Below are 227,303 nucleotides of genomic sequence, written 5' to 3' on the forward strand. Positions count from 1 at the left end.
ATTTACTTTCTTTTCTCAGAGCAGCTCTGGCTTCAGATGGGCATGTCTTTCCACACGGAGTCATTAGAGAACCTTTGTTTGCTTGTCTTCTGACCTGTGAAGATCAAGAACAAGAAAACTTATTTTTCAACTATATCTAAGTTTTATCCTACATTTAACTTTCCTACAAGTTTTAAGCCATTGTCTGAGCTTTAATTTAGGTAATACAGCATTCATTATAATCATTATAAGCAGCTTTTGGGTTGCCAGGTTGTATAAAATCCCTCTGGCTGATGTTTGTCTTTGCCTAACCCGTCAAGTCTGCAGTTGTTAATGTTTATACCTGCCGATGTTAAAGACCAAAAAATACGGGTATCATGTTGGAGGAGGATAAAAAGCCAGTTATAAGTTAATGATTAATTAAGCAGTAATGCATCCATCATCGACTTATAAAACCATCTTTATCTACAATGGGTCACATTTTGTTTTCCCGGGCCAGCAGACCCAGAATCCCAGGCAGGACATGTGTTGGTTATCAGCCGTATGACCTGCTGTTGCCCTTTGACCTCTTCCCTGTCAGCTCTTTTGGGGTTTTACTGCAAGTTGCCATAGTTACCGAACAGCTAATAGGGCTGAGCTGTCGCTGCAGGCGCAAGAATGGCAGTAATGCATGCAGTGAGGTGCTGTCTGGATTTACTGCTGTGCTACAGTGTGGATCACTTTGGGGTTATGTTTGCCAAACCTGGAACGTCAGAAGGTTATTTCAGCCGGGAAACAGAACATGGCAATTTTTCTGAATAATTGGACTATAATTTACACATTCCCAACTTTCTTTTCGTTGGATAGACTGACGGCAGATATAGACAGGAAATATGACGACAGAAGGGCTATGGCGACCAACATACGTCCCTGTCCCTTGATAGAAACTGGTGATGCGCCATTCACAAATAACTCAGCAAGAAAAATATGTTTTATGAAACATATTTCATGTCTTGCATGTGTTTTTGGACCGACCCAAAATGATGAAATGATTTTGGCCTTTTTTTGAGCCTCAAACCAAAAAGCCTGAACCCAAGATTAACCAGGGCACTAGAAATTAAACACAGATGTTGATAAAAAAAAGTCACGCTCCAGTGTACAGGGTGAAAAGATATATCACATTGTGGTCCCTTAAATCCCTTAAATCTGGTCCGCTCCCTCCCACACCGGCACATTCCTGGGGCCCACTGTGACTGCAGCCCTCACACACATGGGCCTTGAGAGCCACCTTGTCAGCGAGTCCAGATGGCTGGATCCTGCTGTGAGGCGGCTGTGGATGGAGTGAGTAGTGGTCTGTATGACTCAGTCCAAGCCTGACTGGACCCTCTTTCACACAGAGGGGCCCCCGGCGTTCTCTCAGCACCACCTCCAGGCTCTCGGGTTACAGCCGGGCCGAGGACATTCACCCCGGGCCTGTTATTCTTACCGGGCGTTAATCCGGGCGTACAAAGAGCAGTGTTCAGTTAAACAGTGATATTGATGGCTGGCCTAACGGGGGAAGAGATTAACATGAGCTCATTACTGACCGATTGATTGATTGATTAACAGAATATTTACAAAGTGCTGTCTTGGGGATCATTCCCACATGTAATGCACACACACACAGCAGCATTGTGAGAGCTGAGATGCTTTACTGTGACTAACTCTGCCGCCGCTGCAGGAGCCCTCAGCACCTTCAGCAGCTCCACATGATGTCTTCATATCACATTCACAGTCACACACTGAATCAATCTGGGTATACTGCAGTTTATGTCCTCTGTCTGGATGCAGCAGCAGCAGAGAGAAAGGTGACTTTTCATGAGTAACAGAGGACGTGCAGCAGACCACCTGGATCTGCTCGTGGAAATCTGTCTCCTGTTTCAGGACACTTAAAGTGCCCCCAGATACTTTCCTCTGTGTTATTCTATACCTTGTTCTGGTACGAGGGCTGGAGGGGGGTAGTTAATGCAATGCTTTGTGTCTATATGGATACTGGGAATGAATACAGTCAGAATGTTTTATTTGGGTTTAAGTTTCACTAAAGGTTTCGATCAGAAGGTACATTTTCAAATCTATGCCTGTGTAAAATGTAGATCACTGATGTAACATATTTTGTACAATCTTGAGTTAGTTTTTTTTCTGTTTCCAAACACAATATTAACTTTTTTAGGCTTTTTTGCTTTCGTGTCAACAGAAATATGACATCTCACTAACATTCGCTTCTATGGTTGTAAGCTTCATAGTAGAACGTGAGGTGGAATTTGCTGTTGAGGAAGGGCCCACTACATGTAAGAAAAATGTTACTTAAAGCTCCTGTGAGGAGTTTTTTCGCTGGTTATGAAGCAGAGTGAAATGTATTCTGTTGACTCTATATGACCCACAAAATCAAACCAGACCATCAGCAACAAGGTTGGTTATTTCTATATAGTTATTTTTAATGCCTGAAGCTGCCGGCGGGGGGGGGGTAGGTGTCAGACAAGGGGATTAACTGCACGCTGCCTTTGTTTACATTTTTCAGGGCAGAATTTTAAAGTGAGTGATACATATGACTGTTAAAGAAAGCTGGATTAGGTTTTTTTTGTTTAAAAAACCACCACTTAAGCATGTACAGGACAAAATCAGCAAAGAGATAAGAGGTACAGCTTTGTCCACAGGGGGCGCCAAAATCAACGAGCCTTAAGTGAAAAGTACAGTATTATCAGCATCCTTATTTAAAGTACGACAGATTAATGTCATTTTTAATTGCTGTTATTAAGTGGTTACATTTCACTGTTGTAGTCAAGGTGGTTTATAAGTTGAACATGTACACAGTGCTGTTGGTCAAACTGCAACAGAAGCATAATCATAACCAAATACAGTGACATAATTGAACTGGACTCTTTGCACAAACAGGTTTCAGATAATCTTAAAAGTAGAAAGTAATTCCCCCTCTTGTTTTGGAAAGCAAAGTAAAGGGTTTTTTTTAGGACTTTACAGACAGCAGCACCAGTTCTGTTTCCAGTGTAAGTAGGTGGTGACTTCATCTAACGTGCCTCTCGGCTGGGGGTTTCTGCACCACAACTTCCATCGTCAATCGTCAGATCCTGTATCACTCTGATTGACTGATGAATGGGACCAATGACAAGCAGCTCCCGGTCCCCCTGAGGCCACTGAGGCACAAAATGAAAGGATGAGAATGGGAGGGTATAAAGATCGCCTTTGAACCTTAAGGACAATTTCCCCCCTCTTCTTCTACTTCTCCTTTTCTCCCAGTCTCTCCGTGTGCCATTCTCCTCACTTCTTTCTTTTCTTATCACGGGCGTTTTGTTCTTCTGACTTTCTGTGGCCGGTGGAGCTAGTTGACTCAGAGCAGAGTAAAATGTGAGTTAAGTTAAATCAAGTCCTTTCAGGTGGAGATGGAGTAATGTGTCAGTCAGTTCACAGGGACAATTTTCTAAAGGGATTTTGAAAGAAAATGCAACTACTGGTTACTCACAAAGCAATGTCTGCTGCTGTTTAAAAGGAAATTGTTTGCTCTTATGTGGCCTGCCTTTGTCACACATCCTCTTCTCCATCTCAGCTTCTCCCAGTGTTAAGTGTCTCCTTTCACAGCTGTCCATCACTATCAGTGAACCCAAACAAGAAACGCTTCCTTGACATGGTTTGCTGGCTGCTTATGTTAGCGTCATACTAAGGTAAGAAAATACATCTTTATTTATTTAACACAAACACATCACAGAGCTTACTTAAAAAAGGCATTAGATAGACACTCGAATAAATACAGATTCAGACGAAATTGTACAATACACAATAAGATTAAAAACAAATGGAGATTAAAAACAAATGGGGAGACAAAAAGATATTGTAATATGTTACAAGTTGACCCAAATGTCCTTATTTAATCTGTATGTGCTGTCACACACGTTATGCAGAAGCACAAAATAAATTACCATAATTACGCAGGTGATTCACAACTTTACATTATTATCTCCAGATGACATAAATCCATACATTCCCTTACTCAGTGTCTTGATGATATCAACCTATAGATGATCTAAACTTTAAAAGCTGTATCAATCAAATCACAAGATCAGCCTTTTAACATCTAAAAAACATCTCAAAACTCAGGGGCTTTCCGTCAAAATGAGACGCTGAGAAATTAATACATGCACTCACAACAAGTACTACTGCATCTATTCACCTGCCTCCCAAAATCAGCTGTCCAGCGTCTACGATTAATTCAAAATGCGGCTGCACGAATTCTCACCAGAACTAAAAAGTTTGAACACATCACACCTGTTCTTAGATCCCTCCACTGGCTCCCCGTCAAAACCAGAAGTGATTTTAAGATTCTCCTACTTGTGTACAAAGCTTTAAATGGCCTTGCTTCTCAGTATACAACAGACATGCTAATCAGTTACAATCCAGCTAGAACTCTTAGGTCCACAGGCAGCGGCCTTTAGACCATCCCACGGTCAAATTCCAAAGCAGGGGAGGCTGCTGTCAGTATCTATGCCCCAAGACAATGGAACGCCCGGCCTGAGGACCTAAGAGGGTCCCCAACACTGAACACTTTTAAAAGCAGATTAAAAACCATACTTTTATCATCAGTTTATGGCTAACACTTTTAGTGTGTGTGTGTGTGTGTGTGTGTGTGTATGAGTGTGTGTGTGTGAGGGAGAGGGAGAGGGAGTAAGAGAGAGAGAGTGTGTGTGATATTGATATTTGACTCTTTATTTATTTCATTTTGTTCTCTCTGCTCTGAATTCTGACTTTGGATTATAACTTTTGTGATAATGTTGTGTTTGCCTTGTGTATGAAATGTGCTATATAAATAAAGTTTGACTTGACTTGACTTAGGAACCGTAATTATTTTGGTGAAAGTAAATCACCTCGGCAGCTGTGATACACAATGTTGTTGTCATGTTTGGTTTTACATAGAGGGAGCACACAGAGGTTAAATAACAGTGGCCCTAGAATCTAACCCTGGGGTACTCCACATGTCATGGTGATCCATTTAGATCTATGATCACTTATGGCAACAACATATACTGTATATATAACCTCTGACTTTGGGATAATATTTAAACCAACTGAGGAGAAGGACTGTGCCAGTAATCCCACCCACTATTCCAGTCTGTGAAAAAGTAATTCCCTGTACACAGTATCAGTAGATGCACTTGGAAAATGCAGCATCAAAACGGATGTTTTACCTGAATCAGTAGTCCTACAAAAGTCATTAACCACCTTATATTGAAAATATTGAAAAGTCCAGGTTTTCATTCTTGACCGTTCTGACAGCTTTCAGCACATCCACTTCCAAGGTATCAAGGTAGGTTCAACCATGGAGATACGCAAGGTACAGGTACGGCAATACCACTTCGACAAACCACAAGCAGAACAAACAGTTTATTGCCTTTCGGATTTTTGGAAAAGAAAAGAAAATTCATCAGCTGACTTCAGAGCAAAAGTAACTAGTGACGAGAACATTAATAGAAATGTAGTGGACTCTATAGTACAATATTTGTCTTTAAAATGTAGTGGAGTAAAAGTAACAAGTTTCCCCTAAAGATAATACTCAAGTAGATAGATACTCAAAAAATGTACCTTCTAACCTTTATACTGTTGGATCTAGAGTCAGGTATATATTGACAAATAAGTTCTGTCTCTTTTATGTTTTTATCACATGACTATAAAGGTTATAAACAATGGCCAGACTCTAAGTGCACTTTTCAGCAACTAGACAGCTGTATAGTATCTCATCCTTGAGCGGCAAAAAGACCTTTGCCTTGGAAAATCTCCCTGTCACTCTGCAGCTGCTGATTGTCTATTCTCATAGAGTGCAGCTCCACAAACCACCGAAACCAGTCTGTTGACCTTTGACCCTTTCACTCTCTCACAGCTGTACGCTTTGAACTTAAGATCTGCTCCACATCCAATCAGGATTCAACTGCCTAAACCCCACATTTCCTCTGCCTGGCTGCAGGAAACTGGCCCACATGCAATCAAACACCGTGTCTGGTCGGCACAGGTCTGGGATGCAAGGCCCCTCCTATACTCGGTTACGCGTTTGCTTTCTGGCTCCTGAGAACCTGAAGCTTTGATTCCTCAGCCAAAAGTACTTTGACCATGACCCATTTCAGCTCAGCCAGGCCTATAGCAGCTCCATCTGAAGGCAAAGTGCTTGCTGTATGGGCTCCAGCAAGAGCACATGGTGGGACCATACCAGCTCTCGAGTCTTGCCTGCTAGCCATCTGGAAAATAACAGATTTATGCAGCTCCTGCCAGTAATTACCCTGCAACTTTTGAACAAAGGCACAGGACACACTGTGGTGAAATCTGGATAATTGATGGAGACAGGCCAGCGCTAATCTGTCTCAAACAGTGTACAGTCCAATTTTGGCCAACTGAAAATGGTTTGAGAATTTATATTTGGTTTTGGGGTACAATAGAAAAAGCCTGTGTCCCTGTGTACTTAAAACAATGACAGACTTCAAGCAGATTGATTCCACCTTCACATCTGTACTGTAAACAAAAAGCTGCATCCGGCCAGCCGGTAGCTTGGATAACCTTAAAGACTAGAGGCAATTCTGGCTCTGTCCCATGCACTTCTAAAGCTACCTCATTAACACAACTATCTCTACACAAAACACAGTGAAGTTGTGGTTTCATATAGGGGGTTATGTGCAGGATTATTTGCCTGGCAACCTGACAGTGACAGCAATTAACATGCTAATTAGTAAGCTTTACAGGTGCCGATAAGAGGATTTTGTGGAAAACCACGATGACTCCCTCGGTTTGAACGGCTGCCTGGACCTGACAGAACATGGAGCTGATTATATTGTCCATCCTCCAAAATGTCATTTTCAATCAGTATCCTATCAGGGGTTAATCTGGAAACTGTTGTTCAGCAAGCCTTGGAAATAAATTGTTTGCAGCTGAGAGTCAAAAGTGGAGGAGGGGTAACACAAGGGGGAACAAGTGGCAGAGTCCCCTCAGTGAAATGCCATGTTTAGGCTGATGCACAGGAAACAGCCTCTTAGGATATGAAGTGGCAAGCTTATATTTTCCCTCCTGCTTTCAGACGGCTTGGTTCGTGCAGAGACATGAGGGCTCCAGCTTTTGTTCACACAGAGCCAATAGTAAACAAGCTGCAGCGCTTTCAAGGACTTAAAGTGGTTGTGATGGCTGAGTGGTATTTTGCCATTAGGCCTTTGGTTTCTCAGACCTCCAGATCCCACCCATCCCCTCATCTGTCTCTAAAGGGGGAGCCGAGTCAGCGGTCATGATGTGAAGGAGCTGTAAAGAAATTTAGGTGCAAGTATGTACAACTTCTATGATTTATAACTGCATTTTTGTAACAAAGATACAATTTAACAAGTCGACACTGTAACATAACTCACATGAAGGACAACCAAATCAAAATATAAAGGGGAGTATGTGCATATTTTGTTTAAGACTTCAAGGATGAAGGCTGTTGTCCTGACAATGTGCAACATGATCACCTTGACAGCTTGTGAGTGATGAATAAAGTGCCACAGCTGCGAACAAAATAGGAGAGCAAAAGACAATTCTTTGACAAGCCAAGGCTAAACCTGAATTCTCTTTAGAAATACTGACAGATAACACTTAAACCACAGGGATGTCAATAATGTTAGTTGTTTAAAGTTTGTTTGTATTTTGTAAATAAATACATTTTAATATTTTGGGATCTAGCCTACTCCTTTTTGTATTAAACTTAGTTATTCTAATATAAAATACATTTTTACATTTTGTTGGACCACAAAAGTAATCGATTACGAGTAGCTTATTTACATTTGTTTAGAAAAGTACCCCAAATACCAATTACAATGAACTTATAAACAAAAATGTTAATATCATAAAAAGATTGAATGTTTATCAAAGTAAACTGATTATAAAAGTGATATGACTCCAATATCTGATATAAAAATTGTCAATTAATAATGCGTTAAGTAACAGATGACAACATCTAATGAACTGCTGTTGCACGACATAATTCAATTTATTTGTTCACAGAGACAGCCCCCTCACCGCCCTGCTAATGATACATTTAATTTACGTAATGACGTTTCAGTGACGCGAGTAATGACCGCCGTCAAACTTTGCTGCTTATTTTCTCTACTCACTTATTTTGTGATTTATTTGGTCGGCTCACAATGTTGCAAGTCTAATCCAATGTGTGGGACAACATAAACATGTCACCCCAAAAGTTTTTAGTGTAGGAGTTTCCACATTTGAATTGATAATTCGCTTAGGGATACAATCATTTAATGCTAATCTGCTGAATATGGACCGCGTAATTTTTGTTATTGTTGACAAACGAGGAAGAGTGGATTATGTCAGTAGCCTTGATCAGATACTTCTAATTCCAGCAGCGAGGATGCTAACATGGTGGAGACGTTGTGTTGCCACAGCTGGAGGATAAAGAAGAGGACCGTCATACAGAGCTGCTGTTAAAACTGTAAGTCTACTTCGTGGACTAAAAGTAAGCTACTTTTATCATGTGCTGTGTGCGTCGGGCTAACGTTAGCTACAGCTGGCAGGCAGCTGCTAGCTAGCAGGAGTTGTGTGTTGCTGTTTTCATAGTAATGTTTGATGTATGCTTTTCCAAATCTAGTCTGTGCTGTCCTAACTGTGTCTTAAGTATTTTTGTAAATGTATATATGTTTAGTGTAGTGACTTTGGATTGTGATTGTCTCATTAGCTCCCCCAATCAATATTCACTGGCGCCTCTACTACTACTGGCTCCTAAACAACAAGATGGCAACGGTTGTAATGCTGAACTCGAGACTTCAAAATAGTAGTACTCAAAGCAATGATTGACATCATAGTAGCTATGTCAACTTATTTTTTTATAGTCTATGATATTCATCCATCCTATGGTTGCAAGCATGTTTCAGTCTACAGCAATGCGGATGAAATCAGTGAAATAAATACCTAAATTTAATACCTGAAGGATGTTACATATACAGAAATATGGAACTACAGGAGCATATTATTAAAAAAACAAGTATGTTCAAGACTTTATACTCCACGAGAACAGAGGATGACAGGTAGCTGAGGCTGAGGCTGGTTTTGACGCTGATTTCTTGTTTGTCTTCACATGTTCCAAGGTCAGAGTTGGCTGGATGCCCACACAAACTCAGCACTGTTTCTCTCCGATGTAAAGGACCACCTCGGTGTGAGGGCCGGCCACACTGAGGAGTGATTCATGCTGAGGAGCTCAGGGATACGTTGAAGTCAACATGAACTCATACAGTTAAGCTCTGAGTGTGTGTATGTGACTTTGCGATGGGTTGAAGGGAGCGAAAAGGAGAAATACTGCCGTCTGACTGAGCTGGGATTTGAGCTCAGTGGGCATGTTTGCAGTGTTTAGAATTTCTTCTCACAGATAAACAGTGACGATTCAGGACCGGAGCAGCTTTATTTTGGCGCTCATGCTGGGCCGGTCATGGAATACATACTGATAATGGTGCGTTAAGGAGCTTCAACTCAAGCTGAACACTGCAGTAGTGATGAGTGAGAGACGAGTTATGCCAGAGCCATACCAAAACCTTTTACTATACATTGTAATTCTTAAGCAGTTTGTGATCTGTTTAGTCAAAAACCTACATATCTACAAAATCAAGCATATTGATTGATTGATATCTTTTTATTTTGAACATGTATATAAAATAAAAGCAGATAAGTTACTAAAAGAGAATAACAATTATGTATGAACAGTAAACATATACAACAATTTAAATAGCAAAATTCAACAAAAAGTAAACAGTTCATGTTTGGAAGGGCGTATACATATATGTATACCTACCCTTGTCTGCTTCTCAACAACTATTACCTATGCACATTTTATTGACCACTATAATTGCTTTGAATTTGCAGTATATCGTATTTTTATGGACTGGGTGTCTGTGGCAACATCCGCGGAAAAAGTCACGAGCAGTGCCCAGTTAGTGACGCGCTTTCCATCACCCAGCAGTGGTTGGTCTGCCAGAGAGGGTAGGCGGAGTTAAGCGGCTGCACTTCCGGTTTCTGTAAGCATTGTGCAAACGGTTATCTACTATGGCTGAACACACAAAGAAAAGCTTGATGATCCAAAGATTCACAATCCTAAGGAAAATGAACAAATTCGACGTTCAGATGAAGTCAAACAGTCTACAATGAAAGCAAGGAAAATCAAGAGTTAGAAGCATGCTAAAGGGAGCCAGCCGTAGACGTCTGGTTAAATTTGGAAGTGTGTTCTGACCATTTTGATCATTACAAGTGAGTGGCGCTCAAGAGCACATAAATTGTAACATTCTTAACAGTAACTGAAATTATAATCCGCCTATCTTTCTGAACAATTTTTTGGATATTAGTTGGAAGTAATTAATTTCTTGCTTTATACGTTACTTGTGCCGTGTTAAATCTACCAGATCCTTGAACTTCAAGACTTATGATTTTACGAACAGTGTGTTGGTGTGTTTGTGGGATCCCGCATTGTTAACTATCCCTATTGCTCCTTTTTGTAATATGCATAATGGCTGCAGGGTACCTACACCTACAAAAGAATGTGTCTTGTTTTTCCTATGAATAACCCATGTTTTTAGTGAATACACAAAGGCAGAGAGACAAACATTTCTCCAGCCTTGTTGAATTATGGAGTGATTGTCTCTTAAAGGTAACTAAAATAGTTTACAAATGAAATTCAAAAGTTGCTGGATGTCCATGAAGCCCAGTGTCTTAGATCTGTCTCGGTATAATCTGGACTGACACTTTCTTTACTTCTCCTGATCAGTGGTCTACTTTGCTTCACTTTTGCACTCGTTCCTCTCAGTTCTGGTTGTTTCCATCTGTTTGAGAGGAGGTTAGGAGTTGACTGGCAGAGGTCCTGCTCTCTGAGAGTTAGCCGCTTGCCGGAGGGGCTTGTTTTCTATCAGGGGTGAAACACCAGCCCGTCCATCACCCTGACAGAGCTGACAGCCATTCAGCCAAACCAGAGGAGTTCCTGCCAACAATAAAAGGGCTTTCTCATTGAAGGAATCCAGCTCTGGCCTGTCATCAGGGAGGGGGCGGGGCCAGCTGTCAGCAGGACAGGGGAAACTCCGGGTGCAGCCCCTGATTTTTCTTTTTTCAAAGTCTCTGGTCAAATCCATGGCATTGGTCAAGAGCACAGGCTCCTCCCTCTCTCTCTCTCTCTCTCTCTCTCTCTCTCTCTCTCTCTCTCTCTCTCTTAAAGTCAGTCTATATAGCTTTTGGAAACCTTGCTACTTACATATAAGTCTTAATCATTTTTAATCTTCCATTCTACATACTTAATACACAAGCTTTTATTGAAAGTGCTGTTCACTTGCTCCTCAATAATGTCAGTGCTCTTATTCACCACGTGAGGGAGACATAGCAATGAAAGTCGAGCAGCAGCATGACTGAAAATCTTTTCAGAGACATTTACACACAAGTTAAAAGAGTAAGTTAGTTGCCACAATGGACACATTATTAAAACACAAAGAAAATCCTCGCATTGTAGGAGCTAATATTAGCAGATGTTTGACACTACTTCAAGGAAATTCTTATGCTGTATTTCTGTCATTAGATTTATTGATTAATTAACTAATCTTTTCAGCTTTGATAATGTTCCTGCAAATAAAGATATACATTTCTAATCCACAATGTGCATTTACATCTGTAAAAAACATTTGCATAACACAGCTTGTTTCTTTACAAATTCAAGTTCTAATTGGAGATCTGAGCAACATCTTTATGTAAAGTATTGCTTGCTGTTGCTCATGTATCTCAGTACCCTGAATTTGTCGTGTCTTTAACATCCTTATTTTTATCAAATGCGTATTGTAATGGCACCAGTCTGCTCATTTAAATAAACACAACAAATATCAACAAGCTGCAGCACAGTGTCAGACTCCGGCTCCGTCTGATGCTTCACTGGTTCTACAATTACATAACCAGTGAGCCGACTGCATGAATCAATTATTCATCTCCATGTCGGAACACTGAAGAAGCCTTGATTATGACAGACAGCCAGACAAGGCAGTGTGCACTCAATGGCAAAGAGAAAACACGCAGCAATCTCCACCGAGCCTGAGGAGTCTTCATGTGACCACTGAGGGAGATCACCTGCAAATAAGAGCCGACAATGTGGACTTCTAAAAACAGCCCCCGGCGGTCGGGGAGTCAACACAAGCCTATTAAACACGAGTAGGTGAATGTCTGCAAGTCTTTCCACTTGGGACTCAGAGTGAGCTGTGGTCAGTTCAGGGCAGGCACACGAGCAGAAATATATTTATTTCTTTGTCAAAAGGCTTTCATGCAAGTTACGAGTAGGGTTTTAAGCCCCTCCCCTCTGTAATTTTGTGATTAAAACATTAATGGGATAAAATATACATATGGAGACATCAATCTGGATCATATTTTTATGTATAAAAAACTTAATATAGTCATATTTTTAACTCCCATAATGATGTTCCAGTGACGTGAGATATAATGACCTTTGACCTTTGCTGCTTGTTGAGCAGTTTGTATCGTTTCAAGTGTGATTGACTGTGGTGGACAACATAAACATACGTCACCCTCACAGTTTCTAGTCAAGGAGTTATTACATTATTGTTGTGTTAACTCTCAGATGCACGATGTTGGCTTTTTTTAATGAAATTGTAACATTGTACATTTGTCGAATGGTTTTGTGTATCAGCTGATTATGGATCGGGTTACTTTTTTTATCGAAAACAAGGGAGACTGGATTATGTAGCCGTGATCACAGAATGTTAATTCCAGCAATGACGGTGCTAACATAGTGGAGAAATTGTGATAAGCTAAACATGGAGGACGGTGAGGATGTTGGTGAAGAAGAGAAAAGTCTGGATGAGCTGCATTGATAATAAAAGTTAGCATCGCTAGCTGATATTAAGCTACTTCTGTCATGTGCTGTTAGCCTCAGGCTGACGTTAGCTACAGCCAGCAGGCAGCTTGCTAGCTAGCTTGAGTTGTGTAGTTCTGTTTTCTAAGAAGCGTAAGCTCTATCTGCCTTACCATGAGTGCTAAAGTTGTTTTTGCTGACAGCTAAAGTTAAATGTAAATCCACAGACGCTTTTGTGGGGACCTTCTGATTGGATAGTAATTGTTTGGATCCTTGTTTAATACGTTTTTCATGCACTTGTTTTGTTCAGTAGTAATCTACAGCAACTACAACTATTTGTGCTTGTGTTGTACACAGGCATTTTAATTATATACCCAGCATATGGATGTTAGGGACGGGACAAAATATCTATATATATCAAATTCTGTGAAACACCAAATTGCAGTAAATAATACATTTATCCTGCACTTTAACTTTTTAGGGGCATTTTGTACTCCTCAGTTAATCAGATGTTGCGATGCATCATTATATGATTTTCTTTGCAATATATCGATTATGGCAGAATCGCTGTATCGTGATATAATCGTTAATGTGGCCACATATCGCGTATCGTATTGTGAGTTACCCTGCGATTCCCACCCCTATTATTTGTTTTATCAAAAGTCTTCAGCTCCTGCTACACACAGCCCAGCCCCCTATAGCTCCACCAATCACAAGTCCCTGGCGTCGCTATCGATGCTGATGACTGACTACATTGGTTTGTCCTGAGGTTGAACAGTATAGTATATCTTAATTTATCTGTCACGATAATCAACCAGCAGCATCTGTTTTCAACAACTTATCTCCTGACCCAAAGTCAGAGAAAGAATGAAATAATGACGAGCTGTAAATGTTCAAAGGCTTGTTTTTTCAGCGACTCCGGGATGAAGAACAGCTCCCTTCATGTCCGCAGTAAATCATGAAGTTAAAACTCACCATACTTCATAACGACAGTGTGTCCTTCACTTCTTTTGTACATTTTCTGTTGAGGTTTGGCTCTGCAAAAACACCATCTGGGGCCCGGCGATTGTACTGTGGTTAATTCCCCCTGTCACTGGAGCTATGATGAAAGCCCCCCCTGCCTGCTCTGGTTTGTTTCTAACATGATTAACAGTACTCCACAGTCCCTTATGTACATGTTCTATAGCAACACACAGAATCCCAGCATGACCTATAGACAACAAATCTGTGCATTTGATAAATTGTTAACTTATTTTTTGCTACAATTCCTACCTGTAAGTTTTATTTGCATGGTAAACAGAAGCAGATATGTGCGGTTATCATCATTTTACTCATAATGGACGTAAAGAAGGAAAAGTTTCTCAAAGTTTTCCAACAGTTCTGCAGAACTTTTCATTCTTTATCCGCCCATCTGTTTCCTGTTAACTGTGCTCAAGCGCTAAAGTGAGTGTTGCATCATAAAAGATAAATGCATGTAATATAATAATCAGTCATGAGGCAAACAATGTTATTCCTGGTACATTACCATTAGTATTGAGAGTGTGTATTAATATTTATAGTCTACTTCACACTATTACATTTGCAAGGCTTTGCTTGCCACGGTCATGTTTCTAAAAATGGATGTAGGACATTTCCTGTGGAGTTACAACGCGGCAGTAAGGAGCGATCTCATTACTGTGATTATGTTTACACACACAGCGTTTAACACCGTCACTGTAACTCATTCCCAGGAGTTATCGCAGGTAGTTTAGTCTCTATTTATAGCCTCTGTCTCATAAGAAATGACTCATGATTCAAACAAGGGGTGAGAATATCTTAGAGATTATTTAACATTACACAAGTCTCCGCAGGGTGTTTGTTTTCACCCGCTTATTTGGTGCTCTGCATTAGTTTGTCACTGTGTACTGAGTGCAGTGTGTCAGGCTGCATAGGAGAGGAAGACACTGTGTCCGTGTGTGAGGGAGATAAAACAGAGAGGAAGGCAGAGAGATCAAAGACTGTGGCAGAGCAAGGCCCTGTATCAAAAATGAGGTTGGAAGACTCTCCCTCCTCTCTCCATCCTGCTCTCCCCTGATCATCCACCCTGAGGAGAATAAACTCAATCCATGTTAAATTATAGATTAAGGCCCGGCTCTGGCTTTGGTTCGGCAGCTGGCGGCTGCACAGGATTCGAGCTGCTCTGAGTTTTTACACACTTCTGCTGCTGCTACTGTTGCCTCACCTCGCTGCCTTATTAAAATCAACATCAAACACTCTCCGCAGATGAATGAAGCGATTTAAAAGAGACTGTATGAATATGTAAAGATTGCATTGACAATGAGCTCTCTGAGCTCTCGCCGTGTTTTGTTGGATTCTCTGCCTCGTGGATGTGTTAACCTTTTAGCATCACTTTTCAAGTGTTTTTCTCACTGCTAATCTTTTATTCACAGATGAGCTTTGTTCTCACTGCATGATGAGATGATTTAAGATGATTTGGAAGATTAACGTTTTATTAGTATTTTCTAATAGAAAGGATAAAAAGATTTCGCTCAGTTCTATTCAAAGCAGATGGTGCAGAGTATAAAGAATTCTATCACTGCTTTTCTGTCTCAAAAAGCTACCCACATCCACAGAGAGTCAAGTATGACAAACATTTCAGCCTTGGACTCTTACATGCCTTTCGTACACGAGCGTATAAACCACAAGCTCCAACACGTAATCCGTTTCCATGCCACAGCATTTTATTCACGAAACAGCCGGAGATTGATTTACTCCCTTTTATCTGAAATGAAGCTCTTCCTTGTCTTCTCTAACAATGTATTTTTAGTGGACAGTGTATAAATAGCAGGAGAAAATGCCAATTCTACATCTTGCATAAATATAGAGTCCAGTGTATGAAAATAATGAATGTATAATTTTGGTTACAGTCTGTGATCGAAAATAGAAATCTTCATCTGTTCTTAACAGCAAAAGTGCAGCAACTATATCGTTACATAACAACACTGAGTACTTCCCTCACAGTCATGCAAAGCAAATCTCATCGGGCATCAAAGGCATCAAGAAAATGTCCAGTATCTACATCAAACATGATACATGCACTTCCAACATCATCAGCATGCTGACCCCAAAAAAACATCAGAAACATAAAGGATACATATTCTGCCTTATAGGAACCTCTATACACTATATTTACAACACTTAACTCTTGTAAGGCATAGTTCAGTGTCAGCTTTCCTTCCTTACATAAATACTAGCTTGTATGTCGAATGTCTTTCTTACATTACTTTCGTCTGCAGTCATTATTTCCCATCCTACCTTTAAGCCTGCCAAAAGAACAGTTACATGTGCATTAGGGCTGAACGCTTTTTAAAAAATATCTGATTGTGATTATTTTGTCTTGTATTTTGATTTCGATATGATGTGCGACATTAAATTGAATGATAACTTTTCTCATTTTCATTGAAAAACATAATTATGGCGTGTTTTCTGCAGGAATCTGTACCAAACAAAGATATTTGATACTTCCGTCTGTGTATGACGTGTCGGCCAGAACATCTCTAGAGCACAATATTTAAGTTAAAATGCTATTTTTGACACACATTACACCTTTTTTTCATGTACAAATTATAAATATTAAAAACAAAACTATACCTACCCCTAAAACAAAACCGTTTCTATCCCTCTCTGCTATTGTTTTTTAGGGAACCAGGAGGTTTGTACGCCACACACACACGCACACACACAATCAGCCTGAGGAGTTCTGAATTTATCAGTGACCTTCCCTACAAAATCAATACACTAACATTTGGCCTTTAACACTCTTCAGCCTCCTTCCTCACCCAGAGATACGAATGTGGTAATGTACAGTAATGATACATATGCATGCAGTACGCAACCTGAGGCTCAGGTAACCTTCAAACATTGAACATAATGTCATGCAGCCAAAGATTTGCAACTGAGGTAAGACAGCCTGTATGTCAGAAACATTCAGGAACAAGATCATGCTCCGGTCTACATTCATAATGGCAACTAATGTGACAGAGAGAAATCACAGTGATTCCTTCATGTCTTATAAAGACTCTCCAAAGGGCTTGTGGTTTTGAGGCAGTTCCCGTTTCCAGCTCCCAAAACATTACAGTAATAAGTGGCCTTCTTTGGTTTCAACAGTAGTCTCTCATTCTTAAGCTTTCACTTAGATAGATAGATATTGGGAACTGCCCGTTAATCATAGTTTGTCCAACAGGAATTCTTCACGCTCCTGAGTTTAACACAGTGACACTTGGGAGAAGCAATGTGCTCAGCAGATGAAAACTGCATCAGGCTAGTGCATTTGTTAGAAAATCACACGGTATGCAAGGAGCCCCATGTGAGCTATTAAATAGATAAACCACTTAACATTTAGTCTGCATCACTTCTTTCCTGCAGATGATACATTGATAGCTGGTGCTGCTTTATCATCGTAGGAACCTTTGTTCATTCTGCACCTCTGATCCTGACTGCACTTAAACTTTGACCCAAACTTGGGGCTTTCAGCTGTCTTCACAGTCTCTGTGGAGTCTGGGTATTCATTAGTTTCTGTGTCTTTATGGGGCTCAGGACTCTGATCTGATTCAGGACTTGGATCGGACACGGAGGCTCTGCGCGTTTCCTGATAGGATGAGCACAGATCCTGCCATTTGTTTCGATTGGCATCGATCCCATCGACCATAGGCTGCAACTTCCTGTTGAGCTTCAGGAGTGCCTGGGAGCGACACAGGAGAGTACAGTTGACATTCAACCTCCTGAACAAGGCCTTTTTTTTGCTGTTATTAAATGAGACCCAAAGAATGCTTAGCTTCAGGCAACACAGGTTACCTACCTGGTAAAGGGGTTTGCATATCCCATCTATCCATTCCATCTGTAGAGCAGGTAGTTCGTCTTTGCGATTGCGGTCGAATATGGCCTACAGAGACCAAAAACATTTATCATAATCATTTGACAAAAATACTGGAAACATCAAGGACATGCTTTGAGTGTTTGCCGACGTTGAGAGCTTGCTTACTTACCGCTGGGGTCAACTTAAGCTCAGACCTCTCTCTGTCACCTTGTTCAAAGAATTCACTCGTCACCAGCTCCGCAACCTTGGGACGTAAACGGCAACCATCATGATTTCATTGTTTTTCTCAAATATGATCAAACTTTGGTTCAAACGTGGGCTATGGTTGTCCAAATCCTACTGTTACTACTATAATATCTGGGAGAGCAGGCACATTTCTGAAACTTCAAACTGTAAATAAAAAACTGATAGAGGGATTAAAACCTGTTTCGATATCATCCAAGGACGAGTGACGGCACCCAGATCGCATGCTGTCATCAGCATAGACCTGTGGATGACATTAACTCAAGCTAATTTCTCGCTTCTTGTTTTGCACATCAGACTTAAAGTGCTTTGGGTAGTGAAAAGTTTTATTAAGCACAAAAACCTGAGAACTTCTCTGTGTCCTTCGTCTGTCCAGCTGAATTCTCCGGAGAGAACACACTCAAAGAACTTGCTTCTGCGCCTTACAATGCAAAGAGACAGTCAAGGATACGTGAGTTGTTAAAAGGCAAAATAACACATTCCAAGGCAGTTTTCACCACATGAACATTTCATCATTACAAAGAAGAATCTAAATTGTAAATCCTTTAATCACACGTAAGAATTTATCCAATAATCCATTAAAAAAGTATAACAGCTCTGAATCCAATAAAGAGACAACTTACTCAAAGTGCAAAGTAAGGTCTGTGGAGAGAATAGCCTGCTTCAATAGTTGCATCATGTTGCTATACTCCTTAGAGCAGAGGTTTGCAAAGATATTGTGACCCTGTAAGGAGAAAAAAAAAAAAAACAGCGTACAGTAGGCACACACACCAAAGCAGGCAAGGATGAGTAATAGTGGCTAAAATGTCTCTTTACAGCCAATGCTTTGGTAAAGTCATTGCTCACTGTCAAATGAAGTCATTATCAATGTTAATTAGCAATGTATATAGACTTTCTCTGTACTCTGTTAAAATGAATCAATATAGAAAACGGTTCCTAATGATCAAACTGATCTATACCTGAGACAAAGCAGCCTCATAACGCCACTATTGGTCACTGCTGCCGCCTACCAGCAAGCGTTTGTGCTCAGCATTGTCCCAAAGTGAAAACTGCACACTAGTTCAAATTTCATTAAGTCAGTAATATATACATTGTGTCGCATCATCCCAAGTTAAAGATAAGCTCTAAGACCGCCATCCAAGAAGAATGTTTCCACAAACCTCAGAATTACACGAGCAGTAAAATCACATTAAATATATGTCTTACCTCACTTTGCAGGATCATGACAGCATGGTTGAAGTGATGATGCTCCAGGGTGGCTGACGTCCCGTAGAGCAGAGCCAGAGCAGAACCTGTCCTGAAGAAAAAACATAGCATTGAAACGACTTTGCACTTACACAGGACATCTGTTGTCTTTTAAACTATGGGCCTGGGTCACTTACTTGGCTTGGAATGCGTTGTTGGTGCCTCTGTGGTCCAAGTCATGACACAGACAGCCGACCATCAGTGCCAATATCTCTGCGTCTGACAGGACGTCCTGGAAACTGGCTGTCTGCCAAAAGTAAAACAGATAGCCATATTCTTACCCATCCACTCAGGAGACTAGATCACACATTTATTCTCCAGGATAACATGAGAAGGTGTTGTATGGGAAAGGATAGGATGGGAAAGGATAGGGTAGAAATGGATCGATTGGAATGGGAAGGGATGGGATGGGATTGGATGGGATGACGTATGAAAGGATAGCAAGGGATTAGATGGCATAGGAGAGGTTAGCATAGGATAAAATGGGATTGGATGGGATAGGATGCGATTGGTTGAGGTGGGATTGGATAGGATAGCATAGGATTGGAGGGGATGTGACTGGCTGAATGGGATGTCATGGTATGGGATGAAACAGGGTGGTATTGGACAGGATAGGTTGGGAAACGATAGGTAAGGTTAGAATGGGATGGAATGGGATTAGTTTGGAAGGCATAGGATAGGATAGGATAGGATATGGAAGGATACAAGCGAATAGGATGGGATGGGATTTGATTGGATGAAATGGGATCTTTTGGGATGGGATTGGATGACATTTGTAGAAATGGGATAGGTAAAGGTCGGATGGGATTGGATCTGTTGACTGGATTGGATTGGTTGGTAGGGATGGGATATGATAGGTTAGGATAGGATAGAGCAGATGGGATTGGATGGAATGGGATGGAGTTGGAATGGGAGATAATTGGCTTGGCTAGGATAGGATAGGATAGTACAGTACATGATCTGATGGGACAGGACAAGATACGATAGGACTGGATTGCAATGAGGTTGCATGGGATAGGATAAAATAGCATAGGATAGGATGGGATGGAATGGGATCTGATGGGATGGGACTTCATTAAATAAATGGGATGCGGCTGTAAAGGATGAGGTAGGATCTGTTGGGAATGTTTTGATTGGATATGACAGAAAAGGTTATGGATAGGATGGGATGGAAACAATGGTGTCAAAGATGAAAGACTATATACATAAATCTTACTTAACTTAATGTATCTTAATACTCACTGTGATCATCACGAACATGCACTGTGACACATTGAAGGCATGCCTCCAGTTATGATACGCCACAGTCCGATAGTTTTTCCTCACAGTCAGAAGCCAGCGGCACAAGACCTACAAGAAGACGGAAACAAACTAAACGTGCAGTGTGGACTCTTATAAACAGTATAACAGGACAAATACCAGGGCCTCACATCATAGTCGATTTTAAACTTTTGGACGACACCCAGCTCCAGAAACATCCGGAGTGACGCGGTAATCATGGCGTCATTGTCCAACGAGAAGTCATTGAAGTGGAACTCATCGATGCCTAACTCACTGCTCAGGGGGATCTTAGCCGCCTTAGGGGGGAGAGGACACAACCGTCTATTACACAGTGTCAGCAGGGGAAGAAGCAAAGCACTAAAACAGCTCTTCATTTTTCAACCTACAACCACTCACAAGCATCAGATTTCATGTACACATTAAGTCAAGTTAGTGTAATGATAATGTGTGCATATAGGAATTTTTCTCATGGAATACCTTGAGCCTGTCAACTTCCACCTTGGAGCAGGTTGCATGGTAGGACAACATCTGAAAAAGGCAAACAAAACAGTGAGACTAAACCTTACTCTGAAGCTTATCTCAGTGAAGACCCACACTCAAAGAGACACGCACTGCCACAGAAGAGAATCAATATGTTCCTCGATTTTTAATGGAACCTATCTTTCCTACTTATCTTGTTACGTAATCAGGATCAAAGAAAGTACATTGCTTCTCTTAAAACCAACTTGTTGCCATATTTTCGGTTTCCTGAGAGAAAAAAATCCATCAGGTGTTTAAGAGAAACAGTGAAGAGTGCGCGTGTTGCCTTCGATGAGAGGTGAGCAGACTGGCACGTGTATTTATCATGAATTATTGAACGCAGCTGAAATATTTATGTCGGAGAAGGGGAGCCATGTTTGCTGAGCATAATGTGGCTGCTCAGGTTAGATACCGGGCAGTGGAGCAGAGCGCAGATGGAGACACTAATGAACATGAGGAAAGATTAGCTTCAATCAGTTACGCCACTTTACTCCTCAGTTACTTTTTTTTTTGTAATACCTTCATTTTGAACAGTTCAGGGTGTTTAATGTACTGGTTTAAGGTGCAATCATGCTTTTTAGACTACGAGATTACTTTTAGACTAGACTGCTAGAGAGAAAGATATATATATACACTAAAAATAAATTAAAATGTAAGAAATATTAGCTTTTAAACAAGAGATATATGAAAATATATCAATACAAATATCCTGTGTATACCAAAATGATTGGAAAAAGGACAAAGTTGTTACTTACATCCAGCGCTACAGACTGCTTGGCCCACGTCTTCTTAACTTGATTGTACATCATAGTGTTGTTGATTCCAAGTCCACAGAATATCACAAATGCCTGTACACAAAGAAAATGAGAGAAAACCTGGCACAACCTGTATCCAGTGCAACCCTTAAAGTTTTGATGGATCAGCTGTTATCAGACTTTAAGAAGCGTACCTCAAACAGTCTCTGATCTGCATCACTGAAGGTCTTCCTGTCGAGGCGATTCAGGATTTGAGCGACCCCTGTAGAGAGAACACACAAACATCATTGACGGTAACATGAAAACTGGTTTTTCCCTGTGAGGACAAATGGATTATTTCCAGTGAATTTACCAATTATCTGATGAGTTCGATTCCAGATAGGGACACACAACACTGATCTGATGTGAAAACCAGAGGCCTGATCCGCCTGTGAAGAGGAAGTAGTGGCATCAGAGCAAGAAAGTTTTTGTGTGTTTAAGAACTTTATACTTTAAAGACCTGCCTGGACCTTCATATTTCCTTTGACTGAAAAACATTAAAATACAACAATTATATACAAATAAAGTATGTGGCTTTAAAGGGATAATAAGTAGGATTTTCCTAGAAAAATAAGATATAGACTTTTACAAATATAATATAATATACATCATCACTCATGGTAAATAGTAAATGGACTGTTCCTTTAGCGCTTTTCTAGTCTTTGCGACCACTCAAAGCTGCTTTAACACTACATGTCACATTCACCCATTCACACACATTCATACAGTGATGGCAGAGGCTGCTACGTAAAGTGCCCAACTGTCACTCAGTCATCACATTCAAACCCGTTGGCTATGCCACCGGGAGCAATTTGGGGTTCAGTGTCTTGCCCAAGGACACTTCGACATGTTGGCTGAGGGAGCTGGGCATCGAATCTGTAATTGAAAGGCGACCGACTCTACCACTGAGCCACAGCCACCCTGGGCCCCTAACTGGCGGTAAGCATGCTAGCACCACAGTAACCGGTGGTTAGCATGCTATTGCAAAGGTAACTGTGATGCTGTTGGTGTTAGCTCGGCGGGGTTGGCGGGTTCTCGCACGAGAGAGTGAGAGTGAGCTTCAGGGCTCATGGGCCTCTATTTATGTGTGTTGGTGAGAGTGTGCAGACCCTGGTGAGACCCTTCCCTCTGCATCTATTCTGTTGTTTTGCTTTGCACGGGACGTTTTCAGGAGGGGGTTCCCTGAGGCAATCACAGCATATTGGTGAGTGTGGGAGTGGTTCAAATAAGCAACTGGGCCCCATTCAGACCGGGGAACATGGCAAAAGAGGGATGCAGAGTTGGCCTTCTTTCTGTTGGACAGGTAGGTGCCTCAAACCGGGTAGGACAAGCTAACCGGAGGTTAACATGCTAGCGCAAAGGTAACTGGCAGTTAGCATGCTAGCGCCACAGTAAGCATGCCAGCGCCACGGCTAGCATGCTAGCTTAAATGACACTGTGATGATGTCGTTGTTAGCTCGGCAGGGTGGGCGTGTTCTCGCACGAGAGAGTGAGAGTGAGCTTCTGGTGACGAAGAGCCCAGGGGGAGGGGCCCAGTTTGAATGTGTTGTTGACAAAATGCAAGAAAATCCTACTTATTAAACCTTTAAATCAGTTTACAGCAACATTTTGATCAGTCGACTTGCTCACTGTGCTGTAACAACAACAGTTTTTTGCATTTGTAGCTGTCTGTTGTGTGTCTGTATCTACTCACTGCCTTCACAAGCATGTATGTGTCTACACATTAATGTGAGCTCTAATAGGTCTTATAGTGAGACCGCTGTGTCCACACCTCAGCATCAAAACGTGGGTCCTGACACACATCGCTGATGTTAACGGGCAGTCCTGTGGAAGCCACCAGCTCAGCAATGCTGTTATTGATCAGCCAATCAGAACACGAGAGCTTCTCCATGCTGATGTGGCCGATAACACAAACAGAAACAATAGTCAGGACTTGTGTTGCACTTTAATGTGCAACACAGCAGCAGTAAATACTGAGTCAGAGGAGAATGACACTATGTATTCTCTCTATCTTTCTGCTGTTGTCTTTTTTTATAACGTCTCTTTCACCTGATGTCACGGTCCACGTTGCACAGGGGAGACATGAGCTCAAACGTCTTGGAGAACTTCACAACCTATAGGAAAGACATGGAAGCATCACAACCAGCAGCAACATCATTTAGCAGCACAGACCAGCACAAGAAAGGCTGCACGGTTAAAATGAAGACAAATAAATCTAGGAGGTCTCACAGGTGAGTCGATGTCTTCGAGGAGAAGCACAGAGCAGCGTTCACACTGCAGGAGAGTCAGCGCTCGCTGCATAATCTTCCTCACAATCTTCTCCAGGTCAGTCTGCTCCTCAAAAAGGTCATTGACCACCTCCAGCAGAGCCTGTGGCAATGAGAAGGGATGCAAATTTGTATTGCTCAGTGTTGCAATATTTCTAATAAAGTGTCCTGTTGTTGCAGGATGGAGGGATATGGGTTCTTTATAAGTCTCCAATAGCTTTAAAACAATCATTGTAAACGCACATTTTACATCCTCTTACCCTGCTCCTTTCATACTCCTTGCGAGACTCCGAAAACAACTTGGCATTGGAAATAGATATTCCACAGAAGGGTAGATACATCTGCAGTACCTGAGCAAAAAGAGAGAGACATGTAAGCAATTTATATGCTCAAAAAAAAAGGCATAACACAGTAAGAACGTGTGTGCGAGTGAGGGTAGAAAGCCACGATGGGGTTAGCTGCTTCTCTGCACACGTTTCTCTCTCACAGATTGCCAGTTAATGAAGTATTGATTTAGAGACAAAAAGGCATTTAGTGAGACATCAGGGTCTTTGAATGTCTGGATAAGCTGACAGATCAAGACGTTGTTTTCTATTTTTAGCGTCTTTGTGGTTTAAAAGTAGCTTTGCTGAGTTCTTTTTTAGATTCACATAAAGCAGAAACTTCTCCAAGCTGAAACATGCGTTAAGTTCTTTGAAGTGGAGGCCGGAGAACATATGCTTTAAGAATAATGGATTTCCACAACAGTATACTGCCACCTTGTGGACGAACTGGGAAAAGGATGGGTAAACAGTGTGGTGATTTATTGCACCAGCATCTCTGTATTGGGTATTTATTCAGACTGAGCAGAATCACAAGACACCAGTGCTTTTCAGGTTTGCAACAAATACAAAGTAGGAGAATAACATTGTTTTCATCAAGCTATAACCTGCAGATTCTAGTTAAGTCATTTCAAGTACAGTACTCAGGGAGCAACTGAGACTCCAAAGTGTTCCCTAAGCGTGCTCATGTATCGCACAGCCACATTTATTTAATGCTCATCGCCTGTGAAGGGGTTTGACCTCCTCCCTTCATTCCTCTGCTATTTTGCTTGTAAGGGAACACTTTGCCCTCTCTCCACAGCCATTAAGAAGATTCACAGCACAGTGTTTTTTAAGCTGCACGGCTCAACAGCCTCTGCAATAAGTGTTAGTGTGTGAGGGGCGGGGGGCATGTGGAGGGAGTGGGGGTACACAATGTTCCACAAGAATCCAATTTTATCTCTAAAAACACCCTTAATGGTCAAACCAAGTGCAATAATACTGCTGGTGTTAAGCAGGCGATAAAATGTGAAAACCTCCTGCTAACGTGGATCTGATGAATGTTTATTTTCTCATCGTCGAGCCTCACCTTCTCATCATCCTCCGTGAAAGGTGCGCCCATGGGATTCTTGTTGATTGCTTGCACAACGCCGACCACTTCCCCATCGCTGTTGCAGATGGCCATGCAGAGGATGGACTGAGTCTTGTAGCCCGTTAACTTGTCGATCTCGTCGCTGAAGCGGTGGTCCTGGACATCAAACATACATGACCCCCCACGTTACAAACACCACATTTGGGCCACATTCTGGTTGTGACAGCAGCCTTGATGCAATAGTTTGCTGCTGTTGTTGTTTTTTTCTTTACAATAAGCACAGAACATCTCTTGGTGACACATATCTGCTCTATTGCAGTGGCAGGCCTCAGGGGGATCTGTGTAGTCATGTTGCTTTAGCTTCTCAATCAGCCCAGGGCCATGATATAATGATGTGCAGGGCGACTGGTATAGCGTGTATGGCTTGTGGGAAGCTAAGGGAATTATAACCCTTGCTTTCCTGCCTTTATCTGTGAGTGTTATGGGGAGGTTTGTATCCTCTGACATGATTGAGGTAATCACCCAGAGTCATTTCTCATTCTTTTCAACTTGAGCGACCCCATCCGTGAACTTTAACCACAGCTGACTGAAATGTACATTGTGTTCAAGTTTACTCCCAAAGGTTTGATCCCCATTCCAGACAAGCCATCCATCAATAATGAATAGATTCACTGCAAATACCCCAGTGTTAACTTATCACAAGTATAATAGTATTTAAACAAGTGTGGACCAGGTTCAGCTTTACCTCATATGCGTTTGGGATGTTCACAGTTTCCCCGTGCTCTGCCACATATCCAATGATGCCCTTTCCCCACGGCACCTGCACCTCATTAGAGTTCAGGGTGCTGGATGATGGTCTGACCGTGGTGCCTGAGTGCACGTCAAAGAATTTGGACACCAGCGTCCTCTTGTGCGCGGGTCCCTCCACAAGGAACAGCGAACACCTGTCTGCATCCACAAGAATACACACGTTAATCAGGATCTTGTAACTGAGGTTTGTCAGGTCCAAATCATTGGAGATATCCTTCACTAACTCCAGGAAGAACTCCCTCTCGTTGGTTTCTTTAAGTCTGTATTTGTAGTCGATGGCGCTGGACGCGTACTGGGGCACGTTGACTCTGGACTCCAGCAGCGCGCTCAGGATGTGCGCCGTGGTCGGAGGCAGGGAGCTGGCTTTACGCAGGAGCGCACGGCGCCTCATGCTGGACTGGGACTCGTGCTCGCTCAGGCTCACATGCTCGTCGTAGGTCCGGTGAGCGGTGGTGGCTTTGGAGCGGGCAAAGTTCCGTCGCAGCTCCATGTGGGACGATCTGCGCCGGAGCCCGTCTGGATTAGTCGGCCAGAGCGGATCTCTGGCTGCGCCGCGCTTCTCCCCGGCTGTGGACACTTTGGACGGCGGATGCTCCTTCAGCCATCTGCTCACCTGATCACACTTCGCCTTGCGAACGAGATACTCCTCGAAAAGATCCGGATGGAGGTCCAAAAACGCCTCTATATCAGAGAAGTCAAATGTTGTCATGGTGTGAGGCTGCCGTGGAGACACTTAAAAGAAGAGTTAGACGAGTAGAAAACGGGAGGATGCAGCCGAGCTTTTTACTCCATGTATTCATTTATCCGCTACATGAGCCAGTCCATCGTTTTCCTCCCTAAAACACTGGCAGCAGAAGTGGTCAGATGGATTCAGTTTGTGTCAGCCCGGAGTGATGACGCCTGAGAGAGGAGCGTCAGTACAGCTGTCTGTCAGAAGAGACTGAGCTGTGTCTCTGGGGGTTTCAGAAGAATACTATGCAGAGGTGTAGAAAAGAAAAGCAAGGCGCCTACACATTCTCCCTGGAAATTGGAAAAACTGCAGGGCAGGCTGTTCACTCGCTCTCTTTATTCTATACCACCAGAGACACTGTGTGCAGGGATCCAATCAGAGCGGAGAACGAAGTTGAGGTTGCGTTTCCATTGAAAATGTGCAGGCTGCACACTTTTTGAATGTACAGTGTGTAGTAGTGTGTGTGTGCAAGTTTACTGTACGTGTATTTTAAAGAATAAAGGATTTTTAAGAAGGAGCTGTGACCTTCCATACAAAATCAATACACTAGCATTTAGCCGTTCACACTCAACAGCCTCCTTCCTCACCTAGAGATGCGAACGTGGTAATGTACATAAATATTATGATGCATGCATGTACGCAGCCTGAGGCTCAGGTAACCTTCAAACATTGGACATAAGGCCATGCAGCTAAAGATTTGCGACTGTATGTCAGAAACATTCAGGCAACTGTCTGTCTACTAATCATACACAGACACACCCCACAGGGTATGCCTCCAGGAGCAATTTGGTATGTTAACATAACAGTTAGAAGTAGCCTTCTTTGGTTTCAGATAGATAGGTCGGTCGGTCAAGGTGAGACAAGGATCTTACCTTAACCAAATATAGGTCACTTCTCATGGATGCTCATGACCTACAGCTCTTCATTGTGTCATTTTAAGGACCCTGTATCAACATCTTATTTTAAGACCTTTAATTTTTTACTTTGGATTTTCCTTTCGTTTGTTTTGTACCTTCATGTTGAATATAAATCTAATTCCAACACCGGCTTGTTCCAGTTTGTATTTCAGGAGACTTGATTGTTTCAAGGGCTCAGCGGGGCCTGAAGCTAACATTTGGGCGCTCTAGCAGGTTTTTTTGACCCATGGGGTTAAACCGGTAATTTACAATGCAAATGGGAAAAAATAATGACAAGCATATTTTCTTTAGTCAAATTAATGTCCCAGAGGTTATTGATGAGATAACTCTTCTAACTATGCAGTGTATTGCATTTCCTTTGTTGTAAAACGCCTGTCGGGGTTAAGCATCATCTTGCATCTGCACAATAAGTTTATATTAGTGGGATCGCTGCGGGCTGTGGCGCGTTCACAATGCAGCAGCAGGAAATGTAATCCGCTGGTTCCGCTGGGGCAGAGCAGGGTAATTGGTTACTGGACTTAGCTTAGGCTGCTTGATAAGACTTGGGCTCAGACTTTGGACAAGGTCTTGTGGGAATCCCAATTAAAACGCAGAATGCAGAATATGGGTCCTGCGAGGGCCAACAAACAAGGCAAACCACACTGCTTGGAAAACAGTCCGTGTCATGTCCGAGGAAAGGCAGCGGCATTGATTATAAGTCTCAGCTGGGTGCTGATTGAAACTTATATTTATGTATGTTTTCCGGTTATTGATCTTTTGAAGAATGGGGGGGCAGATCAGATGTGCTGCCCTGTTATAAAGACCCTAAACATGTATTTTTGAATCCACTGGATGCAACTATAATGAAGTATTTCTGCTGATTTTTGGATGTTTCACGTCTTGTATTTCTGACTGACTCAGTAAAACATTGGTGATGTCACACACCGTGCACCAAGCAGGATTCGGTTACATTTAAATCAGAATCTGATGAAAATGGGATCAAATCACATCCACACAGTCCTGCTGAAGCAGATTAGCAGAGTGTACGTTAAATAAAACATACCTCTGGATGTCTTGTTTAGTTTTAATGCTTATTCAGTCATGAATCTTGTAATGAAATACTTAAAATGTTATATTACTATTAGTAATTGCACATTATTGAGTCAAAATGTGGACAGGAGGCCTTTCTGGGCTCCATAAAGGATGATTAAATTCCCTAGGAGTTTTTTTTTTGTTACTGTTGTTTCACTTATTGTGTTTACCCCATAAACAAAACCTGAAGGACAGGGGTCTCGGTTTGGGAAACTAACGACACTGCACGCCCCTAAAGGGTCAATGCTAAAATGGGCCCTTTGGGTTTGTGAAAGGTGGCGGTGGGATTAAACTCCCCACAGCCCCCCACTGATTCTATCAACAATGATAGACGAACGAAAGAATTGGACTCAAAACAAAGAAGTGGGAGTCACTGGACGGGGGGGAAACAAAATGGATGGGAACGGAAACTGGCCAAAAGTATAATACCTTTTTAAACACACAATACACTCAGGTTTTCACTCACACAGAAAGCCAACTGATGGTGTCGACTCAACTGAACAGGGAAACCTCCTCATGTAGCCATCTCTGTCCATAACAGGGCACACTGAAGGTCTGAAGATAAATCTTTGGATCTTTTAAACTTCTAGATTTAAAGGCAAAATTCTGACTGCCTCTAAATAAGAAAAGAAAAGCCAGAGTCAGATCTCTGAGAATAAAGTCCACCTCAGAAGTCTGAATACTCATAACTTTACATGATGCGCACATCCTCTTCTTCCTCTTCTCAGTCCTTTGATATAAAACGTGTGAAAAAAACTGGAAATCAATTTGCACAATGGGTCCATTTTGTCATTTTAAACTTGCATCACAGTCTTTTGTGTGGTCCAGAGTGATAAGCCAGCCCTATTCATGCAGGCTGAGTCACTGCAGAGAAACAGCACCACGGACAGCGCACGTCGAACGTCCGCTAAATCCTCCAGGAAGACGTTCTGCTAAACAGGCACAGTTTTAAATCAAGATGAGAACAGGATGAGTCTGTGAATTAGAACACGTTTTTGTGGCTTTGTCTAAATCAGACTGTGAATGTTTAACTGTGTTCATGTTGCACAGGAAGAGAGACGACGAAACCCGACTCCTGTAACCAAACACCTGCCGCTCACACACAGCTTGTATCTGGTGTCAGCGTGTTCAGGCCGGACCCGGCTTGATTTTCATTCCACCTTATGCGTAGTTGTATGAGTTCACCAAACTGTGAACGTGTAATATTATCAGATTATACACACAGGATGGCTGGATGATGGACATCCTGGGCAGTGATTGCACACTGGATAAGAAATATTAAGATTAAATGAAACATCAGCACAAGCTGTTTGTAAAGTTTTTACAATTCAGGATAAAATTACATTTTTAAAAGGGTGCATTGATATTTGTTCTTGTCTTAGAACACCAACTGTGTTTTGTTGTTGCTTCAGTCTTCGGATCCATACAGGTTTTAAAGTACACCTCCTCTTACACACTATGTGCTGTGGGCTGGGTTGGGTGTCACTCACTCTGATCCTTTTGTTTATTGTAACTCTGGCTGTCCCCGGAATCCAACCTCACTGGTCACAAGTGAACACACAAGGAGTGAACACACTGTTCCGTCCACGACAGCCTCCATGTTTCTACTCTTCTCCATGTTTTGACCAGAAGACGGCTTCCTGTAACTTCACTGAGAGAATAAAGAGACGTAATTGGATCCGTGTTTTAATCTGTTGATTCCTGTAGACCATAGCCCAGGTAAGTGTTCTTTCAAATGTCCTTTTGGGATCAATTCTTGCATTTTGTTGGTATTAATTTATGTTGTAGCGGGAATAGATCAAAGAGTTAAACCAGGTTCATTTCATTCAAAGAGACACCGATCAGCCATGACATTATGACCGCTGACAGGTGAAGTGAATAACATTGATTATCTCGATACAATGGCACCTGTTGGTGGGCGGGATATGTTAGGCAGCAAGAGAACATTTTGTCCTTGAAGTTGACGTGTTGGAAGCAGGAAAAATGGGCAAGTGTTATGATGTGAGCGACTTTGACAAGGGCCAAATTGTGATGGCGAGACAACTGGGTCAGAGCATCTCCAAAACTGCAGCTCTTGTAGGGTGTTCCCGGTCTGCAGTGGTCAGCACTTACCTAAAGTGGTCCAAGGAAGATCTGTTCCAACAGAAGAGCTACTGAAGCTCAAATTGCTGAAAAATTCATGCTGGTGCATCACAGTTTGTTGCATATGGGGCTGCGTAGCCGCATGCTGACCCCTGTCCAACGCCCAAAGCGCCTGTCTGGCCTGGTTTGTTGAATCACGTTTTCTTTTACATCATGTGGATGGCCAGGTGTATGTGCATGTTACATGGAGAAGACATGGCACCAGGATGCATTATGGGAAGAAGGCGAGCCGGTGGAGACAGTGTGCTGCTTTGGGCAATGTTCTGTTGGGAAACTTTGGGTCCTGCTGTTCATGTGGATTTTACTTTGACACGTACAACCTACCTAAACATGGTTGCAGACCGAGGTCACCCCTTCATGGAAACCGTATTCCCTAATGGCAGTGGCCTCTTTCAGCAGGATAATGCGCCCTGCCACACTGCAGACATGGTTCAGGAATGTTTGAGGAACACAACAACGAGTCCAAATTCCCCAGATCTCAAACCAATCGAGCGTCTGTGGGATGTGCTGGACAAACAAGTCCAATCCATGGAGGCCGGGTCAGGGCTGGTTTGGTGGCAATATTAGGCAGGTGGTCATAATGTTATGGATGATGGGTGTATGTTTGCCTTTTTTCTTTGCTATAGCTGGTGTCTGAGTAAACATACCAATCATTTTATGAGTCATATTTATTGTGTGGTATTTAGGGACACCCTGATCCTGATTTGTATTATATTCATGATAAATGTAAATAACACATACATAACTGTTTCCTCTCTTGCCTATCCTTTGTTCTGAGTCCGGGGAATAGGATGGATCCTCAGTCCTCACTAAACCACGGGATCCCACCTGATTTAAGCGACCATTATCACCTTGGTTATGGAGGAGCTGTCGTATCTAAGTAAGTCTAAAAGTGCAAAGAAAGTCAAAGATATTTGCAGAATGAGACCTTGAATGCATCTTATCCTTACAGGCCCGCCACCAGTGAAAAGCATTATTACAACACAAGCAGAAGGAAAAGTAAAGTCCGTCTTAATGACCAGCTGTGAGTAGATATCGATTTAACTAAAATCCTATAAAAGGCATTCTTCAGTGGTGATACGAAATACTATTTGTTTGTTTTCTCAGCATCCCAAAACCAACTGATGTAAATATGGCGTGAGTACGTTTGAACAGACTTTTCTGTTTGCAGAGTTTCTAACACCTGCATCAGACTTTAATCCTCCTTATCTTCTTTTCATCTCCTGCTGCCTCTAACAGGGAGAAAATGATAACGATTCCAACTCCAAAGCAGCATCCCTATTCCTCCCACATCTCCCAGTTTGCAATGTTCCCATCCTTCCGCTCTCCAGATGATCCCGAAACAGGAGTCAGGGCTGCTTCCAAACCTTTCCTCAACCCCCTCGTCCCAAACCGAGCACCGGACGTCACTCTGCTGAGCAAAACTATAGGTAAGAGGCAGGGGCGTTTCTCGGGGGTGGCCTGGGGTGGCATGAGCCCCCACCCTGAAATCTGACTGGGCACCCTATAATCCTTAACTATGATTGTCTATCTGCCTGGTCAGAGGTGGGACTTAAGTTCAGATCAACTCATTGGGCAGTGTAGCAACAGGCTGCTAGTAGCTTAAGTGACTAGCATGCCAGTGATTTGTCGATTCTTAAGACTTTGACTTTTGGAGATACATCTTATTTTTGAGTCCCTAAGGAATAAAGTATGGGAGGTTTTTATGGTGCCTCTCTGTTGTGTCATTTTTTAAATAAAAAACCTACACAAAGGAACGTAATGTAATGATACCTTAGTGTAAGCACCCAAACTTAATGCCCCCCCTGCATAAATCAGTGCCCTAGTTTTGCCACCGCAGTCAAAAAAGTCTGGACACGCCCCTGGTAAGAAGGCAACATAAAGGATGGAATATTTCCAGACAGGTTTATGATGTCTGCATTTCCATGCACAGGTAGTCCATATCGACATGAGATCTTAGCGTCCCCCATGAAGACCAAGAAGAAAGCAGTGATGTGGACCGGGGAACACGGCTTCCTGGATGTGAGTGGTGACATACTGTACATCGCCTATACAATACATCACATGACTGTTGTTGTGATCATTTTCTTAACGGCTTCTTTCTGCAGCATACAAAGCCATTGTTTAGAGGAGACAGCCAGGTTTTCTACCCCGCTCCTCCAAAGGCAGTGCTGCCCAATCCAAAGCTTCGGGACTGGGATTTGACTTTATCCGAGCGCACGAGCAACATGCTGAAAAATCTGGAGAGGACACACTGGCTCACTTCTTACCAAATGCAGTACACAGGTGAGGATGTCTAAGCACTGTTAATGTGTAAGGGACTGCACAGAAATGAATGGCACCCACACACTAAGTTATTATTACAATAAAAAAGGCCTAAATCATAGTAAACCTTTCTCAGACCCTCTTTTCTCTCCAAAACATTCGGTCCACTCCTCTAACAGGAAGACGAAAAAGCAGATCAGATCTAATGAAAGCCTCTTTGCAAAGTTATAATAATAAATAATAAATAAAGTCATAAATAATCCAGTGATTGGATCTACAATGATGTACAATAATGATGTACATTTTATATTTCGATATTTAAAGTTTGATTCCTTTCAGGATCTGGGCCAGCAAACCCTCTAAAGATCGATGACTTCAGAGACAAAGCGCGTGGCCTCACTGGGCTGAATTCACGCACTGCACCACTGGTATAAAAAGATCCTTAAGAACATTGTATTTTTGCACAGCAGCTATTATATTGTGCACTTACAAAAACATAATGAGTTCTTTTCCCTGCAGAGAGAACGCTCCTTTCCTGTGTTTGTTCCCTCCAAACCGATAAAAGGATGCAGAGGAAGACAAGAAAGCAGTGCAGGAAGGAGCACCTGCAGTCCCTCTGCTGCTGATGAACTCCCAAATCCATCTCCATCTCCAAACCAAGACACTGCTTCAGCTACTATAAACCAACCCAGGCCACAAGAGACCGCAGCTAAGCATAATGAGGCCCCAGATCCAAACCACAGGGGTCAGAGCCAATCAAAGTACAGCCCTGGATCCACTGAAGCACCGAGCGCCGAGCCGTCCCAGGAGGTGTTACACAAACAACAACCCGAAAGAAAAAGCTCTGCGTACGAGGGCAGGCAGAGGCAAACCTGCAGAGTCCAGTTTGATGAAAGTCCCATTCAAGTCTCTGTGTCACAGAGCTGCGAAGAGGCTAACGCTGCCCGGATCGCAGACGCAGAGCGACCCCTTCACCTGCACAGCCGCCCACTTCCACACGGAGAGATGGAGGTCAACAGAGAGAAAAGCCTGTGTGTGAAAGATGAACCACGTAGCAGAAGGAATTTAAAAGTTAGAGATTTTTCTGGCTTAGGTCACTCAGCTGATCTTATAGATCCAGCAGGCATTGAATCTGAGTTTTTACAGAGGGCTTCAGAGAAACTGGAAAAAGGCAGAGAAATGCCACGCAGTACCTTTAACCCCTGCATCCTGCCGAGGCCTCCGGTCCTGCCTGGTATTCCCCACGAGGGCAGAAAGGGAGCTCTTAGCCTTCTGGACCTTCAAGATTCATTCAGTAAGACTGCAGCCCATCAGGATTTTAACAGCTCCATCACTCGTGCTGCTGTGAACCTGAGAGACAATGTAGTCACAGGGAAAAAACATGACTTCTATGGCATTAACTGCTTCTACCTCCATGGATAACCTGAACATAGTGGATATCCATCTTCTCTCCCGTCATGTGACTGAAGATTTCCTAAAATATAAGCAGGAAATGTTTGTTGAGTATACTTAAAGTTTGAATTTCCTGTCTGGAAATGAGCTGATTACAACCTCATCCATCCATCCATTATCTATACCGCTTATCCTGTTCAGGGTCGCGGGGGGGCTGGAGCCTATCCCAGCTGTCATTGTAGCGAGAGGCGGGGTTACACCCTGGACTGATCGCCAGTCGATCACAGGGCTGACACACAGAGACAGACAACCTTTCACGCTCACATTCACATCTACAGGCAATTCAGAGTCACCAATTAAGCTAACCAGCATGTGTTTGGACTGTTGGAGGAAGCCGGAGTACCTGGAGGGAACCCACGCATGCACCGGAAGAACATGCAAACTCCACAGAAAGGCTCACTGCGTCCAAACTGGGGTTCCAACTATGAATCTTCTAGCGCTCACCACTGCAGCACCGTGATGCTCTGATTATAACTCTTAGATCAGAGATTCAACAACGTTAAATAAATGGATATTTAAATTTGTATCTGGTTCTGAATTCATTAAAACATCAAATCACATAAATTCACATGCATGATATTCAAAGTATAATATTTCAATGCTGTAAAATCAGCGATGATTCAACTCTAACAACCTCTTCAGTCCTCGTTCATATGATATTCAGTTGTTTCTAAGACTAAACTCATCAAAGCTATAATTACCAGAGCATCAACACAAAAACAAGAGTGTCTCTAAAGGTTGTAAAAGTTCTCGTACACTCACAATAAAAGTCAGTGATTTATAATTTAGTCTGTTTATTTAACTCAGCGCTTGCACAATATGTGTAGTAAACAGTCAGGCCAGTTTGCAATTATTGTTAATTTGCTCCTTGGCTCTATGCTTTTCAGTTGCAATATTCATTAGAGCTCAGGATGAATTATACAATAATGGGCTTACATAAGGCTCCCATAAGCCGAGGCTGATTGTGAGGGTAAAAGAAAAGACTCGGCCTTCAAAGCTCACTTCTGTGAGTTCAGTCTGTCCACACAGAAGGAATTTTCATTGGCAGGAAATGCAGAAAGAGGCACAGATGAATACTTTGGTCTTCGCTGTGACCTTTTTAATTTCAACATTTGTATGAAGATGATTTTTTTTTTCTCCCAGATGTGACACAGAGTTCAGCACAGAGCATTGTGATGGCTGTGTTATGGAATCCATCTGTGTGTGTTATTGGTGCCGCAGTAACCTTCTAAGCTCACCAGTGTGAAAGGAAAAAATGCTCTTCTTTGCACGTAATCTGTTGCAGGCAGGCTGACTCGCTGTGAAAGGTGTTTTTGTTACAGTAAGTCCTTGAGCAGCGAGCCTGCAGCCTTGAGTGATATAACAGCTTCTCATTCAGACTTTCAGAAAAAAAAAGCCCCAGTGATAACGGTCTCACAGCAAAATGGACTCGCGCTGAATATTGCAGACCATCTCATGTTGCTAATAAAACCACTTCTAGAGGCAACCAAGTTAAAATTAAGATATATTAGTTTGTTTTATGCTATTGTTTGTATAAAACAAACCTAAATCCGTGAAAAACTTGCACTTATGTTGCATTCAAGGTAAATGTTCTACTTAAGACAAATGCTTAGCTTTTAAATATCACATTTTGTCTGCAGAAAATGCTTCATTTCTTTGACTACATGGTGTATTTCTCACTATACCACGAGCACAGCTGAAAAGCTGTGAATCAGCAAGTCGTCCAGCAGGTGGCAGTATATTATTATTTTAAACTCTGTCATGTATCATCTGAATTCAATGCGCTTTTCTGATAGATAGATAGATAGAAGGTTAAAATGTCAAAGGGGGGATTTCGACGTCGTGTCATGTCGTGTACGGTTATTTAAAAGTATAAAAGAGTAATTCCAGTCATTATTATTAATGGACACGGGGTTGTAATATTAAAATACATCTGCGTTTAAACAGTAATTTAAAGACCATAATTAAATCACTCACTTCCATAGTGATGAGTTTGTATCTTCACCGCGTGTCCTTGCGTTTGGGGTCCTCCACAGGGCGTCATGGAAAAGATGCTGTCAATGACACAAACCCCGCCCCCTCCGAGGTGACGCGGTGCCATGCTCTGCAGTGTAATTGGAGTTTCCTTCGGTCAGTCACGCGCCGCCTCCCTCCTCCGTACAGCGGTGCAGAAAGTGATGCTTTTCAGAGCGGGCTGAGTGCGGAGGGTGCATGTGTGTGCATGTCAGAGAGCAGAGGACAAGCTGCATGTTCGAAGCTGTAGTTTGAGTGTGTTTTTACGGGCTTGTTTGGGTTAAATTAACAGACCGTTTCTAAAGACCTCGGCCCTTTGTCACCTGGGATTCACCTATGTAACTCGGTCAAGGTGAGTGCGTGTGTTTTTTTTTCCTTCATTATTTATTTATTTATTTTACAAGATAGTTTATATCCTCCTGTTAAAAAGTACGTGATGCTTCCCCTTGAGAATGTCAGTTGAATAAGTCACGTGCATTTAAAAGTTGCATTGCAGTGCTGCATGTAACTGAAACAACTCACAGCAGCTCAACAGAAAGCTGCAAATGTTCAGTGTTCGCTTGTAAAGCTTCAAAGTGAAACAAGCCACCAGTAAAATGCATTTACCACCACTTTTATATAAACACTAGGTCTCTCTCTCTCTCCTGTAGGGTCTTCCCGAACAGGAGTAACCATAACATGGGATTCATACAATAGATCGCTTAAGTCTCCTTGGTAACTCTGAGCCCCCTTCCTCTTCCTCTCTTGACAAGTAGAAACAAGCTGTTGAGGGTAAGTCTACTGTTTGCCTGTAAACCTCACATACATGTAGCTCTATTAAGTAACAAGCTATCATTATAACCACAAGCCAAAAGTGTGAATAATGTGTGGCTGTGTTCCTCATGCTGAGTGCATGTAGGTGTGATGATGACAGAGAGAGAGAGTGCAGATATGATGCATTCTCAGATTTAATCAGCTCATGCTCACTTCCTATACAGATTTTGGAGCAATAACAGACCTATAGAAGGTTTTGCAATATTATTTATTAAATGGCAAATGTAAGAAAATGTCTATGCCAGCGTACTCCCTGATGATTGCAATTCTGTGTAAATCCAGCATAAAAATAGTAATTCTCATGCTAAATATTGGCTCTGTGCCCAAACTTTCCAGTCAAATATCTGCGCTAATCCTTAGAAAGTCCTGTTGAGTCAAAGCGGTTTTGTTGGGTTAAATTTTGCTGTGGCTCGCATACAGAGCGCCCATAATTTCAAGACTTACACAGTGTTATCTCAGCTCCTTTGGTTGTTGTGTCAACAGTATAACAGAGGAGGCTTTTCAGGTGCTGCCCGGCTTGTGTGTGTTTTGGAAAATTGGGTGAGGCAGGGGCTCCTGAGGGTTTCTGTAAAAACGTCTGTCATTATATGGAGTAAGGAAGGTGGACGGTGCACACGTCCACGCCTCAGAATGGTTTACAGGCGAAGGACAAAATCACAAGCAAGCCTTACGATTAGTTTTAAAGTTGTAGACTTGTTGAAATTCTCTTTGGGAAGATGTTGAAATACAGCATGTTTTCCACTGTCACAGCTGTTTTTGCTTTTTTTGGTGGCAGATGTGCGACTCTTGCGGCTCCTGAGGTTTTTTCAGTTCTTATCACACCCACTTCAGTGATTGCAGGCAAACATGGGGAAACTGTGAGGGAGAGGAATCAACAGAATTCGTGGAATGCAGCAGCAGGAGAGAAACACATATATTTAAAACTGCAGTGGGGTGTGGGCATTGTCCACGGTAATTTAGGCTTTCCCTCTGGTTCCAAGCGGAATCTTTGAATAAATATGCACAACCTATAATCTATTAAAGGCCACAGTCTGTCTAACCTGTATGTGCTTTACAATAGATGTAGTGTGTGTGCAGTTTTCATGATCCCATTTTTCTGAGTTTTCCAGGTCAATTTCTGTCTGTTGCTTGCCTTGTACTTCTTGAGTGTACTGTCAACCTGGGTAGAATATTGCACGGACACCCCCTCCAATACAGTAGTTAAAACTCCCTTGAATTGATTAACTCTAATGAGAAGCATGTTGAAGTCACCTTTACACATACCGTAGGTCACACAGTGTGCTGTGTAGCATTGCTTCAGGCTCGCTTTTGAATATCCACTAAGCAACAAGTGAATAATGCAGGAAGTGAATAAATAGGACCTGCAGAGCAGCTGTTGTGAGCCTCTCGTGCACGTGGCAGGTGTTGCCTTGTTTCATGTGGGCAGTAGGCCTCCATAAATAATTCATGCGGTTTTATAAAACAGGTAGATGATTGGATTGTGAAAGAGAAAGTAAATTCATGCACCATATCTGCTTTTTCAGAAAAGGAAATAACACTTTTAACCGATTATATTAGAGTTCAACTTGGACTGTCTCATTAGCGATATGTTCTTGCTGCTCGTCTTCAGCCTCCTCCAGGAGTCGGAGAGGCAGAAGGGAGCACGAGGGCTGATTTCAGCTGCTAGATATCAGCATGAATCTTTAACGAGGGCGACAGCGGCAGACGCTTTTAACAATAGCTCACTTCATGAGAAAGAACATGTTTTCACTGGACTCCTCCATACAGACTTAGTCATTCTCTTGGTTTGTAGGGCTAAATTATTCAACATGTTCGCCATCTTAAAGGATAGCAGCTCTGGTGTATTTAAATAATGTCGCCTTTAGGTCTCAGAATAATATCTTCACTCATTATTACATTTGGATGAATGTTTCCTTCTAAACCTTCTTAACTAATTCCTGCACAGAAATAAAAAATGTAATGTCATTCTAAATTTATGATATATTCCTGTTCAAAATGTTGTATTTGGGCGATATCCACACAGCAGTTAATCCGCTTGTCAGATTTTGACTGGTCCCTCTGTATTATTTTGCCACTGGGCTACAATTTAGTTTTTAGTCAGCACAGGGTCAACTAAAATTCAGCCCTGTTTGTACAGGAGTAGCGTCATAGTTTTTTTAAAGACATATATGACATTATATATATAGACATTTTTCTTCCAACTGAGCCGTGTGGCTCATGCAATGCGTTAGTTTGGTCGTCGTGCTAAAGAGGAAGGCAATGTTTGCCTGTCGTTCCATCGGACCACCATTAATCTAGATATATCTCAACATCTGTGTGGATTGTTCCGAGCCCCCTGAGAGGTCACAGCAAGAATTTTTTTGCTTGACCTCGCAGTAATGTTCTTCCTCGTCTCCCTCTCCTTCTCAGCGATATGTTTATTTCTGCCCAGCTGCTCCCAGCGCAACGCAACCGTATGGGTCAGCTCATTGAATTTGACTTTGAAGTAGCCATTAAGTGTGCTGATATAGTAATACTGCTCAGTAGGAATGGTTATGCTATTAGTGATAGTAAATTCAAACAGATTCTTAGATCCAGACGTCTCTCCAGAAGCAACAGCATGGACGCAGATGAAATGATGTCCATGAAGTTGTGTGCATTAGAACATGGCACCCAGAGGATAAATCCAAAAGACTTCTGTGATCCCCAAACTTTAATTTAGCGCCATCATTAGGCCAGATATTAAGTAGCCCATAACTTCAGACTAAATAAATGCAGTTACAGTTACAGTTATATTACATTTATATCAACTTAACCTATAGTTTTTGTTTATTAGGTAAAAAGTAAATGTTAGCATGCTAACAGGCTAAACTATGTTAGCATTTCCTCTGAGCGCGTGTTAGCACGCTGATCAGAGCAGTAATTAGCTTAAAGCATCTTTGTGCCTGCATGTATATTCTCGCTTAGCTGCTAGCACAGCTGTAGACCTTTAGCTTGTTGGTGATGACAGCTTGTTTGTTACATTTCATCTGCCTCAACAAAGAAGAAAATCTAAAACATCACAGCTTAACACTTTTTAGCTTATGTCAAGAAATATATTGATTAGCTTGTTAGGATAAAGTAACTTCACTGCGGGATGATACATTTCCCAGACTCTTCAATAAATTTGGTAGAGGAAGTGAATTCGTTGAATGAAGCTACAAATAAAAAAGCGGACCAACTTCAAAGATCCATGGGTGAGATGTGATCAAACCACAACTTTGACAACACACACTACATTAGACATGAAGATTCAGTGCTGCCTTTGTGTAAGCTCCCCACACTGTGTCATTCTGTCACTGAGTCAGCTTCTGACAGTCGATCTTCCGTATTGTAAAATCACAGAGACGGATTTATGCTGTATTTCATCCATACTACAGTCGTGTGAGTTAGGAACCTTTCCTGACAGAGTTCAGGCATGAAGTACATCTTTGAGGATGTGGTAACTCCCCTCAGTCAGACAGTTTATCTCTGTCTGTCCATAAATGGAAGGTAATGGAAGACGATGCCATGTCTAAATATATCTGCACTCCAAGGACTTAGAGATTGCTTGTGGCAGTGTAGATGTTCTCGCCAGTTTTTGCGATATCTTGTTTTTTGGCCTATTTTTTTGGGCCGTGTCCACGGTCCGTCTCAATGTCATCATCCTCTGCTTTCAGTCAATATCTCTGAATTAATATGAAAATAAAGGTGGGGACGTCGTGTTGCATCCTAATCAGTACAGTGGTTGAGTTTTAAGCACAGTAATCCTTCATTTGGAATAGCAACAGCTGGATCGTACTGTCACGCAAGTTGCTACAGTGAAGTTCAGCACATGTCCCCCTCACGCTGTTTTCAGTGAGTGGTGAGCTAATCTGTGAGTCTCCTCTGCGTCCTAATAAGCTGGTGTTGAGTTATGAGGCTGTCAGGCTCCGTCAGGGGGAGTTTAACAAAAGAGGGGACCTGTGTTGCACTCGGAGCAGGCAAGAGAAGGGAATTGAGACAGAGAGAAGGAGGACGGGGATGTGGGAGGGGAGGGAGCTTGTCAAGGATGTGGTTGATTAACAGGATGTGGTGTAGCGTTTGTGAGAGTATCTGAAACACCGCCTGTCATGTGTAAGGCAGTGTGTGGATGAAAAGATGTCCTCTGCAGTAGGAAGTTATGGACTCTATCCGTCTCTCCCTCATTATTACAATTATAAGACAGAAATCGTCTCTAGGCGCAGGACAGGATTTTTGGCACTGGATGTTCTTGTGTCTGTTTGAGGTTCGTTTGTAGGTCGAGTAGTATTGACAAATCGCGTATCAGCAGGCTTCGGTGTATGCAGGAAAAATTATATATTATTATTCTCTATAAACAGAAACCTGCATGCAAGTGCAGCTATAATCCGTTCGTCGTATATCAAGTTGCAAGTCGGACGCTAAACGATGCAGCGTGCAAAAAGGAAGTGTTAACCCAAAGTCCTTTATCGCTAACCGTTGGCTACACTGGAAGCCCCGAAAAGTTCTGTAATCGAATCGTCTTTGGTTTTGACTGCTGGTTTGACAAAAGATTAATCAATTATTTTAAAAATCACCAGGTTTATCGAAAATAATAGTTTGTTTCCGCCGCTCGTCAAAATCCATTTAATTCCACTGGAAATGTAAGATTACAGGAAGCAGAGAGAGACATGCACGCTTTAAGCTCAGCCTGTTTTTTGGCGCGGCTCCCTCTGGCCTTGGCAACCTTTCATCACAACATCTTAAGCAGATCAGGAGCAGGCCAGCGTCACCATCTGTGTGTCGCTTTCAGAGAAGGTGTGGCCGTACACACACACGGACGTGGGAAGGCAAACATTACCCTGCTTGATCAAGAGATGTTCTAATGAATAATAGATCTCGTGTTGGGATGGAGCCAGTTTTGTCTCTGTGTCAATCCTCTGGGCTAATGGCTTCCTTGATGCTGCCCTGCTGACCTGTGATATTGCTTGAAGAAGACATTTTATGAAAGAAACACTGATTCTGCTGACGGAGGCGAGAGGGGAGTTTCTTTTACCTGCTCAGACCTTTTTGGAAAATGGAAACGAAGCTTATTCAGAATGACAGTCTGTACCAGGAGAAAAGCAAGAGACTCTCAGGACTGTCTTCTGTGCAATCACCAGCGTTCTACTGACTACAACTCTTAATACGTGGACAATAAGCTGATTCAGACGTGGAATCAGCTCCTTCACTGATTGCACCTCGTTGAAGGGCCTGTCTGAAACTCTAAGTACGTCACTTTTGAATGAAAAAAATCGAAGGATTATTTCTTTCAGACTGCAATTGCGTGTCTTCCTCTCTTCTGTCGTTCCTAATCAGGGCCCAGCTACTTTTGTTGATGATGCTATCATCATTTCCTGGAGTTTGCATACTGAAAAGTCTGAGACGCCATTGAGAGCAGATAAAGAGAGCGCTCAATGATCTGTGTTTGTCGCTGCAGTAATTAGATTGATGTTGATTATTGCTCATTTTCATTCAGGGAAGAGAACTGTTGTACAAGTGCTCTGATTAAGATTTTGAGATGTAGTCGTACATTTGAAAGGCCTTACATTTTGAAGCAATCCACCGTATTCACACCGTATTTCCTCTGAAGTCATGCTCAGGGAGGGAAGCTGGAATGCTGCTGCCAATTCCTGGCTCACTTTGCAGTAAATCACCTGCTTTTAAACATAAACGTTAGCTCAGAATTTTGTCACTCAATCAATCAAATGTTATTTGTATAGCGCCAAACCACAACCAAAGTTATCTCAAGGCAAAAAGAGCAGGTCTAGACCGTACTCTGTTATATTACTTAGAGAGAGACCCAACATGCATCACCATGAGTAGCACTTAGCAACATTTGGCACAGTGTCAGAAAAACGTCCTTTTAACAGGCAGAAACACCGCGCAGAACCAGACTCATGTTGAACATCTGCCTCGACTGGAAGGGCCCAAATATGGGATAGAGGGAAATGCAGGATAAAGACAGGTAGACGGAGCAACAACAACGACATACTGTATGTTCTTGATACATCAACAACAGAAGATAATACTTATGGTTACAAAGCCAATAATAATGGTACAAATTTGTGTATATTTTGTGCCTTTGCCTATCTTACCATATAACTATCAAAAGGCAATGTTACCCAGGAAGTGGATGAAAACAATGTGTCAGGTTCTCAAAGTTTGGAAGACTTTGGAAAATGATGCATTTAGCATTTTAGCTTAGGAAAATGGCCGCCATGTAAATATGATCAATAGTGTAATATTTTAAGAATTTCGGTCATTGGCGTTCTTGCAAAGAGCTAGGTGTAATTGATGCCGCTCTCATATCTGTGGGATAAATATAAAGCTGCAGCGAGCAGCCGCTGAGCCTAGCTTAGCATAAAGACTTTAAACAGGGGAATCTGTAAGAGTTGCCTCTTCTAAAGCTACCAAAGTGACCCAAACTGCTGATTAAATTACTTAATTTTCCTTTAATCTGAAGAAATTGCAAGTGTAGCTAGCTTTTACCCCTGTTTTTATGCTAAGATAAGCTAACCAGATGCCGGCTGTACTTTCCATTTTCCCCAACTGAGGCCACGTCTACACGTACATGGGTATTGAATACTGAGATTTTGCCTCCATCCTTTCCAAAAAATCCCCATCCGCACAAGCACGGTTATAAAAAATCCTCGTCCAAATGAAAATGCAAAAACACAACAAAAACGCTGGCATGAGAATGCCACACCACCAGGCGGCGATATAACCCGGACATGCTAAGAAGAAGAATCGTGGCCAGTCAAAAGTCTGAAAAAATCTATCCTGACGCCTTTGTTCCTCAATATAGTAGACAAGTGACAGTACATATGTATAAAGTCCTGTCAACCATCACTTTTTATGTCACGTCTGTCATTTTGCAAGGAATGTTGCCTCATTAGTGGCGTGTCACCATGGAGATAACGGCGCACAGCCTGATGTCACGAGCCAAAAACACCGTCTACACGTCTCTGCGGGAACAGAGTTTCTAAAAGTCTTCATCGTGGCCGGAGTTTTACAAAAGATCCGTTTTCAGTGACCTAAAACTGCGTTTGTGTGGACGAAAGGCCAAAAGGCAGAAAAATACCCGTGTACGTGTGGACATGGCCTGATATGAGAGTGGTATCGATCCTCTCCTCTTACCAGCCACAGAAAGCAAATCCCACAGTGTTACACTATTACTTAAAATATCACAACCTTATCTTTTGCATTTTATAAAGTTGTTACCGTTAAGAGACATTAGCTTAGTTTGTTACTGCTCTAAAAGGAAATACATGTAAAACAGTGTTCTATCACATCACTCCCAACGCATGAGCAGAATATTGTTTTGTGCCGATTTCTGATCCCACCCTTTCCGTCGCTCCGATAATGTCAGGGTTTCTCTTCCCCTTCTAAGGAGGAGTTGTTCTGCAATTCAATAATGAAATAACAAAGACTAAGTGGCGTCATCCCAGCAGGGTAATGCACAGATGTAATACGATTACTGTTATTAAAGTGGCAAGTTTTAGATGCAGCAAATGAGAGCCCAGTGTCTCCTCTTTGGTGGGAAGCAGCTAACAGAAGATGTTTTTAACGACTGTGTTGTTTCCAAAGCAAACAGGAAGAATAATGTGTGTGCTCACAGCTAACCAGCTTCTGATGAGTTGATCCTTCAGAGGGAAATTAAAGACAATCCAAATTGAGGAAGGTTTTTTTTATCTGATTTTATCCAGACGGACGGAGGGCAGCATTAGAGGAAAGGTAAATTTGATCTGTCACTCGAGAGCTTAGTGTAAAGAGGAACGATGTGTCAGTGAATGTCTGGTGGACTGCAGAGATAAGGTGATTACCACAACACAAGGTTAGGTGTTTGATGAACGCAGAGGCCATTAGTTTTGTCTGATTGAGTCTGATTGTTCCAGAGTTGTACAGACCTCAGAGCAGGTTTCGCCTCTTGGAGAAAAACTATAAATCAACCGTGATTTTCTTCCATTTAGATTCGGTTTGATCAAGTCGGTCATACATCAAAGAGAATCATTTTAGATTCAGTGTAGGCTGAAAAGCTTTCTCTTTTATCTAATGAAGTAAAAGCAATATAAGCATTGTCTATGTTTTTAATATAGGCCTCATAAAAAAGGTGAAGCTGGCTGCTTTTCATGGTTTGGGATTGGAATATGATTCGACTCTTCGCTTATAAAATGTTAGTAACGAGATAATGTTTTTTTAATGTTATCTAAATATCAATTTATCAGCTTAGTCAAAGTTCATGTTCTGTATTTACGTCCTGAGGTGACTCATTTCTCTCCGGGGGGCCTTCAGGCACAATCTCTCTCACTTCTCGTCACTGAACTCAAACAGTATTTTGTCTCCTAAAATGAGTTTAACGCTCACTACTTTCACTTCCTATTTCCGAGCGGTGGGAGTTTGCGCCGACTCGGTTCCAAACTAACGTCTTGAATTACTGTGGTGCATCAGCGTGTGCTGTCATTATCACAAAAAAATGACTCTATGTCTCCTAAGAAAGCTACACTGTGGGAGTTCAGCCATGAGACGTTTATTCTGATGACTCACATCCTAATGATGCCTGAAAGCCTGTCAGGCCTGTCAGCCCTTTAGCAGAGTCTTGAGTCAGTGGAAGGACAGAAGAACATCTGCAACATGAACTACACAATGTAATAGAGAGCTTTCAGCTTTTGTAAATCTAGTTAGTGCAGCTTAAAAGGACATTAAGCCATCTGTAACTTTTACTGAGATCTATAGCCGTCCAAGGATTTGATGACAGCTCTCTGGGACGCCTTAAAACTAACAAAACTAGGAGAGTTTGTGTTCCGTAAAATAGCATGAGAGCTTTGAAAGGCAGAAATCTCAGCAGTAAGTAATGGCTGCTTTTCCAAGCACCTGCAAACTTTTTTATAATGTGTTTTTTTGTGCAGTATGTTTGGTTGTCAGCAGGATAACAGAAATAATGGCCTGATATTCATGAAACCTGGTGAGAGATTGTAACATGTAACCAGGAAGATCCAAGTACATGTTGGAGCTGATATGTATCTGTGTAACAATGTGATCCATGTGAACTCATTCAGTCTAAGAATGAAAAATTGTGCATGTACATAATAATAAAATTTTGTGGTTTTAACAAAGACTATGTTAACATAATATATGACAAGAATATTCTTGCCATTCAGCATGATGAGCAAGGGTCCTTGACTTGTGAGCCCACCTGTATGTAGAACGGATACAATTGGTTGGTTGAGCGACAATCTCTGAATCTTTATGTTAAGGTTAGGGTAACGCCTTTGCACACCAAGTCGTATTTTTCCTCCAAAATTGTCACACATTAAAAAACAAAAGTTGCTGGCGCCGTGTAGCTCAGCGGTTAAATCTGCAGCCATATACAGAGACTACAGTCCTCGATGTGGCGGCCCCGGGTTCAACTCCCGCCCTCGGCCCTTTGCCGCATGTCGTCCCCACTCTCTTCCCCTGTTTCCGACACTATCCACTGTCCTCTCAATAAAGGCATGAAAGGCCAAAAATTATGATATTAAAAAAAAAAAAAACGTTGCATCAATCACGTTTCCACACCAAATCCAAAAAGTTTGTCCATCAGTAAAGTTTTCAGAACAGGTTTGATTTTCTGTGGTTTTTTCACATCTGTCAAAAGCCTCTCAGAGCCACCATACATGCAAACGTTATCATCAAAATGGCATCCGATAAGCTCATTCACCTAGTACGCACTTTTCCGATTATTAAATGTGTGTGTGTGTGCAAGACAGCTGTTCATTTTAATATGCTTTTTGACTTGATCTTCATGAGGCCTTAACAAGAGAAAATGTGGCTGCTTTCATGAGAGAGTAGTCCCTAGAAGTATTAGGCCCTACCTGTGTTTGTAACAAGTTGTCTCTGTATCCACATTAAATCCAAGTAGCAGAAGTGCTATGCCTTTTTAGCACAAGGTCTTTTTCAAGCACATTTGCCTTGCTTGTGTAACCTTCCTCAGCTCTCGAGCTCGCTAACCTTGAAGTTATTACCAAATAAACATCAATTAATCTGAGGGCAGCTAACAGCTAGCTGGGGCTTTATCTGATTGGCCGTATTTGAATGCATGGCCCGTGTATCAGGTTTCCATCTGATAGAACGTCTGATAGAATTAAGACTTTTACAAGCGGTTTATCGTGCATGTTCACATCCCAATGATGATAATAACGCACTTCATGGTGCAGCTCTAATTCGTACATGACCATCTTGATGACGGTTAAACTTTCCTTTAGCTTGTGTTTATCTTTTGTCCTCAGTAGCTGTCAGAGTTTCCATGATCCTCTCTGTTTCTTTGACCACACACGCTGGGCAAACACTCCTGTCAGCGTCCTTCTTTTACCGACCTGTGGTCTCAGGCCTGTCTGTTGTGTTCATTAGCATCAGCCACAATTACTTACATTAGGCTTACACTGTCTCTATCTTAGACTACACTGTTTGCAGGTGTCTGCTTGTTTCTTGTGTCCTTATATCTGAGTACTTGTTTTTCCCTGTCTGTCAATGACAGCAGCCACTGTCAGGTAAGGTAAAAAAATCCATGCTAACCCCTGCAGCACAGCTCCTCTGTAATCTGATAACAGTTGCAATCACTTACTGCATTTCTTCATTGCTATCAAAGAGCAGCTCTTCAGTGTGAAAGGGCCACTGCCGGAGCTGTCACGTCTGATACTGCCCACGCCCTGATGAAAGCCTGAGAAGTGGTGTTGTTGTATCAGATGAAAGGGTGACAGAGGGAGAGACCTGCACATAGCTGATCAGTGAGAAGTGGATGAATAAATCATCGGATACATACAGGAAGCATCGGATACATACTGTAGATAGATTACATTTAGTGGCTCATAAATCATGGTTGTCTGAAGCTTAGTCTGTCTCTGTCCTGGTTATGTCAACCTTATTTGAGCCTTAAAAATGCACACATGCTCTCCTGCTGATGGGCTCCTCTTTTTTGTGTGCCCTGCCTCTTTGATCCATTGTTGTGGCTGTGTTTCGGGGCGGGATGCTCTGTCAGAGTAAACCTGCGGTCCGCACACAAAGCGGTAGTGTAGGCTGGGCCGAAGGACGGAGGTATCAGATAACTACGCCTTTGTCTCTCCAACACAACAGGCTGTGGCCATTATGCAGCACAAAGCGTGTGGACGCAGAGCAGGTAATGTGATTAACCTTGCTGCTGCCTCCAAGTGGTTGTCAACACGTGGCGTGTCTGATTCAGTTTGAGCTGCCAGGAGGTGCTGTGTGTTTGACCGTCCAGTAGTTTTACCGCAAGAAAATTAATGCTTGACAACATATACAGTCATAACATCAACCACATTTTACAATTTTCATCCTTTATTGGAGCTCAGTTGCCATTGAAAATGGTGTTTCCACATTGTAACATACTTTTGTACTGTACATGCTAAAATATATAATCTCGAAGATTTTCATTTAAATTAATGTCTGTTAAGTCACTATCTATCGCCACATGAGGTAACACAATGGTGATTGAGCCTTTGGCCCACTGATGAAAGCCTTTGCATTTGTAGTATATAGTATTATTATGGACTGGGTGTCTGTGGCGTCATTCCCGGAAAAAATCACAAGCAGCGCCCAGTTAGTGACGCGTTTTCCATCAGCCAGCGGTGGTTGGTCTGCCAGAGAGGGTAGGCGGAGCTAAGCGGCTGCGTTTCCGGTCTCTGCAAGTGTTGCGAGTAAACAGTAATCTACTATGGCTGAACAAACAAAGAAAAGATCGATGACTACAGATACAACTTCAAAAATAAGTGAAAATCAAAAGAAAAAGAAACAAATTCGACGTTCAGATGAAGGCAAACAGTCTGAAAAGGAAAGCGACCGTCAGCGAGGAAAATCAAGAGTTACAACTGTAACAAAGGGAGCCAGCTGTAGACGTCTGGTTATCTGGGACGTATGCGCCCACAATAGCCTTTTATCGCCATTAGGTGCCGCCAAATTGAACGAAACTGAAAACTATGAGATTATATCTTTAAGTGGTGGTTTTTAATAGAAAATAGAATCCTGCTTTCTTTAACAGTCATAGATATCACTCACTTTAAATGTTTGCCCTGGAAAATGTAAACAAAGGCAGCGTGCATTGAAACACTTTGTCTGACACCTACCCCCCCCAACCACAGTTTAAGGCTTTAAAAATAACTACATAGAAATAATCAGTCTTGTTGCTGATGCTCTGGTTTGCTTTTGTAGGTCATACAGAGTCATCAGAATAGATTTGAGTCTGTAACTAACTTCTGCTGTTCAGAATATTAAAGGTTTCTTTTGTTCCAAGAAATCAGTTATTAAAAACAAACACAAATTTAATTTGTAGTGATTAAAACATTTGTACCTTTTGCGTGATTAAATACAGAAGAACAAAGTTTATTGTATTTAAGTAGTTGTAAAAAATAATTGATAGATTGGTTAAAAAACGACAGAAAATCAATCAACAACAAATGTAATGACTGCACTGTTATTAAATAAATTCAAGCAATCAAGCAAAAAAAGCCATAATTTGCTGATTATAGTTTCTTCAATGTGGAAATTAGCTGCATTAATTACTTTTATAACATTGCAAATTAAGCGCCGCTGTACCTCGACTTGGTCTCCCAAAACAAGAAATTCCCAGATGTCACATCGGGCTCCAAAACTGATAGAAAGAAAAAAAGTTTAAGACAATAATCATGACGACAGAATCTCACTGATGTTTATACAGCAATGAACCCAGCGGTCCGAACCTCACCACTGCTGTGCTCCTCAGTGAAGCTGACGACCGGCTGCTTGTTCCCCTGTGGACCAACGTGATTTACACAAACACACCGTGCCTGTTTATTTCCACACTGTGACAAACTGCCACTCACAGTGCATTAGGTACATGTGGTTTATGTGCTGACGTGGTACACCAGGCGCATAATGTTAATTAATCTGTGTGAAGTGTGGCAGTCTGAGTCAAGGTTGCTATTTCATAAAGAGGCCCAATTATTTTCAGCCGGTGGAAGTAATGATATCACATTTCACTGATGATCTCACTGCTCCATGTACCATCACTGAGCTGTCTGTGGAGTCAGATCAGCAGACACTCACTGGCATCTACTCACAGACTCAATAATGGGCTGAAATTCATCTTCAGAGAGAGCTGGTACTTAGTGAGGACATGTATTCAACAGATGGTACATTACTGGTGTAAAGTAACTCATTACTCTTACAGTAAGTGTGAAAGTGTTCATTTCTGATGACTATACTTTGTACTTTAAAGATAATTATTCAACAGTTAGTTCCGACCAAATAATCCATGAGTTGCTGGTCTTGAGAACAACATCACTTGGACTGTTCACTCGGTGTATCACTCCACCTCAGCCAGCTGTTCTAAACATTACAGCAGACCATGTATGTTTACACTGAGACATACACAAGCTGGTACCTCTGAATCACACAGCAGACTCTTATTTCACTGGCTGATGATCAATTAAAACCTACAGATAAATGTACATGATTATAAACAGCTGATCTGTGGTAACCTGTAGACACAGAGTGCAGGAGAATGTTCGTGTTGCTTGGCAACAAGAGTTCAGTTTCAGTTAAGCTGTGGAAGTAGTTGAGTTGGTGGAGCAAAAAACTAATCATTTTTACTTCTCATTTGCCACTTGTACAACTTTTGTATAATAGCAATATCACACTCGAAGTCGTGATGTTGTACTGAATATCAGCATGGCTGTGATTCGGTTGTAGGCACGAGGCCGCAGCTTAATTTGACAGTAGATAAGTAGTAAGAGAATATATACATACAAATACAGAAAATAGACATAATAAATACAAATTTTGAATTCTGAACATTAAATTACAATGAAACTACAATTTATGAGAGCATCAAGTGACATCTTGAATTACTTGTTTTCCGACCAGGAGTTAGAGCGGTTTTTGGCTTAATTAATGTCTAAAACAATTACTTTTCTCTCCATCAACTCCTCGATTAATAGTTTCAGACGGTTAAAAAACTGTAACACCTTGAGATATATATTTCTTCTTTCAATACTCAAGTACGTTTTGCTGATAATCATTAAGTAACCGACTGAAGGACTTTTTCTTGTGCAGCAGTACATTTAGAGCGTGTTTTTGTTACTCTGACTGCATCTGCATTTACCATGCCTGTATAATTCTAGTGGCTGCTTTAGATTCATATGGTCCTTAAATGCTGACACCCTGTAAGGGTAAGATATGAATTATTTAAACCTGCGGCCTCTTCACTTTCAGACTCACAATTTATGTCCTCCTGTCTTATCTGCCAATTTATTTTGCTGATATTAAGAACACGCATATTCTGCTACACCACGATGGAAAATCTAATCACTCTGAATACCCTTATGCATTTTTCAGTGAGATGGAGCTAAAAGGCTTTTAGAGGGCTTGCCTCTTAAAGCCATCTCTGTCTCCCCCCGCTCTCCTCCTGACCCTGTCTCCATCCTTTCTCCTCTCAGCAGGGGAATGAGCCTGGCACTCCAGCTGTAGCCTGCTCCGGTCAGTCTGCAGCACGATGGGCTCGGAGGAGCGCAGTTCAGCCATGTCACAGAAGATCTCTTCGGTGTCGCGCAGCAACAGCAGCTCCTCGTCCAAACATGACAGCCGACAGGTAACATCATGCACTATTCACTGGTTAAAATAGTCTTTGTGATCATGTTACACTTTCAGATAATTTCCCTAGTCGCTAAGTTTGAACTATTAACTTCTCCACATTCGGATTTTCAATACAGTTAGTGCTTTACAAATATAGTCATAGCTGGTCCTCAGGGATTTCTCTGTAACGTGGGAGGAGAAGGGCCTGACCACACGAACTTTTGCTGATAGATCCTGTGGTTTTTCTCTGATGTTTTAGCTCCCAGGCTCGTTAGAAATGAGGACAGAATCTCATCTGATCCTCTCTTTGCATTTTATATCCTCAGCAGCAGAGAGCTTTAGCCAGACTTTTTCTAATTGACCGTCCACCACTGTCTCAGTCTTAGACCACAGCTTGCAGCAAGAAATGAAGAGCACTCTGTTTCACAAATATGCAATTTTGTCATTATTTCCCAAAGGTAGTTGTTTTGCACGCAAATAAGAAAGTTAGTGTTAATCACGTAGTGTTTATCTGTTGGCAGCAGACTAATTATTTTGTCATTCCTTTCTTTTTCTGTTTGTAAATGAAAGTAGTAAAGTTTCTCCCCTTAGTCCTGCCCTCAACAGACAGACTGGTAATTCATCAGTGTTAGAGAAAAGACAAAAACAAGGACTGAGGAAGAGTTTTCATTAGTTGAGAACCTCTGAACCATCCAATGACGGAATATTTTACCCCGGCGTTTCGCATCAACAATAAAAAATTCCATTTTTTTCAAATCCCTCTAATCACTCAGAAAGTCACCCATTAATTATTTTATCTGCTGAACTACAAAGTGTGTTTGTTACTCACTGTTAGTTTTCCATTTCTAATCAACAAGTGGTGAATTAATTCATCCAAATTCAACAAGTGTTTCTCACAGCATGAAAGGAAAACTCACAGCATGAAAGGAAAACTCAGGAAACATTATTTTTTTGGCTTTCATGCAGAGCGTAAGGTGAGCAGACAGATACCACTCTCATATCTGTGTGGAAAATATGACGTTGGAGCTGAAGGAAAAAAATAGCTTAGCTTAGCTTGGCTTAGCATAAAGACTAGAAATTGGTTGAACGTGGAGGGGAAGAAGAGAAAAAACACAATGTAGATTTACAGGTGGTTATTTCTCCCCCTGTTTCTAGTCTTGATGCTAAGCTAAGCTAATTGTCTGCCTGCAACAACTTAAAGAGGGGGTATTATGTTGTTTCACATTTTAAGATATATAATTTTACAATGTTGGATGTTCACATTAAACATGGGTGAAGTTAAGTGGAGACTCACCAGGCTTCAGAGAGCTGGCCAATCAGAAGAAAGCGGGCTTGTAGGGGCGGGGTTTCTTAAAGGGACAGAGCTGACTGAGTCGTTTCTGGCAGAGGCTGTATGAGGGCCTGTACAGAGCACCAGTGTGAGAAAAATGATGAGTTTTTTAACTGTAAATTATGCTAGGCTACTCCACAGGAGTGAAATATGTAGCTTGAAGTTAGCATAATACCCCCTTTAATATTTGCTGTACACTGAAGATATGTGAGAGATATCAATCTTCTCATGTGTCTCTTGGCAAGAGGGCAAATTAGCATATTTCGTAGCTATGTCAATGTTATTAAATACTAAAAGTCTGGGTGATAAACTAGTTGTTTGTGTTTTTTAAATTATGGAAAGATATGTTTCATTCTTCATACAAACAGTCTTTGAGCTTCAGCAGTACGTACACTACATGTATGCTTATAGCCTCCCTGTAAGCATTTCTTCTTGTCACTTACTGTATGTCACTGCTTTAAGTCTCAAAGTATCTTGTGACCTTGAAGCAAAGTGTTGAGGCAGTGTGTGACAGTGACTCACCGCGTGACTGTGTCCGAGCACTCAGGGAGACTGAAACAACAACCCACAAGCCACGCCCTCTCCATCCGCCAACCCCCGTCAGAAATGAGGGTTTATTTTAGACGGTCTCACCTCCAGCAGTGCAGCCTCTCTGACTGATACAGTTTGTGTAGCCTGAACTGTTATACTGTACGCTGGAACAGTCAGGGACACACTGAGACAACAAACACAGAGTCACCTTAAACCTCTGCCAAGAACCCAAAGTCCCTCTGGAGAGACGTGACGTGATGTTTGTGCCTCAGTTTTTGTCCCACCAGGATAAATGTTTAAGGTGTAATCCTTAAAAACTGCATTACTAGCAAGTTTACAAAAACAAGCAGCTGTACATTTATGATAACTTTCATTATCAGTTAATTAGTAGTTAATGAGTATAAAAATATCACAGTCTATCCATTCAGCACTAAAATGTGTTGCATATGATATGAAACAGACAAACGCAGGAAAATGTCATGTTTTGATAGCTGTGACCAGAGAATGTTCTGTATTTATGCTCCATAAATTACGTCTTAATCTCAGGAGACCCACAATAGAACGACTTTTGTAACTTCTTCTGTCTCCCCTCTTTTCTGTTTACTTCTACGCCCTTAAAGTGTCAGCAAAGACAGAAAAAACTTTGAAATAGAGGATTTCCTGACTTTGGGTCTGTAATATAGGTCAAGCTCAAGGAACACTGCGTCCTACATTTCCCTCATTGGTGCTCTATATATCCCAGTGGGACACACTGTTAAATCTTATAGAGTATTTGAGTCTTTCTCATGCTGAGAGCATGAGCATTAGACATCCCTTAGATGAACTGGTTGACCTCCTGCTGCTGGAGAAACTAACCCCCCCCCCACCATCTTTGTTAAGAAAAAAGCTATAATGACATCATCAGGGGTTAGACTAACACTTTAGACTAATTAATTCATTTACTTATTGTTTCAGCACCGATGTAGACTAAAAGCCATAAACCAAATATGATGCAATATTCTACGTCGCTGTTTTCTGTTTATGTCACCTTCCTGGAATTCTCTCTAGTGAAGTACATGTCACAGCGATCTGGATTAGTTTATGATGAAATATCATCTAAATCTCTGTTTTTGCAGGGGATTTAGATTTGAGCGCTCTAATCTCAGTCAGAAAATGATTATTGTGAAGAGTGGGATTAGACAGGTAAGCTAATTTTTCAAACAGGACCATGAGGTGAAAGCGGCCTGAAAAGCCAAGCACTGGACATCAAACCTCTTAGAGCTGCATTTTCCCTACATATACATATATATTTATATACAGCCAGAAATTACAATGTGCTTTTGACTTTGACAATAACTCTTTTATTTCATATCACTAAACCTCCCAGCAGCGTGTCTTCTAACGTGTGTCACATCCTCCGTTTGTCCTCATAAAACCTCTGTGCCCACAGGACAGCTGGGAAATAGTGGAGGGCCTGCGTGGAGGCTTCAGCAGCGTCCTGGAGCCGCAGAAACAGGAGGGCTACATGCTAAAGAGGAGAAAGTGGCCCATGAAAGGCTGGCATAAGGTATGATCCAACACCTGCGAGGTCCTTGAATGACCCATGTTACCTCACTGTGCTCATCTGACAGAGTGATCCACTGCATGACGCATTTTTAGACGCACTCGTCAACCGGACGTCATCTCTGTTTACTGGTTGTACCCAACCTTTTCCAGGTTCCTTTTTACAAAAGAATGTGCTGACATGACTCAGTTGTGTTTTAAGCTAATTGAATGAGCTTATTCTGTAGATGATTTCACCCTCAGAGGAGTCACATGTGACCCGAGCTCGAGTCTGTTCATGCTCCGTCTAAAAGCTTTCACCGGGATGATGCTGCCCGGACATCTTGGTGTTCCTCTCAGATGCATTAGCTGATGGCCTGTTGGTTAATAGAGCTGTATACATTTAGTATTGACTTACAGTCAGAGCTTTTCAGGTCTTTGTGCTTTCAACAGTCAGATTCTGGTTATGTACAGTAAGAGCTCAAAGAATCACATTTACAGAGTGCAGGAGAAAGATTGCAGCAGAGTGAGAGTAATGAAGGCAGACAGGATGCAAGACAACAAGCTGGGATGACAAACATCTTAGTGCATGAGACATTAATAACAAACATTAGATGTCATGATGGCAGACTCATAACAGTGAGTTCAGACTGGCTGTCAGGGATGTTGCATCTCATTCGTTCATTGTCCTCCCTTCTGCCTGCAGAGATACTTTTTCCTGGACAAGGGCATCCTGAAGTACGGCAAGTGCAGCGGCGATGTGAGTACAAAAGCCTGTGGGATGCATACTGTGTGGTCTTGTCAGATACAGAGGATTACAAAAGAGACTCCGTGTTCTTGCCTGTGTCTACAAAAAGCCCTAATTCCCTCTCAACCTCCTTCTCACTGATAGGCATCACACGGTGCATTTTACCTGCCAATCTCACATAATTACACATCAAGCATTCAAAGGCGAGGCTCTACTTCCCTGAGCTTCATACACAGAACACTGAATTTTAATGCCGCATCCTGTTGCGTCTGTGTTGTCTCCAGTCCAACATTCTCATTACATTGCGAGTTGCCTTTGCCTTGCAGATTGAGAAAGGGAAGCTGCATGGCTGCATTGACGTGGGTCTCTCCGTCATGGCCATTAAGAAGAAAGCCAAGTGCATCGATCTTGACGCTGAGGAGAACATCTATCACCTGAAGGTAAACCGCGAGGGCAGTGAGGGTACATCGTGCTGCACACAATTACACAAATTAAGCCAACACATGGATTATTCAGGTTATCACCCTTTGATTCATGGAGCTGGAGCTAACATTGAATTTACTTTAAAATGACCTCTACCTAAGTGTTTTCTTTCCCCCTTCACGCCTCCTCCTTGCCCTTGTGTTGATTTTTTGTTTGTGGTACCTGTTCTGCAGATTAAGTCACCAGAGCTGTTTGATGAATGGGTGTCCAAGCTGCGTCACCATCGACTCTATCGGCAAAATGAGATTGCCATGTACCCAAATGAGAAGTCCTTCTACTATCCGCACTACCCCTCCCCCAACTCGCCCGGCATGCCTGAGAGTGCCTCTATCAGGAAGGTAAACCTGTGCACAAAAAAGCACTATCAACAAAAACTGTCTGAAACTCTCCAGATGCTTTCTGCTTTGTTTCTCCTCATGAATATCATTATTTTACCTGCAATATATAAGTCAAAGCCCCCCGACTGAAGAATCGAATGAAGCATATTGTTATTGGACTGACCTTTGGGTCTGTTTGCTGTTGCAGTGCATGCCTATAAGAAGGCAGTCCACAGTGCCTTCTGCAGGAGCCTTCCCTTTAGGCTGCAACAGCCAGGCCAAGGTAGCAGCCTGGCTTCAGTCTTCTAACGACATGGACAAGTGTTCGAAAGGTGAGAGAACGGACCTGTCCCTTGTTATACTGCAGGTGTCTTCACACTCTTTTACCATTTAATGTGACTTCCCTACTGCATCTTTGTTTTCAAGCAAGAGGATACACTTTTAAATCTGATTTAACTGATATTTCTCACATTTGCTGCAACAACTTATTTTTATATTTGAGTTGCTTTCTGGCACTATAATTCCCTTCATGATTAATAAAGTTCTTATCTTACCTCTGGGGATCTATAAAGTCGTATCTTCTATTATTTAAGACATGAATTATTCTTGTTCTGTTGGATTAAGGCCAGTTCAGATAAATGATTCGCAACACGACAAAACGTTTTAGATTGTTGCAGAGAAAAATGCAGCAGTGTGAACTGGTTAGTTTCTGAGCGTCTCTAGCCGTTGCCTGGAGTTGCAGAAGATTTGACTTATCAAATCTCCAAATGCAGTTTTAGAACAGAATGATGTAGCTATTTCACTTTAGCCAATCAGGAAACAGCATAAATTGGTGTAGGCACCCTGCCTCTGGCGCTGCGGTACCCAAAGATAGCTCCAGATCCTCTCTTTCCTAAGTCCCCGTCTTTGCTGTTTCTTAATCATTGTTACAGCTAGCATTGCGAGCATGTCTCTCTCACTGTCATCCATTTGTTTTTATAATGATAACAGAAATCCAGCTAGTTAAATCATGTAACCTGGCCTATACTAATGTTATAGTATTACTAACTAAGATGTGCTTTGATGTGAACGGCCCAGTTTAGAATGTTTGCAATCAGATGTCAGGGGATTCTTCTGATCTGAACAGGCCTTTGGTTAGATGTATAATTTCAAGTTGGATGCTTACTACCTTTTTGTATATGTATATATATTACATTAATGTTCAGAGATATAATTAATAAATGGTTGCTGGTTCTTAGCTTGGGAATTATTCAGTGTTCAGGAAGCTTTTTGCTCTATTCAGAGCCTCTAAGTTACACCAAAGCTGCAAATGACAGTGAGGCAGGCAGGGACTCTAGCCCTGGTGAGTCCATCATTTTCATTGTACATGAAAAGCTTCAGTAACTTCCTGTAAATCCATAAAGGGTGTGGTTAATAGATCTGTTCATAGCAGCCAAACCAGTACAAAAAAAATCTATATGTGGCTCCTTTTCTTTTTCGGTGACATATTCCGATGTGTACCTTTCCTCTGCACAGATCTGTCGGTCTGTGAGGCCTACCTGCTGGAGCTCAACCACCTGCTTCAGAGTATGGAAGTCCTCCACCGCACCTATTCTGCTCCTTCGATCCAGGCGCTGCAGGTCGGCACTTATATCTGATTCCTTTCACCTTAACATGCAGAGCAGCTTTGTCCATCACAATTGCAAGTAAAGATTAGGCCTGAGACACAGGCATGAGGTCTAATCAGATCCAGTTTACTATATGATCCAGAATTTTATGCAAATTAGCTTCACTTATTTGGTCTTTTATCATTTCTCTCGGCTAAAATCTTTTGTCATTTCCTGCTAAATATAGACTCCCAGTGTTGAAAGCATTTACTCTAAAAAGCCTGTCTTAAAATAAAAATCCCATCTCTGCCTTGACCTTTAGTATCGTACGTTTTGTTCACTAGGCATCTACATTTGACAGCCCAAAGAAGGAAAAGAGACTTCAAAGGAAATGGCGCGCTAAAAACTACAACAAAGATGCCAAAGCAACTCTGCAGGTGATCGACGTGACAAAGAAGTGCGATCATGCTTCATCTTTTTTTTATGCACGTCCCTCTAAGCTGTCCTCATCCTGCCCTACTGTAGGTACCCAGCTGCATCTCCTCTGGCTCTGTCCGCCTCCACGCCTCTAACCCAAACCTCTCCAGCGCTGCCATGGGCAATGAGAAGGTCGACACTGAATCCCTGGATTCCCCCTTTGACGTGGCCAAGCTGCAGGAGGATTTCTGCCGTGTTGCATCTAATTGTGAGTAAAATATTATCTGCTGAGTTTACTAAAGACATCCTTACATTTTTTTAGTAGCCTCAGTTGGTGACTTCCAAAAAATCTGTCTGCCTGCTGAATTATTTGCATAAAAGGCAGGATTGGCATGGTGTTGTTTGCAACAAATGGAAGTAACACTTGTGAAGCCGGCAGCTGCTAATTACTGATAAACTCAGTGTTCATTCATTAGGATTGCCTGTCAGCGTTTCCTCTAGCTGTCTAAATAAGAAGTTTGCATTTTCTAAACCAAGGTCATGATTAGTTTTCTGCCTCTCATTGAATTTTGTATTGTGATACCCGCTGCTGTGCACGGCATAATGAGAATGATTTCAGCACAGAATGCATCACGATCCTCACCTTTCCTGTACACAGGGTTTAAAGTTGTTCTAGGGAACAGCTGTCAATGGCTGCCATTTGAATTGCTAAATTCATTCTCATTTAAAATTGTGAAAATATTACCAGCGCATTTAATAATACAGCCTCTCACGTACCAATTATGAAGTGTGTGTGGTAAAATGAATGTCGTTAAACAGCGATCGTGGCTTTCTATGAGATAGGAGATAATGAAAATCTGCCCTTGTTCCATTTTATTAGAAGCGTGAGGTGATAGACTGTCACTGACCGGATCTGTTCTGAAATAAATGCAAATTGGTTTGCAGTGTGCAGCTCCCTCTTCTTTTCCTCTTGTTGCTGCAGTGCATGCGACCATGACATCAGCCCTGAGTTCACTAACATCTGAGAGAGAGAGACTAAAACAATGCGTGGACCACGAAACGTGTCCCCCTACCTCACCGCAGGTGGTTGGTTTGAAGAACGCACTATCATCGGTACGTGAAACAACACACACTAACCAAAATGTGATCCATCAATAGTAACAGGTTAGGCACTTGCTTTTAGACTGTTGCACTCCTCTCAGATGTCGTGTCCTCCCACACCACTCGTCAGGCGTGACACATCGACGAGCCTCTTACAGGGATTACTGGATGCTGCTGTGATGTCTGCCCACCTGAACGAGAGCATGTTCAACAGTCGTGTTTCCTGTGGCTGCTGCCTCCCACTCAGAGGCCTTTTCTATTTTCTATCTGCTGGTTACACACGTTCGTTGTCCTGCTGACTTCTGCCACATGAGAACTGTGCACTTCACGCCGACACATTTCTGAGCCTTTACAAAAAAGAACCCTGCTGGGTGTTTGCTTTTCTTCCTGATTACTCAGCTGCTACCTACTCTACCTCACATAGAGCCTGAGTGATGCAGTTTGGATTCATGTGGTTTTCTGTTGGATGTCTGCAGTGATAACAACACAACGGCTCTGGAGTTAATGTAAAAGGAAAGTTTACAGCCTGATTTTCAGATTCAGAGGTGGGAAGTCGGCCACAGTTTGTTGAATTCCAGGTTTTATTTGTGCTATAAAAATGTTTACGCTGGTTATTTTTCCAGGCTTTAGCCCAGAACTCTGAGCTGAGAGAGCGCCTGTGCAAGATACATGCCGAGTCCCACGTCGTAGAGCCCACTCTAATAAATCTCACTGCCCCTGTGCAGGTGGGTTGCAGGACTGCAGTGACTCTCCTCCCTTTCCCCCCCCACCCGCCGCCATCATGATGGTTATACTTGTCTCCTTCTTTATTTTCATCCCTCCCGGTCGAGAATTTACCACAGAATGAATGAGCTGTCCTTACTCACATCGATTATAGCTACAATGAAAGCACACTTTTCTTAACTACACATGTCTCCTGGCACACTGCCCGCTCAAATAAGCTGTATTTCCTCGGTGTGGTTGTGCGCACACCCGCCTCGCTCAAACTGAAGACGTCTTAACTACCTGCCACATTATCGTCTCACGAGGAAGCTCTTTGCTCGCTTAATCAGAGTCGCTGACCAGAGAGTGTGAGCTGATCTACTTAATTGTGCCCCTGGAAATTTGGTGAACACACAGTGTAAAGCTAATGTGCCTCCTCTGAGATTATCTCAGAGCAAATTAATCAGCGCCGGCAACAACAAAGGACAGACGCTCACTTGCATGTGTGGTTCTGTGGGAAATACTTAACGTTTATTGTTGTTTTGTTTTTTTTCAGAATGATTATTTGAATGCTGTGAGTCTGTTTTAAATTTGCACCTTGTTTTATGCCAATCAATATCGACTTGTCTGACAGAAAACTGCACTGAAGTGGGTCTGCGCACTTGTTGCATGCTTGCACTTCTGACTTCTGACAAATTGCGATACAGTCTCCAGAAATACGTTCAACTGACACATTAAAAAGTTGATATACTGTGAAGTTGCTCTTGAGCAGAATCCTTCCCTTACACTTTCCAGAAGTTTATCATTTGGCCAGTTTATGGTAAACTCAGCACTAAGGTGCTGGAGCAGACAAACATGTTGAAAAAGACTCAAAGATTAATCAACTAATACAGTGTACTGTGGGACGTATTGAAGATGACTGTCTTTCAATATATTACACATCACATTTTTTGCGTGTTTTGACGGCCTCATTACCCACTCATTGTGTTTGTACTGTATTCTGATACACCCTGTAATTTCCACCCCTCCTAGCTGTCTCGGTGTTGCCCTTTTCTTGTCCTTAATTATAGCTGTAAAAACTGTGTCTCCTAGAAACAGGACTCGGTCGACGAATCCCGTCCACTTGTGCACCAGGCATCCAATGAGAGCAGAGCTTCAATCACAGAGTCTTTGTCGGAGTTCTTTGATGCACAGGAAGTTCTGTTGTCTGCTAGCTCCTCTGAAAATGAGGTAAGTGTTAGAGGTACACTGTTATTATTAGCAGCTGTGTGGCTGTTACTCTGAATCAGCAAGTGGTTTAAGTGAGGTATTTTTGCTTTTACGACCACAATCTTTTACTTCACCTCTGCTGCAACTTTAGTTTGAGCCAAAAAAGACCTCAGTTTAGTCTAAAACAAAGAACTATGAGAGGTTCTTACACCTGATAACACCAATTAGGTTTGCAAAATGTCTACAACTGTCTATTGCCATGAGAATATGCCTTTTAACTAAGCATCAACTTAAAGTTTTAACACCACATTTTGAATAAGTGTGTCATTAAACAAGTCTGCCCTCTCTTAGTATGTAGTGTTCTTGCAGCATGCCTGATCAGATAGCAGCTGGTGCGGAAGCAATGTGAAAATGAAAGTTAATTACTGTCATCTAAAAATACAGCAGGCCCAAGAGCAAATTTGCCTACAGGCCTTCAGGGACCATTCATCTCCAGCTCATTAGATCTCCTGCTGACGTTGATGTTGAAAGAGACCTGTCCAGCCCCTTCCTGCAGGTGATGTTACTAACCTGTTCGCTAAAGTTTGGATTTTTGTTTTTTTAGGCATCGGAGGATGATTCAAATATTAGTGACATTAGTGATAACATTTCCATGGACAACTTTAGCAACGAGACAGAAAATGACAGACCAAACTCAGGTAAAGTTATTGGAATTTTGAACTCTGGCTTAGAAGTTTTACAATCATTCTGCTAGCTGCTTTCACTGTCATACCAGACCTCCTCTACTATTCGCCCTTAGGACCTGTGGAAGGAGGTACTGTCCTTCGTCAGCGTAGATCCTGTCTGCCCTCGCCCAGCCCCAACAACAGCACCATCAGCCTGTGGAACATCCTCAGGAACAACATCGGCAAAGACCTCTCCAAAGTAGCTATGCCTGTGCAACTTAATGAGCCACTCAACACCCTGCAGAGACTGTGCGAGGAGCTGGAGTACAGCGAGCTGCTCGACAGGGCTGCAAACACACACGACCCTTTTGAACGTATGGTGAGATGGCAAATTCACTGTTTCTTTTTTTTTGTCAGATCCAATGTGGACTTTCTGCAGAGAATTGTTGTCAGTGAGGCTAGCTTGGTAAATTCTGCAATAGTTTTAAGACTTGGTAAAATCCTTTCTTGCCAAGAGTTAGCTGAGAAGATTGATTAAGTATGAAGTTGGAGAGAGAGTTGCGACATCGCAATGGCGGATCATGGAGCATATTGGACCTCCACTGACGCGACTCTCTGTCTATACGGATACTTTGTTCGGGGAGTAGGCGGGGCTGCTCCTCCACTGTCCTCACCTACGTCCGCAGCACACACCTGCTTTCAAACACGCCCTCATCGCCCTCATAAGGACAGTCCTTGTAACACATTGCCCGCAAAAGCGCACATTGACCTGATGCGGCCAGCCACATACTAGGCTTTGACCTCGTCTTGTTTGGGCTACAAGTGACCAAACTTTAACAAGAGGGTGGAACTTGAGGAGTGAGGGGTAGACAAAAGCTATCAAAGTTATGCCCTATGTTCATTCATTTGCCAGCTAATTTAATAGTTAACAACATTTCCCACAGAATTGCATTTTTGTTTGTGGTGGTAGCTGACCACAGCTAGCTTGAGAAACATAGCAAACTCGCCGCTATCAAGCACTCATCTTAAGTGGGAGAGCAGTGAGACAACAAAGCAAACTGGGTTACTTAACGCTGGGGAGGCAACTTTCGAAAAACCAGCAAGACTAAGCTGGATTTTGAAAGTTTCCTTTTCAGCCTTTTAACATGGGGCTCACTTTTGGAGCACGCCTGTCGTTGAAACCAATGTTTCTGACAGATCCTTGTTGGCTTAATTTAAACCCTGAGAGCTGTAAAAGTCCATCGATATAAATAAGAGTATGTAAAACAAGCATGACCTGACAGTTAAAGCAGGCTGATGCAGATTTAAGTGACTATCAAGCACAGGATCCATCAGCCTGCTGGCAGAGGTTTTGGCCAGTGCTGGAGCTTGTCAGAGCTTTCTGCCCTTCATGTGTGAGAAAGCCTTATCTCTGTGTGCAGATTTTCATTCTGTCTCTTCCGCTTGTACACTTCAGCTTGCATTTGCATCGACTGACTTTGGACTGGTGGAGTTTGTTGGTCGAAGTGGGTTGGAGGTGTACAGTTACAGCCTTTGGAGTCGACTGGTTATACAGGACAGATGTGCATTATACAGTGTGCAGTGTGAGTGTGGACAGATAAAGCAGCTGAAGTTGGTGTCAGCTCCAATGTGTGTCCTCCTATTATGAGGTTGAAGTAATTATCAGTGCTCTCTTGGCTCAGTGTGACTCTTAGAAGAGTGTTCAGAAAGTTACTCTGCTCATTACAGTGAAATGGAGAGAATCAGAATGGGATTTGACACACATTATGAACCGATGATATAGGGTACTTTACACTGGAAGTACAAAATCTATAGCACCACTAACTGTACTGGTGTCTCTCTTTGTAGGTATACATAGCTACGTTTGTTGTATCAGGCTATGCATCCAGTTACTACAGGACCGGGGGAAAGCCTTTCAACCCTGTCCTGGGAGAGACGTATGAATGTGACCGGTCGGATAAAGGCTTTCGATTTGTCGGAGAGCAGGTATGCATGGATCCCAACCTCTGTGCTATCAACAATTCCACAAGTACAGTGTTCTAAATGTAATTCACTGAAAGCAATTACTGAATCCAAATAACCAGGTCGTCTGTTTGTTCCCCTTCACATTGTCAGGTCAGCCATCACCCGCCGATCTCAGCTTGCCATGCAGAGTCGAAAAACTTCATGTTCTGGCAAGGTAGTGGAATATAGACATTAGTCACTGACCATTGACAATAGTAGCTTGTTGTATTGAATGTACATTTTTTTGTTCATTTATTTGTGATTGATTTTGTAGATGTAAGGTGCAAGAATAAGTTCTGGGGGAAGTCAATGGAGATCGTTCCTGTTGGTACCATCCATGTCACTCTGCCCGGGTGAGCCTCTTCAGCCTCTTTTACTCTGAGATATGACTGACACACATCCTCACAGACTATTCAGCTTACTTCAGAAATGATATCTGTTTTTTTTTTCTAGAACTGGAGACCACTATGAGTGGAACAAGGTGACGTCCTGCATCCACAACATTCTGAGCGGACAGCGCTGGATTGAGCACTATGGAGAGATCTCCATCAGAAACTCCAGCAGTGATATCTGTCAGTGCAAGATCACTTTTATTAAGGTGAGGAGAGAAAAAAAAGTGATTTTTGAGTGAAAAATTATATTTAGTGCCTGTATGCAGGGCTACAACCCCACCCTTGTGATCCCAAATTAGCACTACAAACACCCTCTCTTAATTATTATTAATAATTATTATTATTCTCTGTAAGGTGCTGCAAGGCATTACATGTCTATGTGTGAAACATTACAACCACAACGACTATTCAAAGTGTAGTTGCAGTAGATGATTTACAGCTCAGTATTTAATTTGACCTTCGATGCATCTTCATGACTCTAGATCAGGGGTGGCCAACCCTGCTCCTGGAGAGCTACCTTCCTGCATGTTTTAGGTTTCTCCGCACTCTAACACACCCGATTCGAATGTTTTGCTCGTTACCAATCCCCTGAGACACTTCAGTTGGGCGGCTGTGGCTCAGTGGTAGAGTCGGTCGTCTTTCAATTGGAAGGTCGGAGGTTCGATCCCCAGCTCCCTCAGGCTACATGTCGAAGTGTCCTTGGGCAAGACACTGAACCCCAAATTGCTCCCGTTGGCTATGCTATCCCGATAGCCAACGGGAGCACATATATGAATGTGATATCTGATTGACAGTTGGGCACTTTACGAAGCAGCCTCTGCCATCAGTGTGTGAATGGGTGAATGTGATATGTAGTGTAAAAGCAGCTTTGAGTGGTCGAAAAGACTAGAAAAGCGCGATAAAAGTACAGTCCATTTAGATCATTCAAATCAGGTGTGTTAGAGTGCGGAGAAACCTAAAACACGCAGGAAGGTAGCCCTCCAGGAGCAGGGTTGGCCACCCCTGCTCTAGATAGATTTGTAATTGTGGTTACATTTACTTAATGTAACATAATATATAAATAAAATCATTTGATGGATCACAAAATTAAGTAAAATGGAAAATATAAATTCTTAATTCTTCACTTCACTATTAACAACCACACTTCTGAAGAAAAAAACCAATGGCAACCCAAGTGGAGCAATAACGGTTACAAGTACATTACAACAAAACTGCTGCATGAAAATACCAGTGAGCCTTTCTACAGAAACATTCAGCCCTTAAGGATGTCACTCCTGCACTCCACTTCCAGTCAAGTATATCCATTACTGTAGAATATAGCATTACATAAGCCCTAATATTTCTGTATATTACAGGTCCTTCGTCCTTTTCAGACTTCCTTTACTCTTTGCCAGATGTTTGCGTTTGACATCCCTCTGTGAACCCGAGGGGGAGTTTGCCTTTTCACTTTTTCCATATAGAAAAGTCCCCCACAGTCAGAGTAAATGCTGTGGACCGTTAGTTCATAAACCATCTACATGGCTCCTTAACTGCATGCCAGCAAGAACCCCTCCATGCTTTCAGTGTTTGATGTATGGAGGCCTCAACTGAGAAGAGAAGGTTAATTGCTTTGGTGTGTTCCCATCTGAAAGACCTCCTTAAGCTGTTCAAAGTAGCAAGTCCAGATATGTCAGAGGCCTTTACATAGCCTTACCTCTCATTAAGCTCAGCAGCCCAGCATCGCACACGGTGGTTTAGGCAACAGCAACATCTGCTGACAGCAAGAGGAAATTATGATTTCTCCACTCAATACAGAGTACTCCTCTTCTGTCGTTTAACACCAGGTGCTGTGTTCTTATCAAACTGTAATCCTTTTACAGGCCAAATACTGGAATTCAAGTGTGAACGAGGTGGAGGGAACTATCACAGATAATAAAGGGAAGGTTATCCGAAGACTTTTTGGAAAGTGGCATGAATCAGTTTTCTGTGGAGACCCGCCCTCAGCCACATGCATCTGGAGAGCAAGTACGACAAGTTTCTTTCATAAGAACGCAATGGAAATTATTTCATCCTGCATATTGCCATTTTAGAGTAACTGATACAGCATGTGTTATTTGTGTGCAATATAGATGCAATGCCAGTAGACCATGAGCAGTACTTTGGTTTCACCAAGTTTGCTATTGAACTGAATGAGCTCGAGCCATCGCTGAAACAGCTGCTACCACCAACAGACACGAGACTACGAGTGGACCAAAGGTGAGAGAAAGATATGGGGGAAAAATTAAATGCGCTGTAGTAATGTGGGAAATTATGTGTCTGATAATGTGTGAATATGGGGGGTAAAAAACATTTTACCCTTTTTACATTGCGATTCCGACACAGCGCTGCCATTACGCTGCTTTTGCAATTTGACATTGAACCAAGCTACGCTGGCGTAAAGCTGCCCTACTGCCTGGTTTTACATTAAGTTTCAGTGTTGTGGAAGCAAGAGGCGCGCGACATGTAAACAAACAGCACAAGCTTCACCTACATACACACAGCGCTGCTCCGCCCTGCCGTCTCTGCCGTTTACATCAACACCTTCTCGCCTCTGTTACCCCCCAGCAATCCACCTCTGTGCGTTTTACATGAAAGACGAGGCGTAAGACTCTTAGACAGTTAGATTCTGCAAGAGAATTATAATAGACATCTGATAAACAAGCGTAAATGTCTGAGCAACAATCCCTTTTAATAATCTGATGTCATACAGTACATCTCTTTAACGCACAACTCACACAACCCTATGATAAAAGTAGCCCAAAAATAGGCCCATCAATAGTAAATGCTAAGAATAGTCGGCAGAGGCTTTCAGATTCATCAAACTAGTTTTAGCTTTCATTTATAAGTTTTCAAAGTGAATCGTACACTGCTCCCACAGGGCACCACATGAAGAAGAACAAGCACTTTGCAATCAATCACGACACTGCCTCTAGTCCTACCGTATCTTACGTAATGTGTCATAATATAAGTAATTAGGTTATGTCTCTGTTCAGATGCTAAACAAAAAAAGAATAGGTGAAGATTAAATTTATATACCGAGGTTAATGCTTGACTTTTTTTGCATAATGAAAGTGGCTGTGTCTCTCTGGCAGACTGCTGGAGGAGGGGGATCTGGAGGCTGCAGAGGAGCAAAAGCAGAGGATTGAACAGCTTCAGAGAGAGAGACGGAGACTGCTGGAGGAGAGCAACGTAACACATCAACCTAAATTCTTCAGGTAGCCTCAATATCCAGATTTATTAGTTTCTCACATTGAAGGTCTTTTATGGAAAGCGTCTTTGCTCTTCATATGCAGCGTGTCCCTTGCCCTCAATCTTTCCCGATACTAATTTCTTGTTTTTCTTCTGCCTCCTAAGGAAATCACAGGATGATCTCTGGGTGAGCAACAACACATACTGGGAGCTGAGGAAGGACCCTGACTTCACCCACATAGATTTCCCTACACTGTGGTGACCCCTGAACTGCTGTCATACACACTTCAACCCGCACAGCCTCTACTGTGATCCAGGCTGGTTCTGGAGATGTTTCCCAGCCTTACCATCCACATTCAGTGCTGGCCATCTTTATTGCTGTCCATCGAAGCTATTGCCTTAATAGCAAGTGCTTATATAAGAGAATGTTGATACATTTTGGCAATGTTGCCCATGTTTTCACTTGACATGTACCACTGTACCACTTAACCTGTAAAAAAGGAAAACTACATGGTATAAAGGGAAATAAATCCTCATCATAAGTGGTGTACACTAGCTTCAAATGTACGGAACAACTGGTCACTTTAGCCGCCGTCTTATCATGGACATTCTCTACCTCTGAGATAAACTAGCCTTGATATGCCATTGATTAAGTGTACGCATATTTATTCTGCACCTGCCTGAAGCCTTACCTGTACTCAAGTTATTTTTTTTGTTTTCCAAATTATGTTGTGTAAGGAATTCTTACACAAAACAGATCTTTAAATCCGTACTCAATTTTTATTTCTGTCTCATAAGAGTGATTTCTGTTTTTTGCTATGACTATGTGAATGATTGTGCAACTATGAGCAGCAGTAGCAAATGTCAAATCCAGCCATTTTTTTCACTCTGTCCATCGCTCCATTGTCTACATGGACCCTGGGACAAACATGTCCGAGACTATGCTACAAGAGCTCAAATAAAATCTATGATGCTTTTAATTTTGTTGTTGTGTCATTTTGACTGTTTGTTCACAACATTGGATGCAACAGCTCTGAGCTGTGAAAAAGTCACCTGTTTTTGTGCCTTAAGAGGAGCTCGATTCATATCACAAATTATGTGCAACAGACACATCTTGTATATCCTCCCACTGTGATAATATCATGGGTTTAACTCAAATAGTTTGTTCCAAATAGGGACATAGACATTTCACAATATAGCTCCCAATGTGTGGTTAATGTTGTGGCTGTGTCAAGTGTGTGGCGCCACCAGGTGTTTAGCATTGTATTCTCATGTTTGAACTGTAATTACCCCATCATTAGGAAGACCACATTAATCAATTTCCTCTATTGTTTGTTTGGGTAGGCTTAATAATATCCTAAGTATGAACTTTATTATATTTTATTATCTTTTTTATCAATTGTTAGGACCAGACTATGCCTCTCAGTCGGATTCAATAACAAATGGGAGGTATTAAAAAAGGCTATTAAAATAAATCATATATATGGTTAATAATTATTTTTAATAATTATTAACCATATAAAAGATGATTTAATACCTCATTTTTCTCATGGAATCCGACTTAGAGGCATAGTCCGGCCCCAACATTAATGGTGCCCAACGTGAGGCGATTTAATGTAGATTAAATCATATATTTTATATGATCAATAATTATTTTAAATAATTATTAATTTCTTTAAATAGCCATTTTAATACCTCCCTTTTTTTATGGAATCTGACTTAAAGGCATAGTCCGGTCCCGACACCATCCATTATCCATACCACTTATCCTGGAGCCTATCCCAGCTGTCATTGGGCGAGAGGCAGGGTACACTCTGGACTGACCACGCTCACGCTCACGCTCACATTCAAGCCTTCGTGCTATGTAGAGTCACCAGTGAACCTAATAAGGATGTCTTTGGACTGTGGGAGGGAACCAACTCATGCATGGGGAGAACTTGCAAACTCCACACAGAAAGGACCCCTACGCCTCAACGGAGATTCAAACCAGGAACCTTCTTGCTGTGAGACAACAGCACTGACCACTGCACCACCATGCAGACTTTATTTATCCATCTTTATAAACAAATGTTGACTGAGTAGAAGCAGAGTAAAACAGATGTATGGTTTTTTTATATGAACAAACACTTGTGTGTGTATGTGGAAGGAAATAGGGGAGACATTCACAAAACCTGCGTCAAAATGTTGAAACTAATTTCCTCTTGATGTCTTCTTTTTTAACTGTTAAACTGTTTTATTACTTTGTTTACTTAATTCTTTACGGATGCTCTTTAATTATTTTACAGAAGGCAAGTGTTTAAATTGTTCTTGTGAATGTAAGGGGAAATATAAATGACAAAGCCTGCTTTGCTGTAGGAGGATATACTAAAGAAATATATAAAATTCATAATTAACACTCCCTTCTAATGCCTATAAAGCCTTAACTGGTAACCTAAAAAGAACAAAAAAAACCATCAACATTTAGCTACAACAAACAACCCCCTTGTCATAACATTACTTTTGAAATTGTTTTCAGATTACTTGTAATCTGATTTAATTTTTGACGTCAATTACATACAGTACTTGTCAGAGTATCAGACAAGGATATGACAAATTAAAGGTTGACGGTCAGAAGGTTGGGACATTCCACACTCCAAATGTGTTACTTGTTTTGAATCAAGGTGTGGATGTACTCTTTTAAGCAAGTGGTGGTTGCTTTATTCATTGTCTTAACCGGATGCCCTTCCTTAAGGGGATGGTTTACCCAACGATTGGTAGACGTGAGGTTGATGTCAAAAACTGACAATGGATTGATGTGAAAAGCCAACATTGGGTGGACGTAAAACCCTAATGTTGGATTTGCATCAAAATGACGTATTAAGATAGACGCAAATCAACTACCTTAGTAGGCTTCAAATCCCAACGTTACGTGGACAGACGGAAAATGTTGGTAGGATATGAAAAGGAGATCTCAAAACCTAACATTTGGTAAACATGAGAACCAAACCTGAGGCTCACCTTAACCCCTAATGATGGACAGATATTAAATTATGGTTGGATAGGAAAATCAAATCTGATGTTGAGTTGATGAAACCAGATGATGGATTGACGTCAAAACATGTTGTTGGGTTGACGTCAAAATCTGATGTTGGTTAGATTTCAAAACGTTACATTAACTTGATGTCATATTCTGATGTTAGGTTGACTTCAAAAAATAACATTGAGTAGATATAAAAACCTGACATTGAGTTGACGTCAAAATCAGACGCTGGATTGATGTCATATTCTGACAGTGGGCTGATGTCAAAACATGATGTTGGGCAGGCATCTAAACCTGACATTGCGTTGACATCAAAACTACATGTTCAAAAAGATGTCAATCAACTACTTTGGGAAGCTTCAGATCTCAGCATTAGGTTGATATTGATGAACCACCAATAGCAGACAGGTGATAAGATTTGGTTGGATGTGAAATAAAGGTTTTGAGGTTGATTTTTGACTCTAGTTTTTCAAGCTGGTTTCTGACGTCACTGCTGGGGTGGTTTTTGATGTCAGATTTTGAGGTCGATGTTTGAAGTCAGGTCTAGACCTGTTTCGACATCTGTTTTTGAGGTCGGTGCCGGGGTAGTTTTTGCTGTCAGATTTTGAGGTTGATTTTCGACTTCAGTTTTTGAAGCTGGTTTTTGACGTCAATGCTGGGGGGTGGTTTTCGACATCCGTTTTTGAGGTCGGTGCCGGGGTGGTTTTCGTTGTCAGATTTTGAGGTTGATTTTCAACTTCAGTTTTTGATGCCTGTTTTTGATGTCAGTGCCAGTTTTCGATGTCAGATTTTGAGGTCGATTTTTGATGGCCGTTTTTGAGGTCGATTTTCAACGTCAGGTCCGGACCTGTTTCGACGTCCGTTTTTGAGGTCGGTGCCGGGGTGGTTTTCGTTGTCAGATTTTGAGGTTGATTTTCAACTTCAGTTTTTGACGTCAGTGCGGGGGTGGTTTTCAATGACAGATTTTGAGGTTGAATTTTGAGGTCGACTTTTTACTTCAGTTTTTGAAGCCTGTTTTTGATGTAAGTGCCAGTTTTCGATGTCAGTTTTGGAGGTAGATTTTTGACGTCCGTTTTTTTGCCTTGATTTTCGACGTCAGGTCCGGACCTGTTTCGACGTCTGTTTTTGAAGCTGGTTTTTGACATCAGGACTGGGGTGGTTTCGATATCAGATTTTGAGGTCAATTTTTGACTTCAGTTTTTGGAGCTGGTTTTTGACGTCACTGTCGGGGTAGTTTCCGATGTCAGATTTTGAGGTCGATTTTTAAATTCAGTTTTTGACCACTTCATTTTGTCAGTCCTGAGTGAGTTCTGTTTACCCCTCCCTGATTCAACTCTCTCCTCTTCTGTAGTAGATAAGTTTGTCACACACTCCTGCATGTCCTCCTGCAGAAGTTTGGGGTGCAAATTCTCTCTTGCTGTGCGCAGTCCTTTAATGAAGCATTTGGTTAATAATCATACACATACTATGTAAAATGCATATATAAAACAAAGCCACAATCAACTCAGTTCATTGGAAAGTGTCCCAAAATGTACATCCTTTGATCAAGAGCAGAGCTAGCGGCCTAACTCTCTTCCTGTCGGGGTCAAATGACCAGGTCAGACCTGGACCAGACCCGTCCTGGTGCCACGCTACAGTTGGAAGCTCAGTTTGGAAGTTGGAAGGGCAGGCTCAATTTAAGGATTTGGAAGCTGGAAGAGCTAAATCACTGCACCACTTAAAATGCATTTTAAACTAAAGTAGCTCATCCAGACAGATAGGTTGGCTCATCCTGACAGGTAGAAAATATTGAAAATTGAGTAATATCACTTTAAATGTAGTTTAAAAAAGTATGGTAGCTGATCCTGACAGGGAGAAAATACCAATGAACAATTAGTAATACCCCTTTAATATTGTCAAAAGTAAGGCAGCTCATACTGACAGGTAGGTAAGTTTCCATCATAATTTAGATATGTGTAAAACTTGTGGGAATAGGACATATAGGATAGGACACAAGTGCACATGCACACAGACACAATACAGCCTACTTGAACACAAACACACACATACACATTCCCCCCATGATAAAAAGATAGATGAAGGCGGTTCATTTGTGGTTGTTAATTTGGATAATCCAGCATTGCCTGCTGTATTGGTAGCTTTCCTGAAGGTGGCATTATAGGACTATTTATAAATGCATTATCTACTTGTAAAAATTATTGGTTTTTAATGGCACATATGTTCTACTGTAAGGAATACAGTACGTTTTGGCATGTCTGTGTATATGGATTATAAAGACTGTTGCTGATAATGTAATAATGATGTTAACCATAGCCTACTAAAGGTGCGTGGATCAACGCTTGATGGAACTCTTGGGAAGATATTTTTATCACTGAAATGATACTGTTCTGTTAATGTTAGTGGTATGCTTTTTTGCATATTATTATTATTATTATTATTATTATTATTATTATTATTATATTGCTGTTGTTGTTGTTGTTGTTGTTGTAAATGTTTTTGTTCGTTTGCTGTTGTTATGATCGATGAGTCTTGACAGTATGTTCAGTTCCTGACAGGGAAGGCGGGGCTTCAGTTCGTCTTTTGTCCAGAACAGAGGGTGCAGCAGCTTCATCGTTTAAGTGTGAAAGTGTTGTCTACTCTTCAAGTCTCCTTACAAAGAAACTTTGCTGTCTACTGCTTCAATAAAACAAGGACTTCTGGTAAGCGATTCATGTACCATTTGCATTAGAATCACTTAAAATAATGTTTTTGTAGTATATTGTAGAGGCGAACTTCCGATTTTGATCATATTCTGATGCTACTAGCATGTAGCTACTTTTTCAATGTTAGGACATTTGTGCAAGATGCTGTACATTTTCTCTACATTCTTTAGTTTTGCTTGGTAGTTTGTAATGATAGTTTGTATGGTACAGGAGGAATTTAAAAGAAAAGAGAAAGTGTTCAGCCTGACAATGAGTACAGTGTCTTTTACAGTGCTTTGTAAACAGGTCTTTACTCGTTTATCTCGCCCTTTTACTCAGCTGGGAGATGTTTGCCACAGCTGCCAGAAACTTTGTGGAGGAGGTGGATCATGGAGGCTGGTTAATCCCGGTGTCCAGCCTGAATGACACGGTTAATCTTCTGTCAGTGGTTGTGAAGCGCAAACGCTTCTGGATCTGGCAGAGGCCCAAGTACCTTCCCACGGATTTTCACCTCAATGATATACTTACAGGAGACACACCTATACAGCCAGGTGAACGTCTACACTCTCTGCATTAGTATATGCCATATCTTGAACCTCATTTCGTATATATCTTCAGTATATTAACAAGTGTGTTAATGTATTTAGGATAATAACTAATAATTTAACTCTCTTCAGTTTCCATAGAGACAGACTTCATCAAATACGACGGGACATATGGTGAAAACATGAAGGGATCCGTAAACGCAAATGTTTTTGACCACTCCAGTTTCAACGTTGAGGGTAAAGACTCGTCCAAACTCCAGTCTTCCTTTGGCAGCTTGAAGAAAGAGGAACTGGATGTGCAGAAGCTGCTGCGAGACTCCAAGAACAGGTTGGTTTCCCACCTGTTGCCACTGTCCTGTCTGGTTAAAATGAACGAAAAACATTGTAAACATCACCTGAGGTGAAGATCTGCAAACAGCTGGAGTGATCTTTGGCCAACCATAAAGATGCACACAAGACAGGACGCTTGGTTGAATATTAACACTCACAAAAAAATATATAGGCACACTGCTTTCTAATTACAACTATATATAACTATAAAAACACTTTTCTTTTTTTTGTGAATCAATATCTCAGGCTCTTGGACATGTCCCACGGTCTGGTCCAGCAGACAATGGAGAAGCACCGGCAGGTATTTGGGATTGTGAAGGAGCGTATTGTGACCACACAGCCCTGCTCGGTCATAGAGGAGGTGCAGCAGGGGGGAAACTGTGGAGGAAGACTGAGCTTTTGCGGAGGCAAGAGCCCAAAGGTACAGCACTGAAAAATTAATTCATTATGATGATGTGTATCTTAATGAGGTGTAAGGATTGGCAGTACAATGTTTCACAAATAATCAACAAATAAGAATGTAGGAGTTATTAATTATTATATAATTTTCCCTTATAAAACAAACAATCAAATGACTTGGTCTGAATTGACTAAGATGCATTCTCTGAGTGCTGATATGGAGTACAACATCACTGGGACTTTTCACTCTGTGTATCGCTCCTCGATTGATCCAGCTGGTACCTGAAAACACACAGGCTACCATAGCAGCTGCTTACTAACTCTCAGCTCACTGCTTGCATGATAAATGGAAATGTTCAGATAAATATACATAATGTACAAATTAGCTGATGTTTGCTAAAATGTAGAAAAAAGAGCGAGAGTGCAGGAAAATGTTTGTGTTTCTTGGCTACAGTCCAGTTACAAGTTGCAGAGTTATTTGTGTTGTTGGAGCAAAATGAATGATTAAATACACACACAAAATCTGTTGTTACTTAATATTTTTTACTTTATGCTTGTAGAGCTGTTGTAAACACAATATCACACTTGAGCACTGCTGTGATTATTTGATCAAATCACTGCTGTAATTTCGTAATTTCAGCAGCACTTCCTCTCTTGTGATGTTGCTTCACTTTCCTTTCCCTTCATTTGTGGTGCGATTCCCCACTCAGTTATACGACTTCTTCAGAATGAGTTTCAGTTCTGTTTGCAGATGTGAGCTCTCAGTGTAGGAAGAGAGAGCAGAGCAATATTTTCTTTAGTCAAAAAGTGAAATTGGTGCTACTTTTCTTTTTAATTCCAATTTTTTTGCGTTATACTCATTTCACATTCATTGTTGGAACGATTGGGTCTGTTCTCATGTCTGCAAATTTGTCTTGAAAATCTGCAGGTTTCATTAAAGGAGAATGGTAGCTTGAGGAAAGACAGTGATGTTACCATGGAGATTCCCATCCATACTACCATCGCATATGCCCTTATAGAGCTTGAGATCAAACATGATGGCCGCTTCGGTGAGAAATTATACAGTTAATGTCTGACTTTTGAGGATAGTCATTTGCAGTTTGAAAAGAACACTGATTAAACTTTTACTAACGTTGAATTTCATATCTGACGTTTTGTATTTTGCACAGAGCTGTGTCTGTTGTCAGACACCAAAGGAGGTTTTGAAGTAGATGGACCTGCAAGTAATCAACTGTTGGGTGCCTCGCGAGCTCCTATGTCCCCTTCTGAAAGTAGTCATCTAAAAGAAGGTAAATTACTGTTTTCTCCTTATCTTCTACTCAACGCAGCCTTAAAGTGTGTCACTGTAGATGGCTGTTTCAGCTGGTGACGTGTCTGGACTGTCTTATCAGAAAGGTCATAACTGTTTGTAAACGTGCTTTGACCTATATATAAGGTCTCTTTAGGTCCCTGCTGTATGCAGACATTTTGTTTGTAGAGATCAATAACAAGAACGTGTCCATTTTGCACTTTGTTTTGTGTTTTCAGAGCTAGAGCAACTGGGAGAACATTTCCAGGTGCTGTCTGCTCTTCCTGCCACCACTAGGGCCTCTCTGCTCCAGCACATAACAAAAGTTATGGAGAACAAAGAGGCCGTCAGTTCACTTCAGCAAGTGGTAAGTCACGTCACCACAGAGGTACTGATAAAGTGCAGATAGTCTGTTACGTTGGCTTTTAAATCTGGGTGCCTTTCCTTTGCATCAGCTGGAACAGATGTGTCAGGGTAAGAGACCTGTCCTGGAGGAAGTTACAGCGACAGAGTCTCACAAGAAGAGCATCCAAGCAGTTCTGGACCTTTTGGAGCAGTGTGGTCAGACGGAGTCTGCTCAGGCAAACCAATCCACCGCAGTCCTCGCAGCCCTTCACCTCATTACCAGTGCCATTGATGGTGAGAAAGATAGACAGCCTCTATTACACATTGTTGCTTATGTGAAGTGTGGCTTGAAGGCCTCCCCCGCTCAGGAGGTGCATGCAGTGTCCTAAAAACCTAATTTCTGTTCATCCTGTATCTGGGTCTTTATCTTGCAGAGATGACACATGAATGTTATGCTGTCTTTTGGATGTGCTGCAGCTTCACAGGGTTGCAGACTCTCAAGAAACTGGTTAGTTGAGTCAGTTTTTTAAAAGGAGTTTGCGAGTCAACAATATTTTTCGTGTTTTTATTATGCATCACATTGACTAAATTGTCCTTTATCCTCTGTCTGTCACACCTGTTCCAGGTGCACTGCGTATCAGAGAATGGAGAGTTGCCTCTGAGCAGCTCAGGTCTAGCTACACCGACGGAAGACGTCTATGAAAAGACTGAACATTTGTTTGCCTCCTGTCAAGTGTCCCTGAAGAGAGACGGGGACACAGTGAAGACGGAAATACACCAGCAGCCAGGACACCGTCCTCTTGTCCTGTGTATCGCTATTAAAGGTCTTGCCTCATTGGACCAAAGTGATTGAACAAAAGATACCTTTTATATCCACCAAAAACATGAAGTCCCAAAATGTAATGAGGTAAAGTGAAAATGTTAAGTCAATCATCAGACAAAAATCAACCAAAGACATTCATCAAAAGTTTAAAGGAGATTGAGTTATAGATTTGGACTGTTAGCTGAACAAAACAAGCGCGTCAGCATCATGTCAGGCTTTCAGAAACAGGGATTTCAATGACTACAGATCTTTAATTAATTAGAGAATGAAAGATTATAAATGTATAATAATAGGCTCTGAAATAAGCTTTAATACCCTGCATGTTATGCATCAAGCTCATCAAAATGAAGAATTTTCAGTATCCATTATAAAAAATTGCTATTAACACACACAGCTTTCTATACTATAATATGCTAAAAACTGACTGATTAATGCACACAGTTTAATTTAGAACGTCGTTGAGCTGCAACAATCTTTCGATTGATTAAGTTTATTTTTTCTGACCTTTTTATAGATCAAGCAACTTTTTGATTAAGCAAGAAAATAATCAAAACATAAATTGAGAATACCTCAGAGTGGCGTCAGGATTAATAGACGGCCTCTTTTTAGTCTGAAAGAAAATAAAGCTAAAAGACAGGCCCCTGGTTTTACCTTCTCATTTTGGGGTCGTGCCAAAGAAGTAAATGTGCCTGGTCTATTAAGGAGGCATCGCTTTTTTATTGTATGCATTTTATTTACAGTATGATATAATTGTCACTGAAACATCTTACCTTTGTAATAGAGTCTTTACTTTATGTTGGCCCTGGAGGCCTAACCCAACACTCAAGCTGTGTGTCATCTTGTATTTTACATTCTTTGTGGATTGTTAATTTTCCTCAGCTTAAGTTTTTGATGTTAAGTTTTTAAGTACAGAAAACCACAGTACTTAAAAAGATTTAAACTGCCAATTTGTGAGTTCAAATGGCCTTTTAACTGTAGTATTCTGCTTTTAGACTGGCAGTGGGGAACAAAGTTTACAATATTAGATTTTTTCCACTGGGTACAATTTATCTGTATCACTTTTCAATGTTTGTCTGTATGGTGCAAAAATATAACATACATGTCCTCAGAAAACGTTTGTCAAGTGATTCCACACACACTGAAACAAAGCACATCATAAGAAAACACCAGTTATTTATTTGACATTTGAAAATACATCTTTTCTGACATCTTGTAAAATATATCTTTAATAAGTCAATGTTTCTTTAAAACAGTTAAGTTTTAGTTATATCACATCAAAAAGGGATGGTTCGCTGAGATGCAGTACCCTGTTCGAGAGTCCTGTGGAAAGTTTTCTTTCTTCCAAACAAACACAAACGCAGCACTACAATGGGTTGAACAGTCACAGACACTCACATGATCCAAACGTCTGACGATGAGTCAACATAATTCATGTAACGAGTTGTGCTTGAGCGAAAGAGAAACAATGGGTAAACACTACAGTATTACTTTCCTTGTGTGCAACGTCAAACAGTAACTGGCCACTTCTCATTTATGAGATTTAACTGCAATGACGGCGGGGCGAAAATGTCGCCCTCAGGACTCAAACATATGACACTATATTCTGTGAATGAGTTTGAAATGAAAACTTGTACAGTAGTGACAGAATGAGATGAACTGCTGGAGGCATATGCACTGTAAACTGTGACACTGAGGTATTGTTCTTTTCAACGAGCAAGCCCTCCTCATCTTTGCAGAATAAATAGCCTTTCTTACATACAGACTGAAAATTAAAACAGGACATGACAAATATTGCATTTACTGTTAAAACAAAATGACAAGGGCCAGTATTTTCTTCTAATCCACATGAATAGAACGTACTCTTTAAAAAATATCTTGCCAATAAATAAGTACACTTCCTGTGTGTTGTGAGTTGCATAGTGTGCTAGAAAGAAATCTAGCAGTTCAGATCAAGGTGACTTAGTTTTGATGCAGCTTAGCACAAGAACCAAATTCACACAGGGCTGTTGTCCGACACTTTGTCCTTGTGTGACGTACAGGGTTGAATCCTCCTTCCCTTCAGGTTTGCTTCTCGGGGTTCGGACGGTTGTGTCGGTCCAGTAGGGAGTAAACCATCAGTACACCCAGCTGACTGGAACCCACTGCGGCTCTACGAATAATCGCTCCACAACCTCCTGCAGCGTGTCAAAGGCCTTGTCCAGATTGTCATTGACGATAGTGAGGTCAAAGTAGTGGCTGTACGCCCGCCGGATCCTGGCGCTCTCATCCACAGTCTTCTTCAAGTCGTTCTCCTGTTACAGAGAGATTCAGCCCATTAGGATGATGGAAGCAGCAACAAATCATGACAACTGAAAGATCCATCATCTCAAAACTTACTGTGAGTAGTTTGGTAGTAAGTCCAGCATCAATCACAGCTTTGTGCATAGCTCTTAGTGTGTCCAGCTCAGGAGCAGCAATAAACACCACGAATGGCATAAACTCAGCAGTCTTCAACACTTTAAGGGCCTGAATAGAGAACATATTGTCAGAACCGAAGCTTTATGAAAGAAACATCTGCGTATTTGGGAGCGTGTGCCTTTGACAAACCTGAGGGTTGACGTCCAGGATGCAGGTACGGCCTGCGTCCACCACTTCATGGATCGAGTCGATCTTGGTGCCATAAAGGTTGCCGTCATATTCGCCGTGCTCCAGGTAACGGCTTTCCTTGATGTCCTTCTCCATATCTTCCCGCATCACGAAGCAGTAGTTCTGGCCGTCCATCTCCTCTTCCCTCGGCCGGCGAGACGTGACTGCATGTGAAAGACGAGGAAAGACGCAACATGATGCCCGGGATAAAATCTACGAAATGTAAAACATGGTACTACTTAAGCTGCCTCGAACACTCACAGGGTACAGTGGTTCCATATCGCAGAGGGTTCATGACAATAAGTCGGTTCTTCAGGCTCCGCCTCCCAACTCCCTGGGCTCCAATCAGAATGAGTGTTTTCCTCTGAAACGGCGGCATCTTAGCTACCTCCTCATAGATCTGCAGCTCATAACGGTCAAATTCTATTCAAGGCAACAAAAACGCTAGAGGATTAACATAAAGTCATCAGTACAATTATAATTGAACACAAAATCTCTTGTATGAAGGAACAGTAGAACCAGGGTTCTACACACCTGCATTCTTTGAAGTAAGGTACATCATTTTTTTCTTCTTTTTCTTGGCAGTTCGAGTTCCGCAGAGCATCCCTGGCACAAAGAGAAATACAGTCAGGTCACCACATGGTTGTGCTAAGAGCGAGAGTTTCCTGAATAATCGAGCGCAGCTGGAAGCAACGAGAATGAGTTCACTTGTTTCTACTGACCTGTACCAGAAGTATCCCAGTCTCTTCTCACAAAAGCTTTCCTCTTCTCCTCCAAGAACTGGCTGGGGATGAGACCAGTGGCTCCGCCAACAACTTTGCATGCCTACGTGGAAATCAGAGCAACTGAGAGATGCTGACAGATAATTGGCTTAAGTCAGTGGTTCCCAACCTGGGGTCCGGGAAAGTGATTGCTGGGGGTCGAGATGCTTTGTCTGCACTGAGATTGTCAAGATTAGATTTGCACATGTTGAATTAAAATCATTAAAAAAGCACTAACTTGATCATCAAAAGTCTGTCTAACTAAAAATATATTCATCCACACACATGTATGCACACAGATTTGACATGCATTCATACGCAGAAATGCCACCATCCACATATTTAAATATAACTAAAAGGGTTGCTTATTATAATAACTAAACTTTGATAAACTAAAACGACAAAGAACTACAGGCTGGTTGGTGTTAATTTTTGCCAATAAAGATTTGGAATGAATCACTTTATTGTTTTGGTGTACTTGTGTGCGGGCTAGGGGGGCTTAGCCTTTCTTAGATGGAAGCAGGGGGGGTGGAGAACCACTGGTTTAAAGTAAAATGCCAAGGTATCTGTCACAAACATTCTTCTCTTCAATCTATCCATCTCATTCTGGTTGAAGCAGCACTACTGCTGAGCAATACGTGCCCACTCACCTGCCACCAGTTGGTGTCCTCCTTGTTGACTACGTGTAGGATGTCTCCCTTGGAAAAGGCCAGGCCTGCGTCTTTACAGGGGATCAGGTTGTCTGTGACCGGATTATAGTTGAAGTGTGGTTTCAGATAAACCTACAACAAAGGGTGTGAACAAGACTTCAGTCAAATTATACAGAGAGCAGACAACAGAACTAAAATACCTGTGACTCATAATATGTGAGATCTAACTATATCAAAGTAATGTTTCCATGTCTAGCTGTTTTTTCCAGGTTAGTTTGATGATATTTAAACATCTCTTCCAGAATCAGGTCATTAGATTCATCAAATGACTCACATCCTACCTTTTAGCTTGATTCACAAGTTATAACTGAAACCCAGCATGCACGTAATCAAACAGTAGAGTGAGGTCATTGGATCCTCCCCTGGCACAAAGGTCAGTGTCTGACATAACCCTACATACTGCTCCTCAGTCTCAGCTGCTGTGTGTGCCTGTTACTGTAAGAGGGAGGGGGGCCGCTTCAGTGAACAGAGTGGTGTTCCAGATAGAGAGTGGAGTGTTATTTATAGACCTTCCTTGAGCTCAATTTTCAGAAGCATGGCATTCTGAGATCACCCAGGTCAGGCAGCTCTGGACCAATCCCTGACAGGTACAGTAGGACTCCAAACAGCCTTGTGCACATGGTACAGTTGGACAACACATCCTGTATTCAAGTTTTCTAAATGCTCTGATTTCAAGACTCTCAAAACACCTGATTTTCCAGTGTATTGGGATTATTAGAAGAGAGAAAACAGCAGCCTCAGTTGTCCTTACCCGTGGAGGTGCCGGTGTGTCCCTGTAGCTTGGTAGGACTTTGAGCGTGACACTCCCGCTGCAGTCCCTCAGCAGCTCCTGGAGTTCATTGGGGTTGCTACCGACCTCACGACCGTTCACCTCGCGGATTATGTCCCCTGTGTGCAGCATTCCCTGCCTGTCAATGGAGCTGCCATGCAGGATCCGTGTGATCACCATTTCTCCCCGCTCCACGCGGAACGTCACCCCCTGAAAGAGAGTAAGAGTCGTTTAGTATCATGCATCCGCACTTCATAAATCTGACAGGAGGTCTATTTCATTGGTTGGTCTTTTTGGTTGTGGGTGAAAGAAGCAACTCATGTCGAGTAACTATGTAAAGCTGAGTCCCTCCTGTTTTAACAGATGGTCAATAAAAGGAGACATGTGTAACACAATTAACAGCCTAACAGGAGAGTTACGTTTCCTCTGCAGGGCTGCGGTTGATAAAAATTCCTGATTGACTCACCAGGGGCTCCCCAGCCTTCTTCTGGATGCCAATCATCCGGACAGCATCAGCTGGCATGAGTGAACTCTTCAACAAGGCATCGCTGTTCACTGCAGCGTGGGGCATTTCATAGCACTTTGCAGCCACTTTGTCATGAGCCTCTATCAAAGACTGGGGCAGAAAAAAGAAGGAAAAAACAGACAGAAATAAGACACAAGCTAGTTCACAATCACTGCATTTAAGATATGTTAATGTACATATCAAACTTTTTATCAATCAAAATACAATCTAACAGTGACTAACACTTCAACAAGCATTTCATACATCACCCTTAAAGACATAAGACATAAATCTCTCTTCTGCAAACATGCCATTATAAGAAGACACTTTAATGACTGCGCTGACAGATGACTAACATGTCATTCTTGCTCTTACCCTTGCAGCCACACCAAAGAGTTAGCATTGGTCAGAGACTCCAAACTGCATCAGCAAATGTGGAGATTTACTGAAACACAAGTTGACACAGTACTCTCTCCCCGACTTTACCCACATAACTCAGCCTGCTATTGGCCCAAGAAAATACACCCCCACCCTCCTCAGCTGCAGCATGTGGTCCAGAATACACAGGGCGACAAGGAAGCAGAGCTGCCTGAGCTTCAGAGAATATCAGGCAAAGCTTGGTGTAAAATGCTCTGACATCCAGTCCCACCCAAGTAGAACAATTCATTCTAAAAATCTCTGCTGTATTTGTGGATGAGAGGAATGAGGTCGAAGATACCTTGAAGTGAGGCTCCTGAAGGATTTTGGCAAGCTCATTAACAGCAGCATCCTTTTCTGGCAGGTTGTTGAGGGAATCCAGGATCTCTGTGACCAGCTGAACATTATCATCCCGCACAGCCTGTAACTTAACTTCTTCAAGACGCTCGTGGGCCTGAACATTAAAAGATAAATGGTCAATTTATGAACCTGAAAAGCTTTATAATATCTTTCATTGTGTTAGGGGTGGGGAAACATTTGATCTCTCTGGAAAACAACATAACTTAACAACATAACCACCCCATCTGTTCCCTTCCTTGTCCTAAGGCGACTACCTTCCCACTGGTTGGAATTTATCCTTTTATTTGGATCCAAAATTTGTTTGACAACTCAAGATAATATGAAAACCATTTGACAGTGAATTCATTCACCAGCTACACTGAGCACACAATGATGACAAAGCAGTAGATAGACAGTAAGGGTGCACAAAAAGGATAAAATGTTCTTTCAAAGTAATTTTCTATCACAATAAATAGATATATTTTATTTCTGGAAACTCAATTGAGAGCATATTGTGCGATATGTACTGAGAAGTAGGTTTTAGATCCCATCACAGCTCACAGACTGCCCTTATCAAATCAGTCACCAATGCCCTCCTCCCCTCTCACACCCACTCCCTTAATATCCTCATCCTACTTCTTGACCTCAGTGCTGCATTTGACACCAGCTATCACTCCATTCTCGTCACCCGCCTTGAGTCCTTCCTCAGTATCACTGGCACTGCCCTCTCCTGGTTCAAATCTCACCTCTCCAACCGCAACCAGTTTATCAGAATCAATTAATCCAAATTAAACACAGCCCCATTCTCTCAAGGCACCCCCCAAGGCTCGGTGCTCGGTCCCCTCCTCTTCATCCTCATCCTCAATCATACGCTGCCATGACCTCCATTTTCACAGTTATGCTGACGACAACCAGCTCTACATCATCTTACTGCTGCCACTCACTCCACCATCACAAACTGCCTTATGGACAAAAAAACCTGGATGCAAGCAAACGTCATAAAACTTAACAGCAACAGGTCTGAAATCCTCATCATCAGCCCCAAATCACTCTTCACATCCTGTCCCGACTTCTCCCTCTGCATTGATGGCTCCACTGTTTCTGCTTCCACACACATCCGTAACCTTGGTATCATCTTCGATCAATCTCTCTCCTTCAAACATCACATTAACCACATCACAAAAACTTCTTCTTCCATTTTTAAAACGCTGCGTGTCTTCGCCCCTCTTTCTCCTCGCCAGCCACTGAAACGCTCATTCACGCCTACATCACCTCACGACTGGACTACTGCGATAGCATCCTAAATGGCACATCCACCAAAATCCTCAACTAACTACAATATATCCAGAACTCAGCTGCACACCCACTCTCACACCGGAGATCACATCACCCCAGTCCTTCAAAACCGCCACTGGATTCTTTCCTTATCAAAGAATCCATTTCAAAGTTGCTCTCATCACCTACCAGGCTCTCCACAACCAAGCCTCCTCCTACCTTACTGTCTCTACCTATAATCCCTCATTAAGTTATTGTTGTAACTGTTCGATTCATCACATTGAGAAACCATTCATATAGATAATCCTGTATGACAAATAACAGAAGTAAAACATGAGCAAAACATTAATGCTCTGAAAGCAAACTATCTCAGTGATACACCAAAGATATAAGAAAAATGTAACACTTTAATCAATGTAATAAATGACAACAAAGTGGTTTATTTGATCGCTAATCAAAGCAGGAAAAAAGCACCATCTTAGGAAGTCCACATTTTGTTTGTTGGAAATGAGGACAAGAGTCTGCCTTTGTGACAGGTTTTTTTAGATATCATTCTATTTATAGATATGATGGATGACCCTATTCACCTTAATCTGCATAGGAGGTTTTTTTCCTGTAATGTAAGCCATTTGTTCATCATGCTGTCAACCTCTTTTAGCTATGTGAGATTAAACTGGAGCATTTTCTGTCTACCTGAGCTGCAACAAATACTCAAGTTGGAGGTGTGTTTTATATTCCTTTTAAACGACTATGTACGGGGCGCATGTCCATGTGCAGCCCTCTCACTCTGACATCTCTCTATTAGTGCATGTCCATAGGGTCTTCTTTGTGCATGGGTGTATTTCAGCCCTTTGTGTGTGGCATGTTTGTACAAACAGTACAGTATATCTTCTTCTTCTTCTTCAGCCAACAAAAAAGCATTTGCCCATAGCCTAACTGGTATCACATGTTATGGAGCCTCATTGGGTGAACTACCAGGAAGAGTTAGTCTTCATCTCGGATATGTCGAGACATGTGACACTTAAATTCCACCGGCTCCAGCGCTCATCCTCTCAACGATACCAAGAGTTTGACCACCAGCGAATGAGATTACTACTCTTTGTGTCTGTGTGTAAGTGTGTCAGGAGTGAGTGTGTGTTACCTTGGCGAGGGAGCGGACGATGGGGCTCTCCATGATGCCTCTGAGGAAGATGAGGTCAATATCTTTGGCTCCTGTGCCTGTCGGCAGGTCTTTCAGGTTGTCCAGTACCTGCTGCATGGCTGAGGGGTAAAGAAATAAACACCAAAGATCAGACTGACCACTCCTTCACTTCTTTTGAGCCGACGAGTCACTGCTTTGTGAATGCAGTCAGAAATGTTTGTGACAAATAAAGCTCGATGCCAGTAATGATAAAGATAATTAAAATTCCTTTCAATCTGAGACAATGAAAACACTGAACAACGTGACTATTACAAGAGCTTACGAGGCAAGAACAAATGGACGCTCAATCAATGGGCCAATTCACAGAGAAAGTCCCTGATTTCCATTGCAGAAGCAACAAGCAAACAGAGGCATAAGGGATTTATTCTGTGAACAGTTCTGCTTTGTAGACAGCAAACAGTAAGAAGCTGGAGCCAAACACCCTGACATATACAGCTAGCAGTGTGATTAATCAGCCAGCCGTGACACAATAGAATTACAATTAATGTTTATTTCTGTACGTTCCATTACTTATCTCTCCAGTAAAATAGATTTATCATGACTTGACTTTTAAGGAGGATAAGATAAGCAGTCCATTTGCCTATTTTCCCCCAGAAATAGTCGGCAGCAAGCACGCCCACACAAATATCTCTGGGTGGCAAAAACAACCATTCAAATGGTAATGAAACGGCAAATGTCAAATTCTGTAGACAACATTGCAACAGCTTCTGTGCAAAACATGAGTTAGGACTTTTACAGCTTACCTGTGCCAGACTTTGCGTTGGACACAGTCATGTTTAACATTCCTCAGCTCAGGACGGAGAAACTCTTTTAACGCAGTCTAAAGCCGCCCAACTGCCCGCTTACAGAAACCAGAGCAACTGGAGGGCTGGAGAAGGTAGGAAACCCGCTCAAGTCAGTATACTGTACGCTGAGATCACCACAATCTAAGTCGTGAAATTAATCAGGCTGACATGTATTAACACAGATGTAGATACAGCATGGTGGCATGAGACACAAATTAGCACAGAAAACATTTGTTTGTCTTGGGGTTTTATGCGCGTGTTAGCACAGAGGGCTCTTATGAAATGGGGAGATGACAAAGAGGGCCATTGAGTGACAAAGGATGAGTCTCCAATCATTCTGGCTAAAGGTTGTGCCAGCCACACACAGGGAGGCCCTAGGGGACTCACTGCAAACATGGTCGCCAAACAGAGTGAGGCAAAAACAGTCCCTCCAATGCCTTTGTGGGGAGATGGACAAATAGAAGTATGAGCTTTTTGAGCATCTGCAGCCCCATTTAACTGTGAACTGTATCAAGATCATTATTATAACTCCATCCACACAATATCAGTAAAGATAGCAAAAATAATTTAGAGGCACAAACTCACCTACAATCTGCGTTCAAATCATCAGTGCAGTACTCCGACACAGAGCCCCACGTTTTCTACTAAACACTCATCTGGTACCTCCGGACTAAAGAGAGAGAGAGGGGGGGGACAGTATTCTTCACAACATTCCCAGGTTATGATAGAAACAGGTCACACAGGTAACAAAGCTCCTCTCTACCCAAACCTGACTTTCTGCCCGGACATCTCCTGTTCATTCAGTCTTACTGTAATGCAGCCATTTTGATTGGCCAAGTCAATAACATGACTACTGTCTGTTTAAAAAGACTCGTTACAACCAACCAAGTCAGAAGTAACTCAGCTCAGGGGAAGTGGGACTGTCGAGGACGGTTGTTTAACTAAAATAAACTTTGCATTTCACTAATTGTATTTGTGTGCAATATTTAATTAAATGGCTTAAGTTTTGTCTGATTGTTGTCATCCTTACTGACTCCACATGTAGAAGATGAATGGTTCCCAGCTATTTCTTTTCTAATATGTCAACATCTAAAACTTAAAATTAAAACAAAGGTTTCAAATTGTTGACCTACATCGAGAACAATGGTAACAATTTCCCTATAATATTCTTTTTAAATAGATAATAATGTTGAATTAAGAAAAATCTAAAATTTTAGATCATATCATCAAACTTTAAACATAGAAAACAATACAGATTTATATTGTAGACGCTAAAATGACTTCATCCAACATCGCTGATGATTTTGTTAAGCTAAGTTAGATAAGGACGAAACAATTTATTAATTTTTATCAATCATTAAAAAATCTTTTAGCTACAAATTAGAGACAAGTAGATTCGAGTCATAAGTAATAGCAAAGTTCAGTAGGCTACAGAAATGTAACACTAGTGGAATTTATTTAAAAACCTTATCAGTGTAAAGTTTTAAACCTTAAACCCAATCAATATTTATCTTGGTCACTGTTTCAAAACCCAAGGGGCCTGTATCAATACTGTTTTATTATGTTAAGAGTTTTAATGTTAAAAAAAACTTATCCCCCAATACCTTATTATCAGATTTTTTTTAAATCCCAAATCAATATCAGCCACGAAATATCCTGTATCAGACAGAGTATAGTCAGTCAGACCATAATTAAGACCCTGTCAAATGTGCTACCGGGTAACTGCAGGGCATACATAATGTTAAACGTGTGAAAGAAGGCCTATAATGCCTCTATGTCGTGCAGTGGTTCAAATTTCTAATAGACAAGATTGTTAGAATTTTAATAAAAGAAAATTCTGAAACACTACGAAAGTGAATTTCTCTATTTCCAGGTGAAATTCACTCACTATGGACTTGCTCAAAATTCTCTTTCATTGTAAACTATATTCATGTGGCACAGCTGAGGCTAAGCTCAGTTTCTTGAGACAGTTACACCGCCTACATTCCTCCTACATCAGACACACGAGGAGCAGCCAGGTGGAGAGTGAAAGCTAGGTGCTCACGGTGGCAGATAAGTTAATAACTATTAGAGTTTAAGTCTAAGTTGGTGTAAACACCATGAGCATAGAGGAAACGTTTTGGCTCCCGTTGTTTAGCTGTCAGAGTGCACGCTCACTGGGCACGTGTAGCTAAAATTGATCACTACCCATTGGTATGTTATAAGCGCTGGTAAACACGAAATTTGGCGTTAAAACTAAACTATATGAGTTATGTGAAATATGTTCAACCGCAGCTACATGCTGTCACGTCGTCATTAGCATTAATTCCACCAGTGTCCATTCTGTGGCATGTTAGAGTTAGCCATTGCTAGTTCGTAGTTATATGCACGCAACTTAGCTCAGCTAATTATTGCTAGCAAGTACTGGCGTGCGCTTTCACTTACATTGAAACGGTATTTGTCAGCCTGGAAAATTAACGCTGACACGAACTAGCAAACAAGTTTTCAAATTAACCCGGCTTACGTCGCTTGTTGCTGCTCTTATGAGTAGAAGTAGTGAGGAAAATTAGCTGAAAGTTAAACAGCAAGTAGCTAACGGTAATATAATGTGGCTCAGACTAGCTAAAGCTAAAGCTAGCTGGTGGAAGAGCGGTAGCAGAGAAATTAGAGGGTCCCATGATGGGACCGCTGCTAAAGTGTCTCTTAAAATGAATGAAAGATACTTTACCTGATTTTACCAATAGCAACCAGTCATGCTTTCATTCTTTCCGACATTTCAAAATGTCCTTACACGCAGATCAATTGCGCAATAGTAACTTGTTAAAGCATTTCCAATGTGCCTGTCTGCGCCCCTTCCCCTCAGTTCCCCATCCAGACACGCAGTGCTAGGCTAATGACATCCAATGCCTTTCAAGTTACATCTAACCCACTGAAATCCTGCACAACCCACCCGCATATTGCACTGTAAATTTCTCCCCGACAAAATATCGACAAATGCTCCCATGATTTATTCAAACATAGTCTCATTAAACGTAACGACCTCTACACATGTATATAAAATGCCCTCTGGCTGCTTTTAAATGTAGACTGTAAATACTACATTATTGTGAGATTGCCTAGCTATGAGGGCTTTAAATATGTAGTTATGAATTTGAAAAGTGTGTCATATGGATGGAAAAAGCAGTATTTCCTGTATCTATTCAACAATAAAATATTGTACCAGTAATATAACAGGTTTACTCTATCCTCCACTCTGACAAAACACCATGCACCCAGTGATTAGTTCTGTTATTGCATAGCAAAGAACCTATAAAAAAAATAAAACTCTCACACTTACCCCATGAGGAAGATATACTGTTGATCTTGCTATCATAAATACGGCCTGTGATAATCCATGTCCACATCTGGCTACAAACAAGCTAATTTGCATTATCCACCACCTGCTTAGGCTTCTGGATAGAAAACCAGATTGCCAGCATGCATAGTAAAAGAAAGCTAATAGCTTGGACCAAGAATCACAAGAGAGTTTACCAAATTGTAAGTGTTGCGTGATTCGCTTTTGATGTATCCAGGTCAGTTGATAGGATTAAACTGGTAATCTGTTCAGGCAGGCTGCAGGTACACCTCAGCAAGCTTGATACAATAAGTAATATAAATGCAACGCACTGGTGTACTCAGTTTACAGCTAATTTTCTATTTTACCCTGCAGCGAATAGAAGATTAGTTACAAACATGAATTTTAAGCTGTTCATTTGCCCCACTTCAAACTGTTCCAAATGTCACCAGTTAACCAGTAGAGAGCACTGTTACTCCATCATTGAATGAAGCTGTTTAACATGTATCTGCAATGTAGATACTTCAATAGGCTAGAGAGTAGAACCAAGTGAGTAAGATGGCGGGTAGACTCATTAAAAATGTGTACATCACAGACTTAAATGTTTGCATTACAGAAATGTTTATTCCATGCAGCACAAGTTCATTTCATGTTAGTAACAGACATGGTGGCAGCTTTGTAAAAGTCAACCTGGTTGTGACGGATCCATCAGCATCACCACAGTGGCAGCGCATCATACCTAGAACATAAGGAAGTCACATCTTAAGTTCAAAGTGTGTTTGAAACATTCAAACATTCAAACATGTAAGATGTTTCCTGTCCCCACTTACATACAAGATGCATTACCAATACAAACTACAACCTTTAAAAGGAGTTCTTGTGTAACATAAAATGAACATTCCCAGAAGATTGTCACTTGTAATATAGACAATGATAGAGTATTGCATGGATGTTTCGGTGGAAGCTTGTAAGAAAGTTGTGTATCTATGTGCAGCATTATATTGCATACGATACAGAGTATTTAGAGGAAAAAAAGCTTCATAAAAAGTAAACTAGCACTGTGATTTTGAAATATTTACCTGACATAGTTTGATCCTGGAATACTCTCTGTACTCTCCCTCATCAACACGTCTGAAAACACAGTATCTGGGGTGTCTCTTTTCCCATACCTATGCAGAAAAAAGAGTGACTACAAAGTGTCATTTCTGCATTGCATGTACTATTAACATTTTAAACAAAGTCAAGAACTAACCTCTGTCTTGTGATGAGATTGATGTAGTGTCTTAGTGCTGAATAATATTTGGCGAGCTCCTCAGGTGGTGCATCTTCCCGGGGACCGGCAGGCTTGGCTGGATATGCATTTATGCCAGAGTGACTACAAGCCAGCAGGCAGAGAGCCACAATACACGGCGACATCACAGAGCTGCAGCGAATCCTGGATCATAGGGAAAATTAATAGTCAAAATGCATAGCAATAATAGTTATCCAACAATGTAACAATGCCAAAATCAGACCTAGAATCCATATTGGATTGATACTCCATCGTAAACAGATCCATCACTATTAACTGACTTTCAATAAACAAGTATGCCTTTCAAATAAAAGGTGAGGAATAAAAAAAAAAGCTTACATTTTGAAGTGTCACAAAATACCGCTGTAGTTGGTTTTCTGCTGTTCAAAGGCAACTCTGTCTGATTTCAAACATTGGCTGTGTTTTATACAGCGTGTGCTGGACGGGGAGGGAGGGTGATTTCATTCACTTTTAGGGTACTCCTGAGAAATATCCACTGCCTCATTAGTTTAGTTATACCCGAATGTCTGCAAATCGAAACAAATGGATGCACTTAGTAACGTTGTGAAAAGACCAAAATATGTAAGGTGTGACGGCTTTGGATTTATTAAAATGAACTGCATTAGCAATCTACTGCACGTGTGATTGAATCATGCCTGAGTTTTATCACCACAATTAGGTTTTTTTTACAAAGGATCAGCTCATGTGCAGAAAACAGTTAATTTACAAATTACAAAATAAAATACTGTGAGTTGAATTTGTGTAATTACAAATAGGCCCACAGAGGGGAATATAATTAATTCTTATCAATTTGCAACAGTTATTGTATCTTTAATCACATTTCTCCGTTTCTACATTAGCTTTAAAATGGAGGGCTTATATGTTTAAAGGGTAAAAAAGAGCATGCATGATATCAACAAATTTCCCTATTTATTTAAAAAGAATTTTATACTAGCAGTTGGTTGGTGTTGGCAAACACGGACAAAGCTTTTACTAATTAAGAGCGCCCACTTTAGAGTCACAAGCAGCATGATAAGTCTCAATAAAACTGATGATGTGTAACTTCAAATGGCTGATGATGGTCTGTTGTTTTCACATTACGTTGAAATATGTTAGAATCCCCCAGTTTGTGTTTGGAAGAGAGCTCATCTACCTTAAAAATACAAAAACATTCATTTATTTTATTATGCTATAACAATGTGAAATATGATATGAATGTTTTACATGCTGGTTTTACATGATGCCTTTTCTGCAGGCTCTGGTTATAATACGTCTCATATTAATTCAGTTACATATTTTGAAAGGTTAGCATTTGTTAGCTAGAAGAATAAAAAGACTTCAAAATGGTTAAAGTCAATAACAAATGTCGTCCACTGACGTTTTTTTAATGCACTCCACTTTAAACACTACTGAATGACATGTAGTTGCTTTAAGACAGTGTCTAAAAGATTTCAGACAAACCAGCAAGCAAAGCTTCAAATGACTCCAAATCATACAAGACAGGGCAGCAAATTGCTGCTCAAACTGCTCAAACCTCAAACATTTTCAATTCCGGTTGATAGAGGGCAGAGAAAGCTTTCAGCACCTAAATGGTGAGATGACTTTAATGGCAACTATTTTCTCTGAAGAGCACTCTGGACTGAAATTTGACAGCTGATTGGTGCTGTTTTTTCCTGTGACAGGCAGATGAGAACTCTGATCCACAGCAGCAGCACAGCCTTTGCAGGTAAAGTGCACACAAACTTAGCATTTTAACACCATACATAAAAATTCATTCAGTAAAAAGGGCTTACATATTTATACAATGATTTCAACAGACGGCAAAAATCAAAATGTCACTGCCAAGCCGTTGATAGTCAATATAAATCTGTTAAAGAGAAAGCTTTAACATTTTTAGAGAACAAAGTAATAAAACACTATCAGAACTAAAAACTTTTTTTTAATGACAAATTCTACTTGACAAAGAAACATCTATCACCTGTATTAGGAAATAATGAATATCCATTATGGAGAATGGTCAATGATACATGCCTGATTTAAATACTCGGGTCACATGAGCCTGCACCGCACCTTGTTGACAAATGAGGGCCAGGTGGATAAAGCACAGAGAGTCCTTAAAGTGCCATGTCTGATAATGTTGATGGGCTCTCTGGTAATACATGTCATAAACACCCTCCTCTGAGAGAGCAACAAAGCCTGCAGCCAAGTGCCGACCCACCTGCAGGACTCGCACTGAAATCAAAAAACCTAAATACCCTCCTATGTCCTGTAACACAATACTATACCAAAAGACTAACTGCACGGAGGCTGTTTCCAAAAGCTCAATTTTTATAATGTCTCACATCATAGAGTATATTAACACCATTGCCGTTCAAGGCTACCCAACAGTAGGTAAAATGGCTCTGGAGCTAATGAGAACATTAGCTAAAGTAGCAACTCTGGAGTCCAACAGAACATCTAATTTCTTCTACTTGTTTGAGTCATGTTGTTGTTGCACTAGAAAGCAGCTGGTTTAATCCAGTCTGTGAAACTTAAGGACCAATGGTTCAGCCAAGGATTGGTTTAATTAGTTTTGTTCAAAATGTGCCACCATTAGTTCTAAATAGCACGGAAATGGTGTTATTTAAGAATGAATAACAATTACACATGGAAGCATTTTGGGGTTTTTGATGTGGTTAAGCCAGGAAACTATTATGTGAAGCTGTTGGAATTAACTATTATCTTATATAAGTGTGAGTAATGTTTCATTTACGTCCCACTTCATTACACTTTTACATTTACTTAATGTTCTGATGCAGCATGACTCGCAAGTTCATGAAGCGGAATGGTCACTTGCTAGGGAGTAATGAGGCGATGTGTGTGTGTGCATGCTCTCATGTAGTATCCAAGCTTATGTTACTGTTTGATGCTAAGGCTGATTCTTCACAAACACGCCGGTATCTGAAGCTACGTAAAAACTGTCATTTGTAATCTTCAAATTAAAACATGTCAGTAAATGGAATCAATGGAAAGTCAGGACATGTGAGGTGTGTAAAAACTACAGCCATTGTAAGAATTCTAAAATGTTCATGTTTAGTTTTAAATAATAAAAAAATATGCAGTAAAGTCTCTTAAATGCTTATTTGTATAAGACTGCACAGATTGTAGAAGTGCTGAACACTTAACTGTGTAACACCAATTCACTGAGCAATCTTTCAACACACCTCAGTACTGACTGAATTCATCTCACACCTAATACTTTGGCGAACAACTTGTTTGCTGGAAGGAGCAATTGGCTTGTTTGATTTGTTTTAAGCATTAACTGGAGGGGGCTCTTTGGACGTCCCCACATGAGCATTCCTTTGGGGGAAAAAACTTTTTTTGCTTCAGTACGAGCCTGGGCCCGTATTCAAATTAATCAATCAAGCAATCAAATTTTATTTGTAAAACGCCAAATCATAACCAGAGTTATCTCAAGACACTTTACAAAAAGTATTCATAAAGCTTCCTAGTGCAAAGAGTTGCTCCTAGGGACGAAATTCCATGAAAATTCTTAGAATCGTGATGTTTTCTAAGAATTTCCCCTTAAAGTTAAGACTAGATCCTGGTAAAGAAAAGAGTTATTCACAAAGCATCTCAGCCCTTAAGAGAGCTCCTAAGGTGATAAACTGTTAGGAGTAGTGAGGAGGACTTTTAAGAGGCTTAAGAGTTTCTTAAGAAGGCGGAAAATGGCGGAAAGACGGAGAGATAGGAGAAATGTTCTCGAAACACCGAATAACAGTGAGCTAACAAACAACAGTAGGCTAATTAAACAAGAGCCTACAGAGTGGATCATGCAGGGATCATGTTTGTGGTAGATCTCATTAGAGATGCGACGCAACAAGGAGATATTTCCAGAAATGAAAGTGATCACAACATTAAAATATTTGGCAACTGGAAAAATGTAAAGTGCAGCAGTGATTTCCCTCGTTAATATCAGTTAGATTAAGTACTTAAATTGGCAGCATGGTAAATAAAAGTGATCAAGTATATAAAACTATCCCCATGTGAAGATGAGCATGTGTTTCAAACATTCTGTAGGCTGTTTACTTTAAAGTGTGGCTTACAATTGATTCAACAGAGATGTTCAGTACATAAAATAGTGTTCATGATGACGCAACATCTGAGTAAATTCTGTGACTGGCCGATCGATTTCAGTGTCCTTCTCTGCCCATCATCACTAAGAAAGCTTTTTTTTTTCAACCAATCACAGCTTCTGAAAGAATGTGACATACCTAGCAATGGGGTCAACCACGCCTCCTCACAAAGATAGAAGTTTCTGTCTCTTCCTTGCTCAGAGTTGCTCTGAGAGTGTTCTTAAATCACTCCTGAGCTAGCTCTCTGAGAGTATTCTCAGAATGTTTGTGAATACGGGCCCAGAAGTTCTGTTACTTTCTTGTGTATTTCACTCTCATGAGGCTTCATTTTTTATCCCCACTGCATTGATTAATATTATATCAAGGGTGTAGGTAACTTTAAAAAATAATAGAACAGTGCCATTCTATGTCATTACTAGTTTTAGTACTTATAACTATGTAGCTTTACTGCTTTAATTTGGATATACTTTTTACACATAGGTTTGAACACTGGTTTGGCTACTGGTTGGTTCAATTGTTAAAAAGGCTCTGACTCAAAATTGTTCACCTTCTGATCATTTTTTTTTGTTAATTAAAATTAATATGTGACTGAGTAAAAACACCATCACAATCTGGACAATAATTCTAAGATATCTAGAATGGTATTAAAATAATTTATTTATAACCATCAAATATGATAAAACAGCTTTTTAACCATTTAAACATAAACCATGCTATTGCACAAAAACTGTTGTGTGATTGATCAATCTATTTAAATATCTGAACATGTGTTGTTCAAAACAAATCTATTTCCACTCAAAGGGAGAGCAAAAGATTCATCCAAAGTTTTAAATAAGAAGTCCGTGCACAACGATGTTGATGAAATGTCCTGTGTTATCACTTTGTGACGTCAGCATCATATATGAAGTCCTCTGGTAGCGTTTCAGCAGGGATGCTCTTCAACTGCTCATCGTACTTGCTGAGGGTCCAGAGTTTCTCCAGCTCGTACACTTCTCTGCTCTCTGGTAGCATAAAGTGAACAACCATATTTCCTGAGACAGAGAAGAAGGCATGAAAATAAACACATTTACAGCTGTTAAAATTGGAAACTAGCAGATAGGATCTCTAAGTTTTACATACCGAAGTCGATGCACATCCAGTCCTCTGAATCCTTTCCTTCAATCTTGACATTTGGCTCTCCTTCTTTCTTCAGAAACTTATACTGGAGGAAAATCATCCTTTGTGTAAGTTTGCAAACATGGATTGAACATATAACCATTTAACAATGTAAAGTCAATGTAAATTACCACTTTAATGGCATAAAGTGCCATTGCACGGAGGTGTCTTGGTGATAGGCCACTGGCAACAATGAAGTACTCAGCGTATTTGATCTGCTCTGGTACTTTAATCACACAGATGTCCGCTGCATTTTCCTGACGAAGTAGAGACACCAGCACGTCGAGAGTGAATGTCTCAGGGGATCCTGTAGAAAACAAGGGTGAAGACTTTTGTTGGACAATATCCAGTAAACAAATGTGGCTCATTTCTTGTCTCATCGCATACTAGCTAGTGAAATGCTATACGTGCCGAAACAGAGAAATGCCTTTACATACAAAAATTACAAGTAAATAAACGGTGATAGCTATTTTGAAGCAACTATCTTTGGATTTTCAACCATTCCTTGGACAAATCAAAAAATGTTGGTCATTTTTGAATTATTTTAAGACATTTTATAGATTTGAAAGTGATAAATTGATGAGTGGGGAAAATAATCAGCAGAGTATTCAATATAAAAAGAAAACTTAAATAGCAGGCCTAACAAGTTAGGGATTCAACTAATAAGATTTTTACTTAAAAATCAGCTAATTCATATTCTATTAAATAACGAATCTGATTAATGACTTTGATCTATTAAATGTCAAAAACAAATATCCTGTATTGTCAAACCAACGGTGCACAATCCAGAGATAATCAGTTTACTTTAATATACAGTGAAAGTCAGTAAATCCTCAAATTTAATAATTTAAAAGCTACTGATCCTCATACTATAAAACCTGCCAAGTAATCTGTTTTTCGACCAATTAATCGACTAACCATTTCAGCGCTTACCACATCTACTTACTTTGTCTCAGATCTGTACGTTCACTGTCCATCTCAGGTGACTCCTCTTGCGACACACCGGTGTTCTTGATTGAATTACTTTCACTGCACATTTCTGAATAAAATCTTTTAGTGTCTAAGTGACGGTTGAATACATGATGCCAATGCTGACATGAGGATAAATATGGTGTAAACCGTCGAGGCAAACATAGACTGTAACAACGAGCTTTGGGGACCGAACAGAAGCTCTTTAAAACACCAGTGTGCACCAGAATAATGTTACTTCTAAATGTCGATAGCAGTTTTGTTGAGCGATGTAGAATACTCATAATTGTAACGTATACAACTTGAAAATATCAATGTAAATGCTACCCACGAGTCTATCAAGGGCTAAAAACAGGAAGTGAATTTCGTCCTTGTCCTTTGATTGGTTCGCATAACTTCTTCGTTGGTTCTGGGCATTGAACATGAAGAGCACCCCTATAGACCGCAAACGGTAATGACCTCAAATCTCAAGCTGCTGACTTGTAAATCCGTACAAAGTATACAGGATTAGAGATTGCCCTTAGATTAAGACTTTGCCTTAGCCTGGTGATACTGCTTAAAATGAAAAAGCAAGACACACAGTTTAAAATCAATTCTTTAAAATTTATTTCTGTAGGAAAAAAATCATAATAAAAATTCCTACAAATATATTGTTTTACAAAATCAATACCTTTTTCATAATCAGTCCTCTATGTATAAAATTGTAAACATATGATTATGATTAAAAAACAAAAAAACTATACCTGAGGTATCATCTCATTGGTCAGTACATTATGATTAACAAATTCAAGTATGTAAAGAAGACATTGTGATACATGTACATTTTGTTCCCTTTATGACTTGGAGTTCATTTAGTCCTCATTCATCAGCAGAGTCCATTATTACATTCAGTCTCAAGCCCACAGGAATATGGTCCGTAAGGCCGGCCAGCTGAGTAACAAAGGTCACCTCTTCAATGTCCTGGGTGGAATCAAAAACAATGTGTGAATTTATAAGATCTTGTATGCTGCTTAAAAAGGAATGACTTGTGTGTCAAGAACGCATCTATAAAGGAATGATATTTTATAAATCATTTGTGGAATCTTAAATCACGTGTAACTTCAAGGTGACAGAAGAAATGAAGATGGAGAAGGCTGAGTCAGGAAAGAGTAAAACCACACAGGGACACATACTGTTTTGCAGTGCTTTGAAATGGAGCTCTCGCGGTACAGAATGTAGTCGATCCGACGCCCGATCCATGGCTGGTCGGCCTCAGGGTAGACAAGCAGACTGCCTTGTGCAGGAACAGGAGGGGAGATATACAGCTTTCTCAGCTCCTCTGTCTCCAAAGTTCTACACAGAGAAGACAGAGAGGATCTTTACATCAGCTTCAGCTTGACAAAATCAGTCAGTGAGGAGTTGTGGTCATATATCAGTGGTGCTGTGTTAAAAAGGCTTTAAAAAGTGGAACTGAGTATACCTTTGAAGACTTTCTGGAGTGTTTACGTCATCTTTATACAATGTGGGCTGCTCCAGCAGAGTTCCTTCAGAAGCAAACCAATGAAATACACCATGAATTGTCATCATTTGTCTTGTGCGTATGCAGTATTTACTGTAGTAAAATGGTTTAAATATGCACCTATGACCCAGGGCTTCTCTTTCCCGGGCCCTGCCCTGCATGGATCTCTGTATTCCTCAAACAGACAGTGATTCTGCTCCAGGGTGTCATCTAGACAAACAGAAAAACGTGCATTAATAATTTTTTCAAATCTTTTTGGTTTAGATTCTTCAACAAAAAAATGTATTATACACAATTTTATATTTAATTATAAAATATTAAATCTATTGAAAATGGTCAAAAACCAACCAGGTGAGCAGTTATCAAAGTTGAAATCTCCACAGAGCACATCAAAGGCAACTTCCTCATCGGGCTGTCTGTTGGCAGCTTGAAAATCGCCAATCCACTTAGTTACCATGTTTAACTGCTCACAGCGAACTTCACCCTCACCTGTTAAAAAAAAAAAATCAGATAGCTGTCGTCACGATTGTTTTTCGTATATTCAGGATACTTTTGGGGGAAATGTTGTGCCTTAATTTGAAAGGAAAAGCTGAAGAAACAGGAAAGTGAGAAGAGAGGGGGTAACATGAAGCAAAGGGTCTGGCTTGGAAAGGGCACATCCTCTAGCAACTGTTGCTCAGTTGCTAGAGGATGTGTTTCCAGAGTGCTTGAAATCATTGATTTCTGAAAGAAAACTACCAAAGTCTGAGTTAATGTAAACAGACTGGATCAGAAATTTTGACTTGCCTTCTGGTGCATGAAGATGTGTGCAGTTAAAATATCCAACCACTTTTTTCTGTTTCTGATTCTTCCCAATAAGCACCTAAGAATTAAAAAAAATCAATCAATACCAGTTGCATTGTTTCAATACTATGACAACAGCATGCATTATTAATATTAATTGTGCAACACAAAAAGGACAATTGACTTTTCTAACAGGATTTCTACATTATGTTAAGTAATGTACCTTAGTAGAAAGCAGGCCCTTAGCAGCAAGCGCGTCTTCCCCAAGGCTATTGGGAAACCAATGGTACTGGGCCTCGAGCACAGGGAATCGACTGGCTACGAACAGACCACTGTTGAAGAACTTGAAAGAGGAACAGCCGCATGGTGGCTGGCAGGCATAAACACCGACATCATACAGTATGTGTCCAAACACAGGTTTCAGTGCATTGGTGAGCTTCTGTGCTGCCCTCTTATCGAACACCTCTTCAAGGCAGAGAATGTCCACGTTGGCTGGAAACAATGTCGACACCTCCCAGGGAACATTGTCCTGGTGACGGAGACCCTGGGAGAGCAAAGCTCGGGGAGCGCTCCGGTGCCCTTTTTCCCCCTGCTGGTTGGAATTATGATTGGAATTAAAAAAGGGTGAAGGTGGCTCGGTCGAGGGTTCTTCTGTATCATCACAGGGTGCACAAACAACGCTACTGTTGGACTTTACGAGTGAAATGTGTCCTTCACTTGAGTCAGAATTGTTACCAACTGGGGGCTGTGTATGTCTATCAGTAGCGCCATATGTAGATGAGTTAGCGCTGGGGAGTATACTGTTGGAGGGGCTGAGAGTCCCACAGCTGCTGGGGGAGTCAACAAAGATGCGGATATGAGGTCGACAAATACCCTGCACAATGTGCTGACCAATGGCTGCTGCTCTGTGCTGCGTGTGCCCTAAGTTGTTGAAACGAGCAAGACTGTCAGGCAAGAGACACAAGTTGGCTGTGGCAAATCCAAATGATGCCTTTCCTACCAGCTCAAAGCCCCTGTGTGTCTCCCTCTCTGGTGTGGATGGTATCTCTCTATGGTAGCAAAAGGGCCTGCGGCAAGCCTGCAGAGGTGCCCAGATCAGAAAGCCCAGGAACGCCAAGGGGGCTGTAGCGAGAAAGAGGATGAAGAAGAGAATAAATCCAAAAAAGACCTTGAGTGGGTGGAGGTAGCATTCCTGCTCCTTTTGTTGGGTTTGCTCCAGGGTGGTGGACTTGCACACAGCAATGAGGCGATCGAGAAACCAGAAACAAGGCAGGATGAATGCCCATCCCACAGCATGGAGGCCTGCAACAAACCCATTAGGAAATGGAGATGCCTGCAGGGCCATTCCCCAGGCACTTTTTTACGCAACAATCAGGATGAACATCGGGGCTTCACAGTCTCGCCTCATTCCTGCCCAAAGTCACTCATTCAGGGGCTCCACTGGACACTACGACAGGAAAGAAAAATGTAACTGTTATGACATGGATCTTCTCTTACAACCTGCATAAATATTTACACTGTGGGTTCTCAGGAACAACTGGCTTTTATCTTTACACTGACTTCATGCCAGTACACGCCTTTGTGGAAAAGCATGAAGCAATTGACAGCTACAATGACATGAACGCAGCGGAGTCAGATGCAGAGGGAAGGTCAGGCAGGCTTACTGGAAGATTATGCAATGCATCGTGATCACTTTTAAGGAAGGCAAAGAGGAAAAACATGGCGTAAACTGCCTATAATCCAGCTGTGACCATCTGCACAATGTTCCTTACCACTGGCATCGAGACTGACATGAGCAACCTTTCTGAACACCACACTCGTCTCTACTTACAATAGATTTCTATATAACTAAAGTCATTGGATTTGTAAAAGTTAAAACCTCAAATCGTGTTATGTAATGACATAAATTTAATAAGGCTAGTACTTTGAAAAATCAGTACAAAATGAAAGAAATGTTTTTGTGCGTATTTGCCCTTTAACGTCAGTAAGTTGCGTACAAGCTCTTAAGATATACCTGAACAAAATGAGTCATTCGCGTTTCAGACCCTCAACGTCCTGATTTAATCTACCAACACCCCATTCACGACAGACTAGCATAACTTCAGATATAATGTAATCCTTTAATAGTGAATTCTTGCGAGCTTTCGGCCTCACTGTTTGTTCAGACGACACTCATACAGGTAGGTATGATAAGATGTCAGCAATGATGATCGCCTGTGGACAGGTATGCTAAGCTAACAGCTTCACTTAAGAAACGCTTAAGAAAGACTTTTAAACCCAGCGTTACATTAACTTTGGTTTCTATGACCGCATAACGTTGCTGGATAATTATAGCAACTGGTTACTGACACTTCATACTTAGTAAATGCTTTATATACATTTCATCACGAATGAAAGCTGTCACCTGTACTGAAGCGTAGCTAGCTTATAACATTCAGCTAACGTGGCAGTACTTACCTCAGCACGGAAATTGGGACAGTCCGTCTGATGAGTCCATACTGCGAGCAACGTTAAATTACATTTGTATAGTAGACTGTCAAATATTCAGAGGAAATGCTCAGTCTTGAAAACAGATTAACAGTTCAGTGAAGTGTTTCCCTTGATAAGACCACCCTGCTCTCAACGGCTCATGCCTTTATTAAGCCACGCCCATGATGGCGTTGTCATGGTGTCGTGTCCGTCTGGCACATGACCTTACCTGAGTCGATGTGTTAGGCTAGTGAGATATGTCCTATTAAACTTGAAACCAGGATTACGTTTTACTTCTAACAATTACAGTAATTGAACACTTCTTTGTGTAATTAGCCTGTACTCAATACATTTTTACTTTCTTCTGTTATGGCAAAATAATCCTTTCTTTGTTAGCTACAAGCAAATACGCTGTGGATCAAGCTTAAGCCCTGCGCATGCAACTAAAGTAAGGTTACTGCAGAATAAATAGTAATGAGGATCACTCGACCTGCTAGAACACTTAAATATTGAATGTGAGGGGGAGGAAGGCCCACAAGAACAACTCTTAATGACCATGTTTAGTCTCTAAAGTGATGACACCCGCCCCAAATCTTACCCCTAATATATTATTGAATATGGGTTGAAGAAACAATCCACTGTTAGGTATCAGATTGCCCTATAAATCAGGATACAAGACTGAATGCTTTATGTCTTTATGGCTCCTATAAAGTTGGCTGTTCAGTGTTATCATGTAAAACATAACACAAGCAAATGTGCTGTGTATTTTGTTGTGGTTTTACAATCGAGACATTTCTGAGTTCACAAAATCAACCACAGCAAAGTTATGATGTAAAGTATTTTATTAGAGTTTATTTCCAGTTCTGGGACCTTGTAAGCTGCCCGGATATTTGGATACAGGCACGTCTACCAGAGAAGGAGAGGCTTTCCATCCCTCTGGGCCATGTTGCAGAGGCAGGTGAGCACAAGCAGTAGGTCCTTCTGAAGTGTTCTTGGTGCTTTGGTCTTAATCACCTTCATCAGAAAGTCTGTATTGCTGAAGAGTATTTCCTGGTTGCTGTGTTCACTGGGCCTCTCTCTCAGGATCCCAAAGGAATTGACTATGAATTCAGTGAAAGCAGGGTGAAGTGCTGTTTTATACCCTAGCTGGTTCAACTTTTCCATGAGGCCAGCGTACCTCTGAGTGAGATGAAGCCGATAGTCTTCATCTACCTTCCCTGTCAGCGGGTGTGTGCTGACCTGCAAGAGGAGACAAATAAATAAAAGGCTTGTTACTTTCTTGTGAGTCATGTAAGTGGAACGTTCTGGCCAGTAGTGATTGTATAAATTAAATCATAATGGGCATAATGGGTTTTCCTCAACTGTTGACAACTTTTTCCCCCCCTTTCTTACCTCTGTGATCTTGACTGGTATGTTGAGCAGTGTGAATCCATAATGCCTCTTTTGGCTTTGAAAGACATATGACAGAATCCTCTGGTCCAGTTGGAAGGCAATCTCTCCCAGCATCCTGTTTGCATCTGCAATTATATAACAAAGAATATGAAATCAAAAATTAATGTTTCTTTTTGGCAACAGCTCCCCCGTTACTGCTGAAATTTCTTCATTTCTTGAATTACTTGCCTTTCCCATCAAGACAAATGTCCGTCTGGCAGCTCTGACGCTCAGCCTTCTCACTTGTGTCTGTGTGCATCGAGCTTTGGAGGAAAGACTTGAAGTCGACGGGAGATGAGGTCCGGTGTTCCGGTTGGATCTTTGTTAGCTGCAAGTCTTTTCTGAAGTCTCTCTCATCACATGTGTTTTGCCACATATGGCTGGATGGTTTTTGCCCTGATGCTGAGCAAACTGACAAATGATATACATTTATTATTATTTCTCATAAATGACAGAGGAGTTAAAAGTCACAGAAGCAAGACACCAATTTAAAGTCTCTTCACAATCAGAGTCAGGTTTATTATTTAGTAATTTTTACATTACAAGGAATTTACCATGGTCTGATGGTGCACACAATTTACATGGGAAGTAAGGAAACAATAATGTAAAAGAGAAATATTTACACTTCAAAAATGTACAAAATATCTGGGGAGGTTTGAAGACAAAAAGCTGTGCAGGACTTTTATTTACACTGGCTAACAGTAAATTTAAGGACAGATTTGATTAGATACATATTTTCGGGAATCAGAATGTACCGTCTGTAGAATTGCTTTGCTTTAATCAGGTTTCTTCCTTGTCATGTTACTTGGAACGGTGTTATTATAAATACAATTGTATCCATTAGGAATGTTTATGTATAAAAACTGCAACAGCTCTGGGCATGCTAACACTAAACTGCATTGCACGGAAATAGACAATTGCATGACAACAGGAGTACATAATACAAATATTACTTTTTAGAAATAAAGATAACAAGAATTATAAGACTGATCTGATTAAATTACCAATTGTGTGTTTAAACAGGTATTTATATTTCCTGTGTTTAAGTTCAGTTATATTCAAATTGCCACATGCCTGACAACTCTGATCTACAGCCTGGTTGCCATCTAGTGGCAGAGAAAAACCCTTACAGTACCTGGTAGTTCCTCAAGAGAATCATCGTTGAAGCTCTCCAGGATGGTTCTCAGATCGTTATTCTCCTTGACTAAACTCAGCATCGACTTCAACTGCTCATTTTCCTGCCTGAGTTGCTCGTTTTTCGACAGCAAGGCGGCGACGGTTTGCTCCAGGTCCATTCTGTGGCTCCCAGTTTAACAGCTGAGCCTCAAATGCCCCAAAAAACGTTCTGGGCAGTGACAGAATCAAATCAAATCACAACAGGACAGAATTCTTAGGTGGGAATCTTTCACTCAATACAAAACACAGAGATCAAGTTTAGAAAAGAACATTTATACAGAAGCGTTAAAGACTATTCTTCATTTTGAAAATGTTAGGTGGACAAAAATCCCCCAAAAAGGGTCCACTTACTAGCTTTGCCTAGGGCTTTTGAACATACCACACTGTCTGAACCAGCTGATGTTGTTTGCTTGGTTGTTATGGTGACAAATTTGTTGATATACATGTTCAGCAGCTGTTATGGTTTCATCCACTGCACTTTTTTTTTAGCTCTTCTCCTCCCCACTGGCTTACAGGTTAAGCCTTAAGGATCAATCTTGACCCCGGAAATAGTTTGAAAAAAAACAAACCAACTCCACTTAGTTGCTTTTCGAGAGTTTTAACCCTTAACTAAGTTCATCTGCAGGTACAGCCAAAACAAACAGGAAGTCCTAAATGTGCAATAGATCAAACCACAACTACTGCTGGGCTCCATTTACTGTAACAAGAAATTATTTTGTCATACAATACAATTTTCTAAACCAAAAAGGTTTACAACGGGTCATATACCTGATGAAGCTTTAATAAAGCCCTCCAACAGCAACATAAACATCTATTTATATTATCATAGAAAAGAACATTTACAGAGTGAAGAAAAAAAACTGCGGTCAGTGCACACTACAAGACAAGATAAAATCAGGATTATGGGATCTCACTTCTAGACAAAAAATAATAATAATTCAAATCTTTTGTTCCTCCTGTCTAGCTTCCTCTTGCTCGCCCGACGATAGCAAGAATGTAGAGAAAGATGTTGATGATATCCGTGTACAGGTTCAGAGCGGCAAAGACATATTCCTCTGGACTCAGGGACAGTTCCTTGTTGCCAAGAAGCAGCTGGGTGTCCACAGCCAAGAACTGTAACGTAGAGGGTATTCACAATAGGTCAAACATTTGTCTTGATCTACAATAAGTGAAACATTTTAGCTCACAAATGGGGTGAAAATTGAGTTTTAATGATTATTTGGCATGTTCTTGGGTTGAAGAAAAATCACTCAAATTCTAGTGGCATCTGCCTGTACAAACACTTTGGCTTTATTCATCCCAGTTTGAGCTCTCTGATATTTATGCCATGGAGAGAGACATGAAACATGTGAAGAGAGAGGAGTTCAAACAAAGGTCCTTGGATAAGAGTCAAACCCTGGATATGGCTACATGCTCGCCAGGGTGCCCTCAGTCAGCAGATTACTATTGCTGTCAGTCAGTTAGTTTAGTTGATGCTTAGGGGCTAAACATTTTAATAAGAAAGTAAACTTTAGAGTAGATTAAATGTGTGGATTTCGCAGAATAATGGGACAACATTTCTGGAAAATAAATAGAAGTATTAAACTGTCAAGATTTGCTGTCAAAATGGGACCGGCCATGTAGCAGTAAAAGCTTCACAGTTTTGTAAAATTAGACCGCAAGTGACTAGAATTGTACTACTCGGTTGATTTCAATGCATGCGTGCAGTATTATCTTTAAAAAGGCCACCCCTGATCACTACTGTCATCAATATAATCATCTTCATGTACAGCAAAGCTAGAACAAAACATTTGAATGTCTGGGGACTTACGCAGGTGAAGAGCAAAGCTCCAAGTCCAGCATACACGATGTGCAGGATCCTGTCACGGATGAAGATGCAGAGGATGCCAAAGAGAATCAGGACAATTAAACAGACGAAAAGCACGCCATAACAGGAAGTGAAGTCGTATTTGGTCTGTGGGGGGAGAAAAAAAACAGTCACAATTAGGTTACTGTCAGATCAGAGTGTGAGCGATGTACATGGCATACATACAAGATGCAGGAAAGTGACGAATACGAACCTGCAGAGAGAAGATGACCACTGTGAAGCACACGACTGCTGTGATGCCCACTGCCATGACCACAGTTTCAGTGTCATGGAAGCTGGCAATCATTCCCACCATGTAGGACATGCTCAAGGTCAGGACAGACTAAAAAGAAGAAGAAAAAACATCAGCACTGCTGCAAATGCTTTGAGAGCAGTATCATGGTATAAATAAGAAATGGCAACTCTGTAGTTAGTGATTTGTGAGGTACAATCTGAATTTAATCTTAAATTACCTTTTAAGAAAAAGGAAGTCTTTTATTACAACTGTCACCTTTTCCTCAAGAAAGCACTTTATCTCTTACTTTACCACATAACAATACTTGTTTTTAAATAGCAGGATAATGCGAAAACTGGAAACCACTGATTATACAACCAGAAGGCCTACACAATGACGACTCAACGGTCCAGATCAGATAACTGTTTACTTCCTCAGAGGTAACTCCTCGCCTCTCTGATTCCTATTTTAAAGAAAAAGGTCTGAGCAGGCTTACTAATGCAACCAGGTTCCAAGGATGTCTTCGGCGAACGCTTCCACAGCAGCTGATAACACAAACCGACACAAAGAATATCCCGTAGGACAAAAAGTAGGTCCAGGTGTTCACCAGGACAAAGGACTTGACTTCTTCCACAAAGGTGAAAACAGCCACAAAGGCAAAGGTCACCAGCAGTTGAGCAGTCAGCACCAAGAATACCTGCAAGTGGAATATTACATTGATATATATATATTTAATATACATAGACACAGATGCTATTTCTAACAAAAAACATATTTTTTTATGGATCTAAAGTACATGAACAACTCCACCAAGGAGCTTGTGTTTGTCCGTCAGTAGGCAGCATCTATCAATGGATGTTAATGAAATTTGGTGCAAATATCACAGTATTATATTGCTGCAAATACCACAGTATATTTAAGTATTGTATAAACATTTAAAGACATTGCTCTGCTTCACATACATGTACCTTGTGATTTTTTTTTGCTAACAAACATCCTCATACATTTTCATACACTGCCTACATCCTCATACCTCCAGTCATATTGAAGTGTTCCCTTACCTTTCGAATAAAGGCTCTCCTTATGGTCTTGTTATCTAATCCAAAATCAAAGTCCTGATTCTCATGAAAGGGTGGCGGTTCCTCTTCGCTATGGTAAACGTCATCTGATGTGGCATAAATGATAAACAAAAGATTAGTTTGAGATTAGATTAGATTATTTAACACAAATGTTCAAATAAAAATGAGAAATGCCACAACATGACAAACACTAACCACTGAAGTTGACATTATTGCCCGGGCCTGGTGGAAAATATGGTGAAGAAGAGGGTTTTTCGCCATATCCTGGGCCACTTTGGGGGTTCATGGGCATCCCAAAAGCTCCAGGAACACCAGGTGCAAAGGCAGTCGGTGGAGGGAAAGGTAGACCTCCGGGAGCAGGGAAACCACCAGGAGGAGCAGCAAAACCACCAGGAGAAGCAGCAAAACCACCAGGAGGAGCAGCAAAACCACCAGAAGGAGCAGCAAAACCACCAGAAGGAGCAGGGAAACCACCCGGAGGAGCAGCAAAACCACCAGGAGAAGCAGGGAAACCACCCGGAGGAGCAGCGAAACCTCCAGGAGGAGGAAGGAAACCACCAGGAGGAGCAGGGCCTCCAAACATATTAGGGCCTGACATATTTGTGTCAAACCCGACAGGAAACGCTGGCTGTCCGGGGAGCGATGGTGGAGAGGGTCCCCCCTGTACGGGAGTGTACTCATTCCTCTCGGTTGCCATCTCTGTCTTAGATCGGGAGCAGAGACCGACTGCAGAGTTGGAAAATTAGAAGGAATAGTGAAGCATAAAGATAATCAGTCAAATAAATGGTTATCAGATAACAAGTATAAGCAGAAATGTTTAAAATGATGACAATTTTACAGACGTCGGAACGAGTCTGCGGAACGTCACAGAGGTCACGTGACGATATTAACTTCCGGTATGTATATCATAATTTGTAAGTGACCGTAAGCTAAATTAAAACAAATAGTCGCATGAGTGTCATATTTGTTTCGGATGCATAAAGCGCAAATCATTTCAAGGCTAAATGAAGGGCTCGTCTCCGGGTTTGAGGCCAATGAACGGCATTTTACAATGCCTCCGGAAAATGTAGGTTAAGCTAACGTGAAGGTAAAATTCAGGCCGCAAATTTCACTTTCAGATAAGAAACGACAATGTAGCCCGCACAATCTACACTCAGCATGCCATCTGAATTCAAAGAACCGAGATAACAACTCACTTGATATAGAACGAGTTCAAATGATTTTCGTTACACCGTCCAACACAATACGGCCATGTTTTTACACCAAACAATAAGGTTACGTTGGAAAACGGAAAGGCAACAAAGATCGAAAAGAAAATATAACTTAAGTCTTTCCAAACTACTCACATTGCACGAAATCAAAGTTGAATTCCTAGATGTGTGCCTCTGCAACTGTTGGTGGTATTTATTTAACGCAGGGTCTGTCCCACTTAGATCATTTTTTGTTCTTCCTCTCTGACTTCCAGTAAACTGCGTTAACTCCTGCGTCACCGCCCCCAGGATGCGTAACGTTGCATCCACGGACAGAGTGGATAACATGAAAAAGATACCTTTCCCCTCTTTATCGGACAACTTAATGTTTGTGTGATAACGTTTCGGAGCTGGTAATGTGAAGTAAATAGGGCACATTAACAACTAAACACTACTTGTATAAGGATATATGGTAGCTTCCAGGGATTCTCAGAGTAATTTATCACTAGGATTTTGACGGAAAGGGATCATACAAGTCGGAAACTCAGAATTACGATAACTCTCTAAGATATGAACGCGGCATTAAATACTCTGCCACTTGCGGAACTTTCAGATAAGCTGTGGTCAAAGTGCATGATTAAAACTGAAAGTGAAATGCGAGAAAGTCCTTGCCAAGAATTTCATCATCAATAGACAAAAGCAAGACGGCCGGGGAGGCCAGAATTTTAGCTAAATAATGCTTGGCAAGAAGTGAGCCTCATGAACCAGCAGGTGTCAGGAGAAAACCTCAGAGGGCCATCAGGAAGGGTCTCGAGACAACATTAGTTTCATTGGACTCGCAGACTCGGACCACGCAGCTACCCGCATGCCCCTCTACCATACTCCCAGAGGTCACAACATAACACGTTTCTTCACAGCTGCAAAGACACTGAAGTGAAGGTTTGTCAACAGGTGTACAAAATAGGGCATGGACCTTTGGGTCTTAAACAAGCATAGGCAAAGAGAACAGTGTGCATTTCACTTTAATGGAAGTTTCTAAACATTTAAATATATAATTGAATAAAATACTAATGTGGTTTATTTGATTTGATTTTCATGAGGAAATGAAAATCAAATCTGGAAAGAGACACTTCTTTTTAAGTCACAGCAGGCGGCGTTTATGTTTATGCTAATGTCTTGCTAACTTATCATGTGACTATCAAATTATAGCAATGGTTCCCAATGGAACAAATAGGACATTATCTCATATTGTGCCCCACTGGCAGCAGTTTTTTTGGTAGTTGTTTAGATGTATACCTAAATTATATTCCTCTGATTTCTTACAGCATATCAAAGGCTATTAGCAAAACCAACACAATGAAGAAGTTGAAGTTCCTTTTATTTCACATATTAAACTTTTGCATTATTTTGAGTCATGCATTAGAAAGTGCAAGGTGCAACAGGTGACGCCCTTGCTTTAGAGAACATTTAATGCCGAATGACATCGAATGTAAAAGATTTAAAAAGTCAACAGTTCTCACACCGTCCTTTATCAAACTGGTTAAGTATAAAAAGCGACATTAAAGAATTAAGAATCTATTTGAGACGACAACATCAAGTCTACAGAAAACAGAAGCTCAATGGACTTATTGCTTCCTTTCCACTCATATTTTGTTCTTTATACACAGTGTTTCACTCTGTTAAGCCAAGTTTAAATATCCATCATTTGCTCTTGATCAAAATGCAGCAGCACACGTGGACATGTTGTACAGTAGGCTTCATAATAACATGAACACAAAAAAAGGGAGTATTACTGTAAGGCTCCTTAATAAATACATAAATAGCATAATTTAAAAGGCACGTTATGAAACATTTTGTCAAAATGAAAATGAAAGATTCACATTCAACAATGGTTCTTCCCCTCTGCTTACTTGAGGTGCAATTTAAAGGGGAAGAAAAGTGAGTGCTTTTACCAGCTTCAGCTGTATTTTGTCGTACAGAATATCAAGAAAATACAATTTAAAGGGAACTACGAGGGTATCTAATCTATCGCACTGCAAACAGTTATAAAAAAAGGAAGAATTTAACACAAACAAAACATTGACTTCTTTATCAATGTCTGCATAGCTTACCAAACAAAATACTGTTCCAAAACTATGAAATACTGAGCGGGCATGATGGTGTAGCATGCTGTTCTCATATGTATGGAAGTGTTTTTTTCTCAGAAGTGGGGAAGAAACTGGATTATAAGACATAAACACAATTTAGAATTGTATACAAATTCCACTGCAACAAATATACAGAATTTAGCAAGGTTGACAGGAGGTCAGGTGAGTTTACTTTAATTAACATTAAATATTTTACTGCTGAATAAATATTAAATATTTATATATTTTCAATAGTGACAAAATACTGATCTCACTTGAATAAAATATACAGTAATTCCTCATTTGTCTCCATATTTTTTGGTTATTTTCTTCAGGCTCTTTGGTAGATGGACTACTAAGTAAAAATTTGGGAGCATCATTAAGCTCCTATGGTCTCCCCCCCTGCCTTACATCGCCCTCTTCATAGGAGGGGGGTCACCTCCCCTGCTTTCCTCCTTAAAGGTAGTTTAAGGTTTTCACTGCATGCGGTCTGTCTGCAGCTGCTGAGGTTGGTACTGGCTGAAGGCAGCAGCAGCTGCAGCAGCTCCTGGGGTGGCAGCAGTGGCGAGAGGCTGCTGGACAGTGTATCCGTACCCTGCTGTGGTCATGTAGCTTGTCGGGGCTGGTGAGGCAGCATACGGATACTGCTCATATGCAGCGGCGGCTGCGGCAGCAGTGGCAGCTGCAGCCGCAGAGTACTGCGCGTACGCTGCTCCAGTATAGTCAAGGTACGGGGAAGTGGCAGCAGCAGCTGTTGCCGCTGAAGCAGCAGAAGGTTGTACATGAGGGATCACCACACTGGGTTGGACAAAGGCCTGAGGGTAGACATAGTGGGCAGGAACTCTGTAGGACACAAAAACACACAGGGTCAAAGCAGAGCCACAGCTAGTCATCTTTCCAACGCTGAAACTGAAAAGCAGGCGCCACAAATATGTCAATCCAGTCCTCAGAACACAGCAAATCCATTCATTAACAACTGAAAACCCTACCTAGAAATGAAAAGTTTAGGAAGCAGCAAAACCACAAAGAAACACAAGCGCAGCTTTTAAACTCAAAAAGCACCTGAATCTGAAACACAGTGAGGCATTAAAAAAGACACAGCCCAGCTCTGCACCCCACGTTTCACTGGAAAACGGTATTTGACACAATGCGAGCTTATCGCACAACACCACAACATATCAAAAAGAGAAGTGGACGTAATTCCGTCCACGTCCGGACACGACAACACCACACATTCAGGCATGCCCACACATGTTAATAGGTCTTTAAACACAAACAAATGAGGCAAAAAGGCTTTTAGATTCACTAAAATGGAGCCGCTTATAAGTGCAGTAAATTGCAATGCAGTGAATTATCCACGATATCTTATCAAGTGGGTGCTTTGTTGCAGAATTAGGTTCTGCAAAGGCCATGTTCAATTTAGAAGAAAGAAATGGTGTAAGAGTTGGAGAGCACTATTGGGAAAGCAATGTTCTGTATATAGACAGGGGTATAAATGGATTAATACAAGCCTGGGTATCTGGGTAAGTTTGGCCCCACTTTAAACTCGTGTTAAAGTCACCCTCAGTAAATATACTGAGGAGCAGGTGTGAAACTGTTATATCTGTCCATAGACAAGCGTCCCCTCCCCCTCTAACAGACACCCCCACACAAACATACACACGCCAACTTGACTGACAAGGGAGGCTGGAAGCATGCTATTTTTGCTCCCCTTGTCATCTCCAAAGGACACACTGATCTCCTTCAGTAACACATGGCAGGGCACTCGTCAACTGTAATGGCTGCCTAGGCCACTCTACTGTCTCAGTGACTTTCCTGGCTTTACTTGGTTATTATCAGACTGGTGGGGTCCTGAGTGATCGAAAAGTGGTGCGCTTTTAGAGGAATGTTTAAAGGAGTGAACTTTTTTGTACTATAGGTGCATTCTGATCACAGAACGTGTTACATTAATTGTTCCAAACATGACAAATCTAATTATATGCACCATAAAAACTTGAAAAGGTAGGAGCCGACCTGCGCGTATCATTTCTTTGTGCAACGACCTTGTTTTTTTAACCAACCACTCAAGTGCTAGAAGGGCACAGCTGGCTTAAGCCAGCTCTGTTGAAAGAGATGGGATGAACATTTAGTGGTCGAGGGCTAAATAAAGGTGCTTTGTAAATCACCAGGACACATGGGTAATCCCCAGCACATAACCAAAAGGCTTCATGGGCACATGGCTCACTCCACCTGTTGTCCACAGCCGAGCGGCCCTGTCTGTGCCATACATTATTAACAGCGCTGCCGAGTGACTCCCATTTTCCATCTGAATTTGAGAGGCTGTGGAGAACACTGTAGCCGACAGCTGCTGCCTGAGAGAGCGGCTAAGATCTCTGTCTCCAACCTATAGTGCAGGGAACATTTGAGTCTATGTATGCAAAATAGACCAGCTTTATTCCGTTTGTTGCGAAGTTAAATAATTAAACTACATTTGCATGTATAGATAGTTCAAATCTAGACTGTTTTATACTTTAGGTAAGCCAGCTTTATCTTGGGGACCTTGAGATTGTTAGCTAACGTACTTCATCAAACTTTAGGTTTACTATTAAAGTACCATCATGGGGGCAATTTGACATAATCTAATCTTAAATATCTTTTATTTCCATTCCTCCTTTCCATGTATTAATGTTATTGTTAAATGAAAGCCGCTATGGAGATAAGAACATATTCAAAACAGAGAAAATTTGGGGTTATCAGGAAAGATATGCTCAATATCGTGTACCTGTAGATGTAAGCCAAAAGTGAAAGCAATGGGTTAATACAAGAAAACACAGCATCATGGGTAAGGAAACAGAAAAAGAACTTCCTCATGCAAGCTAGTGTTTGTTTTGTTGCAGGGGATCGATTTTGGAATCAACACGGTGTGAATGATCATCAGCCCCCTTTTGACAACAAAACACGATCAACAATGTTAACTAGAAACTTGAGGGAATAAAAAAAAAAACACAGGCTAAAGCACAAATCAATCATTAAAAGTGTAAAAGAATCAACACCCCATTACAGAGTTACAGCTCCCTGTCAAAAAAAACCCCCCTCACAAAATCTGCACAAAAACCTCCTGCACCCCCCTCCCCCCCTCATCTCCCCCACTGCAAGTAGAAATAAGCACACAGTTAAGCTGAACACCACATCATACTGAAAACAAGGCACACACAAATCTATGTACTATAGAAAACTGGGAAAAAAAACAAAAGAAACCAAAAGACTTCCATGCATCTAGTCACCATTTCAGCTCGTTTGTGTATGTCAGAGTTTACAGGTAACACTTTAGCGCTCTGCCCAATGCAGACTCAGCTATTCCTCAAATCATCATGTCCCTTCATCAGCTATTTTAACCGTTACCGAGCCTGTCAGATCAGAGAGAGATAGACAACATGAAGTCAAGTCCTTTCAGTGGCTGGGGACAAATATGTTCACTTCCTTCACAGTCAACGCCAAGCAGAGGAGCACACATCAACACTCCTCATGTCCTCATTCAGGAACAGGTGACAAATGGCATGTTTACAACAATAAACAGAATATATAACATTGTAAAAACACAATTGCAGTTTTTTTTTTTACTTTATACAAACAGATGTTTGTAAAAGAAATAGCATTTTTGCAGCTTAACATACCCGTAAGGTCTTTGGATGAATGCTGGATGGATCTGAGGCACACCAAATGCAAAACCTGGAATGAAAACAGACAGCTGTTAAAAGTTTTTGCAGAAGTTTGGACGCTTTCTAAAGTTATGGAGATGAATTTGAAGAAAAAATCTATTTTAAGCATTCAACATAACAATGAGGGGAATATCTACTTATTCTCTTTTACAGGTTAGAGTAAATCAAAATCAATTGTTTTGTTCCCTGCATGTAAGTGCGGTATTTGGGCTGATGTTGATGATCTAAGTAAAAGATTAAAAATGTATTACAGACCCTCACCTGGCTGGATGACCCTGGGTTTGGCCCCAAGGTAGGCCAGGTTCACGTTGGCTTTCCTGCCGTCTATAATAGGGTTGGGGTCCTTGCATGCTCGGTCAGCGGAGGCCCGGTCTGCCATGGTCACCTAAGAAAACACAACAGCACATTTTACATTGACCCCATGGATATTTCTTAATGTACAGCTTGACCATGTGGACCCAAAATGAGGTCATATGTTTTAGGCCCATACTAGAACATTCAGATCATATTTAAGGTTAATTCAGGGGTTTCATGTCTTGATTTTCCATTTTCTACAACAGTGTCAGCTGACCTACTCAAACCAGGCTGTCAAACACAACAGGAAACAGTCAACTTAGTAGGTGCCCATACTAGATCAACTGCCAGTATCCTCGACTGTGCACGTGCGCAAGCAACTTTAAAAATGGCAACTGAAAACTGGTCACAAGTTACTTACAAATCCATAACCTCTGGATTTCCCCGTCTGTCGATCAGTAATGACAACAGCCTCCTCGATGTCTCCAAACACCTCGAAGTATTTCCTCAGACTGGAGTCGGTGGTGTGATAAGGAAGACCTCCCACAAAGATCTTGGTGAACGTGGTGTCTTTCTGCGCCGAGTGCATCATTTGTAGAGATAAGTAAAGTTCTTTTAAGGAAGTTGTGAGGTTAGATAAAGTACGGAAACGCGTTAAGATCAGTTGCGGAGAGAGTGTGCGCGCGGACAGACAGGCAGCCCCCCTGTGATGTGACTGTGGATCTGAAGGAGGAGGAGGAGGACACCTGTTAGTTTGTTGCGGGAGATTTCCCAGTTGCCAGTGTGTGACACAGATACTTAACTCCACCCAGATCCAGACCACCACCCCGTGCTCAGGCTACCTACTGTCGCACAGCTGCTAAAACAGTGGCAAGGACTCAAAATGAGTTAGAAAAAACTCTTTCATGTTCCTAATCGAGTTGACGCGAGCCACAGATGGTTCAGGCGACTTTGAGAAGGACTTTTTTTCTGGTTTAAAAAGTTATTTAGACAGAGAGTGTTTAGGGTTTTTTGTGTGTAAATTCAGTGTTACAAGTCACTATCAGGGCTGTAGCAGAATTCTGTGCATTTTATTCATAAACACGAAGGTGTTGTTTCAAAAGTCGATACAGGTAGTCCAATTTGGTCTGATATATTGCTTCCTTCTTTGATTCTGGCCTTTAAACGTCGAATAAAAAATGGAATCAGCATTTAAAATACGAATCATTTGAAGGTTTTCTGATTGTGCAATGTAAAAATGTTTTTAGTCTATTTAAAAAGAAAACAACTGAATAAGGGGCTGGTGTAAATTAATGAGTCCTGGAAGGCCCGTTAAAACTACACTGATAAATATATCAGTATATTATAGACTATACTATGTAAATAGTAGTAGTAGTGGCCCATCTCAGACATGATGCAATCTCTGATTGACATACACCTGCCTGCATCATTCATAGGGCACAGCATGTTGACATGTTTGTGTTGTTTACGTTGATGTCATCAGTCACAGACTGGACACGTTTCAGGTACCATAAATCTGACAGTGACAGGAGTCATTTCACCCCCATGGAGAAGCCAGAAAATGCAGCAAACATAACTGTTGATAACTAATCCAAGTGACATAGTAAAGAATCCAACTTCACTGAAATATTGTTTAAAGTGCTAAAGCAACACTCTATGGTGACCTTTTTACATTTTGTGAACAACAAAATCCAATATAACAATCTAAGGTGAGATATTTTTGAAAACCCAAATCCTCTGCAGATCTCCTCCCTTTAAGTTTAGATGCAGACTTATTAAGTCCTCGTTAAGAGCAAAGGGTATTTACTGTATTAGGATATCAGAGCCTAGTGTTGATTTGTGTGATACATTATGGCTTAAAAGTGCTTCTTGGTAAACTGCAGCAAAAGAAACAACTGTAACTAAAATCATTAAAGAGCATCAGCATCTGTGCTGTGCTACTTATTACACACAACTTTATTTTGAAAGGACTTAGCAGTACAACCTCTGAGCAACAGGGGCATCTATTGGAGTATTTGAAAAGACATCCATTCATTATCTTCACCGCTTATCCTGTATAGGGTCGCGGGGGGGCTGGAGCCTAGTCCAGCTGTCATTGGACTGATCGCCAGTCAATCATAGTTGAAAAGACATTGCATTAAGAGAAAGAGTAACATGTACTGAAAAATCATTATTGAAATTGTATACAAGAGTAAACCAAAGTATATTTAGGAAATTTGTAGGCCTCCTTTAACAACCATGAAAACAAACTCTGTACATGCTCTACTGTACTTAAACATAATGCTATACACCTGAAAAATAATGAACTATGCAACAAGGGCAGCTTGAGCGAGCCAAATGAAGAGTCGACACGGCGCTGTGATTGTAAATGTTCTATTCTAGAACATTTTGTACCAATTTAAAACAGTTTGAGATACATTATAAATACAATTCTGTACATTATAATAGTGTAAATACTATGTTCAAATACATTTCTATTTACAACTCCTTATAAGGGAGAGCAGCTTTGTTCTCTTCTTTAAAGTAAGGTCTTGGGTTTGTTTCATTTACTTGACATTACAGCTCGGATATATCAGTTTCCACAGTTCACCACTTCCTTAAAAATATAAGATCAACTCCTCTCCATGACTAAGCTATTTCTGCACCGTCTTCTGTAACCTGATACTGTCCATTACCCATTCATCCAATCCTCATTGTTAAAAAAATGCATTATTGAGTACCTTGTAACATGTAGTGTCATATATCAGACTCTTAACATATAAAATGCAGATGGACAATCAGGTAAAAAGGTGTTCTATCAGTCAGTGAGGATGGTACTTTAAATGCATCTGGGCATCATGAAATACATACACAGGTTTCAGGTCCATACAGTTACTGGAGTTCATTGTGGGTCTGGGGTTTATGTGCCTGCCTATGGAAACAGGGCATTAAGGCATCAGAATCCAGGCTTTGGACAAAGCCTAGCTTCTTTTTTAACCCCAGACTAAAGTGATGATAAATGTTTTTTCAGTGACTTCAGTTTGGAAATATTTCAATAGTCCAATATGGAAGACAGTTGGTGAACCCTCCAAGAATCCTTTCCAGTGCAAGCTTTCAAACAGCAACAGTCTCATGCTGGATGGGGATTATTTCCTCCACAGTGTTACAGTACTTCAACAGGACAATTCAACATCATATCTGCAGTCAAACACTGAAAGTAACTCCATAGTTTGTCCTTTGTTCAGGGTATGTGGCATTACTCCTAGAGATATGGCACTAAGCTTTACTTGGACAGAGATACGTATATATTCATATATATATATATATACATATGTACTGTATAGTGTTAACTCCACATCATACATTAGAAAAAATAACATATTATTCTTAACAGCAGATATGGAACCGTAGTTCTTTGGTTACCCCTGACATATCATATTGATGTAAATATCAATGTTTATTAACAGTAGTACATTCTTATTCTTCATATCCCAGATTACTCCACTATGAGCCTCAGGGGAGGATGCGTTGTCTTACAAAAATATGACATATAATGTTCAGAAAATGTATGTGGGTAATATTTCCATTATCCCAGTTAAAAGTGGAGCTCTATCAAAAATATCACCGTATAGAAAACTCAGATATGTGCATAGTGAATTTTCAGTGGACAGTAAATCGGATATACCTTCATTAAATGCACAGGTCAGATACGCTTTAGGAGAGCAGAGACGCCTACAGAAGAAGCTCAGAGACTCGAGTGGTCGAGGAAGGAGAGACACACTGAAGTCAGCTTGCCGTGTGCTGGATCTGAGGACCCACCCTCAGGGTCCCTGTCGCTCCTTAGAAAGCTGGTCCGTCTTTGGGTCCTATCTGATTAGAGTCTGGGGTTCTGTGTCCATGTTGGGCGGTCCTCTGGTGAGGCGAGATGGCTTCACAAACACGCCGTGGCCTGGGGGGCAGCGGAAGTACACTCTGCCCTGAACGGTCCCGTTGTGCTTACCTATAGGAAGAAAAAACATGAGTCAGAATGAACCTTTCATACATCAAAGACAAAAGCCTGCCACCTTCCGTCTACAGCAGAGGACCAAAAATAGAGATTCATGAGGCCCAGGCCCGAATTAATAATCAGGCAAAGCGGGCCCTGAATGCCCCGTATTGTGTCAGGTTTGCAGTAATGTGATTAATAGCAAACCTTTTAACATAGACATCTTAACATGTCAAGATATAATTGTGCCATAACATTCATTTTTTTTGTTTTTGGCAAGATATTTTAAGTGACTCACCTACTGCCATGTCAAGCTTCACCCCAATCCAGATCCCCTTAGCGAACTCCACCCCTCCGACATAGTGGACCGTTCCTCTCCTCTTCCCCACCCACACCTGCTCCCCAGGGGCCATCCAGTCTGGAAGCTGAGCCACGGGAGTGCTCTCATCCCCGCTGGAATCACCTGAAGGCTCTGCGCTGCTGGGGTTTGGGCTGGGACAGGGACTCCCGTGGGGCAGATCTCCCTGGGCCGGCTCCTGGATTGGAGGTTCTCCTCCCGCGCGAGGAGCCGGGGCAGAGGATGGGGCTGAAGATATAGATGTGAATGGGGATGCTGGAGATGGAGCTGGGACTTTGTCAGGCACAGATTCTGGGGCTTTGACGGAAGCGTTAGGGGTCACAGGAGCGCTTACAGAGCCTGTATTGTTCGGAGATTTGGAGAGAGCAGTCAAAGCGTTTTCAGAAGCAGATGCGTTGACTAAACCAGAGACATCAGAGGAGGTTTGATTGCCAGTGTCACATGATTCTACATTATCTAGTTCCTTCTCCTGGTTTGTAGAGAACTCCAAGCCCTCCTGCTCCCATTTCTCTGTAAAATGTGCTAAATCACTGGCTCCAATACTGTCGTCAGCCCCTTTAAAGTCAGTGAACTCCTGGCTGGCACTGAGAACACAGTTGTGAGGCAGAGGGAATGTTTGCTGCTTGTCTGTGCAGTTCGGGATACTGACAGGCGAGGAGGCCGAGTGGCTGTGCGGATCCTGAACCCCACATGCCGAGAGGGGAGGCTGCTGGGTGTCAGTCCCTGTAGAAACACTTTTGGTTTGGGTGCAGCCTCTTCCAGCAGGACAGCCTGGGGGGTCCTGGGTGTCTCTGGAAGTGCAGCTGAGGTGGTCGGAGCTCTCGCTGGCGCTGAAAGGCATGTCAGAGAGCGTGGCGTTGGAGGCACTGTGTGAAAAGTAGCCACTGGTGCAGCTGCTGGCTGTAGGGCTTCGAGGCACCTCTCTCTCTCCGCTCCCACCGCCACACCGGCTTCCCTTCAAGTCAGAGCGGGAGGACAGGAAGCCCTCCTGGCTCTCCAGAGTGGCGTTGTAGATCTCAAAGTTTGCAAAGTCCTCTGGGATGTAAGGCTGGAAGCTGCTGTGGTCGTGAGTCCCCCGATCCAGATTCAGAGTCATGTCCACGCCCGTCTCCTCTTCATCAGAGTCCTGCTGATCAAAACAACAGCAGCAGGACAAAAGACACAGCCCGCCACACATGATGTCAGCTAGAGCCTAAAGAAACACTGTTTCAAAGTGAATGAAGTTGATGAAAAGATGGTGTAAAATGTGATAATGGAACATGTACATTGTGTATGAAATGTAGTAGAGTGTTTGAGTCTTATTGTGAAAGTCACAACTGTGTGAGTCTGTCTCATATCAGTGTTTCATGGAGTGTTTGCTGTGTGTAAACTCTTACATTAGCCCTCATGCGTGCTGGTGCGTGCAACACTTACAGCAGTGTGTGGCAGTGTGTGGCTGAGCTGTCTGCTGGTGGGGGTGATGGTGGAGGTGGAGGTGGAAGGCTTGCAGTGGCCCTCGCTGCCTGCCCTGGGCCGGTGCCAGGGGCAGGGAGGGGGGAGCAGTGCAGGGCTGTCCACACATGAGCGCATGCTCTGTGGATGGGTCAGAACAACAGCACACACTTCACACACACACACACGACATGCTTGGAGGTGGGCAGGCCAGTTACACAGTTAGTGCCATGCAGTTTAATATTCACAAAAACTGTGCTTGAAGTGTCCAAAGTTTGAGCTGCTGTATTATTGCACCATCGCCTGTGAACACCTGTCCGTAATGTTAGTTGTCTCTGGACTCGAGCCTGGCTGATATGTTTTAGGACTGATACCATTTTAAAGGGAAAAATAACTGATTACTGATATTTCATCTGATGTAGTACATTTTAGAATATAGACCATTTCTACAGGTATGTTATATATAGTATATACGAATATATACAGTATATATAGTACACATATATATGCTGTATATACTATAATAATATACAGTGTATACATATACAGTGTAAATATATATACATGTGTGTACTATATATACTCGTATATACTATATATACTAATATACAGTATACTATATACTCGTATGTATAGTATACAGCCTTTTACTTAAACCTGTAACTTTAACTAAACATATCTTAAGTGATTATACATTGTCACTAAATTATCATGCTGTGTTGCTCTGCTACGTGTGCTACACACAGTGCTGAGAATTTTGTAAACAATGGAGTTGGACTGTGTTTTTATGGTAAAAATATGGGATGACGCCGTTTCTAAATAACTCCAAGCCTTGTTTCTTGTATTACATGCTCTGTAAAAAAGTTTTTATATTTGCACATATCTGGAAATATATATGTAGCGATACAGATATATGTGTGATAGACCGATATCGGTTTGGAAATATCAAACACACCAACTATTATAGCTTTAAGCCAACATCACAGTTCTTGTTATCGTTTAACATCGTACAAAGACCATTTTTATTCAGACTTCACTGCACTACTACGGAAGCATATTGCTGCCACGCCAGAATAATAAAAAAAAGATCAGTATCAGGTTATAACATGTAGCTTATCATGCTGATGAGTTATATTGTTATAACATGAAAACGTATCATTTAATAACGTGATAGGTACTAAGGGTGTAAACCATAGACTGTATAAAAAGATGGACGATATCACAGCTCCCTAAAAGTGAAACCAAACCCTCTCTATCGCCCCCTGCTGACTGGCTGCAGTATAGGTCATAAAGCCTGCCTCCTCCATGTTAACAGATGGGACATGAGTGGAACTATAAAATCAAAATACACGCCCCATACATTTTTCTCAAACATGGTTTCTGTTATTATAGCTAGTTATTATCATGCTGAATTACGTCCAAGTTTTCTGACAAGTTTATTTTTAATTAGTTATTTGTTGCTGTCAAAAGGATGATTGACAGCTCTGTTGTCCTTCAAAGTGTACTCATACTTATCACAGTATCATCCACTGTGCTCACTAACGCCATGTCCCAAACCAAGCATGAAGTAGAACTTTATCAAATCCTGTAAATGAGCCATATTTTTCAATTTGTCCATCCACACGTTTCCTAACTCAAACATCATTTTTATATTTTAACAATATAAGTCATCACGTTATATAACCTGATGAGTTTTATGACAATAAATGATCATGTTATAACATGATACTGATCCTGGGTTGTTTTTATTCCGGCATGGCAGCAATACGCTTCCGTAATTTACCACTACAGTAATAAACTGAATTATTTTTCCTCAAACTTTGCCCTAAGCCTGCTGCTTCCTGAACTATTCTGCTGCAAGGTCTGAATTGTAAAGTACCTGCACCTCTTTTAATCCACTTCAAGCACAGATGAAAACAAAAATGCAAAGTTAGTTCAAATGTTTGGAACAGCCAAGATCAATCTCGAATATCACATACAAAATTAGACATGAGACTTTATAGCACAGCTCGACTCCTTTGGTGTTATCCACAGCTGAAGTCATGCTCCTGTGAGTCATGCTCTTGTTGCTTATTGACATAAACACAGTGGGTGGTGACATCGTGTTTTTTTTGCCCAGTCACACAACAGGGAATCAGGCAGATTTGGACCGTAAGTAATTTTTGTCCTATCAATATTTTCACCAAGTTGTGGAGATGTAATTTTGTGTGATAAGAGACATGATGAAATGTATAAAATATGGCTGATGGATGACTGACGTAACAAGTATGTGTGCATATAAAAAGGTACTCTTGAGAGGGAGAGTAAATCTCCCTCCTTACCTCTTGTCCCAGCAGCGGCCGAGCCTCCAGGGCTTTCTTCGCTTTGTTCTCCTCTTTGACAGGCAGCAGCGACTTGAGGAACTTGGGCGGTTGAGGGGAGAGGACTTTGAAGGGGCTGGAGTTGAAAAACGTGGGGCTCTCTGGAACCAAACCTGGGCGGGAACATTCAGTGGTAACTGAGTTATATAATGTCGTAAAACACAGACACTGTTTCTCAGGGCACAATGTGGCTGCTGCAGCTCTGTAGTTTACCTGGATTCTCCTTGCTTTTGATAGGTGTAGTGCAAAGCGTGGCTTCTGGGGGATTGCAGTTAGTGCTGTCCACGTGCTCACAGTGGTCCTGGACAATAAAGCACAGGTTAGACTGGAAGGCTGCGAGGGACACCTTACTTTTAATCATCTACAAGCTCAGTACTCCATTGAAGAACGGCAGTGTGAATGTGTCTTTGTATAACCTAAATAATCGGACTTTTACTATAATGGTAGCCATTATGACAAGCAGCATTTAGCTCTGAGAAAAGACACAATCTGCGATCTGCAGCCATGACAAGTGCAGTCTAACATCAGATTGACACTCTGAGAGCACACATGGCTTACCTTGCACTCTTCATCCTCACAGCCAGTCAGGTCTGTTTTACTACATGAAGACTGCAGAGCAAGAAACAACATGTTGTCAGGGGCATATTGATTTATAGTAACTATTTACATATGGTTATATATGGGAAGTGCAGTGAGTGATGTATTCATTACATGCTGTACATTTGGTGTGCTGATACTCCTTCTCAGGTGTCTCCCCTTCGCAGTGAGCGCCTCCTTCACAGTCACGGCCTTCAGGGGAAAGAACAAAGTTTAGAGAAGTGACATGGCTAATATAGATTGTTTATGTTTCAGTATGCCAATAGAACTTACCTGACGTAGCTTCTCCAGACTCAGGATGTTCTCCACCTCCAGAACTCCCCGCGTGTACTTCTCGATGTACGTTTCTCCGTCCTGAGTCTCCTCGCTGTCCCCGCGGGCAGCCATGAGGGCCAAGGTTTCCCTTTCCTCTGGCTCCTCTGACGCCTGGAGAGGAAAGACATGAAACACAGAAAGTGTTGATAAAGACAAACACCAATCCTGTTATTTGCCACACACACGGAAAGAAGAAGAAGAGTTGTACCTTTGGTATGTTGGAAACGATCTCATAGGTCACACCACAGGAAAAAAGCGAGTTCTTTAAGGACATTCTCCGCTTCAGACTCTGAGTGAAGCTCTGTGAGAAACAAATCAAAACCATGCTGGTCATTAAAAGAAAATCCATCGCTGTAAAGATCACCTCTGCCGATCCTCATTGCTTTGACCTGTTTGTTGTAGATGTTGACAGCGATCCTCTTGCGGAGCACCAGCTCCATGGAGGCCGGGTGGCTGAGCTGCACTGTGGCTTTGACGATCAGGTAAATGCGTTCGTTAGGAGACGTGATGCGGTTGAGGTGCACAGAATCGTGGATGGATGAATCCCAGGAGCACAGTGCAGACACCTGGAAAATAAAAGGAGATGTGATTTATATATGTAGTTACTACAGAGAGAGAATCGGTCACGTAGGCGGCCTGTGGCTTCGGGTTTGCAGCAGATTTCCATGTCATGACACGTCAGCACAATTTAGAGCAGTAAAGAGCGTCGTGGTTACTGTCTGGTTAGTGCATCAAAAAGAAGATCAAAAGGAAATTAACATGACTCCTGTTAAATGCTTGTTTCCATGCATGATGCCATACGATTACAAGACTGCGTAATTGCTCAATTATGCATATAATTGTAGGAAAAAGTGCTTTAAAGTGCTTTTATCTGTGTGTAATTATCTAAGAGAAGGAACATCTAGCAACGATTAGAGTAGAAAATTAGCTTAGAAACTTGATATGTAGCTATACAAAAATACAAAGCATCAGTTCATGATCATTTAGTGTTTGCATTTGTATGCATGTCTGTTTCCCAGAGTGTCCTTTGTGGCCACAGGGGGGCAGTAAAGTCAAAGCCATCGCTTACCTCCTCATCGCCGTGTCTGATGATGGGCAGATAGAAGAACTGGCTTCCATGCTCCTTGGGCAGGATGGAGTTAACGCCTGCAGCATGTGGCCCGGTCAGCTGTTCATTTACTGTCAGATTATCAGCTGGAGGTAAAAAAAGATAGTTGAGTGCATGTGCGGCCTGACAGGAAGCCTCGAAATATCAGTTTGCAAGTATCAAGTGTGTTTGTGCTTTACCATTTAAATCCAGGAAGAGTACGGGGGTGTGAGCTTCCATTCCTGCAGGTGGAGTCCTGCATGGAGTTAAATATAGGGTTAATGGTAAAACAAAAATCAAAGAGCTGCAGATTGAGTCGGACGTGTATATGGAAGTGTGTTTGTGGTTTTTTACCAGTCTGCAGGAGCTCCAGGGATGCAACTGCCAGGCGCAGGAACCAGCACTGCGTTTCTCTCCTCAGTCAGGCCGACCCACTGCTCCACCAGCCGAGCCTCACGCTCAATATCCTCCTCTGACTTCTCTGCACACACAAATTAGGAGAGGGGTTTTATCACACATGAAATTAAGCTACACACAGCAGCCTCCCTTCAGGCCGTTCATCGTGTGCAGATGAATCACAGGGCAGAGCGCTCACCGTGTTTGTTGATGATTTTCTTTATTTGTTCATCGAGGTACTCCCGACGTTTGATCAGGGCCTCGGACCAGCGCTCACGAACACAGTTGAGATCTTCCTCCTGGAAGCGAACAGAGACAAAAATCAGTGCTAGCTGACTCTGTGAAGCAGGGAATCTGCTACAAGGTACAATAAAATAGTTCCCAGAGCGAGGTGAGGGTGCATGGGGCTGAGTTGTCTAAGGTAATACCATTAATGCTCCTTAACTCACCAACTTTTAATAAATTAGCCAAACCAGGTGAAAGCTAATCCTGTTATAAATTCCCAATCCCATGGTGTTAAATTAGCATTTTAGGCTGAAAAAAGATTGTTCCCAAAACACACACAAACCCTTGCAAAAATCACCCACACACACATTCACTTGCATGCACACACAAATGTCCTCAACGCAGCCACAGCCACCCAAAGTCCTACCTGGATGCACAGCAGATCTCTCTGCACGGGAACCACAAAGAGCAGATTCCTCTTTGCGATATCCACAGTAACCAACAGACCTTTAAAGCCAACCATATTATGCTTCTGATTTCAGCACATCCCACCATGCGAAGTTCTGTAAATCATGCAGCCATGCAATGCCAATGTGATCACATGAGGCTTATTATTCCTGCAGCTTTTCAGTAGTGACAAGCACGGTAGCATTAGTGTGAGCGACCTGAGGGGAAAGGCAAGAGACAGCAGGAGCTGGCTGGGAGCTAAGCCATGGGTGCAACTGTACTTTACAAAAGGGGCTGCCAAAGACCGGCTGGTGTGATTGATAATTGCACCTTAGGACATGATCCACATGTGCAGCAGCTGTTTATTAAAGTTTAGTGGGTGAAGGCACAGCCCTTTGCCTCAGGCCTCACACGCCCTCAGCAACAGGCCGAGTCACAAACGCATGATCGGTTTTCCTTCATGCTGCAGAATGAACTAGGGGGGGAGCAGCAGCAGGAGGAGACTGAGAGGGTACCTGATAACTATCCACATCTTCTTCCACCTCTCTCTGGCAGGAGAGAACACACTCAGTCAAACGTGGGGAACCAGGAAGAAGGCCCTGACATGGCAGCTAAAGCTCACTGATCATGTAACTTTTTAGAAATCATAGTTATGTGAAAGACACATTTACAGGGCATCCATTTTTATCTGAGTAATGGATGCTTTTAAAAACAATAACCAGCCCCTGAATGTACCATTTTAATGATTCTGGATGGATCGCCTCCTTTCTACATCAGGTCAAATCAGTGCATGCTAACAGAACAAACAGAGCGCTAATGAGTTTGTACATTCCTGGGGCTTCTTTAGACTCACTGCCAGCTATCCAGATGAACCAGTCATGGCACGAAACCAGGGATGGACTAAACATACTTTGGCTGAATCAGCATAATATTGTGGGGCATGAAACAAGCGTACTGTTCCTTCCTGTAGAGGCTCTGTACGAATCATAATCCCATTTTCCTTAACACAATAATGTAAGTAGCATGTGTATTTGTGTTTGACAGACCTGGTAGCTGTCCAGGGGTCTCTGCAGTTTGGTGGAGCGAGCAGACACACAGCCGATAGAGACAGACAGCACAGCCTCCACCAGCAGAGGCAGAGTGCCGGAGTTTTGGACCGGCTTCACACACACCTGCAGCCTCCTGGAGTGACCCTGCTCGGACAAATCCCCATAATTCAGCTCTCAAATTACCACATGCACAAGACTGCTAATAATTACAATCCTCTTAAATGTAAATATGAAGAAGGGAAACTTGCTCATAGTTGTTCTCTGACCTGTCGGAGTTGGAAGACTCCTCCTGTGCTGATGTCTTTTCCAGGATGCAGCTCCACAGACGAGTACTCTCCCTGCTCGTTCAGCTCCTGGATGGAGGTCCACAGCTCGATCCTGCGAGACACCTCATTCCACCTTGAATACACAAAGAGCGAGATGAGTGAGGTGTGAAATGTCAGTGCCTGTGTGTGTGTCCACAAGTGCAAAAATCTGAGTGCAGCATGTGATACATGTACCGGTCTCGGAGCGTCTGAGTCTTTGCCTCCAGCGCGTCCAACTCCCAGAGCGAACGTCCGTTCCCAGCACAGCGGTGACCCCACACCTCTATGGCCAACGCTCCATCTGATATAAACTCCAAGAACTCATCTGTCACATGCACGACATAGTCCTGCAAGAAGACAAGAGGTTTGTAGTGGGGTTAAAAACAAGAGTTACAGGGCTCATATTAACTTATATTGAAACAACCATCCAGATGTAGCTTTTCACACACCTTGCAGTGACCAAACTGGACAGTAAACTGAGCATCTGGGCTTCGAGGGGAAGGTCTGTCTGGGCTGACCATGGGAGGAGCCACAGTGGGCTCTCCATGCTCCCAGAAAGTGTACTGACAGAAGACAAAGTTGGACAGGTTGAGAGGCAGACCTGTGGCCTCCCTGATCCGCACCTGCAGCAAAGAGACAGGATGAGGCACTGAGCGTTGATGCTAGATAGAGATGCAGTTATATACTTACGCATCTGAAAACAAAACAAGCTTAACAATCGTTTAATGGTGTTTACCCTGCAGGTGAGCCTCTTGGCCATGTGGACGATCTCGCCGTTGGTGTCCATCACCTCGTAGCAGCTACTCTCACTGGAGTTCTCGGACGAGTCGTCTCCCCCACACAGGCGCTCTGGCACGGCTCCGCTGACCCTCATCAGCTCGATGTGCAACCTGCCGGCTACCTGTTCAACCAGGGGCGGGGAGACATCAACCACACATCTCAAACGTAATGTCCGTGATCGTCTACTGTCTCTAGAGAAGCACGTGCTCCATCGTTCTCAGAGTGGATTTCTAGGATTTACTCTTTGTTCTTATTGGTAACACATTTCAAGCGGTGCATTATTCATTTTATTATGTGTGCATCATCCTTTCATATGGATCTGATGTACCAATAATACTGGAAAGCTGCAGCCTGAATAATTTACGTGTGCATTCATCTGTTTATGTTGGAGCAGCCTCACCTCTCCCTGCTGGCTGATGATGGGGACAGCATATTGCAGTTTGACATCATGGAAAAGGCACTCCAGAAATATGTTGGCGACTCCGATGAGGTTGTGGTTCTCTTGCGCCTCATAGAAGGGGTCACAGTGATGACTGCTGGCCTTGTTATTCTGAAAAAAACAAAAGAACGCTTCATTAATACAATTCTTCTTTTCATTTTCTACTCATCTTTGTCTGTTTCTGACGCTGTTTGTTACCGTCTCCTCTGTGCCTTCCCTCCAGTCCCTGTAGTGGTCTCTCATATCCACCAGTTTGTTTTCCAGCTTCTCGATGGTCCACACCTGCGTCCCCTTCCCTTTCCTCCGCACCTGAATGGCTGGCTCGCTCACTATCGCTCCACGCTGTATGAAAAACAGGTTGACAGGTTTAAACACTTATATTTCAGTAGCTATTCCCACCTTGAAGTTGAAGCCTAATGGCTAAAACAGACGACCATAAAATCGTGATTTTATTCAAACTGAGGTATCACATCCTCTAGTAAGGTAGTATGGTGGTGTGTGATTGCTGGAGGTTCAGAGGTCTGACCTTGCGGTTGGCGCTGAGGTTGGCTGCAGGAATCTGAAGGGTGACCTGATAGTCCGTCAGTTTGTTCATCTCCTCTGCCAAAAAGTTGGCTTCTCTCACCAAGGTGTTGGCTTTCACAACCTGCTCCCTGAGACGAGACAGGCTGTGACGGAAAAGCTCATCCCTGGTTCACAAACAGGCACACAGACAGAGAGAAGACAGAACACAGAGATCATTCATAAAGATGAAGATGAAGATTATGTACCCCAGTGTGGACTCTGACAGGCATACCCCCTTAATTTACAGGAACAGCTAGTGCAAAGAGAACATGTTTAGTGTTATTATAAAGTTTCCTGCAGCATTCATTCAGATATTTTCCACAAACCAGTGGCTTGAGCTAAGTGACAACTTAGTCAGGCAAGAGGATTATTGCTAAAGCCAACTAGCAATCACAACAGCAAATATATTCAACTGCCCCTTCGCTAAGTCCTGCCCCCCTTGGTTACTGTTGCTACGCCTGTCAAGCTTTCGCACCGGCATTTAAATATTATGGCGCTTTCAACTATAACAGTGAGAGCTGTTTAAGGGAAATAATAGCAAATTTCTGGAAAAATAGTTCCCGAATATCAGAGAGAAGTCGACAAAGAGGACGACAATACGCATTTGAAAGCTAAATCCAGAATATAATTTATCAGCGGAGTGTTGAGAATGAAGAGGACATAAAAATGGAGGCAAAAGCTCACCGGTCCCAATGCAAGCGTCAGGCACCCCACGTCTTGACCATTCATGTTAAGGACGATCATATACAGGAACAACAATGTTGTTGCACAGCAGGGTAAGTCAATATATTGTTGTATTTTAAGCTAATGTTTTGTTATGACTCTCTATAACTTTCATTTAGTGCTTTAAACTATATTATCCCACTTTTTCATTTTGTTTAAAGCGCGTCAGGATATTGCTCGAATATCGTGGCCTTGATCCATCCACTGGATCTGGATTAATCTATAATTAATATTCAACCGTCTTTGTTTGCTAACATGCTAACCTAGCCACGTTCGAAATTGATTTTTTTTCCTACCATAATGGCGTTAACTGGGAGCACAAACAAAGGAGTTTTTGTTGATATTCGATGGATTAAGCTGCAAGTGCGGCCTTCCACAATTTACAATCCATGTCCGAAATCTCTCCTCGAGTTTTTGGCTAAGGAAAAGCTAAAAATATGACACCCCCCCTCTAAACTTTGAGGAAATCTGCTGACAGGCCTCCCGTGCCTAGTTATGGTTGCTAACGGATTGGACGTTGGCCGTGCAAGGAAGGGGCTTAGCGAAAGGTCAATTATCAGAAGATCAGAATTGCATGGTTTCATCCAGAGGAGTACACAAGGTTGAGAATGATTCCAGCAGCAATGTTTCAGTAAAGTTGTGGTTGTGATTTCGTAGTAGTGTTGGTTGTTCTCTTTGCAAATCAAAGTGCCTTGGGACACAATTATGCAGTGTTTGAGCACCACAAAGCATCACATTATTGATAGGAAACCAGCGCAACCCGTCTCAGCAACTCTGGTTAAAGCAATACACATTGATTTTAACATCACACATAAAGAAGTGCAGTGTACACTCTCCACTCACCGCTCCTCTGTCCACAGCCGCAGCTTGCCGTGTGGCGTGTGCATCGGGAACGTAAGGCGCTCGCTGCTGCTGCGGTGGTGTTGTGGCGTCTTGTCGGGAGACAGCTGTTGCCGTAGCGACTCCAGCTCTCGTTCGTACATCATTCTTTGCTCCTCCAGAGCCGTCCGCTTCTCCTCCAGGTACTGCTTCTCCAGCACCTGGACCACATTCTGCATCGGGTCTGCACGGATGAAACCCAAGGGTTGATTGTGAACTCATGGGAGCATGACAGAGCCAAGCTGTTCAGTAACAGCAGAAAGGACAGAACAAACCGAACAGCAACCACTAAAGCAGATTAAAGATACATTTGCAGATTATTCTAATCATACCATTGTTCCCCAGAGTCTTCATTATGACCTCCATCTGGGCAAACTCGTAGCTGTAGTCCTGCTCAGAGGAGGCCTCGCTGGCCGTCTCCACGTCCACCTCGATGAAGCTCTCTCTGGGAGACGCTCTGTCCAGCTCCTTTAAACGGTCCCGCCGCTTCCTTTTAGGCAAATTAATCCTACAGGAAAAACATAATTCCCAATTAGTGACTTTGTAATCTCAAGAATCTTGAACCTTGAGAAGAAAATGTCATACCTGAAGAAGTGATTGTTGCCCCATAAAATACGATCTCCGTGCCACAGGTGCGACAGCGAATCAATCATTGTTCCGTTCACACAGGTCCTGTAAAAAAGAGAGGAGTTAAATTCTAATCATAAAGACGGGAGGGGATTACAATCCTTATTTTTAAACATGGAGAAATAATTGTGGACGATCAATGTTTCTGCAGTGGGAGGGAGACATTGCTCTGATATCAAAGCGGGGAGCTCAGATCATAGATTCCTGCAGAGTGAGGTCATGTGAAACACTGAAGTCCAGTCATCCATGAAGGAGGGAGACAGCAGAAAGACACAGAGAGGCAGACAGACAGTATGATAGAGGTCGATTTATACAGCAGAAGCTCACCTGGCATTCCCTATAGGCATGAGTGTGACATCACCATCCGGGCAGAGCTCCAGGAAGCAGTGCTCCGCCTGGATACCGATGCCAAACAGCTGTATGTCCTGAGACGTGTCTGCGCCCACACGCGTGTGCTCCTACACACAGGTGGAGGACAGATCAAGGTAACTATAATAACAATAACACCTAACATTCAAACTTTCAGGTCTGAGCTTTAAGAGCTACAAACTGTTGGCAGAAGAAGGATTGTCATTTGCAGGACAACAAAACTCAAAGGCCTGAGTGAAAAGAACTTGTGTCTCTCTCGTTGCACCGTGGGCGTTGTTAAACAAACATCCCAGCTTTAGAGGATGTCCGACCCTGCAGAGAACTAACCCATTTCACTCATTCCACACTGATATGCCAGGCCGGACTGCAGAACCCAGACAAAGGCCTGTTGTTCTGTGGGCTGCACAGGCCGCTTTCTCACATGCCTCTGCTCTTACAGGTCAAGCTATCTGGTTGGATGTTTCTTTGCAGTGATTTGCAAAGGCAGGACCTGCTCTAACTGGACTCCTCTCTGCTCTCACAGTGTCATCTGGATCAGTGGAACATATGTGATTCATTTTAGGGCCTCTACCAATTTTTTATTTTATTGCATCTCTTCTGTTTTCTGTAATGTCGCATGATTTTAGGTTTACTGCCTGCACTGATTGTCTGCTAAGCATTATCTTTTCATATTAACAGCCTGCACTGTGCATGTCCTACTTTGCATGATGCTGCCTTACTCCTCTAAGCAGCTTTTCATCCAGTTCATCTGCTTCGTGTTTTTGCATGTCGAGTGTTTCATTGTTGTATTAATGGTTAATTTAACATCTGGCAAAGGGACAAGAGTTGAAAAGCTTCATTTTGGCACATTTACAGGGATTGTTCATCCATGTGTGTTGTCCTTAAAAGATGATCTACAAAAGTTTACTTTGGGTTGGGTAATAAATCCTGAAGTAGAAACCTCAAAACTTAAGAGGCAGCCGGCTTATGACGGTAGTGAGCAGCATCGACTAGTTATTCCGCCACCATTGCATCCTCACATAGTAAAAACAGTATAGCATACCTTCAGGTAGTAGACCAGCAGCTCATTCAGGGCAGGATCAGCATTCAGATTAACCAGGAAACACTTGTCTTCTCCCACTTTAATCCCTGATGTTTCCAGAGAGATGCCCATGCTCTCCAGCTGCTTCTGACGCTCCTGTAAAGACAGTAACCAACAGTGTTACTGTACCTTTAAATGAGCAGTTAGAATCTGGGAGTCTGTTTATGACTGATGTGCGTACAGTGGCAATCTCCTCTGTCTTTCTCAGTTTCTCCTCCCAGGTGACGGTCATCTCCTGAATGAGTTTCTCAGACTCGTGCAGTTTGTCCTTCAGCTCTGGAGCCTTCATGGACTAATGAGAAGAAAGGGAAACAACGTCAGTACAGCGTGATGGATGACAAACTTTTCCTCTTGTCCACACAATCCCTTCCCCTCACCTCAGCCTGAGAGAGCTGAACTTTGAGCTTCTCCACCTCTTCCCTGAGCTCCCTGATGATCCGAGCGTTGGGGTCTTCATTCACCACGGCGTGGTTGACGATTCTTTTGGCTCTGTCGGCGTAACGGAGCGTGGACAGAGTCTCCTCGTAGTTATCAGCTGCCGGACTCACTGTGGCGATCATGGCCGTCTTGCTGTTGCCGCCAAGGTTGTCCTGAAGACGAGAGAGAAAACCTGCTAGCTGCTAAATCATTCCTTTCGGTCTGTATGCATTTCAGCACGACTAGAACGATCACACATCGTTCTGTCAACTAAAGCAGAAGGCAGTTATAAAAATAAGTCATGTGTGGGTGAAACCTTCAGTAGCCAGGTGAGGACTGAGTCTCTGTACGGCACAAACTTGGCCTTCCCCTTCGCTGCGGACTGATCAGCCAGCGCAGAAATCACACAGCCTAATGTGGTGAGAGACCTACAAACACACAAACAACATCCATCAAAGTGTTTCCCTGTCAAATGATTAATTGTACTTCATACGTTGAATGCCTTTCAGAACAAAATATACTCACTTGTTAATATTGCTGCCCTCTTTGAGTCTCTCTCCAGCAGCTCCTGTCTTGGACACTCGCTCACTTCCTGCCAGGTCGACTAGACTCATCTTGCTCACTTTCTCCCCCGAATTCTGTTAATAAACGCAACATGAACAAGCAGTCAGTCGTGATAACACATTTCTAAGACAGGCACAGAAGAGGTCATGAGTTTAAGTAAAAGGAGGAAGGTAAGAAAAGACTTACCCCCGACTGTAGATCGTAAAGAGTTTGTGTGACAATGATACTGAAGACGGCGTGTGATCGGCTGCTCTCCTCGTTCATGTTGGTGGCTGCAACTGTGCGAGATTTGTTCCCCTCCGACATTAACACCTCAATGTCCTAAAACAGAGACAGCGGTTGTAAAAAAAAAGATGCATTTGAGTTTAAAAGACTTAATTTGCTCGTTCAACATTCTGATAACAGAAAAGTCAGAGTTCTCTTCTGGCTTTGAGCCATGTGATTTAGGCAAGTCACAGGCGGCATTGGGCCAAAGCTTTGGGCAATCCACTGGACTAATATCAGGCATGCAGAGCACAGAGGAACAGGGTGGAGATGTTTAAACCTAATTAAGGAAGGCCCTGCCAAGGCTTGGCACACAAACTACATGAAACCTCATGACTACATTCCCACATCAGGAATATGCGTCATTAGAGTTCCTGGGAGGATTTGATAGAAAATCAGCAGCAGCCTGATAACCAGGGACTTGATATAAATGCATCTCTGTTGCATGCTGTAAATCATGTTAATGCATATGTGACGAATGAGCTGTTGGATCAGTGGTTCGGGGTGGTTTTAATTCAGTGTGATGTCAGAAGGGTGAAAGACAAACCTCAAAGTTGGTCACAGCCAGCTGAGACAGACCATCCACGTATGGACCCAGCACTTTGTGTTCCCGGACTTTGAGGGACTGTCGGCTCCTTCAAAAGGAAGAGAAAGCAACACAGTAAGTGCAAAAAAAGGACAAGAAATAAGGGAGGAATAATCACCGTTTTCAATCACGGGCATATGTGCAAAAACACTCCCTCTCTGTGTAACCCGTTCATTTCATGGGACACTAAGTAGCACTAACGGCAGCTCAAGGGCTAAAAGCATCTTAAAAAACGTACATGAATCTTTTACAGTTTTGAGAAGTTCATATCACTTTTTTTCCCTTGAATCAAATTTATTCCTGGGAACAGCGTAAAAAATATGTCTGGCAGGATATCAGGTTTTTTCTTAATGTACTTTTTACGATGCTGCTCGTGGAGATGAACGGGATGGCCTGCATGCAATATTGAAGTAATTAAATCTTCATCAACATTCAGCACAAGTGCAATAAAATGTTTACAGGAGTTTGAAGCCAAGTTGTCACAGAAAAAATCATCCCCATAAAAACGTATGGAATTTCTTAAAGGAACAGGCCGGCTGTTTTCTTTTACAGTCTGTAAATGTTTTTATAGAAGGCACAATATATTTAATAAGCATTACAATACAGAGGTAAATAATGCATTTGTGGGAAACTAATTTCAGCTGTTGATATGGACCACAACCTTGAATCCACAAATAGGACAGGATAGCATAGGACCACAACGGAGGTGTACAGGACAAAAAAAATAAGCTATACCACTCTATAGTTGTTGTTTTTTACATGTCATGTTGGTTGTTATCTTATCTTAAAGGAACTGCACAATGTCTGTTTTGTGAAGAACAAAATAAGAGTAAGCAGGTGTTTCACTAGATGGTGCAGGTGGGTAAACTGAAACTCATCCTCCCCTGGCCGCCTGCCAGAGATCCTATAGATCAGTAAGAGTCACTGAATAATGTGACTCCATGGCTACAGGACGACTTGCTTGGCAGAAACCAGGCTGCCTGCTTTCACGCTAGCAATCAAGCACGCGAAGCAGCAGAAAAGAGGATGCAACCACTAGAAGACCAAGCCATGGCGTGACAGAGAGCCTATTTACACTTGACTCTATATCACGTGTCTATGCCACAGCCAACCGTCAAAATCACAGAGGCAGAGAGGCAGGGAGAACAAGAGAGTGTCAGGCTTGTTATAAGAGAGACAGGAAGTTGAAATTAAAATGCATCTGGCCGCATCTTCAGACATCTGCAGCACACAGAGCTCTCCACTGTAGTCCCTCTGTGGGCCTCGGCTCTCAGGCTGCCCTGATCGCTCTCCTGCTCCCAGCTTCACTAACAGATGTGTCTGAAACACACACTCTTTCACAGCTGACTCTCCCCTGCAGTCTGTCTGCCAACCCACATCAGACCACAGAGGCGAAGAATGCAGCAGTGTCAGAGCACGACGCTGGCCGCTCTTGTGCAGGAAATGACTGGGTTGAGCTTCCTACTTGCATCATTCTGTCGCCGTCCTCCGTTCAGGCTACTAGACACAATAGAGATATAAACAGGAATACAAACTAACACAAAGTTGACATCAGACTCACCCTTTGGGATCCAGCAGGTCACGGACCTTCTCATTGTAGATCTCCATGAAGGACACCTCCACCTTAAAAGTGTGGGCCTCGTTCTCCTCCCTGTGGACCCTCTCAAAGAGCGAGCAGCAGAGGCGAGGGATCAAACCCGGCTGGTCCCCGTTCCCCATCATGGAAAAGGACTTGCCTGAACCTGGATGGACATCGCAGAGTCACACATGATTGTCACAACTACCTTTAAGTTTGTACACAGCTCTAATCACAGAATCTTGAGGACTAACTGTAATCATAAATCCGCCAAAAGAAGTCCGGTAAAATTGACATTAGTTTGTTTACAGAGGGGAAAAAAAGAAAAGAGATGAAAACAGCGGATAGAAAGCAAGAGAGGTTAAAAGACGCAAAAAGCTACGACAGAGAGATCTACAAAACTGAAGACTGCACATGAAGTAAACATTAAATGGAACACAGTTCAGGATACAGCGGTGTTTAAAGATGGTGAATGGAAAAGTAAATATCAAGAGACTCAGGCTCTCAGCTGATTCATGCGGCCCCATCCACACTGTCTTACTTAACCATCAGTTAAAATGTTCAATTTAAAGTTAGTAAAAATCGCTAGGTAGCTCATTTTAATGTGAGTAATAACAGCTAGCTTAGCTCATTTTAATGTGAGTAATAACAGCTTGCTTAGCTCTTTTTAATGTGAGTAATAACGACTAGCTTAGCTCTTTTTAATGTGAGTAATAACAACTAGCTTAGCTCTTTTTAATGTGAGTAATAACAGCTAGCTTAGCTCATTTTAATGTGAGTAATAACAGCATGGTTAGCTCATTTTAATGTGAGTAATAACAGCTAGCTTAGCTCATTTTAATGTGAGTAATAACAACTAGCTTAGCTCTTTTTAATGTGAGTAATAACAACTAGCTTAGCTCTTTTTAATGTGAGTAATAACAGCTAGCTTAGCTCATTTTAATGTGAGTAATAACAGCATGGTTAGCTCATTTTAATGTGAGTAATAACAGCTAGCTTAGCTCTTTTTAATGTGAGTAATAACAACTAGCTTAGCTCTTTTTAATGTGAGTAATAACAACTAGCTTAGCTCTTTTTAATGTGAGTAATAACAGCTAGCTTAGCTCATTTTAATGTGAGTAATAACAGCATGGTTAGCTCATTTTAATGTGAGTAATAACAGCTAGCTTAGCTCATTTTAATGTGGGTAATAACAGCTATCTTAGCTCATTTTAATGTGAGTAATAACAGCTAGCTTAGCTCATTTTAATGTGAGTAATAACAGCTAGCTTAGCTCATTTTAATGTGAGTAATAACAGCTAGCTCAGCTCTTTTTAATTTGAGTAATAACAATAATTTCCAAATCAAATAAACAATTTCTTTATTGAACAGCTGTGTAATAAGCAGGTTAATGTAAAGTGAGCAGGTGGTTCCCCCTTCAGCGTGAGACAACTCACCTAGTCGGGGTTCCAGTCCGCTATGACAACCTGCTCACTACACATTATCCCTTACATAATGCTTATCATAGCCACCATGTTAGTCTAGCCTGTTAGCATGCTAACAAGTTAATGAAAGTGTCTTTATTTGGTACGTTTTTGGTCATAAAGCCAATTATTAGACAAATTAAAATAGAAAAAATTGTGGATGACTAATTACTATGGGGCCACTGAAATATTTATGCTATTATCTTGAAACTTTTCCTTAGGTGTGTCTCTTTAGTAAGTGTTTCCCTTTGAGACAGGAAGTGGGATGAAGGGGCTAGCTTGATTCAGAATGAGGAAGGAAACGCATTAAGTGATTCACCAGAGTGAACAGTCTTCCTGTTCTTTAAACTTTCTAAGGACACATCTCGAGACAACTCGACCTGTGAATATACTTAAAGACATTATTTATAGTTGGTGCAATGGCTGAAGCAAAAAAACACTTAATAAAGATTTCATTTGGATTTTCGTTACCTGTTTGTCCATAGGCAAATATGCAGGCATTATATCCCTGGAATGCATTTTCAAGTATTCCCTCTCCAAGGCACTTGAACACCACCTCTTGACCTTTCAGACAAAGAATACATCACCATGGAGATTATGGTAAACAGACGAAACATTCAGTTATGTAAGAGCTAGTAGCTGCTTGGTTTGCACCCTTTAATTAGCTAAAATTAACAAAGACAAATGAAGTGACAAGGGCCACTAAACAAGAAATAAGGAAGAATAAGTTTTGTGAAAGATGACAGATTCTTGTCTCGTCGGGTGGAAAATGTCGGGCTGAGTAGAGACATCTCTTGTGTTGCTCACAGTCGTGCTCCTGCTGAATGGGACAGCTGTTTAATGAGCTAAATATAAAGACTTGGCCCGGGCCCTTGAGGCAGCCCTTCACTGCACAGATTGCCTTGTCTGTTCAGCACAAAGTAGATGCAAGCGTTACATTTCCATCACAAAATGAGGGTGTTATGACGAGGAAAATATCCACAATGATTATGTAAATCTGCCTCAGGACTGGCACTAATAACCTCTTTTCTGTATATGTTGAAAAAGCTGTAGGTGTAACATTTTCTAAGGAAGCACTCATTAGAGGAATGAATGGAGGGAGAGAATAATGGAGGCTGGTGAAATTGGATTTACACTGTGGGTGGGTTCACTGATGGATCATTACATACGGACAATATGATAGAAATACAAGCATCCAGTGTCTTGTACAAAATCCCCATAGTGATTTTATTATTTTTAGATAACACTTAGACAATTACCCTGATTGCATATTTTAATGTGTTCATTCAAAATGCAAATTGCCGTGCACGCCCACATCGTGCTTTGCTTTGCATGATGCAAAAACAGCCTTCCATCAAGTAGGGAGTTTCCCTGCTGCACAAAGCTCAGCAGGTCTTTAAATGGGGCATGGCTTGAGGATCAGTTTCAGCATTACACATGACTCACCGGCATATTTGGGAACGTTGGACTCATCCATGGACCAGAAACAGTGGTCAAAAGCAAACACCTGCAGAGGAGACAGCACAGGCAGTGTTAACACACACACCTGTCCGAGCATGTTCAGCACAACACAACCTCATCCCTCTTCCTGTAATCGTGTCTTTCTTCTTCGGTGGTGCACAAACAGCCTTATTGTGCCGTACTGTTACACGCCACCCTGCAGTAAATCAGCAGGACTGAGCTTGTCTGAGGGAAGAGAGTGAAGTCAGAGGCAATGCTCGTTAATGCAGCGCCATGACTGTCTGCACAAATCCACTGTTAGCTGCAGCGTGTTTTGTCATAGCGGCTGGAGTTAAATGAATTCATAAATCAGGGTCAGCGCTTCCCAGAAGGAATTCCAGCACCCGGTGACCCTCGTCTCCAAGGAAACGGGGCCAGTAGCTGTTCCCCCGGCGGTGCGGGCTGGCTCTCAGCCCTCAGCGCTGGGTCGCACAACACAGACTTCAGCAGCAGAGACCCCTTGTTGTCCCCCCAGGCACCTGCACGAGCTCTGGGTGGATAACACAGAGAGAGGATGCTCTCTGGGAAGGAGCAGAGGCCTCAATGACCACGGGCTCTGACAGAACGGCTCCTGTTACTGTATGTGCTGTAAATCCAAGATCAATCACACTTATCTAATCTTCAGATAGCACTCATCCTTCCGGACAGCGATTTCTGAACTTAGACTTGAGTATTTGCCAATACAGAGGACACCTCTGCTACAGTCTGATTAAAGATGTACATAATATTGGTGGAAAAACACTGATTACTTGCTAGCTTTGACATTACACTCTCTGCTAAGATCACCTGGGGCTATTTGGTTATGGTATCGGATTAGTGTAGTGCCCAGTATACCCAAACCCAGTACCGCATTTTAGGCTGGTTTGAGGCCTTCTCTCATTTACAAACAGAAATGTGTCATATGTATATGTTATTGCAATGTACGTCTTCCCTGGTGTAATCCGGGCCCAATAAAAAAATAATTATATCCCAGCTCAGCCACTTCTCTTTTTAAGATTTCTTCCAAGCAATCGCTGCTGCAGCGTCATCCTGCAGTGCGCGCACAACACTGCAGCATGTTACTACTCCTGGCTTTCAGCGCACTGCTGCAGCTCTGCCAGAGCACTTTCCCCTCCACAAATACCCCGAATAATTGAAGTCTCTTCTAATCATAATAAGGGCTATTGGCCAGGCAACCACTGGTTGCACAGTCAGCATGGGAAGCACTGAGATCACTGAATGCTTTGAAAGCAAGACCTCCTCTTGTGACTTCACACAAGTGAGTGGGTGCCATTCAGAGGAACAAAAGTGCCATCATTCTCAATTAGGCCTGGTTTGGGAAGTAGGGCTTCAATCTCCTCTGGTCTGTCTCTGCTCAGCCTGAGGGTGTGACTGCGCAGCAAATTGTTCGTGATTGGACAATTACTATTAATCAGCAGAACAAATAATGATGGAGCTAAGAAGCACAAAGCCCTTTTTGTCATTTCTAGGATGAAAACTGGTGGAACGTGATTGGACTGCAACCTCTGTCTAACCTTTACATGCAGGGAAACTGATTTGAGAGGCACGATAAGTTAGCAGACAGCCACGTGCTCGTCTAGCTGAGGGGTATTACAGGGTAACTCAGGTTCACAGGCCCCCAGAGACCGCGAACACACTCGCGCTGTCCGGTTCTGTCAGCTGCCGAGTGTACCCAGCACAAAGCCCGTCCCTGGTGTGTGAAACATCTCTGAGCTAGTCACCAGCGTGTTGTCAAGGGGGGAAGTGGGGGTGCACTCCAACAATGCAGCTTTGAATGCGCACACACACAGCCCCAGTGTCCGCGCTCATCCCTCTCTCATTGTGGAGCCTTTGTGGGTGTTCACGAGATCTTAGAGCGCTGACACATTCACACGGACATCTATCCGGCTCCTGCTGACCAACCGAACTACTGAAACACTCTCAATCACGTCCCTAGAAACGAGGCAGCAACAGTGGACGGACGTGTGCAGGATGTTTCACAGCCTCTCGGGGGAATAGTGTTGCCTGTGTATCTGTTATACCAGGAGATTCAATGAAAAGTCACAACAGACACTCTTTTTATGATGAATGAATCTTACGTACCTTTGATTGTTTCCTGCCCAGTGAGGAGGATCATAAATAGAAGAAGCCATGGAGGATCAGGAAAAAAGACAGAGAGAGAGAAAGAAGAAGAATGGTTAGTGTTGATACGATTTAAAAGTCAGAGCATGCTCACACTCGGTAAGATGCAGCTGCACTTCTCACAGTCGGAAACTTCCCATTGTCAGTGTACACACAAACAGCTTTTGTGCATTTTATGAAACTTCACACTCTTTTCTTAACATTGCTTAAATTCCTTGTTGTTACTTCTTCATTCACTCCGTCCCTCATTCATTCATTCACTTCCACACAGTGGCATTTCCTGGTGGTAGGTGCTGCTGGTTCATAATTGGGCCAGTGGAGCGTGAGGAAGGGAAGAGATTTAGGATTCAATGTCCCACTGACTCTGTTGAGTAAATAGCTCTTATGCATGTGGACTTAACTGGGAGGCCAGGCTGGGGAAGCCGCACTCAGCACTGGCAGCTGCCGGAACTAGGGACAAAGGGGAAATATACGTATGGATCTGAGTTATGTAGGATTATTCTCGTTACGGGAGAGGGGATTCCCCAAAAGCAGCACAAAAGTAAGAGTGTTTTTTTGGCCCACGCATGTTGCAATATGTTGCTTCTACTCCTCCCATAGTCCCGTCCTTCAACCGTCAGCAGCTCCCTCCTGCAGGCGTCTCCTGGCACAGTGACAGAGGAGGGCATCACCTTCACACGGTAACTAATACAGAGCAGGAAGCTTCAGGGCGACTGAAACACTGCACCAAAGTGTCTCACACAGACTGAGCTGAGTCACCAACAAAAGCACGGCCAGGAGAACTGGATGTCAACACTTCTAATTTACTCTTCTGCACTTTTAGTTTCATGTAAAGTGTTATATTATAACCAGATTTTCTTTAAGCCATTAACTGTGCTTGAGCTGATTATAATTAGGGACAGAAAGAAAGAGAGAGAGTGGGCAGAGGAGTCAAAGGAAGAGGGCCTCGTTTGGGAATCTGGGCCACTGTCAGCCACTGTGACTCTGTCTGAATCGCAGCAACAAAGACTGCAGCAGGGCACCGTCCTGTAGTCGGGCCCTTGTTATTGCAGAGCAGAGGGCGTCCATAAGGAGCTACAATGAGATATGTATCAGCCTCATACAGCAGGAAGTGCGGATCTAAGACTCCTATTGTCGGATAAGAAGATGTGGTCAAGGACCACTGACCAGGTCTCAATACATGATATCATGAAAAGAACATTACAGTCTTCATGTCAGTGTCGCTACAAAGTGGAGATATCAAAGATGAAAGAAACACGCGGGAGAGTTGCGATAACAAATAGACGGACGGCAGCTACAGCCTTGTGCAGCATGAGGAGCGGACAAAGACGGAGAACAGACGTTTCCCTATGGAGAACAAAAGGACAACAGACACAGGACCGGAAAGAGGGAGACAGGGACACACGCACTTTAAAGAAGGAGACAAAAGACATACAGTACAGGAATGCGTGCAGTCTGGACTCTTAGCTTAGCAGGACTGAGCTGCTGCAGTGGTTTGGTGGCCTTTTCTCATTGTGTTACACTCTTTTCATACAGTAGGCAACCAAATCTGGTATGTTTGGTATGCACGAACAAGACAATGGAAGGAACTGGCTATATTTAGAATTTCATAGAGCTACTATTTCCTAACAAAGTCTTGCAAATAAATTGTAGAATTGACATCATTTCACACTTGTTTTTACTGTTTGCATCTTTCTTTAACCTCCCCCCTCTTTCACAATGTTAAGACCTCCCCCTCAATAACTTAAAGCACATTAGGCTCCAGTTCTCCCACTCTGCTTTAGACATAATCTCTTTAATCTGCCCAGAAATGTAACGTCCGTCTGAGCAATTTGGTTCTTTGCTTGTAGAAACCGTGTAAACTCTGCCAGTGAATCCAATACAGTTACATATGGTAGTATAATTTCTGTATTACGAACATTGACCATTTTAAGTTCTTGAAAAATTCGATTTATCTATTAATTCTTTCCTTCTTTCTTCAAGGCGCTGGTTTAGCTCAGTTGGTAGAGCAGGCGCCCCATGTACAGAGCGACGCACTTATCGCAGGTTTAAGTCCCGGTCTGCCGATCATTTGGTGCATGTCACCCTCTCTCCTCCCCACATTTCCTGTCTCTCTTCAGCTGTCTTATCTAATAAAGGCAAAAGCAAAAGAATAAAAATCTTAAATCTAAAAAAATTAAATTAAAAAAAAAGTTTTTTTTCCCATGTTTAAGGCTGTTAATTATAAATAAGATGGTTAGACTTGCTGATAATAAAAGTAAACATTTTCTAGCACTACTTATATACAAATTATTTTTAATGTATTCGGTTTTGTACTGTCACTGTTTTCTATAAAAGTATCAAAAACCGGTGATTTCATAAATTCTCAGCTGAATGTTTTTTATTTAAAGATATAATCTCGTAGATTTCAGTTGCGTTATACAGCAACTACGGGGGTACAGTTCCCAATTTAACCAGACATCTACAGTTGGCTCCCTTTGTTACGATTTTAACTCTTGATTTTCCTCGCTGACTGTTGCTTTCCTTGGCCTTCATCTGAGCATCAAATTTGTTTCTTTTTCATCTGGATTTTCACTTATTTTTGAAGCTGTATCTGTAATCATCGATCTTTTCTTTGTTTGTTCAGCAATAGTAGATTACTGTTTACTCGCAACACTTGCAGAGACCGGAAATGCAGCCGCTTAGCTCCGCCTACCCTCTCTGGCAGACCAACCACTGCTGGGTGATGGAAAACGCCTCACAAACTGGGCGCCACTTGTGATTTTTTCCGCAAAAGTCGCCACAGACACCCAGTCCATAATAATACTATATACTGCAAATGCAAAGGCTTTCATCAGTGGGCCATAGGCTCAGTCACCATTGTGTTACCTCATTCGGCGATAGATAGTGACTATAGATAGCAATAGAACAGACATTATATCTTTAAATTGCTAGTTTTTTCCATGCAGCTCTTTTTAACCCAAAGTCTTTCAGTTAAATCATATATGACAAAAAAACAGAACATTTTCTCACAATTGTCCTGCCAGTTTTAAGCAAAACAGAAATGAAATCTGCAATGCAGTACACAACGATTACACCTGATTAATCATCCTTCCTGTTTAGAGATGCGTCTGGTTCCAGCTCGGTCACAATCGTTTGCACAGTGCAGCTAAAAATGATTCAGGCATGAAGCCCACGGGCTATTTGCTTAATAATCAGCCTGCATGTCAAGTCTGAGCTTGAGGGTGTATTAAAGGCAGTGTTCTGGTTAAACAACTGTGTGGCACACATGTATGGCACAGAAGTGCCAGATAGCATCACATTCTGCCTCCCTTAAAGGCAGATGCAGGCGGACACTGCAGAGCCAGCCGGGCATGGCTGAAGTCAGAGAGGAGGAGGAGGGGCTGCTGGTTCTGCGTGCTTTAGAGTGTGTGTCATCAAGGGCACGCTCAGGCTCCCACGCCTGCAGCTACCTGATGCCAAGGCACCCATGAATGATTTTAACTTGGCTCAGGGTGGGAATTGGCCTCTCATGCTACGACAGACAGATTCTCCCTGACCTGATCCTGTGTCCTGGCAGACGGATCAGGGGAGAACCCTTTGATCTTCTTTATAAAATCCACTTTTAGTAAGAAACCTAAGAGTCAGTCTGTGATCGTGACTGCTGGAAGCATCTCTGCGCCTGGCAGCTCAGACTCATGTGTGCTGCTGGTGCCCAAAAGGAAGGTATGAGGAGTGGGAGGGCAGCAGTGGAATCCCCCCTGTGGTTATGGAGCCGGATTAAGGCCACTGGGTTATTATGCCACCAAAAACTGCAATCTCCTAGCCCAGTAGGCAACACACCAGATTAATCTACAGTATCATCCGCCCACTGAAGCATCCACCTAAAAAACCACATCGCTCATATCACACAAATACATTTTCATTCAATTAAATCTGAACTCAATAAACACTCCCTTCACCTGACAGATCAGGACGAGGCTGCTTCAAATTAGCTGCCAGAAATTTCTGTTGGTGCTGTAATCTTTGGAAATCAGCCCAGAAAATAAGAAATCATTATGAAAACAAATAAATCCAAATCTTGAAATGTGGAGGATAAATCGTTAGATCCGTCTGTGTGATTTAGCCGGCTTTGCAAGACTTTCCGATGATTTAATCCTGATGCTCACATGGAATATGTAAATCACCCCCCATTGAGTTGACGTTCACGACATCCATGTGCACACGCAAAAAAACAGTATTTTTTTCAATCATAACCCCCATAGATTCAAATTCTTCTTTATTTGTAGAAACTATTCCTCCCCCACTCTTTAACCTACGTTTAACCGCATTTCTGACTCTTTCCCCTGTTTAGCTGTCGACCTGCTTCAGACAATTACATTTCAACAAGCTCCTGAGCCAAACACAACCTTCAGAGCTGTGAGTGTGTGTGTGTGTGTGTGTGTGTGTGGAAGTGTTGGGTTACAGCTAGCTAGGCTTTCACAGGCGACAAGCTAACATTTCAGATGGTCTTCCAGTATGTTTAGAACAGAACACGCCGGTCCCCACCCACTCAGAGTTTAGCATAGGTCACCCTGCTGCACAGGCAGACAGGCAGACAGACAGGAGGCAGCAGGAAAATGCCAAGCAGAGTTACGGTAAAAAGGGGGTGGCTCTTTTTCCCTGATCAATTACATCCAAGATGACTTCAAGGGAGGCATGATCCAAGATTAACCAGTCAGTTTGCTTTGCGTTAATGATCCAAAAGTCAACATGGTGGTTGAATTCAGGGATTCTTACCGGACATGAAAAAGGATTCAAAAAACAGCAGTGAGGAAGTTGACTTGCTGATGACAGAAACAGACCTGCAGGATTCAAGCTACTGAAACTCCTGCTACACAAACAATTTCTGGAACGGCTTCGACTGTAAATATGCAAACGTCTTGGCTGGAACAAGTACTCAAATCGTTTCCTTAACTGAAAGTACCAATGACACAATGTAAAAGTACTACATTATAAAGTTAAAGTCCTGCATTTAAAAATGAAACTAAAGAAAACAAACTAGAAACGTCTCTTTTGTAACTGGTTACAATCCTGATGGGAGCTCCTGAATAAATCTCTAACAATGCCTTGAATTTTATGAGCTGTTTGTAGAACATTTAATCTGAAAAGTAACAAGTAATTATCCTTGTCAGATAAATGTAAACAAATCGATATTTCCATAAACCCTCGTGGTGTAGAGAAATTAAAGTAACAGTGTTGAAAATCTGTTTCTTTTTCTTTGGCGGCCCCTGTGGTGATAAGCAGTAATTGCAGGTATGCAAGGTATGCAGTGCATGCCGTCAGTCTGTTATAGCTCACATCCACTTTTTTTTTGTTTGTCTGGTCATAATTGCCTGTTTACTCCACTGATGTATTGAGAGACTTGATAACGGCAGCGCTAGCAGAGATGAGAAAAATAATAACAAATACAAATGAGCTAAAGAGGAAGTCTGTTGTGTTTGGTCTGCTCACATTCCCCAGCAGAGCTAACACATTGATGGAAAATTCGTTACTAACTTTGCACTGAGATTTAGAACGGGAAGCTGTGTCTCAATCGGGGGCTGCATCCTTCGAAGGACCTGGTCTATGAAGGATGTGTCTTTCGTAGCCTGTGTAGAACACTAAGGCCGAGCTGAAATGAGACGGTCTGGTCTACAGAAGATTACCTAACCCTAACCAGCTAGCAGGCTAACTAGCTATCATAACTAACATTATGTAACTTAATATTATTTTAAAGATAATTACATTCAAGGCCCCTTTCATTATTTTAAACATTAGTATCGCTAGCTATTCAATTGAGTTTTACATTTAACAGTGTTTTGCTCGGTTGGTTGAAAGTCCGGCATCTCGTTTGATTTGGCACACAAAGAATCTTGGGATACGTTGTGCCATGAAGGATGCACCCGATGGATCCTTCGTGGCCCAGGACAAGGAGCATGCATTTGTCGGCCGCATTTGAGGGAGCCTTCGAAATGGGACAGCCTTCAACGCGCTGCTGTGACTCAATCAGCCTTCGAATACATCCTTCACTTTTTATTGTGTTCAACAGGAAACCCCAAGTAAAGTACCTCAAAATTGTACTTTGAAGTTCCTTGTGAATGTTCTTGGTTACATTTCACCGCTGAAACAAATGACTCCATTGGTGATTGTTCGACACGCTAAAATTAGCTTCCCATGAAATATTTGGGGGTGGCTCGGGGATATCACTCATTAGATCATCCACATAACTCCACAAAGTGGAAACGGCTGTCACTAAGCAACACTGGTAAACACGGAGGCGAGACAACCTACCAGCCTCATGAGTCAAAGTAATTCCAATACGAAAGCCAAGCTCGGGATCTCCAAAACAGCCGTAATGAAAAGAGAGCGGCACACATGACGCTCATACCAACTTCTGTGTGGACTGTGAAGTTTCCATAACAAATGTTCACAACAAAACATATGAGGCAGGCACGGTCTAATTTAATCCTCTCCGGCATTTCTGACACCATTGTGACAGGCTGGGTCAGCAGTGGGCCAAGTGTGTGTGTGTGTGTATGTCAAAACACAGACCACATCTGCTCTGAAACCTTAAATCTGGTTAGTTTAACAGGCAACAAACGAGCCAGAAAGAGGTGAAGTTCATCAGTTTGTTCAGTATGTGAAGGCTTTATCTCCACGGGGAAATGAAGTGACACATTTACTACCAGGACACACCTCTTTTGACCCTGTCCAACAGCTAGATGTCACTTATCTCAATGCATATGCCAATAGGCAACAAAAGCCAGGGTAAGCATGCTAAAAGTGATTGCGTTGAAGATAGTTAAATCTAATGAGCAGAATGTTTCTTTCCAGACGCAGACAAGTCACAAACTTGTTTCATAAGCTATTGTTAACGTTGCCTGGCTCCACTTCTCCTGAACGACACTGACAGTGAGTCCACAACAAACCTTTCCCACCATGAAATTAAAGTCATGTATACGCAACAGACTTGCTTCAGAACTTTTTTAAAAAAAAAGCCTGATCTGAGAGAATCATGCGAGAAGGAAACCAAGGATCATTATGGAAGAAATGTCTCTCAGGAGCCACATCTGACATTAATGAGGCACAGGCTTGACAAAGAGGGAGGACGCCATCTTTTCTCAATTCCGGATCAAGATGTAAACAAAGACCCACCCTCTGAACAAACAGGGCAACAGTCCTTGAGAGAATTGTTTCATCAGCGACGCAAAAACATTTTCTCCTAATAGCACGCATGAATAAAGCCTTACGTGCGTAATTTAGGCCGTCTGACTCTGAGAACAACATGTAGCTGAATGGAAAGGTTGATTATTGGCACATTGGGAGCCAAATGGAAAGACAAAGGGAACATTCCTGAGGGCAGCCATTGGACAAGGTAGCATTGTCATTCTATAAAGGCTTGTTCTGGAAAGATTCATGACTCTTGGTCATGTACAACTGGTGAGAAAAATGAGGACGACCTCCAAAACTTCATGGGCGACTGTTAGGTCTACTTAACACCTTTTTTTGACATCTACGAATCCAAAGAGCTGACAAACAAACCGACAGCATTAGAGGCTATCTGTGAAGGCTTTTACGAGACATATGCTAACCACATTGGGTCGGTCTGGAAAAGTAAACAGGGAAGGACTGTCATGGAGACAGCAAGCCAAATTTAAATGGAGACCACCACTTGCAGATCTATACGGTAATTACATTGCTAGGACGAGCAGGCGGTTAGCTTAGCTTAGCTTAGCAAAAACTGGAAACAAAAGGAAACAGCTAGCCTGGTTCAAAGGTGACAACATTTTCTCAACCTGTACCTTCGCTGCTCACTCAGTAACATTTTTATCTCCATAATTTAAACCGTACTAAAATGTAAAGCAGGTTATGTCGTGGACTGTTTGTTAGCTAGAAGTAGTAGCAGTATTCCTCATAGAGCAGTGAACTCTAAAACTTTTGAACATTTGAACAAGGGCTAGCAAAATGTTTTTAGCCTGTCTCCAGACTTATGCTAAGCTAAGCTATGCTAACCAGCCTTGTTTATCCATGAATACATGAAAGCAGCATTAATCTTCTCATCTAATTTTCTGACAAAAAGTGACTCAACAAACTTCCCCAAATATGTCAAAGTATTTGCTGAAGATAATTCAAAGAAAAGGGACCATGGTATAAGTAGCGCCCCCTCCCTCCCTGGAGTGGAGGACTTTTGAATTGAAGCTCCTCTCTACATGATTCAGATTACACTACTATCCAAAAAAACAAGAGTCAGAGGAGATAAACCCAACTGAGCTCTTGGAGCCATTAGCGATAAGGAAGAGATTAGAGCGGAAATTACAAGCTTGGTTACAGACATTATCAGATAAAGAACTTCCACTGATCATTTTGAATTGTTGGACGGCAGCGCTAAGAGTAACACTGATGACAAGGAAATAAAAATATAAAGCCTTAAAAACTATTTTAGTTAGCATTAATAAAGGAAGACAACAGACTGCATATTTCTCTGACATTAATCATCTGCCCTTTTAAAACATTTAGCTCAGATTATCTTTTAGCTTTTAAAACAAATCTGTCTTTAGACTGACGTGTAGTTCCGGGTTGACGGACATGCTGGGGCATGATAGAGGTAATATGGCCCCATTGTGTGAGTCGAAGGGTATTTTCTTGTCATGATGCTCCACCACTCATCCCCTGTGCAGACAGCAGCCTCAGGTATTTCTCTGCCTCTCCACCCCCACCTTCTTTGTGTCTGAACCCCAAAGGAGAGCAGACTGGCGCGTGAAAACAAAACTACTTTCCCAGGTTCCCATTACAAATATGCCATTCGTGCCAACTTAACAGGCAGATGAAAGATAAAACTTTGGAAACTTAACCTGCTGCCCTGAAGTCACAATCCAGGTCTCATTTGCCCACCACTGGGATTATGGTTCATTTCTCACGGGGGGGTCACGAGCGTTGCTATAATGCATTGAGGCACAAAGAATGAGGCTAAGCCATCAAAGGAAATCTTGTGTACTTCTTTAAATACTTGAGGTGACTTGCATGTTTTTGCAGCGCTGTGTGGTCTCTGAAAACTTGGTTAAGCGTGAGACCCAATCCGGAAAGGATTCAATGTCTAGTTGATGATCCAACAAGTTCATCTAACTAGAGAGTCATTTCTGTCTGTCATCAGTCTTAAGTCATATTTTTAGGCACGGAGCAAAACTATTGGGGAAGTTTCAGTGAAATCCAAACAACGTTATATCATTTTTTATTGTGTAATTGCTTATGTGGGTTCTATTTCAGATCTGTCTTTATAAAAATATCTCTTTCTCCTCTTTTCGTCGCCAAGGCAGTGCCGGAGCGTTCCCACAAGAGAGAAAAAGTTCCCATGGTCTTGGCTCTGCAGGCCATATTTGGCATGCTAATACCCACTAAATCTGACACATTTCCAACACACAGGAACAGGTGTCTTCAAAACAAGGCAGAGTCTTAGTGAACAGGGTATCCCTTTCTGCGGCTCCACAAGCTGCCGAGAGGAAAATTATATGGTTTAAGAAAACCATGGCAGCCTAAACACAGAGACCCAAAACACACACACACACACACAGAACCAGCACTGAAATGTTAACAAGTAATTATATGCCTGGGCTACACTATAGAAAATAAATGTGACATAATAAAACCAAACTGAATCATAACTGTTGAAGGCCGTAGTCAATCTGCAGCTGCAGAAAGTAGTACCTGAAGAATTACTATTGTTATAATGCTCAAATGTTGAAAGAATAGCCTTGGATAAGCCCGGTAACAGTAAAATTATTATTGACACTGCTTCAAAGTCTCAATTATCTGTTGTTTCTTTGTTGCTGTCTGTTTATCTCCTTGTCTGTCTGTCAGTTGCAGCAGATGGCTAAGAGTCTGGTTCTGCTCATGGTTTCTGCCTGTTAAAAGAAAGACATGCTCCATAGGGGCACAAGATCATTTTGTTATGATTTGATGCTATTTAAATAAAAATTGATTGATGGCACCAGGAAGCAGTGGAAACATCCACAGTCAAATACTTATCACAAATGTAGCAGATGTGGTCCCTTTAAATCTCTGTCCTCTGACCCCTGACAGCTTTTTGTTCTGTTGTTCTGCATCCTGTCCCACATACGTGAGCTGTGAGCATGATTTGTCTAATTGCCTGGAACGCCGCCATTGTGTTGCAATTTCTGTTCTGATAATTGCCTTAAATACTGGTTAATGTGCGGAGCCGGGCAAGCTCATTACCATTTAATGCTGACTGTTGGTTACTAGAACAGCAGAGAAAGTGTTACACTTTAACAAGGCTGGATGCAGGCCATGGGAAAAGCCTCGAGTGTGGAATGACTGGGGTCTCTTACTGTAGCCAGAAGAGTTTGAAAGTGCATTTGAAATAAACAGAATCAAGTTGAATGAAAATCTTGGATTTTTTCCAAATGAACATCTTTCAGATGTATTTGCGCCTGTGGGTAATCAGGTCAGCTGTTCAATCATGTGTGACACCAACAGCAGAAGAAGGCAAACGAAGCGGAAAAGCACAAAATTGTAGAAAAATACGTCAGCTCTGATGGCTGGAATATAACAGCTCCGACAGTTGCTATCAGGCATGACGTTTCAGTGACTTCAAGCATACAGCCATCATTAGCCTACATGTTGTGTCACTCCAGACATTTCCTCATTACAATCTGATCACAGGCCAGCACACACTGCTGCCTTTCTTTTGCAGACCATCACTGCAGCTTTTCACCACTTTCAGCCAAAATAAAGCGCAGAAAAAGAGCGCAACGTCCTGACAAGTTTGAGACACGCAGTGTGGTCTAACAGCTCTTTGAACGCTACATAAGTTAAATTAGTTCTGACTCCAGAGATTTACAGCAGTACCCTGAGGCTCAACATTAATCTGTTCTGTCTAATGGGCGTCTTCATGTGTCAGACACGCTCTTACATCTCCCTTGACTTGGGAACTCAACATCAGATATGCAAAATACAAGGGTATTCTCTGATATGTAGAGGTATATTATGCCGGGATGATCAGTATTGGAAATTTAATGTGAATTACATAACAAAATATCGTGTTTCAAGCAGGTGGGTGGCAAACATCAGGTCCTCAGCAGCAGCAGCAATGCAGCATTTTTGTCTAGATGTACAAACTGTAATTTATGTAAAGATACAGTTTGTTTTGATTTCAAAATAAAAGTTTGTCATGTTCATTACTTATAATCAGGACTATGTGTATGCTAGAAAATGGTCTAATGTGTTTTTGACATTTAAGCTAGCCTTGTGGTCCAGCAGCCCACTTGATAGGCAGTTTATAAGCTAACCTTGAGTGTTATTGTTACTGTATTACAAGCAGGGTGGGATAGAGCTATTACAGTGAGGGTGCAGCCTGCATTTTTCTGGTCTTTCACTTGCAGACTTTCCCGAAACATCCTAAGCCCCCGCATTTTCTTTTTACTATGCAACACCAAAGATAACCACAGTAATGCAAACGATGATAAAAGCTCATCTCTGAGCAGTATTTCAGCTTTGTTTACCTGTTGTCCCCTTTTGCATTTGAAGGTGGTGGGTGTAGCACTGTTTGGTTGTCCTCCATATCCACGACACATTTTGTATTCAGTTCAATTTCTGTTGAGAGAAGTTTGTTGGGAAAGTGAAGCACAATGCGGGGGTGTGAAAAGTAAAAATTCCTTGCTATTTTGTACCGTCTTCAAACTATACTCCAAGTCTGACTTCAGGCTCGTAACTCAAGCTGAAGGCAGCAATGGCGAAGAAATCAAAACTTTATGATAACGTAGCATGACACCGTGAAGACAGAAAGGAGGGTTTGCAAAGAGAAATCATCGTTGTTATAACACTTACCCCTGCGATTCATGGGCCGGACTCTCACTGCAACTTTTACCTTTGTATCCGACATTTTCGTCCACTTTTCACTCCCACCCTGTCTCTGTATGTATAGTCTGAGAATCCCCGACAAGGAGCCCGGCTCTCTGCCAGAAAAAAAGGCAGCAGGCTCTAGTTAAACAATCCTGAAAGAGTCCACACCTCGAGGAGAAGATATCGGAATATGTTCATTATATCCTTTATATCCATCCGGGTTCGCTTTTAGTGCAAATCCAGCAGTCTGCTCCAGCCCCAGACAGCATCCCCACCGCCATCTTCCACTGGGAGCACGACTGCTCTCCTCTGGCAGACTGGAGACGGCTGTGCCAGAGAGGGGGAAAGGATTTACGCACCACGCCGCTTATCGGGAGAGGAGGGGGGACCAGTGGACGAGAGGTGAGGCTGTCTGACAAGTTTATTTACATGCTACCACGATAAGAATCAATTTAGCGCATATTGGAGGTAATAACGAAGAGCAGAGAGTTTATAGAAAATGACGTTATTACAGTCATGAAATATGATGTCCTTCTCACTGTCTATTAGACACACACAGGCCTTGTTGAAGTGTTTTTTATTTTATCCATATATTTATTTTATCTTAAAAAAAATTAGATAATAATAATAATAATAATATGAAACACTCAACAGCAGGGCCGTAGCTGAGTTTTTAGGGGCAAAGGCAGGACTCCAAGTGTCCCCGTCACCTCTCACATAGATCATTGTTAGCTGTCACCAAAACAGTCGCCCAGTATACATTTACTTTTTTACACATAAAGCAGAGATATACTTTCATGAAGTATAACTTCATTGCCTAAAAATAGTCAAAGTTAGTCATTTAGCTGTTCTAAATTAGGGTGAGCAAGTGCCCCCACATTCCACTTTAAGCTAGCTGTGTAGATACAGCTCTGGCTTGCAGTAGAGTTCCCGATCTTTTGACCTGCGAAGGGTCAAACGTTTATGGCCCTGTGAACATAGATTTTGAGTCATTGGGGTAAAAAAAACAACAACAACCCACACACCATTTTATTTAACAATTATAGTATTTCTTTATCATGACCCCGAACATGATAAGCAGTACAGATGATGGATGGAGTATTTCTTTACTCTTCACTTAATCTTCTCTTGACCCCATTAGATTATTAGATTCTTTGGGACCTTTTGGGAGGCCACCCCCTGGTGGTTGGGATTAGAATGTGCTATATATTAGTAGGCGTCACACTAGTAATAATAGTATGAAAAAGTAATAAATAGTAGAATTTTATTTCAAAAGCTGGGACAATAACAACATGGCAAAATCATTAGTTTTACTTGATGGAACAAGTACTCTGTCTAAATTCACTGCTCATAAAAGGATTTTGAGTATGCAAAACAAACCATACCAAAGCACTACTTATAAGAATATCTATCATTTGAAAATAAGTTTTATATGCTTTATTCAAAATCATAAATAGCATTACCATGTCATGTAATCACTATATAATAGCTACATGTCTAATCTTGGCCCATCATGAGTTATTCAATGGGCACAAGATCAGATTTAGCAGAATAAATCTTCACTGTATGATCTCCGCCGTCCAGAATGATGAGCTTGTTCTTCAGTGACAACAGTCCGACTGGACGGAGTAGGTGGTCTCCCACAAGGGGAGTCAGGGCCAGGCAATTCTGCAGCTTCCCCAAACTCCAAATCATCCCCTGATTGGAGTCGATCACAATCACACCTCCGTCTCCGTCAAAGGTCACGCCTGAAATGTTGAGCTTCACTGTGGACTGCAGGGTCAGGCTGAAACTGTCTGTCTGATAAAGGATGTGGAAGTCTTTTGAAAACACTCTGAGACGTGTGTGTTGGTGGTTTTCTGGTGGATACTTATCATCAGGTAAATGCTCTAACACTGCAGTGTTCCCCGTCACGCGACAGCAGGCCACAGCTTTTGGACACTGGAGGTCTAAAGCGACTTTTTGATGCTCCTGAATGAGACCATGGGTATAGTCCACTTTCACCTTGGACAGCGTGCCGGCCTGGGCGTCTGAGACGAGGATGTGCCCAAAGCTGTCTGTGTCCACACCCCAAGGCATTTGGAAGGACTCTTTGACTGTCAACACGTGGTCCCCCCTGGAGGTAAAAACCTTCACAGCTTTATCTCCTGCATCAGTCACCACCACGTAACCACAGGCAGTCACCGCCACATCCACTGGGTAACAGATCTCCCCAGTGGCTCGCCCTCCAGGCCCAAAGCTGTGTAGCTTCTTCCCCTGTGGGCTGAACACCACCACCCTCTTCTTCCCATCATGCACCACCACTATTGTCCCCGAAGACCTCAAGGCAGCTATCCCAGTGGGGTTGATAAGAGTCCCCCACCCACCGAAAGCTGTGCACAGGTGCAGAGATGTGGATGTAAGACCTGTGGCCAAGCCAAGGCCTCCCTTTGCCCGGTGAAGAGGAGCTGAAGATGTTGGACTCCAGGACAACAGCAGCTCCTGCAGGTCTGAAAGAACCTGGCAGTGGGAGGTGCTGTCAACGCTGCACAGCTGTCGACAGAACGGGCACTCCAGCTTCCTCAGAAGAGGGTGGGACAGAGCGGTGATGCATTCCAGACAGAGAACATGTCCACAGGAAAGGTTCTGTGGTCTGCGCTCCCTCTGCCGAGTGCTGAACCTCTCAAAGCACACTTTACACTCCAGTAAGTTGATCTGAATCTCTCTCAGAATCCCCTCAGGACCCCTCAGGCAAGGATTTAAAGCCATGACTGAAATATCCAGATGATTCTTTAACCTAGCTGCAGAGGCTTTTCAGTCGACTGACGCAGGCAGCAGAAGGTAGAAGAAACCAACACGGAAACAATGGTGATTAAAGGTGGAGAGCAATATGAAGGCAGAGAACTGCACCACTTTTGTCAACACACTCATGTCCGCTGCTTTAGGCCCAAACGTCACGTGACATTTTGCACACCACTGAGGCTCTCTGCTTCCCTCCTCTGGACATCGTCTGAAACACAAGTTCCAGAGGTTGAATGGTTTCAGCTCCTGTTGTGTTTTGACCTCAGACGGCCGAACAGGATACCAGAACATTTATTTTATAATGTACATCAAGTATCAAAACTGGAAAGGCATTCAAAGCAAAGAGGTGCTACATGGTGTTTAAGTTTGCTATTATACTCTTTTTTTGGTAGATAGCCACTGCTAACTCTCAGTACTGTTTATGTTGAGGACATTTTTGCTGTTTATTTCCAAGGAAACATAAACTGTACCTTCAAAAACATGTTGTTGTAGGTCAGTACGAGGCAGCTATTTCCGTCTGAGTTTCATGGTCTGCAGACCGAGTGAAATCTGATCCAAGACGGGCAGTGCTTGAGTCAGCCAATCCGGCACTCCTTTGCTGCAGCAGGCCGGGGGTCGAGCAAGGTCATTCTATTGAGAAGTATTCGACATCCTAATAGCAACTACAAAGATGTTTTATCCAATGATAATAAAGGTAATTATTAAAGTAGTGCTGCTGCTATATTTCAAAAACCACAGAAGGGTAAATACCTTCAATAACAAGTCACAGCGTTTAAGAGGAAATGTAAAACATTTTAATATGTTTCATTATTTCACAGTGAAAAAGAACAGCACAAGTCATTTTCAACAGAAATGCTTTTGGCAAATAACATCTAAATCCAGAGACAATGTACCATTTATAGTGTCTACTGTAGCACGGGAGCCTGGTCCATTCCACAGAGGTCAACGTCTGGATTGTCGAGGATTATGAGGGATATATCTGTACTGAGATGATGCTGACAGAGCAAATGGAAATAAACCTTTGATACATCACTCAAAGCACAGGAGAATCAAACATCTAAAGCCCAAACTTAGTCTTAATAAAAAACAGAGAAAAGTTGGGGATAAAAAAAAAAAAAAGAACATGCAAACAGGCACAAAGGGGTAAATTAAAACTTTACAATGACAGTGAAAGACATAAAAATGACAATACTGGCATCCTGGTGTGTGTTGTAATATACTCTTGTAACAATTTCCTACTCAAACACTTGATTTGACACAGCCATGCAAATGCAATATATGCCATAACAATAAGGTTGACGGTAAAACGAAGCCACCTGTACACAGACAGGTACAGCCTGACAACACATGCAGGAGTATGAATAATTGCCCTCAGTTATGCAGTAAAAAAAAAAAAACAAACACAAAAAAATGATAGCAGCCACAGATGGACAGGAGAGTAAAATCACTCAAGGTCACAATGATTCACAAAATACTCAAACATTACAAAATGTACAGTATTTGCAAGAAAACATTCTGAAAGTGCTTAAACTGTGTGCTTCGCTTTGTTCAAGGTCAAACATAAACTTCAGTCGATGATCCTACCAAGCTAAAGCGGTCTTGCATTGAAATCCTGCCCACATTCAAGCTCACGAAACAGGTGTGAACATCTATGATGCACATAGACAATCAATGACGGATGCTAATAAAAAGCCTTCCAGTGCAATAACATAGAGGCTTCGCTTAATGTGATAAATTCTACATAATGGCTTTTAAATATTGAAATGTGTTGAACCAACATACTGGAGTTCAGGCTCAAATGTACATTAACCATCAATGATATACTGTATCGTAGGATAAATGTTTGTAAATTATACTTCATCAGCTACAATGATCATGCAGTCACATCTAGAATCGGCGTTTTTTTAATGCCACCTCTTTCTCGCGCACACACTTCTCTCTTCTGTGATCAGTGGTTTAGGAGTTTTCTACGACTACATCACACAGGTAAGTGTGCACCGCTGTAGTCCAAGCCTCTGTGCACTCCTAATCACACTGCATGGACCTGCATCTCCTCTGTCACCACTTCCTCTACTGTATATGAGGGATGTCTAGACTTCAATTACACCAGGAAGTGGTTGTATCTTCACCCCCTTTTACAACTTGTGATCCTTCACACTGGCCTCCTCGTGGTTAGTTCAGGAGTCACCCAACAGCCTCTAGCTCCAACTCCTACTGGCTGTCCAGGCCGTTAATCGAACTGGTCTTTCCTAAGCCTTTTCCTCTATGTCTGGTTGTTGGGCTGTCATCGTCCTCTTCTATCTCTCCTGAAACAAACACGTATAGGTGAGTTTATAAAAAAGCACTAGAGGTCAGTCGCTTACAGGGTTCCAGATGAAGTCTTTTTCATGTGGTAAATATATGACAGTAAAGTCGCTGTACCTTTAAATCCCTCTGAAACATAGTCAGCAAATTCTGTGTAATTACTGTCTTCACATTCTGAGAGGCTCTGTGAAAGGAGAAGAGGGTCACACACATGACACACATACCATTAACTGGACAGGGAACATATGACTTACAGCTTCCATAGTACACTGAATGATAAGTCAATCATTACAGAGGGTCTTCAAAAAAAGTCAGCCTATTCTTAAGATACAGAACATCTATAATTGCCGCCTGTTATGTAAATTAATGATGCAGCTTTATTCAGACATGACAGCAGCTTTATTCAATCACTAGGCTTGTGCAATGTTCGGCACCTGGCACGTGAGAGGGGGTGGAGTCACAGCTAAGACCAGCGGCATCGTGAAATCAAAGAAGGGTGTTCCCAGGTTTCTCAAAGGCTGCATGGATGATTGATCGATTATCTTGCTTTGCAGCTCTGCCTCCATTTTCACAGTGAATTCTCCGATACATTTTCTCATCAGTCAAAACTTTTATATGATTTCAGCTGCCTACTTTGTATTGTCTAACAGAACACAACCCACAGAATAATGAGATTTAGTTGGGACCAATATCATGCTGTATAAATAGCTATTAGCTGGATATTAAGAATTGTATCCATGGTTATGCTAATTTCAAGCTTTACTGATTATTTCACTGTGTGATACCTGTGGAGTAGCTCAGCATAATTTACAGTTAAAAAAACTCATTTTTCTCACACTGGTGCTCTGTACAAGCGCTCGTACGACTCAGTCAGCTCTGTCCCTTTAAGAAACCCCGCCCCTACAGGCCTATTTTCTTCTGATTGGCCAGCTCTCTGAAGTCTGCTGTGTAAAGGAAACTGTGTGAAACCTGGCGTTCACAGCAGCCTGCAGACTGAGCTGAGAAGCCTGGGGATGACTCCAACATACTTCTACCTACAGATTTGAAGCTTCACCCACGTTTAGTCTGAATATCCAACATTGCAATATAATATAAATGTCTTAAAATGTGAAACAGCATAACACCCTCTCTTTAAGTTACCATTGATGAAACTAACAAATATTGGGAGGCGTTGCTGGTCTGATTATTTATAGAATTACACAAAAACTAACCAGTGACAACAAATGTTTCAATGCGTCCCTGACAAGTTAACGATAGTCCAATCTGAGATCAAAAATCTTATTTTTTTTCTATTATTAACACCTTAGAGAGGAAAACACACTAAACTTTAAGTGATAAACATACCTTTTCTCTTGGACCATAATTTTCTGCAAACCACACCATACCATACAGGCAAAGGAATGTAATGAAGGCCTAAAAACAGACAACAGACACTGTTAAATGATTCATAGAAAAACACGATATCAATAACTCGCCACACATAAAGAAGGTAAAAGCTTCATTATGTGGAAACAGAAATAGGACGATAGGACTATTACTGACTGCAGAAGGACATGACGATCCATTCTGACACAGAAACGCATTAAAAGCGTGATCCTGATCTTACCAAACACAGCAGCCAGAGGATGACATACAGGATTTGTGTTTTGGAGAACAAGTCTTGTCCAAACTTAATACACGCCAGAGCCTCCAGGAAGGCTATTGCCCTGTGAATGAGGGGAGAAAAGCAGCATGTTCAAAGCATACCTGCTTACATGTCGACCTTTGACATTTATTACCTGAGCAGATCAGTTTATTCAACTCTTATCTGCCCTCATTGCATGTGGCGACGCATTATACACAGTGTTTAAATATAAACATGAGGTGTAGTACAGCTGATATCCAAGGCCAAAATTCAGGTTTCACTTACCCAAAGACCCAGCACTGAGTCCCAACTCTCTTGCACTGCGTGTCAGTTAGGTATGCATAATACTGCCTGAAGCAAAACACAAACGAAATGCAAATGTTCACCTGCAGGTCCAGTCAGGTTTGTCGTTACTATAAATCTGTCGGTCAAACTGTCATAGCAAAAAACTGAATATAAGCAGGGTAAAAGGTATCATCCATGTCTAGAGGTAATTTACCTTCTAATAAAGCTGTGTTTTGTGTTTTTACCTCACTGTCGGAGCTGTGATGATACCAACGAACAGGATCCGACACCAGCTGAGAGCATGGCTCGCAGGAAAGACGAAGATGTGCTTGAGGAAGAACGTGTTCAGCTCTGTTAGCTGTGGGCAAACAGACAGGAGAGAATGAAGCCGTTAGGGTGTGATAGGTACTGTATACTACACAGAGAAATGGGATAGAGGCACTTTTGTGCTGTTTTGTCACCTTATTCAAACACGTTTGAGCGCAGGAACGTTACAGCAACGCTTTTTTCTGTGTTTACCAAACAAAGATGTGAAAGCTCTTAACTGCCTTTAGAGCAAACACAACAAAATGCTTGAACGTGTGATCGCTCTACAGTTGTGGACCGTTTTATTATTTTATTTCATAGGCCTCCACTTGTTTTTAAGTCCCTTTAAGCTCTACCAGCGCGACAGTGAGCCATCATGCAGAACAACAGAGCCCTAAAAACTGAAGCAGCCATCATTAATATAATTATTAACACCTGTGCTCTTCCTACTGTGACATATTAAATTGACCTTAATGCTGCCTGCTGATTAAAGTAGTGTATTATGTACACAGTGACTTAACTCTATTACAAATAACCGCAATTATTTTACACTCTTTACTCTGTCATGAGCTGACTTTGCTTTAGTTAAACGTCTGCTCAGTGGCTTTACCATGCACCAGTGTCTGTTTGTAGGCACTATAAATCTCTCTAACACCAGATATTTTGATATCATATCATGACAGCTCTGATACATTCAGACAAGCCAGTAAGCCCTCCCAGTGAAGCTACGTGCAGAGAAGAAAGGTCCCTGGAGTTAAGAGCAGTAAGAAAGTTAGGGTGGGGGATTAAGATTAGAAGCACTCTTTGATGCATTTGATGAAATTCTATTTGCATCCTTATGGGAATCATTAATTCAATAATCAACCTAAGAAAAGGGTAGTTGGACGTGGTCTGTTTGACAACCACGCACTGAGCTCCTCTCCCCGGCACTCTCTCAAGGACTTGTCCTCCAGAAGAAGTCAGGTCATGAGTGTTTTGGGGGAGTAGCTCTGAAGGAGACCTGTGTCATGTTTTGTGCCGATACTCTCGATGTTTCTTACTCCAGCTTTACATTTCTGCTTTATTACAGGCAGATGCACTAAAAGGTCAGCCAGTGAGCCTTTAGTGTAAACAGATTAGCTTACTATTGTGAAAGAAATGTGTGTCTTTCCTGATGTACATTTTATTTTTAAGTCATGAAATCTGGGTAATTTCAGGTACAGTAATGTTGTATCCTTTTTACTTAATACACATTTATAAGAACTGAACTTTAAGGTTGTTGTAACTGAACATGTACAGTGAATGGATGTATTACATTAGTACCTCTTATTGAGAGCACTTTGGGTTGACGTTAGGACACCAACAAACAAAGATTCTCTTACAATGCAAGTCACACTTGGATTAACTCACTGGCAACAATACTAGCAGTTCATTCTGGGGAACACTTTGTCCAAGCCCTCTCATCGGAGCTGCAACATAATGAGGAGGAGGCCTGCTGCCGTGTTATTCACTCATTTGGCCCGCAGCCTGTGTGGCCGAATGCAGTGAAGAGCTGCTTAACTGATACAACTCTGAGTAGATCTGAGCTGCCCCCCGTAATTTCAACTCATTCTCAAAAACGGGTAATTACTATTTAAAGCCTCAAGAGAGCTGGGAGCTTCCTGCGTGAGGAAGAGGGGAGGACAGTGTTGTTTTATTGGCACACAGAAATTAAAGAAACAGCAGCTTTCATCACCACGGCAGCCAAAGGCTAAAAATCTGGCAGTATCAGTTGTCTCTCTAGTGTAGAGCAATGGAGCATACTCCAAGTTTTAGTCCATGGTTTTCTCATCACAATAAATTGCTCCCAAGTAATCCAGCCTGTCTTTCACTCTTATGGGATTAGCTGTTAATGTGTAGGCAGCAGGACACTCGTGCATTATAAGGATCCCTGTAAGACAGGTTTTAGATTTCAACAACGCAGGAGGCGATTAGATTAGCCTGGACTTAGCACGCAGAGCGCACAGGATGATCCCCGACTAGTCAGCACTTAGACACCATGACATGATTGGAGAGGATTTCTCACTGACCCACCTGCCAGATGATCATGAACAGATAGACGCCTGTCACTCGCTGCAGGGAGGACTTTGGGTCAAGCCAGCGGACGTAAGTCCAGCTCGCAGGGGTGAACTGCAACACGGCTCGTTTGATCTTCCCCGTGGTGGTGTGGATGTCCCTGGATGGGAAACAGAGGAGAAGGATTACAAAAGACTTGCAGATAGATTTACAATAAGCATTATGTTAGTGCAGAAGACAAAGCAGGATGAAAGCAATGCCTTCACATTAATCATTCAAGTCCACTCCACCTTGATGAACCTTTGAGATCAGATTTCAAAACAACAATTTGTGCGTGATGGTATCTAAATGCCTTGCTTAAAAATCTCTGTATGTTTCTTTTGCACCGACTAAGAACGACTCAAGATTGAAAACAATTTATACACAATGGTAAGTCATTTTCAGGTCGTAAGATCATACTTAATACTGGCCCAGTGGTAGGTCCTCATCTCCAAAAAGCGGCAGACAGTCATGCCAAGCCAGATGCCTCCTCCATTACACAGCAGAATGTCCAGAATCACCTGGTCCCACCAGCACTCAGCAAAGTTAGGCAGCAGATGCATGAAGAATAGCTACGGGAACAGGAATAAATGTTTAATGTTTAATAAATGTTAGTGAGATTAGTGAGACCCCGCATCACCAGCTCAGTTGAATTTATGATTCCTCCATTATAAAGAAAAAGAAACAGAAGGAGAAGCAGGTGATGGGATGCTTAACCTCATCTGATGCGGGCTTCCTTACCTCAGTAAGCTCCCAGGTAATACTAATGGTCCAGCAGAGGCCGTAGCTTCGAATGAGCAGGGCTTTCATACCCCAGCCCCAGAAATGGCTGAATGCAAAAATGTCAAAATGGCTCAGGATTCTCTCCCAGGTGATGACATGGCAGTTCACAGCATATTCCTGCAGAGAGCAGCGCAGATCGCCTCATTACAATGATTGATAATCCCCTGGCAGTGAAAGCATCTGGTGCATGCAAACCAATTTTAAAAATCATCTTCTGTTTAAGCCTACATCACTCACCATTATGTCTGCCTCTCTCTTGGCATAACGCAGGTTTGGGTCCAGCCAGTACATTAGTTGCTTCACCTGCTGCCAATTGAGGAAGATGATGAAAACCAGGAAGAGGAAGTAGAGGACGCTAAGGCCTGAACAGCAGAGAGACATGGCATTAACACGTAACATCAAAAGGTCCAAATAATGACAATTTTTTTGCACTTAGAGACTCTAAGCAATACTCACCAAAAACTATTCGCCATATTGCTGGATGTGGTCTTGTGAATGGACCTACATTAACATATATGAAAACACTAGGTCAAAGATATAATCTAAAACATGGCATAGCATAGACTTGTAGTCTTTTCATCATGCTGAAACAATAAGCTTATAATATTATTTCACTTAACCCTGAACACTTCCCTTTCTTGTGCTCACTGCTGGATGTGAATTAAGGATTTGAGAAGGAGATTAAAATCCATGTGATGAGGCAAACAATAGTGGCCATAACTGGATTCATTCTTTTCCTTTTGTACAGCCAATTTTTGATTCATTCTCTAAAAATGCAGTCCTCATCAAGATACTTCCTTGATTTAAATAAAATGGAAGGCCATCAGTAATATTTACTGTGCTCACGTCTGTCAGGAAGCACCTTTAGACCAACTGCAATTATTAAGGTCCATGCAAACAAACCTGTCTAAAGTAAACAATACCTCCAGTGTAATTTTTTCTTACCATTAGGAAATGCCAAAACACTGATGACAAGGAAGAAGGAGATGACCAGGATGAGCCCCACCCAAAGATTACTGTCAGGGTTTCCATCATCTCTGCAGGCAAGGCAAACAGAAATGATCCCAGTTGATATCATCAGTGATACTGTGGTTCATGTGAAACACCCATTTTATTAGTAGTCGATGCTTGATATCCTCCCTCAAAACTGTAATTTCAGTGAAGTGAAAGCCTTACAAGTCTTCAAGTTTCAAACCCTTTAGGGTTAACATAATTATATGTTCTGTCGCAAATTCTGTTTTCAAAAGCGGTCAACCACTGGTAATGCAAGGTGATAACTTGTTCCCTTGTCAGATACATTGATGTAGCTAATGCCAGCACAAGAAACAGTGTTCATCACTTCAATAACGTTACATAACACATTTCTCTTCATTAGCTTAGTTTAATGACAGCGAGGTGACGGCAGCCTTCACTGAGAAAGTTATTACTGTGTTTCATGCAGATATAAAGTTAATTTTCAGTGAGAAATTCCTTAAAGGAGCGGCTAAATGCTAGCTAACATCCCTGTGATAACCTGGCTCTGTCAAGGCATCACTGCTCCTGTTAGCCGCGCGCGAGCTAACGAGGCTAACACACCGTGCTAACGCTAGCTGTGAGCGACTTACCTTGTGAAGGCGAAATACATCAGACTGAGCACCGTGCATGTCAGCAGCGTTATCGTGTGCGGCCTGTAGAAAAACTCGATAGTGATATCTTCAACCTGCTGCTCGTTTATCATTCGGAAATGCATTCTGTAATTCACATCATCCTTGCTTAAGGTGTGAGATCCGCTGTACACGGACGCCATGGATGGACGCAGCAGCAGCAACAGCAGCTCCTCACGTTAGCATGAGAAAGTGATCCAGGCAGCAGCAGCGACCACCACAAAGTGTTACAGCACACAGAACATAAACAGAAGGGTCACATAGCGAGCTAGCAGGTAGAAATGACAGTTGAGCAGAAGAGAAGAAAGAGACGGAGAGTTAAAAAAAGAAAGAAAGAGGGGAAGACAGTTATAGAGGAATTGTTCACTTTTGATTGTGATTGGTGTTCATGGTTGTAGGGAGTGTCCCAAAGCGGAAGAGTTCACGTGCCCTCCTGCATCATGTGCTGCTATGATTGTTTTTAGCGTGACCTCCGTGCAAGGACTTCAAAGCATGGTAAATGGACCAAGACTGACTTTTAAATCTAGCCAATTAATTAAATACTTTAAACTGTGAGCCCCGAATTGAATATTTAGAGAGTTCGTACATCTACAAGTTTAGGGAACTTGGCACTCTGGTAAAGTTATTTGAATGTCAAATGAACGAGTTTCCTAGACTACGTCCTTCTCTGAAAGGTAAACTTACTTGACTTCTTTTTGTGTGTGTTGATCTCCCCCCTGTGGCTGCTCTTGGCTTCACATGTCACTGAAACTTGAGGCACCCTGAGCTCCCAGCAGGGGTCGCTATTATTATTCTGGAGCAAGTAAGTCACCCCTCAGGGCACACATTTTCTAAACATTACTGTCTAATACTTCCTGGTAGTTTAAAATACAAGCACAGAGAGTTATGAAAAGCTGTCTTACACTTCATCTTAATCACTTTTAGTCATTTTAACACAAGTTGAAAAAAATCACTTACTTTTGTAGATATACAGGAAACAATAGATACCAAGAATAAGCAATATTCTATTGTAGTATCCACTAAACATTTAATTTGTAGTCTTTAGCACAACAAAATGTTTTCCACCTTTTCTAACTGATCAAATGTAAATGTACTTTTTAAGGTCATTTTAATACATAGTTGATTTTTAAAACCAGTACATTATTAATTATTATATTATTATAATATTGTTTTAGTGTGAAAGAAGACCAATGAGGCTTAAACAAACTAAATAATCACCTTTATTCGCAAAAACAAAAAAGCTACAAAGTGCAACAAAAACAAAAATTGTGTAACAAAATCCACATGTAAGTATAAATGTATAAAATGTACAAAGCAATGGAACTCAATCACAGGATATAAACTAAATAGGTCATTTAAAATATGGGTGCCATGTAAATTGGTGGTGGGTTGAGTTGTTGAGCTCCACCAAACCTCTAAATTCAGTCTCCCTGTTTCAGCAGTATGATGGGCTGTAGAAAAAAGAATAACCCCCTTAAGTTACAAATATTTATATTATATTACAGAATATGTTTGTGCTGTGTGTTTTAAAGAAAACCTCCTACCAGAGTGTTGAAATGTTGTCTGCATACAGCTTTACTCAACCAGTAGATCAGGAACAGCGCGATTAACTTTTCAACAACCAGCAGAGTTATGATCAGACAACAGATTCCTTTCTGGAGCTGTTAGAAAAGGTGAGACAATGGTGAATTTATTTTGCTTTGTATTTCAGAGGAGGATACCTTCATAAAGGATGAATGCTGTTTTGTTTTTTACCTTGAGAGGGGAGTCATTAAATATTACATCAAAAAACACTGCGTAAAAAAAAACAACTGCAGCAACCGCCCAGAAGAAGCTGATGATGTTCAGAGCGAACGACAGCTTCGTCTGGGAGGTGAAAAAGGCAGAAATAATGCAGGCGTTAGTCGTCATTCAAACCATCATAATCAGGAACCAATCATAGAATTCTAATATTAATTAATATTCTTAACAACCAGGTCAGATAAAAACAAAATTCAATGTCTCATGCCATGTCAAACATAATTAAAACTTTGCTTATATGTGTAAATCCTTTTAATTTCTCATTAACTTCTTCATCTGACATTAAATACAACGTTTACTTTAGATCCTATTTATCTGCAAATCCCCTCATTTTATGTCACTTCATACACTCTATAGTAGAATTCAAGAGTGCCTTCAACAACATGGATTCATTCTGTCAAAAGAGCCCCATGTTTTGCATTTGAGTTTGGACATTTAAATTTCAGTTCAACTGAAATCATTCCTTCGGTCAGATACAGCAAACTTTGGAGAAGAATCTGTGCAGAAACTTAATATGCAAAACAGAAAAACGTCCTTTTACGAACATTAACAATGTTGTCTAGTCAATACATATCTGTATTTTAACATCAGTGATTGGAGTTAAAAATTCACTCTTTTCCTCTGCTGGAAAAACATCTTCACCATAAGAAAGAATGAGATGAACTTTTTTGAACTCTAAAAACATTTGAATCTTACCACGTGCATGTTTGGTGATCGTCCAGCAGCGTAGGACAGCATACCAGAGACCACAAACTAAGACATTGATAAAACATTATTATACACAGAAGTGCCAAACTGAATATTTCTAAATAATACTCAATACAAGAGTACGAGATAGGATAAGATATAAAAGATACATTTTATTGACCTCCTGCAGGGAAACTGAATTGTCACAGTGACAGGAAGTATGAAATTAGATGCGTAGTAGAGATGAACTGTTCTTTGTTTAACAATGACGATAATGGAAATGCAGAAACAATTAGTTTGTAGTCGTATTTACTTAAATATTAAGATTCCTCAGTTTCATTAAAACTGTAATATATTTATGAGAGTGATTACATTTTAATTTTGCATTTGTATTTACCACAACACTGGGCAGAGTGAACATGCTGATTATGAACCCGTTGAAGTGATGTGTCTGTCTAAAAATCAGACCCAGAGTGAGAATGAAAACACCAGCGAGGGCTTGGGCTGCCTGATAAAAACAGAGAAAAAACCACTGCATTACAATCCTGCTTACTCTGCACAAAGCTTTGAAATAATCTGCAAACAATGTGACTTACTCCCAGAGGTTTAGGCCTTCCTTTGATGGCGAACACCTTGTAGTAATCTTCGTACACACAGTGAAACTTCTCCGGCATCAGTTGACCATCGTTCCCGTCCCTCAGACTCCCAATGGGGATGGTGACGATCATTGTCTCATCACATACAAACGTCTTCTTCATTCTCCTGTGAGCAAGATAAAAATGTTAACGCAGATTATATCACTGTGGCAATCTGTCCTTGAGGTTTCCGATGACCGGAACATACCTTTTGTTTTTCTGCTCTTGTGTTGATTCAGACTGAAATTCTCGGCTCTCTAAAGAGTTTGACAAGGAAATGACCAGGAACACCAAATGTCTTTGTCACTTACTCTCTTCCTCTCACCCTCTCACCCTCTCGCCCTCTCTCTCTCTCTCTCTCTCTCTCTCTCTCTGTCTTTCACAATCACACTTAAACACACAAACCCCATAATGCATGCACTACTTTAAAGTTTGGCAAAGTTTAGCAATCTTTATTCTGACAATTTATCACCTGACATCACATTGTAATGTAATTTGCTGCATGTCACCCCTTCACTTTCTTCTCCTAATGTTTCCTGTCTCTCTTCGGCTGTCTTATCAAATAAAGGCAAAAGTGGCCCAAAAATAATCTTCACCAAGAAAAAGTAAATATGCAAGTTTTATATAAAACATGTCTAAATGCATGCACATTACATCAGTCAGTTCAAGAACTAAGGTCTGAGATATGGTCAGTCCATGTCTTTATCATGTATCTCTTCAAAGCCTCTGTGCTGTTTAGTTTCAGCATGCATGAGATAATGTTTATTTTGTCTTGCAAATTCCTGAACATGTATCCTGCATGCAGGAATTAATGCACACTAAAACACATGCACCCTTACTGTGATGTGTGTTATTATTTTGCATTGGGAGCTGAGATTATGAGTGAATCACATTATATATACTGCAATTTTTAATAGAATTTTAAGTACAACAAACTTTTACACTCTTTTTGTCGTCTGTCAGTCTCTGCAGATGGTGAGCGGTCTCCTCAGTGTTGGAGTGGGAATAGTTTTTGCTGCATCCCAGAACATGGATGAGTCCCTTTTCACGCTGTTCAGAGTTTCCCACCTGACTGGAGCACTCGTAAGTCTCTTTTCAAAACTAATTGTATATGCACTAAAGCAGATACAACCATGTGTGCTTAAAGAACGAGTTGAAACACATGTTAAGAGATATAATACTTATCGTCAATAAAGCTAGTTGTGCTTATCTGAATTGTTGTCCTCTGCAGTTCATCATTGCTGGAGTTGTTTCCAACCTGCTGTTCAAATATCCAGAATTACTAGCTGTAAGTACAACTCAGCCCGACATACAACATATTACAGACTCTGACTTTTGTCTGAATGAACGAGGTAACTTGGACATTTGGACTGTTTTTAGCATGACCTCCGTGCAAGGACTTCAAAGCATGGTAAATGGACCAAGGCTGACTTTTAAATCTAGCCAATTAATTAAATACTTTAAACTGTGAGCCCCGAATTGAATATTTAGAGAGTTCGTACATCTACAAGTTTAGGGAACTTGGCACTCTGGTAAAGTTATTTGAATGTCAAATGAACGAGTTTCCTAGACTACGTCCTTCTCTGAAAGGTAAACTTACTTGACTTCTTTTTGTGTGTGTTGATCTCCCCCCTGTGGCTGCTCTTGGCTTCACATGTCACTGAAACTTGAGGCACCCTGAGCTCCCAGCAGGGGTCGCTATTATTATTCTGGAGCAAGTAAGTCATCCCTCAGGGCACACATTTTCTAAACATTACTGTCTAATACTTCCTGGTAGTTTAAAATACAAGCACAGAGAGTTATGAAAAGCTGTCTTACACTTCATCTTAATCACTTTTAGTCATTTTAACACAAGTTGAAAAAAATCACTTACTTTTGTAGATATACAGGAAACAATAGATACCAAGAATAAGCAATATTCTATTGTAGTATCCACTAAACATTTAATTTGTAGTCTTTAGCACAACAAAATGTTTTCCACCTTTTCTAACTGATCAAATGTAAATGTACTTTTTAAGGTCATTTTAATACATAGTTGATTTTTAAAACCAGTACATTATTAATTATTATATTATTATAATATTGTTTTAGTGTGAAAGAAGACCAATGAGGCTTAAACAAACTAAATAATCACCTTTATTCGCAAAAACAAAAAAGCTACAAAGTGCAACAAAAACAAAAATTGTGTAACAAAATCCACATGTAAGTATAAATGTATAAAATGTACAAAGCAATGGAACTCAATCACAGGATATAAACTAAATAGGTCATTTAAAATATGGGTGCCATGTAAATTGGTGGTGGGTTGAGTTGTTGAGCTCCACCAAACCTCTAAATTCAGTCTCCCTGTTTCAGCAGTATGATGGGCTGTAGAAAAAAGAATAACCCCCTTAAGTTACAAATATTTATATTATATTACAGAATATGTTTGTGCTGTGTGTTTTAAAGAAAACCTCCTACCAGAGTGTTGAAATGTTGTCTGCATACAGCTTTACTCAACCAGTAGATCAGGAACAGCGCGATTAACTTTTCAACAACCAGCAGAGTTATGATCAGACAACAGATTCCTTTCTGGAGCTGTTAGAAAAGGTGAGACAATGGTGAATTTATTTTGCTTTGTATTTCAGAGGAGGATACCTTCATAAAGGATGAATGCTGTTTTGTTTTTTACCTTGAGAGGGGAGTCATTAAATATTACATCAAAAAACACTGCGTAAAAAAAAACAACTGCAGCAACCGCCCAGAAGAAGCTGATGATGTTCAGAGCGAACGACAGCTTCGTCTGGGAGGTGAAAAAGGCAGAAATAATGCAGGCGTTAGTCGTCATTCAAACCATCATAATCAGGAACCAATCATAGAATTCTAATATTAATTAATATTCTTAACAACCAGGTCAGATAAAAACAAAATTCAATGTCTCATGCCATGTCAAACATAATTAAAACTTTGCTTATATGTGTAAATCCTTTTAATTTCTCATTAACTTCTTCATCTGACATTAAATACAACGTTTACTTTAGATCCTATTTATCTGCAAATCCCCTCATTTTATGTCACTTCATACACTCTATAGTAGAATTCAAGAGTGCCTTCAACAACATGGATTCATTCTGTCAAAAGAGCCCCATGTTTTGCATTTGAGTTTGGACATTTAAATTTCAGTTCAACTGAAATCATTCCTTCGGTCAGATACAGCAAACTTTGGAGAAGAATCTGTGCAGAAACTTAATATGCAAAACAGAAAAACGTCCTTTTACGAACATTAACAATGTTGTCTAGTCAATACATATCTGTATTTTAACATCAGTGATTGGAGTTAAAAATTCACTCTTTTCCTCTGCTGGAAAAACATCTTCACCATAAGAAAGAATGAGATGAACTTTTTTGAACTCTAAAAACATTTGAATCTTACCACGTGCATGTTTGGTGATCGTCCAGCAGCGTAGGACAGCATACCAGAGACCACAAACTAAGACATTGATAAAACATTATTATACACAGAAGTGCCAAACTGAATATTTCTAAATAATACTCAATACAAGAGTACGAGATAGGATAAGATATAAAAGATACATTTTATTGACCTCCTGCAGGGAAACTGAATTGTCACAGTGACAGGAAGTATGAAATTAGATGCGTAGTAGAGATGAACTGTTCTTTGTTTAACAATGACGATAATGGAAATGCAGAAACAATTAGTTTGTAGTCGTATTTACTTAAATATTAAGATTCCTCAGTTTCATTAAAACTGTAATATATTTATGAGAGTGATTACATTTTAATTTTGCATTTGTATTTACCACAACACTGGGCAGAGTGAACATGCTGATTATGAACCCGTTGAAGTGATGTGTCTGTCTAAAAATCAGACCCAGAGTGAGAATGAAAACACCAGCGAGGGCTTGGGCTGCCTGATAAAAACAGAGAAAAAACCACTGCATTACAATCCTGCTTACTCTGCACAAAGCTTTGAAATAATCTGCAAACAATGTGACTTACTCCCAGAGGTTTAGGCCTTCCTTTGATGGCGAACACCTTGTAGTAATCTTCGTACACACAGTGAAACTTCTCCGGCATCAGTTGACCATCGTTCCCGTCCCTCAGACTCCCAATGGGGATGGTGACGATCATTGTCTCATCACATACAAACGTCTTCTTCATTCTCCTGTGAGCAAGATAAAAATGTTAACGCAGATTATATCACTGTGGCAATCTGTCCTTGAGGTTTCCGATGACCGGAACATACCTTTTGTTTTTCTGCTCTTGTGTTGATTCAGACTGAAATTCTCGGCTCTCTAAAGAGTTTGACAAGGAAATGACCAGGAACACCAAATGTCTTTGTCACTTACTCTCTTCCTCTCACCCTCTCACCCTCTCGCCCTCTCTCTCTCTCTCTCTCTCTCTCTCTCTCTGTCTTTCACAATCACACTTAAACACACAAACCCCATAATGCATGCACTACTTTAAAGTTTGGCAAAGTTTAGCAATCTTTATTCTGACAATTTATCACCTGACATCACATTGTAATGTAATTTGCTGCATGTCACCCCTTCACTTTCTTCTCCTAATGTTTCCTGTCTCTCTTCGGCTGTCTTATCAAATAAAGGCAAAAGTGGCCCAAAAATAATCTTCACCAAGAAAAAGTAAATATGCAAGTTTTATATAAAACATGTCTAAATGCATGCACATTACATCAGTCAGTTCAAGAACTAAGGTCTGAGATATGGTCAGTCCATGTCTTTATCATGTATCTCTTCAAAGCCTCTGTGCTGTTTAGTTTCAGCATGCATGAGATAATGTTTATTTTGTCTTGCAAATTCCTGAACATGTATCCTGCATGCAGGAATTAATGCACACTAAAACACATGCACCCTTACTGTGATGTGTGTTATTATTTTGCATTGGGAGCTGAGATTATGAGTGAATCACATTATATATACTGCAATTTTTAATAGAATTTTAAGTACAACAAACTTTTACACTCTTTTTGTCGTCTGTCAGTCTCTGCAGATGGTGAGCGGTCTCCTCAGTGTTGGAGTGGGAATAGTTTTTGCTGCATCCCAGAACATGGATGAGTCCCTTTTCACGCTGTTCAGAGTTTCCCACCTGACTGGAGCACTCGTAAGTCTCTTTTCAAAACTAATTGTATATGCACTAAAGCAGATACAACCATGTGTGCTTAAAGAACGAGTTGAAACACATGTTAAGAGATATAATACTTATCGTCAATAAAGCTAGTTGTGCTTATCTGAATTGTTGTCCTCTGCAGTTCATCATTGCTGGAGTTGTTTCCAACCTGCTGTTCAAATATCCAGAATTACTAGCTGTAAGTACAACTCAGCCCGACATACAACATATTACAGACTCTGACTTTTGTCTGAATGAACGAGGTAACTTGGACATTTGGACTGTTTTTAGCGTGACCTCCGTGCAAGGACTTCAAAGCATGGTAAATGGACCAAGGCTGACTTTTAAATCTAGCCAATTAATTAAATACTTTAAACTGTGAGCCCCGAATTGAATATTTAGAGAGTTCGTACATCTACAAGTTTAGGGAACTTGGCACTCTGGTAAAGTTATTTGAATGTCAAATGAACGAGTTTCCTAGACTACGTCCTTCTCTGAAAGGTAAACTTACTTGACTTCTTTTTGTGTGTGTTGATCTCCCCCCTGTGGCTGCTCTTGGCTTCACATGTCACTGAAACTTGAGGCACCCTGAGCTCCCAGCAGGGGTCGCTATTATTATTCTGGAGCAAGTAAGTCATCCCTCAGGGCACACATTTTCTAAACATTACTGTCTAATACTTCCTGGTAGTTTAAAATACAAGCACAGAGAGTTATGAAAAGCTGTCTTACACTTCATTTTAATCACTTTTAGTCATTTTAACACAAGTTAAAAAAAATCACTTACTTTTGTAGATATACAGGAAACAATAGATACCAAGAATAAGCAATATTCTATTGTAGTATCCACTAAACATTTAATTTGTAGTCTTTAGCACAACAAAATGTTTTCCACCTTTTCTAACTGATCAAATGTAAATGTACTTTTTAAGGTCATTTTAATACATAGTTGATTTTTAAAACCAGTACATTATTAATTATTATATTATTATAATATTGTTTTGGTGTGAAAGAAGACCAATGAGGCTTAAACAAACTAAATAATCACCTTTATTCGCAAAAACAAAAAAGCTACAAAGTGCAACAAAAAATAAAATAAGTGTAACAAAATCCACATGTAAGTATAAATGTATAAAATGTACAAAGCAATGGAACTAAATCACAGGATATAAACTAAATAGGTCATTTAAAATATGGGTGCCATGTAAATTGGTGGTGGGTTGAGTTGTAGAGCTCCACCAAACCTCTAAATTCAGTCTCCCTGTTTCAGCAGTATGATGGGCTGTAGAAAAAAGAATAACCCCCTTAAGTTACAAATATTTATATTATATTACAGAATATGTTTGTGCTGTGTGTTTTAAAGAAAACCTCCTACCAGAGTGTTGAAATGTTGTCTGCATACAGCTTTACTCAACCAGTAGATCAGGAACAGCGCGATTAACTTTTCAACAAGCAGCAGAGTTATGATCAGACAACAGATTCCTTTCTGGAGCGGTTAGAAAAGGTGAGACAATGGTGAATTTATTTTGCCTTGTATTTCAGAGGAGGATACCTTCATAAAGGATGAATGCTGTTTTGTTTTTTACCTCGAGACGGGAGTAAAAAAATTGTCCATGTAACAACACTGCGCAGACAACAACTGCAGCAACCGCCCAGAAGAAGCTGATGATGTTCAGAGCAAACGACAGCTTCGTCTGGGAGGTGAAAAAGGCAGAAATAATGCAGGCGTTAGTCGTCATTCAAACCATCATAATCAGGAACCAATCATAGAATTCTAATATTAATTAATATTCTTAAAAACCAGGTCAGATAAAAACAAAATTCAATATCTCATGCCATGTCAAACATAATTAAAACTTCGCTTATATGTGTAAATCCTTTTAATTTCTCATTAAGTTCTTTATCTGACATTAAATACAACGTTTACTTTAGATCCTATTTATCTGCAAATCCCCTCATTTTATGTCACTTCATACACTCTATAGTAGAATTCAAGAGTGCCTTCAACAACATGGATTCGTTCTGTCAAAAGAGCCCCATGTTTTGCATTTGAGTTTGGACATTTCAATTTCAGTTCAACATTCCTTTTACAAACATTAAAAATGTTGTCTAGTCAATGCATATCTGTATTTTAACATCAGTGATTGGAGTTAAAAATTCACTCTTTTCCTCTGCTGGAAAAACATCTTCACCATAAGAAAGAATGAGATGAACTTTTTTGAACTCTAAAAACATTTGAATCTTACCACGTGCATGTTTGGTGATCGTCCAGCAGCGTAGGACAGCATACCAGAGACCACAAACTAAGACATTGATAAAACATTATTATACACAGAAGTGCCAAACTGAATATTTCTAAATAATACTCAATACAAGAGTACGAGATAGGATAAGATATAAAAGATACATTTTATTGACCTCCTGCAGGGAAACTGAATTGTCACAGTGACAGGAAGTATGAAATTAGATGCGTAGTAAAGATGAACTGTTCTTTGTTTAACAATGACGATAATGGAAATGCAGAAACAATTAGTTTGTAGTCGTATTTACTTAAATATTAAGATTCCTCAGTTTCATTAAAACTGTAATATATTTATGAGAGTGATTACATTTTAATTTTGCATTTGTATTTACCACAACACTGGGCAGAGTGTATATGCTGATCATGAACCAGTCGCAGTAGCGTGCCTGTCCAAAAATCAGACCCAGAGTGAGAATGAAAACACCAGCGAGGGCTTGGGCTGCCTGATAAAAACAGAGAAAAAACCACTGCATTACAATCCTGCTTACTCTGCACAAAGCTTTGAAATAATCTGCAAACAATGTGACTTACTCCCAGAGGTTTAGGCCTTCCTTTGATGGCGAACACCTTGTAGTAATCTTTGTACACACAGTGAAACTTCTCCGGCATCAGTTGACCATCGTTCCCGTCCCTCAGACTCCCAATGGGGATGGTGACGATCATTGTCTCATCACATACAAACGTCTTCTTCATTCTCCTGTGAGCAAGATAAAAATGTTAACGCAGATTATATCACTGTGGCAATCTGTCCTTGAGGTTTCTGATGACCGGAACATACCTTTTTTTGCTCTTGTGTTGATTCAGACTGAAATTCTCGGCTCTCTAAAGAGTTTGACAAGGAAATGACCAGGTACACCAAATGTCTTTGTCACTCACTCTCTTCCTCTCACCCTCTCGCCCTCTCTCTCTCTCTCTCTCTCTCTCTCTCTCTCTCTCTCTCTCTTTCACAATCACACTTAAACACACAAACCCCATAATGCATGCACTACTTTAAAGTTTGGCAAAGTTTAGCAATCTTTATTCTGACAATTTATCACCTGACATCACATTGTAATGTAATTTGCTGCATGTCACCCCTTCACTTTCTTCTCCTAATGTTTCCTGTCTCTCTTCGGCTGTCTTATCAAATAAAGGCAAAAGTGGCCCAAAAATAATCTTCACCAAGAAAAAGTAAATATGCAAGTTTTATATAAAACATGTCTAAATGCATGCACATTACATCAGTCAGTTCAAGAACTAAGGTCTGAGATATGGTCAGTCCATGTCTTTATCATGTATCTCTTCAAAGCCTCTGTGCTGTTTAGTTTCAGCATGTAGGAGATAATGTTTATTTTGTCTTGCAAATTCCTGAACATGTATCCTGCATGCAGGAATTCATGCACACTAAAACACATGCACCCTTACTGTGATGTGTGTTATTATTTTGCATTGGGAGCTGAGATTATGAGTGAATCACATTATATATACTGCAATTTTTAATAGAATTTTAAGTACAACAAACTTTTACACTCTTTTTGTCGTCTGTCAGTCTCTGCAGATGGTGAGCGGTCTCCTCAGTGTTGGAGTGGGAATAGTTTTTGCTGCATCCCAGAACATGGATGAGTCCCTTTTCACGCTGTTCAGAGTTTCCCACCTGACTGGAGCACTCGTAAGTCTCTTTTCAAAACTAATTATATATGCACTAAAGCAGATACAACCATGCGTGCTTAAAGAACGAGTTGAAACACATGTTAAGAGATATAATACTTATCGTCAATAAAGCTAGTTGTGCTTATCTGAATTGTTCTCCTCTGCAGTTCATCATTGCTGGAGTTGTTTCCAACCTGCTGTTCAAATATCCAGAATTACTAGCTGTAAGTACAACTCAGCCCGACATACAACATATTACAGACTCTGACTTTTGTCTGAATGAACGAGGTAACTTGGACATTTGGACTGTTTTTAGCATGACTTCCGTGCAAGGACTTCAAAGCATGGTAAATGGACCAAGGCTGACTTTTAAATCTAGCCAATTAATTAAATACTTTAAACTGTGAGCCCCGAATTGAATATTTAGAGAGTTCGTACATCTACAAGTTTAGGGAACTTGGCACTCTGGTAAAGTTATTTGAATGTCAAATGAACGAGTTTCCTAGACTACGTCCTTCTCTGAAAGGTAAACTTACTTGACTTCTTTTTGTGTGTGTTGATCTCCCCCCTGTGGCTGCTCTTGGCTTCACGTCACTGAAACTTGAGGCACCCTGAGCTCCCAGCAAGGGTCGCTATTATTATTCTGGAGCAAGTAAGTCACCCCTCAGGGCACACATTTTCTAAACATTACTGTCTAATACTTCCTGGTAGTTTAAAATACAAGCACAGAGAGTTATGAAAAGCTGTTTTACACTTCATCTTAATCACTTTTAGTCATTTTAACACAAGTTTAAAAAAATCACTTACTTTTGTAGATATACAGGAAACAATAGATACCAAGAATAAGCAATATTCTATTGTAGTATCCACTAAACATTTAATTTGTAGTCTTTAGCACAACAAAATGTTTTCCACCTTTTCTAACTGATCAAATGTAAATGTACTTTTTAAGGTCATTTTAATACATAGTTGATTTTTAAAACCAGTACATTATTAATTATTATATTATTATAATATTGTTTTAGTGTGAAAGAAGACCAATGAGGCTTAAACAAACTAAATAATCACCTTTATTCGCAAAAACAAAAAAGCTACAAAGTGCAACAAAAACAAAAATTGTGTAACAAAATCCACATGTAAGTATAAATGTATAAAATGTACAAAGCAATGGAACTCAATCACAGGATATAAACTAAATAGGTCATTTAAAATATGGGTTCCATGTAAATTGGTGGTGGGTTGAGTTGTTGAGCTCCACCAAACCTCTAAATTCAGTCTCCCTGTTTCAGCAGTATGATGGGCTGTAGAAAAAAGAATAACCCCCTTAAGTTACAAATATTTATGTTATATTACAGAATATGTTTGTGCTGTGTGTTTTAAAGAAAACCTCCTACCAGAGTGTTGAAATGTTGTCTGCATACAGCTTTACTCAACCAGTAGATCAGGAACAGCGCGATTAACTTTTCAACAACCAGCAGAGTTACGATCAGCAACAAGATTCCTTTCTGGAGCTGTTAGAAAAGGTGAGACAATGGTGAATTTATTTTGCTTTGTATTTCAGAGGAGGATACCTTCATAAAGGATGAATGCTGTTTTGTTTTTTACCTCGAGACGGGAGTAAAAAAATTGTCCATGTAACAACACTGCGCAGACAACAACTGCAGCAACCGCCCAGAAGAAGCTGATGATGTTCAGAGCAAACGACAGCTTCGTCTGGGAGGTGAAAAAGGCAGAAATAATGCAGGCGTTAGTCGTCATTCAAACCATCATAATCAGGAACCAATCATAGAATTCTAATATTAATTAATATTCTTAAAAACCAGGTCAGATAAAAACAAAATTCAATATCTCATGCCATGTCAAACATAATTAAAACTTCTCTTATATGTGTAAATCCTTTTAATTTCTCATTAAGTTCTTTATCTGACATTAAATACAACGTTTACTTTAGATCCTATTTATCTGCAAATCCCCTCATTTTATGTCACTTCATACACTCTATAGTAGAATTCAAGAGTGCCTTCAACAACATGGATTCGTTCTGTCAAAAGAGCCCCATGTTTTGCATTTGAGTTTGGACATTTCAATTTCAGTTCAACATTCCTTTTACAAACATTAAAAATGTTGTCTAGTCAATGCATATCTGTATTTTAACATCAGTGATTGGAGTTAAAAATTCACTCTTTTCCTCTGCTGGAAAAACATCTTCACCATAAGAAAGAATGAGATGAACTTTTTTGAACTCTAAAAACATTTGAATCTTACCACGTGCATGTTTGGTGATCGTCCAGCAGTGTAGGACAGCATACCAGAGACCACAAACTAAGACATTGATAAAACATTATTATACACAGAAGTGCCAAACTGAATATTTCTAAATAATACTCAGTACAAGAATACGAGATAGGATAAGATATAAAAGATACATTTTATTGACCTCCTGCAGGGAAACTGAATTGTCACAGTGACAGGAAGTATGAAATTAGATGCGTAGTAGAGATGAACTGTTCTTTGTTTAACAATGACGATAATGTAAATGCAGAAACAATTAGTTTGTAGTTGTATTTACTTAAATATTAAGATTCCTCAGTTTCATTAAAACTGTAATATATTTATGAGAGTGATTACATTTTAATTTTGCATTTGTATTTACCGCAACACTGGGCAGAGTGAACATGCTGATTATGAACCAGTCGTAGTAGCGTGCCTGTCCAAAAATCAGACCCAGAGTGAGAATGAAAACACCAGCGAGGGTTTGGGCTGCCTGATAAAAACAGAGAAAAAACCACTGCATTACAATCCTGCTTACTCTGCACAAAGCTTTGAAATAATCTGCAAACAATGTGACTTACTCCCAGAGGTTTAGGCCTTCCTTTGATGGCGAACACCTTGTAGTAATCTTTGTACACACAGTGAAACTTCTCCGGCATCAGCTGACCATCGTTCCCGTCCCTCAGACTCCCAATGGGGATGGTGACGATCATTGTCTCATCACATACAAACGTCTTCTTCATTCTCCTGTGAGCAAGATAAAAATGTTAACGCAGATTATATCACTGTGGCAATCTGTCCTTGAGGTTTCTGATGACCGGAACATACCTTTTGTTTTTCTGCTCTTGTGTTGATTCAGACTGAAATTCTCGGCTCTCTAAAGAGTTTGACAAGGAAATGACCAGGTACACCAAATGTCTTTGTCACTCACTCTCTTCCTCTCACCCTCTCTCTCTCTCTCTCTCTCTCTCTCTCTCTTTCACAATCACAATTAAACACACAAACCCCATAATGCATGCACTACTTTAAAGTTCGGCAAAGTTTAGCAATCTTTATTCTGACAGTTTATCACCTGACATTACATTGTACAAGAGTTTGCTTTGCTTACTGTGTGTACACTTTAAGGCTACTGTAGGCTTGGTCTCCCACTACAAAGTCATCATCCTTCCAGATCCGTAAAGCACCATGGCCTGTGCAGTTGCTGACATGGACATCCACGGAGCTGACGAGCAGCCAGGCAGAGAGCCTCCGATAGTACGACATTACCAAGCTTCAGAGCTGCTGCCGGTCGTCAAGGGGCCGCTGCATGACCTGCTGCAGAAACAGCCCGCTGTGCTGGGGGTAAGACTGCTCGGACCGTACGAGAAAACCAACAATCAGGCAGCTGAAGGACAAAGAGACGCTCATATTGTTAGAATATTATTGAAACAGTGACACAGAGGTTTTTGATTCAACTTTATGTTCACGTCTGGTGTTGGTTTTATACTTTTATTGTGCTCTAACGCAGATTTATTGTCAGTAAATCATGATATTTTATCTTTTGTATTTAATAAGGGTTTGTGACCTCAATTTTAAATTGATATGACCCCATTGTAGACTGTTATTGGACACTGTAGTGACCCTGAGCTGAGTCTGTCTGCATCACATTGCTTTAAAACAATGCAATTAAAATACAGCAGCTTGTATGGTCATAGAAAACGTTTTACTTTGCAAAGCCTCATACCCTGGCACAGTCTTTTTTTTAGCTATTTCTCCCTGTGACTAACTATTTAACGACTGACAGTTTTTACACTACGGTAAGTGCAAGGTGTCACAAACAGATAAGAGGAGCAGCAAAGAGGGATGTCCAAAATAACTTGTACCCAATGTGCAGGTTTTAGCAGAACAGGAAATGGTTGGTTTGGGGGTATTTGTGGTATTCTACTTCATCGGGCCGAAGTTTCATGTAACACTTTGAACGTGCAAACTATATTCTCACAACTTGGGTGTGTTATAAGTTCGTTAAGAATGTTTTTCTGTTGTTATGGTTTGGAAGAAAGAACATTTTGGAAGAAGATTGACTTTTATCTGTTAGTTTTAGAACTCTTCATTTATTACAACATGATAAATCTTGTGCCTTTTTGGTTATTAATGTTTATTTCTTCAAGTTATTAATTAACAGCTACATTGCAATCAGATCAAATCATATTTAAAATGTGCAAGTTTGGGCCGTTGGTGTAGCTCAGTCAGTAGAGCAGGCGCCCCATATACAGAGGCTACAGTCCACGACGCAGCGGCCGCAGGCTCGACTCCTGTCCTCGGCCCTTTGCTGCATGTCACCCCCTCACTTTCTTCTCCTAATGTTTCCTGTCTCTCTTCAGCTGCCTCATTATATTACATGTCTAAATGCATGCACATTACATGAGTCAGTGCAAGAACTAAGGTCTGAGATATGGTCAGTCCATGTCTTTATCATGTATCGCTTTAAAGCCTCTGTGCTGTTTAGTTTATGCATGCATGAGATAATGTTAATTCTTTCTTGCAACTTTTTTTCTGTCAGTCTCTGCAGATGGTGAGCGGCCTCCTCAGTGTTGGAGTGGGAATAGTTTTTGCTGCATCCCAGAACATGGATGAGTCCCTTTTCACGCTGTTCAGAGTTTCCCAACTGACTGGAGCACTCGTAAGTCTCTTTTCAAAACTAATTATATATGCACTAAAGCAGATAAAACCATGCGTGCTTAAAGAACGAGTTGAAACACATGTTAAGAGATATAATACTTATCGTCAATAAAGCTTGTTGTGCTTATCTGAATTGTTCTCCTCTGCAGTTCATCATTGCTGGAGTTGTTTCCAACCTGCTGTTCAAATATCCAGAATAACTAGCTGTAAGTACAACTCAGCCCGACATACAACATATTACAGACTCTGACTTTTGTCTGAATGAACGAGGTAACTTGGACATTTGGACTGTTTTTAGCGTGACCTCCGTGCAAGGACTTCAAAGCATGGTAAATGGACCAAGGCTGACTTTTAAATCTAGCCAATTAATTAAATACTTTAAACTGTGAGCCCCGAATTGAATATTTAGAGAGTTCGTACATCTACAAGTTTAGGGAACTTGGCACTCTGGTAAAGTTATTTGAATGTCAAATGAACGAGTTTCCTAGACTACGTCCTTCTCTGAAAGGTAAACTTACTTGACTTCTTTTTGTGTGTGTTGATCTCCCCCCTGTGGCTGCTCTTGGCTTCACATGTCACTGAAACTTGAGGCACCCTGAGCTCCCAGCAGGGGTCGCTATTATTATTCTGGAGCAAGTAAGTCATCCCTCAGGGCACACATTTTCTAAACATTACTGTCTAATACTTCCTGGTAGTTTAAAATACAAGCACAGAGAGTTATGAAAAGCTGTTTTACACTTCATCTTAATCACTTTTAGTCATTTTAACACAAGTTTAAAAAAATCACTTACTTTTGTAGATATACAGGAAACAATAGATACCAAGAATAAGCAATATTCTATTGTAGTATCCACTAAACATTTAATTTGTAGTCTTTAGCACAACAAAATGTTTTCCACCTTTTCTAACTGATCAAATGTAAATGTACTTTTTAAGGTCATTTTAATACAAAGTTGATTTTTAAAACCAGTACATTATTAATTATTATATTATTATAATATTGTTTTGGTGTGAAAGAAGACCAATGAGGCTTAAACAAACTAAATAATCACCTTTATTCGCAAAAACAAAAAAGCTACAAAGTGCAACAAAAACAAAAATTGTGTAACAAAATCCACATGTAAGTATAAATGTATAAAATGTACAAAGCAATGGAACTCAATCACAGGATATAAACTAAATAGGTCATTTAAAATATGGGTGCCATGTAAATTGGTGGTGGGTTGAGTTGTAGAGCTCCACCAAACCTCTAAATTCAGTCTCCCTGTTTCAGCAGTATGATGGGCTGTAGAAAAAAGAATAACCCCCTTAAGTTACAAATATTTATATTATATTACAGAATATGTTTGTGCTGTGTGTTTTAAAGAAAACCTCCTACCAGAGTGTTGAAATGGTGTCTGCATACAGCTTTACTCAACCAGTAGATCAGGAACAGCGCGATTAACTTTTCAACAAGCAGCAGAGTTATGATCAGACAACAGATTCCTTTCTGGAGCTGTTAGAAAAGGTGAGACAATGGTGAATTTATTTTGCTTTGTATTTCAGAGGAGGATACCTTCATAAAGGATGAATGCTGTTTTGTTTTTTACCTCGAGACGGGAGTAAAAAAATTGTCCATGTAACAACACTGCGCAGACAACAACTGCAGCAACCGCCCAGAAGAAGCTGATGATGTTCAGAGCAAACGACAGCTTCGTCTGGGAGGTGAAAAAGGCAGAAATAATGCAGGCGTTAGTCGTCATTCAAACCATCATAATCAGGAACCAATCATAGAATTCTAATATTAATTAATATTCTTAAAAACCAGGTCAGATAAAAACAAAATTCAATATCTCATGCCATGTCAAACATAATTAAAACTTCGCTTATATGTGTAAATCCTTTTAATTTCTCATTAAGTTCTTTATCTGACATTAAATACAACGTTTACTTTAGATCATATTTATCTGCAAATCCCCTCATTTTATGTCACTTCATACACTCTATAGTAGAATTCAAGAGTGCCTTCAACAACATGGATTCGTTCTGTCAAAAGAGCCCCATGTTTTGCATTTGAGTTTCGACATTTCAATTTCAGTTCAACATTCCTTTTAAGAACATTAACAATGTTGTCTAGTCAATACATATCTGTATTTTAACATCAGTGATTGGAGTTAAAAATTCACTCTTTTCCTCTGCTGGAAAAACATCTTCACCATAAGAAAGAATGAGATGAACTTTTTTGAACTCTAAAAACATTTGAATCTTACCACGTGCATGTTTGGTGATCGTCCAGCAGCGTAGGACAGCATACCAGAGACCACAAACTAAGACATTGATAAAACATTATTATACACAGAAGTGCCAAACTGAATATTTCTAAATAATACTCAATACAAGAGTACGAGATAGGATAAGATATAAAAGATACATTTTATTGACCTCCTGCAGGGAAACTGAATTGTCACAGTGACAGGAAGTATGAAATTAGATGCGTAGTAGAGATGAACTGTTCTTTGTTTAACAATGACGATAATGGAAATGCAGAAACAATTAGTTTGTAGTCGTATTTACTTAAATATTAAGATTCCTCAGTTTCATTAAAACTGTAATATATTTATGAGAGTGATTACATTTTAATTTTGCATTTGTATTTACCACAACACTGGGCAGAGTGTATATGCTGATCATGAACCAGTCGTAGTAGCGTGCCTGTCCAAAAATCAGACCCAGAGTGACAATGAAAACACCAGCGAGGGCTTGGGCTGCCTGATAAAAACAGAGAAAAAACCACTGCATTACAATCCTGCTTACTCTGCACAAAGCTTTGAAATAATCTGCAAACAATGTGACTTACTCCCAGAGGTTTAGGCCTTCCTTTGATGGCGAACACCTTGTAGTAATCTTTGTACACACAGTGAAACTTCTCCGGCATCAGCTGACCATCGTTCCCGTCCCTCAGACTCCCAATGGGGATGGTGACGATCATTGTCTCATCACATACAAACGTCTTCTTCATTCTCCTGTGAGCAAGATAAAAATGTTAAAGCAGATTATATCACTGTGGCAATCTGTCCTTGAGGTTTCTGATGACCGGAACATACCTTTTGTTTTTCTGCTCTTGTGTTGATTCAGACTGAAATTCTCGGCTCTCTAAAGAGTTTGACAAGGAAATGACCAGGAACACCAAATGTCTTTGTCACTCACTCTCTTCCTCTCACCCTCTCGCCCTCTCTCTCTCTCTCTCTCTCTCTCTCTCTTTCACAATCACGCTAAAACACACAAACCACATAATGCATGCACTACTTTAAAGTTTGGCAAAGTGTAAACAATATTTTAACCTTCGATCCTAAAAGTGTTTCAGACAATGTTTTTGATCAATCAGAAAATCTGTACAAAAACGGAGTTTTGAACGTGCTGATGTTGGAGGAGCGCTGGCAGAGGGAGGAAGTCGAGCTGTGAGGTGACCTCATCTTTCAAAGAAATAGCAGGGAAGTGAAAATCATGTCTGAAGAGAGAGGCACTCGTTTGAGACGGATAGAGTGAGAAAAAGATACGGCTCAAGCCAAACCAGGTAAGAATCCCAAACTTACATCTTTATTAAATATCACTGGGGAAAAATGTTGTTGTACATATTAATAACAGAGGCATGAATTTAACAGCATCTTTACATCTGCCTTATCCATGTGTGTGTTCACCAGTGGATCGGAAGGTTTTGTTTCATTCATGAAACCATTAAATATAATGTTTAATATTTACCAATAAAGTTTAGATTCAAAGCCACTTTTAGAGAATGTTTTTCAACTTTTGGGGTCATGTTCACCTGCTAATTTTAAATTAATTGCACTGTAATATTGCCCGAACTAATTAATGTAAAACTGTAGCTGTAAATCAATAAAGCATGAAAATAATGCCGAATTATTCTAGACTTTTATTTAGCTAATGTAATGGACAGTAAATGTATTCGTCTGCAAACACCGACAAATATGTAAATCCTCCAACATTTTTTGGACATTTGTTTAACAATATAGATCCTATCATTTTTAATTTTTATTTATCTATCTATTCTTATTTTTTTATTCTGTATTCACTGACTTGCTTCTTTGTCTTGGTACTGCTGTACCAGCTGAATTTCCCCCCTGGGGATCAATAAAGGATTATCTTATCCTATCAAAGCTGCACTTTGTTGTGATAATGTCTTGGATTGCATCTTAGTCAAATCTCTAATATCATTATAATGAAATCAAAGTGCAGTGTCTGAAGATGAGCGTGTATCACCACACACTCTCAGCAGCAACTGTATTGTAGCAATCTTTATTCTGACAGTTTATCACCTGACATTACATTGTACAAGAGTTTGTTTTGCTTACTGTGTGTACTCTTTAAGGCTACTGTAGGCTTGGTCTCCCACTACAAAGTCATCATCCTTCCAGATCCGTAAAGCACCATGGCCTGTGCAGTTGCTGACATGGACATCCACGGAGCTGACGAGCAGCCAGGCAGAGAGCCTCCGATAGTACGACATTACCAAGCTTCAGAGCTGCTGCCGGTCGTCAAGGGGCCGCTGCATGACCTGCTGCAGAAACAGCCCACTGTGCTGGGGGTAAGACTGCTCGGACCGTACGAGAAAACCAACAATCAGGCAGCTGAAGGACAAAGAGACGCTCATATTGTTAGAATATTATTGAAACAGTGACACAGAGGTTTTTGATTCAACTTTATGTTCACGTCTGGTGTTGGTTTTATACTTTTATTGTGCTCTAACGCAGATTTATTGTCAGTAAATCATGATATTTTATCTTTTGTTTTTAATTAGGGTTTGTGACCTCAATTTTAAATTGATATGACCCCATTGTAGACTGTTATTGGACACTGTAGTGACCCTGAGCTGAGTCTGTCTGCATCACATTGCTTTAAAACAATGCAATTAAAATACAGCAGCTTGTATGGTCATAGAAAACGTTTTACTTTGCAAAGCCTCATACCCTGGCACAGTCTTTTTTTTAGCTATTTCTCCCTGTGACTAACTATTTAACGACTGACAGTTTTTACACTACGGTAAGTGCAAGGTGTCACAAACAGATAAGAGGAGCAGCAAAGAGGGATGTCCAAAATAACTTGTACCCAATGTGCAGGTTTTAGCAGAACAGGAAATGGTTGGTTTGGGGGTATTTGTGGTATTCTACTTCATCGGGCCGAAGTTTCATGTAACACTTTGAACGTGCAAACTATATTCTCACAACTTGGGTGTGTTATAAGTTCGTTAAGAATGTTTTTCTGTTGTTATGGTTTGGAAGAAAGAACATTTTGGAAGAAGATTGACTTTTATCTGTTAGTTTTAGAACTCTTCATTTATTACAGCATGATTAATCTTGTGCCTTTTTGGTTATTAATGTTTATTTCTTTAAGTTATTAATTAACAGCTACATTGCAATCAGATCAAATCATATTTAAAATGTGCAAGTTTGGGCCGCTGGTGTAGCTCAGTCAGTAGAGCAGGCGCCCCATATACAGAGGCTACAGTCCATGATGCAGCGGCCGTAGGCTCGACTCCTGTCCTCGGCCCTTTGCTGCATGTCACCCCCTCACCCTCTTCTCCTAATGCTTCCTGTCTCTCTTCAGCTGTCTCATTATATTACATGTCTAAATGCATGCACATTACATCAGTCAGTGCAAGAACTAAGGTCTGAGATATGGTCAGTCCATGTCTTTATCATGTATCGCTTTAAAGCCTCTGTGCTGTTTAGTTTATGCATGCATGAGATAATGTTAATTCTTTCTTGCAACTTTTTTTCTGTCAGTCTCTGCAGATGGTGAGCGGTCTCCTCAGTGTTGGAGTGGGAATAGTTTTTGCTGCATCCCAGAACATGGATGAGTCCCTTTTCACGCTGTTCAGAGTTTCCCACCTGACTGGAGCACTCGTAAGTCTCTTTTCAAAACTAATTGTATATGCACTAAAGCAGATAAAACCATGCGTGCTTAAAGAACGAGTTGAAACACATGTTAAGAGATATAATACTTATCGTCAATAAAGCTAGTTGTGCTTATCTGAATTGTTCTCCTCTGCAGTTCATCATTGCTGGAGTTGTTTCCAACCTGCTGTTCAAATATCCAGAATTACTAGCTGTAAGTACAACTCAGCCCGACATACAACATATTACAGACTCTGACTTTTGTCTGAATGAACGAGGTAACTTGGACATTTGGACTGTTTTTAGCGTGACCTCCGTGCAAGGACTTCAAAGCATGGTAAATGGACCAAGGCTGACTTTTAAATCTAGCCATTTAATTAAATACTTTAAACTGTGAGCCCCGAATTGAATATTTAGAGAGTTCGTACATCTACAAGTTTAGGGAACTTGGCACTCTGGTAAAGTTATTTGAATGTCAAATGAACGAGTTTCCTAGACTACGTCCTTCTCTGAAAGGTAAACTTACTTGACTTCTTTTTGTGTGTGTTGATCTCCCCCCTGTGGCTGCTCTTGGCTTCACATGTCACTGAAACTTGAGGCACCCTGAGCTCCCAGCAGGGGTCGCTATTATTATTCTGGAGCAAGTAAGTCATCCCTCAGGGCACACATTTTCTAAACATTACTGTCTAATACTTCCTGGTAGTTTAAAATACAAGCACAGAGAGTTATGAAAAGCTGTCTTACACTTCATTTTAATCACTTTTAGTCATTTTAACACAAGTTAAAAAAAATCACTTACTTTTGTAGATATACAGGAAACAATAGATACCAAGAATAAGCAATATTCTATTGTAGTATCCACTAAACATTTAATTTGTAGTCTTTAGCACAACAAAATGTTTTCCACCTTTTCTAACTGATCAAATGTAAATGTACTTTTTAAGGTCATTTTAATACATAGTTGATTTTTAAAACCAGTACATTATTAATTATTATATTATTATAATATTGTTTTGGTGTGAAAGAAGACCAATGAGGCTTAAACAAACTAAATAATCACCTTTATTCGCAAAAACAAAAAAGCTACAAAGTGCAACAAAAACAAAAATTGTGTAACAAAATCCACATGTAAGTATAAATGTATAAAATGTACAAAGCAATGGAACTCAATCACAGGATATAAACTAAATAGGTCATTTAAAATATGGGTGCCATGTAAATTGGTGGTGGGTTGAGTTGTTGAGCTCCACCAAACCTCTAAATTCAGTCTCCCTGTTTCAGCAGTATGATGGGCTGTAGAAAAAAGAATAACCCCCTTAAGTTACAAATATTTATATTATATTACAGAATATGTTTGTGCTGTGTGTTTTAAAGAAAACCTCCTACCAGAGTGTTGAAATGTTGTCTGCATACAGCTTTACTCAACCAGTAGATCAGGAACAGCGCGATTAACTTTTCAACAAGCAGCAGAGTTATGATCAGACAACAGATTCCTTTCTGGAGCTGTTAGAAAAGGTGAGACAATGGTGAATTTATTTTGCTTTGTATTTCAGAGGAGGATACCTTCACAAAGGATGAATGCTGTTTTGTTTTTTACCTCGAGACGGGAGTCATTAAATATTACATCAAAAAACACTGCGTAAAAAAAAACAACTGCAGCAACCGCCCAGAAGAAGCTGATGATGTTCAGAGCGAACGACAGCTTCGTCTGGGAGGTGAAAAAGGCAGAAATAATGCAGGCGTTAGTCGTCATTCAAACCATCATAATCAGGAACCAATCATAGAATTCTAATATTAATTAATATTCTTAACAACCAGGTCAGATAAAAACAAAATTCAATGTCTCATGCCATGTCAAACATAATTAAAACTTTGCTTATATGTGTAAATCCTTTTAATTTCTCATTAACTTCTTCATCTGACATTAAATACAACGTTTACTTTAGATCCTATTTATCTGCAAATCCCCTCATTTTATGTCACTTCATACACTCTATAGTAGAATTCAAGAGTGCCTTCAACAACATGGATTCATTCTGTCAAAAGAGCCCCATGTTTTGCATCTGAGTTTGGACATTTAAATTTCAGTTCAACTGAAATCATTCCTTCGGTCAGATACAGCAAACTTTGGAGAAGAATCTGTGCAGAAACTTAATATGCAAAACAGAAAAACGTCCTTTTACGAACATTAACAATGTTGTCTAGTCAATACATATCTGTATTTTAACATCAGTGATTGGAGTTAAAAATTCACTCTTTTCCTCTGCTGGAAAAACATCTTCACCATAAGAAAGAATGAGATGAACTTTTTTGAACTCTAAAAACATTTGAATCTTACCACGTGCATGTTTGGTGATCGTCCAGCAGCGTAGGACAGCATACCAGAGACCACAAACTAAGACATTGATAAAACATTATTATACACAGAAGTGCCAAACTGAATATTTCTAAATAATACTCAATACAAGAGTACGAGATAGGATAAGATATAAAAGATACATTTTATTGACCTCCTGCAGGGAAACTGAATTGTCACAGTGACAGGAAGTATGAAATTAGATGCGTAGTAGAGATGAACTGTTCTTTGTTTAACAATGACGATAATGGAAATGCAGAAACAATTAGTTTGTAGTCGTATTTACTTAAATATTAAGATTCCTCAGTTTCATTAAAACTGTAATATATTTATGAGAGTGATTACATTTTAATTTTGCATTTGTATTTACCACAACACTGGGCAGAGTGAACAAGCTGATCATGAACGTGAAGGGATGTGTCTGTCCAAAAATCAGACCCAGAGTGAGAATGAAAACACCAGCGAGGGCTTGGGCTGCCTGATAAAAACAGAGAAAAAACCACTGCATTACAATCCTGCTTACTCTGCACAAAGCTTTGAAATAATCTGCAAACAATGTGACTTACTCCCAGAGGTTTAGGCCTTCCTTCGATGGCGAACACCTTGTAGTAATCTTCGTACACACAGTGAAACTTCTCCGGCATCAGCTGACCATCGTTCCCGTCCCTCAGACTCCCAATGGGGATGGTGACGATCATTGTCTCATCACATACAAACGTCTTCTTCATTCTCCTGTGAGCAAGATAAAAATGTTAAAGCAGATTATATCACTGTGGCAATCTGTCCTTGAGGTTTCTGATGACCGGAACATACCTTTTGTTTTTCTGCTCTTGTGTTGATTCAGACTGAAATTCTCGGCTCTCTAAAGAGTTTGACAAGGAAATGACCAGGTACACCAAATGTCTTTGTCACTCACTCTCTTCCTCTCGCCCTCTCTCTCTCTCTCTCTCTCTCTCTCTCTCTCTCTCTCTCTCTCTCTCTCTCTCTCTCTCTTTCACAATCACACTTAAACACACAAACCCCATAATGCATGCACTACTTTAAAGTTTGGCAAAGTTTAGCAATCTTTATTCTGACAATTTATCACCTGACACCACATTGTAATGTAATTTGCTGCATGTCACCCCTTCACTTTCTTCTCCTAATGTTTCCTGTCTCTCTTCGGCTGTCTTATCAAATAAAGGCAAAAGTGGCCCAAAAATAATCTTCACCAAGAAAAAGTAAATATGCAAGTTTTATATAAAACATGTCTAAATGCATGCACATTACATCAGTCAGTTCAAGAACTAAGGTCTGAGATATGGTCAGTCCATGTCTTTATCATGTATCTCTTCAAAGCCTCTGTGCTGTTTAGTTTCAGCATGTAGGAGATAATGTTTATTTTGTCTTGCAAATTCCTGAACATGTATCCTGCATGCAGGAATTAATGCACACTAAAACACATGCACCCTTACTGTGATGTGTGTTATTATTTTGCATTGGGAGCTGAGATTATGAGTGAATCACATTATATATACTGCAATTTTTAATAGAATTTTAAGTACAACAAACTTTTACACTCTTTTTGTCGTCTGTCAGTCTCTGCAGATGGTGAGCAGCCTCCTCAGTGTTGGAGTGGGAATAGTTTTTGCTGCATCCCAGAACATGGATGAGTCCCTTTTCACGCTGTTCAGAGTTTCCCACCTGACTGGAGCACTCGTAAGTCTCTTTTCAAAACTAATTATATATGCACTAAAGCAGATACAACCATGTGTGCTTAAAGAACGAGTTGAAACACATGTTAAGAGATATAATACTTATCGTCAATAAAGCTAGTTGTGCTTATCTGAATTGTTCTCCTCTGCAGTTCATCATTGCTGGAGTTGTTTCCAACCTGCTGTTCAAATATCCAGAATTACTAGCTGTAAGTACAACTCAGCCCGACATACAACATATTACAGACTCTAACTTTTGTCTGAATGAACGAGGTAACTTGGACATTTGGACTGTTTTTAGCGTGACCTCCGTGCAAGGACTTCAAAGCATGGTAAATGGACCAAGGCTGACTTTTAAATCTAGCCAATTAATTAAATACTTTAAACTGTGAGCCCCGAATTGAATATTTAGAGAGTTCGTACATCTACAAGTTTAGGGAACTTGGCACTCTGGTAAAGTTATTTGAATGTCAAATGAACGAGTTTCCTAGACTACGTCCTTCTCTGAAAGGTAAACTTACTTGACTTCTTTTTGTGTGTGTTGATCTCCCCCCTGTGGCTGCTCTTGGCTTCACATGTCACTGAAACTTGAGGCACCCTGAGCTCCCAGCAGGGGTCGCTATTATTATTCTGGAGCAAGTAAGTCATCCCTCAGGGCACACATTTTCTAAACATTACTGTCTAATACTTCCTGGTAGTTTAAAATACAAGCACAGAGAGTTATGAAAAGCTGTCTTACACTTCATTTTAATCACTTTTAGTCATTTTAACACAAGTTAAAAAAAATCACTTACTTTTGTAGATATACAGGAAACAATAGATACCAAGAATAAGCAATATTCTATTGTAGTATCCACTAAACATTTAATTTGTAGTCTTTAGCACAACAAAATGTTTTCCACCTTTTCTAACTGATCAAATGTAAATGTACTTTTTAAGGTCATTTTAATACATAGTTGATTTTTAAAACCAGTACATTATTAATTATTATATTATTATAATATTGTTTTGGTGTGAAAGAAGACCAATGAGGCTTAAACAAACTAAATAATCACCTTTATTCGCAAAAACAAAAAAGCTACAAAGTGCAACAAAAAATAAAATTGTGTAACAAAATCCACATGTAAGTATAAATGTATAAAATGTACAAAGCAATGGAACTAAATCACAGGATATAAACTAAATAGGTCATTTAAAATATGGGTTCCATGTAAATTGGTGGTGGGTTGAGTTGTTGAGCTCCACCAAACCTCTAAATTCAGTCTCCCTGTTTCAGCAGTATGATGGGCTGTAGAAAAAAGAATAACCCCCTTAAGTTACAAATATTTATATTATATTACAGAATATGTTTGTGCTGTGTGTTTTAAAGAAAACCTCCTACCAGAGTGTTGAAATGTTGTCTGCATACAGCTTTACTCAACCAGTAGATCAGGAACAGCGCGATTAACTTTTCAACAAGCAGCAGAGTTATGATCAGCAAAAAGATTCCTTTCTGGAGCTGAAAAGGTGAGACAATGGTGAATTTATTTTGCTTTGTATTTCAGAGGAGGATACCTTCATAAAGGATGAATGCTGTTTTGTTTTTTACCTTGGGACGGGAGTAATAAAATGGTCCATTTAAAAACACTGCGAAGGCAACAACTGCAGCAACCGCCCAGAAGAAGCTGATGATGTTCAGAGCAAACGACAGCTTCGTCTGGGAGGTGAAAAAGGCAGAAATAATGCAGGCGTTAGTCGTCATTCAAACCATCATAATCAGGAACCAATCATAGAATTCTAATATTAATTAATATTCTTAACAACCAGGTCAGATAAAAACAAAATTCAATATCTCATGCCATGTCAAACATAATTAAAACTTTGCTTATATGTGTAAATCCTTTTAATTTCTCATTAACTTCTTCATCTGACATTAAATACAACGTTTACTTTAGATCCTATTTATCTGCAAATCCCCTCATTTTATGTCACTTCATACACTCTATAGTAGAATTCAAGAGTGCCTTCAACAACATGGATTCATTCTGTCAAAAGAGCCCCATGTTTTGCATTTGAGTTTCGACATTTAAATTTCAGTTCAACTGAAATCATTCCTTCGGTCAGATACAACAAACTTTGGAGAAGAATCTGTGCAGAAACTTAATATGCAAAACAGAAAAACGTCCTTTTAAGAACATTAACAATGTTGTCTAGTCAATACATATCTGTATTTTAACATCAGTGATTGGAGTTAAAAATTCACTCTTTTCCTCTGCTGGAAAAACATCTTCACCATAAGAAAGAATGAGATGAACTTTTTTGAACTCTAAAAACATTTGAATCTTACCACGTGCATGTTTGGTGATCGTCCAGCAGCGTAGGACAGCATACCAGAGACCACAAACTAAGACATTGATAAAACATTATTATACACAGAAGTGCCAAACTGAATATTTCTAAATAATACTCAATACAAGAATACGAGATAGGATAAGATATAAAAGATACATTTTATTGACCTCCTGCAGGGAAACTGAATTGTCACAGTGACAGGAAGTATGAAATTAGATGCGTAGTAGAGATGAACTGTTCTTTGTTTAACAATGACGATAATGGAAATGCAGAAACAATTAGTTTGTCGTCGTATTTACTTAAATATTAAGATTCCTCAGTTTCATTAAAACTGTAATATATTTATGAGAGTGATTACATTTTAATTTTGCATTTGTATTTACCACAACACTGGGCAGAGTGTATATGCTGATCATGAACCAGTCGTAGTAGCGTGCCTGTCCAAAAATCAGACCCAGAGTGACAATGAAAACACCAGCGAGGGCTTGGGCTGCCTGATAAAAACAGAGAAAAAACCACTGCATTACAATCCTGCTTACTCTGCACAAAGCTTTGAAATAATCTGCAAACAATGTGACTTACTCCCAGAGGTTTAGGCCTTCCTTTGATGGCGAACACCTTGTAGTAATCTTTGTACACACAGTGAAACTTCTCCGGCATCAGCTGACCATCGTTCCCGTCCCTCAGACTCCCAATGGGGATGGTGACGATCATTGTCTCATCACATACAAACGTCTTCTTCATTCTCCTGTGAGCAAGATAAAAATGTTAACGCAGATTATATCACTGTGGCAATCTGTCCTTGAGGTTTCTGATGACCGGAACATACCTTTTGTTTTTTTGCTCTTGTGTTGATTCAGACTGAAATTCTCGGCTCTCTAAAGAGTTTGACAAGGAAATGACCAGGTACACCAAATGTCTTTGTCACTTACTCTCTTCCTCTCGCCCTCTCTCTCTCTCTCTCTCTCTCTCTCTCTCTTTCACAATCACGCTAAAACACACAAACCACATAATGCATGCAATACTTTAAAGTTTGGCAAAGTGTAAACAATATTTTAACCTTCGATCCTAAACGTGTTTCAGACAATGTTTTTGATCAATCAGAAAAACTGTACAAAAACGGAGTTTTGAACGTGCTGATGTTGGAGGAGCGCTGGCAGAGGGAGGAAGTCGAGCTGTGAGGTGACCTCATCTTTCAAAGAAATAGCAGGGAAGTGAAAATCATGTCTGAAGAGAGAGGCACTCGTTTGAGACGGATAGAGTGAGAAAAAGATACGGCTCAAGCCAAACCAGGTAAGAATCCCAAACTTACATCTTTATTAAATATCACTGGGGAAAAATGTTGTTGTACATATTAATAATAGAGGCATGAATTTAACAGCATCTTTACATCTGCCTTATCCATGTGTGTGTTCACCAGTGGATCGGAAGGTTTTGTTTCATTCATGAAACCATTAAATATAATGTTTAATATTTACCAATAAAGTTTAGATTCAAAGCCACTTTTAGAGAATGTTTTTCAACTTTTGGGGTCATGTTCACCTGCTAATTTTAAATTAATTGCACTGTAATATTGCCCGAACTAATTAACGTAAAACTGTAGCTGTAAATCAATAAAGCATGAAAATGATGCCGAATTATTCTAGACTTTTATTTAGCTAATGTAATGGACAGTAAATGTATTCGTCTGCAAACACCAACAAATATGTAAATCCTCCAACATTTTTTGGACATTTGTTTAACAATATAGATCCTATCATTTTTAATTTTTAATTTATCTATCTATTCTTATTTTTTTATTCCGTATTCACTGACTTGCTTCTTTGTCTTGGTACTGCTGTACCAGCTGAATTTCCCCCCTGGGGATCAATAAAGGATTATCTTATCCTATCAAAGCTGCACTTTGTTGTGATAATGTCTTGGATTGCATCATAGTCAAATCTCTAATATCATTATAATGAAATCAAAGTGCAGTGTCTGAAGATGAGCGTGTATCACCACACACTCTCAGCAGCAACTGTATTGTAGCAATCTTTATTCTGACAGTTTATCACCTGACATTACATTGTACAAGAGTTTGCTTTGCTTACTGTGTGTACTCTTTAAGGCTACTGTAGGCTTGGTCTCCCACTACGAAGTCATCATCCTTCCAGATCCGTAAAGCACCACGGCCTGTGCAGATGCTGACATGGACATCCACGGAGCTGATGATCAGCCAGGCAGAGAGCCTCCGATAGTACGACATTACCAAGCTTCAGAGCTGCTGCCGGTCGTCAAGGGGCCGCTGCATGACCTGCTGCAGAAACAGCCCGCTGTCCTGGGGGTAAGACTGCTCGGACCGTACGAGAAAACCAACAATCAGGCAGCTGAAGGACAAAGAGACGCTCATATTGTTAGAATATTATTGAAACAGTGACACAGAGGTTTTTGATTCAACTTTATGTTCACGTCTGGTGTTGGTTTTATACTGTTATTGTGCTCTAACGCAGATTTATTGTCAGTAAATCATGATATTTTATCTTTTGTATTTAATAAGGGTTTGTGACCTCAATTTTAAATTGATATGACCCCATTGTAGACTGTTATTGGACACTGTAGTGACCCTGAGCTGAGTCTGTCTGCATCACATTGCTTTAAAACAATGCAATTAAAATACAGCAGCTTGTATGGTCATAGAAAACGTTTTACTTTGCAAAGCCTCATACTTTGGCACAGTCTTTTTTTTAGCTATTTCTCCCTGTGACTAACTATTTAACGACTGACAGTATTTACACTACGGTAAGTGCAAGGTGTCACAAACAGATAAGAGGAGCAGCAAAGAGGGATGTCCAAAATAACTTGTACCCAATGTGCAGGTTTTAGCAGAACAGGAAATGGTTGGTTTGGGGGTATTTGTGGTATTCTACTTCATCGGGCCGAAGTTTCATGTAACACTTTGAACGTGCAAACTATATTCTCACAACTTGGGTGTGTTATAAGTTCGTTAAGAATGTTTTTCTGTTGTTATGGTTTGGAAGAAAGAACATTTTGGAAGAAGATTGACTTTTATCTGTTAGTTTTAGAACTCTTCATTTATTACAACATGATAAATCTTGTGCCTTTTTGGTTATTAATGTTTATTTCTTCAAGTTATTAATTAACAGCTACATTGCAATCAGATCAAATCATATTTAAAATGTGCAAGTTTGGGCCGCTGGTGTAGCTCAGTCAGTAGAGCAGGCGCCCCATATACAGAGGCTACAGTCCACGACGCAGCGGCCGCAGGCTCGACTCCTGTCCTCGGCCCTTTGCTGCATGTCACCCCCTCACCCTCTTCTCCTAATGCTTCCTGTCTCTCTTCAGCTGTCTCATTATATTACATGTCTAAATGCATGCACATTACATCAGTCAGTGCAAGAACTAAGGTCTGAGATATGGTCAGTCCATGTCTTTATCATGTATCGCTTTAAAGCCTCTGTGCCGTTTAGTTTATGCATGCATGAGATAATGTTAATTCTTTCTTGCAAATTCTTTCTGTCAGTCTCTGCAGATGGTGAGCGGTCTCCTCAGTGTTGGAGTGGGAATAGTTTTTGCTGCATCCCAGAACATGGATGAGTCCCTTTTCACGCTGTTCAGAGTTTCCCAACTGACTGGAGCACTCGTAAGTCTCTTTTCAAAACTAATTATATATGCACTAAAGCAGATACAACCATGTGTGCTTAAAGAACGAGTTGAAACACATGTTAAGAGATATAATACTTATCGTCAATAAAGCTAGTTGTGCTTATCTGAATTGTTCTCCTCTGCAGTTCATCATTGCTGGAGTTGTTTCCAACCTGCTGTTCAAATATCCAGAATTACTAGCTGTAAGTACAACTCAGCCCGACATACAACATATTACAGACTCTGACTTTTGTCTGAATGAACGAGGTAACTTGGACATTTGGACTGTTTTTAGCATGACTTCCGTGCAAGGACTTCAAAGCATGGTAAATGGACCAAGGCTGACTTTTAAATCTAGCCAATTAATTAAATACTTTAAACTGTGAGCCCCGAATTGAATATTTAGAGAGTTCGTACATCTACAAGTTTAGGGAACTTGGCACTCTGGTAAAGTTATTTGAATGTCAAATGAACGAGTTTCCTAGACTACGTCCTTCTCTGAAAGGTAAACTTACTTGACTTCTTTTTGTGTGTGTTGATCTCCCCCCTGTGGCTGCTCTTGGCTTCACATGTCACTGAAACTTGAGGCACCCTGAGCTCCCAGCAGGGGTCGCTATTATTATTCTGGAGCAAGTAAGTCATCCCTCAGGGCACACATTTTCTAAACATTACTGTCTAATACTTCCTGGTAGTTTAAAATACAAGCACAGAGAGTTATGAAAAGCTGTCTTACACTTCATTTTAATCACTTTTAGTCATTTTAACACAAGTTAAAAAAAATCACTTACTTTTGTAGATATACAGGAAACAATAGATACCAAGAATAAGCAATATTCTATTGTAGTATCCACTAAACATTTAATTTGTAGTCTTTAGCACAACAAAATGTTTTCCACCTTTTCTAACTGATCAAATGTAAATGTACTTTTTAAGGTCATTTTAATACATAGTTGATTTTTAAAACCAGTACATTATTAATTATTATATTATTATAATATTGTTTTGGTGTGAAAGAAGACCAATGAGGCTTAAACAAACTAAATAATCACCTTTATTCGCAAAAACAAAAAAGCTACAAAGTGCAACAAAAAATAAAATTGTGTAACAAAATCCACATGTAAGTATAAATGTATAAAATGTACAAAGCAATGGAACTCAATCACAGGATATAAACTAAATAGGTCATTTAAAATATGGGTGCCATGTAAATTGGTGGTGGGTTGAGTTGTTGAGCTCCACCAAACCTCTAAATTCAGTCTCCCTGTTTCAGCAGTATGATGGGCTGTAGAAAAAAGAATAACCCCCTTAAGTTACAAATATTTATATTATATTACAGAATATGTTTGTGCTGTGTGTTTTAAAGAAAACCTCCTACCAGAGTGTTGAAATGTTGTCTGCATACAGCTTTACTCAACCAGTAGATCAGGAACAGCGCGATTAACTTTTCAACAAGCAGCAGAGTTATGATCAGCAACAAGATTCCTTTCTGGAGCTGAAAAGGTGAGACAATGGTGAATTTATTTTGCTTTGTATTTCAGAGGAGGATACCTTCATAAAGGATGAATGCTGTTTTGTTTTTTACCTTGGGACGGGAGTAATAAAATGGTCCATTTAAAAACACTGCGAAGGCAACAACTGCAGCAACCGCCCAGAAGAAGCTGATGATGTTCAGAGCAAACGACAGCTTCGTCTGGGAGGTGAAAAAGGCAGAAATAATGCAGGCGTTAGTCGTCATTCAAACCATCATAATCAGGAACCAATCATAGAATTCTAATATTAATTAATATTCTTAACAACCAGGTCAGATAAAAACAAAATTCAATGTCTCATGCCATGTCAAACATAATTAAAACTTTGCTTATATGTGTAAATCCTTTTAATTTCTCATTAACTTCTTCATCTGACATTAAATACAACGTTTACTTTAGATCCTATTTATCTGCAAATCCCCTCATTTTATGTCACTTCATACACTCTATAGTAGAATTCAAGAGTGCCTTCAACAACATGGATTCATTCTGTCAAAAGAGCCCCATGTTTTGCATTTGAGTTTGGACATTTAAATTTCAGTTCAACTGAAATCATTCCTTCGGTCAGATACAACAAACTTTGGAGAAGAATCTGTGCAGAAACTTAATATGCAAAACAGAAAAACGTCCTTTTAAGAACATTAACAATGTTGTCTAGTCAATACATATCTGTATTTTAACATCAGTGATTGGAGTTAAAAATTCACTCTTTTCCTCTGCTGGAAAAACATCTTCACCATAAGAAAGAATGAGATGAACTTTTTTGAACTCTAAAAACATTTGAATCTTACCACGTGCATGTTTGGTGATCGTCCAGCAGTGTAGGACAGCATACCAGAGACCATAAACTAAGACATTGATAAAACATTATTATACACAGAAGTGCCAAACTGAATATTTCTAAATAATACTCAATACAAGAATACGAGATAGGATAAGATATAAAAGATACATTTTATTGACCTCCTGCAGGGAAACTGAATTGTCACAGTGACAGGAAGTATGAAATTAGATGCGTAGTAGAGATGAACTGTTCTTTGTTTAACAATGACGATAATGTAAATGCAGAAACAATTAGTTTGTCGTCGTATTTACTTAAATATTAAGATTCCTCAGTTTCATTAAAACTGTAATATATTTATGAGAGTGATTACATTTTAATTTTGCATTTGTATTTACCACAACACTGGGCAGAGTGAACATGCTGATTATGAACGTGAAGTGATGTGTCTGTCCAAAAATCAGACCCAGAGTGACAATGAAAACACCAGCGATGGCTTGGGCTGCCTGATAAAAACAGAGAAAAAACCACTGCATTACAATCCTGCTTACTCTGCACAAAGCTTTGAAATAATCTGCAAACAATGTGACTTACTCCCAGAGGTTTAGGCCTTCCTTTGATGGCGAACACCTTGTAGTAATCTTTGTACACACAGTGAAACTTCTCCGGCATCAGTTGACCATCGTTCCCGTCCCTCAGACTCCCAATGGGGATGGTGACGATCATTGTCTCATCACATACAAACGTCTTCTTCATTCTCCTGTGAGCAAGATAAAAATGTTAACGCAGATTATATCACTGTGGCAATCTGTCCTTGAGGTTTCTGATGACCGGAACATACCTTTTGTTTTTTTGCTCTTGTGTTGATTCAGACTGAAATTCTCGGCTCTCTAAAGAGTTTGACAAGGAAATGACCAGGTACACCAAATGTCTTTGTCACTTACTCTCTTCCTCTCGCCCTCTCTCTCTCTCTCTCTCTCTCTCTCTTTCACAATCACGCTAAAACACACAAACCACATAATGCATGCACTACTTTAAAGTTTGGCAAAGTGTAAACAATATTTTAACCTTCGATCCTAAACGTGTTTCAGACAATGTTTTTGATCAATCAGAAAAACTGTACAAAAACGGAGTTTTGAACGTGCTGATGTTGGAGGAGCGCTGGCAGAGGGAGGAAGTCGAGCTGTGAGGTGACCTCATCTTTCAAAGAAATAGCAGGGAAGTGAAAATCATGTCTGAAGAGAGAGGCACTCGTTTGAGACGGATAGAGTGAGAAAAAGATACGGCTCAAGCCAAACCAGGTAAGAATCCCAAACTTACATCTTTATTAAATATCACTGGGGAAAAATGTTGTTGTACATATTAATAATAGAGGCATGAATTTAACAGCATCTTTACATCTGCCTTATCCATGTGTGTGTTCACCAGTGGATCGGAAGGTTTTGTTTCATTCATGAAACCATTAAATATAATGTTTAATATTTACCAATAAAGTTTAGATTCAAAGCCACTTTTAGAGAATGTTTTTCAACTTTTGGGGTCATGTTCACCTGCTAATTTTAAATTAATTGCACTGTAATATTGCCCGAACTAATTAACGTAAAACTGTAGCTGTAAATCAATAAAGCATGAAAATGATGCCGAATTATTCTAGACTTTTATTTAGCTAATGTAATGGACAGTAAATGTATTCGTCTGCAAACACCAACAAATATGTAAATCCTCCAACATTTTTTGGACATTTGTTTAACAATATAGATCCTATCATTTTTAATTTTTAATTTATCTATCTATTCTTATTTTTTTATTCTGTATTCACTGACTTGCTTCTTTGTCTTGGTACTGCTGTACCAGCTGAATTTCCCCCCTGGGGATCAATAAAGGATTATCTTATCCTATCAAAGCTGCACTTTGTTGTGATAATGTCTTGGATTGCATCTTAGTCAAATCTCTAATATCATTATAATGTAATCAAAGTGCAGTGTCTGAAGATGAGCGTGTATCACCACACACTCTCAGCAGCAACTGTATTGTAGCAATCTTTATTCTGACAGTTTATCACCTGACATTACATTGTACAAGAGTTTGTTTTGCTTACTGTGTGTACACTTTAAGGCTACTGTAGGCTTGGTCTCCCACTACGAAGTCATCATCCTTCCAGATCCGTAAAGCACCATGGCCTGTGCAGTTGCTGACATGGACATCCACGGAGCTGACGAGCAGCCAGGCAGAGAGCCTCCGATAGTACGACATTACCAAGCTTCAGAGCTGCTGCCGGTCGTCAAGGGGCCGCTGCATGACCTGCTGCAGAAACAGCCCGCTGTGCTGGGGGTAAGACTGCTCGGACCGTACGAGAAAACCAACAATCAGGCAGCTGAAGGACAAAGAGACGCTCATATTGTTAGAATATTATTGAAACAGTGACACAGAGGTTTTTGATTCAACTTTATGTTCACGTCTGGTGTTGGTTTTATACTTTTATTGTGCTCTAACGCAGATTTATTGTCAGTAAATCATGATATTTTATCTTTTGTTTTTAATTAGGGTTTGTGACCTCAATTTTAAATTGATATGACCCCATTGTAGACTGTTATTGGACACTGTAGTGACCCTGAGCTGAGTCTGTCTGCATCACATTGCTTTAAAACAATGCAATTAAAATACAGCAGCTTGTATGGTCATAGAAAACGTTTTACTTTGCAAAGCCTCATACCCTGGCACAGTCTTTTTTTTAGCTATTTCTCTCTGTGACTAACTATTTAACGACTGACAGTTTTTACACTACGGTAAGTGCAAGGTGTCACAAACAGATAAGAGGAGCAGCAAAGAGGGATGTCCAAAATAACTTGTACCCAATGTGCAGGTTTTAGCAGAACAGGAAATGGTTGGTTTGGGGGTATTTGTGGTATTCTACTTCATCGGGCCGAAGTTTCATGTAACACTTTGAACGTGCAAACTATATTCTCACAACTTGGGTGTGTTATAAGTTCGTTAAGAATGTTTTTCTGTTGTTATGGTTTGGAAGAAAGAACATTTTGGAAGAAGATTGACTTTTATCTGTTAGTTTTAGAACTCTTCATTTATTACAGCATGATTAATCTTGTGCCTTTTTGGTTATTCATGTTTATTTCTTTAAGTTATTAATTAACAGCTACATTGCAATCAGATCAAATCATATTTAAAATGTGCAAGTTTGGGCCGCTGGTGTAGCTCAGTCAGTAGAGCAGGCGCCCCATATACAGAGGCTACAGTCCATGATGCAGCGGCCGTAGGCTCGACTCCTGTCCTCGGCCCTTTGCTGCATGTCACCCCCCTCACCCTCTTCTCCTAATGCTTCCTGTCTCTCTTCAGCTGCCTCATTATATTACATGTCTAAATGCATGCACATTACATCAGTCAGTGCAAGAACTAAGGTCTGAGATATGGTCAGTCCATGTCTTTATCATGTATCGCTTTAAAGCCTCTGTGCCGTTTAGTTTATGCATGCATGAGATAATGTTAATTCTTTCTTGCAACTTTTTTTCTGTCAGTCTCTGCAGATGGTGAGCGGTCTCCTCAGTGTTGGAGTGGGAATAGTTTTTGCTGCAACCCAGAACATGGATGAGTCCCTTTTCACGCTGTTCAGAGTTTCCCAACTGACTGGAGCACTCGTAAGTCTCTTTTCAAAACTAATTATATATGCACTAAAGCAGATACAACCATGTGTGCTTAAAGAACGAGTTGAAACACATGTTAAGAGATATAATACTTATCGTCAATAAAGCTAGTTGTGCTTATCTGAATTGTTCTCCTCTGCAGTTCATCATTGCTGGAGTTGTTTCCAACCTGCTGTTCAAATATCCAGAATTACTAGCTGTAAGTACAACTCAGCCCGACATACAACATATTACAGACTCTGACTTTTGTCTGAATGAACGAGGTAACTAATAAAAGGGATTGTGTGTCTCACGTTGCAGGTGTCCCTCATGGTTAACTGTGGCTGTATCGTTGTAGCTGTAGTTGCAGCTTGTCTGATAAGTGTTGACTTGGCAAACTGGAGTGCTCTCAACGACGACCATATGAGGGTAAGACGATTGTGACAGACATTTGGGTGTAGATGTTCTTATCGATTTTCTCATATCAAACTGATGTTAACTTATCTTTGTTTTTCTCAGATTGAGGTGCTGGAGCTGTGTGTGTTGGGGCTCGAGGCTTTCCTCTCTGCAGTCCTCTGCTTCTGGTTCTTTAAAGAGAAACGTGCCAAATCACAATGATCAAGCTGTCGAAGTCATCTGAGAAGAAATCTTGATAGTTTCTACAGCAGAGGATCGCTGGGCTATATATTAGTGCTCAGAATAAATTAAGGGTCTCTTTTGGGTAATTTTATTTTGTATATCAAGAGTGGCTTTTCTATTCCATTACAACTATATTTAATATTTAATTCTATATTTAAGCCGAAACCCCTGCTGAACAGCCCGGGCTGTGGTCTGCGTCTGATGATTTGAATCGGACTGAGAAACAGGGCTTGTGGTAAACGCATATCAGCTTCTCGCATGTGAAAGAAAAACCACTTCTTCATCCTCCTCCACCTCTGCATCTCTTTGCAAAACGGTTGCAGTTGGTGTCGTAGTGCTGCTCAGTGTGTCGATACGCAGGGGTCTGAGTGTGTGGTTTTAACACTTGTGTCTGGTTATCAGTGGAAATATCTGCAACTTCTTTTCAGCTGCATTTAACGCTTTCAGCTGGTTTCATATGCAGGAAGCTTCACCTAAAGTCTGCTTTACATTAATCAGCCACCAGTGGAAAAACCTACTTGTATGTAGAACTTAACTGCAGAAAATAAATGAATACAAGGACGTGTTTTTAACATTTTAATCATCTGTACAAATTTGTCATAACACAAAACATACAAGTCTGGATTCATCTGCCTGCTATTCTGTTTCTGTTTTATAAAATACACAATAAAAACTCATCTACAATATAAACACTGATTCATACCTACAGCAGTTCATTAAAACAAATGTACAGACCACTGACGTACCATCATGGCAGCGTATATTATGTGTCGATTTACAGTCGCTAAATGAAGTGTCATATTTGTTGTGCTTCATCCATTAAAGTCTTAGTGCTGGGAACTCCTTTATTTCTCCCTCCTCGTCCTGATGACCCGCTGAGACGTCACGTCGCATTCAGCTGGAAGGCTTCACAGCTAGAGAGAGAAACAAGAGAAGGGATTTAAAACCAAATATTGCACACTCATAATGCATCAAATTGTTTTTGTAGAAGTTCTACTCTGGCAGCACAAACAGGAAACATGGCCACACCACGCAAGTGCTTAAGCCAAATGTTTGCATATAAGTACGTAGTTATTTTAAAGGGTCTTAAAAGTCAATAAAACTGCTTTATCTTTATTCTGAATCTGAAGCTAAATATCAATGAAGGGCAACACTGAACGAAGCTTTTGTCACTAACCTGAGCTTGAAAAATTAACAAAAATCATTGTTTTTAAATCAATTTTAAAAGGCAGCAGTGGAGAATTAAGAGAAGCTATTGTATAAAACCCTTGCTTTCCATCTGCCTTAACCTTTGTCACACATTTAAAGCAATATCTGAACATGCGGAATACATAAATATAAAGAAATGGTAAATGTAAGGTCAATGTTTTTTCCCTATTTATCCTTCAACGTAGGACAAAGGGCTAAAGTCCATTTTTATTTAATATGTGCTGAACTGTAGCTATGAATGAGGCTGTTCCCATTGTGTTAGATAATTTAATGCTGCTATTTGCAAATAAACTGTGGATATACAATCCTCTTTTAACAATTAAGCAAAAAAATAGTCTGAATTTAAACATTACAAACAAACAGAACATGCATAAAAATCTGAATTTAACCAGAAATGCATCCAAAATCCCCCAAACAGGCGTGAAACAGAGCATGCTTCATTCAACGTAATTCTCTTAAAAACACATATTTCATAACAAAAATGTCACCCTCATGTCAAACGGTTGCACAGAGGAAACCAGAGGAGAGAAAAAAAACAAGATAAAAGCATGACCAGAAGTTTAAAAAAACAAATGAGGACCCGTGAGGACGAGAACCCGTGAGAAGCACACACACCTTCATGCAGCAAACGACACGGACACAAGCAGCACATTTTCACACAAATTAGTAGTCAGGCCACAGGTTCCGCCCAAGTAGACTGTGAACACAGATGTCCTCTCTGGTTACTTACTGAGCTAAAAGCCCTCAGCTCTGAGTCAGACCACAGTAGAGAGGCCTACTGCTATAAGAGAGGTCTTGCTCTGGTAGGAACACAACAGCAGAAAGTCGGTGAGGGAAGTTTCAACTCATTTCGAACACTTGTCTCCAAATCCTCCGAGGCTGACATCACACGTAAAATATACTCACCCTTTTAATAATGAGCTCAAGCACACAAAGGAGGCAGTATACATTTGAGAATGAGAGCTCCACATTTTAAATAAATGTGTAAATTAAAGGAAGAAAACACCGCCGTCTAAAGGCTTTTGCAGAAGACGATTAATGTGTAGATTTTATGTTTAGGTGTAGAATTTCTCTAAAATAAAACCTGTTCAGTATGATTGCAACAGTTTTGTCTAAAGCGAACTCAGAATGGGACTTGAACGACCAGATACCGATGTATTTTTATTGAACCAACACCAGGTCCTCTTCAGAGCTTTAAAGAGCAACAAGGCATCTGAATGTACAACTATCCAAATAATCAATTAAATCATGATGAATACAATTACATGAAATGAGTTTATTATAGTGCTGTCAGGTGATTAAAAAATTATGTAATTAATCACATACATCAATGATCTTCGTGTGAAGCACCACATCCCATGTAGAAGGTTATACCTTACTTCCACGCTGTAATTGTGCTCTCTTCTTCACCTTATTAAATGTTGATTCACAAACTACTTTAATCTGATCACCTCTCTTCAGTCCCCCCCCCCCCCCCCCACACCTGCACCTCAGCACCCGCCCCCCTCTGTCTGTCTGTCTCTATGTCTGCTTTGTTCACTGTCTGCTTTCATCAGCAGTGATCGATCTCAGATGGATTAAATAATAATAAATTAAAGCCATAACATAACATTAACATTAAAGACACACCCATTGGCTGCACTAAAAATGTCACCATTAATCAGAAAAGATCGTAACAAGTGTACATCGGGCATGCGGAACATCAACTCCCTTCCAATGTATTAAATTCAACAGGTTGCCACTTGTGCTCCAATAGTGCCATCTAGTGGGCGTGTAGGCGAGCACACCACAAGCTACATTTTTCCTCGATAAGTAACCAGTACAAAAATGGCGTCACTATAAATTCATATCATTTCTAAACCCCAATTCAATTAATATTGTATCCTGACCTCAATTCATACAAGGTTTATTGAGTGGGGAACTGTTTTCTGTATGTAGGGATTCCCCTCAGAAACGGATGAAGTGGTATCACCCAATATTATACGTCTTAACAAGTTAAAAACTCACTCGTTAACAGGTATTTTTCTAACGTCTTAAGGCGTTTTTTTGGAATGTTATGATATATTTTTTCGTGTTAAGACGTCCATATTTGACATATTAATGCGAACGTCGGACTACGCGTTTTGACCCTTGTGGCTTTCCATAGTGTCCACGCAAGCGCGTACAAGAAGGTTGACTGCAGTTCCCTCAACGGCCGACCAAGTCGTTAGGAATGAGGCTTTTCTGAAAGTAACATGAAGCACCTTTAAAACTAAAAAATATATACCATAGGCCCCTGATGTTAACACCCCTCTCTCTGCTTCAGTAGGAACACAATTTACATGAACGCTAGGGTTAAGGTCACTCAGGATCAAAATGATACATATAGTATTATATATATTATAATGTAAATTTGGAAGTCTTGAAGTAACAAAAATAAATTTTTTATTAAAAATGTTATTTAAAGATATGCTTTAACTAACAGGATTTAAAAAATATAAATGCATCTACAACTCTAATTCTCTCGTGAAACCACGTGATGTTAGCAGTCATACAACATCATCTCATCTAAGTGTAAGTAGATAATAAGGATGATAATTTATGACTCACTGCTGTGATGAACTTGGTGCCCAGGGGTGTGAGGTCCTCCTCTTTCTGAAATATCGAAGGAGACGCTATGGAGGAGGGAGGTGTGGAGGAGCAGAGGAAAGAGGGGGGCTCATTGTTGTTGAAGGAGTCCATGACGATGCTGGAGTGCCCCGGTAAAGCGAGGGTGCTCAGCCCGGTCACACTGTCAGTGGAGGTACACTGGGAGGACGTCTCTGAGCTCTCAGTGACTGTCACACAACACAGAAATACATTAATGCATTAATACTGGATCACACAACACGTTCAAGTTTAGACAGGTAACTAGTGGTTCTTCTAAGGCCTTATGGGTTTGACTCACTCATAGAGGGCTGGCTCCCTGTGTCCTGCTCCAGCTCGTCCTCCTCTATGCAGTCGTACGGCCACTGGGCGAAGGAGGGAACGCCGCTCATCGGGTACGGGTGTGCGTGTGGGTGAGCGGGCGAAGAGTACAGATGAAGATTGAGCGAGCCCAGCAGGGAGGAGGACGACTGGCTGCTGGAGGAGGAGGTGCTGCTGTTGGAGATGGTGGAGTGAGGTCTCTTGAAGGAGGTGGCATGGTCAAACGAGGACACGGCGATGGACGCCCTGGTCCTAGACTCTGTTGGTGGAGAGACATACAGAGAGCTGTGAGATCATGTGTTGGATGATAGTGAAAAAACATTTTCTTCTTGTATTAAAACATTTATAAGCAAGTTAAGTAAGAAAGTTTGTGTTTAAACATGATTACAAGTCAAAACAGGAAGCTGACATACATAAAATGTACAAGAGTGGCTCACCTGACCCCTTCATTATATAGTCAATGGCTCTGTCACTGATGGCAGCATCACTTGGCTTAATGTCCATGAAAGGCTTGCTTCCAATCCCCATGGAAACCATCTCCTGCATGCGCAACTCTAGAATCAACAAGTGTAAATCTTTAATGACTTTAATGAGGGTCTGAATCTCACACTGTTACTCAGAACTACAAAATAAAAGCACCTCTGTTTCTGAGCGCCTGCCTCCACAGAATCTTCCCTATGATGGCCGTCCACACCGCCTTCACCTCTGCAGAGCTGGCTTGCAGTATGAACGTGTCCTGCGACTTCCTCCTCCGACGGAACCAAATCTCAAAACGAAGCCCGCTGTCCCCGACGTTTTCAGTCATTCCTATCTCTGCTGTCTAAAGAGAAAGAACAGGAAACATTATTATCTTTATAGAAGCAGTAAGTAGCAGAAATCCTCCTCAAACAATCAGGCCTTACTTTGAAGGACTGCTTGTAGATGTAGATGTCATATCCTCCTTCGATCTTCTTGGTCTTGCTGAAGAGGATGAGGTCCTCAAACAAGAAGACGTGCCGGAGGTATTTCCTGCGTCCACACCAGACTATGAACTCATCCTGGCAGCGGAGTTGACCCTGCTCTTTCAGGTTCACCTGCAGAGGAAACAGGACGGGTCACATGCGTCAGAGAGAACAATACAGTCCCGGGTGGATCCATGATCTCACTCTACTGTACACAGAACGAGACGACCTCGAAGTTATAAATAGTCAAATGAACCCTGGCTCAGTCTTAAGTATCATTTGGATTTTATGCTGACAACAATAATCATTATAGCAACATGTGCTCACGCTTACATCACAGCCTCTAATAGCATCCATAGCCAGCAGGTCGTTGCCATGGCGCAGCTGAAACTTGACCATCTCCTCTGCGGTGCGGAGGTCGCTCAGCTCCTGCTCCTGGGACTGGCTGCACTCTTTGATCAGGTCTTTGAGCAGCAGGGCGTATTTACTCATCCTCTGGATGGGCTTCAGCAAGTAGGAGGCCAAGTCCATCTTGTCCCCGAGCTCCATTTGCTTATTCTGGAGGGAGACACAGCGAGGGTTATCGTCATGGTATCAGTTGAAATGTGGTGCAGCTTTGACAGATGACAAAGATGAGGTGATTTTTCAAACTGTAGGTCGATGATTTTATCTTGGATAATGTTTGATGTGGATTCTTTTTATTTCTAGGCCAATGTCAATATTGCTTCTAAAGACTTTTATATATACAGCCATTATTTACTTTACTATATATATATAAGGATCACATTAACATGTTTATTAAAGTCTGTGACAAAAAGGTAAATTGTGTGGCTAATATGGAAACAACTTGGCAGCGCCCCCTGGTGGACAGATCTTACAACTGTGATACTGTTTGTAAATTACCTCACACATCTGTCTTATCCTGTAAATAACATCAGGGTTAATGATCACCCCGACAAAGACAGGTGAGTATCCCCATTTTCTAAGAAAGGCCAAAAGATGTGGCTGAAAGCTTTGAAAAGAAGAAGTAAGTATGTATGTCAAACTAAATCAACCGGTAATATCTGTACAATCATATTATCTGATATTAATGTATCTGTGATTAGCTCAAAATGTCCATCAATAAGGGCTTAGACGACGTGTTGGCCGGGCTCTAACGTGAATATTTTTTTTGATCCATGGCCTTTCTGTACTTTAAGTTCTCTTGTCGCATGTCTGTGTTCACTAATGACCCCATGACCTGCCACCGCGTGAGCGATGTGACCAGAGTTTCCAGACGCACCTTAAAGAATTCGTTGCCATGGCTGCAGAGCAGAGTGTCGGACTGAGGCTTATTCTTGCTGTACAGAGCATACATTCCAAACTGATCCTCCTGCACACAAGATTAACAAGTTAGGACACTGACTACAGTAAGAAGTATGCAGACATTTCAGTATGGTTTGCCAAACACTATGAATGATTCAGCCATCGGTTACATTAATTATGCTGCTGACAATTAAAAACAAGGGTGTACAAACAATTACTAAATAACCTGACATACACGGGGAACAAGTTTTTAAAGTTGTTGTTTGGTTAGTAACTTTAGGTAACAACAGATCTGAGGACTCACGTGTCTGAGGAAACAGCTACTGATGGACAGCGGGGAGTGAGCACATGACTCCAGCTCCTTCAGGAAGTACTGACTGTGGAAGTCCCACAGCTTCTCCACGTTCCCGAAAATGATGCTGCGTTTCCCCCGCAGGTCCTGCGGCAGGTCGAGGCGCTCCATCTCGGGGAAATAGTGCTCGATGATGTAGCTGAGCGAGCGAACGTACTCCCTCTCTGTGGAGATCATCTCATCCATGATGTGCTGCACTTTACTGAGGAACAAAAAAATACACAAGATTGTGTAAAACTATTCATGATGTTCAGTTGGTCATAAATTCTGTTATTTTTTCCTCACCTGCTCTGTTTTTTTCCATCTCCGTCACTGCGTCTGTTGTGGATCCTGGTGGGAGTCGACATGCTGCGGCTGCGTCCTAACGCTGGGCTCGTCACATCAGGTCTCTGCAGCTTCTTCTCCGCCGACACGTTATTAGCCACCTCCAAACCTTTGATAAACACACCCGTGTAGCCATGAATGTGGCTGACATCAGAGTGTCCGCCGTCCCTCGGGGTCAGCTCGTAGCTCATGGTCTTTTTCATGATCTTCTTCATGGGCTGCTTGCGGAGGCGCGAGGCCCCGGAGTAGACGGGCTCCGAGTGGCAGGAGATGGTGGAGTCGATGGTGCAGTCGCTGTCCGTGTCCTCGAACATGGACGGACTGTGCCTCAGTTTGGTGTCGCAGTCGGTGGGGAAAGTGAAGTGTGTGGAGGAGGAGATTGAGCTGGAGGGGCTCTTGGAGAAAGGATCAGCAGAGTGAGGCTTGTTGTCCTCAAACGTTAAGGGTGTAAGTGCTCCCGGTAAAAGCACACATGCAGTAGTTCCTTGCTGTTCTGTACGGGCGATCTGCTTTTCTGGAGTCTTTAAAGAAGCCGTGCTATCGGCCTCTGTTGAGTTCGGTTCCGCGTCAATGGCTCGGGCTAACGTCTCTTCCAGCTGCTGTTTTGTCTGCTGGCATTTGTGCCACACTGTGTTCCACTGCTGCAGCTGCTGAGGACTCTCCAGAGACAGCACCATGTCGTTGAGGGTGCTGAAGTTGTCCATGGAGAACTTGGACGCCTCGCTGTAGTAATCCTGCAGGACCTGAACCACAGACGACGACAGGCGGATGCCTGTACTGTCCAGACTCAGCTGACGGAAATAATCCTGGCAGTGCTCCATCCACTGGTTCACCTACACATGTGACAGAGTGATTAACCTTAAACTTGTATCATATTTAAATATCCTGAAAAATAAAGTGCAGGATAATGAATTGTTTTGTGAAACTGTGAGTCCAACGTTTTGATTATGGCTTTCGTAGAGTTAAGGTTAAGCAGCTTAAGTAACATAACTTTTTACACGATATGGGCGTCAGATTTTAATACTCACCGAGTCATAGAACTCATACAGGTTTGTGAGGATGTCTAGATGGGCCTTCCTCCTCTCCACTCGGCTCAAGATGCAGCCCAGATGCTGCTTAAAGTCGAGGAGAGCCGAACCAGGAAGGGACTCTGGAGACTCCTTTACCAGCTGCAAGCCAAGCCTCTGCTGATGCTGTCAGGAAGAGGGAAGACTGATCAATTAAGCACCGTCTTCTGATCATTTAAGAAAGGAGGTGAATATGCGTGGTCGCTATTTACCACAGACTCCTCCAGAAACTGCTCCAAGCTTTCTCTCATCTCCTTGATTTTGGCCACAGACAGAGTCAGAGACTCCAGAGGTGCGACTTGCTTCTCTCCCTCTCCGCTGAACCAGACTTTGATCTGAAAAGAAACCACGGATTGTTTATTGATTTTGTCAAGTTAAATAAACAAATTGGAAAATGTGCAATGAGTCTAACCGATGTCATGGTCAGCTTGAGTGTTTCGAGCTCACCTGCTGCGTTTGCTCCTCAAACTTGCGCACCTCCAGCAGACTCTCGAGCTGTTTCTGTGACTTGTTGGACAGGATGACGAGCTTATGGACTTCTTCATCTACTTGGTTGTACAGTGCATTCAACATGTCGACAGCGTCTCTGAACGAAGCGGGGAAACAAAAACAGGGCAAGCAAGTTATTAAATGTTTCTCTTATTTTCGCCATAGGTCATAGGTGCGTCTTCCTTCAGTACCTGTAGTTCTCATTCTCACAGGCCTCTTCCTTCCTGATGCGGGCGAGGACAGTCCCTCCTTCGAGGCGCAGTCTGTTTAGACGCGTGTCGTCGAGCACAGACTTCATAAGATGCCTTTGCTGTTCCATCACCTCAGACACCTCCTGAATGCAACACACACACGATGGCGATTAACATCTTAAGAATTAATTTTCACAGTGGATGTTTTTACAAATATATGCTTCATTTCACACTCAGAACAAAATCAGGTTAAAATAAATGACCTCTATATGTTGTGGAAGTTAGCCACAAACCAAACTGCTGAAGTGTTTACTTTAAGTGGAAAGAGGACAGCAGAGGGCTCGTCCTTGGAGACACATAAATCTGAAGGCCAGACTGCCTGCAGGGGGTTGCATCTGACCTTAGAGGTCTTCAGGTTGCTGTTGTTGCTCAGTGTGCTGATAGACTCTTGAAGGGAGGAGATGGCTGCGCTACAGCTGCTGGCAAATGGTTCGATTTTCTGTGAGGTACGGAGAGAAAGAGAGGGAGGGAGATTATTAGAACAAGCAGTGTTAAAACATCTCAGGTCCCTCTGGAGATAAAGTCTGGCCCTGGTCAGAGGTTGACACGCCTACGCCACACACCCACCTGTCTGAAGTGGATCCAGTGCTCGTGGTCGTAGTGGAAGGTTCCCTCCAGGTCTCGTGTGAGCTGGGTTTGATCGATGTGCTTATGCAGGGATTTCAGCGAGGACAGCGTCTCAGTCTGTGGCGGGAAAAACACAGAAACACATGCTCAGGTCTTAATTTGAGGGTTTTTACTCTCCGACATCAAAGCTGCAGAAACATTAACGACCCACAGGAGTAATCTGCTCGCCCCCAACCTGTGTCACGATGGGACAGGAAGTCATGTAATAGAAATCCAGAGATTTAAAAAATTGTTGGCCCTTTTGCTATTGGATAACCTTTTCTTCTGGAGGGATGCATCACATTCTGAGCTGCAGTAGAAAATGAATAAACAAAAAGGTTCTTTATTTTTTGTTGTGCTTTCAAATCTCAACACAACACTGATGCCAACACTGCATAGAGCCGCTGATATGCACTACGAACACACCCAGCTGAAAAACACCTGGAGCTGGAAGGTTCAGTGGAGCCCACAAAAATGTCAAACCCACGTTGTTTAATGACAAAGGAAAAATGCAAGGAGCACAGCAGGAGCCTAGTTTAGAGAATGATCCTTGTGCACATTTTCTCATTAAACAACATAATTCCCTCATCAATCATCCACCTGATAGTTCGAGTCTTAACTGACCTGTACATTGATGTCTCTCTCAGGTTTGGCTGCTGCCTCCTTGTCCACCAGGAAGAGAACCGTGTAAAGTGCATTCGGTAACAATGCCTTAGAAAAACATGCACAAACAATTTCTTATTATCAGTTAAAATGCAGATGAATTGTAACACGTGTACGTTTTGTGTACATGAGCAGTTAAATGTGTATTAAAGGTGCCTTAAATGAACGTGTTGTGGTTTACAGATTTAACATCCCTGCATCAGTTAAAAACTCAACATGATGATGTGTCTCTTGTAAGTCGGCTGCAGCCCGCCTGCTCCCAGCGTGTGGTTAAAAACAGACGTGTAAGCACAGGCTTCTCCACAGGAGCCCTGAGGCCAGCCTTTTTCACAAAAATGTCTTAGAAGTGCAGTCACTACACATTCGAAGGTGCGCCTCTCAAAGAAACCAAACTGTGTCAGAGAGCGAGCGGCAGAACAATAAGAAAAGTGTGAGGAATGTCGTCGTGTGATAACTCTGAGACAGAGAGAGACATGGCGTTAAAGCTCGGAGGACAACAGAGGTCTAGGCAGGGCCTGAAACTCTCTGGGTGTGTGTTGGAGGGTAATGACATATTTTCCACTGCGGGCTCACCTGCAATTCAGACAGAGATGACAACAGAGCTGGAACCGGCTGCTGCCTTCTGCCGTCTATTACAACAGACAGACCTTGATCACGCCTCTCTTTCCTGAAACCAGAGTACCTCATTAGCGTTCTTTCTGACAGGCACATTTGATTGTACGTAAAGTAGCACCACATGTAATTTAGGCTTACGGATTGTTTTAGTCTGATAAAACACTTGAATACATATATATGATTATTGAGGGGCATTTGTAGAGTGAGATTTACAGTCCATTGTAGTCATGTTCACCTCAGGGGCAACAAACAGGTGTGAAACTTACTGGAGTTATTCTTAACACACACCAAATAAAAATGCGTGACTCACCGCAGTGTCGAGCAGTAGTAGCCCAGTAAACAGGTGAGGTCACTGACCGTGCAACTCTCACCCGCCCACACCTGAGCTCTCGTGCACACCTGCAGCACGGCCCTCCCACTGCGATCTCTGTTTCCTGGAAGACAGAAGGCCAGCAGCGAGGGGGTCAACACCTGATGCTCTCATGGTTTACAGGAATCTTTAAGCCGTGAGCAGTTCGGTATCATGTCAATGTAATGTGCTGGGTGGGAAAAGAAATGTAATGTTGCTTCGGGGCTGTTTGACCAGATTTCACTCGTTGCCTACCTGGCAGTATCACGGCACCTGACACGAGCAGCTCCTGATTGACCTCTGACACCAGTTTGGGGAGGGCTGTGATGCTCTCATAGGAAGAGTTTGATACTGAAGCCGGCTTGACGGCCGACCCATTGGCAGCTTTAGGACTGAGTGACTCCTCTCCGCTGTGCCTGTGCCCCCTGATGTCACTGCTGGTGGTGTCATCACGCTGCCCTGTAGAGATAATAACAGTGGGCAACAAGCAACAACAGTGCAAAATACAGAAGAAAAGTTCCTTCCTTTCACCTCACTACTACTACGTTCTGTAGTAGTGAGTACACACTGACTCATCATGGAGACCAGGTGTTTAGTCAGACTGACTCATGCCACACTCTTGGCACTATGAGACTCTCATATCTTCACACACTCCTCTTTAGCCTCTCATAGCTCAGGGCTCTGACTATAAGAATGCTGCTCCAATGTTCCCAAACTTTTGACTTCATCCAATAACACATGTGCCATTGCAGTATCCCTGTATACCTGACTGGAACCTCACTCAGCCATGGCCAGGTAACAAAGCCAACAGCTGAGGTCAAATAGGTTAAAAACAAGATTAAATATGTCACTTTGGCCTTCAGGAAAAAAATTTTCCACAGTTTGCTGAATTATTTAGTCAAAACAATTAAGACAGAGGAAGGCAGCTTTAGGTATTTTAATATTTTAGTAACTTTAAAGTGTTACGGCTTTTCTGTTTTGGTTGCCATGTTTGATTCTCGTTGTTATTTTCATGTTTGCAGGGGTTAGACCTAAAGGCAGCTCCCACAGACGAACCTGGGCCTGGTGTTTATGAGAGTATAGCAGCTACATGTCACATTCACCCTGTCTAAAGTGCCAATCTCGAATCAGTATACATACACATTCATGCGCGATGGCTATGCCTTCGGGTTCGGGAGCAATTTGAGGTTCAGTGTCTTGCCCAAGGACACTTCCACATGTGACTGCAGCGGTCAGGGATCGAACCACAAACCTTCCGATTGAGAGACGACTCTACCACTGAGCCACAGCTCTCTTAATGGGTTTCTTGGTTTTGGCACAACACACTTTGCCTCATCCACACTCTTACACCTAAATAATGATTAAACTAATGTGTAGTAAAAACATGCATATTAGGGGCCCCGGTTTAACTCAGTTAGTAGAGCAGGGGCCTCATGTACAGGCACCCCATGCGTCATCCCCCACTCTCTACCCCGAGATTTCCTGTCTCTCTTTAGCTGTCCTACACAATAAAATAAAAACATGTATTTTATGTGTCTTTGCTACCGTCTGAGGATGTCACAAATTGTTACACTAACATTTTATGAGGACATTTAAAGTGCCATGTAATAAGCCGGTCTACAGCCATGCTAAGAGCTCTGCTAGGCTGTAATTAGACAAAGAGATGCTTTAAGCTGCAAGCTAATACCAGCATGCTACCATGCTCACAATGATGTTTTATGTGTATAGGGTTTACGGTCTCAGTTTAGGACAGTTGAGGCAGATAAGAGTGGTTTTTTTAGGTATTTCAAAGGACACCAAAGGAACTCTGTCCAATAGTTGTTGAGCTTTTTCTGTCCAAATGAAATGAATGGCAGGTCAACACCGCCATCCTTAGCATAGGTTATTTTAAAACATCAGTTATCCAACAGTAATACGTAATAAATAAAACTTTAACCACCTCAGTCAGTGATTTTGGATGTGTGTCAAATGGACACCTGTTGTGTGTAGTCTTTTTAAACAGTTTGAGGCCTCTTGTATTGTCCCGCTCTGCTCAGTGACAGTAAACCCTCCCGGCTCAGCCTCTTTTGTCTTCAAACAGTCGGTGCATTTCCTGTGCGACTGTGTTTGCCGCATGTTTCCTAAATTGCTTTGTTTTCACAGGAAGTGACAAACATCGAGTAAAGCCTCCTGTGTCAAAGTCTGTTGCGTGTGTAGTCTGAGGGACGCCGAGTTACTGATCGAATATGAACTTTACAGAGGATTTATTTGATGTTTGATGGCTCATATCATGAAGTCATGTTCTGCATGTTATTAATCTGAGTGTTGTGAGTCAGAGTGAGTCAGGTCGTGTATCTCTGGACTCCCCAAAGACAGGCGTAGTTTAAGAGGCTTTTTTTCCCTGGATCCCCAGTGGCTGATTGATTCACAAAGGAAACTTTTGTAAATGAGGCAACCCATCTGGGATCAGTGCAGCCCCCAGTCCCAATACCACTGTAGGGTCATCTCATTGTGGGAGGCTGGGGTCCCTGTGGTTGGTTTACAGGGTTTACAGGATCCTTTGTTGCCTTTGAAACGTCGTTGTGGGAAACCTGCTCTGCAACCACTGAAATACAATCCCCTCTGAGGTAATCTCAGAAACACAACACTCATGTGATTTAACTACTGTGTTTTATGCTGAGTGGTGTGTATTAACATCATTTAGCTTATGATCGTTACGAGCGTTTTCATCTCACATTTCAATTCACGGAAGAATCAGTGTTTGCTGAAAGCAGCATGGTTCCCTCGGCGGTTCTCTCACTTTGTCACTTTCCTGAGCTACCCTGTGTGACCCGACATAATAAACAGACGTGGTAAAGAAAACATAGGGTTGTGATTAAAGTTTCCAGGGTAGGGCCATACCTGTCCCCCGAACGTGCCAACAAATACATTGGGGCCTTCGAACAGCTATCAGTCACCACTGGCAGGGTTAAAGCTGTTATGAGCTCAATGCAGCCATGAGATGAGCTGTTGTAACCAGCCCTGCTGCAGGGTATGATTACACACCCTGGTGAGAAACCACTATTATCTAACTATTGAGTGAAACTTGGTTTTTACACCCTTGGGTTGTCTTATTTGATAAGTGAGGAATGACGAGCCGTGATGAGTCAACCTTAGTGGAGAAAAACAAACTTTTCATGGCAGAGGTTCAGGGTTCGATGAAGACTATAATACTACAAAATCAACTGTATATTTTCATATAAATAACTCGTATAAAAGCATTTCTGAACTACAAACGCAGCTTGGTACTGTAGTTTTTATCACAAGTTGCTCAAAAAGAAGAAAATAGTGCCTTTATTGGGGACTATTTTCAGCTGCGGTTTAATACACAATTCGGTGCTCTATTTTTGGAAGCAGCCTGGTGTATAAGGGGTTAAAACAATAAATCAAAGTGCCTTTAATGAAGCAATATGTCAGCCCGCACATCAGCGTTGCTCAGGTTTTAAACCCTTTCTGGATGAGAGAAGATGTCTACGTAACAGCTGTCAGAGCGTGGCTACACCATGTTCAATTCATTGTTGCTTTTGGTGTTATGTATTATAAGCAATAAAAACTAAATAAAAATAAAGCCGTATAAGAATCACAATGTCCAGAGAATCAGGTCCAGACATGGTCCGAAGTTGCCCTTTCACAGCGGGTAACGTCCAGACATGTTCAAGAGTGCAGTGCATGAGTTAAAGCAGCTTTAGCCCCTTATAGAAAGCTGCAATAAAAGAACAACCATATGTATAATAGGATTATTATGAAGGGTGCATGATGTATAAGCTGCATTGTAATTGTTTAAGCTGGAGTTTTTGTAATCTGCTTTACACTGTATGCACTGTTGGGTGTTTAATCTATATGCTTAATGTTCTAAAATTGTTCATGTTCATACCTGGTTCTTCTTTGCTGCTTCTCCTCTCAGAACCAGGAAAAGCTGCCTCGATATCCAGCTTCCCAAAACGAATAGCGTAGCCGTTAATCAGCTTTTTTGGAGAGATGCTGGTTGAGCCTCCAGAAGAAGATCGTTCTCTGTGACCTTTAACCTGTCCTGCCTTGTTAGTCCTTTCTAGTGACTTTGAACGTCTTTCTGCGCGCCTCTCTGCGCTCCTCAACCCCCTCTGTAAGTACAGTAAAGGTGTGCTGGGCCTGGAGTCATCCCCACCGAGCCAGCCCCGGCTACCAAGCCTCCGAGATAAGTGATCTCTGGAGGGGGTCCGGGTGTCGGGGCTGGTGCCCGGTGACGCTGTCCTGTCTCTTAGGGCAGCACCGTGCTCTGGGCTTTCCTCCAGGATGGATTCAGAGCTGGAGCCGAGGCTCATGGGGTTCTGCAGGGCCTCCATGTAGGATTTCCTGAAAAGTCTCCTGCTCTCAAAAGTAACAGAGTCCCTTGGGAGGCGGCGTCGAGGGCCTGGGTTGCTGAGGTCCGTGCTAAAAGAGAGCATCTTGGACACTGGCCCTCGCTCCCTCCCACCATTATCCTCGCCCCCTTGTCCTGTCCCACCTTCCTCAGTGGGTCCTTCGATTTTAATGACGGGTGTTACACTGTCGGTCTCGCTGCCGGGGTCCATGTGGTGTCTGTTTGGGGAGGCGGGCTCAGAGAAGATGGAGTCCCCCTGAGAGTGCAGGGACTCTCTGGAGCTGCGGTGGCTGTCCAGAGTCCCCGTGGATCCGCTGGTGCTGCAGGTGCGGAAGCCACTTCGGCTGCACTGCGCCTGCATGATGGCGTCCGACGTGCTGCTGACAAAGAGCGGGTTGACCACGTTCTTCCACGGCGTCCTGTACACGGCCGTACCGGTGGTAAGCAGACAGTTCTGTAGCGGCTGTAGGTTTCGGTCTCGTGTTACATTCTGCAAGAACTCAGCTGTGAAGACGCTGCCATACATGCTCTCTGCGATGGGGACTTCTGTAATGGCCTGCCCACTGGCAGACAAACATTTTATTACCAGCTTAGCAGTCTTGCGGCCTAGAGGAACTATCTGTAGGTAGAAGTCTCCTTGCTTTAGTCGCACTTTGTGCAGAGGGGCGATCTGCAGGACGACTTTCTCGTGGATGCAGAGAGGCCACCCTTCATGATAGAACAGCAGGCCTCTGAACCTCACCTGAGACGAAACAGAGAAGTCAGTCATACCTACTCCAATCAGAAATTATTATGTTCTGTGTGTCACGGCTCAGCTGTGGTACGAATTGCATCATTACAACTGACATCTGCAAAGCCGTGTTCAAACACATGTTTAACTTTAATGCGGAGGCGAGATGTTTTCACGGGACGCTCCAGATGAATCACTGTCAGCGTTTGTTCAGGAAAACCTGTCTGATCAGGCCTGGTTTCGCAGCAACCACAACACAAATCTTCACTCTGACGTAGTAAAAAACAAACCCAAGAGCAACGTATCCTCAAGGCTCAGATTTGTTATCTCTTATGAATGTCAAGGCAAAGACTGAGGATGTGATACTTCACCGAAGCCTCTCATATTGCCTGCGATACAAAGACGGCAAGCTGTTCTCAGGGGCTAGGCTTAGGAGAAACTACTGCTCTATGGCTATGGTCACAGTGTAATCACTGCAGAGATGAATACAGAGGAATAAAGTTTCAGTGCTTTGGATGTTGGGTCCTTAGACACAGCAATCAAAGACGATATTGAGTTTCACTTTGGGCCCGAGAGTCCATGGCAGCCTTTCAAACAGACTACAGTTTCTCTCTGTTTCCCTATTCAGACAGAGATGGCCGCTTTTCAGCTTGTTTTCCCAAACAATATTTGTCTCAGTCTGATGCCTTCCCACTCAAGATATTCACACTCTGCAGCACTGCGCTCACATTCTTTTGTCACAAACATGTTGTCCTATCACTTCAGTAGGCTATTATTCCATGGTTGAAGTGTTAACATGACCTGCTACACGGAAACGTGCTTAAGGGGCTTTTACTTTATTTTTGTCTTGTTGTGTCCTGATTTTCCTCCTCTAAACCTCAAACATCTAAAAGTCCTGCAGGAAATCGCTGAAATTTGTTCTGGCTAAATCTCTGACAATGCTGCCACTTTAAATAAATTCTGAATTCAAAAGGAGGCACTAATACATTTCTCAATTTATCAACTCACTGAGGTTTCTTGTTGGATGATCTGCAGGATCCTCTTGGCAGGAAGCAAGAAGTCAATGAGGCAGCGGAGGCCGTCTCCTCTGTACTGCCTCTCCACCACACTGAAGAGCTGCCAGAGGACCGTGGCAGCAGTGGCACTGAAGGGTCGGTACAGGGCCGACAAGGTGCTCTGGATACAGTTGTCCAAAGACTCGGCGTCCTGAGGGGACAAAAAAAAAAGTGGATTCGGTCGGATATCTTTCATGAGGGGAAGCTTGTGCTAAATATGTCATGGTTACAAGACGGCACAAAGCCACATCAAAGCCATTTTTTCCAAGACATTCCCAAAACATTAGAGCGTAAAACCACTAAATCTGGCTTGTGACCCTTTGAAACAAAGCAATGTCGACTTCTACACATTTACTGCCTTGGTGTGAACACTGGCATTAAGCAGGCCGACCAAGAGGTGTTTAATTCCAAGGATATTCAGAGACATGAACTAGTGAATAAATCCAGCAATACAGAGGAAAAAATTAAAAAAATTAAAAAGCCTGAAAAAACAAACATTAACTTTTTTAAGAGCCTTTGAGGGGTCCAAGCTCCCAGGTTAAGAATCCCTGTGCTAGAGTGCTTAAATGCAAAGAGCTAACATTCGAACAAGAGTCTAAAGAAACACAGCCCTGTGTGTGGCACTACCATGCTTTGAGCTAAATGCTAAGTTTAACCTGCTAGCTTGCTTAAAACAACTATGCTAACATGCTGATGTTTACAACATTATAGTATGGTATGCTAACATTTGCTGATTAGAAGTAAACATAAAGCTAAAGCTAGGGCTGATGTACACTTATAGTTGTCAGAGTGTTTCAATAAAAGTCTGAAATAACCTTCTGATCAGATCAAGGCAAAGTATCACAAAAATGTCTCTAAAATGTCTCTACAAAATATTATGTTAATAGAGTCACTAGATGTTGAGATAATAAAATGCTATGCTGCTAGCATGGTAAAATAAATCAAACAACAACCCAATGATAAGGCCTTGCTTACTGCAGATGTATTTTAACTAGATAAACATACAGTATACACGTACACGATCTACTGAGCATGTGTCAACTTAGCCAGACAGTCAGGAAGCTTGAACATGACAGGAAATGACCACCATGATGGTCTTTCCATGATAGAGAGAGGAAACACCTGGTGGGAGTGACGTCACCTTCAGTGGACACAAACAGCAAAACTGGAAAGTCCAGACTCGACTCCAGTTGTGGCCATGATTTTGCAATGATAACAACCATGTCATCACTGACTATTCTCTGACCCCGACATGACCTGAGCCAAAACCACCTGTCCCCAACCGGACAGGCGACACGTCCGATACTAATAGTTACAACTTGTCCCTGAATGAGATGGGACGCTCGGGATTAAAGAAGTCCTGGATGAGGTTGACCTGGTTGTGTGGTGACCTTCCTCTCAGCAGTCACAGCCAAGGCCAAACATCCCTCAGCTATCTGTCCTTCCCGAGTGGAACACAACAGTGAAATAGAGACATCTGGCTACAATGATAACTACACAGATAGATGGCATGCCAAGGAAAGTCCCACACTATGACAACTGTATACCATACTGAAGAACGTGGGGGTTGAGGGTGCAGCCCTTCACAGCTACTTGAATGTCTATGCTGCATTTCCATGACAATATAAGCGTGTAAAAAAAGGATGCATAGAATCAAGAGATCGCCTGCGCTGCAGTAAATTTACCCTGTCAGACAGCCCATGTTTCACCCTTTGTAGGATCTGTCCTGTTGATCTAAGCAGCTCAGCACCATCAATTAGAGGAGAGCGAGTACAGTTCAGTGCATTGGTACACATGCCACGACTCTACTACAAGGCGCTCATTGTGCACTCCGCCTCTCTAAGTGCTATGTGCTGTACAGTGCTGCTGCCCTGAAACAAAACTCCCACCTCCATTAGCAGTCAGCCTGCTTTTAGCGAGACAAAAATGTCTCTGGGCATTAGTCACTGTTGCAGCCGGGAGGAGAAGAATAACATGGTGTTTTATTGGAGGAAAGCTAACAATGGGAGGAAAGCCCTCGCTACATAGTTCGGACACAGCAGTGAAGTTTCTCTTCAGGTTCCCAAGGCAGAAAAACAACAACACAGTGGTAGTGACAGAGGTAGTGTTTTGAAGAACAGTTTCTCAGTATCGCAGAGATTTATGCTAAAAATCAAATGCTATTTAACTTGGTGCGCTGGGGGTACTGTCCATTCACACGGCAGCCATTTTTCCTGTAATAGCTCAAGTGCGGTTATAGTTTTGCTGCTGTGTTCCAGGTTTTAAATGTTTGGACTGCTTTTGTAGCTGAAAAGAAATCAGATAGTGAAAAAACAAAGGAACATACTTCAAGTTGACAAACATGATATTTGATAACCGCTTTGCTACCGTCAGAAAACAACAATCATTAGCACTAAGCTACTTCCTGTTACGGTTAGCTAAAAGTGTTTGAACGCTAACATTACCATTTAATAGTGTTCTGCGACACTAGGGAAGGCTTAAATCCCTAGCTAACTATAATTTTAGCTAGTTAGTGGTTCAATGCTAATGTTAGCCGTTTCCTGACAGTCGCTAATGAGTTAGCTTGAACACAGCAGTATTGAATTATACCATTTGACCACCACCATTTGAGAATGGCGGGGGACATCAAAGGAAAATTCAATGCTAAAGCGACACAAAAAGAGCCCTTGTCTGAACAAGGGCTGCCTTACATGTTTACATCCAGAGAAGTAGAAAATATAGTGACACTACATCAACACCCTCTGGATAACGTCCTACATAAAGGTTCAACATACATAATATGTAGCTTTCGTTATCGGGAAGCTTTTCAATAAAGTGTCACCTGCCTAGAAACATATCTGCATGTCTCAGCAGAACGACTGAGCTTTAAGCCACCAGAGCTGAGCTTCCCATCCGCTCTGAACCACAGAGGAATGCAGTGTGTATGGTTGTGTATGTGCAGCCAGCAGACCCTCAGACAGGACAGGAGCAGATTGGGAAGTCCCACCCTTTCTGATGCCAGGTCTTTGTGAGCGGCTGACTGTGTGATGGAGGGCTGAGGTGGTAATTAATGGCTTCAAGATCCAGGTGGGACACTTTTGTGTACGCCATCAGCAAACCAGCTGTTGGGAAGGTGCAAAGAGGCAGAAAGTGGGTTATGATGGGGGTTCTGTCTCTCTATGAAAGAGGTAAATATAGAGGCTTGATTTGCCTAAATGTTGAGGTATGGTCGAGTTTGAGGTTGCAACAAATTTTTCAATGTAAGCTACTAAAAAAAAAGGTTATATCCTTCGTTTTTTGTAGCGTTTTTAAGAAGATTTTTTTTAGTTTTAAAGCACGTGTCACTCTGCAAAGTAGAGGAACAAAGCAGGGAAAGAAGGGGTGCATCATAGAGACACAGAGAGCAAGAGTCCTACAAAGACAGGGAGAGAGTGAGCGAGAGGTGGTCACTGACACATTTAGTGGGTCAGGGACACAAAAGGCGCTGCCTACCAGGCCTCCAGTGGAGCATGAAGCCACCAGGGGAGTGTAACAGGAGAGCCCTGGAGCCCCCATACAGACCGCTCACTAACCAACCTGCTAACAGCCTCAAAAGCAGCCGGCTGACAAAGGCCACAGGTTGCTCAGACCTGCACCGCTGCCAGGTGCCAGGACACCAACAAAAGAGCCTAGTGAGACCTCAGCATTGAGCCCGGCAGTTTGATTCGGCTTTTGATCCGTGCCAATGGAAATCCTATCTTATGAGAGTGAGGAGAGGAGGAGATGAAGCCAAACAAAAGATCTGAACTTTGTTCTAATAACACGACAAATTTAAGAGCCACCTTAACCCTTATAAGTTCTATCAGAGATAATAAGTGAAGTAACAAATCGATAACTTAAAAATAAATCTAAACACTGTCCTTTTAACGGCATAACTCTTTGTAAAAAGACACTTCAGAAAATGCTATAATGTTATCTCTGCAGATAAACTTTTACCCTGAGAGGCCCACACTGATTGCGTGACAAACACAGCGAGCTCTGTGAGGCGACAGATCAACAATAATGGAAGTCTGCTGGTGATAAACCGGCCCACCCACTCGTCTTCAAGAGGCTTTTCATTTTACTACAATTTACATTTACATTCCTCAGGCTGGACTGCTACAGCTAAAAGAAACATTTCTGTTGATCATCAGGATTTGGGATACTTTGTAAAGTGTAAAGCAGACATCATTTTTCTAGCAAAAAATAGAGCGAAAGGCAGTTTTCCTTTTTAATAAGGCAAAAAGAAAAATGATTAATAAGCTACATTTTACAGATTCCCACACTGGTTATCAAGAAGACTTGATTCATGCAGTCAGTCTGCAAGT

The 227,303-nt window shown here is 41.3% G+C and overlaps 22 protein-coding genes and 4 long non-coding RNA genes across 29 annotated transcripts; 4 read left to right on the forward strand and 22 right to left on the reverse strand.

The window, feature by feature from the left end:
• Positions 1 to 17,234: 17,234 nt before the first annotated feature.
• pde11al (phosphodiesterase 11a, like) lies at positions 17,235 to 26,962 on the reverse strand. Its single transcript, XM_069655719.1, has 20 exons — positions 26,189 to 26,962; positions 25,441 to 25,599; positions 24,312 to 24,401; positions 24,014 to 24,154; positions 23,834 to 23,898; positions 23,556 to 23,676; positions 22,098 to 22,173; positions 21,940 to 22,007; positions 21,746 to 21,838; positions 20,949 to 20,999; positions 20,621 to 20,767; positions 20,433 to 20,540; positions 19,328 to 19,437; positions 19,152 to 19,242; positions 18,569 to 18,669; positions 18,289 to 18,366; positions 18,126 to 18,189; positions 17,872 to 17,946; positions 17,685 to 17,768; positions 17,235 to 17,567 (listed from the first exon to the last, which is right to left on the reverse strand). Exons 1-20 carry the CDS (start codon positions 26,960 to 26,962, stop codon positions 17,235 to 17,237), a joined length of 2,829 nt encoding a protein of 942 aa, XP_069511820.1.
• Positions 26,963 to 32,245: 5,283 nt separating this feature from the next.
• LOC138584166 (sperm-associated microtubule inner protein 4) lies at positions 32,246 to 34,800 on the forward strand. The gene is made up of 6 exons (XM_069656340.1): positions 32,246 to 32,250; positions 32,353 to 32,543; positions 33,047 to 33,135; positions 33,222 to 33,399; positions 33,718 to 33,806; positions 33,898 to 34,800. Exons 1-6 carry the CDS (start codon positions 32,246 to 32,248, stop codon positions 34,798 to 34,800), a joined length of 1,455 nt encoding a protein of 484 aa, XP_069512441.1.
• Positions 34,801 to 37,135: 2,335 nt separating this feature from the next.
• osbpl3b (oxysterol binding protein-like 3b) lies at positions 37,136 to 69,452 on the forward strand. The gene is made up of 23 exons (XM_069656341.1): positions 37,136 to 37,195; positions 37,494 to 37,614; positions 52,140 to 52,291; positions 55,566 to 55,682; positions 56,364 to 56,417; positions 56,732 to 56,845; positions 57,062 to 57,226; positions 57,414 to 57,537; positions 58,721 to 58,824; positions 59,136 to 59,228; positions 59,317 to 59,476; positions 60,191 to 60,321; positions 62,104 to 62,241; positions 62,825 to 62,918; positions 63,020 to 63,264; positions 64,734 to 64,871; positions 65,001 to 65,064; positions 65,164 to 65,242; positions 65,343 to 65,487; positions 67,141 to 67,285; positions 67,390 to 67,516; positions 68,392 to 68,514; positions 68,654 to 69,452. The coding sequence occupies exons 3-23, from the start codon at positions 52,196 to 52,198 to the stop codon at positions 68,748 to 68,750; spliced, it is 2,553 nt and encodes an 850-aa protein (XP_069512442.1). The 5' UTR covers positions 37,136 to 37,195; positions 37,494 to 37,614; positions 52,140 to 52,195; the 3' UTR covers positions 68,751 to 69,452.
• Positions 69,453 to 74,125: 4,673 nt separating this feature from the next.
• gsdmeb (gasdermin Eb) lies at positions 74,126 to 78,996 on the forward strand. Its single transcript, XM_069656557.1, has 10 exons — positions 74,126 to 74,206; positions 74,528 to 74,739; positions 74,866 to 75,061; positions 75,310 to 75,484; positions 76,391 to 76,511; positions 76,632 to 76,751; positions 76,990 to 77,117; positions 77,206 to 77,389; positions 77,530 to 77,603; positions 77,721 to 78,996. The coding sequence occupies exons 2-10, from the start codon at positions 74,535 to 74,537 to the stop codon at positions 77,946 to 77,948; spliced, it is 1,431 nt and encodes a 476-aa protein (XP_069512658.1). The 5' UTR covers positions 74,126 to 74,206; positions 74,528 to 74,534; the 3' UTR covers positions 77,949 to 78,996.
• Positions 78,997 to 79,090: 94 nt separating this feature from the next.
• pals2a (protein associated with LIN7 2, MAGUK p55 family member a) lies at positions 79,091 to 90,141 on the reverse strand. The gene is made up of 14 exons (XM_069655925.1): positions 90,013 to 90,141; positions 87,891 to 87,975; positions 87,264 to 87,388; positions 86,461 to 86,579; positions 84,007 to 84,159; positions 83,250 to 83,399; positions 82,766 to 82,993; positions 81,955 to 82,086; positions 81,266 to 81,368; positions 81,078 to 81,149; positions 80,805 to 80,966; positions 80,505 to 80,707; positions 80,295 to 80,423; positions 79,091 to 80,209 (listed from the first exon to the last, which is right to left on the reverse strand). The coding sequence occupies exons 3-14, from the start codon at positions 87,301 to 87,303 to the stop codon at positions 80,033 to 80,035; spliced, it is 1,668 nt and encodes a 555-aa protein (XP_069512026.1). The 5' UTR covers positions 87,304 to 87,388; positions 87,891 to 87,975; positions 90,013 to 90,141; the 3' UTR covers positions 79,091 to 80,032.
• A 1,122-nt stretch (positions 90,142 to 91,263) lies between these two features.
• LOC138583948 (peptide YY-like) lies at positions 91,264 to 92,295 on the reverse strand. The gene is made up of 4 exons (XM_069656021.1): positions 92,249 to 92,295; positions 91,871 to 92,053; positions 91,698 to 91,787; positions 91,264 to 91,357 (listed from the first exon to the last, which is right to left on the reverse strand). Coding segments are annotated over exons 1-4 (300 nt in total). The 5' UTR covers positions 92,251 to 92,295; the 3' UTR covers positions 91,264 to 91,332.
• A 4,403-nt stretch (positions 92,296 to 96,698) lies between these two features.
• On the reverse strand, positions 96,699 to 98,481 carry malsu1 (mitochondrial assembly of ribosomal large subunit 1). The gene is made up of 4 exons (XM_069656020.1): positions 98,126 to 98,481; positions 97,311 to 97,486; positions 97,144 to 97,225; positions 96,699 to 97,055 (listed from the first exon to the last, which is right to left on the reverse strand). The coding sequence occupies exons 1-4, from the start codon at positions 98,430 to 98,432 to the stop codon at positions 96,901 to 96,903; spliced, it is 720 nt and encodes a 239-aa protein (XP_069512121.1). The 5' UTR covers positions 98,433 to 98,481; the 3' UTR covers positions 96,699 to 96,900.
• A 312-nt stretch (positions 98,482 to 98,793) lies between these two features.
• smpd5 (sphingomyelin phosphodiesterase 5) lies at positions 98,794 to 103,041 on the reverse strand. Its single transcript, XM_069656019.1, has 8 exons — positions 102,887 to 103,041; positions 100,653 to 101,876; positions 100,433 to 100,508; positions 99,995 to 100,135; positions 99,767 to 99,856; positions 99,608 to 99,671; positions 99,321 to 99,480; positions 98,794 to 99,108 (listed from the first exon to the last, which is right to left on the reverse strand). Exons 2-8 carry the CDS (start codon positions 101,772 to 101,774, stop codon positions 99,007 to 99,009), a joined length of 1,755 nt encoding a protein of 584 aa, XP_069512120.1. The 5' UTR covers positions 101,775 to 101,876; positions 102,887 to 103,041; the 3' UTR covers positions 98,794 to 99,006.
• A 700-nt stretch (positions 103,042 to 103,741) lies between these two features.
• Positions 103,742 to 105,655, reverse strand: LOC138584548 (speriolin-like protein). The gene is made up of 4 exons (XM_069656813.1): positions 105,465 to 105,655; positions 104,519 to 104,740; positions 104,291 to 104,415; positions 103,742 to 104,137 (listed from the first exon to the last, which is right to left on the reverse strand). The coding sequence occupies exons 1-4, from the start codon at positions 105,622 to 105,624 to the stop codon at positions 103,805 to 103,807; spliced, it is 840 nt and encodes a 279-aa protein (XP_069512914.1). The 5' UTR covers positions 105,625 to 105,655; the 3' UTR covers positions 103,742 to 103,804.
• Positions 105,656 to 106,265: 610 nt separating this feature from the next.
• On the reverse strand, positions 106,266 to 110,143 carry grinab (glutamate receptor, ionotropic, N-methyl D-aspartate-associated protein 1b (glutamate binding)). Its single transcript, XM_069656812.1, has 7 exons — positions 110,012 to 110,143; positions 108,861 to 109,391; positions 108,648 to 108,751; positions 108,083 to 108,283; positions 107,566 to 107,694; positions 107,316 to 107,459; positions 106,266 to 106,618 (listed from the first exon to the last, which is right to left on the reverse strand). The coding sequence occupies exons 2-7, from the start codon at positions 109,360 to 109,362 to the stop codon at positions 106,466 to 106,468; spliced, it is 1,233 nt and encodes a 410-aa protein (XP_069512913.1). The 5' UTR covers positions 109,363 to 109,391; positions 110,012 to 110,143; the 3' UTR covers positions 106,266 to 106,465.
• A 1,090-nt stretch (positions 110,144 to 111,233) lies between these two features.
• Positions 111,234 to 116,683, reverse strand: LOC138583901 (RNA-binding protein 24-like). Of its 2 annotated transcripts, none has more exons than XM_069655961.1 (4): positions 116,395 to 116,683; positions 115,941 to 116,064; positions 115,635 to 115,689; positions 111,234 to 112,824 (listed from the first exon to the last, which is right to left on the reverse strand). In XM_069655961.1, exons 1-4 carry the CDS (start codon positions 116,563 to 116,565, stop codon positions 112,458 to 112,460), a joined length of 717 nt encoding a protein of 238 aa, XP_069512062.1. In that variant the 5' UTR covers positions 116,566 to 116,683; the 3' UTR covers positions 111,234 to 112,457. The 2 variants fall into 2 exon arrangements, with proteins under 2 accessions (XP_069512062.1, XP_069512061.1); XM_069655960.1 differs by having other exon boundaries at positions 115,935 to 116,064; positions 116,395 to 116,644.
• Positions 116,684 to 117,930: 1,247 nt separating this feature from the next.
• kif13a (kinesin family member 13A) lies at positions 117,931 to 154,615 on the reverse strand. Its single transcript, XM_069655682.1, has 40 exons — positions 154,302 to 154,615; positions 153,977 to 154,067; positions 142,422 to 142,434; positions 140,286 to 140,346; positions 139,311 to 139,403; positions 137,362 to 137,542; positions 135,762 to 135,849; positions 135,137 to 135,271; positions 134,912 to 135,024; positions 134,703 to 134,814; positions 134,347 to 134,559; positions 134,151 to 134,261; positions 133,931 to 134,065; positions 132,847 to 132,977; positions 132,478 to 132,564; positions 132,225 to 132,400; positions 131,857 to 132,076; positions 130,253 to 130,415; positions 129,925 to 130,068; positions 129,688 to 129,837; positions 129,244 to 129,408; positions 128,957 to 129,130; positions 128,703 to 128,854; positions 128,469 to 128,601; positions 128,200 to 128,346; positions 127,669 to 127,701; positions 126,681 to 126,780; positions 126,440 to 126,566; positions 126,286 to 126,341; positions 126,068 to 126,192; positions 125,388 to 125,564; positions 125,207 to 125,299; positions 124,957 to 125,109; positions 124,798 to 124,875; positions 124,645 to 124,695; positions 124,300 to 124,387; positions 124,048 to 124,199; positions 121,709 to 121,867; positions 120,236 to 121,424; positions 117,931 to 119,952 (listed from the first exon to the last, which is right to left on the reverse strand). The coding sequence occupies exons 1-40, from the start codon at positions 154,354 to 154,356 to the stop codon at positions 119,819 to 119,821; spliced, it is 5,958 nt and encodes a 1,985-aa protein (XP_069511783.1). The 5' UTR covers positions 154,357 to 154,615; the 3' UTR covers positions 117,931 to 119,818.
• Positions 154,616 to 155,563: 948 nt separating this feature from the next.
• Positions 155,564 to 157,064, reverse strand: LOC138584725 (E3 ubiquitin-protein ligase NHLRC1-like). Its single transcript, XM_069657026.1, has one exon. The coding sequence runs from the start codon at positions 157,062 to 157,064 to the stop codon at positions 155,835 to 155,837; it is 1,230 nt and encodes a 409-aa protein (XP_069513127.1). The 3' UTR covers positions 155,564 to 155,834.
• Positions 157,065 to 157,868: 804 nt separating this feature from the next.
• Positions 157,869 to 166,461, reverse strand: ptdss1a (phosphatidylserine synthase 1a). The gene is made up of 13 exons (XM_069656999.1): positions 166,077 to 166,461; positions 165,418 to 165,509; positions 164,929 to 164,973; positions 164,710 to 164,834; positions 164,431 to 164,589; positions 164,110 to 164,261; positions 163,669 to 163,810; positions 161,556 to 161,668; positions 161,311 to 161,376; positions 161,008 to 161,107; positions 160,746 to 160,814; positions 159,519 to 159,585; positions 157,869 to 159,403 (listed from the first exon to the last, which is right to left on the reverse strand). Exons 1-13 carry the CDS (start codon positions 166,256 to 166,258, stop codon positions 159,309 to 159,311), a joined length of 1,407 nt encoding a protein of 468 aa, XP_069513100.1. The 5' UTR covers positions 166,259 to 166,461; the 3' UTR covers positions 157,869 to 159,308.
• An 858-nt stretch (positions 166,462 to 167,319) lies between these two features.
• On the reverse strand, positions 167,320 to 167,772 carry LOC138584595 (uncharacterized). Its single transcript, XR_011305450.1, has 2 exons — positions 167,660 to 167,772; positions 167,320 to 167,566 (listed from the first exon to the last, which is right to left on the reverse strand). It is a non-coding gene; the product is annotated as an uncharacterized lncRNA (long non-coding RNA).
• Positions 167,773 to 171,357: 3,585 nt separating this feature from the next.
• Positions 171,358 to 171,810, reverse strand: LOC138584590 (uncharacterized). The gene is made up of 2 exons (XR_011305448.1): positions 171,698 to 171,810; positions 171,358 to 171,604 (listed from the first exon to the last, which is right to left on the reverse strand). It is a non-coding gene; the product is annotated as an uncharacterized lncRNA (long non-coding RNA).
• A 3,583-nt stretch (positions 171,811 to 175,393) lies between these two features.
• LOC138584468 (uncharacterized) lies at positions 175,394 to 175,844 on the reverse strand. The gene is made up of 2 exons (XR_011305445.1): positions 175,737 to 175,844; positions 175,394 to 175,643 (listed from the first exon to the last, which is right to left on the reverse strand). It is a non-coding gene; the product is annotated as an uncharacterized lncRNA (long non-coding RNA).
• Positions 175,845 to 175,899: 55 nt separating this feature from the next.
• LOC138584168 (membrane-spanning 4-domains subfamily A member 4D-like) lies at positions 175,900 to 177,369 on the reverse strand. The gene is made up of 4 exons (XM_069656342.1): positions 177,195 to 177,369; positions 176,996 to 177,106; positions 176,608 to 176,664; positions 175,900 to 176,055 (listed from the first exon to the last, which is right to left on the reverse strand). The coding sequence occupies exons 1-4, from the start codon at positions 177,354 to 177,356 to the stop codon at positions 175,900 to 175,902; spliced, it is 486 nt and encodes a 161-aa protein (XP_069512443.1). The 5' UTR covers positions 177,357 to 177,369.
• Positions 177,370 to 179,346: 1,977 nt separating this feature from the next.
• Positions 179,347 to 181,462, reverse strand: LOC138584465 (membrane-spanning 4-domains subfamily A member 4D-like). Its single transcript, XM_069656713.1, has 7 exons — positions 181,392 to 181,462; positions 181,145 to 181,310; positions 180,946 to 181,056; positions 180,558 to 180,614; positions 179,898 to 180,005; positions 179,687 to 179,803; positions 179,347 to 179,593 (listed from the first exon to the last, which is right to left on the reverse strand). Exons 2-7 carry the CDS (start codon positions 181,304 to 181,306, stop codon positions 179,564 to 179,566), a joined length of 585 nt encoding a protein of 194 aa, XP_069512814.1. The 5' UTR covers positions 181,307 to 181,310; positions 181,392 to 181,462; the 3' UTR covers positions 179,347 to 179,563.
• A 2,800-nt stretch (positions 181,463 to 184,262) lies between these two features.
• Positions 184,263 to 186,378, reverse strand: LOC138584564 (membrane-spanning 4-domains subfamily A member 4D-like). The gene is made up of 7 exons (XM_069656829.1): positions 186,305 to 186,378; positions 186,058 to 186,223; positions 185,859 to 185,969; positions 185,471 to 185,527; positions 184,811 to 184,918; positions 184,600 to 184,716; positions 184,263 to 184,506 (listed from the first exon to the last, which is right to left on the reverse strand). Exons 2-7 carry the CDS (start codon positions 186,217 to 186,219, stop codon positions 184,477 to 184,479), a joined length of 585 nt encoding a protein of 194 aa, XP_069512930.1. The 5' UTR covers positions 186,220 to 186,223; positions 186,305 to 186,378; the 3' UTR covers positions 184,263 to 184,476.
• A 3,780-nt stretch (positions 186,379 to 190,158) lies between these two features.
• On the reverse strand, positions 190,159 to 190,649 carry LOC138584768 (uncharacterized). The gene is made up of 2 exons (XR_011305462.1): positions 190,499 to 190,649; positions 190,159 to 190,405 (listed from the first exon to the last, which is right to left on the reverse strand). It is a non-coding gene; the product is annotated as an uncharacterized lncRNA (long non-coding RNA).
• Positions 190,650 to 190,661: 12 nt separating this feature from the next.
• LOC138583657 (membrane-spanning 4-domains subfamily A member 4D-like) lies at positions 190,662 to 192,417 on the reverse strand. The gene is made up of 5 exons (XM_069655603.1): positions 192,282 to 192,417; positions 192,035 to 192,200; positions 191,839 to 191,946; positions 191,451 to 191,507; positions 190,662 to 190,820 (listed from the first exon to the last, which is right to left on the reverse strand). Exons 2-5 carry the CDS (start codon positions 192,194 to 192,196, stop codon positions 190,662 to 190,664), a joined length of 486 nt encoding a protein of 161 aa, XP_069511704.1. The 5' UTR covers positions 192,197 to 192,200; positions 192,282 to 192,417.
• Positions 192,418 to 194,363: 1,946 nt separating this feature from the next.
• On the reverse strand, positions 194,364 to 196,393 carry LOC138584169 (membrane-spanning 4-domains subfamily A member 4D-like). Its single transcript, XM_069656344.1, has 7 exons — positions 196,323 to 196,393; positions 196,076 to 196,241; positions 195,817 to 195,987; positions 195,489 to 195,545; positions 194,751 to 194,858; positions 194,544 to 194,660; positions 194,364 to 194,450 (listed from the first exon to the last, which is right to left on the reverse strand). Exons 2-7 carry the CDS (start codon positions 196,235 to 196,237, stop codon positions 194,421 to 194,423), a joined length of 645 nt encoding a protein of 214 aa, XP_069512445.1. The 5' UTR covers positions 196,238 to 196,241; positions 196,323 to 196,393; the 3' UTR covers positions 194,364 to 194,420.
• Positions 196,394 to 197,681: 1,288 nt separating this feature from the next.
• On the forward strand, positions 197,682 to 206,583 carry LOC138584170 (uncharacterized). Its single transcript, XM_069656345.1, has 9 exons — positions 197,682 to 197,816; positions 199,014 to 199,133; positions 199,282 to 199,338; positions 202,318 to 202,346; positions 203,617 to 203,776; positions 204,976 to 205,095; positions 205,244 to 205,300; positions 205,402 to 205,509; positions 205,600 to 206,583. The coding sequence occupies exons 1-9, from the start codon at positions 197,682 to 197,684 to the stop codon at positions 205,696 to 205,698; spliced, it is 885 nt and encodes a 294-aa protein (XP_069512446.1). The 3' UTR covers positions 205,699 to 206,583.
• On the reverse strand, positions 200,169 to 202,397 carry LOC138583852 (membrane-spanning 4-domains subfamily A member 4D-like). Its single transcript, XM_069655869.1, has 7 exons — positions 202,287 to 202,397; positions 202,040 to 202,205; positions 201,844 to 201,951; positions 201,456 to 201,512; positions 200,718 to 200,825; positions 200,511 to 200,627; positions 200,169 to 200,417 (listed from the first exon to the last, which is right to left on the reverse strand). Exons 2-7 carry the CDS (start codon positions 202,199 to 202,201, stop codon positions 200,388 to 200,390), a joined length of 582 nt encoding a protein of 193 aa, XP_069511970.1. The 5' UTR covers positions 202,202 to 202,205; positions 202,287 to 202,397; the 3' UTR covers positions 200,169 to 200,387.
• On the reverse strand, positions 206,290 to 222,969 carry LOC138583851 (pleckstrin homology domain-containing family G member 4B). Of its 3 annotated transcripts, XM_069655866.1 has the most exons (23): positions 222,932 to 222,968; positions 220,729 to 221,935; positions 217,092 to 217,295; positions 216,798 to 216,921; positions 216,446 to 216,539; positions 215,834 to 215,920; positions 215,171 to 215,287; positions 214,944 to 215,042; positions 214,544 to 214,686; positions 214,311 to 214,449; positions 214,076 to 214,198; positions 213,825 to 213,989; positions 212,758 to 213,629; positions 212,425 to 212,674; positions 212,098 to 212,187; positions 211,149 to 211,373; positions 210,777 to 210,947; positions 210,514 to 210,694; positions 210,312 to 210,428; positions 209,855 to 210,133; positions 209,518 to 209,744; positions 207,659 to 207,728; positions 206,290 to 206,633 (listed from the first exon to the last, which is right to left on the reverse strand). In XM_069655866.1, exons 2-22 carry the CDS (start codon positions 221,717 to 221,719, stop codon positions 207,684 to 207,686), a joined length of 4,743 nt encoding a protein of 1,580 aa, XP_069511967.1. In that variant the 5' UTR covers positions 221,720 to 221,935; positions 222,932 to 222,968; the 3' UTR covers positions 206,290 to 206,633; positions 207,659 to 207,683. The 3 variants fall into 3 exon arrangements, with proteins under 3 accessions (XP_069511967.1, XP_069511968.1, XP_069511969.1); XM_069655867.1 differs by lacking the exon at positions 207,659 to 207,728 and having other exon boundaries at positions 222,932 to 222,967; XM_069655868.1 differs by lacking the exons at positions 206,290 to 206,633; positions 207,659 to 207,728; positions 209,518 to 209,744 and having other exon boundaries at positions 210,045 to 210,133; positions 210,317 to 210,428; positions 222,932 to 222,969.
• Between the last annotated feature and the right edge of the window lie 4,334 nt (positions 222,970 to 227,303).

The sequence above is a fragment of the Semicossyphus pulcher genome, unplaced genomic scaffold (genome assembly GCF_022749685.1).
Source record: "Semicossyphus pulcher isolate SPU_LCO1_2020_fin unplaced genomic scaffold, fSemPul1.0.p SCAF_9, whole genome shotgun sequence".
NCBI lineage: Eukaryota > Metazoa > Chordata > Actinopteri > Labriformes > Labridae > Semicossyphus > Semicossyphus pulcher.

Excerpts from the sequence above, each read along its gene's own strand:
- pde11al (XM_069655719.1), bottom strand. The coding sequence starts at position 26,962 with ATGACAACATTTGACTTCTCTGATATAGAGGCGTTTTTGGACCTCCAT. Across the intron at positions 22,008-22,097 it reads TCGAACTCATCAGATAATTG|GGGTCGCTCAAATCCTGAAT; the intron begins GTAAATTCACTG and ends TTCTCTCTACAG. Across the intron at positions 20,768-20,948 it reads TGGAAGTTGACAGGCTCAAG|GCGGCTAAGATCCCCCTGAG; the intron begins GTATTCCATGAG and ends CTCCCCCCTAAG.
- LOC138584166 (XM_069656340.1), top strand. Across the intron at positions 33,136-33,221 it reads GGGAACACGGCTTCCTGGAT|CATACAAAGCCATTGTTTAG; the intron begins GTGAGTGGTGAC and ends TTCTTTCTGCAG. Across the intron at positions 33,400-33,717 it reads TTACCAAATGCAGTACACAG|GATCTGGGCCAGCAAACCCT; the intron begins GTGAGGATGTCT and ends GATTCCTTTCAG.
- osbpl3b (XM_069656341.1), top strand. The coding sequence starts at position 52,196 with ATGGGCTCGGAGGAGCGCAGTTCAGCCATGTCACAGAAGATCTCTTCG. Across the intron at positions 57,538-58,720 it reads CATGGACAAGTGTTCGAAAG|ATCTGTCGGTCTGTGAGGCC; the intron begins GTGAGAGAACGG and ends TCCTCTGCACAG. Across the intron at positions 63,265-64,733 it reads ACGACCCTTTTGAACGTATG|GTATACATAGCTACGTTTGT; the intron begins GTGAGATGGCAA and ends CTCTCTTTGTAG.
- gsdmeb (XM_069656557.1), top strand. The coding sequence starts at position 74,535 with ATGTTTGCCACAGCTGCCAGAAACTTTGTGGAGGAGGTGGATCATGGA. Across the intron at positions 74,740-74,865 it reads AGACACACCTATACAGCCAG|TTTCCATAGAGACAGACTTC; the intron begins GTGAACGTCTAC and ends AACTCTCTTCAG. Across the intron at positions 75,062-75,309 it reads CTGCGAGACTCCAAGAACAG|GCTCTTGGACATGTCCCACG; the intron begins GTTGGTTTCCCA and ends TCAATATCTCAG.
- pals2a (XM_069655925.1), bottom strand. The coding sequence starts at position 87,303 with ATGTTAAACATGACTGTGTCCAACGCAAAGTCTGGCACAG. Across the intron at positions 82,994-83,249 it reads AGAAGGCTGGGGAGCCCCTG|GGGGTGACGTTCCGCGTGGA; the intron begins GTGAGTCAATCA and ends ACTCTCTTTCAG. Across the intron at positions 80,210-80,294 it reads TTACTACCAAACTACTCACA|GAGAACGACTTGAAGAAGAC; the intron begins GTAAGTTTTGAG and ends TCTCTGTAACAG.
- LOC138583948 (XM_069656021.1), bottom strand. Across the intron at positions 91,788-91,870 it reads AATCTCATCACAAGACAGAG|GTATGGGAAAAGAGACACCC; the intron begins GTTAGTTCTTGA and ends TTTTCTGCATAG. Across the intron at positions 91,358-91,697 it reads CCAGGATCAAACTATGTCAG|GTATGATGCGCTGCCACTGT; the intron begins GTAAATATTTCA and ends CTTATGTTCTAG.
- malsu1 (XM_069656020.1), bottom strand. The coding sequence starts at position 98,432 with ATGAGTATTCTACATCGCTCAACAAAACTGCTATCGACATTTAGAAGT. Across the intron at positions 97,226-97,310 it reads CACTTTATGCCATTAAAGTG|TATAAGTTTCTGAAGAAAGA; the intron begins GTAATTTACATT and ends ATTTTCCTCCAG. Across the intron at positions 97,056-97,143 it reads CTGGATGTGCATCGACTTCG|GAAATATGGTTGTTCACTTT; the intron begins GTATGTAAAACT and ends TCTCTGTCTCAG.
- smpd5 (XM_069656019.1), bottom strand. The coding sequence starts at position 101,774 with ATGGCCCTGCAGGCATCTCCATTTCCTAATGGGTTTGTTGCAGGCCTC. Across the intron at positions 100,136-100,432 it reads ACATCTTCATGCACCAGAAG|GTGAGGGTGAAGTTCGCTGT; the intron begins GCAAGTCAAAAT and ends TTTTTTTAACAG. Across the intron at positions 99,672-99,766 it reads AGAGAAGCCCTGGGTCATAG|GAACTCTGCTGGAGCAGCCC; the intron begins GTGCATATTTAA and ends TTGCTTCTGAAG.
- LOC138584548 (XM_069656813.1), bottom strand. The coding sequence starts at position 105,624 with ATGGACCTGGAGCAAACCGTCGCCGCCTTGCTGTCGAAAAACGAGCAA. Across the intron at positions 104,741-105,464 it reads TTCTCTTGAGGAACTACCAG|TTTGCTCAGCATCAGGGCAA; the intron begins GTACTGTAAGGG and ends ATCATTTGTCAG. Across the intron at positions 104,416-104,518 it reads CATTTGTCTTGATGGGAAAG|ATGCAAACAGGATGCTGGGA; the intron begins GCAAGTAATTCA and ends ATATAATTGCAG.
- grinab (XM_069656812.1), bottom strand. The coding sequence starts at position 109,362 with ATGGCAACCGAGAGGAATGAGTACACTCCCGTACAGGGGGGACCCTCT. Across the intron at positions 108,752-108,860 it reads CAATAATGTCAACTTCAGTG|ATGACGTTTACCATAGCGAA; the intron begins GTTAGTGTTTGT and ends ATGCCACATCAG. Across the intron at positions 108,284-108,647 it reads GGAGAGCCTTTATTCGAAAG|GTATTCTTGGTGCTGACTGC; the intron begins GTAAGGGAACAC and ends TTCCACTTGCAG.
- LOC138583901 (XM_069655960.1), bottom strand. The coding sequence starts at position 116,565 with ATGATGCACTCGGCGCAGAAAGACACCACGTTCACCAAGATCTTTGTG. Across the intron at positions 116,065-116,394 it reads AATCCAGAGGTTATGGATTT|GTGACCATGGCAGACCGGGC; the intron begins GTAAGTAACTTG and ends GTGTTTTCTTAG. Across the intron at positions 112,825-115,634 it reads TTCATCCAAAGACCTTACGG|AGTTCCTGCCCACTATGTCT; the intron begins GTATGTTAAGCT and ends TGTGTCCTACAG.
- kif13a (XM_069655682.1), bottom strand. The coding sequence starts at position 154,356 with ATGTCGGATACAAAGGTAAAAGTTGCAGTGAGAGTCCGGCCCATGAAT. Across the intron at positions 135,025-135,136 it reads TTTACGATCTACAGTCGGGG|AATTCGGGGGAGAAAGTGAG; the intron begins GTAAGTCTTTTC and ends GTTTATTAACAG. Across the intron at positions 127,702-128,199 it reads GACCCCTGGACAGCTACCAG|AGAGAGGTGGAAGAAGATGT; the intron begins GTCTGTCAAACA and ends CTCTCCTGCCAG.
- LOC138584725 (XM_069657026.1), bottom strand. The coding sequence starts at position 157,064 with ATGGCTTTAAATCCTTGCCTGAGGGGTCCTGAGGGGATTCTGAGAGAG.
- ptdss1a (XM_069656999.1), bottom strand. The coding sequence starts at position 166,258 with ATGGCGTCCGTGTACAGCGGATCTCACACCTTAAGCAAGGATGATGTG. Across the intron at positions 160,815-161,007 it reads TCCTCTGGCTGCTGTGTTTG|GCCTTCATTACATTCCTTTG; the intron begins GTAAGATCAGGA and ends GTCTGTTTTTAG. Across the intron at positions 159,404-159,518 it reads TGTTTCAGAGGGATTTAAAG|GAGAGATAGAAGAGGACGAT; the intron begins GTACAGCGACTT and ends TGTTTGTTTCAG.
- LOC138584168 (XM_069656342.1), bottom strand. The coding sequence starts at position 177,356 with ATGAAGAAGACGTTTGTATGTGATGAGACAATGATCGTCACCATCCCC. Across the intron at positions 177,107-177,194 it reads GAAGGCCTAAACCTCTGGGA|GCAGCCCAAGCCCTCGCTGG; the intron begins GTAAGTCACATT and ends TGTTTTTATCAG. Across the intron at positions 176,665-176,995 it reads ACACTCTGCCCAGTGTTGTG|TTTGTGGTCTCTGGTATGCT; the intron begins GTAAATACAAAT and ends TCAATGTCTTAG.
- LOC138584465 (XM_069656713.1), bottom strand. The coding sequence starts at position 181,306 with ATGAAGAAGACGTTTGTATGTGATGAGACAATGATCGTCACCATCCCC. Across the intron at positions 181,057-181,144 it reads GAAGGCCTAAACCTCTGGGA|GCAGCCCAAACCCTCGCTGG; the intron begins GTAAGTCACATT and ends TGTTTTTATCAG. Across the intron at positions 179,804-179,897 it reads TTTTTTACTCCCGTCTCGAG|CTCCAGAAAGGAATCTTGTT; the intron begins GTAAAAAACAAA and ends CTTTTCTAACAG.
- LOC138584564 (XM_069656829.1), bottom strand. The coding sequence starts at position 186,219 with ATGAAGAAGACGTTTGTATGTGATGAGACAATGATCGTCACCATCCCC. Across the intron at positions 185,970-186,057 it reads GAAGGCCTAAACCTCTGGGA|GCAGCCCAAGCCCTCGCTGG; the intron begins GTAAGTCACATT and ends TGTTTTTATCAG. Across the intron at positions 184,919-185,470 it reads GATCACCAAACATGCACGTG|ACGAAGCTGTCGTTTGCTCT; the intron begins GTAAGATTCAAA and ends TTCACCTCCCAG.
- LOC138583657 (XM_069655603.1), bottom strand. The coding sequence starts at position 192,196 with ATGAAGAAGACGTTTGTATGTGATGAGACAATGATCGTCACCATCCCC. Across the intron at positions 191,508-191,838 it reads TCACTCTGCCCAGTGTTGTG|TTTGTGGTCTCTGGTATGCT; the intron begins GTAAATACAAAT and ends TCAATGTCTTAG. Across the intron at positions 190,821-191,450 it reads GATCACCAAACATGCACGTG|ACGAAGCTGTCGTTCGCTCT; the intron begins GTAAGATTCAAA and ends TTCACCTCCCAG.
- LOC138584169 (XM_069656344.1), bottom strand. The coding sequence starts at position 196,237 with ATGAAGAAGACGTTTGTATGTGATGAGACAATGATCGTCACCATCCCC. Across the intron at positions 195,546-195,816 it reads AATATATTACAGTTTTAATG|TTTGTGGTCTCTGGTATGCT; the intron begins AAACTGAGGAAT and ends TCAATGTCTTAG. Across the intron at positions 194,451-194,543 it reads GACAACATTTCAACACTCTG|CCCATCATACTGCTGAAACA; the intron begins GTAGGAGGTTTT and ends TTTTTTCTACAG.
- LOC138584170 (XM_069656345.1), top strand. The coding sequence starts at position 197,682 with ATGGACATCCACGGAGCTGATGATCAGCCAGGCAGAGAGCCTCCGATA. Across the intron at positions 205,301-205,401 it reads AATATCCAGAATTACTAGCT|GTGTCCCTCATGGTTAACTG; the intron begins GTAAGTACAACT and ends CTCACGTTGCAG. Across the intron at positions 205,510-205,599 it reads TCAACGACGACCATATGAGG|ATTGAGGTGCTGGAGCTGTG; the intron begins GTAAGACGATTG and ends TGTTTTTCTCAG.
- LOC138583852 (XM_069655869.1), bottom strand. The coding sequence starts at position 202,201 with ATGAAGAAGACGTTTGTATGTGATGAGACAATGATCGTCACCATCCCC. Across the intron at positions 201,513-201,843 it reads TCACTCTGCCCAGTGTTGTG|TTTATGGTCTCTGGTATGCT; the intron begins GTAAATACAAAT and ends TCAATGTCTTAG. Across the intron at positions 200,418-200,510 it reads GACAACATTTCAACACTCTG|CCCATCATACTGCTGAAACA; the intron begins GTAGGAGGTTTT and ends TTTTTTCTACAG.
- LOC138583851 (XM_069655866.1), bottom strand. The coding sequence starts at position 221,719 with ATGTATGGCAGCGTCTTCACAGCTGAGTTCTTGCAGAATGTAACACGA. Across the intron at positions 216,922-217,091 it reads AGGTGCCGTGATACTGCCAG|GAAACAGAGATCGCAGTGGG; the intron begins GTAGGCAACGAG and ends TCTGTCTTCCAG. Across the intron at positions 213,990-214,075 it reads AGTTTCTGGAGGAGTCTGTG|CATCAGCAGAGGCTTGGCTT; the intron begins GTAAATAGCGAC and ends TCTTCCTGACAG.